The sequence below is a fragment of the Python bivittatus genome, unplaced genomic scaffold, assembly GCF_059951505.1.
Source record: "Python bivittatus isolate LINGU-HERP-01145 unplaced genomic scaffold, Pbiv_v1 ctg000570_np1212, whole genome shotgun sequence".
Taxonomy (NCBI): domain Eukaryota; kingdom Metazoa; phylum Chordata; class Lepidosauria; order Squamata; family Pythonidae; genus Python; species Python bivittatus.
In genome coordinates, this window is record NW_028277097.1 from 7,554,279 (window position 1) to 7,842,636 (window position 288,358).

Here is a 288,358-nt window from a genome sequence, read left to right on the forward strand (position 1 = left end):
AGTCACAAGTTCATGATTCATAAAATTCATGTGTTACTAGATGGCTTTTTACACCCATCCTCTGAGAAATAAAAGAAACGGAACGTAGCTTCACAATGGGCTTGCTTGGATTTCTGTTTGAGCGTGACACAATCATAAACTGTTAAAAATCAAGTACAATTTTAAATGAGAAAGCCATGCCTTGGAGTAATACCTAGCGTTGCAGAATAAAAACTGAGGATAACATGGCGGGGGGGGGGGGGGACATCTCTAGAGATAAAAGGACATAAAATCACAGAGTGAAAAAAAGCTCTTTTATGACCTAGTTGCAGTCCTAGCTGTGTCAATCTAATCAAGACCTTTGTCAGAGATTACAGATTTCTAAAAGTATTAAATCAAAGTGCTGCAAGAGATCTTTGAAACAATGGCTTCGCTACTACTTTTAATTTTCCCTTTCTGGCTTTGTTTTTATTGGATGCTTTTGATCTCTTGGTGCCAACACACACAGACACACACACAGACACACACACACACACATGCAGACCATTCTGTATCTCAACTTGAGCACTTTGAAGGAAAGGGTGGGATATAAAAATAACAAACACAACTTGTTCTTCTGTTCGACCCTGTCCTGCTGGAATGATATCGCACTTCCTTCTCTTCTGTAGAGGCCACACCGATTTTGTCAGGTCACTAAAAAAGTCCAATTCTTTCAGATAAGAGAAGGGCACTGAAAAGCTGTATTTGATCCACTGAAGTTAAGGGTCCGATTCACACATAATGCTAAGCCACAATCGGGTTAGTTCAGTTTTGTTTTACAGTGAGGTTTGGTCCCATCCATTAAGGTTTTTTGCACAGTTGGACCCAATGACACATGTACAGGAAGTATAAAGAAATAGCCTAAATTGTTAAGCTTTGCCCCTTCAGATGACCCAACTGCAATCAATTTAATCTCTTCTAGAGCAGTCAACTCATACCTCTATCTATCTATCTATCTATCTATCTATCTATCTATCTATCTATCTATCTATCTATCTATCAACAAATTTTTAGGCTGCCAAATTCCAGAGTATCTCTGGGCAGCTTCACAATTTTTTTAAAGCAACATTATATTAAAAAAGCAATACTTGTCAGAAGGAAGAGACATAACTTTCTTCCATATTATCCCCAAATTAAAAGGACTCACACAACAACAAAACCCAAGGCCTGGGGGAGAAGGCAAGTTTTTAAGGATTTCATGAAGGCAGACAAGGTGGAGGCTGTGCAAATCTCCTGTGTGTGTGTGTGTGTGTGTGTGTGAATTTATTTATTTTTATTTCATTTTATTCAACTGATATGAGTGCCCACCTTGCATACGTGACTCTGTGTGGGGAACACAATTAAAAATGTCAATACCGTAATACAAAATGGACACGAAAAATGAGAACACACAAGAAGAACATGAAAAAGTGGCAGGTGAGGATAACCATCAACAACAATTAACAATCATCTCCCAGGCTCACCCAACCTCCTGATGGCCATGCCTGGGAGATGACATACCAAAGGGCAGGAGCTATGACAGAGAAGGCCCGCTTCCTGGTTCTTGCTACAGGGCATTGCTTAATTTAAAAGCAAGCTGACTGCTTTGGGATACCCATGATGGACAGACCCTACAGAAGACAAATAGCTCCAACAGCTAGGCCCTATAATCCAATATAAGAAGAAATCAAACCATTGGGCCATTATGTTTTACAAATGTGGATAGAAAAATGCAACCCAGTACTTCTAAAACTACAGAACTCAGTTTGCTTCATTTAACGTATTTATTGCATATATTTGTTGCCCACGTCATACCACCATACCAGAGAAATACCCAGTTTTGCAGCCTAGATGAAAAAGGGCTCTTTTTTTGAGCAGAGAATTGCAGCCTGCCCCTTCCATCCAGCCTGCTCCAAACCGAACTCATGGAGGTGGGAAAAATTAATCATGGAGTTGCATGCACGTCAACATAGTCCTAATGAATGTTCACTTGGGGACAAGCGAGAAGGAAAAGCAATCCTGAGTGAGGCTGGCAAATTGACGGAAAACACTGGAGACAATAAAGGATGAGAACAGATAAAATGCAAAGAACTTTAAAGGTGAAGGTCTGATGATAAGTCATGCAGGGGACTGGAAGGCTGCCTTTTTCTTCAGCTACTTGACCAAAGAAAATGCTACGCCGATTGCAGTGAATGAGCAATACAAGTTCCTTCTGTCCCTGAAATGCAAACTGTAACTGCTTTCTCGCTAGAGCAGGGTTTCTCAGCCTTGGCAATTCAGAGTTGAAGTCCACACATCTTAAAGTTGCCAAAGTTGAGAAACCCTGCACCAGCAGAGGACATATTTTGGTCTGATAGAAAAAAAATCAATGCTTAATATCACATACTAAAAACAAATTATGTATCATGATCGGTACATAGACTCACCTACCTTCCAGGTTTCCAGCTCCTTCTTTAAGTGGCCTTGACCCTGGCAGAAGCTTCTCAGACACTTGACACTGGGTCTAAGAGAAAAACTAGACCGAGCCCCAGTGGTCGTCTTTTTTCTATTAGTAACTTTTTTGGTTGGCTGGATTATCTAATGATGCACTCAAATGTTTGCCTATGTAGGAGAAGATCTACTGCCTTATTTCCAGGATTGTAGCCAAAGTCATTGTGGACTTTGATTTTTATTTATTGGGTTCGTTTTTTAATCATCTTGGGCATCTTCAGAAGGAAAAATAGTGTGATGAACTAAATAAGTAATGCATAAAATAGCAGAACTGAATGAATGAAGGAGTAGAGCTGGATGAAGATCTGAGGTCAAGTCCATGGCCAATCAGGACAAACTTCAGATCCATCCTTACTAGTTAAGAGATAATAAAGGGAGGTGCTAATTCCAGGTAATATCTGAACAAGATCTCTTCCAGACTGAATACAGTACAGCTAAAATAAGGAAAAACTAAAACAGTAACTTCCAGTTTTTTCCTTTATGTGGACCATTGCTCTGTTGTTGATCACTTTTGAGGACCTTGTCAATCCCATAGGCCTAGATCTGGCAATGGCGGTGGTGTAGGGCTCTGTCTGCAGGCTTCATGGCACATTTTATTGGTAACACTGCATGAGATAATCACATCTTATGTTACATTGGTATTCCTACCTGAAATCATGTAGGATTCTGAAAGAGAAAGTTACAATCTTGTAAAAATTGGCGATCTCCCAAGATTGTTGGCCATTAAAAATATATATATATAAATGTTGTTTTGGTGCTCACAGGGATTCCTGGTCTATCCCACAGGTACAAATTACTGAACTAAAACCAGCAATCAGCAACACTCTGTCATATAATTTCGAACTGCTATAGAGTTTACTTCTTGAAGAACCACTGGTTGCTAAATAAAAGGGAGAGAAAGGACAGTGAATGAGAAGAGTAGCAGAATCAGAGATCCATACCATTAGTAGGGATCCCAGGTTCATGTTGTCCAACTTCCATCCCATAAAGGAGATCCAGTAGTAGAGCATCATCCACAGTGCAATAAACAGGAATATGTAGGGCACAATATTTCTTATGGGCAAATATTTGGGAGATTGGAGGGGCAGCCTAGAATGAAATACACTCAAAAAAGATGTAGAGGCAAAACTGGCACAAGAAGCTCTAATTGCTGGAATCCAACTAATTAATCCTTGAAAGTAATTACTACTCTGCCTTCTTCCCCCACTAAGGAACCAATGAACCCCAACTGGCCTTCAGATGGAGCAGGTTAGTAAAGCAGACATTCCCTGCTCCAGTAGAAGTGTTTTCTTTTATGCTAATCCACCCAAGAAAATGGATGGATGGGTGGATGGATGGATAAATCACTGTAAATGGCAGAGGGAATGGCCTTGAAGGATAGGAGGAAGAGTTGCCCAGGCCAAGAAAATAGAACAAGTAAATGTCTCAAACAAGCCCCCCCCCCCCAGTTCACACAAAAATAAAGGGAGGAAGGGGGGAAGTACATTCAGACTTGTAAAATTTATTAATATAGCTTTACAGTAAAAGTAGTCCTGACCTACATGGCATTGGTTTCCTACTCTGGTCTACCTTGAAGGGCTGACAATCAAGAGAAGGTGATCTGTATTTGTCTCTCAGATCTACACTATTTCTCATTCAAGCTCTTTGAATACAGACATCTATTTCCAAAGGAAATGTGTTTATTTACTTAATTATTGCCCAGAGAGGAAATTCTGGGGGTGGAGCAGGGGCTTGAAATACTTTCTTTAAGATCAGGCTGGTGATCCTATCTCTGTCTTTGGCAGCCCACGATGACAGCCGATGAACAAATTGTTCTATGTCTTTTAAAACTGTTCACATTAATGTAGAATTCTCTTGAGTAGTTGCAGTCTCACAGAGGTTCCTTCTGGGCTCAGCACAACAACACTTCTTGTTTCCAATACACTTCTGCACCCCTTGGGCAAAGCTGTTTCCTTGTGAATGAAACACAACATATGCACCATCCAGGATCAGATTTGCTGAAATGTAAGTCTCTTTTCAAATGGTGGTTTAAACAGCAGATTTTTAAAAAGGATGAATAAAAATTAAAGAATTATAAAATTGCCACTACCAGCATAGCTTCAGCTAATACTTTCCTTTTCTAGAGTTAGAAAACTTAGTTGTAAGAATCCAGGTGCCCAGGTTATATTAAATATCTATCTATCTATCTGTGTGTGTGTGTGTGTGTGTGTGTGTGTGTGTATTTCAAAATATGTTTTGCTTGCAGAAAAGTTCTGATGAGAACTGTAATTTTAGCAATATATATTTTATCTTCTTTATCTTATTTTGGATAACCAGGAAGTTTTTACATTTGAGAACAGTTGTTTTCATTTTAAAAAGAAAATGTTAATGAATAGTAAAAAAGGAGGGAGGGAAACTTGGTATCCTCTTCCACTGGAATTATTTTATTTTTTTATTTGTTCCATTTACATTCCACTTTTCCTCCAGAAGCATCCACAGCCATTCTATCATCACAACAATATTACATGGTTAGTCTAAAAGATTGTGAATGGTCCAAAGTTGTCCATGGAGCTTCAGGGCTGGGTAGAGATTCCAACCATGGAAGCCCTTGATTTCCTTGTGCTTGAAGCTAAGCAGGATTAGGCCTGGTTACTACTTGGTTGGGTCACCTCCACAGAATATCAGATAAACCCTTTCCATCCTGGTATGAAAAAAAGCATATGGAATTACCCATGAAGCCACCAAAAGTGGTACTCAGTTTCAACTTTTCTTACCTCCCTTGTCCTCCTTTAACACTCTCATCTCAATCATTTGATTAAAAACAGTTGAGGTAGTGTAGCTCCTCAAATGGCTCAGCTCTAGCATTGGCAAGCTCTGAATGAAAGCATGGATGTTCAGGGGAAATACAGGGTGCACCACAAGTCAGGTCCCATTGGCCAATCACAAAATGTTTTACTAATGTTATTAATTAGTGGTTTTTTTCCCAGAGAAAATGTACTGTGCTTATGAATGTTCGAAGGACATGTAAGGAAGTGCTTAGAAGAAAATGGCAGCCAATTTGAACATTTAATATAATTTATATAATAAATTTTCTATGGGCCTGACTTTTGGTACCCCTGTATATATAGGATTAGACTATTAACTGGTTTTTTTTTCTTATTTTTAGTTTTTAAAAATTGATTTTTTTTATATAAGGGTTTCAGGAACACTCCAGAGCTGAAACTAGGTGGAGAAGCTGGGAAGGGGCTTTCTATAAACTGTATGGTATCTTTGGATCTTCCATTGCAAACTTCTTCTGTGAAAGCCCCATAAGAGCTAGGGTGACCTTCAGACGAGGATTGGGGGCAAATGTCCAGGAGTGCCACTTAGCAGGCTGAGCAGGAGGGTCACCTACATGAATGCAGCAGAACTCTTGTTATGTATTCTGAAGAAAGCAAAGAGTATTCTTTCAAGAGGAAAGGAGGATAAGACTCCTTCTTTAACACCATGGACTCCTGACTCTAAAACTGTCAAATTGCATTCTTCTATACCTATACCAATACCTATACCTATACCTACCTACCTACATATACATATATACATACATATATATATGTGTCTCTGTATAAATATATATATATATATATATATATATATATATATATATATATAAGCTTTATTAAATTTTAAAAAGCAGGAAGATAAAAACTAACACAAACTAATAATCAAGAAACAGAGTAGAAAGGAAAAAAGAAAGCTAGAGATAAAGAAAGAAAACAAAAGTCCTGAAAATAGGAAAGGAGAAGAAGAAAACAGAAATACAAAAAGAATCCCTTCCAACTTCTTATACAGCAGATATAAAACAAAACATAAAATAATCTCTTACTCTAAAAATACATCTTAACGTACATATTTTGCATAGTCTGTTAATTTGACTAATCATCAAATCCATAGATCATCATTTCATTTTTTTCTGTTTCCCGCAAAAAGTCCAAAGGGTCAAATTGCACTCTTGATGACTGTAGAGCAAGGCAGAGTGGTTCTGTAGCTCCGATTCATTTCCACAGAACTTGAGAGCAGAAAGATTTTCGAGAGGTTAAGATCCTTTGTGTCTTTAAAGTGCTTACAGGAAACACAGGAGCAAGGCTAGGACAGGAATTGTTATTGAAGAATAGGTTTCCTATATTATCTCAAGGAAAGCAGGTTTCAAATAAAGACTACGGAAGTGGGGTACAATTATGGACCGGAAAGGTCCCACACCATGAAGGCATCCGCTCCTTCCGTACTGCCTCTCTGACTGTCCATAAATCACCCAGGCTCACTTGCTGTTAAAAGCCAAGACAAAATATCTCCAGGGAATTGCAATGCAAAAGACCCTTTGCTCCTCTCTTTCTTCTGTATAGTTCACTGAGAATTTTCCTCTTGCTTACTACAACAATGTTTTTCCACCTTGGCATCTATAAGAGGTGTGGACTTCGACTCCCAGAATTCTGGGAGTCGAAGTCCACACCTCTTACAGGTGCCAAGGTGGAGAAACACTGTACTACAGCAATAATTCTCCACCTTTTCTAAGCCAGAAGAATTTGCTGTTAGCCACAATCTGGAAAAAGAAATACACTGGGTAGTCTCATTTTTTTATGTGACAACTAACTACATGTCATGAATGGATGACAGGTCTCCTTGCTTAAGGAAGGAGACGGTTTGTCAGTGCTATTCCTGAATAACCAGATGCATATTAATTTGATTTTTAATTTGATGTCACCCAACTCCAACTGACTCTGGGTGGCTCACAAAACAAAGAATATCAAAAAAACAACAAGTAAATATGAATATAATACAAATAATCCAAAAAGAATGAACTACAAAATAGTTACAAGACAGCAAGGCAGACAACAATATCAAGTATCGTAGGTGTAGATTGATTCACTGAGATAGATTGACCCACTGAGTTGGAACTTTATTTAGATTGTAAGCCTCCTAAGGAGATACAAAGTGTGTTTTCATGGGCAGGAGGGGAGACACACAGCCACAATTTACATGTTGGTATGCAAGTCTATCATTGTGGCATTTACACAATGATGTCCCCATGTGAGTGTTGCCACTCTGACATTATCATGGTTTGCTGAATGTCACAGAATATTGTGTTTGCATACAAAAGGTCAAGGTTTAATCCATAGGCAGGACTCTGCACATGTGAACTTGATGTAAGTCAGCTTTATGAGTTTCTAACCTACAGACTAAGGGCCCATGAGCATCTGCAGTGGAGGGAGTGATATCACATCCATCACGATGCATCTTGCAATAATATGAATTATACAAGTTGTGTTATTTGCACATGGTGTGACACACGTGATGTCATTGTGGCTTTTACTGGACACTTATGTATGGGCCAACATGCTTCAGAATCTGATTGGGCTCCCCTTCTGCATTGCGGTTTACTGAATATGCCAGTTCAGCTGAATTCCCACAAGAGGCTAAGCCAATAAGAAGCAACATATTACGGCTGATCGTTCATTCCGATCAGCCCTAACCCCACCTATATCTGATGGCTAAAACTTCAAACAGCAAACAAATATCCTTAAAAATTACATAAAATAGTATGTAATTTGCTCATCATCTTCAGAGTAAACAAGAAATGTATAAAAAAGGTATATTCCTTTTTTTTTTTTTTTCCTTTTTAGACCAGCATGGCTGCCTTTTCTTTTGGACAAGGTTCATACAACATACTAAGTCACAACCTCTCTTTCAGCTTACATTCCAACCAGATGAGGTTCAGTTTGGGCAAGTGTTAGAACCTGGTTTTGAGTAGAAAAATCAAAGACATGGATACAAGATTGGGAAGACCTAGGTTGGCAGCAATACATGTGAGGAGGACACAGGAGTATGAATAGACCATCATCTGAATATGAATAAATAATGATATGTCTTGGTCTGCCTTAACAAAAGTATTGTTGCCCACATCACAGGAGATGATTGTCCTATTGTACTTTGCACTTACCAGACTGCCTTTGGAATAGTGTGTCTAGCACTGTATGACAAAAAGGAGGTAGAGAAGCTGGAGATGGTACTAAAAGATCTGGAAACTGAGCCATATTAGGAATGGTTAGCGGAGTTGTGCATGGTTAGCTTGCAGAAGGGAAGACTGACTAGGGGATATGAAAATGCTCAGCAACTTTCTAAAAATCTGTCATGTGTAAGAGGGGGAAGATCTGTTTTCTATTGAAACTGAGAGCAGGAAAAAGACCCAAAGGTTTAAATTAAAAGAAAAGAGATTCAGGCTGAATATTTGCAGGAATTTCCTGTTAAGGAGTAGTATAGCTTGTCCAGGACAACAGTGAATGCCCTCCACCCACCCCTTGTTGGGCGTTTTCAAACAGTGGCTCAGTAGCCACTATTGGGGTTCCCTTAGCAGATTTCTGTACACAGAGGGTTGGATCGGATGGCCAGTAAATTCCCTATGAGTCTATGGTTTGTTTAAACATGGTTTATTAAAAAATACAATTGGTTGGCTTCATATAATGCACTAAACCCAAATCTGCGGCTTACAAACCACAATGGTTGTATTCCCAAAGAAGCAGACCATATCATGGCTTTGCATGGTAGTTGAATGTTTCAAGAATAGAGAGTATATGTAGCTCAAGGTTGAATTATTGGGTTCCTGATGCTCTCTGAGCTTAGGTCATCGTTCCTCAACCTTGGCAACTTGAAGATGTGCAGACTTCAACTACCAGGATTCCCCAGCCAGCATACTGGAAATTCTGGGAGTTGAAGTTCACCTTTCTTCAAGTTGCCAAGGCTGAGAAACACTGGCTGAAATGTTTTCCTCCAGGTCTGCTATAATAGCTTCTGGAAGACAAGGTGGATCAATATTGTGCTAAACAAAGAAGGTAGTCTAATGTTCTGAATTTCCTTTTCATGGCCTTTCACATCTGATCATTTTCCTCTTTTTTATTGTTTTCTTTTAATGTAAATTAAAGGAATTTACATTTAATGTAAATTAAAGGAGTGTGTTCCATATAGCACTGTGCACATTATTTAGCAATACTCATACCTGTTGAGTATTGATTGATTGCAAATGTTGAGATAATTATTTCTGGATATCCAACAAGTTTCAAATAACTGCCATCTATTTTTGTGTTTGTTCCTGAGTTTCAGGCTGTCAAAACTTTTGATTATCTGAAACTCTTCGTAGGGCAGGGTTCCTCAAGGTGGACTTCAACTCCCAGAATTCCCTAGCCAGAGTTGAAGTCCACCCGTCTTAAAGTTGCCAAGGTTGAGGAACCTTGGAGTAGGGGATTCTGGGGACTGCTAAAAAAAAATGGCCTGAGGTGCCTGGGGCTCACAGAGCTGCAAACTGCCAGTCCAGCCTTATGTACAAACAGTATTATTTTTTTCTTAAAACATATTATTTTAATGAACAAATTTTATAATTAAATATTTGTATTAATTATATTAATTAATATTTATATTAAAATATTAAATGCACATGCATTGGATGGAAATGAATATGGTCCACAAAAGCTGAGGCTACAGTAAAACTGCTATAAGTGAAGCACAACTTTGTGGTTCAGATGTGTTGAGTTCCTCACCTGTTCCAGTTGCTGGAAGATGAACTTCAACAGGGCAGAAATGAATTTGCACTTTGCGGCAGGCCCGGTCTGCTAGGATGATAGAAATGGGATCAGGACGGAATGCAAAGGGGAAAATACATATTTTACTTTTATATCAAAAGAAGCAATAAACTGAATTCCTTTGAGTTGGCTGCTTTGGTGCAAATGAAGCCCTTTGTACTATTTATTACAGTCATATGAGTTACTGAAATAGATATTTGCCTTTACAATGTAGGGTTCCCTTCTTGCGAGTGATGTATTAAAAGTTTAATAAACCATCAGCCTGCTCCCCCAACGTAATACGTCACATCAAGGTACCATCTTTACAATCAGTTTCCCATTAGCAAACACAATGTATTCAAATATTGCACTAAGCCATAGCTTGCTTTAATCATGATTAAGATGATGTCCCCACTCACACTGTGAAATGTATGAAATGCTGAATGGATAAATGTGTTCTGCTAACATGGAGAAACTTTCCTAAACTTATTTCACTGTGAGATTAAAAGTTATCCTTCCTGTCTCGACTGTGAGTGCTCCTCTGTAATTGAGACTCCAAGAAGTGCAAAGGGGTCCTCGTATTCATTCTTTTGGCAGTCACCGTTTCAAACTTTGGCAGAAGCTCAGCCAAGATCTTCCAAGAAGAAGTTTCTGCAGGTTTTAATCATGAATAAAATTGCAAAAATTAAGGGCATCAGTCATGTCTTGTAATAACAGAGAACACAAGAGTAGAGTAAGATAGGGAGGCGATTCTGTTTATGCTTCCTTATCTGAGAGCAGCCTACTGAACATTTAATAGGTCTGTGTTCTAAATTAAATATCAGAATTTGATTTAGATAAATAATTTAATATTTATTTAAATTAAATTTAAATTCTCAAATGAGTATTTAAATGAATACTTATTAAGTATGTATCTAGGACTGTGAACTTAAAAGAAAATGAAAGTTCCGCATGTGTCAAGGTGTTTGTCGACATTCTTCTTCCTCCTTATTTTAGGTTATAAACACCCTGTCTGGTAATCTGTCCATGTTGCGTATATACAGTAGATTGTAGTCTGGTTCAGTGAACACCCAGCCATAATGTGATCTGCTTGGTTTGGGGAAGGAAGGTTATATGAATCTAGCCAATTGTCAACCAGGAGTGAGCCCAGCCAATCATGGTTTATTCAGTAAATCAGTGTTAATTAAACGATCACTTAGCATGTTGCATGAACGTTATTATGTACTGACGGCCCTGTACAAATAGAATTCAGCTGTAGAGAAATGCTTTGTATGTTTAGTGTGCATCTTAGTACAATTTGCTCAAAACCAACCCCCGCTAAATTGAAATTGTGGGAGATTACTCCAGGTAACTGTGAACAGATTTGAAACTTGAACTTCAGGTCTTGTTTAGACTTGACGCCTAAACTAGTGAGCCCTATAGCCAGCCTTGAAACACATGAGAGATCCTGTACTACCTTGATTTTTCCCTCATCATTCTTTCATTTAAAGTGATGAAAGAGAATTTGCATTTGTGATTTCGTTCAGTGGACAAAGGATCTTTGCTGAAATTCTCGTGGTGCTCTTGCTTTACTGCACGGGGCTGGGGGCCAAGGAATAGGGCTCTCCTGTTTTAGGTCCTACTGCCTCTCTCTGGAACTTCTGCAGCCACCAGCTTGCCTTCCAAAGCTGTAATTACATCTCCGAGAAGACATCGTTCATGAGGCAACTCCTGGGCTTTTTTTTTTCAGATTGGAAAGCATAAGCAGCCAGGGAGATTTCAGAATGGAGATGTTGCGGGAAGGTCCGCGGGGGCGGTGGGGGAGGGGGGTTGTCAAAAAAGTCAGGACAGTGCAATCAGAGCCCTCCCTCTTTTTTAATGTGTGCCCATGTGCAATACACCTCACAACATCACAAAGGGGCAGGGCTGTCATTGTAGCCCCCCCCCCAACCTTTTTGACTTTTTGGATTTCCCCTCCCTGCAGGTACCCCTGGAGATATGCAGCAGAACCCCGACAGTAGCCTCCCCTCCCCCCAAACTCTAAAAGTAATCCGAACCAAATTCTCAAGCCCCCCCTCCCCCCCCCCGAGAGGAGGCAAGAGAAGCCTCCTTTCCAGAGGATGAAAGCGCTTGGGGGATCGCGCAGGGCCAAGGGAGGAGAAGAGCCTTCGGCATCACGCTGGATCTAGGTGGAGCCTCCCCAGTTGGAAATCTTGACAGGTCCTGCCCGCCGCGCTTTCAGCCTCCACCAGACCGGGGTCAGCAAAGGGAGGAGGCTGCAGCCGATGCCCCAGGAGCGCAGGCGGGGGATGAGGCCGCCTCGGGAGGCCACCGCGGCGCTGGTGGGCGCTCCCGCGGGGTGAAACGGCTTGGCAGCCCCGGGTCGGAACCCAGCAGGCCGACAGGGGCCGGGCAGCTGCGTCCGGCCGCCCCCAGCCTTCCACCGAGCCGCGTTTCTCGCCCGTCGGCTCCCAGCTCCTCCTCCCGAAGCCGTAGTCAGAAGTCAGTCGCTCTTCATAGGCTGCCGCCGCTGCTCTCTCAACTGCGCCTTTCGTCGCCCGCTGGCAGGCAGGCCTCTCGGAGCCTCTCGCTGGGAGCCGACCCAGCAGCCGGTCGCCCTCGCGATCGCCAAGCCGCTCTCTCCGAGCCCCCCCGACCCCCGGGCACGGACGAGTCCCGGGCTCGCGGGCTTGCAGGGGCGCTGCACCCCCCCCCCGCCCCGGGCTTCCTGTTGGGGCTACGTAATCCCGCCACCCGCAACAGAGCGGAGGCCCGGCCCGCCTGGCACCGCGCGTTATGGACAAGCACGGCGGTCGGATGAAGGAGAAGCGGCGTTATAAGGTGAGGGGTCTGCGTCTGGGGAAGAGGGGCCGCGAGCGTTTAAAGGGGGCCGAGATCGGGGCGGAAAAGCAGGGGTCGCCCGGCGGTCTGTTCTCCCTGCGCGTGGGGCAGCTCGCTGCTAGGCAATAGATTCCGCCGCTTCTGCCCGGACTGAATCCCTAAATTAGACTCGGACCTGATGGAGGGGCGTTTCGCTCTAAAGCCACCCTGCTCGAGGCATTCCTTCGATTTGGGCGCCGCTTCCCAGGAAAACTTGGTGGGTTCCACTGATTCGGATCCCATGTCCAGAGAACGCTTGGAAGGAGGAAGGGGGTAATCCGGATTACCCCCCTCCTTCGTTGACGCATCGGGACCCCCGAGGTCAAAGCTCTTCTTCGTTCCCAGGGAGCTTTGTCTCGGCACCCCGGACTTCATCGCGCCCTCCTCCTCCTCCTCCTCCTCCTCCATCCTGCCTGCCGTCTTAGAAGAGAAAGTAATTCCTCCGCGCCCCCAAATATTGGCCGCGGTGCCCTGCGGAAGGCAGCCCCCGCCAGCTCACGCGCGGCCCCCTCTCGCCCTAAACGCCCCACTCTCTGGGACACCTCCAGTCTCGGGAGGGGTCGGCGCAGCCCCCTCCCGATTCCTCTTTATTGCCGCTGATTTTTAGTCTGTGGTGGATTCCCTAAACCCGCTCGGTCCCACCGGGGCTCGAGATCCGAGCGTGAAAGAGAGCGAGGAAGAAGGGAGCGATTGTTGAAAATGAAATCGGGTGGTTTCGCTACTGATTTGCGGCTCTCGGGGTCACCGTGGCGCTGAATGCGGAGAGGGATTGTTTCTTTCTAGGCTGTTGATGGAGGCTGCATTTTTTATGGTCTCGAGCATATGGGAGCCCTGACTCTTTTCACGGGTGGCGGGGCGAGCAGGGGACTGCGCGTGGACTGTGTGACACTGGAGAAAGTGGGAGGGTGAGAAGAGTGACTCAGATGATTCGTTTGTCCTTTCACTCGGGCTCCCCGTCCCCCCCCCCAACTTTGAGGACTGACGTGATATTGGCAGGACTTCCAGTGAAAGTTCTTGTCTGTGTTCACCGACTGTGACACACATAGCTGAGGCAGTGAATTCCGACATAGTTTGAAAGGTTATAGCTCTCTCGAAGAAACCTCTCTTTAATTATTTTTAAACGTGAGAACTGGTTGGGGGGGGGGGGAATTCTGGCAGCCCTAGATTGCAGCATCAGAGCAAACCCTTACTTTGAAATATGCTTGTCTGTGCAGATATAAATATAGATAGATAGAAGGCTGTAATAACCAGAAAGACTAGATTCATACTTTGAGCTAAGCCTTTACCCATGGTTTGTTGAGTAAATTGCAACTGGCTAAGTTCCCAAAACATTCTGAATTGTAAATGATGACCTATGGAAACAGCTGGGTTCATACAACAGGCTAAGCCCAAAGCATAATAAGTTAGAATGGGGTGGAGGGCAGAAATTAAATTGAATCCACTCACAGTATCTTCTGTGCACCTGCATTTAAAAATGGCTGAATGAAAATAGCCTCTGTTTGAAAATGGCTTCAAGATAAACTAACAGTTAACTTTAAAATGGGCCTCCGATCAATCATTCATTAAGCTGCAATAAGTGTAGAAGGCTTTCTTTGACCTACCTAAACAAGCCTTTCTGTGGCTCCTGTCTCATTTTCCTAATTTGCCATGTAATTTGGATGAACAAATACAAATAACCTGACTTTAGACTGCAAAGGAAACCTAGTATGGCTTCTGCCAATTCACACATCGAAGTAGCCAAGCAATGAAAGTAACGCTGAAGAATGATAATTAGCCCAATGTGAAGCAGCTGGCCGGGATTCTTAAAAGCATGCACTGAAGCTGCACCACTCTATGTCTGCTTGGAAGCAGGTAAAGAAGGAGCTGGTTGCAACTGCCCAAAGAAAGAAGCTGTTTCAAAGTCTCCCTTGTTCCTCAAGACCTAGACTGGAAGGACTTCAAAAGCTGAACAAGATTTCCAGGCAAGTTTATATAGAAAAGGTAATTCCTGTGAAAACCTGACTCCAGACTTCCTAGAACAGGAGCAGTCAGTGCTCTGCTCTGTCGAGATGTTCCTTGGTATTTGCTAGGTGGTTTGCTCTGCTTGACTCCTAGGGTGTGTTAAAGTTTTTTTTTAACATTTAACAAATGGAGAACTGGGGGATTCAAGCCCTTTTATCCCCAGTAATGCCCCGGGCCCTGTTGGGAGGCTTAGAATATAAATAGGATTGGTTGGGAAAAGAAATACTGTAATAAGGCTGGGCAGAGATCCAGATTTGGAGGGTGAGTGTGATTCAGGGATGTGTGAATGCTTGTGTAGCCCTTGTGGGAAACCCCCTAAAGCAACTGCATCTTTTGGGGGCTGTGTGTGGCTCTATTGCACAATCCTGGGGAAACATGGATTAAGGGGAAGGTATTTCTGACCCGTGTATGCCCACGTGCATTCTAAAATGCACTTTTACTTTGAATCTGTCTCTTTGCTCAATCCTAATAGACCAGTGTTTCCCTGTGCTGGCTGGGGAATTCTTGGAGTTGAAGTCCATATATCTTAAAGTTGCTAAGGTTGAGAAACACTGTAATAGACCATTGTAACTAGGGTACTAAGGAACATCCTAGAAGGGTGGAGGTGGGATATTTTGTGGCTGGCCACACTTAGCCAACCATTTTGTGAGAATGCCTGCAACATTTGGAGGTTATTGTGGGTTGAATGTTGGCTTTGCATTAGAAAGTTGTGGGTTGGGGCCACTGGGGGAGATGGGCAGCATACAAATTTAATTAATAAATAGTGCATGGTGCCTGAAACAAGACTTTGAATATGTTTTCCTAAGTTATCAAAGAAAAACATTTCCTGGTTTAAAAAAAAAAAAATCTGAAACTTTGTCCTCAGAATATAGCAGCTGTCCTGCTCTTACAAATTAATGTTTGAAATGAAACGCCTCTTACCACCATGCTGGAGAGGTAGAAATGGTCCATTCCTATATATGTAGTCATGTGAAGGCATACTTTTATTAAAATGTTGAGGATTTTATATGACTTGTGTGCTAGAGAGATGCAGGGTTCTGATTTTCTAACATGCTTAAGTCAGATCTCCATATGCAGAGCAATGAATTATGTCCATCACTTTTATCTGAATCTTAGTATGATTCTTTTCAATATATTGGAATATATTAAGACAATAACAGTTCTTTTTCTTTTTCCTTTTTATGAAACAATAGTAGGCAAACCAAAAATGTGGCATATTGGGAATATATTTTTCTAAAACATTATTGTTTTTTTCTCCTTTTTTCTTGTGGATGCTGCCATCTATAATTTCATCTGCGCTGATATACTTTTAGCTCTCTAACCACCTTCTCACTTCTAATTGTCTCTGAATACAAGACTGAAAATGTGGAAATCTTCAAACACCATTATAATTCTCAGCAAAGACTAATGCAGTAGAGATGTTAATAGAATTTGTAGAATATATCATCTTAAATGCAAGTCTTCTTAAACTCAAACTTGACTCTTGATAATTTCATGGGATGTCCATATAATTTTCTTGACAGCAGTATATAGAAATGGTTTACACGGTCCTCTTTTTAGGAGATTTGTACATGTCTTCTAACAATTGTGAAATATAGTAGAACAAATGGAAGGCAAAATGGTTCAGTTCTAAAACGTTATGAGGTGTTGGTGAGGGAGGGACAAAGCAAAGAATTGATGGACAGCTTGAAAGTGAAAATCAGAGTTGGAAAAATCTATCCTACATTTGATGGTTATTATATGGTTTTCCTTGTCATGCCCTCCTGCACCTTTCCCATTAATTATGTCTAGTGTCCTCATCACCCTAAAGTTCCAATAATATTGGCTGATGTTCCTTGTTGGTTGATAACAAGAGGAAAATCTCTGTATTGTCGAAGGCTTTCACGGCCGGAATACGATGGCTGGTGTGGGTCTTCCGGGCTGTGTGGCCGTGTTCTGGAAGTTTTGTTTCCTAACGTTTCGCCAGCATCTGTGACCGGCATCTTCAGAGGGCAGGAGCACAGACAGGAGCAGTTCTCTCTGTGCCCAGGAGAACTGCTCCTGTCTGTGCTCCTGCCCTCTGAAGATGTCGGTCACAGATGCTGGCAAAATGTTAGGAAACAAAACTTCCAGAACACGGCCACACAGCCCGGAAGACGCACACCAGCCATAGAAAAATCTGTTTGCGATTTTCCTTTAAGCATTCTGTAACTTCTAAATGTATCTTCAGCTTTGTTTTGATGTTAATTCTGCAGGGAGTTCTGTGCGCTTTCATGCTTAATGGCTGCTTGCAGACTTGCTAAGATACCCATATGTTCCTTAGCAGTTCCACCCTATATAGGAAAATATTTTGGGCCCAGCCAGTCATCCATTTAGTTCCGTACTCTACACATTCACTGGTAGAGACCTGAGAGCTTTGGCAAAGCATATACTGCTGCTTAGTCATTCTCTGGTTTGAACCTTAAGAACACTGATTGTGTGAATTACACGGCATCGATCATAGTACACTACTCTTTATGTGCCTGGTAATTTATAGATGTATATAAGACCAAAATGCCAATTGTTTTAAAGAATTGGTCTTGGGTTTTTTAAAATCATTTTCCCATTTAGTCTATCGATTTCCATAATGTATATAATGCTGGCATTTTTAATATTCTCTTGCACTCTGTAGAGTTGGAATGTACTTGAAGGTTACTAAATCCTGCAGCTTCTACTCATTGCTTCCAATGACCTCTACACTCCTATTATTTTTTAAAAAAACATTGTTAGGCTGCTTCTGCTTTCATTTTGTACCAAACTACTTTGTGTCCTTTTTGCAGAGAAATATACAGTAAAATAATGTTTATGAATTTCATGTTCTCTCTCTTCCCATAACCTTTCCATGAACCTTTCATCTATCTAATTTCTACAGTGCAAATAATACTTCTAGTGCAAAGGAGATAAAATGTATTCAAGTTACAATTTGTACTGACTCTAGAAAGGTGAGGGGGGGGGGTCATTTGTTTCTCACTCTAAACCTAACCCTAGTGCAGTGTTTCTCAACTTTGGCAAAGTTAAGATGGGTGGACTTCAACTCCCAGAAGTCCCCAGCCAGCTGGGGACTTCTGGGAGTTGAAGTCCACCCATCTTAACTTTGCCAAGGTTGAAAAACACTGCCCTAGTGATTTATTCCAACTGGATTTTAAATAGCAGGTTTCCTATTGCCTCCATCCTGGTGTTCTTTGGATGTGCTGGAGGATAAATGGCCAACAGATCTGAAGCGTACTAGTTTGGGGAATGCTGAATTTGATTCTCTGCCTGATGAAACTCAGTCCACAGTTAAATGGGTTGTCTTGACAGTCTTGTTATTCAGAAACTGTTTTCAGTTAATATTAACATTTGTTCCTGCAGTAGAGAATAGTGATAAAACATAATTTAAAGACAAACTCACAATGGCTTGGTCAAACCAATTCAGGAATGGGCAACTAAGGCCATATGCTGCGTTGGCCCTAATTTGGAAACCCTTTTGAAAGAGATCAGTTCAGAAGTTCTGTAAGAGTTTGGAGGTGGGAAAGAATTGGAGGTAAGGAAGAAGGGGTTAAAATGTGAAAAAGGAGATAAGTGCCCCACCCATTTTAGAACTGGACATACTCTCTTCTTGCTTCAGTCGTGCCTACCATCCTATAATGGGATGTGGGAATGACCTTGAGAGACAGGAAGAAGAGCCACAGATTGGACAACTGGCATGTAAAAGATATTTCGATCCACAGAAGGGGGGGCATGGGAAGCATTTCAGAAGGGATCCTTGTTTTCTGGAGAGTAAAAGGAGAAGAGGGGAGAAATACTTTCAGTCTTGCAAGATTCTGTTAATGTAACCTTATAATAAAGATAGAGCTAGAATTCATGTTGTGCTTCTTGTCTGGACTACCCTGAAGCACTGAGACATCACTTGTAAGATGGTCCTCAACAATGGTCACAAAATAATAGCCCATGCTCATTTTATGCAGAGTCCAACCATTGCAAAAAGCTATAAATAGGTTTCTAGCCTAGCGCCTTAACTACTACTACAAACTGGTTTTCAAAGGTGAAATATTTATTAAATTTGTGTCCCCCCCAATCTCACCCAATGGGTGACTCTGTCTAAAGCAGGGTTCCTCAACTTCAGCAACTTTAAGATGGGTGGACTTCAACGCCCAGAATTCCCCAGCCAGCCATGTCCACCCATCTTAAAGTTGCTGAAGTTGAGGAACTCTGGTCTAAAGTACCTGTCTGAAAAAAGAAAGGCCTTCACTCTGTACCTAAACTAGCAGATCACCTGATTTTTGTAGTAGCCTAATGTGATTACTCCTGATGTTTCCATCTGTATGATTTTAATGTAATAACCATACATGTAAAAACCAGTTGTTCTTGAAGTATAAATTAAATTACAGTTGCTAGACAGACCAGCATGACTGCCTCTGTACCAGACATGGAAAGAGGTGGGTTAAGAAGCACTGACTAAGGCAACCTAGGGTGTTTACTGTGCCTGTGGTTGCATTATACCCTTAGCCATGGTTAACTAAACCATAATGTACTGAACACAATTTATTAGGTTTACACTGGCCGTAAATTAGCCACATGGGTTTAGGTTACACAGGGTGCCAGCATAACTCTGAATGGCTATTGTTTTGGTTCAGAGTCCTGTGTGAACCCACCCAGTGGGAGAGAGTTATGAGTTGATGTGTTAGCTATCCATATTTTGGTTCTTGAGATAGCCTGATGATCGTGGTGAATGTCCTTCCCTTAGTGCTGGAGATAGTGAAAAAGTTAGTTTAGTTTAAGCAACATGCTAATCTTAGCCATCATTTTAGAATAAACCACAAGTGGCTGGGCTAAATTAGTTTAAACAAACCATAGGATAGTGTCATGTGGGAGCCAAACCATTGGGGTTAGAAAACCATGGTATTGAGTGAACCAAGCCAGTTGAGACTTACTCAGGAAACCATAGTTAAGTGCAGTGAGGATCCAATTGAATCTAGTCATAAAGACTGGGTGATACTGTACAGATTGACTCAAAGATACCAATCTTCAAAGAAATGGCCTGAATGTCTCCCATTCTGTTACCTCCTCTCGTCATGGAACTATAATTTTACTTCTCCATAGGAGGATGCTTGAAGACAAGTCTAACGTTAAGACTGATTATCTGCTGAAAAATTACTCATTTTTATTTAATTAATGGTAAAGAATGTAGTTTTTTTTCAGTTTTCTTAAAAAAGAAATTTGGTGAAATTCTTAAGAGTGTGATGCAGAATTATTGTCAGGCCGAGCCCAAGGAACTCCAAGAGACAATGCAAATTCAGTCCAGTTATGTTTATTAGCTGCAACCTCTAGCAAGAATCTTCCCAGGCTGAAACCCCAGCTCCCAAAGTCAGCCAGCCACGACAGTGTACATTCCTCAGGGAGGTGCCAGTCTCATCCTCTTGTTCCTCCCACGCTCTTCTGGGGAGCTAAGAAAATGTTTATCTCCCTGAGCCTGGCCTTCATAATTCCATTCCATCACAATTATCAAACTTACCTTAGCACAAAGATGTATAAAAGGGTCTGCCTTTTATTCTACAATAATTTCTCTTGGGATCTGCAGCTGCCCTGACCATCCATATGTCAAATTCTATCAGACAATTTCGCCCCAAGATCCAGAAGAGGTGGCAAGTGGAGAGGGAGAACACTCCCCCAAACCTCAACATCCTCCACTGCTTCACAACAATAAGGAACAAGAAAATCAGAAGTCTCCTTTGCAGAGGAGGAAAACTTTCAGGAAACTGGAATGGACAATTTTGGCACAGAGTTAATTAAAGAAACTTTCAGTGAAGATGATCAGATCTGGGATACAAAAATGTGAGCAACCACAAGATGAGTGTTTTGTACCTCTCTTTGCTACCATCTAGTGGTTCTCTGGTTTTTTTTCAAACCCGATCTGGTAGCTTTACTTCTAGTACAATCACATCCTACAAATTGCAGCATAAAAGGACATGCAGGGGAAATATTTTCCAAAGTAACTTTAGAATTGTGCCTGTTCAGAAGAAGTCAGCTATTTAATTCTCTGCAGCACAAAGTTTGCCTGCTGTTGGGGTTACTATTATTGGAAAGGGCAATTTATTTTACTAAAATCACTCTGGTAGTTTTCCTTAACGCGGAGCTGCAGCCTCATTGAATAACAGATGATATTTTTTTTTTCCCCTCTGGCAGGCAGAAAGTTGGATGCTGTTCATGGCTGGATTATAAATAACTTTGTGGGGAGGAGAAAACAGTGACATCCAAATTAAGAGACAGTAGCCTGATTTAAGAAAAAGAAAGCATTGACCGCTATGTTCTTACCCTAAGTGATTTATTTTAAATATTTTACTATAAAAGCCCGATGTATCTCACCTATCTTTTTGTCTGTGTGAATAACTGTAACAAAAGTTATCGGATTGCCGATAACTTTAGTTGTAGGAGAAGAGGAACATGATAATGAGTACTTCTGTGTTGAGAAGCCTGGGAATCTTTTCTTTCAAAGCCAGCGCTGCGGTATTTTCTTTCAAAGCCAGTGTATTTTGTAGAGGAGTTGGTAATACTGGGGCAGTGTGAATACTGAATGCAGGCTTTTCCCCGGAAGGGTGCTTTATCTTCCTCTGTTGCGAAGCTTGCAGCAATGACAAAACTCAAGGGGAAGCAGCAAGTAAGTGATTATTCATCTCATTTAAAAATGTAACTGAAGTTGTGAAAAGGGCCTCTGTTTTAATAGAAGTTGTATTTCAGTATTAATGAATTCCTTCTACTCCCTCCTTGTTAAACACTGAATAATCGGGATGGTATGCATGTTATTGCCCAGTAATGTACTGAATTTATATGAAATGAAGATGACTTTGGAGTCCTTTCATATGTTTATTTGGAAGTAAGTTATTCTGAGTCGAATGGTGCTTATACCTAGGTAAGGATCCTGGCACGTTTAATTTCCAGAAAAGAATACAGTATCTCTCAGCCACAGATTTCAATGGGGTGGAAGTAGAGCTCTCTTGGCCCCAAGATGATGATGATGATTCAGATGAGGCCACCCATTCCAACGTTAGTTATCATTGAAAGAGCTAGTGGCTAGGTGTGAGTGAACATGCCTGTTCTGGTGTCTGGAGCTTGGACACATGTGTTGTTCTCAGGGATGAATGGCACCTGCAGGAGGACTTAATGTTCTTTTTGGGGGGGGGGGCCTAGAAGCCGTGCTGGCAGGGTGCAGCACTACTAAAGCTACCAGATCTTGGCTGCAGGAATCTGAACCACCATTAGATGTAGCAGAGTTAGAAATGTTTGTATGTTTTGGTTGCCACCAGAATGCACTGCTGATTAGAAAGTGTAGACCAGTGTTGTCCAAACTTGGCCGCTTTAAGATGAGTGGACTTCAACTCCCAGAATTCCCCAGCCAGCATGGCTGGCTGGGGAATTCTGGGAGTTGAAGTCCACATCTTAAAGCGGCCAAGTTTGGACAACACTGGTGTAGACTATGGAAAGAAGGAAAGTACATTGGAACTTAGGAAGAGAGGGTAAAATATAAAATGTACTTGTAACTGCTGTTAAGAAGATCGGAAGCTGCTGCTTTATATCCTTTCCTTTATTTCTTTCTTTGTGCTTTTTCTTTACGTACTTACCATTTTACTTTCCTTTTTATTTTAAAATAGGTACTGTGTTTTATTCTTTTAAAAACTGCTTTAATACCATCCCTTGACTGTGTTTCTATCACTGGATTTGGAATATACACATAAACCGTTTTCTCTTTTTCATGTTCATGTTGAGTTTATGTTATGGTCCTTTGGCCACTCATCATTTACAGGATAAGAGTAAATCTTAGAAATTCTGAACTCGTCTCGTTCCTATCCCCAAAAGAAAAAGGGTGTATATTCATTTCCTATAAAAGTTTACATTAGGTAATTGAGTTTGAAGAGTTGTTCGCTTGCACCATCAAAAGTGGCAACTTACACTTATTGTTGGGCTTACACAGTATCTCCTTTTTTACTCAGTTTTTTTTTTTTAAATAACTCTGAACTTGTTTGTAAATGGAAGATTGGGCTGTGAACAACTCTACCTTATAAAAGATATATAGAAGTAGAGGGATGCAGAATTAAGGAAGTATCACTAAAGAAGTATTATTACTTTGCATTTCCAAAGCTACTTAACTTTCTGCATTTCTGTTATCATAAGAGTTAGTAGATCTGTTTAAAACACAATGTGATGGAATGGTTACAACACCTCTTCTGAAAAAGCTTGGCCTATTTACAGAATAGCTAAATACAGAGCATTTGGATCCTGGGAAGGATGCGAAACAGGAAGGAATCTATAGCAATTGTGTATAACATCAAACAATGATGTGGGGATATAGCTGTTAACTCACCTTAAGAGGAGGCAAGATTGGAACTAGACTAACAATGGAGAAAAAGATCTCTTTAAAGAACAATTCATTTGGCTATAGTAATTCATTTGGCTGAAGCAGAATGAGCCATATCTTATTACTTCCACAGTTATGAGTTGTGGATCTGCTGGGTACAGAATGCCTGTCCTGAAATTCTGGGAGTTGAATTTGCACATACAGCCTTCCCAATGTGGTGTCCTCCAGATGGTTTGGGCTGCCTCTTCTGTTATCTCCAATCAATAATCTCAGGGATCACACTGGTTGTTCTTGTCCAGCACATCTGAAAGGGGAATGTGGATGTGAAGAATCCAGTCTTAATAGAAATGTCGGAATAAAAAATGATTCAAATAATGGAATGTACTGGAATTGTCAATGTTTCCATAGTGGAACAATTATTGGGAAACATCAAATGATTGCAGGCATTCCAGTTAAAATGGCAATCCAATAGAAGAGAATATCTGTAGCTCAGGGTTGAACTGTGGAGTCCTTGGTGCTCTCAGAGCTTGGTTGTTTGCTTGCAGACGTTTTATTACCCGGCTAGGTAACATCAGTGCTAGTGAGTGTGGGGTTTGTTCCCTGTTTTTTGTTTTAATACAGTGGCTTGCCCTGCCATTGTTGGTGAGGTTGTGGTTTTCTCCTTGGTAGTTTTTTAATTAGAGTATTGTTTTCTGCTTGATTGTTTGTCTGGTGTTAATCCATGCTTATCTGGGTGTTGGTTGCTGGAGAGGATGTGCTCTGGTCTTTTTGCTTCCTTCTTAGCTTTTTTTACTGTCTCTTGAATGGTGCGTAAATGTGGTTTATCTCTGTCTCTTGATGGCTGATTTGTCTGAAATGCCAAGCTTTTTTTCTTCTTCTTGGGCTGCTGGGTCTTTTGGTTTACTTAAGGTGTTTTGGAGGGCTTTAGTTGGTGTGTGCTATGGTGATGCTGTGTGGTTGTAATAGTCTCTTGGTTGTTTCTGAGATGTTTTTGATGTATGGTAGTGTTACCCTTTTCATAGCTTGTGTTATTCATGTTGCAGTGGGTTGAGTGGTCAGATAATTTTTGATAAGGTTGCATAGGTATCCATTTTGTTGGAAGAAGTTGTATATGTGATCCTTTTTCTGGTGTTCTGGGTTGCTGCAATGTGTTTGTACTTATCTGAATAATGTTCTTACACAGCTCCTTTTGTTGGAGGTTGAGCAAGCTTCCCCACCAACATTGGCAGGGCAAGCTACTGTATTAAAAAAAAAAAAAAAAAAAAAACAGGGAGCAAACCCCACACTCAGTAGCACTGATGATGTAACCTAGTTGGGTAATGAAACTCTGCAACTGTCAGGTTCAGCCCAGAGAACTCCACGAGACAATACAAATACAGTTCTGTTGCATTTATTAGTTCCACCTCTAGACAGAATCTCACCAGACTGAACCCAAGTTCCCAAGCCAGCCAGCCACAGCACCGTGAATTCCTTAGGGAGGTGCCAGCTCCTGTTCCTTCTTGAACTTCCCATGCTCCTGTTGGGGGCTAAGAACACACTTATCTCCCTGAGCCTGGCCTTCATAAGTCCATTCCATCACAGCAACCAAGCTCAGCACCAAGGACTAAAATGACAATGTTTCTTTTGCTACAGCAATGTTATTTCTTATCATGGATTTAGCTGTATATTTATTCTCTTTTTCTAGTTGTCCTGAGATTCATTTGTGGACATCTGTTTAGAACTAAATGGGCACTGCTGGTCTTTAAAGTGTCTCCACTTTATTATATTATGTGTGAACTGTAGGCAAAAAATGAGCTTCTTTCCATTTCAATTTTATTGCAGTCTTTCATGAATTTCATTTCAAATACTATTACGGTTACCCTTGTTTTTATTATAAGTGAACAAAGATAGAAAGTTTATAAATATGTTTTATGAATATTGTTTACCACATTGTTTAAGGAGTTGGTTAGTGTTGGGCAGCATCAAAATCAAATAATTTATAAGCAGTATTAACTGCCACATTTTTTCAATGGCAGTTAATGTTGCTAGCAGAATAAAATTAGTAACATTGGGTTTTCTTAGAGATATAAAGATATACAGTAAGCCTTTCAAGGTTCATGCTCCTGTTTTCATATTTTCTCTATGGTAAATGTTTAAGTTCAAGTCAACTTATACAGGTAGTCCTTGGGTTACGATGGCAATTGGGATTGAATTTCCATTGCCAAGTGACAGTCATAAAGCATGATGTCACGTGACCACATCACTGAGCAATGGCAATCCCGGCAGTTCCTGTTGCTCTCGTTAAGCGAGGACCTCACATGACAGTGACTTGCAAATTTCTGCCTGCTTCCGACAAGCAAAGTCAATAGGGAAGCCAGCAGGAAGTCACAAGTCCCAGTCACAACAAGCCTTTCCTTATGTGGCTCACAAGCAGCCCAGCGGGTGCGTGAGTGCTGTGGAGTACAGACGAGCATGTGGGTGGATGCTAGGGCATGAATGCTATGGCCCAGCGTAAGTGTGGCTGTCTGGAGGCTCCTCGGGAGAAAAAGCGGTGGAAGCAACTTACTGAGGAATTTGTGACCTCCTGGTGGCTTCATTGACTTTGCTTGTGGGAAGCTGGCAGGGAAGATGGCAGATGGCAATCACATGACCACAGGATAAGTGTGAGCCGGTTGCCAAATGCCTGAACTGTGATCATGTGACCACGGGGACAATGTGATGGCTGCAAATTTGAAGACTGGTTGTAAGTCCAATTTTCAGCACCACTGTGACTTTGAACAGTGATCCTTGAGATATGACCATTTGTTCAGCACCACTGTAACTTTGAACAGTCGCTGAACAAGTGGTCATAACTCAAGGATCAACTGTAGAAGGGAATTAAGCTTTCAGTCTATGAAAATAATGATTTGGTATAATTAGATTTGGTATAATTAGATTTGGTGTGGTTTACAGTGGTATTCAACCCATCTCAACTCGTCAATACAGAAATAATTGCCAGTAAACTTGAATAATTACAATTTTGAGAATCTGTTTAGTTAATTGCGGACCTGAGATGTTAAATATTGCCACCTAGTGCTTCAGTGAAGAAGCTTGGGAAATAAGGTTCTTAAAGGGCAATGAAACATGAAACAAAACAGTCTACTGTGTGAATGTCAAATTTATGGATGTATTTATTTGAGATATGCTCTAGCAAGTCCTCAAGGCAGCTAACAGAAGTTTAAATGAAAACAACATGTAGGAAGTTAAAAATATAGATGAAAGCTGGAATGAGTGGTGTAAGGAGTAGGACTAGGACCAGATTTTATTCAGCTCTCAGCCATAAAAGACTCCTAGGATGATTTTGACCAATCGCTCTCTCTTGGCCCAGCTAACTTCATAGGGTTGTTGTGAGGATAAAATGATCTCATATAAATTATTTCAAGCTTTTAAAGAAAAAAAAGGATATTAATCTACTACTGCTACTACCAATATATGAAAATAAGATATAATGAAAAGCCTGGCAATAAAACAAGCCTTTATGGATTTTCTAAATGCTAAGAAAGTAGGGCCAAATGCAGCTACTGAGGGAGCGTGTTCCATAGTCTGGGAGCAAAGGCTTGTGGGTCTGAAAGGACAGTGTCTGACCGTAGGGACGCTTCCAAAGGGGCTTGTCCAACAGATCTTAATAACTAGATAGGTTCATGATGTGAGTTGTGATTCTTACATAACCCCTGGTTAGGGCTTTAAAAGACCTTAAATTGTGCTTGGTTAGCAACTGACCGCCGGTGCAGATATTCCAGTGCAAACAGCATGTTACCTGTACCTTTCCTCAGCAGCCTAGGGGATGCATTTTGTACTACCTGCAAATTCTAGACCCTTTTCAATGTGAGCCCCACATTAAAAATCTGGGAATAATCAAGATGCAGTGCAACGAAAATAACTCTTATCAAATCTAATCTGATCCACTCAGAGTGATGCAGTTGATGCACTAGACTTAAATGTACAAGGATATTGTGCCCTACCACTGTCACCTGTAATGCAGGAACAGCTGAAGATCAAGGAGCACTCCCATCTTGTGAACCTGCTCTTTCAGAGCAATGCAGTGCAATTGTTCAAATCAAGCTGTGTCTACGCGGTCAAGACAGACAAAGCATTCCAGAATGTTGTACAGTATTTGGATGAAAACAAATTCCTATTGCAGATCTTTGGGTTAATTTGGGAATGCCCTCCACAGATTTGTTGGAGAAGTACTATACTATCTCTTACATAAGTGGGAGAGGGGAAGAACATCTAAGGACAATGCTATCAGGCTTGTACTCATGATACTGTTCTGAATGGAACTCTCCTGAATGGATTGATAAGTTGTTTGTGAATAAGGTGAAGGTCGACTATGGCTGATAGTGATATGAAGTGTATGTCTAGAACTTATCTCCTCTTTCAAGAAGATAGATCATTTATCCCAGCTGAAGTATGAGTAGTGGAGAAGACTGTTGTCGGACTGATTGTTTGACTTACTGAATTGCAGGGATGACTTCTCTTTGGCATCTCCTGCCAGCACATCCTAAGCATGCTTTTCCAAACTTCTATTGACTTCTTTACCTAAAATTACATTCCTCATCCTTGTGTCCTCTGGATTTGTTGATTGTCCCATGCTGGCTGAAGATGATAGCAACTTCAGTTCAATACCTTTAGAGGACATTGGGATGGGGAACTGTTGAGACATGTTTGAAAATATTTTTTATGTGATATTTCTGATTAAAGCAAAGGGGAGAAAGGCACTTGTTGATTGTAATTGTTAGGGTAGTTCTGAGCTTTTTCCTTAGTATATTTCTAATTTTTAAGAAAGTGTGGTTTCTTCAAAGTGTGTATGCATTATGTAGCTGGGTCATAGAAAGAAACAAATAGCTGAACTGATCAGAAATTTGGCAGTCTTCCACCAGCTTCTCTCAAACTGGAATTGTTTGCATAGTTCACTTGCTGAATAAAATTATGCCAGATCCTCTCCCCCCCCAAATTTCATAGCTTCTTTAAGCATTTTATTCAACAATTTATTTGAGTCACCACTAAGGCCGACCTATTTCCAGCATATATATTTTGTAGCATCTCCCTAGAGAATCTTGCTTTTAGGTGTACCTAAAATCTTGCTTTTAGGTGTACCTGTAGATTATACCATGATAGTATGACAAAATCCTTAAAAACAACAGGATTTCTGAATGTTAGAAGATCAGCACATTAAGGGGAAGCTGATGACAGCTGGTTTGAAATGTTGGACTGCTCTTTGCAGTGTTCCTGATATGTGGGCTGCAAGCAAACATTTGATGTTTTACAGAGCATGTGATTTGGCCCTTACAACTATACTCCTGGAATAAGATAAACATGGGTCTTCCTACCAGCTTTTAAACATATCCTCTGACCACAGAGACGAATATCTTTTTCTCCAGCCTCCAAAGTTTCTGATTATTGCTAAAATCATTGGAATAGGATCCTTCTATTAGCAGACAAAGAACACATGAGAATTACAATGTAAGCTCCAAAATAGGATTATCATGGGGCAGAGGCATGGGGGAATAAAGTCCAAGCCATGCTGGTGCATGAGATACAGCTTTATCCAGTTTACCTTGATACCTTCAGCTGCTCTAAGATTGACTACTCCTGTCTTAACCCAGGTCTGAGTATGATTTGTGATAAGCTGATAGCATAAAACTACAAGCCAAAATTTGGTATTGATATATTTTAAGGGATTTCTTTTTTTGCTGTTAAGTGATTCCAGCGATTCTATTTTTTTTAGCTGTCTAGAGCAACTTGGGAGCAAGCTATATATAAATAAAATTAAAACTGAAATACGGCTGATTCTTGTTCAATAACCATGGGCACCTCACTCCCAAAGTGGGGTAAGCTACACATCCCTGAGTTGTGATACCTCCCCGTTTCTCTTCCTATTCCAGCAGTAATTGGTGATTGCTTGGTGTGACAGACAGCATCGCCCCTATCACAGCTGTTCATTTTTTGATGCCTTCTGATGTCATCCTACATAGAAATTCTGCGAGTTGAAATCTAAAACATCTAGATAAATAATACTCTCTGTACTTAGTTCCAGTAGGTTCTAGGAAGGTAGATAGAAGATGGCTAGTAAAAGGAGAAAGAGAAGCAAGAGGGGCCAGGATTGTCATCTTTCTGCACAGGTCACGGCAAGCCCCATTTTTGAGGATTACTGATTTACAACAAAGAATAATCGTTTACTTCTGCGTTAAGCTGGTAAGCCAGTTATTCATCCTATTATTTCAGTGGATTCTTCATTTACTTCTATGGATCCAGGTAGCAAAAATCTAAAAGATAACTCGATGCAGCAAAGAGACAGACAGCTCTTACTCTGTGCTGCCCTCTAGCGTTCTTTTGGATTTTTGTGGCCCAGATATAGCAGCCATCATGGTTCAAAAATTGTGCTAAGATGTGGCTTGTTTAAATTATAGTTTGAAATACAGTATGATTCTTTATGTTCTTCTTGTTTTTAAAGCTGTAAGCCACCCAGAGTCTTGTGGAGTCAGATGGCCTCTAAATTATTAAATTAAATCAAATCAAATCAAGTTAAATTAAACCTGAGTAGCTTGATGTACCTATAAAGTAAAAACAACCCCCCAAATCCTGCATTATGGATTAACGTAAAATGTGAATGAATATAGTCCCTTTCTCATTTCTCCAGATTTTTTCCCTCATTATTCCAGTAGTAACATAATGCCATATTATCTATGGTCAGCTACTATATTGCGTGGGTAAGATCATTAGTGGTAATAATCCCCAAAACAGTGCAGAATATAAGATCCATGGTTTAAAATACAACACTTTCTTGCTCCGGCTGTGAATCAGAATGCTACTGATATTCCAGATTTTTAAAGATTTTTTTTAACATAGCATATAGATACAATAATGTCTTGTGAATGGGAGGCGACCATCATCAGTTAGCTGAAAGCGGCTTTAATGTTTAAAGCATGAGAGTCATTTAAACTAAATTGATTTCCTAGTCTTTTACGGATTCCTGAAAGCACAGATCTATACTTTCTCCTTAAATTACGCTTGGCATAATATCGTCATCTTCTAAACTTTGAAAGCAATGTTTACTGGGTCTTGTCTTTGAAGGCCTGGGGCTTAAAACTTGGATCAATTGCCCTAAACAATCATTTTCTTATAACTTGATTGAGTATGTCAGTAATGCAGGGGTTTCAAAACATGGAGTGTTCCCTTTCCAGGAATGGCAGATAATTTACAGAACAGGAGGGGAAGAAGAAATAAAATTCCAGGAAGTAAGACTTGCTTTTGACTCAACAGGGAAATGATATAGCATTAACTTAATTGCTTGGCTATCCATTGGCCTGTAGAAAGGCAGAGAATGTTCTTGGACTTCTGACCACAGTATCTCTTTATTCTCCATTTACTCACTGGATTCAGAATACTGGTTATGATACTGCACTCTAATCCAAGTGCTGCAACTGAGTTCAAGCCAACTTCATCTGCACCTCCAGATAGATAGATAGATAGATAGATTCCCCCATAAACCCTTGATATTTGTCTCACATTCCTTCCCCCTTTTGCCCTGTCATTTCTCTGCGAATCAGCTTTACACAGGCTAAAACACAACGCCGTTTGTTGGGATTTGCTTTAGCATGCTGTGATTGTTATACATTTATTGATTTAGAGAACACATATAAAGTGAGCAGGTGTGAATTATGGACGGTTCTGCACAAGTACGGAGTTGAAGGTTGGTTGCTGATGAGAAAAGTGATATATGATGGAGGTAAAGCATTGTGAGAATAATTGAATGGCTAGTGAATGGTTCAATACTGAACAGGGAGCAAGGCAAGGATATGTGATGTTCTCCTGGGATTAACGTACTTCTGGATAAATGCATCAGGAATACTAGGATGACATTGAAGGTGTACTGGTTGAACACATGTATGTGTGTTTTGTATGCAGACAGTGTTATGTTGTTGTCTGAGAATCCGAATGATTTGCAACGAATCTTAGATAAACTCTGGGAGGAGCCTGTATCTAAACATTTATCAAAACCCAAGGTAGTTGTGTTTGGCAGGCAAAATGGAGTGAACAATGTCATGTAATACAGAGTCATTGAGAGTCGGGTGGGATATAAGTTTAATACATTATTTTTGTTGGTCACACAGTCAGCCAGAAGTTTAGACTGGATTTGGCATTTTTATCTACCTATCAAGTCCTTCCCAAGGACCTGGGATAGTCAGATGTTGTTTGATGACGTTAAAGGTATTGTCACAGGATATAAAATGTTCCAAGTAAAGCTGCCGTCTGCAATTGAATGATGGTGATTTTGTCAATGCCGATGGTCTTCAAGTGGTGCTCCAGATGTTACCTAATGTTAGATAGTACCTAAGGCACCTATAACTATTGGTACTATCTTTGCTTTCTTTTGCCATAGTTGTTCTACTTCTATTTGCAGGTCTTCCTATTTTGTGATTTTTTTCCAATTCTTTCCCTTCTGTTCTGCAGTCTCCAGGTATTGCAGTGTCCACTATCCAGACTTATTCGTCTGTCTTATCAACAGTTGTTAAGTCTGGGATGTTGCATGGCAGGTGCTTGTCTGTTTGAATTCTAAAGTTCCAGAGCACTTCAGCTTATTCATTTTCTATTCCTTTGTCTGTTTTGTGGTCCCACCAGATCTTGCTTGCAGGCAACTGGTATTTCTTGCAGATATTCCAATGCACCACTGTTGCTACTTTGTCATGCCGTTGTTTGTAGTCAGTCTGTGCGATTTTCTTGCAGCAGCTGACTAGGTGGTCCACTGTTTCTTCAGTTTCTTTGCAGAGGCGGCATTTGCTGTCTATTGCGGTCTTCTCAGTTCTGGCTTTATATGCATTTGTTCTTAAGGCTTGGTCTTGTGCAGCCAGAATTAGCCCCTCTGTCTCTTTCTTCAACTTTTCTGCTCTTAGCCATTGCCAGGTCTTGTTGTTATCTGCTTTGCCTGCTGATCTGTGTGTATGTGTGTGTGTGTACTGGCTGTGTAATACTTTGCCTTGTCATGTCTCTTTTCTATTCTTCATTTGGTCTTTCTTATAGGCCAGTTTGGTCTCTCTGGTATTCAGCAAACCTTCATGGTGTACTAGTTTGAAGGCATCTTCACTGTCCTTCAGATATTCTTCCAATGCCCTTTTTTCTTCAACTGTCTGGTGTACTTGTAACATTCCACATTAATAGAGGGATTTGTTTACCTTGCTAGGAGGTTTCCTAAAGATGGGGAAATGTTGGAGAAATTTTAAGAGATGTAAATGCTGGTAAAAAGATAGTGAGTAGCAATGTTTAACAAAAGAAGAAAAATATCTCTATATAAGAATTTAATTCTGCCCATTTTGCTATATGGCCAGATATATCAGGAGGAATGTCAAGCTGAACGCGGTGGGAATGAAGTACTTAAGAAAAGTGTGGTCATGGGCTTCCGCTGGGAAGCTAATGACACATTTGATGATATAGTCATGCAAATGCCACAACTTATATATTTGCATCAGATCTGGGATATGAGTACATAATGACAAAAATTGCTTGATAAGGTCGTTTGGCATGGTTGTGGTTTGCTGTATGTGTTTTGTCAATACCAGTGGTCTTCAAGTGGTGCTCCAGTGGTCCTCCCAGAGTTTATCTAATATATCTTTTGGCATGGTTGTGGTTTGCTGTACACGTTGCTGCATATGGCAAGCTGAGGAGACGTGTTCAAGAATAAATGGGAGCTGAATAAGTATAGGCTGAACGCAAAGTGGCCAGTTAAGAAAGAATTATGTTGGGTAGTTTGGTCATATAGAGAGAGTGACTGAGGATCAAACTGTAATACAAATATATGAAGGAGGAGTAAATAGATCATGAGGAAGGGCAAGACTGAGAAAGTTGTGATTGGATGGAATTGGTCAGATTCCCAAAGAAGAGAGAAGTCAGGAGTTGAAAGAACAAACACACGAAGTGGTGGTTGGACATTGTGAAAGCAAGGATGGTTCACAAATATAGAAAGATATGAAGAGGTATAATGAAAGTTGCTGGTGTAAACTAGTGTTATCTGTGATTCTTTTTTTTTTTAATCTCATGCCCTTAATTATTCTGGCTAATTATTTCTTATCCCCTTTCTGCGTTTTGCATAACTGCTTACACTAAATGGGAAGAGTATGATGGGTATATAATACACGTATGCTAATCCACCCAGAGGAAAACATGTTCTTTGGGTGGATTAGAGGCTAAGCATACATGTGTATTCAACTGACTTTCAGTTGATTGATTTGCAGTTGTATGGTAATGTTCTTCAGTAGAGAATAGGAAATATTGGGTATATTTGATATAGGAATAGGGAACTGCTTGGGTTCAGTGTATGCTGTTCAAGGTTGCAGATGGTTTGCAGTAGAAATGACTTTTGGATTCCTGTGCTCATATTTTAGCCGAGGTCCATGCAATTCAAGGAGACCCACTTTTAGCAAGTGCACGGACACAATTGCGCTCTAAATAATACGCTTGGCAAATGGATAATTTGCCAGAGTATTCAACGCACTCCACATATGCTAAGTTGCTTGCAAATGATGCTTCAGTCTAATGCCTTTTCTGGTGGTAAATGCATTTCGGAAGTGTGCGTCTGCCTTGGCCTTTGAGATATAATAGCGTTTATTCTTCTACTCAGTGCCATTATAACAGATGCATTTATTATTCAGGAGTCAGGACAGAAAAAAATGTTGACTGTTGAATGCTGCTCAGGGTAATATTCACAACAGAAAACGTGCCCTAAGAATCCACATGAGCCACTAAGAACACACCATTGTCATCTTTTGCCATTTTAATCAGAATTTGGGGGGGCTTGACTTAAATGCCAACTGTGAATCTCTTTTTAAAATAGTGAATCTTTAGAAACTTCATTTTAGAGCTATGGCATGCAATTCTAGCCATATTTCCTTGGAAGTAAACCTGAGTTTGTTAGGAATCTATGAATAGCTTTCATTTGTTGCTGCACCTAGGTATAGATAAACTATACATAAGAAGGTATTAGATTTGCCACTATTGCCATTCTGCACAAAACTGTAAACTTCCTTGTTCGGGGCAAAATGCCATTCTTTTTGCTGATGTCATATCTGGTTCCTGCCTCTTAATTTTGTATTTTTAAAAGACTTTTGTTTTCTTCTGAGCTACCTTGCATTGTCTGCATATGAAGGGTGGACAGTGGATTAAAAAATATGTCCATAAAGAAACAACTAGGACCACCTCAACTTAGAGTGGGATGGGGGAACAGGCAAAAGCAGATGAGAATTGTTAGAAAGCTGATATCCAGGTATTTTCTGACACGCTCTTGAAGAGTCTTCACCTCTTTGTAATTGGTGGTGATTGGAATTGTAGTGTAGTACACATCTGAAGAGAGTTATGTCAGAGAAGGTTACTTTTGAAATGATCTACAAATGATTCTTGTTCAGTTCATAGTCATTACTTAATATGGTGACTCCAAAAGAAGCGCAATGAGCTTCACAGATTGCCAAGAGGAATATAAAAAGGTCAAGTCTATAAACCAGAAATTTGTACTGATTCCTTTGAACATTAACCATGTTAACTGTGGTTTAGAATGACATAACATGAATCAAGCAATCACAAAAATGTTATCAGATTAAATATGAATTTCCTCTAAGTTCTTGTGGCAAGATAGGGGAGTTTTATGAAATGCAGAACTTTGTTCAAGTTTTCAATTTGCATTTTACATTTTTGGTGAGGATGAGGCCAAATTAGAGATGCAATGTTAGAAATGTTGTATTTTTTTTTTTAAGGATCTCCACTACATATTTTAAGTCTTTCCCATTTTTAAATAACAAGAAATCACCCACCACATTTCAGTAGAGATAACTCTGAAGACTGTAACAGCCTGTGCAAAGTGCAAACTGCCAGTTATGATTTATTCCAGAAGCCATACTTAGGTTTTGTATATGATGATTTTCATAGGGATGAATGAAAGATCTCTTATCCTAATCCTTTAAAGTAGAGAGGGTTTTTATTGCAATCTTGACAAAACCACAACCATCTCAGTCTTCTTGATTGTGAGGTTTCCTTTCCCTGCTGCAAAATTTCACAAAAGAACATTTTTCTTTTAGCTGAATGTTATTTTTTCTTTAATTAGAAATGACTATTTTTCTGTGAAACCGGTATGCATATCCAAGTCTGCATTTAAAAGTTGAACTTAAATACGTATTCTTCGATCTTTGTTTTGATGAGCCTGTGACTGTGTAAGAAGCTGAGTCCAGCAAACCACAGTTTATCCTGAGAAAGGAACCTGGTCGCAAAGTATGGTGACATGTTCATAATTAAATAATTACCTCCTGCTGTTGCTCTCAAGTTACTTTGGCTTTTGATATGGAAATCCCACCTCTTTCCACTCCCCAGCAGTAACAATGCAGTGCACTTATATATCCTTAAAGCAGTGTTTCTCAACTCAGCAACTTTAAGATGTGTGGACTTCAACTCCCAGAATTCCCCAGCCAGCCAGAATTCCACACATCTTAAAGTTGCTGAATTGAGAAACACTGCCCTAAAGAAACAGCTAGGAGCACCCCAATGTAGCATAGGATGGGGAAAACAGGCAAAAACAGATGAGAATTGTTAACAAGCTGATTCCCAGGTTTTGCAATGCCATGCAATGAAAAGGAATGGTTTTTCTGTGGCAGAACCATTTATGACAAATAGCTTGATTTGGAAAAACAAACAAAAAAGTAGTGTACAATAATGGTTAAAGTTTTCGAATAGGGTTGTAGTAACTGGTTCATATCCACTCAGAGGATACTTGGCCAGAGTTCCTCTTTGTCAGCTCAACGAGAGAGAGCCCCAGGGAAGACTTCTTTAGCTCCTGGAAGAAAGATGGGATATAAATCAAATAAATAGAGCTAATTTTTCTAAAGTCTCCCTTCATATAATATTTAAAGTTTCTTTATGTATCTTAACCATACTTAACTCTTAAACATTTGCTAAATTTGTAACTATTTTTTTTTCTTGTGGAGCAAAAAGTCAGGCCTACATGTTGACCTCCATTGCCGGCGCCATTTTGTCCTTGCAGTGAGCCTATGAAGTGGTCAAAACTGAGAGTGCGAATTCTACCCCTATTGTATATTTTTTAATCTCACTGCAGGAGGTGAACCATGGGGTCTCAGGGTGGTTTGCAATACTGGAAATATATTGTTTGAAGTGGTTTGCAATACTGGAATTTCCAACGAAAAAGAAAATATCAGAACGATTAAAAAATGGGAAATGCTAATATGACACTGAATAATGTCATCTTGAACATAAATTCTAATGGTGTTGTCACTGTATGTGCTTGTAACTGTTGCAACAAAAGGACCTTTGCCACCTTTCTCTGTACAGCATTATGGCAATAAATCCCTCCCATGCCTTGCATTTTTAAGGCATAAAATTTTCCTTACTCACATTTCCCTGTTATTCATTACCCACTCTGCTGCTTTCAGATTCATTATTGCAAATCAGTATGTAATGTGTTCCAATGAAATCTAAGCTAGATTTTATCCTAAGCTAGTCAAGAATGTAAAATTTGGATTTTCTGGATGCAGAATTGTTCTTCCTTTTTTTTAAAAAAAAATAAAATAAAATATATATTTTATATAAGCTGTAGAATGATCTGTATATCTTATATGCCGTTAAACTGTATTGGGATTCTATCTCCCAGGTAATGTCATGTGGAGAATGTTAAGTAAATAGAAGTAAATTAATTATAATTGTATTCCATCCCTTGGGGGTTTGCAATCAGTAATATCTAAGATTGTTACAGTATGAATAAACTAATTAGAATTTAGGTAATTTAAGCCATGATTTTGTGGAGCTTATTCTTCAAAGTGGGCCACAATTCTAATTTTTGGGCTCTCTTGTTTTTGTTGCTGTTTCGTTTCATATTCCAAAATTGAATATACAGGAAATCAGCTTTCACTCTTACTAATTGCTTGGCTTCTGTGCTGCAGCTGAAAACTTATTTCTGGGCAGTAGAAATTGCAAACACTGGAAGTATCCAATCTTGCAGAATTTATAGAGCTGGACCCAAATGGCTTTCCAAAGTTCTCTTCTTTGAAATATTTCTAAAGCAAAGTCTTATTTATCAGATTGGTAGGATTTTTTTATAGTTCTGATTTGTTGCTGTTCCTATAGGAAAGCATTTGTGGCAGAAAATAATAATAATAATAATAATAATAATAATAATAATTATTATTATTTGGTGTGCCTTCAACTCAGCGTTGACTCCTGGCGACTGCCTAGACAAGTCCCTGCAGTTTTCTTGGAAATGTTTTCAGAAGTGGCTTGCCATTGCCTCCTTCCTAGGGCTCAGAGAGAATGACTGGTCCAAAGTCACCCAATTGGCTTCATGCCTAAGGCAGGACTAGAACTCAGTCTCCTGTTTCTAGCTTGGTACCTTAACCACTACACTAAACTGACTCTCAGAAAATGATTACTAGAGCTAATACTTCAAACAGCTGATGGAGTATCTCTGGACTTTTCTCAAGCAGGACTAAATCAGCTCCAGAAGCAGGGGACACTTGTTTGCCTGGAATATGGTAGTCTTGAAAATGGGAATGCCTCAATTAACAATCTTGGAACTCATCTTGAAACTCATCTACTGTGCTAGGAAGATTCAGAAAGTTTGGAAGAAAAGAGAAATGATCCTCAAAAGGAACTCTGTGTTTAAATGCAGTGATTTAGAACGGTCTTATCCTTAACTCTTCTGCCCACCAGGGGTGTTGGGACCAGAAGTCTCCAAATAACTGCCAGTCAAGTTCTAGTGCATCTGGAAGTCATAAGATAAGGGAAAGTTTTAACATACTGCTTTCTGGTATATATGATGCTCCTTGTACAGTATAGCAGCTAGAGAACACCACCCTGGGGAAAGTGGAGAAGTTCAATTATTGGATCAAAATAAAAATAATAATAATAGTGAAGTTAATTAAGTATCAGCCCATTCAGAAAGGCTCACCGATGTTTCCAAGCAGGCTATAAGTATTTTTTTGGGGGGGGGGAATCTTTCCTTGGCAGTGATATAGGGAGTGTTTTGTCCCCAAGTTGGGGTTCAAGAAAAGATCTTCAGCTGTTAGGAGTTGTGATGGGAATGTGGTGCCGGGCAACAGAAGTGTTTCAAGCTATTGACAAAGGGCCTTCCTTGCGTGCTTTGTCCTATTGCCAAATCCTTCAGTTTCTTTCATCTCTGTGACCCACTTGGTTTATTAGATAGAAAAACAGAGCCTAGAATTGCTCCTTGATCTTATCAAAATAAGCCAAGTGCAAGGACTGTGGATCATCTGCTATCTTCTGTCTCTTCCCTAGTCTTAGTAGTTGTTGTTTGCATGTCATTGCCCCAGGGATTGTAGACTGATTTCCTATTTCCTATTATTGTAATTAGTTCTTATCAGTTCTTTGTCAGATACAAATCTTGTGACGGATTAGTTATCGCAGCATGTAGGAAGCTAGATGGTAGATAAAGGAGATATTGGTCAAACAAGAAATTACTGAGTAAAATATTAAATCTGGCTTATCTTTAAAATTAAAAGGTCAAACTATTACTATTATTTTGTTTTAGGGCAAATTTTGTTTGTTCAACTTCTAAGTAACCAGTTTAGCTGAGTTTATTTCTTGTAACTTTAAATTTATCAACCGGGTGAATTCTCATTTATTTAAAAACAACAATCATAGAATGTATGGTCTGGAAGAGATTTTGTAGATCTACTAGTCCAGTGTTTCCCAACCTTGACAACTTTAAGATGGGTGGACTTCAACTTCCAGAATTCCCCAGCCAATGGTGGCTGGGGAATTCTGGAAGTTGAAGTCTACCCATCTTAAAATTGTCAAGGTTGGGAAACACTGCCTTAGTCCAACCCCTTGCTTATCGCAGAAATCCATTAAATCATCCTCAAATAGTGGGTATCCTGCCCATTAAAAACCTCCAAAGAGGGGAAATGGATTCTTTAATGTCCCACTTTGTGGCAAATTTATGCATTGGCAGAGAAGTATTCTACGTGTTAGCTTTTATATTTGACTTGCAACATGGCAACTAGCAAGTCAATTTTGCTCAACAGCTGATTTTGCTCATTGCATTAAGGCATTGTGATACAGTTTGTGTTTTGCTTTAACACAATGTAGAAAGCAAGCCAATTTGGTTTGTAAGTTGTGATTTATGGTTGGCATCAATGTGTGAAACCAAGTTTCTATTCTTAGTGGCCTAAGCTTAAGAATTTTTAAGACTGATTAACAGAAATGTTGTAATGTGTGATTGTTTTAGTGTTTGCTTTTGGTTTTGTTGTTTCCTATTCCATTGTTAATTGGAATTTCATTATATGTTTGTTCTGTTAAGAGTTTGATAATCCGGGTTGAAAGGGTTCTCAACCTAAAAATAGCCTATAAGTATTTTAAAATAAATACATCAATTGGAGGGTGGAAAAATTGGAGGGTTTTTTTGTAGTCCGGACGTGGCAGTCCTAGGTTGGACACTCAACAATAAATGTCACATCTGGACTCCAAAAAAACCAGATGACATGAAATGGCAACAAGTGTTAGAGTAGTCTGTATCTCTTTCCTACCATCTAGTGCTCATCCAGATATTTGTGGCCAGATGTAGCAGCACTAATTAAGACTTTTCACTCCTCTCTTTGCCGAAGATATAATTAAGTCAAGAGATTTTAACCCGTACAGTCTTGTCCAAACTGAGACACTGAGGTTAAGAGATTAAGAATGATTAAAAGCAGTTTGAAGTTCAGATGAAATGGGAAGCTGTGTTTAATTAGGGACTGTTTGCACTGTAAATGGAAGAGTAAAGGTTTCATATTTAGGGAATCTTTGATGGTGACTGTTGTTAATATCTGAGATGGCACCACAGAAGAAAGCTGGCAAAAAAACCTAGCTCCTTTGTCCTGCACTATGGTTGTATGCATGCAGGTAGGGGAATATGGCCCCAGCCTGCCATTGCCTATTTCTAAAGGAGTTTAGGGCATTGCTGGCCTAAAACACTGTTTCTCAACCTTGGCAACTTTAAGATGTGTGGACTTCAACTTCCAGAATCCCCCAGCAGCAGAATTCTAGAAGTTGCAATCCACCCATCTTAAAGTTGCCAACGTTGAGAAACACACTGGCCTAAAGTGAACTCCATTTGAAATCAATTCTCCCAAGTGTAAACTTAGACATTGCAATGATGTTTTTCACCTTACATTTTTTTTTCAAAATATAGGCTTAAATTGGTCAAATGCATAAAGGGCAAGAGTACAGATTAAGCTTGTTGTAGTAAAGAATGGAAGCTGAAGGCTCTAAACTGGGGGTCAGTTGGGTTTGTGCATAAGAAAACAAGTCCATTTTCTATTTATGTACATTTAGCGTTACTGTCAGCCAAATTGGTAATTCGTTTTGCTTTCCCAGAAATATGCAGTACTTCTGGCATGGGCTTGTAATTAAGGGGAAAATTTGGAAGCTTTTTATGTTGGCAATAGCAACAGGATGTGTAATATGAGACACAAATATCTCCAGCGCTGCTTTTCTTTTGCTGCTGAAATAATGTACCGTTTCTGTATATAATTTATACTGTATAAGGATGATCACTGTCCCAATAAATCCTTCAGGAGATTGTTTAGCTAGTATTGATGTTCCGAACATAGATATGAAGTACTAAATTTCTCTTTCCTTAATAGGAAGTTAGGGCAAATCCTAACAGGGCTGTGAGAAATCATGATCTTTGTGAACTTCAGGATCACACCTTCTGTTTTTAATTCCAAAATAAAATAAAATTGGCTTACTGTCTTAGGTTTTTCTTGTCCCATACAAGTAGCTAACATTTGTAAACCCATATCGTATGAAGGAAACTAACTGCCAAGTTAAAAATCTGTTTTTGATTCTGATTCAATTTCCATTTTACTGTTGACATGTAATTGTCGTAACCCTTTTTTAAAATTCACCTAATGCTTTCTAGTAAGATAGAGAAGGTGTCAACTAATCTTCAAGATGCCAAGGTTGAGAAACACTGCTCTAATTAATATAAATTAAATAAATAAATAAATAAACCATTAAGTGTTTGTCAGGGCCAGTTCCATTTTGGTGCCCTAGGCCAGTGTAGTCCAAACTTGGCCACTTTAAGATGAGTGGATTTCAACTCCCAGAATTCCCCAGCCAGAATTCTGGGAGTTGAAGTCCACTCATCTTAAAGTGGCCAAGTTTGGACAACACTGCCCTAGGCAAAAGTCATATGTTGCTACCCCCTATGGTTTGGCTCCTCTTCTGATTTGATTCCCATCTTGTTTCTTTGAGTTTTTGAGCTTTAGGATTTTCAGCCCTGGACAATTTTTTTCTTGGACATTTTCACCGTATTAAAATGCCAAATAAGTATGTATTTATTTATTTATGGCTTATAGTTGACAGTTGCTGGTTTTTTTTGTTCTTACTACAATTTTTCTAGCACATGTAATAATTCAGTACATATTGAAAATAATATCCAAGAGCTGACTCTGTGAATCTCTGCCTCCAAGCCTTTGAGTTCAAGGAACAGTGTGGGTGACTCTTGACATGCCAAAAACAGATGGTACTATTGGTAGTTAATGGTGCTCCAGGACAAAAAATCTTTGTCATACTATATTGGTTCCATTTTTAGCAATCAAATCTTTATGGGCCCTACCACTTTCATAGGGTAGTTATCAGTGCAAACACCTCTGTTTGGCCCAGGTACATGGAAGACAGACGCCCACCACATTTTTAACCATCGGCCAAGTTATCTTGAACTGCTAGAATTGGGAATTTGGCAACATTTAGAGAACCATGAATTCCCGATCCATAGTCTAGCTCAAGTTCCTACCAGTTTCACCAGGAATGACTTGAACTTTAGAGGGACCAATTTAGCACAAGCTGTTTTCTAGACCTGCCCACTTTAATTGAACTAGCTAGAGATGGAAAATACTGTTTCTTGGTATTCACAGATGAGGTGCTTCAAAAATTTTCTTCTGATATTTGTTTCATGTGGAAGCTGTCATTTGTAAAAGTAACAGTTGATGATACTCTTTGATTATGGTAACTTTGTCAGACAACAAACATTCTTCAGCTAAACACGGAGGCAGATCTGTTTATGTAGAGCTGGCTTTGAGTCTTGTAAGTTCATCCCATGTATTCTTTTAAACTTGCAGCCCAACGTGGTCTTATATAAATGTGATTATGTACAACCCCCTAATTATCTGCCTGGGGAATGCACTGTGTTTATAATCTGAGAGAGATAGCAAGGATACTTTTAAAAAGTGTAATTTTTTTCTAATTTGGCATCATTTACCCTTGGTAAACCAAAACAAAACCAAAAAAAAAACCCCAAAAAACCCTGCCTTTTTGAGCACAAAACAGGCTGGAGAAAGTTTACAGATCTGGAAACCTGCATTGTTTCCCTTCAACAACACAAGTAACCTTTGGAACATCCAAAACAGTGTTTCTCAACCTCAGCAACTTTAAGAGGTGTGGACTTCAACTCCCAGAATTCCCCCAGCTAGCATGGCTGGCTGGGGGAATTCTGGGAGTTGAAGTCCACACCTCTTAAAGTTGCTGAGGTTGAGAAACACTGATCCAAAATGTTCAGCTCAGATTGAGAAATAGACAAGCATTCTTCTTTCATCCCAACCACATTCTCATCCCCAGCCCTGGGGAGTCTGTGGCTCTCCTGATGCTGATAAACTACAACTCAGTTTCTCCAGCCTGCATAGCTTACGGCAAGGGATGGCTGGATTTGGAGTTCAGTGATAGGTTTTTCTGTCCTACCGCTCTACTAACTGGCCAGGCCAGTTAAAAGGCCAGGAGCAGATATAGAGAGCAAGAGCTAGGTGGTGGGAAGAGCATTTTAAGTTTCAGAGTAGAAGGATGAATGTTATTTTCACTCAGAAAATAAACCAAGCTACTTTCTGGTCTTGGAGGAAGTGACTCGGCAGTAAATTTATTTGGCGGATTTCTGAGCCAAAGCTAATATGAGCCATGGGAACAGATTGTCTACATCTTATGAAACACAACATCAGTCCCTTTCTTTGTATCCTGTAGAACATTGGCTGTTACTGCTTAGCCATCCTTCCCCCCTTGCCACCCTCACATATGAATTTCCTTGTTAACATTTGGGATGGAAAGGGAAATTGCTATGAATTTCCACCCAATATCTTGCCGTCATGACCGAGTCAGTCAGGGCTGGGTTGAGATGTGGTAGCGCTGCTATACGCTCAAAATAAATGTTGTGTAATTCATCATCTTAGCGGTTTTTCCTCTCCAGTTCCAAACTCTCATTAAAGGCTGTTGGCTGTGATCACAGTCTTGCCATATACAAGTAACAGCACAGATTATGTTCAGACAAAATCGGGAAGGGAAGGGGGATCTTTCAGCCTTTTCCCCTGGACATTTGGATGACATTGAAAAACACTAGAAAGCATTAACTCCCCCCGATGAAATATTTACTCTAACAATGATAAATGTAAGATTTCCAATAATTTGTAGTAGGAAGAACAGTAGCGTTCCTGTATGCTGAGGATTAACATGGGAAAGTTAAGAGAAGCTTGTCTCTGAGCAAGCTGTTAGTTTTCAGAACTAAAAATCTATTAAGAGGATAAAAATGAAGTCTCAACCCTGTAAGAAGTAGAAAAGTCTGATAGTCTGATTGCTCAGAAATTAAGACTGAATAGGCAATGTCAAAAGGGAAAATTTTTATGCAATGAATCCTCTTGTTATTTCCTGTTTTCCTTGGCTCTTTTTCTAAAAATGTGAACAGATGGAGGAGTCTGAAACCAGAAGACCGCTCTGTTTTATGATCACATTGGTGGTTTCTTCCATCTGTGACTTTTTGCCCTGCAATCTTTTTAACCTGAAAATATGGAGAATCTAGGTTTCTAAAAGCTTTGCAATCTACAATTCTGTTTGTAACCAACATTTAAAATAACATTAGGTAATTATAACTAAAACTAAACCAAACTAAAACTAAATTAAAGTTTTACATTTAATAAATATACCGACATGATGATTTTATGAGCAAATCGGGATATACGTAATGCATGTTATGTTCTTGAAATAGCAAAGTAAACATAGGAAACAGAAGAGTGATATAAAATGAATGTTCCATCTTTTGGGATGAGGGCTATATTTGCTTTTCCAAGAACTCCAAAGTACATTTGGGGACTGACTCCTGAGTATTTTACTGCCTTACTATTCAGCACTAGGAACATACAAATATGGATAAATACTTAGATCCTGCTGCTGACATTTAGCACCCTCCCATTGCTCTGCAGTCTGGTGAAGAACACGTACTGATCCACTAACCTCCAGGTGGAAAGTCAATGACAGGAGCAAATAACTGACTTGTCCCTTCTCTTGTGAATATAAATGTTAGTTCTTTCAGGAGGAGGAGGAGGAAATGCATTCTCATCCTTTCCTTTGAGTGTTTTATTGTATAGCTTGGGCAGGAATTGTAAATATCTAATGTATACAAGTCTTCCTGTTACATAGGTTTTAAAAATAGTAACGTTACCTATTCTTTAGATAAGTGTTTCTCAACCTTGGCAACTTTAAGATGACTGGACTTCAACTCCCAGAATTCCCCAGCCAGCCGTGCTGGCTGGGGAATTCTGGGAGTTGAAGTCCAGTCATCTTAAAGTTGCCAAGGTTGAGAAACATTGCTTTATATAATGGAAAAATAATTATTTGGAGGGGGGGGCATATTTTCCCCAATTTTCCCAGGACCTTCAAATTACTAGTCACATTTCTAAATTTCATTGGGGATGAAACAGTTGCCACCTGTTTGGGCCCACTGTGCCCCGTACCTGAGTGTGTACATCTGGCTAGCGCTGCTTGCTCTGTTTAAAATGAATTCCATATTTGCAGTGTAACTGATCTGTGGCCAAAAGTGGATTTAATGAAGTCATAGTGAACCAGAACTTGGCTTGTGTAAATATTGAGCATTATAAATACTCCTTTTAAAAAAAAAAGAGTCACCCAGAATCTAATTTGAGCAACTTGTTCCTAACTGAGCCGAGAGCTTGTTCCAACATGCTACGCTGAGATCAAACCTAAATATTAGAAGTTTCCCCGGCCTCATTTCTCTTTCTGCTTTTCAGCAAGTCATAAAATACGTGGCTTGAAAGATCATGTATTGTAGCTCGATGGTGTTAGTCATGGAGAAGTGAGATAAAGGACTTGAACTGTACTTTTTTTTTTTTCCTCCAGGAGCTAAAGACATGACATAACTTACAAAACACCCACACGACTCATGTTGCCTCTTTGCCTTCTGATGAAAAGTATACATTTCAACCTTAAAAAGCCGAGCCTGCAGCCAAAAGCCTAGTCTGTAAAGAATGCTGGAAAAACCCATGCCTAAAAAAAAAAATAGGTGCCGTCTTTTAAAAACTTTGACTAACCTTTAATGTTTCGTGATGCTCAGGGGTGTCCACAGGGGGCAGGGCAGGTCAAAGAAAGTCAAAATGTACCTTGTCCATGGATATCAGGGAGGGAGTCAAAAAAGTCAAGATGGCAGCCACAACTATGTGATTGGAGCCCTGCTCCTTTTTTTACACGCATCACGTACTGCCATTCCTAAGTGTCTGAGAAAAGTATTTCTTGTTGAGCTTGAGAAACTTGTTGAATTTAAAGCTACTACCGAAAGGCCTTACTGTACTATCTTTTCCCCCCGCACAAGGCCCTCTTGCCTGTTTTGCATCGCCTCCCTCCCCTGTAACTCATACTTTGCTAAAATTTGTCCTCCAAATTTCCTACAGCATTTTTTCCAAAGGAAAAGAGATCTGTTTTTTCTATTCATGCTCAAATTGCTTTAGAATCCCCCCCGCTATTTTGACCTTACCTGTTCTTTGTGATTTCAATACTGCTGCTGTAATTAACTTGCCTATTTCTGCATCACTCTTCAGCCTTCCTGGCTTTTTATTTATTTATCATATTTATATAGCCACCCATCTCACATAAAAGTGACTCTGGGTGGCGTACAACAATGAAAAAGAATAAATACATAAAAATATAAGTAAAAATAACTGTAAGAGCACACAGAACAGGAGGAGATAATGTTAATAAGGGAGCCATTGCAAAATCTCACCGGTCCCCTGGGAGCCCCAGGCCTGATCCCATAGCCAGGTCTTGAGGGACTTGCAGAACGTTGAGAGGGACGGAGCTAACCTCACTTCCCGGGGGAGAAGATCCCACAAGCAGGTGCCATGGCAGAGAAAAAGCCCCAGGAACAGAAGATGATTGGGATTTCATTAATTAATTTTTATTTATTTATATTTCAAATTTAGACACTGCCCATCTCACGAGGAAGTGACTTTGGGTGGTTTACAATAAAAATTTAGGCTTGAGAAGTCAGGGAATATGTAGAGCAGTGGAAAGACGGGTATTTGCCCATACGTCTTGGCTAGCTAAGTGCCAGAATGTTGCATCCCAACGATGAACACAATTTTTCTTTTTAAATAGACATTTTCCCTGTTAATTGAAAGCAGTCCCTTTTGATATAAGGCAGAAGCATCTAATTTATTTTGGGTCAGAGCCACAGTCTAGCTTTCCAATCTGCCAGTGATATCATCTGGCCTATTTTTTGCTTGTTTTTTGAGGGTTAAGGTGGTTAAGGGGAGGGATGGCAACATTTTGCTTTGTAATAGCCTTCTGTTTCCATTCCATCCTTAACAATTCTCAAACCCTCAAATTGAGCAAAATTTGCCCCTGTAAAAGTTGGTTAGTTTGCTGCCAGGTTTTTGTGATGCTATCTTGCCATACTTTGGGTGTGGTAGAGAAGATGCTGCAGGGACTTCAAGGCCACTGATGTATGTCAGGATTAAGGGGAGACTAAAATGTGGTTCAGTTTTACACACAAAGTTGTGGGTTTGATGCCATTGAAATGGTAGCCCAGTTTTCCAGTAACATACAGCAGTTGCAGTTAGAATTCTGCTGATATCCAGCATTTATCCTGCTCAGCTTCTATAGTAAAAGCAATGGAACTATTAATTCCAAGTGAACATCAATTTCTTATAAGTGATATAGGCCAAATATAGGAAAGGGTGAAATCTTTAAATTTGACAGAAGTCGCTTGCAATACAGTTAGATAAATAAATCCTTGCATCCTGTATGTCTGTTCTGCAGTCCTCTGGGGTGTGTGTGTGTGTGTGCATGTATGTATGATGCATTTGGTTTACAAGAAGATGGTTCACAGCACTTCAGTGAAAAAAAAATTGCATTATGTATTATGAAAAAGGAAGAAGGGCAGCAGAGAACATTCAGTCAAAACAGGAGTCCCCAACTCTTCAGCTCATTGACCCCTTCATGAAGCTTCAAGATCGTTCATCAACCCCCAAACATTTATTATATGAAAATAATACTACTTTAACTAATAGTACTACAAATAATATCAACCCCTTGACCCCTCGACTATGGGGGTCAATGTTGACCACTTTGGGGAACCCTGAGTTAAAAGAACTCAGTCAAATGGGATGTGTTGCACATAATGCAATCTTACAAAACTATGGCTGCTAAACATAGTGTGTTTTTCTCTGCTCCTCTGTTTTTCAAAAGCCAAAGACTGACTTGAGGCTACAAAGAAACGTTGATGGCCAAAAGAGCTTGCTATAGTGCACTTGTTTTGGTGTTAGTAGCCTTGAAGATACCAGTGGCATTCAAAATGTCTTGGGTGGGATATCCTTAATTCAGTCTCCTGGAAGAATTAAAGATAAATAGTTACTACTGAGAACACAGGAGGGAATTTCGACTGATTCAGTAATTCTGGACTGGGGGAAGGACCAGGGTACCTTTCCTCCAGCAATGTTCCTGGTCCAAATCTCTCCCAGTGCTCTATAAAGTTAGTCCTCACTTATAGATGGTAGTTGGGACTAGGAGCTCCATTGCTAAGTGACATGGTTCTAAGGCGTGACATCACGTGACTGCTCCAACTTACAATGGTAGTTCTGGCAGTCTCAGTTGCTGCTGTTAGGTGAGTCCCGCAGGGTTGCAGTGTCCCACAGTCACATGATCACCATTTTCAACCTCCTGCCATCTTCCCCATTGACTTTGCTTGTCGGAAGCCGGCAGTGAAGGTCACAAATGGCAATCACGTGACCACGGGATGCTGTGACTTTGTAATTGCGAGCCCATTGCTAAGTGTCCAAATCGCAATCGTGACCGTGGGGACAGTGTGACAGTTGCAACTGCGAGGACCCATTGTAAGTACCCCTTGTTCAGCACCGTTGTAATGTTCAACAGTCGCTGAACAAATGGGCATTAAATGAGGACTATCTGTAACACATTCCTCTATCCTTCCCTCCCTTCCACTTTACAAAGTTATTAGCTATTGGTATTTTTCAGGTGAATTAGGTACATCATCACCCTGTATCATTTTAATACTAATTTTCTGTGCATCTGCTATATAAACACATATTTGAAGGGATACATTTCTTCTGGGGTGACAGTAAGGAGCAGACTTTACCAAAGTTGCTTCGGTTTACAACTAAGGTTAATGAAATTGAGCAGTGCAATATATCATGTCTGACACTTTCCACTCTCTGTAAATGCCCAGGTATTCCAGTATTGTATCTTACTGAGAAGATAAACCAATAATGTTATTTAAATGTTTCTTTTTACTATTAGAACTTGCCTGCGTGAAGGACGATGACCGCTTGAAGTGACCTGTTTTCCATGGTGAATTGCAAAAGAATGTGGATTAACCTAATTCCGTGCTGCCTGTTGATGGTAGCACATTTATGTATTCTGAACCAGTTTGTCTACAGCCAAGAAAAAGGTTGGTGTGATTTGATACCTCTTTGCTATCTGCCTGCTGTCTGTGGTGACTTCCCAGCAAATTCTCTCTCTCAAGTGGGGAATGTGTGGCCTACAAATCTCAGTATCTTTTATCAATGACTGAAGATGCTGGTAATTGTAATCCAGCAACATCTGGAGAACCATAAATTTTCCACTCTTGTATTGCAGCACATTGCTTAATGCATATATTAGGCATTAAATATTTACCTGAAGAAATATGATTTTGTGCTATAAACTATTTTGAACCATATAGAAATGGAACATATTATCCATCTGATTGTGATGTTGAGGGGGCTGGCTGTATTCTGCAGTTACCCTGCAGGAGTTCTTAAAAAGTATTTGAAATTTCGAGGGAATTCCAGCAGTGGTCTTTTGGTATACTTTTACTATTATGAATTTGAAAGAGGCTGGGCAGCACAGCCCTTATGATTGTTAAAAAAAAAAACCCATCCCTACCCCCCACATGTGTTTCTGTGAACATAAAACAGCCTTCCTTGCCCTGGATTCCTTCCAGATGTGTAGACTTCAACTCCCAGAATTCCCAGCAGTGGCCTTATTGGCTGATGAATTCCAAGAACTTAAGAGGACATACCTGGATGGCATCTAAGTTGTGGAAAACTGATGTGGAACGTGTTATTTTGCCCATTTATTTGAAAATGCAGATTTTCAAGCCTGATTACTTTTTCATATGGGTTCCTTTGGATAGTTCTTTCAGGACATATTTTCCCATATCACATGCAGCATAATATTATACTGTCTATGGCAGGGTTCCTCAACTTTGGCAACTTTAAGACGGGTGGACTTCAACTCCCAGAATTCCCCAGCCAGCCTGGGGGGCGGGGGATATGACTGTTGGCATGTGATTTGAGCATTTAATGTTCTTGTTCTTAAAAAATGCTATGCTATGCTGCAACATCTGGTCTACCTCTCAAACTGATGGAAATTGCACATTCTTGTGAAGCAAAAAGACTACATGGCAACTACTGTACTGTAAATTTTTCATTTGCTTTATTTTGATAGCTAGGAGATGCGTTTGGCCTACTTTAATCATGGTCTATTTAAATTTTCTTTGCAAACTCTCTTGCGTGTCCTTAACATGTGGAAAAGCAGAGATGTAACATAAGGCACGCAGAGGTTGGCAAGTTCCAAAACCAGAAAATTATACAAATATTTTTGAAGTAAACTAGAAAAGGAATTATGGCAGGTATTCGCACATCACATTAAGTGTTGGGTTTTTTTAATTCATGATTTCTTGTATAGGCCATAGCTGCTGGTTTCAGTGTTATACTCATCACAGCCAACAAAATTCCACTATATTCCTTTTTTTAGAGTACCATACCTTCAATCTGCTTCCTGAAGCAGTTTGATGTGACTTAACGCATGCGTGCATCTGTTTATGCAAAGATATGTTTTATGAGGATGTTCTGAACACATGTTTACAGCTGTGCGCTGTCAGCATATCTGGTCCTTTCTGCACAAGGAACATCTGAATTCCAGGAGCAGATGCAGATCAGCCTGGCACATCATGAATCCATCAGGTCTCTCTGCTGAAAGTTCAACCAGGATGTGTTGTCTGTATCAAAGTCATTGTGCGGAAGCTACATACTATAATTGCCAGTGACTCATTGTGGTGCCCCATATTATTTTAAAGATCTAGTGATGCGGTCAGGCATAAATTAGAGAAAACACTTTAATAGCTTCCTTTTGAACTCAGAAGAATCTCTTGACAACTGAGATAAAACCCACAATTTGGGGGAAGTCTGTTTCCAGTTCATAATAGGGAACATTTGGCTAAAAACAGCAACTCCTTGTACAGACTCTCTTTTGAGAAGTTTGGGCCATGATCATTTTAGTCAATGAATACAATTTCCTGTTTTACCTAGGTTGAGTTCACGTACAATACTAACCATGTTTTACTGTGGCCTTCCTAGCACCTTCTAGAAATTGGAGCTTAACTCCCAGAATCCCTAGATATTGGCCATACCGTTTACGCATTCTGAGACTCAAAGTCCAACATACCTGAATTGGGGAGGTCCAGTTCACTGTTAAGAGAATTACTCTATATGAGCCTTTGACTTGCAAACTAATCTTCCCCTCCTTTCCCACAGTCACAGTGAGGTATTTCAAAGCTTTTCCTTCTGTTTTGTTTATAGCACTTCTTGTTGCATTTAGCCAAATCTTGTATAAGCTGTGGCCTTGTCTACAGCTGCTGCAGGAATAAACAGCCTTTGGGGGATTTTAAACACACTTGAGAATTAGAGAGCATATTGTGGGCACTCTTACCATGGTGTTATAGCCACAATAATCATAGTTCAGCACAAGGCAAATTGCTGAAGTCAGAATGGAATCATTCTCTGTCTCATTGGATCAAACAAGTAGATACCCAGAGTAAGTGGTGATATTTGCTTCACTTCTTTGCTCTTAAATCTAAAATTCAGATATTCTGCATCAGGAATGTGATAATGATTGAGTTTACAGAGTGTGCTAAGTCAGAGTTGGCTGAAACAAAGTTAAGAGAATACTTGAGAAGAAGTCATAACTGAATTCTTGTCCTGAACTTTGCTTTTAGTACTGATTGTTTATCACTGTAATAAATTAGGAGTGGGATTGGCTGTTTTCTTGGAGAGAAACATTCTTTTTTTCTTTTCTCTAAAAAAACAAATGTAATAGCTTTTCTGGCTCTCTCTGCTTTGTTTGACATTTGCATGTTCCTCTACATTCCAGAGGGCAATGCTTACCTACAGAATGAAATACTTTGTGTTGGCTATAGCCCTCAGGCAATAACGTTAGGAAGCTCCCTTCATCCATGCTTTGCATGCTAACATATAGCCCAGAACCTGATTAGTGGATGCTGAGATACAAAAGGTGGTCTTTTGGTGCCTTGTGACCTCCTTTAGAACAGGGGTAGGGAAACACCTCTGGCTGCTAAGCATTCTTGACTTATGTCCACATTTGCTGGGGCTTGTGGGTCTTGGAACCTAACTGCATCTGGATGAAAGGCCAAGTTTTAACTCAGCAGCTAGCAAGCCAGTTTTACTGTACCTTGAGATACACAAAACATGTATGTTTTTGCAATATTCTTCCAACCTTCATATGTAATTTTCATGGGAGAAGAGGTCTGAAATGGCTAATGACCTGTTGGTACATTAAAATCAAGACTCTTGTTTGATTTAAAAGCAAACTTTACTCAGTGAAATGCCAAATTGTGGACAGTTGATCAATTACATTGATTTTTGCTCAGGCTTAACTCTAAGAATTGTGAAGGAAAAATATTATTTTTGGCTCATTCCTGGAACTGGAAGAGAAGTCCACACCCCTCTCCCAAGTGAATTTCCTGCCTCAATAGCTTGAATACATCTTTTCTTAGCCTAGTTGTTTTGTACTAGTTTCCAATTTGGGGTTTTCTTTCCCCAAGTTTTTAAAAATAGTTAGAGGGGGGAGGGAGCACAGTGATTTCCAAAGAAATCATCAGCTGTCACACAGGGGCCCATGCATACCACATTATCTCCTCCTATTCTAGATTTTAAAAGGAAAGTCTCCTTTGAGTTGAGCTTGAGTTCCAGTTATTTTGTGGAATATCTATGTAGCTTTCTTGGCACCAATATGGAAGTGGTTTGCTATTGCCTGTTACTACTAACTGGGTACTCTGTGCTTTGGTTTTCTTACATGTTTGTTGAACTTCCAACTGTAACCTGAGTTACAAGCTGTGGAACCGTGGCATATTATCTCCTGTAAACTCAACCATCATGGCACTGCTCTAACTTGCTAACCTTACAGGAACCTTCAGTGATTGATATCAGAAACAAGTACCAATTTTAGTGGCTGAAAAGTGCATGGACACAATGAAAACCTCAACTACCACTTACCAGAGACCCATAATTTTTTAAAAGCAGCCTTCCATGCTAGCTTGGAATTATGAGAAATTAAGTTCACCAACTAGACAGTACCTAGATTGGAGAGTACAGATTTAAAACTGATTTGGAACACTGAGGTCTTCCATGTATCATTTGGTTTCCTGCTGAGTGGACCCAGGTGAAGAATTTCCAGATGAATCACAGACCTATTTTCCAACCAACACACCTTCTCAGTGGAGCTCTTTGAAGGCTGGAAGTAGGGAACTGTCTAGTTCTAGCAAGGGACTACCTTTGTAAAGATGCAGAAATGTTTAACTATTTAATAGATTTGTAAGATTTATATGGCCACCCAACTCAACAAATTGACTCGGCGGCATACAAAAGTCAACTACAAATACAAATCTTCCCTCCCCCAAATGAAAAGAAACACAATGCTTTAAAAATCAGCTAAAACCATAACATGGTACTGGATGAAAATGTATTGCAACTAATAATTGAGACTCCACTCATCTAGAGCCAAAGGCAGGTCTTAACTGCCTTTCTACTTGTCTTTATTAAAATGAAATGTGCTGGACTTTCTGACCATCAGAGAATTCACATACAGTTGATTATAAAATACCTCCTGTTTTTTAAAATTTTTGTGTGAGTTTTTGTGGTTTATGGTTTGGTGGTTTGTGGCTTTTGCTACAGCAAGATGATTTTTTTATCGTCTACCAGAGTGTCCTTCAGGCTCATATACCACATATATTCTTTGCTACCTTTTGAATGTTCATAGTTTTTGGAGCACAGATTTATGAAGTGTATGCTCATTAACATTTTTATTGTGGTTCTAGATTCTTCATACTCAGCTAAGAACTTGACATGTATAACACACAATCTTGATAAAGTTGATTGCACTTGGACTACGGCTGCTGGAGATGATTCTGAACTTATTTATCAATTCTGTTACAATGCCAGGTAACAATACTGACAGCTTTTACAAAGTGTTTCCCGGGAATTTACACTGTGATGTACTACGTTTGTATCTGGAGTTGGTTTAAAAGAGTGGCTTTAGAGGCAGAGCACCAATGGAGTCTATAGGACTAGAAGCTTACCTTGTCATAAAACTACTAAATAAACTCAACTCATTCATGTTTGGCCTCTGCCGACAGTCACTGCCAGTGTGTCCCAGGTGTGATGGTGAAATGGAGAGGACAACATCCTTCACACAGTATCACCACTGGTATTTTCATTCGCAACAATACTGGCACGTTGTCTTCACTCTGTCGTGTTACCCACTTCCTATTACTTTCCCTAACTTTCCCAGCTCTTCCTGTCTTTAGCTCCTTTCCTCTCACAGTGTGGGAGAATAATACTGTGGGCCAACATCATGGGTTTATTGTTAATCTTACAACTGCAAAGCACTTGGTGCATTTGAATGCAAAGTATGAAGGAAGTATTATTCCTACTGCCCCATGTCTGTCATGGTTTGTTTTGCATCAGGCCTATTTGATCCAAACCATCAATGTGTTTCTGTTTGGCTTTCATTCATTTAAACTTAAAATCTAGAATTAATCAGTCCATTGATTAATTTATTAATTTGTATGCTTTTCCTTGCAGAACAGGGCTGGGACCACACTGGCTTATTTTCAGTCGCTGAGAGCTCCTGGGGTTAAGTGTGGTGGTGATACTGTGCTGGCATTAGAATAGACAGGACCAACATTGCTTTCCTATTTAAATGAAATGTATAAAATTACCCAATCTGATAGATAGATAGATAGATAGATAGATAGATAGATAGATAGATAGATAGATAGATAGATAGATGAGTGAGCATTACATTCAGACAGTGGCATCTGCAAGTGAGGAAATCTTTTTAGGCAAGGGGTTCAAGGGAACTGCTACCACCTCTGAGAAATCTTTAGAATTATGCAGCCATCTTTTTTACATGCATTGGCAGAAACTTTTGCAAGACCTCCTCTTCAGAGAACCTTATTATATAAGCAGTGTTATACAAATGGAGAAGTTCTTTACATTTCTGAGCCACAGCTCCAGGTTGTATGGGTCTTTAAAGTTGGAAGCAGTGTTTTGAACTGAGTCAGAAAACAAACAAGGGATTCTTGCAATTTTGTTTTAGTTAAATTTTAGTTGCTTCATTTCAGAACTGAACTATCTTCAAGGACAATTCTGCAGTATAGTTCTAATACATTTAGCTAATCCAGAAGTTACTAACTCATGGTTTATTGAAGGAAGTGTTCAGGAATCAAGGAGAAGATTTAACTAAGCTTCCCACACTCTGGTGTGCTCCAGATATGTTGGACTTCAGATACTGTCATTCTGAAAGATGAGATTGGTCCAACACAACTGGACAGCTTCAATTTTTGGGAAGATGGTATAGAAAATACATTAGATAAAGCTGGAAATAGTGTCATTTGGAAATTTGTGTTATCATGGCCACTAAATAGGATATAAAACCAAGGCTAGCCTGTTTGTCAAACTTTGCCCAAACTTTTTTTTCCTGCCAATTTCCCAAATACTTGATTGTCTATTACTTGGCATTAAACCACTGCTAGTCTTTTGGTGCTGTAGCCAAGCAGTTGTCAGCAGTGGGAAAACTTGCTTCTAATGTGGCAGATTAGAGGTAAGATGACATGTTATCTTTCACAAATGGCATGAATCATAAGTCACTTTGTCTGCTTTTGTTTCGATTGTGGGTTTTTTCTTATGCAAATTATTAGAATTTTAATCAAGATTGGGTGTGTCCCATTTTCTTCTAAGTAGGAGGAAAAAATGAAGTAAGATGGGGTAGAAAATATACTAGATAAAGCTGGAAATAGTGTCATCTGGAAATTTAGAACAAATGCTAACTTGCTGAGGCCCTTAAAGAGATGGTTCTACAGCAAAAGGAGTACAATTTGGTACATTGCTTGCTCGCCATTTTAAGAATAAATCAGTTTCATATTTGTCTTTTTTTTAACTTTATTGTACCAGCCTTCACTCAGGCACAAACAACTCACAGTTCAGGATTTCTGTGTTTTTAAATAAGGATTTTGAGGGGAAAAACAGGAATGATATGGAGGGATGAATGGGAAGAATAGTATGCTAGAAATTAGACAGCAAATCCTTGGGAGTTTCATGAAACTATTAAAAAGCATAAGGAATTGGCTTACCATCTTATCTATTGTCTCTTGTCAAGAAATACAAAGGAGATCATAATATAATAATATTGATAATAATTTTTGGGATCTAAAGAAACCATCATTTTAAAAAAAAAATGTCCATACCAGGACTTCTTTAAAAAGATAACAAGATCTTTGTGTCAACCACAAAGAATGAGGATTCAAAAGTAAATGGTGTTCTGATTTTTCCAAGAACCGCATGATACATATTGTCAGGCTAAAGCATTTGAGAGTGTTCCAAAAGACAGCACTAAGTCTGAATATTTCTGTCACAGGGCATTTGAAATAATATGTAAAACATTTTGTTCTGTGAAAGATTCCTTAAGTAACAGGAAGTTGCCACGCAATTAGCATTGTTATATTTTTTTAATTACGGGATTTGGTACCTGGAAAGTTTGATTATAAATCTCTGGTCAGATGAAGTGGTGACGAAGTGTTATCGTGGCCACTAAATAGTATATAAAACCAAGGCTAGCCTATGTTTGTCAAACTTTGCCCAAACGTTTTTTTCCTGCCAATTTCCCAAATACTTGATTGTCTGTTACTTGACATTAAACCACTGCTAGTCCTTTGGTGCTGTAGCCAAGCAGTTGTCAGTGGTGGGAAAACTTGCTTCTAATGTGGCAGATTAGGGGTAAGATGACATGTTATCTTTCACAAATAGCGTGAATCATAAGTCACTTTGTCTGCCTTTGTTTCGATTGTGGGTTTTTTCTTATGCAAATTATTAGAATTTTAATCAAGATTGGGTGTGTCCCATTTTCTTCTAAGTAGGAGGAAAAAATGAAGTAACTCATTCACGCTGTTTTTTTTATTAATGATATTTTTGTCCAGAATTCCAATTGCTGTTTTCCATTACTTTGCTTCAGCAGGCAAAAGCAGATTTAGAAAAAGAAATGTTGTATGAAATACCTTTATACTTCAGAGACCATATTTCTTCTATTTTTGGTACCATACTTAATGGTGGTACAGTTTTATTTTGAGAGTTATATCATAAACCACCTTGATAGGAATGGCGGGGGGAAATCTTATTGGGTTCTTGTTTTTGAAGTAAGTTCCTTCAGTTTGTACTTTCTCAATCTGTACATGGGCTGATATATAAATGCTAACATTTCTAGAATTTAGGATACAAAGGTGCTCAAGAAAATATACATAAGGTGAAAATGCATCAGAAATATGGATCTTCAGGAAAATATGTATAAAATATGTATTTTTGAAAAATATACCCAGAAAGAAATAGACTTTTTAACTCAACTTTTTTAAAAAATTGCAGAGTATCATAGAAATGGATCCAGATATTTATGTTTAGGGATGAAGTTGTAGTTTTGCTCAGTTTTTCATTTTTTCCACCCATTTCAGTCCATTTCTACTCCACGTTGTTATTACTTTGTTAAATACACCTTGCAAATACTTGATGCATTTAATAACCAGTGAGTCTGTTGCATGTATAAAATATATGTTTTGTAACTTTGGCCTTCTTGTCATACATGCATATGAGGAGCACCAAAACAAAAAAATAAAATGCCCTGTGTTCTCTGGAGAGCCTTTTCAGTGCTTTTTAGCCCATGGTTTTAGAATATACTGCTAAATTAAATTATTTAGTTAATTTGACCTGACATGGAAATTTCAATATACAATACCAAGATATTGTGAACTCCTCTGTCCTTTGGGATTGCCGTTCTCTCATAATTTAAAATGATTTGCTTTCAGTCAATCTCCAATGGCTAAGCTGAATTATCTTTTTCTGCAGTTTCCCCAATCCAGGATGTTCATTTACTAAGGAAAAACAGGCAACATTTGCATTAATTGTATTTGACTATATGCGGATTGAGATAATCACCTTAAATTCATCTGCAGAAGTGGAGAAAACCCTAGCTAGAAAAACATTTCTGCTGTCTGAGAAAGATGTTTGTAAGTATACCTTTTCTTTATTCAAGGCTAGATTGTTTGGAATTCAGCGGCTGTATTTGGAGTGATGATAAGAATCAGTCCAGGTGAGCTTCAGGCTTAACATGTTTTCCCTTAAAAATTTTATGCTCTTATTTTAATGCAGTCTGAAATAAAGCACCACACAGAATTCTCCATGTACTTCCTTTTCTAGATCAAAGTATGTTTTATATAACCCGTAAGGTGCAGTTTGTCCTGAAGGTTCTAATAAATACAGAGAAATTGTACTAGTTCAATTTGGGATGATTGGGTTTAGACTGGGAACTCATCAGCCTCTATTGCACCAATTCAGCTCATTTTTCCTCTCCCTTTTCTCCTGATGCACATTAATAAAAGAAAAATATTTCCAGTGAAGTTAGTCACTTTTTAAAACTTTGGTTTAGAGTAATCTGGAGATAAATGGTTGGAAAGAGAGGTTAAGGCCCTTCTAATCCATGGGTCCAGATCTTGCTTGAAATCTCACATGCTTTCTCCGCTGCCTCATCAGGGCAGCTGTATGCTAGGTGTTACGTGTTTTGACTCCTGGCATAAAGCCTTCTCCAGAGGTTCAGGACACTAGGTGAGACTTCTTTTGTCCAATAACAACCTCTACCAGAAATATATTCCTGGTCATCTGGTTCTTTCTGTATGTTATACAGACAGGACAACTAAGGTGATGCATAAACGAAATTATTTATTATAATTTCTACATTGTACGTTGTATGATTTCTATGGGGACATGTGTACTGACATCTCTCAGAACACACATACTCTACTTTCAAGCTTTGGAAGCTTTGGTTTTCGGTATAAATTCCTCTTGTCATTCTTGTTTAGAAATGGAAAGGGAGTTTTCTCCATTTTAAGAATACAGTGGTAGATGATAGATTAGAGATGATGTTTTATTTTGGAATTCAGCCAGACAGTAATTTCCCACAATATTTCATAATAACCTGGTCACTGTTTATGCCTTTGGAAACCATCCAATTTTGTGAGAATATGAAACTCTCCTGCAGTTTAAAACAGTAAGATTCAATGTACATTTTTTTTCAGGAGAGCATAACTCTTGAATTCAAGTGTCCACTGTGAAGCCCTGACTAGAGTTATGATCTTTGAGTGCAGTCTAACCAAAGCTAAAAGTCATTTGTGAATCCCATGAATTATTTTAAAACATACATTTAACTCTTTCTTCTGTTGAAACCTATGACATTTAATAAGGTTTAATTTCACCCTGTTCATCCTAGTAAAAAAAAAAAAAAAAAAGGCCTTCTCCAATTATTTATTTATTAAATTTATACCTGCCCATCTCCCCCTAATGGGGGACTCTGGGCAGCTCACAAATCATTAAAACAATAAATAAATATACAATTCCATAAAACCTAAAACCTGTACAAAAGAATTACTAGAAAAGAAAGAGTCCAAGAGACCAATGGTTCAGAGCAGCAGACGCCAGGCCTCTAAGGAGCTAGCCAACCCCACACTTGATGTCTTCCCTCCCCACCCCAGGCCAGATGGCAGAGCCAGGTCTTCAAATGCCTCTGGAAGGCCAGGAGTGAGGGGGGCAATCTCACCTCCAGGGGCAAGATATTCCAAAGGGCGGAGGCTACAGCATTATAATCTCATAAGAACCAGAGGGAGCTGCCTTGTAGATAATTTGTTCACCCCCATTCTGCCTTCAACCTCTGGAGCCTTCCTGACATTTTGCAACCATGACTACCAGAGCTACTAGAGAGCATTGCTACACCGTTTCTGGAGGGCAACAGATTGGGGAAGGGTCATCTAACCAATACTCTGACTCCATTGGCTCTCCAGAATCTTGGATTCTTTCTTAGTCAAGCTATCAGAAACCAAACTTGGTCTGTTGATACAGCAGCATGGAGTGTTAGAGCATGTGGTGTGGTTATTTGTCTAGAATTGCTTGGCTCCTCGGCTGCTGTTTATGTTTTATATTATGTTGCATTGTTTTTAAATGTTGTCACTATTGTGAGATGGGTGGCTATATAAATTGAATAAATAAATCTATCGGTTCAAACTGGGTTCCTTCTCTCTTAAGAAGGTGGAATATTAATGCATCAATAATATTGCAGGCAGTCTTTTCTCAGTATACGTAGCTATATTTTCTCTCTGTAAAAATAGATTGCCTTTTAGACTCATACATGATTGCTGCTCATGTACTACTTATTATGAGTAGTGAGCTTATTCTGCTTATGGAAATTCATATAAGATTCTGGCAAGATAATATTTTGTTTTGAGTCCTTTACACTCATCAATGACAATGTTGTCAGTTACTTGTCATGCTTTTCATGTTACAAATTCACCTTTGATGAAATCAGTATTGAATCAATATATGTAAAGAACTGGGTGCATTCAGGAGAAACTAAAAGAAACAGTTTGGTGGAATAGTTATTTTCACTAGATTTTGAGAAACTCCCTGCAGTAGGAGAAAAGCAGATGAGTGACTGCATCACTAGGAAAGAGAGCATCTCTTTAGAGCACCTATTGACATTCAGTAGTTCTGATTCTGGTTACCTTTTTCTCTTCCACCCAGCCCTTGTTCCTCAGATGCCTCATATTCATAGACTGACTCCAGATTTTTTAGCTGACAGAGTGATTCTGGAATGGTATGATGGTGGATCAGTCCTTCCATACGAAATTGATTCTACTTGGCAAATCCAGATTCTACGTAAAGATCCTATGGAGGAAGTAGCACTAGTAAGTTGTCTCTCTTTACATCTCTCTATTTCTAGGTATGTGTGTAACCTGATGTTCTTTAGTGATAGAGAATGATCAATCCCATTCCCAGCTGACAGTTGTAATCAAAGACACTGAAGGGCAGCGTCTTGAGCTAGACAATCAGATTACGCTTCTGAAAAGCAATGGTAGCTATGTTGACCATGAGAGAGAGAAAAAATCCATAGAGATAATATCCCAATGAGATCAACCAGGATTATTTAATAGTTGAAAATACTGGAGTTCCTTAGAACTTTTCATCACAGTGCTATTCTGCCTGATTAAATGTTTTAAAAATCTCAGAAGTTTGCAACTATTATCTAACTTTGACCAAATACAGACTACAACTAAATAAAGTTGGAATCAAACCTGACATAGCTCGAGTAATGACAATCTCTCTTGGGCCAATCTACCTTACAAGGTGGCTGTTAGGGTAAACTGAGAGAGGTGAGCCATTGAAGAATGAGAAGATCAGTTTAATTTCTACTCTTTGTTTGGTATGTCCTGATTTATAAGATTTGTATCACAATCTTTGGAGAAGTGCAAAGCATGAAAGATAACTCTGTTCTGATCCAAAGTATAGAACAGGTTGGTTTGCTTAAAAGCACTGATCTAACATGATCCATGAACATTCTCCCCCCAGAGGTGTGGCAGGCCCCTTCCCTACCGGACTTCTGGAAAGAATTGAAGACCTGGCTCTGCCAGCTTACTTGGGGGGATAACAACTTCACCCAATCCTGGGGGTGGCTAGCGCCTCAATGATGTTCCCTGAGTGATTGCCAATTATTTTGGGTCTTTTTATTTTCTATTTGTTGTTGTAATTTTGTAATTTTAATTGATTTTAATTGTTTTGTAAACCTCCCAGAGTCGTTCAAATCTCAGAAATTATTCAGTATAATTTGCTAACAGAAAGATGTGACTGCCTTAGTTGTAATGATGATAATATATTCAGTGCCACTGTTGTAGTCCTACTTAGTTGCAAGGCCTGCTTGTTTTTGCACTGTGCTGTCTTTAATTCACATCATGAAGCTATACATGCATGATGCAATGAGGGCTTTTTTTCCCCAGCTGGCTTGTCAGAGAGCCTAAGGCTGAGAGCGAGTGACTGGCCCATGTCACCCAACTGGCTTCTGTGCCTATAAGTAGTCTAGAACCTGGGTCTTCTGCTCCCCACTCCCCAGCACCTTAATCCCTACAGCACACTGGTTCTCATAACAAATACAATGCCACTAACTAGAGATTTATGAATTATGGGCCATTGAGAAGCTATTCCATTGGATATTTTCCCTTGAAAGTTCCACTATTATTACTGATTTGTATTAATTTTTTGCTGTTCTCTCTCATGAGCTCATGACAACATGTCTTGTTCTTCTCCACCAAACAGTATCCTTACACAATCACTAAAATAGCTTAGGCTAAGAATTATAAACCAAAGATCACTTATTTATGTACCTGTTTATTTGTAGAATTTATATCCTCTTTTTATTTGAGGAACACAAGGTGGCTTACATGAAGGTCTCCCTTATTTTATCCTCACAACAATAATCCTGCAAAGTAGGCTAGGTGAAAGAGAGAGAGCGCCCAAAGTCATCCAATGAGTTTCCATGGCTAAGACTGGATTTGAACCTGGTCTCCCCAATCCAGGTCCACCACCTTAACTGATTTAGTTAAATTTGAATCCCCAATTTGTAGTTCAGTATTTTATCCTCTGTACCATATTGGCAGCCCATCAGAAGTTGGATATTGAACGTGCTTGATATCTACTCAAGAGATACTAGAATGGAGCCTAGGGAACTGAATAGTATTTAGTGTTTGACGCATTTCATAATAAAACAACCTGTGACTAAAGATGAGTCATTTAGTTCATCAATAAAAGCAAGCTTAATCATTAGAGAAGCTGATGATAAAAAGGCAAGAGGTTAACAAGGGAATTACAAGACAGATATTGTGATCCGGTATAAGCCTGCAAGCCAGTGAAATGGAAAGTGAGCAGCTTTGGAATATTGGAAAATTATAGGGAGACCCATGGTACAGTGATTGCACCAGCCTTCCACAGCCCTGTGCCCTTCAGATGTCATGATGATAACTCCTGACATTGTCATCAAGCAGAACCTTTCATTGTGGTGCCTGGGGATATGAAAATTATAATCCAGCACATTTGCATGTCGTCAGGTTGGGCTAAAGTGCTGGAATAGGGGATCCTGTTTAACTCTGCAGTTCACTGCCTGAGTTCACATATAATAGTAAGACATAACTGGTTTTAGATTTAAAACAATGTATGAAACCGCCATTATTTATTAACCAAGATTTGTTGTATAACATGCGTGAACCATGTCATTCTGGATTTGTCACACAACCCACAGTAAAACAAGCCATGGCTTAGCATGATGGGTCACGGAGTAAAGAACCTCTTTAAAGTCTCCATATCTCTTAGCTTAACCTATATCACAGAAACCTGCAAGAATAAAAGGGATGGAGGGAATGTTTGGTATTTGGTAGCCATCTTAAAATGACATTCAGTGGTGAGGGGTGGGGAATTTTTAAAAATGATTTAATACATTTTATTTACAAATTACAAGAAAAAAATTCACAAAAAACTTAAGTACACTAACCCCCCCCCACATAATTAACAACAACAAAACTTAAAAAAAAAAAAAAAAAGAACACACATACACACACCCCAAAAAAGAAGAAAAGGATTAGGGAAAAAATCTCAAACTAAGACAGAGAAAAGGGAAGAAAATATCTTATGTATTATACTTATCAGTAGTTACTGGTTTACTGATACCTTCCATATACTACTATAATATGATCAATACAAAATATTATTGTAAAATATCACAATCTCTGCCATAGTAATACATATTGCTTCACCCTTTGATTAGCAGAAAATACTACCTTTTCCAAAACAGATAGATCACACATTTCCGAAAACTGTTCCTTAGCATCTGGAATAATATCACTTTTCCAATGCAATATGATTCTTTTAGCCACCCCCCATGCTCAGTAAGGGGTGAGAAAGGATGGGGAAATCTGCATGAATACAATGAGCATTAATAGATTCTTCTTTTTGCCTAAATTCTGGTCTTGTACATTAGCACTGCTGTGATTAGTTACTCTGGTAAATATATTTTTGGAACAAATCTTTTACATTTTTAGGGGACCTATAACACTACATCAGTTGCCAGCAATGACACACTCCTTCATTGGGAATGGACATCAGATCTGCCTTTTAATTGCACTACTCACTACATTAGGATCCGCTGTTTCCTTCACGAGAAAGACTTTGCTGGAAGGAAAATGTGGAGTGAATGGAGCCCATTTGCAAATATTTCAGGTAAGATGAGGCAGTTGAGCCCAAATTTTGGAATAAGAAGAGTATTATCAAATGTGCAACATTGATGGTGTATCAAGGTATTAGATGAATAACTAGCTGGCTCATTCTCTTCTCACCCCTGTACCAAGAGTTTTTCTCTGTGTGTTGCTATTTTCTAAATAGGTGAAAGATTGAATTTTAACCATCTTTGATATTGCTATTGCTAGAAATAGGAAAATGTGGGAGAACTATTAAAGTTCTGATTCAAATGTTGTGCCAGAAGTAAAGGTAATTCCAGAATCATTTAGATTCTGATTTACATTCTATTCTAATTTTTACTAGAAGACTCTGACAGCATGCAATATAACTAGGTGTATGTGTTATATGTGTTAGATATATCCTTTTTTTAAAAGATTGGAATAATCCAAATCTAAATCAGAAAAGCCTAATATATGGCTGAAGTGAAACAATGAATAAACTAAACTGGGATACCCAAATTATATTAGGAAGAAGTGATTTCAAATGGCAATACATTTTGCATCAGTAGAATAACCACATTAGTTATATAACAATAGGAGTAGAAGAAAATTAGAAATATTTGTTGTAAGAAGGAACAATAACCCGTAATTCTATAAGGTTTGTTGCTTCATCCATTGCATTGTTGCTATGTCTGAATCATGCCAGAGCTGTTCATTTTTGTTCCTGGTAGTATATACTTTATTTCAAAAGTTGGAAGCATTTTAAATTTATGGAAGGTGCCTTGACCCATTCAGGCAAGAAAAGCAGTACAAACTTAAAAAATAAACATACATGCAAAGCCTTTTTGCAGAATTCCTGTCTGAAAAATGTTCTGCAAAACTGATGAATACAGGTAGGTCTTGGTTAGCGTGGTTATTGAATCCCATGAAATGGGCATGTTATTTGGATTTGCACTATTTGAAGTGAAATTTCTATGGAAAATAGGGTAATGGGTTCCAGCTCGATGGAAATAGGCAATGAAACATTTTAAACATAAATTTGTGTGTGTGTGTGTGTGTATACATATACATACATACATACATACATACATACATACATATGAAATGCTACAGTAAAGAATAAAAAGAATCTACTTGTGATTTAAATTAATGGTTAACAAAGTCCCAGAATAGTTATAGAAAGCAAAATAAAAACAAAAAAATTCTACCGTAGATTCAGACATTCCAACCTTGTCCTATTTTAGCATTGCTATGACCACATTCATGTTGTTCAATTACATCAAATGTTTGCTCTAATGTAATAACAAGTCTCTTCTTTTTAAAACTTGCGCTGTTTTCCTCTGACAGAATCTTCCTTTTTTCCATTTTGCACACGAAGATTAGCAGCATCGAAAACCGCAACCACAACAGCACGTGCACTAGCCTCAATTGCACGTGCACTAACCTTGCATTAACTGAATTTTGGGACTCATTAAATGCAACCTGGTATCAATTTACAATCTGCACTAAATCAAATGTTGCATTATTTGAACTCTCACTAATTGCAACCTACCTGTAGTAAAGCTATTTTTATTGATTGTATTAGCTTGACAAGAAGGAGAGTAAGAGGAGAAACTACATCACGCATGGGATGGAAAACAAAGATAGGGAGATGTTTTTCGTCCTTCTCTTACAGTGTAGAAGTTGAAATATTCTGCTAAAACTCAATGGAAGAGATTTGTGTCATTTCCCCACTAATCACTTTGAACATCTTTTAACATCACGCACCCACTGCGGAGTCAACACAAGCCTATCCCCATGACTGCTGTCCAGTAGTTGGATGATTCTGGAAGGTGCTATAAGTCATGGGTGGGGATGGGATACCTCAGGACTGAAAAAAGGAAATGCTTTTTGGCACAACATGTAATTAAACTGTGGAATTCACCGCTAGCAGTCATGGTAATGACAAGTAATTTGGATGTTTGGGAAAAAGAACTCGGGCTGATTTATGGGGTATCAATCAATAGCTACTAATACCAATGGCTGTTTATTACATCCTGAATCATAGACAGCAGGCTATAGATATTGGTTGCAACAGTAGAAGGGGCTCTTGGTTGAAGAACTTCCCAAATGCATCCAGTGTCTATTGTGTACACAGAATGAGGGCCTATATTGGTTAGTTTTCTTCCTAAATGTCCATTTATATGGCACTCAAACAGCAGCAACCCCACAGGCCCCCTAGAAGCACCGTTGCTGAAGTAGAGGATCTGTGGCCCTCAACTTATTGCTAAGCCTTATCTCCCAGTAGCCTGAAGAAGGATGACCAATAGTGAGGCATGCAAAGAATTGAAGTAAACTGGAGGGGCACAAGTTGTCTTCTCTTGCAGTATAGCCATATGCCTATGTGATTCTGTTTGGGTTGAAAGATAAGCACTGTTTTCCTACAGTGCCTGGAGGCTCCTCTGGATGTTCAGAAGTCTCCATGGACCATAGTTTACAAGATGTATTCATAGCAGGTGTTACAATCAGCAGCTGTTTTTGTTGCCTTATTGAATTGCTGAGCCTGGATCCCAGTATGGCATCTGTGGGTTCCCTTGGTGCCTGTCAGCTCCATGCTCCCTCTGATTTTATTTTGGGTTGCTGCTGCTGTTGTTGTTTTAGGTTATTTTAATTTAAAGAGAGAGAGAGAGAGAGATGCTGTAAAGTAACATGCCAGTTTCAAGCATCTTCTCAATTTCCAAGAATACTAATGGACCCCGCACATACCTAGAGACATTCTGAGAACATAAAAATGGTAGTGTTGCAAACCAATGATCTGCTTAGAAATGTGTCCACCTGCCCAGAAACGTTACAACTGTAAGCTGAAGCAGTAGAGGGCATCTTGAGAGGTTAAAGGGAACGATGGGTATAATTTCATCAGTTTACCTTCTGGCATTTTGTGAGAGTGCTCATCACATGTTCTCAAAACAATATGGGTGTCTGTGGGGCAAAAATGTTGGGAATCTCTATAGTAAAACAAATGTTGTGAGTTTAGTTGGTTTCACATCCAGAATCAGTGCCTCTGTTTTTCTAGAGTCTGAGTTTTTTCACAATGAGTCATTTAGTTGTCTGTTAACTGTACCTTCTCAATGGCATCTGTGTTCTGTTGTGCTTCCCATTCATTGTGATGGAGATTGTTTAGTGGCTATAATTCCCCAGGGCAGTGTTCCTCAACCTAGGCAACTCTAAGACATATGGACTTCAACTCCCAGAATGCCCCAGCCAGTTGAAGTCCACATGTCTTACAGTTGCCACGGTTGAGGAACACTACCCCAGAGGTTGAGCCTGTAAATATGTTGTGGTGTGCAGCTGTTCCACTGGGTGATCAAATGTTGCCAATTCCGTCCTTCCTGACTCCTGTCTTTTCTGTTACAGGATATGATACAGGCAACGTCACAAAAATGTACCCATTAGATAAAGTGGTGGCAGCAGGTTCCAATGTGACTTTCTGCTGTATACACAAAGCTGAAGACACTGTTATGGTCTTTGATTATGGTTCATGTGACTTTCTGCAGTGTGAGACTGCCCCTCTCACCAAGTGGAGCAAGTTACTCTTTGTGCAAAATGTTAGTACTGAAGTTAATTCTGGATTTAATGCCTGGTGTATAATGGATAGGCCAGGAACATACCCTCCTCCCTATGCTGGAACAGTTTTATTTGTGGGCTGTAAGTATTCATTTCTTCCTTATATTTTATGGTTTACTTATTCTGTGTGTGTGTGCACATGTGTGTAAATAATTTGGGTGGATTACGAAGATAATGAAAGCTGGTAAAAATAATAAAATGAGAAATGAAATGAAATGAAATAAAATAAAATAAAATACATAAAAGCTGCTTTCTCTGTATAATATATGCCTTACATTTCAAAACGCAACTCCCAAAATCTGAAATAATTGAGAAAAATGAAACTCCTGTTATTGAAAACAGAGCAGTGTAGACCCCAAACATGCTTCTTTTAAAATCATTTCCTTCTTAGTGGACCTCTACAACGGAGAAGACCTTTCTTCATTTAGCAAAGGCGTTGAAGGGGACCAGTGAAGATGACCAAAAGATTGTGGCAGATATAGATCTAGATATAGGAGTAAAAATTCCTTTAGATAGTTTGGCCCTGAACTGCTAAGTATGTAGAATTAAATGAATCAATGGAAACTTGTCTAGCAATGGCCACAATTTCCAGATATGTTTGGCATGCCAGCTTTACCTACTGAAACTCATTCATTCTCCATCCCAATCTGGAAGCCAGTGGCTTTTTTGATTTGAGCTTGATTTTCTTCTGAAAATCTAGGAAAGTGATCATTTTTTTGACACTTCTTGATGCCACTTTGTACTCCCACCCTCCAAGAAAATATATTCTCAAAGATGGCACAGAGGATTCGTCATACTGCTACACATAAATGGAAAGAAATTTTTAAAAACCCAAGCAACCCAGTGACTTGCATACAAATGTACAAAGCAAGGAAGCCACCATTCCCCTTACAAGATTTTCCAGGACAGCTGAAGTTCAGGAGCCAGGAGGAAGAATAGACAAGACTCCACCCCCCAGTGGGGAAAAATGGCCATCCCTGAGTTCTGCAGAACTTCAGTGCTGGAGCTGAAAATTGGCTTTAGAGTGGTTTCTGTTATACTGCACCTGAACTGGAAGTAAATCAGCACTGTTGCCAAAGATAAATGGTGGCCTGGGTTCTTTGGTCTACAGAGGGAAGTGGAAGTGGTGCAAATACGTTGTGTGAAACTGCCACACTTTCTGAGACTTTTTGTTTGTGTGATTATTTGGGCCCTGAATGTCTTTGCATAGAGACACCATGTTATTAGATGCACTTCTTCATCGGCTTTAAAGCCTGAACTTGACCGGCATGTATCTTCTCCCTAACCCTCTATGTTTCTTGAGACTATAGTTCCCAGAATTTCACATTCTTTGCCATGCTGGTTGGTAATTCTGTAAGTTGTAGTCCAAGCACATCTGAAAGGAAGCAGACTGAGTCTCTACTACAACACCACATAATTGGTTCCACTGCAGAACCAATGAGGTTGCGGAGCTGTATAGTTTTGGTGTGGTCAGTTCTATTAATCAGTATTGTAATCATTCATCACACATTTCATGTAAGCTGAATTGTGTGTGGTAACAATAGATCATGGAAGAAGAATCCCTTTTTAATAATTACCTTACTGAGTTATTGCTGAGATGAGACAAGTGTTCAACAAATATGTACATATAGGCAACTGTTCTTCTTTCCTCTTTGTTGTTATAGATCCTCCTGATGTTCCACAAAATTTAAGCTGTGAAACACAAAATTATAAGGAAATAACATGCAGATGGGAGGAGGGAAGGCCCACCTTGTTATATGGCTCAAGACAAACCAGATATACCTTATTTGAACGGTATGTTTTCATGTATTTTTTCAGGCAGGAGTTTCTCTATCTATCTATCTATCTATCTATCTATCTATCTATCTATCTATCTATCTATCTATCTATCGAATGAATGAATGAATGAATGAATGAATGAATGAATGAATGAATGAATGACACAGTTGACAGAAATATTCTGATTATTCAGATAAACTTGCCATTTATTTAATATGAGTGGCTAGATTGTAGGTTAACACAATGGGATAAGTCTACAGAGGGCTACTAATTATAAATAGCCATATATCATCATAGGTCCTCCTTTTGGTTTTCTAGGGCCATCAGAGTAACTACTCTGATGGCCTAATAGGAGTGTGAACCAGTATAGAGTCAAGGAGTTGACCTAGGAGTGAGGGGACCCAGTCTACCCCCAGCCATGGAAACTCACTGAATGTCTTTTGGGCCATTCTCTCTCAGGGCTGATGGTTTTGAGGGAAAATAGGAGGAGGGGATATTATGTAGTAAACATAGGAAACACAGGCTGTAAATCTAATAAATAAATAACCTTTTTCCAAGACCTGATATCCTTTCTACAGTTCTTAGTGGCTCCTTCACACATTCACACAATCTGTTGAGGATAAGATAAATGGTGAGAGAAGTAATTGATGTGGGATAGAGGTGAGATTGTGTAGAGGAAGGAAAAGTAGAGGGAGGGAAAAATCCTTTACCCAGGGGGGTACTTCAGATTCAAAGACTAAAGTTTCCTCCAGCTTTTGAAGATTCTAGCCATCTTATGCAGGCATTTCCCCCTCCTTTTTTTTTTTTTTTTTTGCCTTTGAAGCCTCCATTGCCAGAAAGAAGGGTTATCACAAAGCCAATTTCCTCTCCCTACTTATGGCAGTACTGATGTGGGGTAGGAAAACAGGGCTAACAATATATGGTTTATTTAATGGCATCTGTTCTTTGAGTCAAGTTATTTCCCTGTTGAAATCACCGCATGACCGTGATTTATCTTACCTTTTCTATCAGATGTTGTGTCTGTTTTTGATCATACTTACTGTTTAACTTTTCAGAATCTCTTGGAAAAATATCTCATGTGCAGAAGCAGGTCCTAAATTTTCTCAGTGTGACTTTCTGGTCCTGAAGAATCAAACAGAATACCACTTCACACTACACGCTTCCAATAATCTCGGCCAGTCAGAAGCTTCCCTCTCAATTGATATTAGGCACAGAGGTGAGAGTTTGCTGTTATTTTATTTATTTATTAAAATTCTCCCCGCCCATCTCCCCCCAATGGGGGACTGTGGGCGGTTCACACAAAACATTAAAACCACAAATACATATAAATACATAAAACATAAAAATGTAAAAACATTACTAAAAAAGAGAGAGTCCAAGAAGATGATGAAGGATCTGGGGCTGAAGAGAGCAGGCTCTATGGGGCTAGCCATCCCCACGCTTGAAGTATTCCCTCCCCACCCCAGGCCAAGTGGCAGAACCAGGTCTTCAAAGCCCTCCGGAAGGCCAGGAGTGAGGGGGCCAATCTCACCTCCGGGGGCAGAATATTCCAGAGAATATGCCATGGCGAAGAATTTTTTTTTTTTCAATTTGAAGTTAATACTCATTAATCAAAGTTCTATGTATCTGCTATGGAAAAGATGTATTCCATTGATAGGGCACATCAAATTATTCCTTTCTCTGTGTGTGTGTTTGTGTGTGTGGTTTAAGGGATAAAGTGTTGAATTTAGGAATGGGGAGACCCAGCTGTGGAAGCCCCCTGGGTGACTCTGAGCCATTCATTGTCTCTCACCCCATTTACCTCACAGGGTTGTTGTTGGGAAAAATAGGAGGCAGTACTGTGTATTCTATCTTCAGCTCAGTGTTCTACAGTGTTTTCCTGTATGAAAGGCGGGATAGAAATCTAACAAATTTCTTATTTTCCTGTCACCCGTGGATGGCTCCTGTTTTTCCCACTGCAACAGCCCAGGGCTGTTAGATAGCTTAGGCTGAGACAGGGTGACTGGACCAAGGTCAGCCAGAGGGCTCCATGGGCAAGTGGCCATGCAAACTTGAACAGCATCTTCCCAGTTCAAGTCTTACTTGTTAACCACTATGTTCAGTTGCTGCCATTAGCTCTTAATCATCTTTATCTTTGTCCAAGGGAAGTCAGGCTTTGATGGATTAAAAAAATATGGGGATTTCCCTGTTCCTAGAGTAGTATTTTCAACCTCAGCAACTTTAAGTTGTGTGGACTTGAACTCCCACAATTCCCCAGCCAGCCACTGGCTGAGGAATTCTGGGAGTTGAAGTCCACACCTCTTAAAGTTGCTGAGGTTGAGAAACACTTCTCTAAAGTACCCTGAGAAAGCTGCTTGCAGGAGAAGAAAATTTAAAGGTATCTCTGCTATGTGCCATAGCAGCTGTCAATTTGAAGTGATGCTATAAAGCAGGAATCGGCTGCATGCCCTTGGGCTGTGTGCCTTCACTGACTTTCCTTCTTGCAGTTCTCAAAGTCTTCTTTATGATTGTTTAAAACTGACACAGTAGTTTCTTGCCATTTTGCGCTGGGAAATGGACACAGAAAGTGCAGTTTGTCCTTGAATGGGTATATCATAGACAAAGAAAATTAAGCGCTCTCTGCAAACTCAACTGTATATATGATGTATCTGCATCTGCTTTTTGGTCCTCATCCCCACTACTTCTGGTCTAGATCTTAGCACCAATTGCCCACTTGTCGTAGAAAGCTGAGATTTGGATTTTTAAGTCAATCAGGTGTGCAGTGGGATGAGCTCTGTCCCTTTATGCAGGTGGCAGCAGAAGCAAAAAGGGCTTCTCTTTGCACAGGTGCTCTGAGCTTAAGGCTGGCATGTATCCAGATCTTTATTTCTAAGGCTGGAGTTAGAGGGGTAGGGCAGAGATGTGTGGCATGCCTATGCAGCAGGGAGAACTCTGAGCTGTGGCCACGCGGAGAGGAACAGCAGGTTAATACCACTCTGTGAGCTGGAGGAAAGGCACCTGGGCTTACTCCGTGTCTACTCTGCAAGACCAGAGAAGATACTTGGTGCAAATGAAAAATAAGGAGCTTGTGCCCATACCTGCACATTCAGGGCTGAAGAGGATTGATTGATTGATTGATTATGTGCCATCAAGCCATTTTCAACTCCTAGCAACCCCATAGATTTTCTCCATGACAATTTATCCCTCATATGGTCTTTCAGGTCTTGCTATGATTTACCCATCAGCACTGTAACCTGAGTCCATCCCCCTTGCTGGTGGTTGTCCTAGGGCTGAAGAGAGTGCACAAGGTTTCTCCTCTGTTTTAGAGATTTGGAATGAAGTCAAGGACAATTTAAATATCTGCTTTTGGAGGCAAATTTCTGAACTGAGAAATTTCCATTCCAGCTTTTAATTAAAAATCCAGAACTCATCAACTTGGATCAGGGCATGAACAGGAGTTGCATTCCTCTCTGAAATGATTAAGGTGTGAAGAAAATCCCCAGCATCTTTTTTTAACTTTTGAAATGCCCAGCATACAGCTTTTCAAAGAGTAGAGACACCATCTCTGGTACTTTCTAGACTAACCATATAATTATGCAACCTAGCATAGACATTTGGTCATTGCAAGAACCATTGAGAAATAGTAGATCTGTGAAACAGACTTGCTGGTTGAGGGCATCTTATAAAGTTATAAACGTTATATAACTTTATTTTAGCTAATAAGCGCAATGCCTGTAGGCTGCTACCATAGTGTGTGTGTGTGTGTGTGTGTGTGTGTGTGTATAAAAAGATAAATGCTAGCCAGACTTCATTCTAGGCAGAATTCTGCCATCATGGGTCAGTGAAATATTCAAATTTGTTCCCAGCAAGAATTTTGGTGAAATGTAAAAAAAAAAAAAAAAAAAAAAAACACTTTACTGGTTCTACGCTGATCTCTTAGCTCACCATTCTGTGCCTCACTGGTTTGTCACCTAACAAACACGAATAAGTTTAGGGTTTTTTAATGAAATATGTTTGTTTTTCCTCTACAGTTCACCCACAAACTCCTACAGAATTAACGGTGAGCGGTGGAAGTTCAACCAGCTTCAGACTGTCTTATTATTTGCCTGGCAATTTCAGAGAGACCAAAGTGCAATGCCAGCTTCAAATTTCCTACAGCACTATCCAAGAAGAACGGGTAGGCATCGTTTGGTTCCACTGTATCTCGTGACATTTTTATAATAATATTATTATTCCCATGTCTGTATGGCAAAATTATAACAATCCTTTTGGGGCCCTTCTTAAACATGATGCGGCCCAGTCTTTATACTTGGATTGACCATGTAGTTTTGTTAGTGACACCTTCTCATTTCCTCCTCTTGTAAAGAACCATTATGTATTGTTCATTTGCTTGATTTATATGCCATTTTTCTATCCAAAGAGAATGCATGCCCTGTTCTGCACACAAGCTACTGAAGGCTGGGGCATTTTTAAAAGAACTCCTTTAGATCCCACTGGTTTGTAATGAGCAGGGTCATCCCTCAAAGGCCAGATCCCAACAGCAATTTAACAGCAATGCACACACAGATACACACTGCCCAGCTTCTTTGTTGCAATCACTGGATTCTCCTTTAACCACAGTTGCTGAAAATTGATGGTGAATTTCCCATAATTTTTAGGTGGAAAAACATATGAAAACTGTACTATAAGCCCCATTATGGGCTTAAATGCAGTTTAAAAAGTCAAACACATCAACCACCCCCAAAACAAGAAAAAAACATCACCACCCACTTGGCCTTGCCTCCTGCAACCTTAGGCTTCCCCTGAGATACCATAAGTGTGCCAAACCAAGCCAAGGTGCCCTCTCCATGTTCAGAAGGTAAACATTCCACTACTGTAACCTCTAGTCAGAAAAACGTAATGCAAGCCTTTCAAGGCTGACTTGATGATGCTCTGTGTAGCAGGCTCACTACTGCATTGGCCCTAACATTCTTCCAAATGGTCTTTAAGGGTGAGCCAATGTACAGGTTTCATTTTCTTTTTCCCATTCTGTTAGTTCCCCTTTTATTCACCCTTTACTTTGGTTTACTTCCATCTGCCCGACTGTTCATTGTACAGTCCATATGACTACTGGCTTCCTGGGAATAATGCATCCTTGTAAGCATAGTTGATTGGGTACATCAGTGCTCTGCCTCCTGCCAGGCACTGATTAGGTGGGACCAGCAGGTCACTTTTGCATCATTCATTGGTTACATAGCATTCAACAGAACAGTAGATCTCACTTGCTTTACCATACATGAAAGGGATCCGTGCATTTTTTTTTTAATTCATTTGTTGTGCTCTTACAAAACTGATGTACACAACATTATATAAATATGGATCATCAATGATAATTCTAACCATTAGCTCTTTGGCATAAATATATGTTTCTGTTTTCTTCTTTAAGAATGTGCTGCTGGATGATTTAGGAAGTTCTCGTTACACAGTCTTAGTGGACAAATTGCATCCGTACACAACATACATTTCCCGAGTTAAATGTAGAACTCCAGAGCCTTTCTTTTGGAAATGGAGTGGTTGGAGCAAGGAGAAGTCCTACACAACTCAGCAAGCCCGTAAGTTTACTGAATTTTGGAAGGCTATGAGTAAAAGTTGAAATGAAACATGTGTCCTCCTGATTTCATATGATTGTGAGATTCACCTGAAAACATCAGATACCTAAAAAACAAATTATCCAAATTGATGAAATTATCCAAATTGAAAAAATCCAAAAACAAAAAAACAGAAGCAGAAATAATAGAAAATTTAAAAAGCTGTTCCTTGGTAAGACTTTATCTCACGTTACCTATCTGTGGGTCAAACTTTAAAATATAAATGAAAACATTCAAGCTCACAATTCAAAACTTTACAATTACAGACCATCTCACATATTAATTTGAAAGATAACATTACAACTACTTTGGAATTAACTGAAATATTACAGTATAGTAAGTAACATTTGGTGTACCCAGAGTGTCTTTAGGCTCAGTGGTATGAAGAAAACTGTCTCTAACTATAAATAAAAAGTTCTTCCAAACAATGAAAAAGCTTCACTCTTGCAGGTTGTACAATTCCTAATGAATATAATTTGGACAATACATAAACAAAGTCTAGCATGTTAAAGCAAATGTATGTATTATGTATGCCCATTATTAACAATTAATACCTTCATTAATGTAATTAAACCACTCTTCTCCTAGGTCCAGCAAGAGAGCTTGATATCTGGAGGGAGAAAGATGCTAATGAAGATACAGTCACCATCTTTTGGAAGGTATATATTGAGATGTTTGTTTCTAATTTCCCATTAGTTGTGTTTTGAACATCAGTATTAATTGTCTGGACTGAACTTTCTCTGAGCTTTCACGTGACCTTTTCAAAGGCACATGGGCACCATTGGGAAGATTTCTCCTCTCAGCAGTCTCAGGAGAAATGGTTTTGTAAAAATATCCTCAACAAGGTCAAATGCAACATTGTCAGGAATGTACACGGATGGGAAAATATGGGCTGTGATTTTGGCACGTGTGGAACATTTCTGTCATGCCTCGTGCTCCTTTAGCCATCTTGCGTACCCCATGCCAAGACTCGTTTGACCCATCCCCAAAAGTGTTGTCTTCTGGCCCATTTGTGTGTGGCTTTGTGCAAGAAGGACAGTTGTACAGAAATGGTTTGCCCAGTGCTTTGTCGGTGGAAGGCGATGAGGAATATTTATGACAGACTTTTTTTTTAGGCTCTTGTTTACTCTCTCACTTCCTTCCCCTTTTCCTTGGAATAATTATCTGATGTGTTTACAATATTTGTGTTTCCGGATAGCCACTCCCCATTCTCGAAAGCAATGGATTGATAGAGACTTATGAAGTATATTGGACCCTGCCAGATCAGTCCAAACAGAGGGAATCAGTGCCTGCATCCCGCAACTCCACCAAAATCAAACTGAGGAAAAATGATTACGTATTTACAGTGGTGGCAAGGAATGAAGCAGGTGTTTCTCCTCCTTCTTCAATAAATAGTGCAGATCTTCCAGTGGGTAAGTAAGAGGTGAAACTGAGGTGGTTGAAAAGTTGTGGGAGGAACAAGCAGAGGAGGTACAGGGAGACTTTGTGCTTCGAAACAACCCTCTTACCTTTTGGCATCTTAAAAAAAAAAAAAAACAAGCTCGTAAAAAAAATTGCAGATGGTACGTTGCAGTATTTCAGTTCCCATTAAAAGTCATCTAAACAAGGGAAGATTGGCCCAAATACCAGGTTTTTCTACCCTTTTTCAGAGCGTGGGAAAATGTAGACGATTCTGCATCGCTTTCGTAAGCTGAAATGTGAGCAAGGCTTTTGGCAGCATATGGTTCTCCTCTTCTTGAACGAGTAAACAAGCTAGGAAGTCTTCCGTTAATTACACTTCCATTAGTTTCTAATGACCCAGGACATGACGGGTAACAACTTTCAAACAAGTCAGAATAATGAGCAGTGTCAGTGAATCATGATCCTATTGCCTTGTTGTAATAGGGCTACATCAATGTTTCTCAACTTTGGCAACTTTAAGATGGGTGGACTTCAACTCCCAGAATTCCCCAGCCAGCCTGGCTGGCTGGGGAATTCTGGGAGTTGAAGTCCACCCATCTTAAAGTTGCTAATGTTGAGAAACAGTGGGCTAGATTGGGGCTTGCTTGCCCAAATGTGGAGTTTTTAGTGTCAGCCTTCACCTGAACTTCAGTGTATATCCACCTTTTTTCAAGAAATGGCTGGACAGTGGCTTTCGGGAAGTTGGTTTCTTCCCAATTCTTGACTGTCTTCCTCTGGGTAGTTTGTAGTAAAGCAAGCAGTTTCTGCCCTTTCTTATGAGGCTCCTCACATGAACACTACTTAATAACTAAATTGTTTTTGGAAGAGAGCCGAAACAGTTACGTATTAATAGAGCTGGCCACTGTAGCTTTTGTAACACTATATTATGTTAAAAGTGCACGGCTTAAACAGAAACATGTTCAGGTTTAAAAAAAAAAAGTACAGAGGATATGGGGGAGTATGTACAGGGATAATATTTCTTCACATCTCTTAAGCGTATGTGTTTTCTGTATACAATCAGATTATTGATTTATCCAGTCCAGGATCATATTCTTCCCAGCCATGTTTTCTCCCTTTAATAGAAGGATACTGTAAGCTGTATTTTAAGGCTTCTGCATCTGACATCCACTAACCTGTGGAGGAGTCTTAGTTGATCAGCTTGCTGTAAAGGACCAGTAGGATTTTACACTGCACCACATTGTTGCAGTACTGTGTGTACTGCTGGAATTTTCCATTCTTGGCTTTCTGAATTCTGCTGTTCCATGAAAAATAATCTAAACTTTGAGCTGAGAGCTAAATTCCACTGTCTGTATACATTATATTGTTTTACTTAGTCATGAGGAAGGTCAATAAGCTAAGGACATTTCCATTTCGATGGCTGGTGTGGGTCTTCCGGGCTGTGTGGCCGTGTTCTTGAAGTTTTGTTTCCTAACGTTTCGCCAGCACCTGTGACTGGCATCTTCAGAGGGCAGGAGCACAGACAGGAGCAGTTCTCTCTGTGCCCAGGAGCACAGACAGGAGAGAACTGCTCCTGTCTGTGCTCCTGCCCTCTGAAGATGCCAGTCACAGGTGCTGGCGAAACGTTAGGAAACAAAACTTCCAGAACACGGCCACACAGCCCGGAAGACCCACACCAGCCATCGTATGCCGGCCGTGAAAGCCTTCGACAATACACATTTCCATTTCCTTCACCTCTAGTAATTTTACATGAAGCCACCCACAGCATAGTTTTTAACTTGAACTATGTGGTTTAACTCCTAGAAACCTGCTGTGTTTTTTAAAGTGAAGATCACTGAATCCTGCTTAGGACTGTTCAGCTCCCATATATTCCACAACCATTTTTTTTGCCACCAAAGAAAAAAACCTTCCTTCTGCTCCCAGCTTCTACCCCCCAGCCCTTAATAATAATGTTCTATTTGGTGCCATGCTTAATTTACTCCTGGCCAAAATAATTCTCTCTTTCCCTCTGGGGACTGTATTCAGTTTGATGAGAGAGTATTTACTTTAGTCCTTTAAAGTCAATTTCAGAGTAATTCTCATGGGTCAAGTGTGGTCCTCTTGCCTTGATTCAGTTACAAGGTGGCCAACGTGGGTATGTATGAGAGAATGTCCTTCCTTTTGTTAGATTTATCATCCCCATCCACCAAATTATTTCCTTCACAGAGAAGGGATCACCTGGTGTCCTACTTTCCATTGCTATCCCATTCTTGCTGGGCACATAAAAGGATTAAAGCTGGAATGATCAAAGGCCACTCCCTTTGGGACTATCCATGCTAATTACCCACAGTCATCTTTCCAGAGGCTCTGAGAAGTGTGTTTTTGAGAAAGAGAAAGAGAGTTAACATAGATTCTTGTTATTACTGTATATACTTGCGGATAAGCCCATCTGCTGATAAGTGGAGTCCAACTTTTTAAGTGTATTTTGGAAACTAAAATTGTTGGCTTATCTGCAAGTATATACAGTAAGTCTTCTGCTATTTTATGTCTTGCTAGTCGCTTGTGTCTCTCTCACTCTCTCTGCTTGTAGTTTTTGTCCTAAGTTGCCAATTTCTTGTTTTTGATAGTTGCTAATGTCTAATAATAAATACCATGCTTTTTTGGCTGTTGTTCTTAACTGAATTGAGTGGCCTGTGTGCTTGCTCTGATCTGGATATAGGAATTGATTGGGAATGTGCACAAACTAAATTGGAAATTGTCCACTGCAATTTTCCAACATCTTTCATTGTACAGTCGCCTCTCTGGCTTTTCATATTGCAGTTCAGTGTCAAAGGAAGAAATCTGTGAGAGAAAGCGTCTCATTTGATTTTTGCAGAATGGTGACACTGCCTCCATTAAGAGTGCCCTGCCTAGAAAAATTGTTGGAAGAATTTTTCCTCCCTTTGGAGAAATTTGGAGAAATTGTCCACCTAATTTATTTACCTACAAATTGGGGGTGGGGGCTTCTGATAGGTCATTTGAATAAAGTTCCACCTTGATTACCTTGACAAGCAATTGCTAAATGACTAGACATTTAACATTTCTAGACTAAAATTCTAGAAATTTTACATTTTTAGAGATTTTGATGCTATTGGGGAGGGGGTACTTTTTTTTTAATGGAAGGTAAATGGAAATTTTGGAAGAATGGAAATATATCTATTATTCCACTCATAGTTGTTCAGTCTGGGGCAGTTTATAAGTATTGTCAAATAACCAAATGAACATTAATTTTATATCATCTCTACTGCTCTAAGTTCACATTGCTGTTTTAAAAACATGTGCAAAATGTATAACTTGGTTTACTCAGAGGAGAGACAAGATGGTTTCTGAAGCAGCAGCCTTTTAGCTGTGCTCTGCAGAGCCTTTGTAAATACATTGGTTTTATTTGTTTCTGAACTCTTTGTTTGTTACTGTATAGTTAACTTATACAGTCATGTTTGGTGTATTTATTGAATGTAAAAGTATGATTCAGTCATACAATAATTACTTTGCATAATTGAATTTACTTTAAAGTGTTTTTAATTTTGTCACAGATGTAACAATAAGATGTGGGAGTATAAAAAAAAACTAGGATCCCTTAATTTGTCAGTTTGACAAGTAGGTAAGAACTTAAGTTAAAGAGATTAAAAACATCTACATGATATTAAAACAGGGCCACTGAGGCCAAGTCAAGAACAGATCCACTCACCTTTAGATTAAAAAAAAAAAAATCAAAAGTCTAATCCACAAGCAAATTGGGTAATGAATTTTCTTCCTTCCTTGTGGAAAATGGCTGTGCTGGTTAGGACCAGCCATGGGTCTTGCGGTGACACGGAGCTTCATCTCTCAAAGTTAAGGGATTGTAGTACTCTCAAACTCTTGATAAAATTCTTCCTTACTTTTCCTGAAGCCCATGGTTGAAAGAAAGGGAGAGAGGAGAAGCAATCTCCCTGTGCTATGGTGGTGTGAGCAATGGGTATTTTGAGTTTTTGTTGAAGGTAAAGGCAGCTGTACTAAGGCATGATGTCACATATTCACATATGGGGACTGTAACTTGCTTCTTTCAGAGTTCTTCTTTGTTATCCTTCAATTCTGATTCCTTCAGACCAGTGATTTTCAAATTTGGCAACCTTAAGATGGGTGGACTTCAGCTCCCAGAATTCCCCAGCCAGAGCTGTGGAATCCTTTATTCTGGGAAAACGCAGCTGTGATGGGGCAGCTCTCTGGCCACTCTCAATATAATTTGCAGACCAAATAGATACTGTATGAAAGCCAGGTGTGGACATCAAAACACTGGAAAGTCATTCTTCTCCTGTTAGTCATGATGCAATGGCTTTGCAATAGCAACTTGGGGTAGCTTTCAGCTGGAACTCTTATGCTCTATCTGCAGTGGCTTCCATGATCCAAAGTTTTTGTTTGTTTGCATCCCAGAGGAAGGAAGAAATAAAATATTTCTCTTCCACTCCAGCTGTGTTTTATGTGAAAACTGAATCCTAAAGCACAACTTCCATTTTTGACCGTGGGTCAGTGTTAGATAGTCTCTTTGAGAAACATTTTGTGTGATGTCGCTTATCCCAAAAGCAAAATAGTTTTGTATGTATGTCTTGATAAAGACTTTTCTATATTTCTGTTTCTCATTTTTCTGTATAACTTTTTGAGATTCCAGAGGAATACATCTATTAGTATATTAAAAGCAAAAGCAAAAATACATCTGGCAACTTTAAAGACTACTGTGTATATTATGGCATATGATTTTTCTGGACCAGAGTCCATCTCAACATCAGTGGGCTGATGTAAAACATTCATCTACTTAGCTTTGGCATACTAACACTTGGAATGAGTGAGAAATAATTTTAATCTAGTTTGATTCTATTAAGATGAGTTAATGATGAATCTTGTTCAGGCAGTTCAAAGCTGAATTTCCTTTTGAAAATTTCCTTTCTGGAGAATGTCACAGCAGTTGGCAGTGCTTAGCCAACCTTGATTTACCTTGAAATGGCTAAGCAGGGTCAAACTTGGAAATCCTAAGGTGGTAAGCTAGAGTGAACCTTTTTAAAAATTCTGGAAGAAGGCAGACACTAATAACTTCTGTACTGTTGCCAAGAAAACAACATGAACCTGGCTATGTAGTTATTAGGGAAAATCTTGATGCAAGAATTTCTTTTCTCTTCCTCCTCCTCCTCCTCCTCCTCTTCTTCTATGGCAATTCTCATTATTTAGAGTAGGTGGTTCTCAGATTTTTTTTCCATTCTTTGTTTCATAATTTTGAAGTTTAATGTACAAACCTTTGCAAAATTAAGTGCGGTGATATTTATATAAAGCTTGTAAATCGACCAGCTTCAAACATATATATGCTTATCTTGATACATCATTGTCTCTTCCTTCAACCTAGACTGACTCCTCCCAAATCTATCTGATGTTCTTTTTAGCTGTTTCCTATGGCAGGAGAATAAGTCTCAAAAGAAGAGGGCTTTCTTCAAAACATCTTGGAGCCATGGAAATAACCATGTTTTTCCTAGTTTTTTTTTTTTTTTTTTTTTAGAGAAGTATTGAAACTAAGAATTATACCAGCAGGCATGTAGTCATGATTAATTAAGCCTTCATGGGTCCAGCTTGGCACAAATTATTTATTAAAACTTCAAACTACTATTGCGGATTCACTAAAATGGGAAGGCTGGATAATGATGATAATGATACCCAGATGACTTGTATGCCTGAAATGGCCGTGTGCTGTCAGCACGCCTCTGGGAATGTTTTGCAACTTGCAAACATTTTATGATTAAAACTTATCAGCAGGACTAGTTGATTTATTAGCATTGATTTTTATGTACCTGGCACTTCACAAAGAACCAGTCTGACAAGTCACTCCCTCAATGGATTTACTGTGTAAAACTAAAACAAGAAAGAAACAACCGAGAAAGAGATGATTAGAAGAGTGGTAGATAAGAGGACGAATTTTCTATTATTTCTGGTCTAAGTACTATGGGATCAGGGTAGGTTAGACAGGATGACATATAAGTAAATGTAGGCCGATATCCTTGAAGCAGTTTTTGTACTAAAAAAAAAAAACTCAGGATTTTTCTTTTTCTTAGTGACAAGCTTGACCTGAACAGATTGATGCAGCTTTTCTAGAGTTACGGAATTTCCTTGTAAATTACGTTGAGGCTTTTTTCCTGCTGCTCCAAGCTCTGTAATCTGTTGCTCTGACTGATAGGAACAGCTTACAATTCTTGTACCTCATCTGATGTTCCTTACAAAGGAACTTTTTGGATGACCGAATGTGTCTCTGCATTATCCACAAGGTAACTCAGAGGTGTCCTGAGTCATGGATCACCATCACTGGGGCTGACTCATCTAAAAAGCAGCATGAGGAATAAGCTGGCTGTTGCTTCAGTCTGGACTTCCTGCGCTTTGCAAATATTACAGTTGCTTATGAAAGACAATGCTTTATTTGTGTATGTTTGTATCTGCCTTGCTTGAGTTACGCTTCGGTTTTATGGGGGAATTTAGAAAGGAATGCTGTCAGCACAGTTGGCAGTACAAAGGCTGGAGGAGCTCAGCAATAGTTAAGGACTAAAACATCTCGCTCTGCTACAAAAGTCCAGAATAAGGAAAAGCATAAACTTATGGAAGCCCCATTCGCCTAATAGAATGGGAGAGGTTGGGTCACTGGCTGCCTAGTTTGTCCATTGGCCAAGAGCCCGTCTGTCAAGGTATGAAGATTAGAACAGAAGAGGAGACTTCTGTTATGCTTTGATTCTGATTTGTTTTTAGCAAAGAGGGGGTGAGGATGGTTTTTCGGAGACTGCCTCTGCCATTAGTTATTGGCTTGTCATGATAAGGGATTCTTGTTGACTTGGGGCAGCTGTCAACCAAGGTGATGGCCCAAACCCATTAGGCAGTAAATGTAAAGCGTAAAAGGAAGCAACTCCAATATGCTAGGCCTTTCTGCGGGTTATATAGGGAGACAGTGTGCTCAGGAAAATCCTCAGCACCATCACTGGAGAGTACCAACACAAAATCCAAACTCAAAGCCAAATTAGGTTACCTTGAAGAGATGCCGTGATTCTCTGAAGCAAAATTGGATTTCTTCTGAAATAACTAAAATCAAATCTGGCAATTTCCAGAGAGAGCTTCTTGTGAACATTGCTGATTGTGTTGCTTCCATGGCTCCTGTTTCTCTCTTTCTGCAACGTTGCTGCTGATAGTGAAAACAGACATTTTTGCATTAAACTCCATTGTTCAAGAGTATTCCCTGGTTCTCTCTGTACCATGCCAGTTCAAGTGTACATTTGCTGTCTGATGCTGTTCCAAGCTAAGTAGCGTCTTTCTTAGCAGTCTAGTACAGTGTTCCTCAACCCTGGCAACTTTAAAATGCTGGCTGGGGAATTCTGGGAGTTGAAGTCCATGCATCTTAAAGTTGCCAAGATTGAGAAACACTGGTCTAATATACTCCATTACATAAAGTCAAATGATATGAGGGGAAAAAAAGTATGTTTATAAAGTTAACACTGGTATTCCAATTTTTTTTTACCAGGAATGTCACTGATTTTTATTATAGTAACATCTTGTCTTGCAGCATTTAATGCATTTTCATGGTAAAGATTTATCAGCTGATTCATTTTTCTACTTCAGGTTGTCCTGAGGAGAAAAATTGTACACCACAGCTGGGGTCATAATGATAATGCCTGCATCCACAGCAAACTGTAATGTGACCTAAGCACTTGCATCAGATGTTAAGACAGGAGTATATAATTGTGGCATTTGCATGATGAAATGTGTGTGGTGATGTCATCATCATGCAAATGCCACAATTATATACTCCTGTCTTAGCATCTGATGCAAGCACTTAGGTCACCACATTTGCTCCCTCTGCGGGTGCCCATGAGTAATGGTGTGCATGACTCTTTTAAATCCAACTTTTATTTATTTTATTTTAATTCATTCATTTATTTATACGGCCACCCAACTCACTCACGGTCACTCCAGACAGCGTACAGGAATAAAAACCCCATATACAAAACCCACTAGTTGCCTTCCAGAAGATATGAATTCATGAATCCTCCTGCCAAAGGAACTGAAGATTGTGTGGTCACCTAAAAAGATCTTGTGTTCATTGAGATAAAAATGACATTTGAGAGGTGCGGAAGGGGCAACCTACATGATTTTTTGGTGTTCTCTACATCTGCGTTGTAGTCATCATTTGCACAGGTGGACATTTCTGTGTATAGTTCCAAGGAATGATCTTTGCTTTTACCCTTGTAACAGGTGATGTTCCCACAGAGGAGGGAGTTGGAAAAGGTGATGGTATTTCTCTTGCTTGGCGCCCTGACTCCAATGTGACTTGTGGTTACGTAGTGAGATGGTGTTATGGTCCTGAACCATGTACAGCTGTCCACTGGGAGAAGTTTTCTTCAAATGTGACGAATGCTGTTGCCAAATCAGGTAAGGGCAACACCTCAGCTTTCTTTTTGTAATTAAGACTGTGTGGGCAAAGGAAGGCAGAAACATTTTACAATTGAAGTATTGTAAGAAGCCAGCCAGGCTGGCAACCCACAATGGGATACTCCTTAAGCCTAAGGAGCTACTTAAAGGACCCAGGGCAAGCATAGCTCTTTGTCTCTAGCACATGCTACTTTGGGCCGCTGACTTTCCCAGCCTGCTGATAGGTCACGGTAGCACATGTATTTCCAGCATGCAGGAATTAACTAGAAATGACTCATGTAACCATAATAAATAATAATATAAAGAGGAATGATTCCAAAGAAACTCCTAGATTTATTTCAAGGAAGATCACTATTACAGCTTATTTTTGCTCAACATCTTCCTTGGAAAGATTCCAAATGTTCTGTGAGTGGTAATGTTCTCAATGTCTCTGGTAAGGCGCATGAAAAAAGACATTACTCTGATTCAAAGGATTGCTTTCTATGCTGTTCTGTATGAAAATACACCTTTATTTTAAAGTTATAGCCCAGTAATGAAAATCGTATTTGTGATGTTTCTGTGCTGCAGCTGCCTTCCAGCCTGGAGTTCGATACATGTTTTCTGTCTTTGGCTGCAAAGAAAATGGATATCAGCTACTGGGATATATCAATGGCTATGTACAAGAACTGAGTAAGTGCATGTTATTATTTGTTGTTATAAGATCATTGGAAGAGAAAGTGTTCATTAATGGAACTAGAGATTTTTGAACAAAAGCCAGGATATGAAATAAGAGCCAGATGATATTAGCTTTGCTCTTCTCTTTAAGTATGTTTATGCAGCTGGTTGGCTCAGATCTTTTCTTTTCAAATGATAGGGTGCAATTAGAAGGCTTACAGCTCTCTCTTGAAAATAAAGGGAAAAAAGAAGATTGTGTATAAACAGGATTCAGCCATTTGGGAAAGCCCTGCTGTGATCAAAATGAAATCATTAAATCCAATCCTTAATGTTAAATGAAACTTAAATGTGGATCCGTAGGTGTAGCTTGGGATAAAGACAGCTCCAGAATGGGAAGGTGTCCTAAAACAGAACTCTTGAACGTTTTTTCCCATGCTCATTCCCATGAACATGCTGAAAATGATGCAAAGAACACTTGAGTGAAGAGTTCTAGACTCTCGCTTCTCTTGCAGAACTGAATTCTGCTAAATATAAACCACAGTCCTTCTGTTATGATGGGTGGAGCTCACTAGAATTCAGGAGGTTGACGTAATGAACAATGAAACGCCATTAAGAATTTTATTATTTCTTACTTCGGAAAATGAATATAGCAAAATGGGTGATTTTGTTTCAGGATGTAACCACTTCTGAAAGTTCCTGGCCTTGCATTCAAAAGCTACCTAGAATTGATTCTGTCTTATATTTGCAAAAGTAATGTTATGCAAGAAGTCTTTGACTTATGTCCACAATAGGGACCGGAAAATTCATCATTAAATGGTGCAGTTGTTAAGCAAGGCATCATGTGACAGCACCCGATTTTACAACATTTTTTTGCGGTGGTCGTTAAGGGAATCACCACAGTCATTAAGTAAATCATGCAGTTCCCCATTGATTTTGCTTGTCGGAAGCCAGCTGGGAAGGTCGCAAATGGTGATCATGTGACCCTAGGACACTGCAACAGTTGTAAATACATGCTGGTTGCCAAACACCTGAATTTTGATCACGTGACTGCAGGGATGTTATGATGATAAGTGTGAGGACTGGTCATAAGTCACTTTTTTCAGAGGTGTCATAACTTCAAACGGTCACTAAACATATGGTTGTAAGTCAAGGACTACCTGTACTTCACTGTAGCCGCTTCAGGGATATAGGAGGACATTCTGAGTAGGATGTGATCTTTCCTGTCCAAATTCAACAAGCATTTGCTTGTTTTCTACCCAGGTCCCAAAACTGCACCCACTTTCAGTGTGGAGCATGCCACCTCAGATTCCATCTTAGTAAAATGGAAGAATATATCTGTTGAAGACAGCCAAGGCTTTTTAAGAGGCTATTTGCTTCATTTTGGCAAAGGAGAGAAAGATGGCCCAAAGCCAGAATCTTTTGAACCAGGTAAAGAAATATTTGTTGAATTATTTTCATCTTTTTCCAAGTGTGCCCTTTCATTTTAGGACTACAGCCAACATTACAACTGACCACAGGGATGCTGTTGAAATGGTGAATTGAAGGATATATATAAACACTCCTGCTTCACAGTAATATTTACATGTGACTTACTGTGAGGAGCAGCACAGTAATCTTCATGGCCCTACCAGTTCCCATGCAGAATTTGTTCAGAAATGCTTATTATGATAGTCATACCGATAACAATCTTATTATGACTGTAAATATGAAAGGAAGCGCACATACAAGAATTTGGAGGATGCAAATGGTAGTTATAAACATTTCAAGAAGATGTTTATACACATCACTAGTTAAGAAGCTATTGTGGGTACTATGCCTCTGTCATATTTAAGCTGTGTTAAATCATGGTTTATTCAGCTTAACTGTCATGCATTTGTATGAAAAAACTCTCAAGGTGGTTGGGATAAAACTTTGCACAGCTAAAGAAACCTAACTAGTGTATTTTGAGATGTCTCCTGCCCTCTGCTGTCTGCCTGGGAATTGACAGGCATTACCTGTCTCTTCATACTGCTTGCATAGCTTGGCTACAGGCTGCAAGGAGGAAAAAGATTAAAGGGCCTATAGGATAAAGACTCATCAGTACTTAGCACTTTTGGATTCAAGAATGGCCTTAGAAAGCTATTTCTGTGCAGATAGGTAGACCCCAGACCATTTGCTTAGGACTACTATATGAAACCCCAGCTTTGAAGAATGTAGTCAGTCCAAGACAACAATTATTTAAAGTTGATATATTCATTTGCCTAACTTTGGATCAAACTCAGAACTGCAATACTATAGGAGCTCAACATGTATGAAGAAGTATCTCCAAAGGAATTGTGCATACAAAAGTCTTGCTGCGGTAATCATGTATTGAGTAATTCTAATAAGATGCTTTCCGATTTGAAAGTCCATTATCCCCAGCAGGAATAATTCTGGTTTAAATGGAATCTGTATTTGTAGTATGCTCTGCATCAAAGATTGTATTTGAGTCCAAAATTTCTTTGCAATTTTACATGTCCACCACATATGGTAGAACGACCCTTCTTGTTGGTTACATTTCCAACAAACGTTGGAAATTGTCCCATACATCTTTGATAATCTTTGGGGTGTCATATACCATTGATATGCCATTTTATAAAAGTTTTCTTTCAAATTATAACATAAAGTAAATTTTAATCCTTTAGACCACATATTTTCCCATTGTGTGCTTTTAGAATGTTTGAAGAACCACATAATGGAGATGATTAATTGCTCCTGGATCTGTTATATACTTGAAAGGACTGATTCTTTACATTCCACGGCTCTGTAAACTTTGTAAACCATTTGAAAAAAGCTGTAGACAGGAAGTGACAAAACAGTGGCTTTCTGCCTTTCCTCTGCATGGAAATCCATGCAGAGTTTTCTATTTCTCTTTTTTCTCCCTTACCAAAGAAGATCCTTCTTCATAACACAACCCTGTTTCTTTGCAGAAGAAAGCAAGAAGGACTCCATGTTCTCTACCCAGTGAAGATGATGAGTTGGGGGGAGGCTTTGGGAAAGGGACAGAGTTAATACCCTGACCTTCACAGGGCACATGCTGAGTCTGGTGGATTTTACAGAGCCCAGATGTCTGAAGGACTTATCCCCGAAGTATGCAGTTTTTAATTTTTTAAGGAGTGACCTAGGAAATAAAATAACTCTAGTGAACAAAGAAGTCTTATGTCTTTGAATATTGCCCCAAGTTTATCCTGCAAAGTTTTCCAGATCAAGGTATTTCACTAGTACAGCAACACAATCTCCCTGCAGAAGGCTTGCAGTTCTGACATATTTGTGTCCTGATACTGTTGTTTCCATGAATGGGGAAAACCTGTTACAGGCCTGCAAATGACATTTTATTGCTCTGGGCTGCAGGAGATAGTGTATGAGACTTTTGCCTCATCCTGCCCCTCAGTTCCTGGGTGATTACACAGTTCATTATTCCTTCACTTCCCCAATTCCCCCATTGTGGCAATACACCAGTGTGGTAGGAAAGGTAACCAAATGCAGAATTGCTGCAATGCTGGGATGATTATTTGCAAGGCTTTGGAAGGCCACAAAGGTTGGCTGCCAAGTTTTTAGGGTTTTAATATGCTCTTGTTTAATTGATCCTCCCTTAGACAGATTGCCTTCAAACTGCCTCTGGGCGTTTTCCAAAATAATGGACAAGCGTTCCCATATACATATGCAGGAATATATGGAGCGTAGGAGGTGGTGATTGCTGGCAGTTTATTTTCTTTTCATTTTGTGAAGAAAGATTTTGGTGTAGTCTTGGGCACAGCTTAATCTGACATGGCAGGATGAGCTCTAAATGTTTAAACACAGAGACATAATCACAGCCATAGCTTTGAATTAAGCTCCAACCAGTCAAAACTGCTTAGATCAATTTTAGGTTCGTATCAAGGACAGTCGTAAAAGCTGAGAAAACTGTCCCTTTCTTAGCTCTGCACACAAATACAACATGATTGAGAATACACATGAAATTCTGCATTTAGGAAGCGTGCCCTATATACGTGCAGCAGACCCAAGGTTTAAATTCTTCCCCTTTCCTTTTTGAGTTAACTAACCATTGGCAGCCCTTTTCTTGGCCTTGAAGCTTTCTGCCATCTGTTCTTTGTTTACTAAACTGCTTTCTCTGGTGTGAGAACCTAGGGCAGCTTCAACCCTTGCGATAATTACTTCGTGACTCTTGCTTTTGTCCAGAAAATAGTCTAATTTTTTGAGAGAGTGCAGCTGTGGGCAATCAATCATCGTGCTATCTCCAAAGCAGGAAACAATAGCAGTTTGGTGCCTTATTTCAAATTCAACATCGTTTGCATAAAAAATTCCTATTTAAAAGAAAATAAAGGAAAATGTTACTGTTCACCCATGGTCGCTTTCATCAGTATACCTAAACTGCTAAAAATGGTTATTCTATTGAACATGGAGGCTGGTGGATCAGAATTGCTCTGATACTGTTTCTGCCAATCTCTTTAGTGTCCTCAGGATTATAGGCCTGCACTGTTAAAAACATTAAGACTGTCAGTAAAGTAGGAGTTAATCTAAAGCCCACAATGAATTCGCAAGCAGATGGATTAACCAGTAAGCAGTGTCCACTCATAAAAGTAAACATTGGTGTAAAGATGATGGAAGAAAAATCTGGATTGAGTTTCTTTTGTCCCCCACCAGATTGGGTAGGGCAGCTGTAAGATAGCTTTATAAAAATACATAAAAATCTATTTTAAAAACCAATCCATATTACTAATCTGTTTTTCTTGCACGCACAAACGTTCCTTCTGAAATACCCAAGCTTAAAATGCAAGCAATGAAACTTCATTTCCGTGCACCCAAAAATTTGCAAGATTTAATTGGCATGCTAAGACAATGAGACAAAGGTACGGCGTGCTCAGAAATAATTTTGCAAAATCTACTAAACTTGCTGATACAATGAGACAGCACTATGGTGCACTTCAGTGTGTGTTTCTACATTTATTTAGGCAGACTAGCAGTTAAAACGATGCTTAGAATTAACTGAGGAACATTTTTTCCCAAGATTTACTATGTGAATCTACAAAGTGGGACAAAGTTGTAATGCACCCAGAAATAAATTTTCAGGACTTATTAGGTATGTCTGTTGAATACAATAGCACTTCAGTGTTCTCAGGTGTTATTTTGCAAAATCTGCCAGATGTTTCTTCTGATGAGACAATACTACAGTGCACTCAGATAAGTTTACAAGATATACTAGACGGCTTGTTGGATGAGACTGTTATTATGTTGCACCCAGAGATAATTTTGCAAGATACACTGTATGGGCTTCCTGGATGAGACAACATTACATCCAGAAATAATTCTGCAAGATCTACTGAACATGCTTATTGGAAAAGACACTGCTCCAGTGCACTCAAGGCAGAAACATTTGCAAGATTTACTAGGCACCTGGACTGAATGGAATGCAGATTCCTTCTATTCTTTGCATGCGTTTAATCATGTCTTGTAGAAAGTTGGAAGGAATGAGACAGACTTTCGTGGGTGAAATAACTTGTCAGAAGCAGCATTTATTAAGAGTATAAATAAGAGTTGCTTGGGTTGTGGCAGGATATATATGGAATATAAAAAATTTAATTCTTGGTATTCTATTAAAGTTGATTCGGTATTGCAATTTGACTACCCCTTATTATTTAAAATAAAGATAATTTCCTACTATAATAAGAGTAGGAATTGCTTATTGACTAACACACCTTTGGTGTGAAACATTCCTCTTAAATGTTCATCATCAGAAACATAAGCAATATACTTTCAGCTATAAATATTGATTATTAAAATACCCAAAAGCCCTGTTTTGTATCGTCTTGACCCAATCAATTATCTCTGGCAGATCTTGCAATCAATTCCTATGTTGCAAAGGCAGCTGATCTTAGCTTGCGGATTAAACTTCACAGAATATTAACACATAAAGATCATTTGTCAACATGTATGGGAAGGAAGCAGATTCCAGTCTCTGTCAGGTTCCTTTCTGAGAAGGAAGTTTGGCTTAGATTAATTAGATTGCTCTGCAGACCCCTCTTCTTGGCACAAAATAACCCTTCCCCATAAATCATCTCTCCATTCAAGAGATTGTCCAAGCTCCCAAACAGGTGTTTTAGGAGTTAACAAAAGCATCTTTACATTGTAGCACCCCTTACGTTCTGTATCCCATCTCCCTAAATATCAGAGGCCAGTGCTTTGAAAGTTTTGCTTCACAGGCATCCCAAAGTGGGTGCTAAGCTGGATGCTGTCTTGGATGGGCTACAGTAGTTGAGAGCTTTCTGTAGATGCATGCCTATAAATTGATGGTTCAGTCATTCCATCTGCAGCAATTTCCTGTATATTATGCAACTGGTATGATAATAGCTGTAACTGTATATTTGTTATAGCTATTATCACAACGGGAGACCAATTGCAGTCTGTTCAGCTGAACTCTGAAACAATTGTGGTTATGAAGAAATGGATCTTCCCAATGGATCTTCAGTGAATCTTATTGACGTAGGCTTTTTGACAATGCTGGATGTTCAAGAATAGGATAGCCCACATTTCAGCGTAATAGTCCCCAAGGAGGGCATTTCAGCTCTGGAGGCATTGGCATGGTATCATATGCTATATGATTTCCAGGAAGTTGGATGAGGGAGGAGACTCCTGATTTTTATCCTGGGCTACTTAACCAAAAGGTCAGAGAAGTCTTAAATTCTACAAGCTGTAAAATATTTGTGAAAATGATCTGTATTGTCAACAAGCTGTATTTGAAGGATGTGATCAAAGCTATGGATAAGAAGAAAAGTGGTCCAGGGTTTCCAGGATGTTGTACCAACAGTACAAAGCCATGGAATATTGTGGTCAGCCATTCAATGCTCTATAGTAAGCCAGAGGAAACAAAATAGTTGCTACTGTAGAAGAACCAGACCATCTCTTATGGAACCTTCGGATATCTAAAGTCAAGATGATGAATCCTGTGCATGTTCCTGGATGATGATAAGATCTAGCAGCAAACATTATTGTGATACAGTATTGGCAAGAAAGAAGGGGAATGTTCATCAGGAGAAATGCCCTGGCCTTCTCATTCTGAGTGCTGAGGAGGAGATACTGAGTTAAAAACAGGCAACCTTCATCAAGCTTCAACTGTCAGAAGTGCTAATTTCAGGAAATCATTTCCATGTTGCCCACACTTCCTGTAGCATCTAGACTGCAAGCAGCTAGTCTGAATGTTCAGTTTTATGCATAACTCTGTTAACAGCATAGGCATTCAAGCCTTTGTCAAAACCCCAAAGGTGATATTGTATTTTCTGCATTGACTACTCAATTTCCTTAACCAAGCAACATTTGTATCTTTTTAGTTTGCTGTTTGTTTTTTGATGATCTAAGAAAACATCTGAGAGTACTGGTACATGGAAATTATTTATTGGTGTTTACTTCCATAGCTATTGGATACCGTACAAAAGATGGTGTTTCCAGGATCAAATACATTGAAGGAAAAAGTTGTTTTTACACAGCCTGCAATAAGGAACTTGGAAGTTAATTCATAGGCTAGGAACAAAAATGGGGTGGGAATTATTGGATTTGGTGAGATTTTCCTTGAGCCATTGCTAGAAGATTAATTGAACAAAGGCAAAGTTTCAGAACCTTGAGGTTGTGAGCAAATTTTATGAGAAAGTTGTGGGCTTCAGTTAAGTTTTGGGGTGAGGAATTCTTTTGGCCTGGAATGATTGGGAGGAAAGTTTCAAGAAATGTAATGGTGGCAGTTCCCCAAGGTGAGTTATCTAGGAACGGAGAAAGGATTAGGCTTAGAGATATATGGTTTGAAGAATGCTGTGAATAGCTGTGCTTCTCAAAGGAGAATGTAGAAGGAGCCTCATTTCTTCAGCCAAGCAGAGAACAATTGAATTGGTTGGAAGGTTAAGGCCATACTAATCCTTGGCTATCATAAAAATATTCAGGTAGAGAAAGTACATGTGCTTGAATGGAAGGGAACAAACTAATATTAAGTGAAATTAATGTAATGGCCTAAAACCAAAATGAGGAACTCTTTTATTGTGATCAAAATATTGATGGATCTGTCTGTGGTCTCTAAAGAAAATCTCCCCCCATACTTTAAAAATGGATTCATGTTCTTCCTTCCTGAAATTTATTTCTATTTTATTAGCTTTAGGGTATTCTTCCTAATGCCTGATTGAAAGAGAGCTTTCACTTGCCTTAATAAATGCTGCTTGCCATATAGCAATGGTCAGCTATAACTCTGTGGTAACAGCCAGGTTCTACCTAAGGAATGAAGCTGGCCCGTGGTGCTTTCCTTACAGTTGTAATGTGGGTTGCATTAAGGAAAGTGATGGGTGGATTTTCCTGACTTTGCTTCCCTTACTTTCAAGGGTCACCTGCTGGTGGGAAAAGCAACCACTAATTGGTCTCCTTAACATGTGATGTGGTAGGGTTAGACAAGTATAGGTGGGTACCAGGGACAGGCTTCAGCCACCTTTCAAGTTGCCTGAATGACAGGTCATCAAGGTGAGGGAAGCAGCACTAGATCCATGTTCAGACCTATTGATAGGTCAACAGGTATAGAGGAGAGGTTGTAAGGAGCATTGGGGTGCTGTCATACTTGTAATGCACCCCTTGGTATGGGAACCAGCAACATGCACGTCATTAAATTGATCTTCTGTGCAACATAGGATTAGTGCTTCCTCAAGAGTGCTAGTTCTGTTTTTCAGAAACAGGACCAATGCTCTTTCAGAAGACTTACATTTGTATAAATAAGGAGTCCGACCAATATCTGACAAGTGTTTTAGGAAGTGCTGGCCAGGCATCATAGAATCAGATCCTCTGATTCTAAATACTAAAATGCCTATGGATTGCAGTGCCCCATTACTAGAGATGAGGGGTATGCCTTAAATAGTCCTAAGTAGCCAATTGGAGCTGGATTGCCATGTCAACCACCACATTGTCAATGAAGTAATCTAGGTCATGCCCATTGTGTTTGGGGAAAAGGAGAAATGGTAGTTTAATATTGTAATAGCTTTAAGCTGCCTCAGCTGTGGATTGAAGAAAGGTAATGCCATGATACAGCATTAAAAAAATGATTACTGGGACATGTTCATACCATAGTTAGGAAAACAGGAGGATGACCCCTATGATCTGCACTGTTGATCACACCCCCAATCTGTTGTAATGGCAGGATATTAGGGGTGTAGTTTCCTCCAGATAACACAGTTTCTGCATCCGTCACAACACAATTAAGCACAAAAGTCTATTAGAGAAATCTTCACAAGTTTAATAGTGGTAAAGGGATCTTTCCCCATCCTTTTATTATTTTCTGAATATTTCTGTCCTAAAATTAACCAGGAGAATTTTATGTTCTAATGGTAGGGTTTTGTTTGTTTTTTTATTGTGGACTTGTTGCTGGTGCACATTTGAGTGGAAATATCTTGCTTGTGGGAAACTCCAGTTGGCAGAAGTATTAGAAATTATTATGGTCAAAAATCTTACAGGGCCAGATCTCAAAACAGACTACTGAAAACTGAGTGGTTGTGGAATGCTAACTGATGAGGGAGAAAGGGTTGAAAACCAAGAGTGAAGAATTTGGAATATATGATTGCATATGAGTTTTATTCTGAGACATTACGTTTCACGTCCCTTATTTCTACCAATTCCCAAACTAAATCACATAATTTGCCCAGCTTTAATTTCTTTGCAATTTCTCCCCCCCCCCCCCCGTCATGTTACTAATGTCCACATGGAAAGTTAGATGAGCAAACTTTGATGTGATTATGCATGATTTCTTAAAGATTGTTTTTGTATCGTGTGTGCATAAACTATGCAGAAGCAGCTTGATATACAGTTAAAATGGGGAAGAGAAGATCGCAGAAGGATCAGCTATTCTCTTTTAGTAATCCCAGGATTTCGAAACAAATCTAGATAAAGCTTTCAGTTGTATCTTGAATTTACGTTTTGTGTGACCCATAACTAGGCTCCAATTTTTACTATGTTTTTACATGTATCATTTATTTATTTATTTATAAACATTTTATGGACACCCATCTTGTGAAATGCAAATTTGGGCAGCTCCCAACGTTTTTATAAACCTTATTTCTGTTGTTTCATAACATTTCCTTTCTAATTCTTTCTCTTCTCCCCCTTTTTTCTTGCAACCATGTCACCCAGTAATTAATATCACTGATGTAAGTCAAAATGCATTGACGATAACGGGCCTTCAAGGGAAAACCAGTTACCACCTGACTTTTAGAGCCTATACAGCTGGAGGATATGGACCTCCCAATACCTTGTACGTGATTACAAAGGAAGATGGTAAGTAATAAGACAATTGGACATTTGTTTTGCACTTGGGCATTGTCGTGGGTTGCTAGAACAAATGGGTTAATGGCGTAGTCCCCAGCAAGCATTATGCTGAGTTCCACAATGGCTGTCAAAGGGATTCAGACCATTAACGTTGATCACCTCAGTTACTTATAGCATTTCTTAAAATTCCAGGAATTTTGCAATTTATGACAAAGTTGTTACAACGTTTTTGGTTGTTTTTTGCACCTGGGTTCTGGAGGTCTTCAGATAAGGAGCCATTAACTTCAGTAAGAGGCAGTTCTGCTCTCTTTCCTCTGGAGCTGTGGGTTGGGTGGTTCCTCACTGAGAGGAATACATGCTCTGTTTCCTGGGATTGCGCCTCCTCTCCTCAACAAAAGATAGTCTGGTGCCTTGCCATCTTCAATTGCTTTCTGGCTCTCCTCGGGTGGGTGTAGGGGGTTTGCTATGGACCCGGACAGTGGCCATTTTCTTTTCTACAGTTTTTCTTGCTGTGAAAAAAAGGACAAATGAGGTGGGATGCTGGCTGGCTGCCAGATTTATTGCTGCCAAAGTGGCCACTGGAGGAAGTGCTGACTGACTTATGAAGGGGGAGCTCATGTGGTATAGTGGTTTAGGGGTTGGACTAAGGCTGGGGAGGCCCAGGTTCAAGTCCAACCTCAGCCATGGAAGCTCTCTAGGTCACCTTGGGCTGGTTTTCAGCCCATCTATCTCACAGTGAGAGTTAAATGCAAAACTGTGAGCTCCACAAATAGAGGCAGGATCCAGATCTCCAAATAAAATGGGGAAAAGGCAAAGATAGTAATGAAATGCTGTTCAGCAGTGTGAAAATACCCTGCGGGTCGGTAGGGAAGTGAATTGAAGGAAGACTGCAGGCCCAGTTGAATCCAGAATAGTGAGCGGGTTCGATTTATATGTACTTAAAGTTGGCTATGGAAAGAGATGAGAATTAATGGGTGTTAAACATAAATCCTTACAAATAGGACGCTAAAAGAAGAGAAAGAGATGGCATTGTTCATTGGTCCAGTTCAGTGAGCCCCACTGAGGTCAGAAGGTGAGGTGTGAATTAACAGAAAACTTAAGAATACTCTTTCCAATATAGCTAGAAGGTGTTCAAGCATGAAGCTGCCTTGTATACTTTTAAAATTATATCAGAGCTTTATCAGTAATCTTTTTGCTTAGTGTCTAGGATTCTACCATTTTTATTTTTGGAATACAGTGGAACCTCGGGTTACGAACACTTCTGTTCACGAACTTTTCGGGTGACGACCAGCTCCAGCCGCAAAATTTTGCTTCGGTTCGCGAACTCCGCCTCGGGTTACGAACAGGATACGCGGCCATTTTCCTTCTTGTGACACGGTCCGCGGCCATTTTTCCGCCCCTGACACGTGGTCCACAGCCATCTTTCCGCCCCTGACACGTGGTCCGCGGCCATTTTTCCACCCCTGACACGTGGTCCGCGGCCATTTTTCCGTCCCTGACACGTGGTCCGCGGCCATTTTTCCGTCCCTGACATGTGGTCGTAGGGAGGGGGACTCTCCCTCCAAGCAATAGCCTCCTCCCTGTCCTCCACGCTAGAACAGATTAACGGTAATTACATTGAACCTTATGGGGAAATTTGCTTCAGGTTGCGACCAATTCAGGTCGTGACCAGAGTCACGGAATGAATTAAGTTCGTAAACCGAGGTTCCACTGTATAAGATTTAAATGACAATGTCTCGGTAAGGAAATATTTTCCAGGTGCTTATGATATTCCTGCACATGTTTTGTTGCTGTTGTTGACTTACCTAGGTCGGTAATTTAAATGATAGAACCGTTGTACTTCAGAAATTAGCAAAGAATACCAATAATGGATAGCACAGTTTAGTGCTTTTTCTGTGCACAAACAGCAGGAGGGGAATTTGCCGTTTCCAATCGATTGCTTCCATTTCTGTTAAACTGTTTAAAGCAACATTGGTTATTTCCTGGGAATTTAACTTAATGTTGAAAGACACTCTAGGAAATCTATGCCATAGACTTGAGAGAAGTTATTGACTAACTGAAATATTGCCGTCTTACTGGCTTTTTGCTCTTACTCTTTTCAGCTTTGGGATTGATCATTGCCATAATTATCCCGGTGGCTGTGGTTCTTGTGTTGGCAATAGTAACCAGTATTCTCTGCTACCGGAAGAGGGAATGGTAACTTTGGCATTCAGCCAACTTTATGTTCTTTTTCTGCCAGAAAGAGAAGCAGATATGGGCATATGTTCTATCATGAAGCTATCAGTTGTACCCCAGGGGCAATATAAACCTTATGTTCCATATAGGTGAAGATGTATTGATCAAGCATAGCACTCACCAGGCACGCTCTAAATCTCTTGCACTCCAAGAATTGCACTTCGTTGTGCAAGACTTCAGAAGATGCCCCTGGAATTTGTGTAGCCGCTTTTCTGAGGATGCTGATTGAAGCCAGATCCAGAATGGCCAGTATGGTTCATGCTAAAATAAACCCCTTAGGTATTCCTTTGGGAGGGTAACTACTCCTTAAGCTGATTCAAAGCATCTTGTAATGTTTAAGAACGGGAAGAAAAAGAATCTCTATAAATGCTCATCGCTCAAGACCCATCTTTGGGAACTCCGAGTTCCTCCCAGCCCCACATGATTAACTGAAACACACACACACACACACACACACACACACACAAAGAGTATGATTACAGCAGGAGAAAAGTGAGCTGTGGGAGGGCATTTTTAATGAGTCGTTGATACTGTGAGAAAAAACAGGAAGGGAAAAAATGAGTCTCATTTTGATATTGAGAATACATATTTTAGGAGGGTTTGGTGGCAATTCATAAACTAACATCGTTTCTCTTATCTCAAAAGGATTAAGGAAATCTTCTATCCTGATATTCCAAACCCAGAACACTCAAAAGCTTTGGATTTCGCTAGGGATTCAGAGGTAATCTATTCTATTTTACCATTCAGTAAGCTCATAAAAATGCTGGTTGATGGGGTGAGGGTGGGGGAGGGAAAGGTAGAGAAAATCTCTCACTTTGAGAGTGGAAGGATGTTGTGTTTCTTCACCTGAGATTGAGCATGAATACAAGGACTGAAAAAAGTGGCTTCAGCTCTTGGAGGAATGAGTTGGTGGCAGAACTAACTGAAGGATTTATGGGCATCCATAGGGGGCAAGAAGTAATGATGGCACATGGGCACAAGTGACAGAAATGATGTTGCTTGCATATTTCCATGATGACTTCATGATGTACATCAGTGGTTCTCAACTTCAGCAATTTTAAGATGTGTGGACCAACTCCCAGAATCCCCCAGCAGCTGAAGTTGAAGTCTACACATCTTACAATTGCTGAGGTTGAGAAAAACTGATGTACATCATGTCATTGTGGCTTCTAATAGATAGCTATGGAATGACATTAAATGGAATAAGCTACAAAGGCTTGGTGTAAAATAAATCAGAGGAAACTTGGAGATCTGTAGAACATTTTTTTCACTGCTGGATAAATCTGCTTTAAAAATGTATTTTGATTTATATTTGGTTTATATAGTACCCTATGGTTTATGTAGTACCCTATGTATTTGGGTATGTTCCAGCCCTTCTCCCTGTTCTCCAAAGTTTTTCCTCATTGTTATCCCTATATTCTCTTTTCTTCCACCCACTCCTTTTATTCTTAGATCCACAAAAAGTTTGCACCACAAGCATAAAATATGTATTTTATTAATGCATTGTAGCTTGGCTTCAAGTTAGCATAGTATAGTTTTTAAACTTGGCTTCAAGTTAACGTAGTATAGTTTTCAAAAAAGAGAAAGCCTGTCTCTTTTTTCTGAATATGAAGCTATTTTAAAATTGATCTCTGGATCTTCTTCAAATAATACTTTGAATCTTTAATAAAAGTCATTTTCCCTTTCAGGGTCATTTTAAATTTGAATAGACAATGGCTGTTGTGCTTTATATTCTGTTTTTCTTTGTCCAGAATCAAGTAAGCCCACTTTTGTGCAATGAACAGGAGCACTGGGTTGGTGATGGTTTTAGTTTTAAAAACCTCTATTTAAGTGTTGCTTGTTTCAGCTTACAAAATGCCTAGATGAAGTGCACAAGTTTTATCACCATATATACTCACAGATAAGCCCATCTGTGGATAAGACAACCCTCAGATTTTTAACCAAAATACCATGAAAAATGCACCACTCATGAATAAGCCAACCTTTGACATTTTCATTTTTCCCCCCAATATATTCTGAAGGACTTTATTTGTTTTCATATACAAATAAATATTCTATCAATAAATGTTGTTTTCCAGAACAGTTTCCATTTTAAATTTTCGGCTTATCGGCGGGTATATATGGGTATTTTTAAAATGTATTACCGTATATACTCGCGGATAAGCCCATAGAAAATAACCCAATTTTTGGGGAGTATTGTGAGCCTAACATTCTCAGCTTATCTGCGAGTATATATGGTAAGTACTTTACACTTTTTTGTCACTTAACTTAGATCTTATTTGCAGGGAATGCCCAGGTTTATGAAAATCTGAGCAGCATTCTTGGTTTAGTAGTATGTCATACTGCTTTGGTGTTTATGGTGTAAAGCAGCCTTCAGCCTTTGACCATTACCTGGCTTGGAGGAAAATAAAGTCCCGGGTCTGGTAGTTGATGATGTGGAATTTACAATATTTAGTCAGCATTGTCCAAGACTCTGGAACATTTCTGGAATCTCTTTCCAGCACTGGAAGTTAAAATAAAATATTCATGTAAGAATAAGGAATTAATTTTTTAAAAAAAGAAAGACAAATCAATAAAAAGAAAAGTTATATAAGTTTCCTTCCACTCCAGAATAATGCAGTTTCTTTACATTTTCAAGGGCTGAGTATTCTAAGCTTCTTTTGTTTTCTGATTGTAGGGGAACGCTAATTCTAAAACCTTGGAGATGAACCCATGTACTCCCAACAACATTGAAGTGGTTGAAACACAGTCCCAGGGTGTGAAGATTGAAGACACAGCCATTACATCACCTGTTATGGAAGAGCTTCTTGAAGATAGCTTTGAATCTGAATCAGGGAGCCACATTGTGGTTTCCTATTGTCCACCAATCATTGAGGAAGTCATATCTAATCAACCAGAGGATGAATCTATAGTGTCTTCCCAGGTTGTTTATATTGATGTCCAGTCAATGTATCCAGCTCCAGTTAAACCAAATGAAGAGTTAGAAGCTGACTCTGTGGCTTCAGCAGGCTATAAACCACAAATGCAACTTGCAGTTAATAGTTTAAGAAAGTTGGAGGAAACATCAATGACAGAAGAGGACTCAGACAAGGTTGCAGGCTATAGACCACAAGTGAACACATCCTCCTGGAATAAAGGATGTCCAGATTCTCCAGAATCCATAGAAAATGTCTCATTTGGGAGCCCTTGTTCAATTAATTCTCGGCAGTTTTTGATTCCTCCTAAAGAGGATGATGATTCCCCCAAAGCTATTAACTCAGGATGGTCTTTTGCTAACTTATTTCACACCAAATCAAATGATTAACACTGGGACATGGTTGCCTTGGAAGTGGCTGTTTGCTTGGAACTGGTTGTTAACAGTTTATTATCCCCGAGTGTTTATTATTTCATTTCAGTGAAATTGAAAGTTACAGTGGACACGGCAGTGGTAACTTGTATGACTAGTAGAGATGCTAATTCGCAGCATCTCAGGGAAGGTAGTTCTAAAGCCAAAGAACAGCAACCAGTCTTCAACTACCTTTGAACTGTCTTCCCTTTACCCTGCTGTCAGTAGGGCACAGTGCTCCTTATTTGTAACTATATTTATGGCTTCCTATTCTGAATATGCAAGAGCAAAAAGTTATAAGCAAAATTTATTTCAGCCTCAAAGGGATACATATATGCAGGTGTGTTCAGGATTGGGGCCTTGTTGTCTAATCAAGTATATTTTTTAATTTTTTAGAAAATATTTAGCTCACCCTTTGTTAGAGGATCTTATTGCTAAAAATACGGCAGACGGATGTTACAGGGGCCAAACGCTACAGGACCATACACTGCGAGTCCACAACTAGACACTGAAAGCCCCAGACACCCAAACGTTACAAGATCACAAGCAACACTACAGCATCAAACAGTACAGTCCTGCTGCTGATCTCAAGCTGCTTTGGAGTGCCCTTGTTATTTAAGGCAGTTTACTCCCTTTTGATTCCAGTAGAGCCAACTCAGATCACTTGCCAATCAAAGCTTGCAGTGTTATGTTTATGAGCCTGGATGATAGTTTCTGTACCTGCTGTATGCATGTTTATGCAATAGTTTTGACTCAGGATGCAAAACCAAGTGTAACACTGATTTTAAATCTCAGTCAGGAATAGATAAATGTTGGACTTCTAGCATATTTTTTTTAATAAATTTTATTTTTCCATACTTTTTAAAAAATAAACTACATTGTGTGCTATGTCCTCACCTCAGATCTGGTAGATAGAAACTGCCTTCCTGACATGCCATTTTCCAGCACAGGGTTTTTGTTATTTTGGGGGAGCATTTGGTCCTGGGAGTCTGCATCTGCAGTCTGTGGAATCTGTGGATCTAGATGTCCGACTGAATATTTGGTTTTAGGAATACAGAGAACCACACTGTCCCAGCTATGTCTCTTTCAGAGAGAGCTTGATGAATGAGACTGTGTCACAGAGATGTCCCAAATGCTCCATGCCCAAGCTATTCTAAGTGTGGAACAGCTCATTTTGTAAGATCTGTGTCCCAGCTGAAATGCACGTGTCTTGGATGCACGGAATGAAGCAAAGGTTTTTGTTCTGAGCAAAAACGGGGGGGGGGGGGGGCGGCGGCAGAGGGGAAAAGCCATGACATCAGCAGCTCATGGGAGAAGGAGTAGGAAGATGCTAGGTAAATCAGTGGGATATGCCCACTGGTGGAGCAGTGGCTGAAGGAAGGGAGATGGGGATAGCAAGTCTATGGTATGTGCCATGTTGGGATTTTGGTGGTGGTTTCTGAGTGGTAGGAGGAGAGGAAAGGGAAAGTGCTGGGAAAAGGAGCCATTGAATAAGATATATCATGCCAGAAACTATAGAGAGAACAGAAGGAAGGACATCCATTAGTCTTGCCTTATTTGCCCTGTCCAGATTTTGTCCAGGTTAGTCCATAACCTGGAACATCCAAACATTCCAGGTTTTGACTCTACTGAACTGTGGCTGACCTGAAATGATGTGGCAGAACCTCTGGGAAAGGATGATTGGTTCCAGGTTCAAAGCAAAACATTTTCCCCATTCCATGCACCCTTGAATATGTAGCAACAGTCTTCCAAAGATCATAGTCTGCACAAGTACCATTTGAAATCAACTTTGAACAGCTTCCCTTCATACTCTCTGTGGAAGAAAACCATTTGCTTTGGGGAATGGACAACTATAATATTCAATTGCCTCAGTCTCTGAATTTCCCTGCAAACTTTTACAGGGATAACAAGTAGGGAGCAAATTGTATTCTGGCAATCTGAGATAGAAGTTCTTGACATTCCTCTATAAAATATCACCAAGCAATTTAAAATCAAATCCTTTGGAATACAGGCAGGTGGACTCGTTTCAAAATGAAACTCAGCATTTAGAGCAGTGTTTTTCAACTTTAGCAACTTTAAGATGAATGGACTTCAACTCCCAGAATTCCCCAGCCAGCCATGGGAGTTGAAGTCCACTCATCTTATAGTTACCAAGGTCGAGAAACACTGATTTAGAGTGTATTTCTTGCACATGTAAAACTGCAGTTTCACTCAACTCATTGAACTGGCATTTATACGCATATCTTCTTTGAGGTGCATAACTCTTTTAGCTTTTGTAATTGGCAATTCAACACTTTCTATGGTGCATATATTTCAAAAATCAAGCCAAGAATACTGGTCTGTTTCTTCTCTGAGCTATTGAAATCAATATATTGGAGGATTTCTTGAAAAATATGGAATGGTCCCATTGTTTTTTCCAGGTTATCTTCATTTATCTTAGCTATCTTCAAGTTTACCCTGTTTGGATATTCATTTTGAGATAAATGATTAAAAAGGGATGGAAGTTTGATTTGGTCTTGAGTCTTCAGAAAACAGTCATATTTATAGTGTGCCTTCAGTGTATGGGGCTTTTGTTTAATGTGTTGATTCCCCTACTCAGTTTCCTGTATCATCTAAAAAAAAAAAAAAGTTACTGGTACTTGCTCTCAACTATTACACACCATAAGTTTGTTGTCTCCATTTTCAGGGGTAGCAGCTGAGGTATCTGCATTGATAGTGGCCACCAACATTATTTCTAGTCCAAAGTTGTTTTTGTTGCTTTTGGATTCACACAGTGGCCTTCATTTTATTAAACTACTTTTGCAGTATTCCAGAGTTTTAGAGAAATAGATTTTTTTCATCCAAAGTATCTGATCCTGCTAAGTGTTGCATATTTTCAGTGCAGTTCTGTAGTAAAATGTGTGATGAAATGTAAATATCTGGGCAGTTAGAGATTAATATGTTTATATCTTTAATATAAAGCTGGTGTTTTGGACAGAGAGCATCTCTGTGGGTAATTCCCCCTTATCAAGAGAGTTTGAAATGTGCAAAACTATCTTAAATTTGCAAATACTTTCCTTAAAAATATCTTTCTGCAACCTGGATACCTTCCAGCTCTGTGCATTTCAACTCTCAGAATTCCCTAGGTAGCATGGTGGTGGTTAAGAATTCTGAAAGTTGAAATCCACCAGGTTGGGGAGGGTTGCCCTAAAAATTATAACTCTGTGTGGTAATTAAAGCTTGATATCTTGGAAATGGGGAGAGGGAAAAAGTAAAGGGAACCTCCATTTTTCTGTACCACTCCAGGTTATTTTTAATGATACTGCTTAATTTTGTAAGCATCTGTAGAACTTCAGGTGCCAGGCTGTGCACTACACACAATGCCTTAATTTGCATGTTTTTCCTTTATTATTTAGACATAAACCCAGTTAGTTCTCTTATTTCGGAGGAGTGTGTTGGAAAATCAGAAACAATGTATACAAAGAACACCACTCACATTATACCTCACATAAAGGACATAACTGAAATTCTTACCTTTTCAGAGATATTTTGAGAAGATTATTTCTAAAATTTCAGAGGGAGATATATTTTGACATTCTTTTGGGTAAGTTGGGGATGCTGCTCATTTAGTTCTGGAGGATCTTCCAGCATTGAGCCATGTATTTTATGTGGGTGGGAGGGGGGTTATTTTGCTGTTTTGTTTTCAAAAGAATTTATTTTTTGAAGGGCATAATTACATTTAATTCATTATATCTTTGTTGCTATGTTTTGACTTATGAGGGAAAGGACTGTGAATTTTTAGTTGGATTTCTTTCTCTTTTTAATTTGGAATTGCATTTCAGAACAATTAGGATATACATTTTTAGTAATCCTATGATATACCTCATAAAAGTGCTCTGTCAGAAATAGTAAGCTATGGTAAACTTTGCAAAGGAGCATTTTCTTCTTATTCATGTGAACACAGATTTACTGGGCAGTGTTCTGCTGTTCTATGTTTTGGAGACAGAATAGGCTGGTAGAGTTAGCTTTCAAATAAATATACTGTACATAAAATCATTGGGCTGCCCTTACTACATTAAGAAGCAGGGACTATTACACCAATGTGCATTATATCTTGGATTTCAGTGCCCATTATTATTTTGTAGCATGCACCATCAAAATATTTCAAAGAGGATTTTACTCTGGTGCTTGATGTCAACTTTCAAGGACCCTTCAGTCCATTGCTGGCCCTGGCAGCCAGGAAGATGGGCCAGTAAGATGAAGCACATGGCACAAGCTGTCAGTTTACATGGCAGAATTCTAGGTATTCACTAGCTGGGATGGCACATCTGGGGTAAAAGTTGTCTGCCTTTCTCCAGGATGATTGGCGTAATTTTGGATGACCACCCAAGTGCTAAATTAAGGATGTTGAAGTTGCCATACAGCCATATCCAAACATCCTTACAAGCTGTCTACTCACAGATTTTTCTTGCAAAAGAAAAGAGAAAAACAGAGAAAGAGGCACCTTCTCTCTGGTAGAAAATGGCTTTTTGAAAGTTTTGATCTTTCTCAGAAGTAATCTTTATACAATGTCCATCTCAATAAGGCTTGAGGGATGTCAATGGATATTTTCCTTCAAGCCCCTAATGAACATGGACTCTTGGCCACTCGGGCTGGGCCCATGGATTTCAGTTACGCTATTCACCATGGACTCCCTCTGTTTCTAGGCTCTGTATATGAACTGAAGCTTCAGGTTAACTGGTCCCCAGATTACTGGTGTGTTCAGATGTAGAGAAAGAGAAAGGTTCCCAGAGCACTTACAGCGGCAGGTTTAGAATTATGACATCTCAGTTAAATGATCAGCTGTTGCACTTTCCTGGCAAGGTGCATGTGCAAAGAAGCTTCATGGGATCAATTTGAGTGAACTCTCAGTTCACATGGAGTGATGCTGAAGAGTTCTGTGCTTTGGATAACACTGGGAGCCACTAAAGCTTCTCTTCCAGATCAGGTGGTATGTGTTTGTCAGCAGATCCATCATGGTGGAATGGATTTGTTGGTAGATTGGATGTTTGCAAACCATCACCTTGTACCAGTTTTGGTGTCAGGGTAGTGGATTGTTCATTCAATGGTTGTGTTCAGAGATTTTGTTATTTCTTGCCATTTTTCCATGAGGTCATATGATCTTAATTGAGGACCTTCATTGTGAATGTGAAATCTCCTGCAGCGAGATGAAACAGAGACAGGAAGGACTTGTAGATGGGGAACTGTATTCGGTGAGTGCTGAAATGGAGGTGGGGTGGGGGTGGGGAGGTACTTCAGAAGATAATTGTAGATAAAGAAATAATACCTGTATAATATATAATTGTTTTATAGCTCAGTAAATTCTAAGGGTTTTTATTCAAAATCTTACAGCATATTAAACATATAATACGTAATGAATGTGAAGTTAATCTCAGTGCTTATTGAAATATTAAATAACCATTGTAATATTGAACCAACTGGACAACTCAATGTTGCTTACCTTTTTTAAAAATTTCCCTCAATTTAACTTCATTGTGCTTCCAGTCTCTATAAAATGGGCTACTGATTCTGGCCATCTGATGTCAGACAGCTTAGGTATGGCTTTGTATCTTAAGCAAACCTTAAGTGTATGTAAATTAATCTACTCTTCTTATTCTACTGTATGTATTTAACTGGCAAAACTTCATTTCTGAAAGTTTCTTTTCCATTTCACCCTGTCCACTCACCGTGTAGCCGTTTGTTGCTGTACTAAAAGGCACAATCACTCTGGAGTTTACAAAAACTCCTGTTAAGTCTTTAGTACAAACTTAAACACGTGAGTGTGAGTTGCACCCAACTCTCGACTAAAGCAGTGCATCTTAAAACCAAAGCTCTGTTGGGGTAGATAGGGCTTTCCCATTCCTGTGTTTGCAGTGCTAAACCCCTCTGGGTAGATGTGCGCAACGTATCTATGGACTGAGGCCAGTGTTTTGTAGACATCAATATGAGCAAAACAACAATGTAGCAGATATATGGTTCCTAGTGAAAAGACCCAAGCAGACCCACCAAGTGAGTGATAACTTTGGGGATACACAAGGGGGAAAAGAGGGAATATTACACTATCTAAGTCATGTAGCATTTGGAATGAACATGAAGCTAGTTTGCTACTATATAGCAACACAGTGCTTATCCCTATAATATGCATGTATTAAGAGCATTTGCCAGAATACTGTCATGGAGTTTAATAAATGTATTTTCTTACACACCCTTTAAAAGTGTGGATATACTTTTTTTCTTCTCCATTTGATTTGGTTTTGTTTCTGCCTCTGGAATCTTGCAGTTCACACTGCCTCAATAAAAGCATAACGTGGGATACCAGGCTTGCAGTAACATTATTGTGGCACTAATCCCTTTCTAGTGCTATCCTGTATTTCTGCTCCAAGTAATTGCAAACTAGCTCTACCCCAAACATTCCAGTGATTTCCAAATAGAAGATTCAGTTTTGCTTGCCATGACCATATTATGATCACCATGGGTGATGGCCACCTTGCTTTGGGCAATCTCCAGGAATCTGGCTTCCTGATGTAAGGCATCATCTTACACAAAGCCAGAAGCCACTCTTGCATGGCAAATGAGGTGACCCAAGGTGGCATCTGCTTAACTCTTAGGAGGGGGCTGGGATGTTTTGCTTAAGCCTTCATTAAAGCGAAGGACTCCTGGGATCCAGGACTTCTCTTTAAAGAACACAGATGGGGGAGTGGGAAGCCAGACATGCCAGTGCAATGAAAGGCACAATGTTCACTCATAAGCCTTGGCCATCTCGGGCACAAAATCCCTTATTTCACCTATTTACTTACTTCTCCTTTTTAAATAAACTTCAAAGGCCAAGTCATTTTTTTTAACTGAATGAAAATTGGTGGGAAAAAATGTAGCTTAATTTTTCTGCATGGAACTACTTTCAAGGGAGATGGGTAGGAAGACTACACTTGCTTGCCCAGGCAACCTTTGGAGCTTCATGATCGGTTTTGCATTGGTGGAAATCTGCAGAAGTTCAGAAATTGCATAGCTTCTCTTCTAAAGGCTCACAATTTGGGGGGCTCTTAAAATTGTTATTTGGGATTGTTTGCTTAATTCTAGGTGACCGATGACTTGAACAAAAAGTACATTTAAGAGTTTAAAGTACTTGATGCAGAACACAGAAATAATCTTTAATATGTAATCAATGTACTGAGAGAAGATATATGAAGATTCATGTAGATCCAAATGGTTTTACCACATGCTCTGCCAGTGTTATGCCTGGATATTTAATCAAATATTCAGTCAAAAAAATTCTGGTTTCAGTAGAGAATATCTGTAGCTCAGGGTTGAAGTGTGGAGTTCTTGGTGCTCTCTGAGCTTGGTTGTTTGCAGACATTTCATTACTCAACTAGGTAATATCAGTGCACATCAGAGACCACCAAGAGCTCCACAAAATTTTGGTTTGTTGAGAAGAGGGAATGGTACATCTGAAAATGTATGGGGTAGGCTCTCAGCTTTTTTCTTTTTAAGGAGTAAAAATATTCTGAACACTCCCAACCTTCCTAGAATGACAAGAGGCTGCCTTGCCAAATCATTGTTTCAAGAAAGACTACAAAGGAACAGTAGTGTCTGTGAAGATTCCTACACCCTTGTGCGTGTACAAGGCTTTTTCCATGGAGTGTGCGGTGGGGCGAAGAAGCCAAGAATCACCAATTGCTTGGTATACTTCAAAATATTTTTTTCTTGGGAAAGATGGACCACTGGACCTGTTGATTCTCATGGCTTTTATCTCACTATTGGTCCATAGGAGCAAAAATCCAGTCATAAAATTCTTTACCATTTCTGAGAATCGGGCAAACTTAATCCAAATCAGCTAAGTAGAAACAATGGCAGGATGAGTTCTTTGGTATTTGAAATTTCTTTAGACTACTGAAAACTTCCATCCGTGCTGACACAGCAAGGATTCTTTATAAATTGCAGTGACACAGATCGGTGAATTAAGCATCTGTGCAAAATTGGCGGCAGGGTAAAAAAGCCAGGACATTCAAACTTCTCTCCCCCAGTTAATTTACAAAACTCCAATCATTTAAATAAAAACCAGTAACTAGTGATAGTTTTGGAGGTTATTCAGTCTATCGCACCAAATATTCTATGTATAATTATCTCCCTGCAAGATAGAAGTCATGATCTATGATTGGTTCAATGAACTCATGATTTTCAAGGAGCAAGTTCATTTCCTTAAGGCCAAGGTAACTGAACCGGAGAAACAGGTTAGAAAAGAGGCCCCCAAGGATGAAACAATGCCATCTACTCCAACAGTGATACCTTTGCAGTCAGAGAGGATTAAACCCTCAGGAGGAGGATGTCACTCCAGGTAGCTTTCTCCTGGAAATGCCAGTAGCATGCCAATTAGATAGAACCCAGTATTCTCCATATGTGGATTGAGACAATGGTGCTGGAAGGAGAGGGTTTGGATTTATTAGGTATGAGATTATGTTTTGAACCAGCCAGGTTGGTCTGAGGAAGAACAGGTTCTACTTGAATCAAAATCTGGCAAATGATTGAGTCAAGAAAAAAAGCTCCCAAGGGTAAAGAGATAGGACTCAGAAAATCCACAGAAGAAAGTGTGTACCAGGGCTTCTATGGGAATGCCACGTGCTTTTGAAACAATGACTAAATTGGAATGCTTGATAGATTTGCCCCATATAGTTTCATAAATGGAGCAGACTATATTAATTCATATATTAATATATGTCCATATTAATTTTCCCAAACAAGCTACTACTATAGTCACAGTGTGCCCTCCCAACCCCAACCAAGAAATGAAAGCTGATTTACAAATGGAGAGTTAAATTAGAGAAGCACATGGAAAAAAAATATTCCAATAGGTATGGGCAATTTCAGTCAGCCTCATGGAGAAAATACAGAGTTTAGTTATGGCAACAAGACCAACATTTCTAAATACTCTAAATGATTATACTCCTGGAACAGCTAATCAGAGAGCATTGATTTTGAACTTAATCCTAAATAGTGCCCAGAATCCAATTCAAGATTAAACTGACTGGGAATAATCACAATGCTGCATTTTTCAGCAGAAAACTACCTCCTGCTTTAACTGCTTTCCAGAAGCAGCTGAAAACACAGCTCTTCCAGAAGGTGTTTGGAGCCTGATGCCCTAATTTTGATTTATTTTATGTTTCTAGGTAGATTTAATGGCGGTTGTATTCCTGTAAACTGGTGAGAGTCCAGCAGGACTGTGGTGGGCTATGTTCTCACACATGCATCTAACTGGATACTTCCCCTTTGAAAGTCCAATTTGACTTTTAAAAGAACAAATTTCCAGACAATGAAAAGCTTGATGAAAATACCTTGCCTCTTTAACTTTCTAAATTTTTTTTTTAAGAGTAGCCAAGGGTAACCCAACAGGGATTTTATGCTTAGACTTTTTAAAAGTCCTTTGACAGAGCCCTGAGCAAACATAGGAATAAATAGGTCAGTGTTTCTCAACCTCAGCAACTTTAAGATGTGTGGACTTCAACTCCTAGATTTCCCCAGCACTCAAAATTCCCTGACCCAACTGGCTGAAGAATTCTGGGAGTTGAAGTCCACACATCTTAAAGCTGCTGAGGTTGAGAAACCCTGAAATAGGTGAGGCACATACTGGTAAACCATGCAAAGTTGTGGCCGCCTAGAGATCAGTGCCAGCACAGACGCATTTTAAGTTTTATATAAATGATCTGGAATTAGGACTGAACAGTGAAACACCCATATTTGCTGGTGACACCAAACTCTTCAGAGTGGTAAAAAAGCAAAAAGGGGTGTGTGGAAGACTCCAAAACCATCTCTCCAAACTAGGCGAATGCTCTTCTATGTAAAGCAGCAAAACTGCAGTGATGCATGTTTGCAGTGTGCACACACGCACACAATTCCAGAATTCACTTATAGTAATGGTATGTGGGAATGACCTTGGGAGACGGGGAAGAGCCCCAGCCAGGGGAATGATTGGATAAGAGGCAGCTGAGCCCTCAGGAAGAATGGAAGTGAAACAAACATTTCAGAAGCGATCCTCCCTGGTTTCTTGGACTGTAAAGATGAGAGGGGTTATGCACTTTCAGCCTTGTAAGATTCTGTTAATGTAACCTTACAATAGAGTAGGGCTAGTACTTATAGATGTGCTTCTTGTCTAGACCACCTTGCAAGGCTGACACCTATACATTAATGGGATCTGAGCTGGCAGTAATTTTAAATCTTCTGTATACTATAGACAACCAGATGAAAATGTCAAATGTCAGAATGCAGCTGCTGTAAAGGACAACAAATTCCATGTTTGCAATTGGAAGGAAACTGAAAATAGAATGGGAAAATGATAATACACTTCTACAAATCCATGCTAAGACCATGCTATTGTGTACAGCTCTGGTTGCACCATCTTAAAAAGGACATCATAAAGCTAGAAAATATGCCAAAAAAGGGGAGGAACCAAAATGATTAGGGGAGGGCTGCAGCAGCATCCCATGCAGAAGGTCCAAGTAAGTGGGGCTCTTTAATTGGAAATGAGAAAGGAAAATGTCTTAGAAGTATGTAAAATCATGTGTGGTATAATGTGCAAGGCAATTCTGCCCCCTCCTCCAACACCTACAGAGCGGTTAGAACAAGGTCATCCATGGCAAGTAAAGTGCAGGGAGATTCAGGAGGACCAGCAGTGTGGAATACTTTCACAACACACGTGGTTAAACTCTGGAATTCACTATCAGAACCTTGGTTGTGGCAGCCAACCTAGATGGTTTGAAAAGGAAACTGGACAGGTTCCTAGATGATCAGGCAATCAATGGCTACTAATATTGATGGCTGTTTACTCTCTTGAATTATGCCTGAAATATTGCTGAGAAGAGACAGGATACAGGGGTCTTCTTGTGAGCTTCCCAAATACATCCCATTGACCAATGTGGGAGAAGAAATGGTAGAGCACTTGGCCCTGCAGCTGATCCAGCAGATTTTTTCTGATGTTCTTAAGCTTACAAAGAAAGTGGAGGTAACATCAACAAGTCATAGCAGAACACAGTTTAACATATTTTCAGTACTTTCAAGCCAAGAAAACATCATTAAATGTACATTTCCAGCTCTTTATGTATACCCTAAAATCCTCAAAATAAATTGTAAGACGAGTTACATTTCACACTTTTTCTGAAATTACAGAAAATACAAAGTATCTTTGCTCCCCCACTGTTAACATCCCCCCTCTCATCCCTTTTGGGGAGCAGGTAAAACGTGCCAAATTGTGTCTTACACCTGTTCACAAAATTATCTAGCTGATCGATGCCACAACTGCCGCTATATAAAAATATACAAGTACAAAAGTAGTGCTATAAAATGTGATGGTTGATTTTTCATTGTTTGTACTAAAAAAAAGTATTTTCTTTCAAATAGTAGGACCTGTCCTCTTCAGCAAAGAGTACAATCTGGGAAAAAGTTAATGTGAGTATTTACACTGGAAGGTAAGGGATCACAAAGATAGGTTTCTTTGCAAATGTCATCTCTTGGAATGCTATCAGGAGCATCCACAGGATGTGGTAAAAAAATCTCGAGATGGTGGCTGCAATGGTGCAATTTGAAGCTCTGCTTGTTTTTTATGTGCCTTCAACTGGATCATCACAGCCACCATCTTGATTTTTTTTTTAACCACATTCTGTGGACACCTCTGAATAGCAATGGAATATCCAATCCTTTAGCAACTCATGACATTATGTTCTGTAAACCACCTTTTCTGCTGGCCAGCATGATCCTTTTTGCAGATCATTGTACCATTTTTTGTGGTTAGTAGAACTGCAATATAATGCCCACACAATTAGCTTCTGTGATTCGTTTGATATAGACAGAAACTCAATGTTACCCCATTTGCATTAGTGAGCTTGTCTTGATGTAATATAATCAGATTGCTATGTACTCCCCTGTCCATCTCAAGATCTCTTCTAACATTTCCTGGAATGCTCCAGCTGCTGAATGCATACACACTGGCATTTCATACTTGATGTGCATTTTTAAAAAAAATTAAATTGAAATTCCAAAAATTCTAAACGCAAGTATTCAGTGCTCTTTGGCGAGTCCTCTGATCTAACAGCAGTATTCCTGAATGTAGCTGTTTCTACAAAAACTTGTATGGAAGGAAGACCTCAGCTAAGGCAGATGAATATGTAAGGGAATGATCCTAGAGAAAAATGGATGGCAATTGTTTCCTGCATTTCTGCACTCTCCTCAGAATAAGTGATATCCTATGGAATATTTATTCACTTACTCACTCACTTACTCACAGGTAATTGCCTACATTTGTAGATACATTTTCTTTCTATATGGAAAAAAATAAAAAAACTCCTTAAGCTACCTCCACATGAAGGCTCAGTGCTCTGGAACTAGTCCTGGATCTCTGCACTGGCCTGTGGCTTTAAGAGTGGAGTAGTTTTTGCCCATCTGCTGTTAGCTCTGCTATGGCTTATTTGAAACCAGAACAGTGGAATTATTCCATCTGCAGTTCTGACACTCTGCAGGGCAAGTAACTGGTCTGCTTACTATTGGCTAGAGCTCTTGCCCCATCTCAGTTCCTAGATTCAAAGCAATCATCCCCCTGCAGACCCTCAGCATCCTGTACATTTATAAGATATCTTCCCCTTTGCATCACGTAAGGTTGCAACTGCCAGAGCAACGCGCAACCATGATTTGGGGCCCTCAAGAAGAAATGGCTGTTTACATGCTGATATGCTATTCCCTTTCTCATCACTGCTCAGAGGCTGTTAAATGCAGCACAGGAAAGGTGGCCTGGCAGCCTTGCAACTTGCTCTCTTACCTTTCCATAATTTCTGGCAAATAAAGGCGCATGTATTGAAAATGCAGATGAGAAGGGACAGCCATGCGCTGTATCTGCTTTTGTGTGGCATGTGGGCAAGGAACTAGAAAAGAGTACCAGTTGTTAGAATATTAGATTGCAAGCAGAAAAAAAAAGTTGAATTTAAGGAGGGGAAACAATCTCACGAAGTCCTCCCTCATAAACTCTAAAATCTCAGTGCCAATTCTGGAAATCAGAGGCTGGTTAAATGTCTTCTGAGTGACTCAGAGAATAGAAATGAACAGTAATTTTCTTCTGAAGCCCCAGAGGGCACTCTCTGCCTCAAGATATGATAAAGCAGTGTCATGCTAGGGAAAAGTAGCATTATCTGAAGTCGTCGTCTACTGAAAACTGCCAATGCATATTCATCATGTGTGCACACTGATGCCCAAGTGAGAAACTTGCAAAACTCCTCTACTGGAAAACTGCTCAAGTCACAATCTCTCTAAGTGAATATGCAATTCACTTGTGTTTTTCCCCCACATAAGGCTGCATAGATCCCTGTGATACGTTCTTTCAGACACCCTAGATACCATTTTGAATTTGAATAAGCTTTCAGACTGCCAAAAATCTGCACACCTATTAAAGCAGCATGCCATAAAATCATTGTTTATGCCAGTTCTTCTTATGATGAGAGAGATTAGAGCAAAATGAGGATAATGACATTTCCAGTGAAAAAGGGAGTTAATCTTTGTAATAAAGGCTAGATCAGGTTGAAGCATGACCTGATCCTTAAGGAAAACACCTAACTTGATCTCTGATGAAACAGTGGTTAGTTCTGAAACACATTTGGCCAAAATTAGAGCAATCAAGAAAATTACCTTAGTTATGAGCAATCTTAAATTAGATGTAGCTGAAAGCTCAACAGTCAAACCCATGAATGTAATTTATACTCAATTTAGTTTCTAGATCAGCACTTGCAAACTCCAGGAATGTTAACTGAGGTCAATGGTGTAAAAAAAAAAAAAAGATATTTTTCTTTCCCTTGCAGGACAAAAAACAATGAAAGCAGAAGTCCGGTGGTTAACTGTATTAAAAATGAAACTTTTATCCAAACTTTTGTGGAGGAATTCTGAAGTAAAATGGAGCTCCTCAAAGGAATGTAATTTGCCCCTGTATTTACACATGTAACCTCTGAGGAAGGTTCTTCAGGTTGTACTATAGGAAGGGCGGTTTTGTAGAAGAAAGCAGACTCTTAAAGGACTTTATCTGAACATCCCTATTCTCTTAAGCATAATTATTTCAACTTTCAGTTTGTCTGTTGGAAGATGTTGGGGAGAGGATGGATATTGGGTTCCTGAAAGAGGTTCCTTCTTGGGAGGGCTCTTCTAAAGGGGCAACCTTGCCAAGTCCATGAAATTGGGAAAGCAGCTGTACTTTAACCAGACCCAACTACTCTGCTTACTACTCAGAGAAGATAGGGAAACACTATATGAAGCACCTGCACACCTGCTCAAAACTGATGTGTTTAGAGAAGTGAATGTGGAGGGGCAATAAGGATCAAAGCTTCCCTCAAAAGCCTACAGGAGCAAATATGAAACTTTCAGAGTTTGGGAAAACAGTGTATTTCATATGATTTTGGCTAAGCAAATTGTATCCATTAAAAGGGGGAAGTTGAAAGAGGGAGAGTATAGGTTAATGTCTAAAGGAGGAGGATGAGATCATCTCCATGACTCATGAAGTTACCATAACATGTTGTTTATGTATATCAAAACATCTGACTGGAAGAAACTTATGTTTGCAGAATATGATACTTTCTTCCTCTATAGGGTGTCAAAAAAATCAATATGGCAGCCGTGTGTGATTGAAACCCCACTCTCTTTTAACTCGTGTCACATGTAAAAATGGCAGAGTTTCATTCACACAATCAGCATCTTGATTATTTTTGACCCACCCTCCCCACCTCTGTGGGTGCCTCATCTCCTCTAGCAAGTTGATGTATGAGTGTTCAATTAAAGAGCTAAGGAAAATATCTCAACTTCCTTTAGTGCAGAAAAAAAGAAGCAATTCACAAGTTTAAAATTGTCCCTTCCTGTATCGTATAACTTCATCTAGAAGAAAGAAGAGTCAGTGCATGAGCGAGCAGTAACCCCATATATACAAACCCATGACATGCAAATACCATAGTCCTTCTCTTTCACATGCTATTTTTTGTAGACCTCACGTCTATGGTCTTAGGGCATGCCAAATATTTTGACCTTCAAGCCCTTCAACCACAAAAAGCTGTTTAGAGTTTTCTGAGTCTGAAACAAAACAGAAGTGTTCCCTGGAAATTGCCCAACCGACGGAGAAACTGGACAAGGGGACTTTGATCAGGATGTACAAAATGGTCAACCTTGAAACAGTCTGACCTATTCTAATTATTCTGTTTCAAGGCAGGACTAGTTTTGTTCTGAATGTGAAACACACAGATTTTTCTATTTTTCAAGCAGCTTCAATCTGAGTGTCTTGAGCCCTCTGAAAGGGCTGTTGTTCGAGGCACATGTTTTTTTCAAACTTTCCCCAGCCTAACTAGTACAGCAGCAGCAGAAACCAGTCAGGTCCTGGATGTTATCAATTTAGATGGGATGGAGGGTTGTGGGAATGAGAGTTGAGAGGAAAAAAGCAAAGAGGCACATGGCCAGACAGAGGAAGATTGCCCAGAGCTGTAAGTCTGACAGGTTGCCTGGTACACTACTATGCATTTTTAAAAGAACAGCTATGGAGAACTTAAGAGTTCACGTGGGGGGACAGGTGACGTTGCACATATGATGACCTGTGCTTTATTTTGCAGGCTGATAATGCAACAGGGTGTGTGCATCCACTACTGTGCTTCACACACAAGCTGCTGAGAGTGTGTAAATATAAACAGCGGCTAGTGTAACATTGTTTTAGCTGGTCTGTTAAGCTTTTGCGTGCATGTACCCTCTGTGCATACTCTTCTGTCCTGCTGCTAAATTTAAGAGTGCATTTAAAATTGCAAAGATTCTGTGATGGTTTGGGCTGCTGTATATGTGTGTGTGTGTACTCTGTGAAAGTTCAATCTTTTGTTGTAATGTTAATTTTATTCATGCAAATAGGAAGTTGCAGCAGCCTCCTCATTTGCAAGCAAAACCATTAGCAAAAAGCAACACATTTTCTTTTAGTAGGCCTATAACACGAGTGCCACAGAGGGAGGGAGGGAGGCTAGTCTATGTGTACGATCTTGTTAGACAAGTGGAGTGTCTTTGACTGCAAAAAAAATTGCCAAGGATACAACTTTTCTCCAAAAATAAAACAAACTATTAAGAAAACCTCTTCTGATAACAGATTCTAATCTAAACAAAATTTAATACTTTGTTATTAAAAACCAACTCATCTAAATTTTCTGCAAGTTGTGTGGCAGGTAGCACTCAGCATGGACCAAACCCCATTTTGCATGTGGACCTGGGCTGCATAATAAGGGAAAAAGCAATTTCCCATTGCTCCCCATGGACAATAGAACACACAGCCCCAAAGAACAGGTTTTTCTTTTCATGCATAGTCCTAGTGGTCTTGCTGTCGAACAATCCAGAAACTAGCCATATGCTCTGCTGGTGGAGTTCGCAGCCACCCCGTTAATAAAGGTGACAATTAAGCTGGACCGGTGGTTCTGGCTTTAGCACCACCCTCAAAGTGGGCATATATTTGTGGAGCAGCTTTTTTAGATCATGCTACTCCACAGCTGGGGTTGCTGGTAATATTAACCTTTAATTACCACTGCTCAGCCTCTAATTTGGATGAGCCAGTCCACATGCTATTTCTAAAGAAGAACTGAGGGGCAGGAACAAAAAAAGAGCAGCTATGGAAAACATAAATGGAGACCTTAGAATTTGCTCTGTGATAAAGCACAGTGGATAAGGCAGGAGTTGTTCCCACCCTCAGAAGCCCTGGGTTCCATTAGCAGGGCCCGTAGGGCCTAATAGTGAAAGTGTTGGACGAGGATCATGGAGAAGAGGTTCATGTCCCCCCTCAGCCAGAGACCCACTGGGGACCTGGGCTTCTCGCTCTCTCTAAGCCCATCCTATCTCACGGAGTGGAGAAAAATTGGAGGAAGGAGGCCTCTGTAGTGCTTTCCTGAGCTCCTGAGGAAAGGCAAAATAGAAATCTAATGAATAAACAAAAAAGAGCCAGCTGCTGCACATCCGAGTCATTTCTTAGTCAGGGGGCGAACTGTCCCTTGCAAATGCCATTCACTCACAAACCAGACATGCCTGATAGATAGCTCCGCGAGAGCTGCATGTTTTATGCATGGGGCACGGCAAGAAAAGCCGTACGTAGCAGTGCTGAGATTTGGCTAGATTGTCCTGTAATTAAAGTAGTAATAATTGTGATGCTCCCTATCAAAGCATTCGGGATGACTGAAAGAGCACAACATCCAAAGGAAGAGAGGATGGCAAATGGTCCCTTTTGTTTTGTTTTCACTTCACTTCTGATTCGTTCTTCCAGGTGTTTCTTGGGAGAAGTCCTCACTGCGCAAGATCAGTCATTTTGTTGTTGCTGCTACACAACGGTCTCTCCCGTGTGACGGATTGCTCTCTATTACTTTGTCCCACAAGTGTTAATGTTCTTCCCATCAGCTGCATCTTCAACTAGTGAAATATGAAAATCTGTAGAAAGTGTGAAGTGGGAAATGCAACCTACCAGACCTCTCATGTACTGTCTGTTTGTATGCAGCGCTATTTCTTTCATTCCCCCTGCCAGAGAGAAAAAGGAAGTGAGTGACTTTTATAAAGTTCGGTATGACATTTCCTGGCCTTAAAAACACCCTTCAGAGCGACTCTCAAAGCAGATTCATTAAACTGCAGTAAGTTCCATTTAATACAGTAAGACCAAATGAAACAGAATTTATTATATTACAGAAGCAGTGAGTGCTTTCCAACCTAGATACCCTCCAAATTTGCCCCGCATTCTCCAGGCATTTAAAAGTGAGGGTGGAGAGCAGCGGGAACATGAACTGTCTCTGTCCACCTTTTCCTCCTTTCAATGTCTCCCAGATTGACAGGGAAGGTCTGAAAAAACTAAAGGGGAGATAATAAATCTTTTCCCTAACAGAAGGTAGTCAATATAGGCGTCCTTTGCAGTGAATGTTATGAAAAACAGCACAAAATGTTACAGTGAACATCTTGTCCTTGAGGGTGGGCAGTTGCAAGACAAGTGTTTTCCCTGCATTTTGTTTTATCAGGCATGATTCCAAACACACAGGGGGAAGGAAAAAGGCAATGTGGAAAAAAAACAACTCAGGGTGAAATCCATCGTTATGCGAGCAGATGTCTGTTCATCTTATCTCATCTTCTTCCTAGGGCTGGTAGAGAAGGACTAGCCCAAAGTCACCATTGGTTCTGTGCCTAAGGGAGGACTAGAACTCACTCTTTATTGCAGTGTTTCTCAACCTTGGCCACTTGAAGATGTGTGGACCAACTCCCAGAATTGGGCTGGCTGGGGAATTCTGGGAGTTGAAGCCCACATATCTTCAAGTGGCCAAGGTTGAAAAGCACTGCTCTGTTGGGGTCTATTCCAATGCCTTTAACTACCACACCAAATTGGCTCTCTTTCAGCTCCTACATTTATCCAAATCCTTTTCCAGAGGATCCCTCAATGCTCTAGGGAAAATATGGAAGACATAAAGGGGATTGCTGGGAGGAGTTCATTGGATACCATCCCATATTCACAGCCATACTGAACACTGAATGCAGTTTCCATCCTTGTCTCAATCATCAAGCCAACACAGCGTGGGAACAAACATGAGGGTTACTTGCAGCCATCACACCACTTCTGGACCAATTTTTAGATTTTGTTGTTGTTGTTGTTGTGAGGGTGGGGGTATAAAGAAAAAAATGGGTACCTAGGGCACCCCTGAAAATACTAAAAAAAATCAGGCTGCTTTTTTTGACAACCCCCCCCCCCCTTTAAATGGGGCCAAATTGGCCTTCTACTCTGGTGATATATTACAGGGCACTCATTCTGGTGCTTAAAAAAATACTGTGTTCCTGATGATAAGGAAGTTACATATCCCTGCAGTAAGATAATCCTGTCTTTGCCTTTCAGGGATTTCATTTTCAGGATGGATGTTAAGCCAAGAAGGAGGAGGTTTCAGTCTTCACATAGTACTTTTTCACTATAGCCCAAAGCTCTTTTTTAGTTATCAGTTTTCAGTGAGGGTTAGTCACACATGTATGAATCAACTTCTCCATAATTCTTAAATAAAAATAAAAAAGATAATTTAGTGGGACTTACCAACATATAAATCCCCATTGATGTTCAACTGTCTCATCATTCCTGGTGATTTGCCGGTTCTGGCACCATAATCGTCCACCGTTATCTTCCCAGATTGTCCATCCCTTAAATTGACAAAAATGTATGTGCCCACATTCAAACACTATCATAGTATAACCAATTTAATGTAGATAAGTGGTTGTACATGTTTCAGATACCTCCTGCTGATGTACCAACTGTAGGATGATATCAGGGCTTGAGAAGGAGAAGAGGGACCTTGCATTAAGGGAGAAGGTTGTAGTGCTTACAAAGCGGTACCTATGTTTTTTAAACCAAGTTGCAAAGTGGACCCACATGCTGACAGTCACAAACTGGAGAAATGGGATTCCCAATGTCCTTTGCAAAGATGCTTCATCATGACATAGCATCATAGTGTTTGTATGAAAAATTAAGGTCCCCTTAGAGAGGAAGTCTGAAGACCACCATGTAAAATATTTTGTAAGTATTAAAGCACCATGCCTGAAATACAGCTTGTATTTTTATTTTTTTTAAAATATTGAAAGTGTGTTTATGCATTGATGTTTAACAAAGAACAGAATTATTCAAGGATCAAGGATCACAACTTACCGAACTGCCTTGACTCTATGCCACCTGCCATCATTGAAAGAGCCATTCACTGTTATATAAGCAACGCCACTGCCCAGATTGTAGCTGAAAACAAAGGAAAAAAGTCACCAGATTCTAGAGAACATGCAGTCATGCCTAGGTTCAGCCCCTTTCATTAAACAACTGTCACCGGGCAACATTTGTTTTTCTTTATTCTGTCCTGATAACTGGGACTCTCTAGGCAGATTACAAGGATATTAAAAGCATTAAAAACAGTAAAATTACAACAATTATAAAAATAAAAACCATGAAATAAATGAATAAATAGCAAAGGAAAGAAAAATGACAAAATACGGATTATAACTCCAGGATAGGCATTCTCTTGAGATTAAGGCTGCACTGTTATACGAATCCAATGGCATTTCCTAACACATATGCACAGGATTGTGTAGAAGATGATTGGTAGGAAGAGATCTTGTAGCCTCCTTCCCTCTTACTTAACCGTAGTTCCCCTGGCAGCAATATTAACTTTACAACAGAACTCCCAGCATTTGAAACCAAGATGAAGGAGAGCTCTTAGGAACACAGCATAATACTATGATCCGGCCTTGATTTCCAAATATCTGTTTGATGTAGTTGTGCAGCTGGAGCAAAGGCAGAGGAACCCCCAAAGAGGTTCCTCTTAGATAGGAAACAACATGATTATTTGCAAAATAATAATGTTACTATTACTAATAATAGCTGCCATGGACTATAATTCTCTCTACAATGATTTAGTTGTCATACTAATTTATGATAATGCTTCAGTGCATGACTGAGACATGGAATGAATTAAATAAAATATAAAATTAACCAGGGATATCTCATCTTCATCTACTTCTCCATTAACAAACTTGTATGCTCTGCCCCTTCTTTTTTGTCCTTTCCATACTTTCTGCTATATGAGATTTTCACGAACAGGAAATAATTTTTTATATTTTAGTCTATTACCCAGAACTCTGTATGCATCTATGCACATATTATTTCCCTCCCTAAAGGATTATATTTTCCAGGAAGGGACTGGGAACAGATAACTAGAGCTTCCTCTCTCATCATATTGAGAAATGAGCCACCGTCCCCAAATAGTTTCACTGAATGCTGGATCCTGTCTGATTCTGTGAGACTGACCCTTCTTTAAACAAATAAACACTACAGACATTCAGGAGTCTTGCAATTCATTACAAGAAATGGGCAGCTTAGTTACACAAAAAACATTCATTTCCAACTCAGGAGGCAGGAATTATGTAAATATCACAGCTATACCTGTTCCAAGCTGATGGATAGCTTACCTGAAGACCAAGGAACCATCTTGAAGACCAAGGGAGATGAAGTCACTGTTGGATCGCATTGGGTTGTCACCTCTCCATAACAATAGACCATCCATCAGTGTAGTTTTAAACCTCATAAACACATTTGTTCTTGATCCTGACACTCTGTGTGATGTACAAAATAAGATTTCAGTGATGTGGGGGAAATAACATAACCTTGGTTGCAATAAACCATCACATCCCCCTCCCTACTCTTATAATATAACATCAATTTGATGTTTCTGCTAAAGATCTGGATAAGTTTCTCCCTAAAATGATTTTAGGGAATCGCTAGTTGATCTGAAAAGTGCCAAATAACTTCATTTTTAAAACACACAGCTGGTTTGAGGAAAAGCACTGGGTTTTGTTTATCTTTGTACATATGAGTAAACCCTCTATGATGTGGTTCATATCCATATCAAAAGTAGTTATTTCATAGGCACCATAAGAGCAGATCTGAAGGGCACCAGATTAAAGAAATCTGAGTTAGATTCTGGCCTTTTACTGAAGCTTTCTATGTCTCCCTTTCTACCATATTTTCCTATGTATCAGGGAAATTTAGCACCCTGGTCTTTTACACATCTTGGACTTCAACTCCCACCTGTTCTTGCCAGCGTGGCCTATGGCAGCTGGGTATAAAGTATGCAGAAGGCACTAAATAGCACTATATGAAATCTGTTGGCTGTTTTGAAATACAGTAATATGGATTTTAGTCTACATCTGGGAAGATAGTTCTTAGGCTTTTAATATCTGCCATGTGCCTGCATAAAACCATAACCACTCTCACATCCAAGAGCATTTCTGGGTGACAGAACTACAAGCAAGACTCAGGCTTTGACTGTACGAACTTACCTTTTAAGGATATCTGGACTGTCATATGTAAGGTAGCTGCGACCTATGAACTGTGGAATTTCAATGGCTTCCATCACAGCTAAAATATTAAGGGAAACTTAATATTAAAATTCAGGTTTTATATATTCAAAAGTTTGTATCAACAAACTGAGAAGGAGACACAATAAACACGTATTGTCAGAAGATTACTTAGTCAATAATTTCTGGTTAACTGTGATCCAAAGTTCCAGTCTTCACAGAGGCAAGATAAATCTTATTCCTACAGGTCAAGCCTATTATTACAGGGATCTTATGGTCCTTCTCTCCTTTCAATAACAGTAGATGATGACATATGATTTAGGAAGAACCCATGTTTCTTTGCTCTCCATCACACCATCAGACTGAAAATAAGACATTTTCTCACCTGTGTAAATAAGCACAGAATTGTCTCAATTTTGTCTGAATGGAGGATATAACAGGGAAGGAGAAAGGAGGATCTGCATGTGCTTCAGACCTATCCTTGATGTCACCCCAAATATAACATTATGCTCTGAAGTGGTCTATGGACTACTGTGTGTGTTTTGGACTAAGAAAAGAGGAAGCAAATAGCTCTTGGAGAGAGAAGTAGGAGTAATTTTTGATGCTATGTATGTTGCTCTGGTAATGCCAGATCTTCCCCTCCCCGATTTTATTTTCTTATAAACACATTATTCTATAATGAAAAGTTCTACAGAAAACAATGTATCACCCACTTACAGTGCTCAGTTCTCTAATCTGTCTACTTCAGATGAAGGCCTATGTAGAACTGCTTCATTTCTTCCAGGACAGGGCAAAGCAAAGCCTGTTTTTCCTTCCTCAACCCTCCCCCTCCCCAAATCTGTACATCTCAGTAGCAGAGAGAGCTCCCCCTTGCCCTTCAGATTGAAGCTCTTCAAAAGCCCTTCAAACTTTTCAGCACAGCTGCAGTTTTACCAAGGAGCAACATTTCTTACAGCACTTACTCAAACATTGCATAGAACATTTCAAGATAGCCTCCCTCGAAAAAGATCACATAAAAGAGTAGCTGCTCGGTGTTCAACCAGTCACCCCATCTCCTGGCCCTAAACAGCCAAACCCAAGACTAGTAGCCATGTGACTGGTAACAGCCTCTTCCTCTGAAATGGGATTGATTCTTCTATGGTTTCTTCTGTTGTCTTCCCTCTTCAGGCTATGAGGACTAGCTGTCATTTTAGCAAAATGCTGAGAATGAGTCACAATTTTTTAATCTTTCATTTTCAGCAGGACAGTTATGAAGCCTATACTGGATGTTGCATTGAAGTTGTTGTTCCTCCTCCTCCTCCTCCAAATCCTCCAGATCCTCAAAATTTGCTTGAAAGCTAGTTGTCTTATTTGGCAAACTCCTTTTGCTGTTCCTCAGACTTAAAACTGCCTCCCTCCCAAATGCAGAGCACACAGCAGTGTCTCCTTGGAGCCGGGCAGGCCCCAAAGTCAAACCATATGATTGCAGCAGTCATGTAGTGCAGCTCTCACTGAGCAGAGGAGTTGTATGATTGATTGCATTTCCATAGAAATAGTTACGATATTTACATGCAAGCTATTGGAGCAAATGGTTCTACATTTACTGAAATGGCCAGTCCAGCAAAAGTTGTACCTCATGATATTTGTGATCATGTGGGGGATGGAAAATTGACATTAAACTTTAAAAACATCCTGGATGAAAGCAATGACAAGCCACTTTAGTATTGCTCCCCCAAAACTGCAGGGATATCTCAATAAAATCACCAAGAGTAAAGTTCAACTTCCTGGCATCAGCGGGAATAAAATGGTTAAATGCTTGAAGGTAGGGAATATTACACTGCCTTGGAAGAAGGCTGCTTTAGAAGGCAGCACCAGTCATTACTGGATCATCCCAATCATGTGTAGTTTTCATCTCACTGCCAATTAATACCAAAAACATCTGCCAAGCACATTATCCCCAGCCATGTGCATGACCCATATGAATGCATGCAGCACGAAGACCAACCTTAGGTTTATCGGTTTTGCACAAGACTGCCTGGGTTTTACAAGCAAGGATTGAGAGAATCATCCTTCTTGTATGTAAATGCTACCATAGATTTCAGTCAAATAAATGACCATGATTTGATTGCAAAAGTAATGAAGCTCACTGAAAAAGACTAGCACTGAAAGGACAATGGAGGAAAGAGAAAAGAAACTGGAATGCCTACCAGAAGAGGGAAAGGGAGAGGGAGAGAAATAATAGCAAGGACACAAAGAACAGCCCAGATGATACCATAGTAAATAACAACAATAAATCTTAAATGCATCTCACTCCTTATTTTTCCTAATTGATCCACCAATCTTTATTTCAGGATTGGGGTGGTTGATCCTTAGCTGGCAGAACCAAGCCAGGATGGAAGGCACAGAACAAGAGCAAAAATGAAACAAGCCCTCTCCCCTTTTTAAAACTCACCTGAAAGAGAGGTAAATTTTCTGCTCCGGACCTGGATTTGCTAAACTCTGCTCACTATCAAGATTGATCGAATTAACTCTTTCATATCTGAACCCCTAGGAGCGTTCTCTTCCCTTCTTTACCCCTCAGAATCCGTATGATTCCAAAATTTGGATTCTGAATATTTTGGCAAGGATAAACATAAGATGAAAGTTGGAAGGATCTAAATGAAGCTTGAAAAGTGGAAACTACGTGGCTTCAAACTCTTATTGCAGTCAGTCAAGTTCTCAATGCAAACTTGATTCCATATTTCCATAAGATTCTATACTGTGATACACTTACCACCACTAATAGTTGGCAGACAAGACCGGGGTTTGGCCATTTTATCTTGTGCATTTGGCACTCTCCAAAGATTCTGGACTACAATTGTTCAAACCTTTGAACATACTGACTACAGCAGATGAGGACTTAAGTGCAAAACGTTGGGAGGGCACCAAATGGTATAATCTAGATCTAGTCATTTCCTGTTTTTTTCATTTTTAGTATTTTAAATCAGCTGGGCAAATCAACCTACAAATGGCACGATCTCTCACATTGCTTTATTAAGCCATTTGCCCACATATAGTTATGCTAATATGCAGGACATTTTTACTAGTCACAGATAATAAAACAAATAGCTGGGTGTGATCCAATTACAGGGCATTACACTGTAATCCAGGATATAATTATGAATTATACTATCTACAGATGCTGCAAAAAGCAGTTTGAATCATATGGCAAAGTTTACAAAAGAAGCACACAGACACACAATCATGTACACAATCATAGGCACGCCCAGGGGACAAGGAAGGGTGAGTGATGAAACACGGCTTGTGATGCAAACTTTGCATACTTGTGTACAGTGCCATGACAATACAAAAGATACAAAGTGGCAAAGCGTTGTGACATCACAGTGAACATTTCATCATTTTGGTGTCATCATGGCCAGCAGCAGACATCTATGCACAGTTATTCAACGCATTTCACACAGATGTTACTTACTGTTCAAGCAGTAATTTCCACATTCTTCAGTGGATCAGCATAAAGCAGAAGAACATTCAGATTTTATTTTTCAACAGCAAAAAACCCTTCCACATTCTAATGCAGTTTTATGCATGCAACAGTTAAGCAAGGTTGGCTCACAGATTTACTGACTGGAACATTCCAACCCAGAATTTTGTTAGGAAAAAAAGCAGTCCAGTTCAGGTAAATACGAACCTTCTCCTGAATGTTACTGCAGGTTGTGGCTTTGCACTCATATACAGACATCATCTATAAGAAAGCCAAACCTTTGATTTGATGGCCGCTGTTGCATTGGTATGATCAGGTCTGAACTGTGGCCCTGCATTCCTATAACAGTTGCCATATCAGGAGACCAGCCAAAATCCCTGAATATTCTCTGTCTAAACCAGGCCAACCCTCTCTAGCTGAATAGGACTAACACTTTTCAAAATTATTTGTTGAATTAAAATCTTCAACTCTGATTAATTCATCTTAAATCTGCTTTTGGTTTCACACAGGTAATGGGTGTTGCACTTGCATTAGTCACTCAAAATACATCTGCTGGGGTTTTTTCTCTCCACAAAATAAGGATGGCCGAGCATCCCCTCAGAAGGCAAACTAGTGTGTTGCTTCCTACAACTCCTTCTACCTCTTTGGAATTTCATCCACCAGAATATTTATTCTTTTTTTCCCCCCTGGATTTGTGGACATGCCTCCAAACAGAGCACCATGCTACAACCACCCATTCATTTTATTTATCTATTGATTGATAGGGATGTAGAAATACCTGACTCCCAATGATTCTGGGCCTCTAGAAAAACCTATGGGTCCTATGTAGGCTCAGAGGTATGACTGTACATAAAGATGATCTTGGAGGTTGGGACTCTGCTCTGCGCCTTGCCCCCTTTCCTTTATTTTTTTTAAATTAGAAGTATATTTAAAAAGTAGAGAAACGTTAAAGTTTGAGAAATTGTCAAGCATCTAGAGCATTAACTGCAAGAACATTGGTGCCCATGAACACTTGCTTACCCTTGCATTACAGGAATATGTTTTCTACCTAACATTTCCAGGGACATTTGTCTAGAAATTACACCCCCAGTAGGCATATACTATACAGTTAAGGGCATTCACTCTGACAGTCCCATTCAAAAGTCTGGGACAAGAAAGAGAACAGCCACTTAAAAGTCTTCCGCAGAGATAACAAATATTACAGTATGAAGAAATATACTGCCACCTACTGGAGCATAGTTGCATTGCATTTTAGTTGTTGAAAAATTGAACTGACTCAACAGAGCCTCTGATTTAAAAAGAATCTATCAGCTCCTCCGAGTCCAAAGGGACAGCCCCCTTTTCCCTTTACTTTTGTAAAGAATTCTTTGGTGGTCTCTGAGGTGTGACTAAGAAAGGATTTGTTCTAGCTGTCAAATTACAAGAGACCCAAAGGGTAGTGAAGGATTAGAAGCTGCATTTGCAGCAGAGGCAGTTAACACAAAGGAGGATAAAGTTACAAGGCTATAAATCCCCCTGTTTAAGGGCTTGAGCTGCATCCCACTGAATAAGATAGGATGAAGCGTTTCCCTCCCTTTATTGGCAGCACAGAACTTTTAAATTCTAGCTCAGGAAGTTTCCAAGTATCTTGAACTCTGAAATTCTGAAAAGGTATAATGGTTTAGATACTATAACAATATAACCATGGGAATTTGTAATTAAATAAATCTGGCTTATCTGAAAGTAAAGAAAGATCAGCAGAAGTTAAACAAATAGGGGTTGATATACAGTCAGGTCCAGAAATATTGGGACATCGACACAATTCTAACATCTTTGGCTCTGTACACCACCACAATGGATTTGGAATGAAACAAACACAATGTGCGTTAACTGCAGACTGTCAGCTTTAATTTGAGGGTATGTACATCCAACTCAGGTGAACGGTGTAGGAATTACAACAGTTTGCATATGTGCCTCCCACTTGTTAAGGGACCAAAAGTAATGGGACAGAATAATAATCATACATCAAACTTTCCCTTTTTAATACTTGGTTGCAAATCCATTGCAGTCAATCACAGCCTGAAGTCTGGAACGCATAGACATCACCAGACGCTGGGTTTCATCCCTGGTGATGCTCTGCCAGGCCTCTACTGCAACTGTCTTCAGTTCCTGCTTGTTCTTGGGGCATTTTCCCTTCAGTTTTGTCTTCAGCAAGTGAAATGCATGCTCAATGGGATTCAGGTCAGGTGATTGACTTGGCCATTGCATAACATTCCACTTCTGTCCCTTCAAAAACTCTTTAGTTGCTTTTGCAGTATGCTTTGGGTCATTGTCCATTTGTACTGTGAAGCGCCGTCCAATGAGTTCTGCAGCATTTGGCTGAATGTGAGCAGATAATATTGCCCAAAACACTGCAGAATTCATCCTGCTGCTTTTGTCAGCAGTCACATCATCAATAAATACAAGAGAACCAGTTCCATTGGCAGCCATACATGCCCACGCCATGACACTACCATCACCATACTTCACTGATGAGGTGGTATGCTTAGGATCATGAGCAGTTCCTTTCCTTCTCCATACTCTTCTCTTCCCATCACTCTGGTACAAGTTGATCTTGGTCTCATCTGTCCATAGGATGTTGTTCTAGAACTGTGAAGGCTTTTTTAGATGTCGTTTGGCAAACTCTAATCTGGCCTTCCTGTTTTTGAGGCTCACCAATGGTTTACATCTTGTGGTGAACCCTCTGTATTCACTCTGGTGAAGTCTTCTTTTGATTGTTGACTTTGACACACATATACCTACCTCCTGGAGAGTGTTCTTGATCTGGCCAACTGTTGTGAAGGGTGTTTTCTTCACCAGGGAACAAATTCTTCGGTCATCCACCACAGTTGTTTTCCGTTGTCTCCCAGGTCTTTTGGTGTTGCTGAGCTCACCGGTGCGTTCCTTCTTTTTGAGAATGTTCCAAACAGTTGTTTTGGCCACGCCTAATGTTCTTGCTATCTCTCTGATGGGTTTGTTTTGTTTCTTCAGCCTAATGATGGCTTGCTTCACTGATAGTGACAGCTCTTTGGATCTCATCTTGAGAGTTGACAGCAACAGATTCCAAATGCACATAGCACACTTGAAATGAACTCTGGGCCTTTTATCTGCACATTGTAATTGGGGTATTGAGGGGATATCACACACCTGGCCATGGAACAGCTGAGAAGCCAATTGTCCCATTACTTTTGGTCCCTTAACAAGTGGGAGGTACATATGCAAACTGTTGTAATTCCTACACCGTTCACCTGAGTTGGATGTACATACCCTCAAATTAAAGCTGACAGTCTGCAGTTAATGCACATTGTGTTTGTTTCATTCCAAATCCGTTGTGGTGGTGTATAGAGCCAAAGATGTTAGAATTGTGTCGATGTCCCAATATTTCTGGACCTGACTGTACAACAGTAGTTATGGTGGGTGCAAAATTCGGAAAAGAAACAACATTCTGGGTGGCATTCTAGCCCCGTGATAAATTTGGGGATGCACAATACAAACTCAGCAGCAATAAAAAACAGGGATCTTTTAGATTCTGGATTTGTTTTTGAGAATTGTCAATTGCAATCTCCTGAACAAGCTAACAAATCAAATCTATCTGTGCAAAATCAAGCATAGATAGAAGAAATTACTTGATTACCTTGTTACAGTTCTAACCCATATCTGCCTCTGTTGCTGCAGAAGATGGTGGACCAGGCATTCAGCTTGGTAAAAATCAAAGTAATGAATTCTCATAAGATTTATTTGCAAAGATAAAGTTTCTCAAGGTAACTCTGGTAGATAGTCAGGAACATATTTCCCTTTTCTTAATGCCCAAATGCCATTGGTCAAAAAGGCAATGGATTGCATTGATTTATTAACTTATCTCATGATGCAATAGCTTTAAGAGGAATTAATCTGTGAAACTTACGTCTATCACTAGTTATTAACCCCTTCTATGCCTCTTCTGTGGTTCTTTGTCTTTTGTAACACAAAGCATATGTATATGATTAAACAGCAAAAAAAGAATAGCATGACTGATATTTTATGTAAGATTTTGGAAGTAATGTTATTCTCAGAATGAGTATATATACATGGAATTGCAATGATTACAGCACTATATTACCTTTCTGGCAGTTTTGCCCTTCAAAACCCAAAGGGCAATCACATTCATACCCATCTTTCTTGGGCACGCAGGAACCCCCGTTGTCACAGGGGGCGCTCACACAGGGATGGACCGCATTCCCTAAGTTGATCCCAGCTGTGAAATCCTGCTTCATGTCTATCGTCCGGTCATTCAGAACTATCTTTGTTTAAGAGATAAGAAAGAAGCTTCAAAAGTTTTCTATTTTAAGTTCCTGTTTTATTACTTTATTTATTACTCATTAAGTTAATCTTAAAGAGGCTTTTTTTTTTTTTTTTTTTGGTCAACCAAAACTAGAAGAGGAAAAGAGTATTTGGAGAGGTCAGTCTAACATCTGTTTACTTTCATCAATATGTTGCCTGACAACAGTCTTCCAAAGGATTCCACTGTTTATCCTCAAGGGTTTGGAGACAAGGATGTAACATGGATGAGTTCTTTTGAGCTAAGTAACCAAAAAACCTTACTTAATTCCAATGTTTTAAAAACAAAAACATGGAGTCAGCTTTATATATTTGATCCCTGAGCTGCAGAAGAATTTAAGCAGGTCAGAGGTTTGCAAGAGTTCTTGCAGGCTAAACCGGAGATGTAAAAGAACCTGTGGAAGCTGATTTCAAAACAGAATCTTCCTGACCCAAAATTTATTTAATTCCTCATTTCAAGGGAAGGGTGCATTTAAAAGGGAGTATTGCAGCCGCCTATACAGTTTGCCTCTTCCAGCCTTTATAGTTGGTCAGACTATCATTGTTAAATGAATTGGCCTTTGGTACCCTGAAAGAATGAATTAAGAATCTTCAGGCTGCAATCATATGTTCCTAAAAGGTGTCCCAAAGGCTGCAGGATTGTTTGGCTGTTCCCTCAACCACTAAAGAAGCTTCTATGGTGGTTCTTTTCTGACATCAAGAAGTCATGGACCCTGTCACCCCCAAACTGGTGACTGATCTATGCTAGCCCTGGAGCAGGACCTAATCAATTTCCTCCCTCTAGCTTCAGGACTGTGTAAAAGAAAACCAAATGATTCAGAGGGTTGGGGGAGAGTTAAAAAAAGTAATGCCCCTCCTTCCTCTCTTCTCGGCTGTATGCCTGAGTCAGTAGGCTTTGGATTTATCAGAAGCTCTGGCTGCAGACTGAGCTATAGCAAAAATGAATTAAAAATGGAAGATGCTCAGAGCACGGCCAGACACCTCCTACATTCTTTTCACCCTTAAAATGAGTACATCTTGGGCATGCCGAGTTCTGAATTCCATGCAATTCCATGTAAAAAGTCCATCCAGATTTCTGCTTACTAATTATGAGATCTGGATCTCATAAGAGACCTCTAAAAAGCAATAGAATCTAACAGGCCTGGATCTAATTCTAACCCTAAAATTGTAAATGGCCAAGAGCAAATACATTGTTTTGAAATGCAGGTACCTTCTGAATGCTTCCAGAGAATGGTTTCAGAACACCGGAGTTCTTTTTCACATCATCGTAACTTGGTACTCCACCTATGAAGATCTCAGGATTACATTTAATCTGTGTGAAAGCTCCCTGCCAATAAATAAATAAATGAACAAACGTAAAAATAAATGCAGGAGAAGTAATCCAAGCGGCATTTTATACCTCTAACTATACAGTAGATAGTGGTTGCTTCTAGAATACTGAAGTACTAAAAACACAAAATGAAAATGTGACACTGAAGGCACATGTCTGGCTTTCCCTGACACAAAATAATAAATGTTTACCATGTATGATTGCTCACAAGCATAGAAAGCTGGCTTATCCTACATCAGACTGGTCCATTCAGCTCTATGAGTTCTGTATTCTATATACGAGTACACTTGAACAAAACAACATTGGAGCCCTTTTTTGCACACTAAGCACTCATTTCACTTTTTAACACTCCTGAAACACTCTCCCAAAGCCAGCCTGGGCCCCACCCACTTTTTGAATGTGGCCCTCAACGTGCCATGCAAAGCAAGGTGAAGCCCTCATGGCCACAACGTTGCACATTCCTGGTTTATATTAACTGGCAGGAACCTTCTGTGTACAGAACAGATGATCTCCCACTGGCTGCAATCAGTTTATCTTCCAGGTTTTGGAGAATTGGAATCAAGCTTGCTCCTAGTTTGCTATCAAATTATGGTTTCACCAAACCAAGAAATGATTCATTAAATCATATGCATAAGGGAAGGTGAAGCTAGAGGAACATGTTATGTCATGCAGCAGGATGAAGCGAGCTCATCCAAATGACACCATAAGGGAGGCAGATGAAATCAGAAATGGGGATTTGAATGGTACAACCCACCCTTTTATACTGTCTGTCTCAGTGGATAAGGGAAGAGATATGATGTCCATTTCATACAGCAAAATGTTTGGGGTTGACACCAGAAGTGCTTTGGTAAGGGCTTCATTCTGATTCACCAGACGAGTTCTCAACATCTTTTGGATGCAGATTTTAGTACAAAAAGTCTGAACTGCGGTATGTATGGGCATGTGCTGATTAATACAGATAAAACTGTATCTTGAGTCTTCAACAGAATATGACAAAAAAGTATTTTTTAAAAAAATTAAAAAGTTTTTAAAAAGTTTTTTTTAAAAAAAAATAAGGGGGTTTCTGGGGAAGAAATGGCGGACTGAGGACGGCTCTGTGAAATGAATGAAGAGCTGGTGAGTAGACCAGCTCTTCGATAATTCCTCTCCAGACAAGGAGAGGATTTGAGATCACCCACAAGTGCTCCAGACAGCTACTCCTTGCAAGGAGACTGCAAGACAGTGGTCTCTGGTGGTTTAGAGCTCTGGGACATGAGGGAATAACCACCTTTATTTTTAATTTATTTTTAGTATTTTTATCCCACCTTTATTATTTTTATAAATAACTCAAGGCGGTGACATACCTAATACTCCTTCCTCCTCCTATTTTCCCCACAATAATAACCCTGTGAGGTGAGTTGGGCTGAAAGAGAGTGACTGGCCCAAAGTCACCCAGCCGGCTTTTATGCCTAAGGCGGCACACTAGAACTCACAGTCTCCTGCTTTCTAGCCTGGCGCCTTCACCACTAGACCAAACTGGTTCAAACTGCAGTCGGTGCCTTTGAAAGGATACTAAGTTTGCATACTTCCTTTTCTAATCACTTTTAGAAATTGCTTATTAACTGCTCTTCAGCTATTAGGAACCTTTGGACTGACAAGTTTTACAGCACTGGGTGAGTTTCCTTTCATCCTTAGTGAAAGACGTTTTAACTACAAGTTTAGGAACTTAAAAATTTTGGGGGAGGGGAATAAACAGCAAAAGTGTGATTAAAACTTTGATTTTAGCAAGTTACAAATGGACTAAAAGTCCAGATAAATTTGAAATAAGATTTTGGAATTAATTATAAAAAATCCCTTCTATGGAAAAATGCTTTTGAACTTTTTCAAAAAAATAACTTAAGATTTTAAAAATTGGACACAGGAAGGAACTAAGGATTTCAATTAAAGGAGAAGAACACTTAAACTTGACTTACAATTTACAGAATGAGGCAAAATATTTTAACATTGGATATACTGAAGAATATTTTTGAACAATGGATCCAGAAGTTAATTTTAAAAGTGTCTGCCTCTATAGATAGACTGTCTCTAAAAGATGTTATGGAAGAGGGGCAAATTCAACCTGACAAGATCGAGACTGAATGGGAAGTGGATTTCTGCAAGAATGACATAGAAAAAGATTTTACACTGGACATACAAAAGAAACGGGTTGATATCTTAATAATTAAAAGGGATTTAATTAACAGACAACAAACCAAGAAGTTACCTGGATAATTTTCCTATATTGGATTTCCTATATTGGATTTACAAAAGAGACTTGTTAAAGTTTTGAAGAATTTTGTGAGAAGGAACAAAGAAAAAATGAAAAGGAATCAAGTTCTAGGACATTATTTGAATGGAGTAAAGATTATTAGAAGTAAAAGGAATATAAAGTTGGTTTATTTGATCAAAGTTAAAATAGACATGTTGTTATCCCTGGTAAACCTTAATGGACTTCGCTGGTATCAGGACTGAAACAACAATGCTTTATGGATTTGTTTATAGATAAGAGATGGAATATAGGAAGAAGAGATCATTTGTTATATTTTAAGAGAAGGTGATAAGTTACTAAAATTGTTTATACTTATTGTGATGAAGGTGGGAAGTCACTTCTTTATATATTTCTTTTCTTTGTCTTTACTATATTCTTATTTTTTCTTTCTCTTCTGTTTCTCTTTCTATTTTTCCCTTTTTTTTCTTTTTTGCACTTCCTACTCTTTATTTTATTCTTATATTTTCTCAGTTTGTATTAGTTTTTATTGTTGTAATTATAATCTTTAATAAAATTACTACTAAAATAATTTTAAAGTATTTTTAAAAAGTCACTGGCCCTATTTTGCCACAGCAGAGTATTTCATTAAAAATCTATTGAAGTACTTCTTTTATTTTTGGATACCAAATTAGAAAACATACAGAGCAAACAGTCTAAATCCGAAAAATCCAAACTTCAAAATTAAATAAGTCTCTGTACTTGTGAATATATAAATAAGATCTTTTCTTACCTCCGCCATTCCTTCTACTGGGGTTTGCTGATCAATCTGCAAAATGCCATTTTTTGCTGTGCGTGACACTTTGAGCTCATGCCACTGGTTCAAACTGATGGGGTCTTCACTCCTATTTCAAAGAGAAAATGAAACAATGATGTTTTAAATCCAATGAATGGAATGGTAGTCAAAGTGAAAGATCAATTTTCCAAGACTAATCAGGTAGAAGAAGTTACTTGCATAAGGTGATTCCATATGAGGCCTTTGTATCTCAAGTTCAAGAAAAACAACAATTTAGAAAAGACTGCTGTTGAGAACTTGGAGCACTGTGATCATTAAGAAGGAAAGGATTTCCCCAACCTGGTATCTTTCAGGTCTGTTGGAGTGAATTCCATTGGTCTCCAGCTAGCTTGGCCATAAAGAATGTCAGCTGAAGCATATCTGAAGGATACCAGGTTAGAGAAGCCTAAACAACAATACTGTAATAGTCAGTTTAATTATTTTATGTTTATAAATGTAAAGTCAGTTTATGACTTAAAAGAAGGCATATGCATGCTTTATGCAAAATTCCACAAAGATCGTTCTAGTGTGGCAAAAAGCACAGTATGGCACATCTAGTCAAATGGTGCATAATGCTCTCGCATAAACTTTCCATCATTCTCCTGGTGCTCTCTACATGCATTCTGTCCAAGCCTAATTATTCAGATCAAGAAAAGGCCTTTCTAGAATTCATTCAGAATATACTGCTACCTACACTTCATGAAAGTGATTTTACAAGGACTTGACTAGGTCTCGATCAATGCATTGGAGACCAAAAATATGCATTGCTACACAATGACTTTGTGCCATTTGTCAATTTCATGGTTACGATGCCCACAGTGCCACTATTTGGTGAGGCCAAGGCTTCATATGCAAAGCAAACGAGAGATGTTAATATCTTCATATGCAAAGTAAATGAGAGATGTTAATATTTAAATGGATGTTTTTAATTGTAGAATGGTTTTTAATATTGCTTATTTTATGGTTGGGTTTTTTTTATTGTACGCCCCCCAGTCACATTTTGTGAGATGGGCAGCTATATAAATATGATGAATAAATAAAAATAAATGTTTTGCTTGCAATAAAAAACTGAAATTATGGGTCAACTGTGTGCCAGAATTGGATTAGCTTGGAAGCTCCAACAGTGACAAGCTGAAATTGCTTCATTGTAGGGTACAGCACATGAGCTATTACTTAACCGTCACTGCTTCAGATTAGTTTTAGGATCTGGAGGACCGCTTGTTTTAAAACAGAAATTTCAGATGCTTAGCATGCCAGTATTTTTGCATAGGTTATATAACTATTATGATTAGTTTCTAGCCATGAGTTTTAGAGATCTAAAAGACTCTGCAATTTGTCAATCATTTTAATAATTAAGTAAAATAATTAAGTATATTATTTTAATAAAAGAAGTATAATAAACCAACAATCAATCTCCCAGTGAGCACTCAAAGTTACAGAAGAAATAGGGCAGCTGGACAGCTTGATCTGAATCATGGAATAAACATACACCATGAGGCATGGGAATGAAATTGATTTGTTTCAAATTTTAATATGAAACTGATCAAACCTGCAGTTCCCAAACTACATCAAACATCAAACTACATCAAACAAACTACATCAAACAAGCTACATCAAACAAAATACATCAGAATGCAATTATACATTCATTTTTTTTTCTTTTTTAAATCTTACAGTGCATTTCTCTAATTAAAAATGCATTAAAAATGCAAGGGGAAATTGCAAAGATTACTACTTAGGTTGGAAGAATTAATTACAAAAGATATATATTAGGGGAAAGTGATTGCGAAAAATGCATACATTAAAAAATGCATGCAAAAAAGAAGAGAATAATTTTTTATTTACACAAATGAAGGTTTGCATATGTGGACCCGAGCAACCAAAATGAAATAAACCTGTGCTTGAAAAAAATACTAATTTGATGAAAGTGAACTAAATTTGTCCATCCTTAACTAAATTATGCACCAGCTGAAGACTAAGGCAAAGAAGGTAGAAAGAGTAAAATAGCTCTGCCATGAAGGATCTCTTAAAATAGGTGGATTATGACATATTTTAAATAACTTGTTTTATTTAACTCAGTATCAGTACGTTTTGCACAGGGGGCATTCTCTAAGGATATCCAATCACCACACAATTCTAATTATGAAAAGAGGCCTTGAGAAAGGACTGTTATTCGTAATTGAAGTGTGAGGCATCCCACAGGAGGAATGTGAAAAATATGAAGGTAATCCTTATAAATTGTCACTAATCTGAGAAGAGAAAAACAGCCAATATATAATAGATAGATGTAAATTGAATTCCCACTAGACATGTTAAATTTAGTAAATTTTTATAGAAGAAGCAGAAATGTCATGTCAATTCTAACAATACACAAATTTAAATTTTAAATACCTGTCATGCTTTCCTTTTATCACTGATGAGCTCTTAACATTTCTCCAGGTATAAATACCTCTTTAAAATGCTGGGAAAACAATGTACTAAACAACTTCTTTGCTGCCTCTTTTTTAAATTATCTACTCATGCCTTTTCCCTCATTTGTATAACAATTAGGGTTTAATTACCCTGGATAAATCAATAGATAGTAGGGTAATCATCACATTGGATCAATATGTAATAAAGAAACCAAATGACCCTGACTGTTTAATAAGAAAAAATATGCACATTATATCCTGTTTATAGCACAAGTCCTAATTGCTGGACGCTTTCTGCTTTCATTAATTAGGTTGCCATTCAATGCCATTTTCCTGTGTGTGAACCCTACTGAAATCAGTGTCATTTTTTTCTTTTCTGACTAGCCATGTTTAATTCTATGGGATTAAGTGCCATGTGATAAGCATGTAGTCACAGTGAAGTCCATGGAGGTGTTCTTCCCGCATCCCATTACCTGCAACTGGCTATGATTGAATGGGGCAGCTTAAACCGAGCATAATTGAATGGCTCAGGGCCTGAGTTTCTTTGAGACCACCTGTCCCATATCACTTTTGCCCACTCAGTTTGAGAGCACAGAGCAGTGTTTCTCAACCTTGGCAACTTTAAGACACGTGGAATTCTGGGAGTTGAAGTCCACAAATCTGCTGAGGTTGAGAGAAACACTGGCACAGAGAATGTCAGCTATCAAGAGATGCCCCAAAAGTCAAAGCTAGCTCTCACTTTTCTGGCTTTCCAGAAGCCTGTAAAAACCTGACTGTTTTAGAAGGCCTTGAGACTTGCAGAGCTTCCATTGACACAAATATAATATACTTTTTACCATAATTCTATACTATATTTCTGTTATTGTATGCTACTGTTGTTCGTGCATTGGTTGGGGTTGTTGCTGCAGCACACTGCTTAGAGTAGCCTGACTGAAGAGGTTTATAAATGATAAACAAACACACTTTATTTCCAGATGTTTCAAAAGCAGAGAAAGGAATCTAATCAAAGACTTTTTAAATCACAGAAAATGATTTAGATGGCAGATCACTCCATAGGCCATTAAGGGAGCCACAAAACCCTTTATCACTTATGGAACAAATTATGGAAACCTGAACCATCATACATCAACCTTAATAACATTTGATTTTGGATTACATCAAATTACAAATTGTTCACTTTAATTACATAGTATTTTGGATGCTCCTTATGGGAGAGAATCGGATTAAGGAATACCATGGACAAATATGTTTTTTAAAATTATAATTACCTGATTATAGCAGTTCCTGAACCACAGTCAAATCTGAACTCCACATAGCTGTCCACAATGCAAATGGATAGAAAGTCTTTGCTGTCTGTATCATAACTATACAAGAGGACACCGTTTGCTGCATCTGGATGAAATGTGATCTCAAACTCCATGAAAGAAAGATAGCTCAGTGGTTCTAATGGCCAGGGGGCAACAGCAAAGGATTTCAGTGTCTCATTGAACTGAGGTATGGTGAGGGCGAAAGCTGAAAGACCCAAGCCAAGAAGCACATTAGTCCTCAAAATGGCCACCTATAACTCTGCCATTTCTTTATCTATGGTACAAAATTAACACTTCATTGCAGAAATTAGTGCTAGAAACTACATCATGTAGAATACAGTATGAATGTTTAACAAACACAGGTAGTCCTTGTTTAGTGACTACCTTGTTTAACAACTGCTCACAGTTATGACAGTGATGAAAAAGTAACTTTACAACCAATCCTTGCATTTACAAACTTCACAGGTCTGCAAAGCAAAGGAAAGCTGAAGTAAGATCATAAGCGCAGTTGCGGTTTCACTTGGCAATCCCTTCACTTAATAACTGAGTTGCCGGTCCCAATTGTTGCTAAACAAGGACTACCTGTAGCTTGACCTATTCACAGAAAGCAACTTATCAATTGTCAGGACATGGGCACTTGCAGTAAGGGGAAGTGAAATATTAAGTATGTGCATCAGAGCTTGGGATGTTGATCTGTATCAACAAGATTTCCATTATGGTATCACTGCATTTTGATATAACCTTGGTTTGCTGCAGACATCTATGCCACAGTGGTCAAATATTAAAATATCTGTGGCATTTTAACAGGAAAAATCAGTTGCAGAAATCCATGATCAACTAGTCAAATGTTTCAGAAGATGCTTTTATGGTAAAGGCAGTAAAGATATTCACTGCCTTTACCATATAATACTAGAGATAATGAAGGCAGGGTGCACAGTCGTACTTGGCTTAAACATCTGGTTAAGGGTTCTGAATGAAACAGGACTTTCCTACCTTGTGAGCACTATAATTGATATGGCTCTTGTCAATATCTAACCACAATGGGAAGAACTGGGAGCTAACACAGATGGAATGAAGTTTACATTAATTGAGAATGAACAAAGAAACTACTAGAGTACTTCACACATATTGCTAAACCATGATCTTGGGCTTTCTGACAAATCTGAAATAAATTAGAGCAGAATTTGGCCTTCCATTCTTCCCAACACCCACCTTCTGCTTCTTCAGGGCCAGGAGAAGATTCTGGAAGAAAATAGTTTGACTTTTAAAGAATGTGGGTCTATGATTTAGAACAAATGAAGAACCTAATTTTAAACACACTATTGAACCTGTAATTTGAAGTTGCCTTCTCTAACAACATTTGCTTTAAACCAAGATCTTTGTTTCAAATCACACTGTTCAGACAATGAAAGTGAACACCAACAATTTGTTTCTCCTAGCTATGGAGAAGGAGAGAGAAAAGAGCATGCACAAGCATAATGTTTTGTCTGTTTCATCTAAGTTACCAAACACCACAGTTTAGTCTTACATGAAAATCAGCTTTCTGTCCATATTCTATCAAACTGTCAAGAAAGAAGCAGCTCCAAAAGCAAAAATAATGTTTGGATCATTCTAAATCATTAGCATACTACAAGGATGGTACAATCATCAATCCAAGCTCTAGCTTTGAACCAGTGTCCAATTCAGCAATGTGATATAGTTTGTGGAAGGTACAGGAGCACTCATATGCAACTGATGTTCTACGAGTACAAATTAAAATAGGTGTTTTCCTGAATCAGGTGCCCTGCAGAAACTTTGGAGTACAACTCCCTATTCCTAGCCGACACAGACATCTTCTCACCTTCTTTGCAGTGGCGACCTTTAAATCCAAGTGGGCAAAGGCAGATGTATCGATCTGCTTTGCTTGCCATGCAGGTACCGCCATTAATGCAGGAAGCCTCATCACAAATCCCACTGCTACATTCACCTAAAGCAGGGAAAAAACATAAAGCACTGACTAATTAGATTAGATAGATGCCACTTCCTGTTAGGTAGAGTGCAGCTATAACCACCAGTGTTAGAAAGATTTAAAGAATGCAATGTCCTTATCTTGTTCTCCAAAGAAATCCAGCCAAAAGTTATAAAACATAACTGGTCATTTATTGAGAATATCAAAAACTACATAAAATACAAGTTTCATGCAAAACATAGAAAAAATCACTTCTTTTCATATATGTGGCATCCAAGACTTATCCAATACACAAGTTTAACAAAGTCTCTAGCCAAAACACTCTCAGAGAAGAAGTACACTACTTAGTTATTAGTTACTACTACATAACCTATAAAACTGATTACATGATGGCTAAAATCCTACTAAGCAGTGAGGCATATAATCACCCACAATTTATTGACACTATGCACCTCCCCTTAGGTAATCAGCATACAGACGCCAATAGATGGCAGTAAATAGCAGTATACATGCAAACCAGAAAAATAAATGCAGATGGCATGCCTTTGTAGTCAAAACAATTGTTTGCAGATAAGCGAGTTGCTTTTCTTCCCATGGGAATATCCTAACACTTCCTGGAGTCTACTTCGTGGTTGACTGTATGAACAAGTGTGCTCTATCTCAATAGTTTGATAGAGCTTCTTGCTTTCTATTATAACTTCTTGTTTCCTATACAAACATCAGAGTGGCCATATAAATGTGACATCTTCTGGGTAACATATAAAGCTAAGTAACCAATTAAAAGACTGAATTCCAGGCTACAAGAGGTTTCACAAAATGATAGCAATGAAGCAATAATTGCAACAATTTTCTAGAAGTGACCACTTGCCAGAATTTATCCTCTTCATTAGCTTCTTTCTTGTCTGATGGACAGGCTACTCCAGTCTCCAGATTAAGTGCCATTTTTAAATTTAGCCTCAGTTACCTTGTTTTTTCTGCATTTGACAGAACCTATACTAAGAGGTGTGTTAAGCAGCAGGATCTCAATTTATTAACTACGACATAACTTGTTAAAAATTCTATCTGCATGGCAGATAATCCATACTGACAAACTACAGTATGGCTACCGGTAACTTCTGGATACAATTCAAGGTGCTGTTGTAACCTACAAAGCTCTTCATGAAACAGGGCCAGGACTCTGAATGACCTCCTATCTCCAATTATCTCTGCACACCTCAAAAGATCAGACAGGATTAGCATGGTTTTATTTATTGAACAAATTTACATGGCCTTCCATCTAACTAATAGAACTTTGGGTGGTGAACAAAGATTAAAAAATTAAGACAACTGTCCAAATAAATTAAAAGAAAAACTGAGTCAAGTCCCCTATAAAAATATCCAACATATTGTCCATAACAATGCTCTATTAACATCCTGGCCCCAGTGCCTGGGGCCGGGGGTGGGGGGAGCCAGGTCTTTATCACCTTCCAGAAGGCGAACAGGGTCAAGGCCATCCGTATCTCTAGCATGCATTGTTCTGTAGTGCTGGTGTCATGAGAGAGAAGATAATGCTTCCTAAGACCCATTAGGTGATACTGCTTCACTTAGGGGACCCAAAACATGCCCACTCTGCCAGATCCAGCGGGACAAGCAGAAACCATTGGGGATAGATGGTCCTACAAGTAACAGTCCACCCACCCTGTGGAACAGCATTCCCTGCCCCCACCCCAAGATGGTCCTGACTCTGCTGGCCTTTAGAAAGCCCTGAAGATCTGGCTTTTCCCTCTACCATTGGGCCAGGGTGTTGCATAAGCATCAGTATGTGTTAATCTATGTGAAATATGTTTTGACCCCTACAATATAGGTGCTTGTATGTGTTCCTTTGTGTCATTTTTGTTCTTTTATTATTTCTATTTCTGTGGTTGTTTTCATGCTGGTAGTTCCCCAGAATTGCCGCAAGCAGGCAGCCTTACAAATTGAGTAAATTAACTAAATGCACAGAACATCTACAACCAGCATCATCATTATCTTGCCATCTAATGGGAAAGTGGCTGAGATAACAGCAACTGTCAAGGCTGGCAGATTTGACTCTCTCCCAGATACTTCTGAAGAACATTTAAATGACACCACTTTAGACTTTTAAAGAGTTAGTGTAATACAGGATAATGTGGCTTAATGTATAAACTCAAGAGTCTATGTCTAGCATAGCAACCTAATCTTTTAATATACTTGGAGGAAGAAGTCTGAGTCCACGAAATGGGTTGTAGAAAAAATTCACACAGGCATTTCATGTCCAGTTTACATCCTCTACATCCATTGCCAATAAACTGGACTATTAGATTTCCAGGGCCCTGCAAAACATTCAGCAGGACATTCCTTTGGAAGGCCTATGGATCTGCTTAGAAGAGCGTCCTGGACTCTTCTGTGCGTGCACACATGGACACTTCACTGTGCAGTTCCCTGCTGAAGTGTTGGTGTAAGTACATGCACAGTCAACTGGGATCAGCTGCATGTTTTAGAAGCTACTTTAATGCACTGTTTCACTCACATTAACAGGCTTTCCAAAGCATCTCTTTGGAATGTGTTGCATTTAATACATTGATCTCACAATTATGAGAGACAATTTGGTGTAGTGGTTAAGACACCAGGCTAGAAACTAGCTGACTGAGTTCTAGTCCCACCTTAGGCACAAAGCCAGCTGTGTGACCTTGGGCCAGTCACTCTCTCTTGGCCCTAGGAAGAAGGCAATGGCAAACCACTTCCAAAAACGTTACCAAGAAAACTGCAGGGACTAGTCCAGGCAGTTGCCAGGAGTCAATATAGAAGTCAAGAAGACATATACACAATCACAGTACAATTAGTTTATCATATGGGCATTGCAGAATACATTACTTTTTCCTTAACCAGATTTAGCATAGCAAATGACGGAGTAAAATTAGTATTTATCCCTAATACCTGGTTGTGGTGGATTGCAGTAGAGAGCAAGGTTCTCAGGAAAGAGGGAGCGCGTTCCAGGAAGGGCAGAGAGACAGTCTGGAGCAGGCGTGTGGGAAAGTGTAAGAGGTTTAGCATAGCCACTCCCTAGAATCTCCCAGGGTATATCCACTATTTGCAGTAGTACAGATTTAGTCTGGCAAGATTCTGTGTATTTGGTGTGAGCAATTAAAGGACTGAATTTGGATGAACTGTTTCCTTGTTGTTCTTGGATTGGGCCTGACAGTAGTTTTCTAAATGTGTGCCCCCAACAAAGTGATGTACCCAAATAACCAGCAGCAGTATCTTTCCCGTCTATTCCTAAACAATGTTTGATAACTATTTTTAATGAAATAAAAGCCGTCAAGGGGTTGAATCATAGATTTCCCAGGTTATTCATAGTCCCTCCAAAGGCCTATGAATTTGTTCTTTTGAAATATTTGTATAAACTGATCTGCTTCCTGAAACAATAAATAGATCAGAAATTTTATGATGTAGGTATTGGCTCAGAAATCACATAGCAAAAAGTGTATGAAATATATACACATGTAGAACTCTTTAATAGTCCCTCCTCTAAAATATGCATTTTCTGCACATTTTAAATTTTAAAAAAGCCCACAATTTAATGAAGAATTGGGACAGAACAGGTTGATAAATGAGCACAGGCAGAACTAGCATGAATCCGAACCATATTGATCACAGTAATTTATTTTTGCCAATCACTGTGAAATTCTCTCTCCACTGAAATGGGCTGGACCTCGCCCTTGATGGCCAATTTCAAGAGAAGCCTATAAAGCTATTCTGAGGTGCAATCATCTCTTTAATCTTAGCATTTTATTTCTACGATGGATGTTGGAGAACTTTAATGTATGCTTCTTTATTATCCTTGTTTTATTATTTTACCTGATGTCATTAATTTTCAATGATTAAGTTTATTGTTGTATGCTAAACCATCAAGGTTGGTGTGCCAGGAACATGAGAATATGTTTGTTAATCAATCAATCAATCAATCAATCAATCAAAACCCTGACAACAGATTACCTCCTTTGTGATGAGAAGAGAGGAGGACTACTTTCCTACCATGGCATCTAGACAAACTGGGACTCCATTTTTCTGATTACCTTAGGAATTGCCTGTGCCCACACTTAACAGCAATAATCAAGTTCATGCTCTCCCACATGTGATTTCCAAATCAGACCTAAACCTAAATTTGGGTTGAATTTCTTGGAGGAGCAATTGTCTAGCAAAGACACACACACACACACAAAGGAATTCGATACAGGTACTTAATTAACTCAGTTAATTATGGCAACTGGAACCAGCAACTCCATCACTAGGCAACATGGTCATAAAGTGCGATGTCACATGACTGTGCCGACTAATGACACCAGTTCCGGCAATTCCAGTTGCCATCATTAGGCGAATCCCACATGGTCACAGCGTCCTAATCAATTGCCATTTGCCACCTCCTATCAGCTTCCCCATGTACTTTGCTTGTTGGAAGCCAGCAGTGAAGGTCACAAATGGCGATTTTGTGATTATGGGATGCTGTGACTGTTGTAATTACAAGCCAGTTGCCAAGCACCCAAATCATGATCACATGATTGTGGGGACACTGCAACAGCCATAACTACAAGGAATGGTCATAAGTCCCCTCATTCAGTGCTGTCATAACTTTGATTGCTGAATGAGTGGTCGCTGAACGAGGACTACATGTAATACTGGATTTCAATTTGTCACCCCGGGAATTCCTAGTAACTTTAAATCTAATCAGTGACAGAATTCACTGATTCTTTCTTAGATGGCAGGGTTAGCATTTCATCAATAGCTTTTATCAAGACACAGAGCAGAATTTGGAACTATTTTCCTCCTAAGAGTTGAGAAGGATAGTCTTAGCAATGTTGTCTTCAAATGGTTCCAAAAGGAATGGGTGGAAAATACTGGATGGCACTCTTGCACTGATGACCCATAAGGTCCCCAGGTAGGAAATAATTTAAAATATTTTTTCTACTTAGTGCCCCTCATCAGTGGTCTTTGCCAGAAACCCAACTGTTCAGAATGCAAATATGAGTGCTATATACATTTGCTAGCTATTGAATATTCAATAAGCACACTGCACAAGCCACAATATTTGTACAGTTCACAATATCTACCAGTTAACAATAAAATGCATGTGAAGCTCTTATGTTCTGTGAAGGATAATATGCTCCCCTCTTTCACATCATTACAAACAGAAGACATACAGACAGTGTATACGGAGATGATTCCTCCAGATTTGATTTCATGAACTCCACCCAAAATGTGTACTCTCTTGAACCATGCCCTGACCCCAGAACCCTCTAAGATCTAAAATGATTTGTAGGTTATGAGAAAATAGTGACACAACACACACCCCATATCTAGAGAGGGGATACCTTAAAACAGTAGATATCAGTGGAGATGGTTTAGTGGTCAAGTACATCAAATGAAACTTTTTTTTAAAAAAAAGTGCAAATAGCTAAGATAAGGGACAAAAATGGACATGTATGAAATAGGACAGGAAAAAAACCCGACAGACAGATGGGACGAAAAATGAAAATACAACTACCTAGCCCTGAACCCAAATGAGAAAATCAAACAAAGGATTCATCAGAAACCAGGGGAATTCCCTATGCGTAGCCTATAATTCACAGATTCAACAGAAAACAGCAGGTATTCCAGGTACAGTGGAACAACTCAGTCTAACATCCCCATCAGATGCCTCCTATACAATCCTATGCATGCTTATTTAGAATAAGTCCAAGTAAATTCAGTATGGCTTACTCCAGATAAATCTGTACAGTATAGCATTGCAGACAAAATATCTAGACTTTTCCACTAGTGAAATCCAAGTCACCATATCACGAAAGACTGATGAGCCAACTTGATATAAATGCCATAAGCAACAAATCTTATAAAGTGAAATACTGCCTTGATAATACGTTGAAAAGGAAACATCAAGGGGACTGAATGGAATTCTCAAGCTTCAGAAATAAAAGCCCGTTCATCCAATCAAAGGCATTCTGAGTTGGATGCTATCGACCGATCAGTTCTCTTCTCATCTGTTCATTCAATCAGCATTATCATTCTCATCTTCAGAATGGGACAACATAAAGCACAGGTTGCACAATGACACTCTACGTACAAGGACAGCTGGAAAAAACATTGAACTAAAAAACTGTTTGAATTTGAAAAATACCCTACACAGTCCTAAATATTTCCTATGAAGTGGGAAGTAGTTTCAGATCTGGGAGGAAAAAACAGAACCACAGTTTTGAAAATGTAGGTCTCCCAATTTTTGGTTTGCCGTTCTTAATCTGGTTATAGTTTGATACTTAGCATTCAACCCAACATCACAAATTGCCCCAAACAAACAAACATACCCTTTCTCTTTTAAATGTTATATTTTAAATGAAGGTACTACTATGATTTTAATATGGTGTGTTTTGATAAGCTGTGAGGTAAAGATAGGCAGTACAGGACAGGACAGATCAGAAAGAAAATTCTCTAAGTTTCAAGCCGTGTATATATTTCGTAGCTTCTCACTCTATCGTGAAATTGCACGCTGGACTTCTCCAAGGTCTTATTTTCTTCAGTGTCTGCTTTCTAGGCCATTTTATTAGCTTTTTAAATATCCCACAGATACCTGGTATTTCTAGCCAAGGGAGAGTTCAACAACTCCTAATATGGCCGATCACAGTCACTGCCCTCTTTTGATACATGTTATGAAAAGAACAAAAAGATGATCTCTTATCTGAGTAACACTAGACCTGAAAACAGACTTTGTATCTACTTTTATCACTGGCATACCAGAGTCACTTGGACAATCCTTTAGATCAGTGTTTCTCAACCTTGGCAACTTTAAGATGTGTGGACTTCAACTCCCAGAATTCCCCAGCCAGCATAGCTGGCTGGGGAATTCTGGGAGTTGAAGTCCACACATCTTAAAGTTGTCAAGGTTGAGAAATACTATTTAAGATTGTTTCTGTGATGTGAAGCTTTTATTCATTTATATTTTCTAACCTAATTCAAGGTTCAGATAGATTTGTGAATAACTGGACCAGTGGTCATTTATTTTTATTTTATTTATTTATTATTAGATTTATATGCTGCCCATCTCTCCCAGAGGGTGACTGGTCATGCTGTAGTAATTCAGGATTAGAGTCTCTGTCCTTTTCTAGACTAAAGCCTGTGAATACAACTGATGAAATTTAGGATACCACATGAATTCTTAGGAGAGCAGGACCCCATTAATTCACTGCGGGGCAGGTTACATGTTCTGCTGGATACTAGGACCTGAAGACTAGTATGCTTACAATGCAGCTCCAACATCTAGGTTTTACGTTACATTTATTAGCAACAGGACAGATGCAAACATGAAACATTCTCAAAGCTTTAGGAATAAAAACCCGTTCATCCAATCAAAGACATTCTGAGACATATGCCATTGACTGATCATGCCTTTTTCCCTCATCTGTTCAATTAGCATTTCCAATTACAGTATTGTTGTTGCTGCTTCCTATTACAATTTTCCATTCCAGGTGTCCAATGGATTCAGTGGGTTTTCAGAGAACACCTGGGGAGTTCCCTGAGAATCTGGTGGGCAGTTTGGTTGAGACCTTGGTCACCCACTGGAATAAGGTGGAGACTAGGGGATTTGACCAAATTGGAACGGCTCTCTAATAGATCAGTTGCAGCTCCTTAGTTTACTGAGAAGCTCAGAGAGATGAAGCTGCAGAGGAGATGCTTGGTGTGTCACTGGAGGAAGATTCATCTCAGATTTGACTGGATGCTAATAAGATGTTTGAGCCTACCCAGTGGCATTTTGAGCAACAAAAAGGAAATATTTTGCTACTCTTATTCCACCTGCTGAATTCCATCCAGAGGCCCTTTTTAAGGTGGCTCATTTTCTTTTTTACTGAAAGATAATCATCAAGAAACATCTGAAGGACTGTTGTGAAGAATTCTTACACCATTTGGCAGATAAAACCACTCAAATTCACATTGAGTTGGTGCTGATGGACATGATTGAGGCTTCATTTTGTGAAGTGACCTGAATCAATTTGTGTCTGTGAATCCTGAAGAAGTGGATAGGGCTCTTTGTAGTGTCAGCTATGTTGAAGTGATCGGATTCAAACAGCAATCAACATTTATTTGAGTGAAGACTATTCCCATTATGTAGAGAGTAAGGAAGGTGACCTTGATGGAGATGTGCAAGTTCCACTGCCAAGGCAATGAGGGGTAAAACATTGTCTAAGTCTAGAACATCCAGATAATGTTAAAAAATGGCTTAGACAGACACCACCCTAATTCACTGAACTATAAGGAGGAGGAAGTACAATATAATCAGAATAGCAAGATTCTGCTATTATAGGGTTAGCTTTTCTGAGGGTTGATTTCTTGGTCTGGCTTACGTAGTGGGGCTGACATATAACATCTGAAATCTGTGCCTCTTGTTTAAGAAGACTTTGCTTGATCCAACTATTTTGGATAGTTTTATACCAGGCTTCAACTTTCCCTTTTTAGGGAAGGTTGTGGAGAAAGCAGTGGCACTGTAATTCCAGAGGACCCTAGAAGAAACAAATTATTTGGACTCTTGGCAGACGGATGTCAGGGTATAGTGGGGAAACTGCACTGGTCACACTTGTGGACAACCTCCTGGTCCTCTTTGATCGTTCAGTGGCTTTTAGCATCTGAACCACCTCTGTGGATTGGAGTGAGGAACCCTGTTTGCAGTGGTTCTCCTCCTTCCTGAGGGGGCCGTTCCAGTGAGTAATGGTGGGGAAGGAGTGCCTCAGGACCCTCAGAGGAGGTGGTTCACAATCAATCAGTAGGTGGGAGCTGTGGCCAGGAGGGCTTTTGTAGAGTAACATCTTGTGTGCTAACTGCAGTCATTCCTGGATCAGGAGACCCTGCTCAGTCATTTATTACTTAGTTACTTAGTTACTTGGATTACTTGACTGAGCTTTACATGGGGCTGCCTTTGGAAAGCAATTGGAAGCTCCAGCTGGTACAGCATGCTGCAGCCCAGGTGGCAATGAGTGTATCTCAATATACTGTGGGAGCTGAATGGGTTGCCAGTTGGCTTCTGAGTGTGATTCAAGGTGTTGGTTGTTAACTGTAAGGTGTTACATAGTTCTGGACCAGGTTTTCTGAGGGACCAGCTTCTCCCATATTCATCTGCCTGTCCGATCAGACTGAATTAACTCCCTCCAGATCCCATATATAAGGCATTGTCATCTGACAGGATCTCACAATTTTTTAACTCCCTCCCCATGGAGTTCTGTTAGCTCCTTTCCTACTCAATTTCAAGAGAGCAGTTAAGACCTGGTTGTTCCATCTAGCACAGGAAGAGGTCATAATGTGAGTGAAGGATGGAACCTGGCAGGCATGTGACTTTATACAGTAGTCCTATGATAACTGGGACCAGGAACTCCTGATAAGCAACGCGGTCATAAGGCGCAATGTCACATGACTGCTCTGACTTATGATGGCAGTTCCGACAGTCCCAGTTGCCGTCATTAGGCGAATCCGAGCTGTCACAGCATTGTGCAATCATGTGATCACCATTTGTGACCTCCTGCCATCTTCCCCATTGACTTTGCTTGTTGGAAGCCAGCAGTGAAGGTCGCAAATGGTAATCATGTGACTGCAAGATGCTGTGATGTTATAATTGAGAGCTGGTTACCAAGTGCCCAAATCACTATCGCATGATCGTGGGGACGCTGTGATGGCCACAACTATGAGGACCTGTCATAAGTCTCCCTTGTTCAGTGCCATCGTAATTTCAAATGGTCGCTAAATGAGTGAACATTAAGTGAGGACTACCTATATATTCTCTGTTTAATTTTTGATGTTGTTAATTTTGCTTATATTCAATCAATTTATTTATTGTTTTGACCATCAGTCATAACAAATAAGATAAAACCTGCACAAAGGTGGCCAAACATTAATAAAATACATTAAAATGTACAAAAATCAGTAAAAACATTAAAACAGTGTTACTGCAACAGGTAAAATATCAGAAAACATTAGGAACTTTTGATAAATTTTTGATATATTAAGGATGGATTTATTATTTTTGAGGGATTGCTTATTTTATAGTAATCTTGATTGTTAGTTGCCCAGAGCCTTCAGGAATGGGCAGCACATACATACAGGTAGTCCTCGCTTAACGACCCTAATTGGGACCAGAATTTCTATTGTTAAATGATCTGGTCGTTAGGTGAAACATCATGTGACCACAACACTACTGACAGCAGTTTCAGTAGTCCTAGTTGTAGTCATTAGGCCAGGACTGCAGTATCATTAGGCCAGGACTTCACGCTTCTCCTGCCCTGCCATGCTGACCTCCACTTCAACTCCCCCCACCTGCCTATCCCCCCCATCTCTGCCCTTTTGGCCACCCTGCCCTCCACCACCCCTGCCTCCCTGCACTCCGCCCTGCACCCTCACTACCCTGCACTCTGCCGCCCCTGCTGCCCCCAACTGACCTTCACCATCTTCTTCTTCCCACTGCTGATAAGATGCATCCAGCCTAGGAAGGTTCAGGAAGGTAGGGGCGGCAGGGGCGGCGAAGACCAGGGTGGCGAAGGCCAGGGTGGCAGGGGCAGTGGAGTGCAGGGAGGCCAAAAGGGCAGAGATGGGAGGATAGGCAGGATAGCTGAAGACCCTGAAGTCTTAAATATGGGCGGGCTACCAAGTGCCCGAATTTTGATCACATGACTGCAGGGGTGCTGCAATGGCTATAACTTCGAGGATTGTAACTACCATTCGTTCAGTGTCATCGTAACTTCGAACAGTTGCTAAACAAATGGTTGTTAAGCAAGCACAACTTGTACACAAACAAACAAACAAAACAACTTTATTTCTAAGAAAACTCACTACTGAAAGATTGTTATCCTGGGCTGGATCCAGATTCAGTCATTCAGTTAACTTGTCCTATTAAACTACTCTAAATGTTATTATGCTGGGATCCAACTTAAGAAAGCCATAGCATAGTAGTTAAAGTGTTGAACAAGTACTGCGAGATCTAGATTAGTCCATGTACAACTACAGAAGCTCAGTGTGTGATACTGAGTGACTGACTGATATATTTATTCATTCTACTTTTATACTACTGAATCAATACAGACTTATGGTAGATTACAAAACAATCAACAAAAGTATCTATGGTGAATATAAACAAATTAAATTAAAACAACCAGTAACCAATCAATGTTACTAAAAATGTGATAAATTATAATAACAGACGTAATGAAAAAACATAAAACAAATCATTAAAAGTTCAAGTAAAATAATATTAACAATTAAATAAATCTAAGTATTTCAAAGTGAAATAAAGACAACAATAAATTCTTTCCACAACTCTCTGTGGAAAACTCGTGTCTTCAGTGGAAAGAAGAGAGCAAGTCTTAGTTCTCTGGGGAGTCTATTTCACAAGGCTAGAACTGCAACTGAGAAACAGTACCTCCTGGTTTCCACTCCTTTTGGGCCAGTCTACCTCACAGGATTGTTGTGGAAAAACTACAGGAAGAAATGCCATGTACACTACTTATTGCTCCTGGAGGAAAGGTGGGACATAAACCTAACAAATAAATTAATTAAAATATGTCTGTAACACAGATCAAGGTCAATGCCATACCATTATTAGACAGAATAGGCTGGATTTTATATATGAGAGAAATGAGTTAAGGACAACTACATGGAACTTACCAACATCTGCCCCACTAAGGCTTTTTCCCAGAGGCCAAGGCCGCATGTCAATGGTCTTTCCGTTAATAATGAGTGACTGAACACACCCTTGAAAGCCATGATTGATTCCTGCAGACCTCACAAGCCAATAGGCAGTGGGAGCACCACCAAGATAGAAGGGAGTCCGAAAAGTAATTTTGCTATATTGACCCTAGAAGCAGAAGGTAGACAGAGAGGGAACAATGATGAGAGATTAGGCTAACAGTAGATAAAGAAGCCACTTTAATTATCACATCTCTGTCTTGCTTTTCCTCCATAGATTTTAGTGGGGCACATAGTGTTCCTCGTCAGTTCCTCATTGAGCAATTTAGTTTTAGCCAAGAGTGGGTTTCACTCTTGGGCAACACCACAACTAGTAAATGTACTATTCTATGATAAAATACTTCTGAAATAAGTCTTATTCCAGCCCCAGGAATCCAAGATTCTTCTTCAGTTGATGTGGAGGTTGAGTCATGGCAACTGGACTCCTTTTCTTTTGGTTAGATACGTTTTGCTGCTTGTCCAAGCAGCTTCTTCAGTCTAGAAGGTTGGTTGGGGGGACCCCACAAATGTTTTCCAGGGTGGCTGCGTTTCTCACTAACATGATGGGCTTGTTGAAGGGACAATGGGAGATGTGATTAGTAGAGTCTTTGGGAAGTGGATGTCTTGCTCCTAATCCCTCACTCATCCCCAAATGGGTCCTTAAGTGCTGCCTCCCTGGTGAACTTGTGGTTTTAATCTTCCCGGGGACTGATGAAAAAGCAGCATGAAAAATGAGAGACAAGTTGTGTCTGAGGCCTCCACCTCTATTGAGGGAAGGATTTTCCACTTTGGCATAAATGGATTCCTTCACTCCTCTCTCAAACCACCTATCTTCTCTGTCCAAAACATGAACATTATGGTCCTCAAATGAGTGTCCTTTTTCTTTTAGATGAAGGTAAACTGCTGGTTCTGGTGGAAAAACTGTTCAGTTTGCACAAATGCATAGTTTTGTGCAGAACTCCTCCTTTGACCAGTAATAGAATATTCTCCAATTATTGTTCTAAAAGAGGCAAAAGAAGGACAACAGAAGTTCTAGAAGCACATCAGTGGCATCAGTGGTGGGTCAGGGGAGATTTCAGATTTGCTGGCAGAAACACTCCTGAAATGAGGAAATAACTACAGTAGCTTTAGAACCAGCAGAAATTAGGAGGGGAATTCATTTCCTCCATTTCTATAGGGTTTTGCAAGTATTTTGATTAGCTCCTTCTGTCCGAAGAAGCTGCATTCTCTAGATTCTACAGTCTATCTTCTTCCAGGAAAGGCAATGCAAAAGACCTTTTATCTCTGATTCAATTATGGTTTTAGCTGTGCTTTCTCTGTATAGGATGGCTTATATAGCCGTTTAAGATACCACGTCCCTTCACTATTCACTTCCTTGGTTGCAATACGACGTTCTTTAGATATGTTAATACACCAAAAGAAAAACTGATGTGTTCTGATATAGAGACACTCTATCTAATTTTATTTTGTACTTCCATCATCATCTTTAATCTCCTAGATGTAAGATCACAAATGGCTATGTCAGGCCTCTGGATGGTTGGCTGATTAAAGACTGGAAGCTGGCACTGCTATAAGGTTTTCCCTTGCACTACTCCTTAACAGGATGGGAAGCAGCAGTTATTGATTCTGAGATATTTTAAGACGGATTTTATTCCCAAGTGGTAAAGGTAAAGCAAAAGTAATTGTCTAATGAGTTTTTGCCTAGTGACATCTGGAAAACTAAGGAAAGGAGAGGGACAGAGACTCTGCAAATGATTCTAGGAATAGTATAGGCCGGTGACAGTTTAAATGAAGTTCTCGTTCCCAAAAGGTACAGTTGGCCTTCTGAGAAAACAGGGCACATCCAGATAGATGGTTTAACACTAACTCCAGTCCGTGAATATAGCATAAATTTGCTCTGCCTACATAGCAGGTGTCTATTTTGCCTTGAACATGAGACCAGCAAGTGTAACTGTCCTAAGAGTTTATGGCAGGGCAAATGAAGCCATAAAAACTGCTGGATTTCCTAGCCACTGTGAAAAACACCTGTCAATTTCCACCTTAACATTGGCTGGCACTGGAGGGGAGATGTGAGTTCTAGCAGATAGCTAGAGTATCAGGTTTATCTATCTGTCAGAAGCTTTACAGTTTGCTTCAGAGAGATCTTCTTATTGCTAAACGGAACAGGAGACCAAGACACGCATAAATGGTAGACTAGGCTTTCACTATGCAGTAGATCAGGATCTCTCTAAATATTTATTTGATTTCTATAGCCACCCATTTCAACTTGTGACTCTGGGCGGCATACAATCATAAAAATACACAACAATTAAAACAAGACAAATAAATATATATGGCCACCAAATAAAACTATTGCCATAGATGTTAATATAGCTGAGAAATGGGGCCCTTAACGCACTCAGTGCTCCAGGAACATAACCAGGTCTTCATGGCCTTACAAAAGGCCAACAGGATTGGGGTCATCCTAATCTCTGAAGGGAGAATGTTCCAGAGGGACACTGAAATCCTGGTCCAGGTGCTCCAGAAATTGAAGTGCCAATACCCTTAGAGAAAGCGCTGAAAGAAGTCTTCCTCTATGGCTTTTTCTAGGGATACTGGCACTGAAGTTCTTCTCCTTGTGTTATGTCAGTCCAACACTAGCACAAATCAATGGATATGGAAGGAAGTCAGCAGCAAATGGAGAGGAAGGGTGTGTCTACATCAGCCAACAGAAGCTGGGCAGATGCCAATCCCTGTTGTGTCATCCAGCGCAGTCATTGCTGAAGCACAACACATTGTGCAGAAGTATTAGGAGAAGATGGAAAACACCATTTCTACATTACATCCAAGATAGCCAACATTAGCCAGCCTTGGAGGAGAGAAAGGTTGTGACATGCAGATATGTCCTTAAAGAATGGTTAAAGCATCTTCAACCTGAAGTTAAGGAAATGTGTAATGTGTTCAGTAGTTGACAGCCCGATTCTGAGGATTCTGGCTTTCTACTGTAGAACAAACTATATTATTGCCTTTAATCAACAGTAACTCACCTGAGATTTACCAGAAACTGGAGGACTGTTATCCAAACTAAGCCATCCATCCACTCCATCTCTAAATACAGTCACGCTGTGCCAACTGCCCAGTTTAATTTTGTCCTTGCTTGTAATTGTTGCAATTCCAGTTCCACAGTTGAACCTGAGACCAACATAGGATAATGTGGCAATCTCTCCTGAGATGATCAAACCTACTTCCCTGTGAGCCTCAGTTTCCGTTTTTTTTATTTGCAGACTAGCACAATGGCTCTCTCTATGATCAAAGACTACACAATCATCTGACAAATATTTATATTTCTCTATTTAAAAGGATATTTTTAAAAATATGATTTGAAGGAATCAGCAACTCTGCACCTACCATATCCTTAAAGGGAAACATGGAGCTACCTTTATTTAAAAAAAAAAAAAAAGATTGCCAAATCTTGAGATTTGATGACCTTATACCCAAAACTCACACAAGAACTCTGAAACCCTTTGGCAGACTTTGAGCATTTTTAATTTTTAAAAAAATAAATACTTTGCGGGACCTATGGCATTGTACATTGGCGCCAAACTCTGTACTATATTAACAAAATATTAACTAGTCTTACCTCTTAAGTATTAACAATTCCATACTTGCGTAGCCTTAGTACTGCTACAGAATCTGGCACTTCAAAAATGTTCTAGCTATCCTTATTTCAATCTGAAAATTCTTTCTTAATTCTTTCCTTTGACAAAAAGACTTCAAGAGTTTTGCATCTTCTAATTATAGACATGAAAAAGAGACTGTCAAGTATATAAATAAGAAACTACCAACTTCCTAAAATGATCTGAAGATTCACAGAGCCTGACTTGCTGATGGCACTGTGCAGCAGGGGAATACTCCCAGCTCCCTGATAAGAAGTAGTGCTATATTAATAATTCCATTTTTTAAATATATGAAATACAAGCTGCCAGTGAGTTGACTGACAAGGAAGAAGAGTGTAAGTTATGGACTCCTGATCCTCTGTCCTTGACAGGTCACATTATTATAACCATCTGCTATTATTTTTTAAGTGAACAAGCTGGGAAGGATAAAAGGATCCTGCAGCTTTTTTTTTTTTTTTTTAGTGCTTACCTGAACTGAATGGTTTGCCTGATGATTGCCAGTGACATGAAATCCCCACGCCCATGCTCGTTCTCTCCACAATACAGAAGCAAACCATCCTCTGCTTCTGCCTAGGAATGCAAAAGCAAGGAAAATCTTAGAGCTATTTTCTCTCCAGAAGCATACTGGGAAGCTGGAAAAGGTGTAGAAAGAGGCGTCTGGAAAAGGGGACAGTTCTGCACCATTGGGGGAGGGAGGACTAGCTCTGAGCGAGTGGAACAATATGACACAGGTAACTAAAGTCATGCATGAGGTGAAGAATGTAGACAAAGGAATGCTCTTCGCCCTCCATCATTAGTTTAGAACTGAAGTTCACAGAGTCAAAATAAATGCAGTGTTTTATAACCCATAATAGGAAGTGGGGGTTTTTTCCCTGCACAAAAAACAGAATTAGCTGTTATCAGAAGAGGTGATGGTCACCAATATAGATTGTTTTAAAAAGAGAACCAGACACATTCATGGAAGATCAGACTATTAATGAATGTCAGTCTTGATTGCCGTATACACCCAAGGATCAAAGGTGGCACCTTTTGTGTGTGTGTGTGCGTGCGCACCTTTGAGTCAGTTTTTGACTCCTGGCAGTTGCCTGGACTAGTCTCTGCCATTTCCTGCTTCCTAGGGCTGAGAGAGAGGGACTGGCCCAAAGTCACCCAGCTGGCTTCATGCCTAAGGTGAGACTAGAACTCACAGGCTCCTGCTTTCTAGCCTGGTGCCTTAATGACTACACCAAACTGGCTCTCCAGCATTTGTTAAATTGTTATTAGAAAGCAACAGCGGAAATGGCTATCACCCTCATGTCCTGCTTATGAGTTTCTAGAGCACATCTAGTTAGCCACTATGCCACAAAGATTGCTAGACTAAATGGACTTTCCGGCCTGAATACTTATTTTCTTGGACTCTGAATGCCAAACATATTTACAAGGAACTGGCATGAGAACGGTGTTGCCTCCAAGTATCATCTCTGATACTGAAAATGATCCTTTTCAGTTTGGTGAAGGGGGAGAATTGGTGTAGTGAGTAAGGTGCTCCCTTACTCCTCCCTTGGGCATGGAAACCAGTTACTCTCTCTCAGCCCAAACCACCTTGCAGATTGTTGTGAAGAAAACAGGAGGAGGGAGCATTATGTATGCCACCTTGGGTTGTACAAAATAAAGGCAGGACATAAATCTGATAAATCAATCAATCAACCCTGGGCCATAGCTCTCAAACAGCACAATACTTCATTGGTGTCTATTTAAGTGGGGGGAACCTCCACACAGCTACTTGGACTGCATGGGGATTCAGATGACTCTGGAATCCTAAATGCCTTTTTTTCAATGGAATGAAATTATGCATAAAGGAAAATCAGAATCGCCCTTCTGTCTGCTGAATGTTCCATCATTAGGTTTTAAAAGTGTTTTAGCAGCTGCTTAAAAGCCTTTATCTATTTAGCTGACATGGATAAAATCAACATGAAAACAGAAGAGATATTGGTTTGGAAAAAATCATTTTAGCAAGTGCGTCATTTCCTGTGCCTTTCTGGGTTAATCAAAGTCAAATTCCAGATCCAGGTCTCACAGACAATGAACTGATTATGGGCTGATTAGTCGTATGACTTCTCAGAACACTTTCCAAAGTTGTATGTAGTTTGCCTTCTTGATCATGCTTCCAAGCCTGAAGCTCTGTGCAAGAGATGTACAAGGGAAGGAGAGTCACTGCAAATCTGGCTTGGTTTGATTACCAATCATTTATTTGGAATATATCATGATGTAAGTAAGATTGCATTTGTTTCTGTTCTGTTCATGTTAAGGGTTAATGATTCTCAATAGTGATTTCAGCCAGGTCTAGCAACAAATGCCATCCAATTAACGTATTTGCAGGACCAAATGAGTGGAACTTTCTTCCATGTAGATCCTCATTAGCATGATGCATTCATCTGGAAAAACTGTATGGGATTTTGCCCATAAATCCAGGGGTGTTCATAGGATACGGTCAAAAAAATGAATAGGGAGGCCACATTAGTGCAATTGAAGCTCCATCCATTTTTAATGTGTGACGCAAAAAGCAGGTGGAGCTTCAATCATACCATTTTGGTTGCCATCTTGACTCTTTTCTTTACCACAGTATACCTAATGTTTCTGACCAATTTCCATTTTGGTGGTAAAAGGGCCAGTCATACACAAAGACAAATGGGAAACTCAAATGAGCTTTTCAAAACCAAATTCTATCTGATTTTGTATTATGTATTTTCTCTGTAAAAGCATACTCTGATTTAACTCACTATTGTTGATTCTGCTAAAATTTTGGCACATCTATATATCAAATGCACTATTTTAAGTTGCTCTCATGCAAAATGGCACAGGGGCATTCTACAAAATGCTCAAGTTTTCTTTTGGTTTAAACATATTGACAGAATTTCTCTGACTCATGTATCTGTTAGTTAAAATGTTGCATAGGTTTTACAAAGCCTTTTTTAGTTCAAGACTGCATACACTTACCATAAATTCAACCGTAATTTGGAATGTCTGATAGGAATTCTTAAGAGGTTCAAAGGAGATATAGGAATACCCAAAGAACTGAGGATACTGAATATTAACATCTGAAAGTCAATAACAAAAAACTATTGCTTAGTAGTTAAGCATCAAATAAAGTAAATAATTTTTTAAACATTAGATCACAATATAATCTCTATATATTTAGCACTAGATTTTAACAGTCACTGCCAACTTCTTACATTTTCCCAACTGGTTCTTTCATTCCAAAAGTTTGAAGAATCCACGTCAACTTTTCCCCATTTTTCTGCTCTAAGCATTGTCTTAAGGACAACTGTTTCAGTCTGTTCCACATCCAAATGATGAAGCTTCAATGTGATGTTTCGCTTCAAGAAAAGAAGTGTGTGGCTAAATTATAAGGTTTATCATAATGTATGGAAAGGTACCGGCAAAAGCTGTGGGAATCCGGAACCAAAGCCAAGTCTGGGGCACCCCACAATTGTGAAGCTGACTTTTGAACATTCAGAAAATAGAGGCCCTTAGGAAACTCACAACCAAGACACAATTAAAATAAGCCATTTCTTGTTATTTGACCTAAGCAGCTGGTCATTAAAGTTATATTGCCTCTCAAAAGGTATGCTGTTTACTCAACCTAGATAGTAGATATGAATTAAGTTCCCTCTAGATTTTTGTGAAACTCACCATCTGCCCAAAAGCCAGCTGTGTCTTTTCCAGTTATGGTTCTTCTATGCCTGTTAATGCACTAAAGTGTCAAATCAAATATATGAAATGCTGCTCTGCAAATCTGTCCTAAGTAAAGAAATCTTCAGAATGTACAGAGTTACCAAAGCTTTCCAAGTAAACCAACCTTCTGAACAACTCTCCCCTCCTTTGCCAAGGTTGCAATGGCAACGAGAGCCACTTCGCTCATAATCATTGATGCAAAAGCTGTTGGTAGAGCAGATGGTTTCATCACAGGACTGATCAGACTGTCGTACAACTGAAGTCCCGCTGTTCCTCCTGATGGCCTTAGCAGTAATGCTGGAAGTAACAGTAGTGCGTGGCAGGAGGGTAGTTGTTGCAATAGAACTGATAGGATATGTAGTTGGTGAAAGCAGCTTAGAAAGGAGTTCTGCATTAGACCCTTGTATTATCTTGGTTTCAACCGAAAACTTTGTATTGCCTCCTTTGATAGCAGGAAGTGGTTTGAGCTGATGAAAGATTGATAGAAAAATGTGTTTAGCAAGGCCAAAGCTTAATCCTGCAGATCTTACTGCTAAATATTAACTATGTAGGTTAGGGTAACAATATTCAATAACTGTTCAGTCTGATATGATACCAGTAGGATGATCTGCTGTCAGACTTTTAGGATAGGAGCTTGCTCTGTCATCTCTTAAGGAGAAGAAAGCTTGTCTTAGTTTGAGCCAGAATACTGACCAAGTGTTCATCCTCACATCCTCCTAACTGTAACTGAAATATGTCCTGGTAACTATTTTTATATGATATGGCTCATGCCTTTGCCTCATCTCTACTGCATAGCTTAAACCCGCTCTCCTCCAGTCACTGGGGCGCTGGCTTCCATTGCTCTCTTGACTGGGACTGCAGAAGAGAGCAAACAGTTGGTTTTCATAGACATGCAGTACCTGGCCATGTAGCACCTGACCAGTTTTTCTGAAAAGCTTACAAAGACACTCCTCATATACACAGGTTTGACACTCTTTTGAAAGAACATTTTAGTGTTTTTTGTTTTTTTTTAAATACAGGGCTCTTGAGAGAGCACTAGACCGGTGTTAAACATAAAGTCAATTTAAACTGGGAAAGAGATACGGTTCTACCAACTATGCATCACTGGTTTTGTCACTAATGAGTGCATTTTCCATTACTTCTCCAACAAGGAGTTTCATGTGGCTATGTTTTTTACTTTTTTTTTTTTTTTTTTAACTTTTTATTATTTCTGGAGGGTGCTATTTTGCTTATTCCATGGGCTACTTCCAGTTGCTGCTGGTCACAAGGAGAGAATTGAATTCACTACCAGCACAACCATCCTCATCTGCTGTCCATTCTTTCCCACTTCACCATGCCTATGAGTTGAGCTATTTTGGAGGTATGTGTTTAGTGCTCTTTTAAAGGAGCATTAAATCCATGTTCAGAAATACCCTAAACAGGTATAAGGCTTCGATCAGGCAACTTGGCAGGTACCTAAACATGTCATTCCTAGCACATACCCACATTTGTCCAACCCCTCCTTACATGTTAGGAAAAATCACTGATGGTTTTTATCCCACTACCCAGATATGCTTGTTGGGAAGGAAAACAAAGCTGTGAGGTCTGCCCACTGCTTTCCTTGACTTGTTCTGCATTAAAATTTAAGGACAGCATCATTCACCAGCCTCATTACTGCAACAGAACAGGGCTCAGCAAGCAGGGCTGCACATTTTTCTGCCAGTTAAAGGGCTGATGTATAACACTTTGATGCAGCCCACTGGCTGTGACTTAAGAGGCTAAAATTATTGCAGTTTTTCTTCTCTTATGCTCTCTTGGAACATAAGTAATAGCAATAGGGAAAAGAATATCTTTTCTTATAATGCACAATAATTTTGAATCAGCTATTGATCTGACTGAAGAAACACAGCTCAGGAGAACACGTGCCTGTAGAAAGTTGTATAGTCCAGCCATAACATCTCTATTCAAAGCATCTCATATAGCAATTATAGGAAATATTTTTGTCCAAAATCTTGAAATGACAGTGCCAACAAGATACTGGATAACAGAACAGTTCTTTCACTCAGTATAAAGCAGCTTCTCACATCTCCTTTATCTTATCACGAATCATCTCCCATGGCTATGAAGTTTGGCCTGTCCTTCAGGATTATTAAGATAAGATAACAGCCTATTCATGATTTCTCTGAATGAATAGGGAGAGTGTAAATCAGGATTTTGTCTGCAATCTCTAGTCTTAACTTTGGAGTGCAAATGTTTTGGAATGCAAAGCTAACCTGAAATTTCTCAAAATAATTTTTTTTTGCTGAGAGCTTTCTTTCTCTCACAAACTCTATCCCCACAAAAGAAAGCCACTTTGTACATTTTTCTTCATATACTTTCCATTATATTTAAATGGTAGCCACTATCCTTCCATCCACGATTTCCCAGAAAGAGGGTCCTTGATGCAAAGAACAAAATCCCTTGATGCAAAGGATCAAATCCAAACATTTCTACCTACAGAACCCAACTAGATTAGCAACTGAGCTGACTATTCAGTACAGTAGTGCCAATGGAAGAGTGCCCTCTACTACACTTGAGGGTAACACACTAGCTTAAGGGGTCACAAATCAGGCTGTGAATTAACAGTTCTTGCCTCCAGTATCTTGCTATTGCTTCTGCCCCACAGCATCCACCACCTAAGTCTACTGCCTCATTATGTCTAATGACAGAGTTGGCCTGTGTAGGTGACACATGCAGCACTACAGCAATTAAAAAAAATATGAAAAAGAATGCTGTATTTCTTCCTCTACTAATGGTGAGTTTCTTCAGCTATTAGAAGTGGGAGGAGAATTCTGAGATAACTTTTGAATGAAATAAAGTCAGTGTAAACTAAACAGAAGTTGTCTCGGTTCTGTCTCTCAACTGGGAACTCTGCCAAAGGCAGACTTCAGTTGCATAAAGGAAGACTCTGCTCAGCTTCACTTTGAAGCAACTAGGCTCTTCCCCACACATTAAGTGAAAACAAATATATCTGGAAAAAAATCAAAGGCTTCAGAGGATCAGAGAAGGAAGAAAATGTTCAGACTGAGTCAAATGCAAATGAATACTTAATATACCATCAGAGTGTACATTTGTTGATTGACTTGCACTTGATCTCTGTTCAGGCCTTCTTGTTTAAATACTGCACTACAAATGTTAAGCAACCAAAATGCCAGAGTGAGGCATATGGATGTACCTCATCAATATAAATGTCATAGTCTGAATCATCAACGTCAATTCCATCATCATCACCATTTCCAGACTCAGTGATGTATCGATGTCCATAGCTTCCACTCCCTAACTCTTCTGGGTCTGGGAAGATAAAACTGGCATAGTCACAAATGTATGTTTTTGATACAGCATCATTTTCATATAAGATAAATGCAATAAAATTGGCAATTTTTTGAGAAATAGCTTTGGGAAATAATGCATAATTCTCCTTCATAATGTCAAACATTGGGAAGAAGTTTTACCGTGATTTAGTTGTGGGAAAAAAAGAGAAGTTCTAGACATGATTCCAGAAAACAATAATTATTCTAGTGTATAATAAATAAGAGATTTACACAGCGGAAATGAAACCCAGTTCAAGATACCCCTTAGGACACTGAAAGCAGTTGTACATTAGAACTGATGATTTTTTTCTGAATGAGAAAACATCATCATTTCATAAATCTCTTCATTTCTTCATTTCACAATAGCTAAGGATTTTTGTAGTGATTATTTGTAGATATTTGATACTTTGCCCTTATCCAGGATTGTGTTAATTTTGTGATTTTGTGCTTTTATTGAAATGTGAGTTTTGACCTGTTTTGCCTCCTTTGTATTATTATTACTTTTTTAAAATTGCTTTTTGAATTTTCTTCTCCTTTTTTGGTTCTGTTGTTTTGTGGGTTTTTTTAAAGTTAATCATTTTAAAAGATATGGATATTGTGTTCCCAACATTAGAAATACTTTATGAGACTAATAGTGCAATCTTAGGGAAGTAAATTTCATTCCTGAATTATCAAATGTTTAAAAAATGCCATGAAGGGCATCTCATAGCTCATTAGAACTTACTTTTGTACAGATCTTCAGTGTGCAATGAACAGTTGCATATTTAAGACATACCCCCATCTGTATAATCCTGTAGCCATAGTTAAGTGAGGGAGGGGAACTATAGAGGAGATAGTTAGAAAAGACATCCACTCTAACAACTGTTATGGATTATGTTACAGCAAATCAATCCAATTCTAATAAGTAACAACCTGGTCAAGCCTTTTGCTGTTGCTAATTTAGGTGGCGACTGAGTATTAATCAAGAACTTCTGAAGCCATTTTATTAAAGAGTTAATTTCAGAAATTGTCACATTTGGAAAATAGTTGAATTCTTAGTCTACAGAAGGAAACTTTGTCTAATGGCTATATCTAAATGAGAAGAACTGTCTCAGCACCCAGTGGCTAACATGTTGGCCTTGGGAATGGGAACATTAGTTTTACTAATTAGTTTTACTAATCCACTGGATATGGATTAGTTCTACTAATCTACTGGATATGTGTAGCAGCCCTACTATACTCATGTAGTCACCAAATAAAGCTTATCCCATAGACGTATTTATTAATCTAGAATTTCAAAGTGTGCTCACCAAAGTATTTTATTTTTATTACTATTATTATTTGCAAAATGCCATTTGTCATGATGAGGATGATACAGAGAAGCCAAATGTTCATATTGTAAATATCTCAGGCATTTTTAGTGAACATAAGATATCTTTAAGTTCCCTCTGTTTCAACTGAGCAAAACAGAATAGCTGCTGAATGGCAGTTTTTTCCTTCTTTGTTAGCCAAGTTCCCAAAGGTGATTGTTACTATTCTCCATAGGAACAAATGGGAACTAATAATCTCTTTAAGAAGGATTGCATTAGAGATATCACTGGGGCAATGGTTAAACTTGTTAGTTGCCCATCTAGGTAATCCCAGCCACTGAGAATGAAATCTCCTTCTATTGATCCCTCAAGTGGATTGGTTCAGGGAAAGGGGGACGAAGGTTACATTGGATTTTACAGTAACACACAAATATTGTAGTTACCATAAACCATTATTTCTGTGCTTTAGAAAATAGCCAATCCTACTCAATTCTAGTACACCAAACGTCTCATCTTTGGTTGTGAAAGTTCTGAAAATATTTTCATCTACAGATAAACAGGATGTCAGAAAAATGTGTGTCCAGTAACAAGGATTTATGACCTTCTGGGTGAAACTATAAATGACTATAATATCTTCAGGAGGTTTCCATAAACATTCTCTTTGGAAGTTAAATTTAAACACAAGAAACCTAAATAATCAAAACAATTAAAAATATTCTGAGACCTACTCTAATGATACCAGAATAAAGACCAATGGAAATAAAAAGGAAAAGATAATAAATGTAATGAAAAGAAGGTTTGGATTAAAAACTAGTATAGATGACAAGATACAAAAACAGAAGATTCTTAATACTACACCTCTAATTGTTTGGGATCTTGCTTTTATTTTACCTTTTATTTTCAAAGAATTGTTATTCTGATGGAACCTATGCAACATTTAATCTGTTCCAGAAAACTGCTATATATGTTCCCCACATATGCCATGCTTAAGTATGAAATATAGTTAAGTAGTGAATAGAGGAAACTTTTTTGGGTGGGGGGCTTGGGTTTTCTTGAACTGTACCTATGTTTGGCTTTGCCAGAGCTCAGATACTGAGGCAATGAGAAGAGCAGAAAAAGTTGCTTTTTTAAATAGAGTTGGTGGCCAAAGAAAGTTCTTTACCAGCCGCAACATTTTCAGTGCTAAGCAATAAAAGAAAGGTTGTCTACTCACGGAACATTCTGATTATATCACTGGGAATGCTTGGCAGGCTGGATCCAAATGAATTTGTAGCTCGGATGGCAAACTGATACTTGTTGTTTGGAGTTAGCCCCTTCAGAACCATAGAGTCCATCTGGATCTGCTCTCTAATTGCTGTCCAATTGGTATCAAAATCGGGTCTGAGTGGGATGAACAAAGAGCCCAAAATATAATTAAAGTTAGCTTAGTCAATTAGCAAGACCCAAACATTTGCCAAAATCCAACATTTGCTAAATTTGTCATTCTAATATGAATAGTGAATGTGAAATGTAATTACATGATTTGAGTGCTTTACCCTTGTTGGTGTCTCTTGATTGTTTTGATCTGATTTTGGTAAGCATCAAAAATTAAACCTCAGATCACATTCCCACTTCATGCAAAACAACAACATCAGAAGAGTTATTTATTTAAAACATTGATAACCCATTCTCCATCTGAAAAGGCTCTCAGAGCAATTTACATGTGATCAATAGAATGCAGCAGTTCCTGCCCACAGATTTATAACTTAAATGACCCAACAGAAAAAAAAAAAAGGAACAGGAAGGAGAAAATAGGCAACCCTGGGTATCAGTGCTTAAAACAGTTGTGATAATACAGACATCAGCCCCAAGTTTTTTTATGCAATTCCAAAACCCTTCCATCACAAAGTACCATTTTTATGTAACAGAAGAGGAAAATTAAATGTATGGGGAAAAATCACTTTTGAATTAATTTGATTTAAATTAAATTGCATTTGACGGTTATTGGAATTAAATGAGTTTTGTTTTTGTTATGCCACCAGCCACTTACTTCTTTATGCTAGTCCCACCTACCTTTTGAAGCAACGTGCCACTCAAAGGCCAAGTCAACACTCCTGTTATATTGGTCAGCTGGAATGGAAACATATCAAAAAGAAGAGGGGCTCTGCCATTCTCCAGCATTCTGAGGGAATGGCCTTGCTTCTCAACTTCTTCTGCTGCAACTTAACAGAATGATTGTTGGCTAATGAGAGAAAAGCCCAATGAGCTACCAAATATGACCGCTACCATAGACCAGTATATGCCAACAATGTCAAATACTGACATCAATATTCTCTGGAATGCTTGAGATCAAAGCAAGTCAATCCAACTTGAGACCCAGCAAGCTGATCACATATCATATACTGTAAACTAGATGATTGACAAGATCTGGGTAGGAAGCTTAAACATGTTTATATGGCCGCTCAGGAGAAGATTTTGTTTATTTAAGTTACAGCTATTCTTTTTAAACTAAGCTATTGAAACATTCTTAAATAGCTCTGCTTCTGTGCAGGCAACAATGTAATTAAAACATTATGGAAGAGAACAAAACCCTAAAGCTGCATTATCACGGTCATTTGCATATGAGGTTTTTTTTTTTTTTTAGTGAAATATTTCTGTCCTCTAGTGATGGATAAGTGGCCATGTTATCTCCAGTCACCTCTATGTCAGGACACTTCTCTCTCTTTAGTTCTCTGGCTATACTGTCACTCCAACAAGAGGTTCTGCTGCAGCTTTTTTTGGCTTCTTCAGCTGTATATTTTAAATCCCTGGTGTCCAGCATACAGGCTAAATCAAAAGCAGGCCCAAAGGATACAGAAGTCAAACTTGCTGGATGCTTGCAGAGGAAAAGCAAAAGCATTGACATGGGAACATCCTTGCAGCACTGAGCACTCAGTACTTCAGGGATAAATAGGAGGAAGAGGTTACCCTTTTTCCTGTGGGGCCATTGCCTACGCTGTTCAATATAAATGAAGAAACTGTAATTTTTACCCCCATGAACTTGCTAAAGTCATTCCTACGGAAGTGGCTGAACATAACAGGGACTGAAAAACTTTGACAGATAAGACTAAACTGCGATCCCATTTTCTCTGGCATCCTTGAAATATTTACTGCAGGAAATAACATTCAAGTTTTAGATGTACCATTATTTATATAAGAAACCAGCTGCAAACATTTCTGGCAGTATTCTAATAAAAACTGTAGCACAAGAGCGATATTTTGTGCAGTTTTCTGTTTGTTTTATTTGCAGCCCAGAGATGCTGTCAAAATAGACTCATGTGGCTTTTTTTTTATCAGTCAATATAAGAATGATTTAATCATCTGAAGGTCATTTTTATTGAGCAAGAAGGGCGTACTCTTAAACCAAAAAGAGAGCAATTTGGAACTGTTTGTTTCAGCTTCGTCCAGCTCTGTGAACTTGAGAAACCAATTTCTCCAGTCACAGGAGACAACAAAAAGTTTTTTTTTTAAACAAATCCTAAACCTCTGTAAAACAGACCAAGAAAGAGTGACTCAACTGTAAAATATTGTCTTCATTCTTTTTCTTAAGAAAGAAATTTCTCCTAAAACATTCCCTTGATCCACTAAGAGCCACTTAATTATTTGGCTATTCAGCTTTTAATGTTGATCCAGACCAAGGGGCTCCACTTTTTCTCTTAATTAAGAATGTCTGTCCCCTTTCTTTAAACTCTTTTAATAGCTCTCTTCATTTGATAGATTATTGTGACTTATTTCCCCTCATTACTGAAAATTTCTACTTTTTAAAATGATACTGAGCATATGAAGAAATCCTGCCAAATGCTTCCAATTCTGAATCCGTGTTTGATTCCTAAGGAACCAGCAATCCTAGAGGATACCAGTTTGGACATGTCACCAAACAAGCTACAGAAATTCCCTACTGTCAGGAGAAACCTACAGCAGGTAATTGCGCAATATTGTTCCGTTACAATACTTCATCATTCATTTGAACTGTCCTGCTACACAAATCATGAAAAGGGAAAGGATAACATGTGCAAGAATTCTGATACAGGCTTCTGTATTCTCCCGCCTCATACTTGATCATCGTAGAGATATAAGGAAGACCTCACTTGGATACCCTGGAAGTTCCAGTATGCTCTTGAGCAGAAATGCACAATTTTCTCCAGGCCAAGGGCCACACTTGGCCTTGGAATGATACCCCAAGGGACATGAATAGAGTTATTTACCTTTAAATTCAAATTAGTTTTCTTTTCAATTAAAAAGGAGTTTAAATTACTGTTAAATTTCAATTTGATTATATAGTCATTAAATTTATTAAATGATTGGGCAGTAGTTGTTTCCTTGTCACATTTAAATTATAACTGGTAACAATTTTGGGAGACCTCTGGGTTGTATTCAAGATTTCTATGAGGCCATATGCAGTTCTGGGTCTTCAGAAGGTACAACTCTGCCATTATAGTTTTAAATTAATCCATCTGAAAACCTCCAGAGAAGAATTCATAAAAATCTTCTCTCATCTCATCCTTTTACATGCATGTATGCAGCACATTCAGTATTTGCCCATTTGTACAAGAAAGAGCCAGTTTGCTGTAGTGGTTAAGGCACCAGGCTAGAAACCAGGAGACTGCGAGTTCTAGTCCCACCTTAGGCACAAAGCCAGCTGGGTGACCTTGGGCCAGCCCCTCTCTCTCAGTCCTAGAAAGCAAGCAATGGCAAGCCACTTCCAAAAAAATGCTGCCAAGAAAACTGCAGGGACTAGTTCAGGTAGTCACCAGGAGTCAATATTGACTTGAGGGGGGGGGGGGAGGAGGAGGAGGAGGGTGGTTATCATTAAAAAAAAACAACTGTGCAGTGATCCAGATTTCAGGTAATTCAGTGTGTGTGTGAACACCTCCTGCTGGCACCTCCATAAACTAAACCTATCTGCATAAAAAATCATAATCTGCATAAAAAAAAGTGAGTGCTTTGGCACACGCCAAATCACCTTCTCCCCTTCAAATCCAGATCACTGCACAGCACTGATATTATTAAAGTTGAAAGTCTGTAATATAACATCTTCAGATGCTCCAACGAACAGAGCATTCAAAAGGCTTAGCTGATCATTCGTGCCCTGAAATGGCTTTGACAGAAATTTGGTAACAGTGCTAACAAATATCAGGCTGAAATATATGAACTACTACATATCAACATCTGGAAGAAAAATTTATGATGGAGCTTCAACTTTTACAATTCCTCTTGACTGAATTCCAAAGGGATTGGAAAATGTTTATCTTCATTTGCATTTTCTTTAATTTACTTAAAAGGAAGCTAGCATTGTACTCTCTTGCTTTTTATTTATCTATTGCTTTCACAAAGGTGTACAATGTTAACATTTTAAAAATTAATTCTTAAAAACATACAAATGAAGACAAATAATTTTCTGTGTACCTGAGTCGGGTAGGTGGGAGGCAATGGTTCTTGTTCCACCTCCGGAAAATTTTAGATCCAGTCCTATTACAGAAACTGGGAAAATCCAGACTTCAAAAGGACTGTTCAATAGTTTTCATCCACCTGAAAGTAAACATGGTTCAATCCCAGGCTATATGCAAATGCTGCACATTAAGAATTGTCTGAGCTCACATGTAAAAGTACCAGGAAGTTATCAGTGGATTTTCCCCTCTTGTTATGATTAGGGAAATAAGAGTATCATTTTATAGGATATGCAATCACACTTAAGGTTTATAAAACATACAGCTTCAAAGCATGCTCTTTTGACAGATATTTCCACTAGAAACCAGGTGAGAAAGATAAGGATGTCTCAGGCCTTAAACCAATTCTTCTCTCTAGCTTGTTTATTTTAGAATACTTGGGGATTCCCCCATGACGATATCCCAGAGCCTTAATAACTTGCACAAACTATTACATGCCCAAGTTGTATTTAAATTTAAGTCATTCTGCTGATGGCTATTTTTCCACCACAGAATGGATTTGGGATTGAGGCAGGAGTCCAGTTACAGAAGTCCATTCACCAATACTGGCTGTAGCCTCCATCCATGGAAAGTTAGTAAATCAGGAAAAAGAATTCAAGCTGCAGAGATTGTTAAAAGATAGAAGGATATTGTATAATAAAATCTACACGTGAATGTGTAAATGGTACAGTCCTAGGACAGGAATATAAGCAATTAAAATAAGTTTTGCAATGGATCTGCCTGTATCCACTCAGCATATTTACTGGCTCTCCAAAGGAGATTAATTGCATTCGACTATCTCAGAAATCCAACATGAACAAATCAGCTATTACAGTATCATCTAAATTCCTTTATTATGAAAGTGACTAGGGATAAGTGGTTCAATGAAGACTCAGAAGCGCCTCACCTACAACTCTTTTTCTTGTAGACTCTTCCATGTACACTATTGTGTATACTACCCTCACACAGTAATACTATATTAATTTTAGTAAGAAAACTTTGTGTAGACTTCCTTTTGTATATTTTGTCTTCATCAAGAGAAATGATATACAGTGGGGCAAAAAAGTATTTAGTCAGCCACCAATTGTGCAAGTTCTCCCACTTAAAAAGAAGAGATAGGCCTGTAATTTTCATCATAGGTATACCTCAATTATGAGAGACAAAATGGGGGGAAAAATCCAGAAAATCACATTGTATGATTTTTAAAGAATTTATTTGCAAATCATGGTGGAAAATAAGTATTTGGTCAATATCAAAAGTTCATCTCAATACTTTGTTATATATCCTTTGTTGGCAATGACAGAGGTCAAACGTTTTCTGTAAGTCTTCACAAGGTTTTCACACACTGTTGCTGGTATTTTGGCCCATTCCTCCATGCAGATCTCCTCTAGAGCAGTGATGTTTTGGGGCTGTCGCTGGGCAACACGGACTTTCAACTCCCTCCAAAGGTTTTCCATGGGGTTGAGATCTGGAGACTGGCTAGGCCACTCCAGGACCTCGAAATGCTTCTTACGAAGCCACTCCTTCGTTGCCCGGGCGGTGTGTTTGGGATCATTGTCATGCTGAAAGACCCAGCCACGTTTCATCTTCAATGCCCTTGCTGATGGAAGGAGGTGTTCACTCAAAATCTCACGATACATGGCCCCATTCATTCTTTCCTTTACACGGATCAGTCATCCTGGTCCCTTTGCAGAAAAACAACCCCAAAGCATGATGTTTCCACCCCCATGCTTCACAGTAGGTATGGTGTTCTTTGGATGCAACTCAGCATTCTCTCTCCTCCAAACACAACGAATTGAGTTTAGACCAAAACGTTCTACTTTGGTTTCATCTGACCATATGACATTCTCCCAATCCTCTTCTGGATCATCCAAATGCTCTCTAGCAAACTTCAGACGGGCCCAGACATGTACTGGCTTAAGCAGGGGGACATGTCTGGCACTGCAGGATTTGAGTCCCTGGCGGCGTAGTGTGTTACTGATGGTAGCCTTTGTTACTTTGGTCCCAGCTCTCTGCAGGTCATTCACTAGGTCCCCCGTGTGGTTCTAGGATTTTTGCTCACCATTCTTGTGATCATTTTGACCCCACGGGGTGAGATCTTGCATGGAGCCCCAGATCGAGGGAGATTATCAGTGGTCTTATATGTCTTCCACTTTCTAATTATTGCTCCCACCGTTGATTTCTTCACACCAAGCTGCTTGCCTATTGCAGATTCAGTCTTCCCAGCCTGGTGCAGGTCTACAATTTTGTTTCTGGTGTCCTTCAACAGCTCTTTGGTCTTGGCCATAGTGGAGTTTGGAGTGTGATTGTTTGAGGTTGTGGACAGGTGTCTTTTATACTGATAACAAGGTCAAACAGGTGCCATTACTACAGGTAACGAGTGGAGGACAGAGGAGCCTCTTAAAGAAGTAGTTACAGGTCTGTGAGAGCCAGACATCTTGCTTGTTTGTAGGTGACCAAATACTTATTTTCCACCATGATTTGCAAATAAATTCTTTAAAAATCAGACAATGTGATTTTCTGGATTTTCCCCCCCATTTTGTCTCTCATAGTTGAGGTATACCTATGATGAAAATTACAGGCCTCTCTCATCTTTTTAAGTGGGAGAACTTGCACAATTGGTGGCTGACTAAATACTTTTTTGCCCCACTGTAGTTCACAAGCTGTCAAGCTTCATATGTGCATCAGAAATCAACTGATTGATGCAAATATTTCCACCTTCTATAGCCAAAGGTAACATTTTTAGAACCACCTTTCTATCTCACAGGTTGCTTTAAGGCCACCTAATTGGATAAATCTATCTTTGGTTCAGACACTGTGTATTTGTTTCTCAAATAGAGGATTTGTGATATCTAATTTTATCGTAAGACATACAATAATATTTTGGATTACAGGGTGAGATTTAACAGTTAAAGACACAAGGTCTACATATACCCAAAACAATTCCTTCATACCACAAAAACCCATGAGCCTAGAATGTTGTCCATGCATGAAATATATGTGTTTTTTTAAAAAAGCAATCTTTTGGCTTCCAAATCATGCTGCTTTCTTGGGTCATGGGAAAAGGCACGTTTCAGAATGAGGTTACACAAACAAAAAAAAGTGAAAACCACTCAGCTAAATTCGACTGCAGAATATACAGCCATCTGAAGAACACAGAACCGATAGCGAAGAAGACCACACCAATTTTCCCCAACAAACAATAGAACAACTTTTGAATTGGATTAGGAATGAGTCACTAAACTTTTTGTTTAATAAGTCTAATAAACACATTTAATTAAAAAAAAACTGATGGAACCCGGCATCCTTAATTAAAATTAAGAAGATCTGCCTCAATTTTATTCCTTTTAAAAATTTAATTGCCAATAAAGAAGGAATGGGACTGGATGACTCATACTGATATTAAAACAGGCATTCCTACAATGGACAGAAAACTGAAATTTGCTCAAGATATCCTAATTATCATGTGGATCTGAACAATGTGTAATTTAACAAAAAAAGGCAAAAGGTCTCATTCACCAGAGAATGTTTCAGAGAACATTCCATCAGCAGAGCAAGCCAATGTAAACATAAAATACTATATGAGTTTACACAGGAGTTTTCCATATACACAACTGATCCATCCTTAGGTGGAGTCCACTGGAGTTGGGCAGCCAATACATTTAAATAAATAAATAAAGTGGAAGAGAAAAAAATCTACAGCAACAGCCAGGAGATGGTTCAGAGTGCAGCTGACAGAGAGGAGATGGCACTGTAGTTTCTACTTAGGCTCAGTTGGGGAACTCAGAAACTAAGCCCAAATCTGCTGCTGCTGCTGTGACTTACACCAAATAAAATAGCTTAAAAAATCTATTTTAAGTACGTATATCCAACAGCTCTTAGCCAAGGAAAATACCTCAGAAGTCTGTTTAGGATTTCAGAGGCCTCCAGAGGTGGGAGCTATGTAGGCAGAGGTACATGTCCATCGTCCATTATAGGAGGCAGGGGGAATGACAAAAGCAGCATCATGCTGTTGAGACTCAAGTTCTGCCCCTTTTGTATACAGGGTGTGACACTGCACACATATGAAAGGGAAGTATTTGCACTATGGCAGTGCAACGCTGCTTTTATCCATTTGATAAATCTGTCAGGTCCTACTGAAGCCTCAGTACATGGGCGTCTGACAGGAAGAAGGGAAAAACACTGATACATCCATGCAAATTAATTCTGTCCCCTTTGTACTTGGGTCAGTACATAAGGAGAGGAGCATGCTTTATGACAACCCAATGGTCATTTCATCATTCTGACAAAACCTCTGGATGAGTCTAATTCATAATTCCCATTCACCAACAAGCAATTGGTAAGAGACATTATAGCCATATGCAGAGATGCTGACAAGGTAAAAGGACCTGGCTTGACCATCATAGGAATGGGTAGCCTTGCTTCAGAGATTGCTGTGGTTTCTGAAGGTTTGGAGATACTGATTATACTTTTGAAACTGATGTCACTTGAACTACGGTAGGATGTGAGAAGAGGGCACAAGGGCTACATTGTTGGAAGCTGAGAGTGGCAATTGTCAGAGTAAATAAGGGTTGATGTAGCAATTGAGATTCTAATACCAAAAACTTACTTTCACAAGAATGTCCTGAAAAGTGGTAACAGTGTGGCACTTGAAGTGAATTAGGATTAAGTAGAAACCAATCTTTCCATATTGTATTTGTTACTGGAAGGGTGGGGCTTTGGAAGATCTCAGGCTTTGGAGATCTCTGCATGAGTTAGTGCACAGGTGCAGAACCTATATATGTGCATCACAGACAAAAAGAAGAAGCAAGACTGACTTGGTCCAAAACCCAAAAGGAATTCTGAAGCTGTGGTGAGTCAAAGCCATTTAAACTAATGAATAAATAAGAACCAGTTTCACTCACATTAATGACATCAGTTTGAAACATTTGTGAACCCGCATATATGGAAAAAGTGCTCACATGCAAATGCCATAGGCAAGATCACCTGAAAAATTCCACTGTGTAGTACTCAATTGGAGAACTTCCTTCACTTGGTCCTGGTTTCCATGACAAAGCAACTTCTGAGTCAGAAACAACGATGACTTGAGGCTGATTAGGTGGATCTGGAGGCATACATTTATCTAAGAAGAAAGGAAGAAATTATATACATCATCAGACCCTTTGGAAAACTCAGAAATGCTTGCAGGAGCAAATCCTCTTGTAAAATTGTAATGATGAAGATAATTGTTTGGGCTTTCTTCTCATCTCTGTTTCAATCTCTGGAGAGTTGCTGCTATTCAATATAGAAAATACCACTATTTTTTCCCCTTCATAGGGGGAAATACTTAAAAGATGAAAGTCTTGTTCTGAATGAATTAATATAGTAATGGCACAGAATTGATACAATTATGGCACATTATTTCCCTGAATGAAATAATACAGTTATGGCACAGAATTAATATAGTTATGGCACAACATATAGTTGTGGCACATCCTAAATTCTAAAATAAAATAATTCTCAAATGCCCTTATAAAGACTTTTGAAAAGAATCACAGTGGCACCAAGAAAGCATGTCGTACTAAGTTGATGAAGATTCTCAGTCATCCAGGTGAAATTATCTGGAGTTCAGACACGTCATACTAAGTTTATTCTTTTGACTCCTTAATAATCCTCATCATTCTTTTCTTCATGCAATTGCAACTACATCCTGTCTCCTGGCCAGAAGCTTCTCTGAAATTCCCCTAACTCTCTCATTCCTATTTTTGCACTGTACTGAACTTTACTTGATGTCCCCATGTACCTTTCTAAACACCCTTACATGCCTACAGTGAAATCTGTCTCAATCAGCACCCTTATTCGAAAGCTATTCAAATAATATTTACCTTGTGATAAAGTTGTTACATTTCTAGGCATGCTGGCTTTGCCTCTTCCTGCCCAGCCATAAGCTCCCACGCTTACACGATGGAGAGTCCCTGGCTTCAAGTCTCCGATAACAACTTCCTGCTTGGAATAAAAAATATGGAAAGAGATGGAGAACTTTTTTTTTAATGGAAAGGTAAAATTAAATTTTAGCCAACCATAATGATTTATAAATATATGTTAGAATACACTAAGATACTCAATATACTAAATTAGATGTTCAAAAGGAATAGAATAAGGAACTGGAGTGTCTACCACACAGCCATCAATGGAACTCCATTTTGGTACCTACAAAATGGTGCAGTACTAGAGTATATCAGGCAATGTCTTTCCATAATCGAATCTTCCTATCTAATCTGGATGTCTAGAAAAGGTCTGTTGAGGGTCCCTCCTCCTCGCAAGGTCTATGGGCCAGGCCACAAGCCTGTTCAGTGATGGCTTATCCTTTGGAACACTCTTCCCTCAAAGGTATAGATGGCCCAATCCTGACTACTCTTTACAAACAAGTTTAATCCATTCAAACATGGCTTCAGCCCTTAATTGCTTTTGGTACCTTCTGGGGTGGTCTAATTCTTATTTAAGATTTTTTTTATATATATATTGTATATCGTGCTTTGTTGCCTACACCCAGAATTAATCAGGATTGGAACAATCTGAATATTAAAATATGATCGTTAATATAAATATTGTTAAATAAATAATTAAGATACATTTCTATAGATCTAAAATTATAATCAGTTTGACCAAACTATTATTGCACATCTGTTGAAATCGCTTTTGAAGAAGAAATTATCAGGTACAAATAATCTGCTGAAGATGAGGTGTCCGAAATGCAATGCTGGTTCATATGATCTAGCTGTAAGCTATAATGGCTCACTTCTGGACAGAAGTTATTTTATATATTAATTTTGTTCTAGAAAGACTCATAGGATTTTGTAGATGATCATATTCTTTTGACTTACATACTGATGATTTGGAAATTAACTGGAGGACAACAGAATGGATTACTGTAATGCATGGTTCATAGACTGATAAAGATCTCAGAGATGGTTTCATAAACAACTACCTGCAAGGTTCTCCATTATCAAAAAAACACACTCTTCACTGGTACATAAGTAATCTATCAGAGACTGAAAAAAATCTCCACCCTAATGTATTGACGGATAAATTGGTTCTAAACTGGAAAAAATTCCATTGCTGAAATTCTTGTAATCCTATACCTTTCTTCTCTATACATCCTGCTAAAAAAGATTCTGAGAATCTTGCTTGGAAGAATTACTTTCAGGTGAATCAGTTGCCAGAAGCCTGACAGATACTGTGCATGACTGCAGACAAATAAGACAAACAAAGCAACTATACAATGGTCTGAAGAACATCATTCTTTCTATATATGAAAAATATTTTATCACTGGATGTCTCAGTTAGAAGATGACTCAGAAGCCTGGGGTGCTTATACTGTACTAGTTTATATTTGATTTCCCATTTCCTCATTATTAAGTATATAAAACTAAATATGAATAATTTATGATATGACATGAATATAAGTCTGAAATTAGTTTTAACTAGCATGAGAGGGATATGTTGTGTGGGTTTATTATTTTTCTCATCTTGCATACTGGAGAAAATAGAGAAGTAGAAACATTGCTTTGGCCCATTAGACATAACTGTTCTATTCCGGATTAGTCAGAATGCATATAAGGTACTGTGTCAAGTTCTTATCTCTCCATTTCAAGAAAGGAATAAACTTTCAGAGAAGGGAAATCAAAAAAACCAAGTCCTATGAGGAACAAATGAAAAAAAGGGGCATGTTTTGGAGAAAAGAAGATATGATTGATATCACGGGCTTTTGTACAAAACATGGAGCAGACAGTTCCACATTCCCCAAAACATTCAAAAATGTAATGTCATTCATTTAAACTTACAGGTAGTCCTTGCTTAACAACCACAATTGGGACTGGCAATTCCATTGCTAAGTGATGCGGTCATTAGGCAAGACATCACATGACTTCAATGGACTTAGGACCTCACTTCTGCCGCAGTCATTCAGTGAATCACCCAGCGAGACACCACGTGATTGCAACTTGTGATTTTACTGCCAGCTTCTCCACTGACTCTGTTTGTCAGAAGCCAACTGTAAAGTCCACAAATGGCAATCACGTGACCGCGGCACACTGCGACGGTCATAAACACCCACCAGTTGCAAAGTGCCCCAATCTCGATCATGTGACTGTGGAGACCCTGCGATGGTCATTAAGTGCAAGGACTGGTCATAAAGTTACTTTTTCAGCACCACTGTAACTTCGAACAGGTGCTAAAGAAGGTAGCCATTAAGCAAGGACTACCTGTAATTAAAATTACATAAAACAATAAATATTCTAAGCACATCCTTTTACCATGTGATGCTAACTCTTCTTATCAAAAGAGTTCTGTGATGCAAGATAGCTGATGCCTTCCTAGTCACTTAGCCTTCTCACCCTAACCCTGTATTTGAGCACAGTGCTGATTAGTCCTCTGTATGGCTAATGGAGAGCACAGTGTTAATACTGCTGGAAGGTAGTGTAGAATTCAAGGATGCTAGTAAATGTATTGCTATCTTGGCATAATGGCTTTTGATTCCATAGCTAATGTTTGTCAACTTTGCTTCTGGAAGTGGCTAAGGAATGGATAGGTGACATGAGGTCCCCAGATTTGTTGACATCTAAGGCTATCAGATGACCAGAGCCAATGGCAAGCCACTGAAGGAGTTCTGCTCCAAAATATTTGGAGAGCACCAGGCCTAGGAAAATTGCAACTGTGTGACAACTGTTAGACACAGCAACATAGCATGGCTTTAGGAAGGCCTCATGGTTTTGCATGATTGATTATGCAACTTTATAGAATCCTAGCATTGGATAGGGCCATTTAGCCAGCAACCCCAACACAGTTTAATCCAGGATTCAAATTAAATAATCCCTGACAGATGACCATCCAGCCTATTCAAGTGACAACCTGTCATTATCATCAGGGTTTTTTTCCTAATTGGAGTATATCTTCCTGTAACTTAAATCTGTGTCTTGCCTTCTGTGATTACAGAAAACAGCCCTTGGCTTTCTTCTGTATGAGACCCCTTCAGGTTATGATAGACCCCCTCAGTTATCTTTTCTCAAGATTAGTTCCATCAATCTCTGCTAATAAGAGTTTCCAATTCTCTAATTATTCTCATTGCCCTTCTTTCCATCTGTTTCACGTTCTCTGAATGCAGAATGCAGCAGAAATATTACTCCCCCTGATTTTGAAGTTATACATCTAGTGGTACAACCCAAAATTGCATTCATCTTTTTAGCAGCCATGTGACTGACTCATCTTTTGGCTTATAAACAACTACCATTCCAAGATTTTTTTTCACAAATACCATGTATTCATTATCTTATATCTAGGCATTAGATTTCTATGTCCTAAGTTCAGAACTTTGCATTTGTCTCTATTCAACTGTGTTCTGATATTTTCAGTCCATTTCTCCCATTCTTCAATATCTTTTTAAATTTTATTTCTGTCTTCTAGGATATTAACTCTACCATCAAATTTTGTGTCTCTGCAAATCTTATAAAGAAAAATAAGCATTCCCTCTACGTCCTCATCCAAGTAATAAATAAAAATATTGAAGAGCGCAGGGTCAAAGACTGAACTTTGTGGCAATCCATTCAATATCTTCCTCTAGTTTAATGAGGATGCATCATTTCATTAATCTATCAAGATTATTTTGAATTTTGTTTCTCTCCTCTAGAGTACTAACTAGCCCATCTTAAAATAATATGTGTGGAAATTTCAGTTATGACAGCTCATTCTAAAACTTTTTGCCCCTTAATCTTCCTCCCCACCCTTCCCATTTACAGATATTTATAATCTTAGTCATAGTACATGGAAAACTGTACAAAGTTTAGAACAACTTGAAATAGAATTTCCAGGTGCAGAAAGCTGGGAAGCTGTCTGCCAAATCTCACTGTGCTGGTGTTGTTTTCCCTCCACTGACTCCCTTGACAAAACCATAAGAATATAGCCCCAGCCACTGCTTTTTTATTTATACTTCCAAGACAATAAATAGGAAAAAATAAAAGACAGTTATTTTTCCTCACTAAGACCACGATTTATACTCTCAAGTTCAAGCTCGTTGCTCCACATGCTACTACTGGAGTACCACTTACTTTAAAATAATTGATCTCTCATGAGGAGAAGAACAAGAAAACAACATTTTCTCCAGCTAGTCATTCACCAGAGGCATAAGTGTTGCACACAGGATTAGAAGGGATGAAGGATCAGGAGAAAGCTGCCATATTCTCACAAACAGCCTCTATTCCCTTATGCATATATCTTTATATGAATTACTGTATACCCTCTCATATTCTAAGGCAATAAGTTAAAATAAAATTGTATTTTTTTTGGCAGTACAATCCCACAAAGACAAAACTGTAAAAAAAACATTTCTTAATGGATTCTGCATGCAAATCTATCTATCTATCTATCTATCTATCTATCTATCTATCTATCTATCTATCTACCTACCTACCTACCTACCTACCTACCAGTGTCACTTTGCCTGTTGGGTCAGAAAACAAAGATCTTTGCAAGATGTTATTGAGTAGCCAATGCAATCTTAATATCTTGGTTAGAGTTCAGATTAGTTTTTCTCAGCAACGGTGCATTTCAGATCAAAGGCTCCTATGACATAAATGGTTTAGGGGAAGTCTAATCATTTCTCTTCACAGGTTCTTTGGTTCAAAAATTAAATGTTTACAAGAAAACCGGGAAAGCTGTGTATGAAAAACACGGCAAACTCCGAAAGTTCAATCACTCATAAAATATACATTTCCTTACTGAACAAAGGATTGCTGATAAGTTTTTTCCCCATGATTTTCCTTATGTATTTTTATTCAGAATGTTCTGAGGTTTTTTTTTTTTTTGCAATGTTTTCCAGGTTGGTCTAAAATGTATTAAAATGCATATATTATTATGATAGGTGGAGACCAATGTGATTAAGCTGCCCAACATGTAGGAAAGCTTAATCTACTTTAGACTGAAACTCCACTTAGATTAATTTGAGAGTAAATCCCACCAAATGCAGCACTGATATGCATAGGACTGTATTGTAAGGGTACCACATACTCCTGAATTATCCCTCAGATTTCCTCAACCTGATGTCCCCTCACACTGGAGCTACAAGTACCAGAAATCCCAGCCATCTTGGTCAGACTGACTAGAATCAACACATTTGATGGATACCAGCTTGGGAAAGGCCACTTTAACTAACATTATGGCCTGAATAAGTCTGAAGTTTGGAGTAGTTTTATTGGTTCTAATGAACATCTTATGGATACTGTTCATAAAAGCCCACTTTCAGATAAAATTTTAAAACAACAACCAAACATTTATATGATGCTTTAGGATAGTCTACTTCAAAAGTAAGCCAGCAGCCATCTCAACATTATTAAAAATTAAAAATTTAATTTACATTTTTAAATTTAAATTTAATTCAATTTAAAAATATTTTAGCACCAGCTGCAGATAGGCAGGTTAAGCCGAGAGGTACTAGTTTTCCTTAACTTATCAAGTCATTCGTAAGTTTTTAAGACCCGGATTTAACATCATTTACCAATAAACTCATAGTCCCTATGATATGAGTATTTCCAGATAAGGCTGGGAACTTTACAGATTTAGAAAGTTTTATCTTCCACTTATAACTTTCCTAATGTCTTTCATCTCTTCTGACCTTTTTTAAACAAAAAACAAAATTTAATTGCAGGGAGGGAGAGCCAGAACAGCTTGAAGGCATTTTTCTGGCAGTAGCATTAGGATCTCTCTACCTGGAATCACTATATACTATACCAGTCATCATCCTGTTCTTAGACAACAACCACGTTCAATTTGACCTTGATTAGGATTGGCAAGCAGAACTCAGACATAGTTCCTTTGCCCAGTCACTACATATACTGTCTACTGTATGTGTGGATGAATTACCTTGCTGCTGTTCGTTTTAGACATTGGAAGAGGAGAGCCATGTTAGTCTATGGGAGTCAAAAATCTGAAGGAGCCTGGTATCACTTTTTCTGACTAACCAATTTTATTAAAAGACCTCAGCTTTTGTAAGCTGCAGCCACTCCGTGCATCTGAGCTGGTGCCTTTTAATAATGTTGTTAGTTGGAAAAAGTGCTACTCCTTCTGATTCTTGCTGTTGCTGTATCTCTAAACAGCTCAAAATGGTTGGTTTTGCTGCTAAATTTTGGCGTCTAATCCTGGGGATACTCCAGAACTGTAAATAATTTCTTCCAACTGACAATTGTCTTCTCAGTTTTTAAGTAAAGGTCTTTCCTAACCTTCATATCACAAGTCCATGAACAAAAAATAGAAAATGTTTAGAGATACCAGATGTTGAATCTGAAGCCTTCAACGCATACATGTACATTTTCCTCCTGATCTGTTAAAAGCTGTACACTGCAATCAGGCACTATATGACTTGATAACTTGTTTTGTACAAATAAAAACTGGGAAGAGTCACAACCCTGTTTAGATGCACTGGACTGTGATTGGTTGGGTCACGAATGAAGCTAAGCACAACAATAAAGAAGGCTGAAAAACTCTGTAATGAACATCAAATTCAGTACAATTTGATCATCAGTTACTAACTATATCACTAATATTTTCCCAATAGATCATCCACGTCTGTACAAATTTCATTCTGGATAAAAATATGGAACATAATATTTAAATTGTGTTTCTCCTCCATCAACATGTGATTATACAATCTCTCAATCAGTATCCCACAGAAACTTTTTTTAAACTTTGCTTGTGATTTTGTCTTGAGTTTGTTACTCTTCAACTCTGCATCATCATCATCATTATTTATTTAGTTTTGCAATTAAAACCAAGCATGAGCATTCCATATAACCCATGCAAAGTTTTGTACCTGGCAACTGAATCCCCACAAAAATGAGTCTGCATGGTTTACATTTAAACACACAAACAAAACACACAACAATGAACTGTAGTACTTACAAAAATTGCTTGCCCATCCATCTGACCCTGGCAGGGAAAAAAAAATAACTTCATAAGAAACAGCATGATTAAAAACGTGCTGATTTAACAATAAAGTATAAGAGCTTCTTTATTCATTTATTCAAAGTATATGCCATCTTAGTGCCAATTGCTCCCTTTATGATGCACTCAAATGAATGAAATCAACATACATTAGGCAGATCACTTAAACCTTCAATAGATTTTACTCTAGGATGTACAGCACTAATTTTCTTTAGAAAGGACATCCATCCATCCTTTCAAAAGAAAACACAGGTGCCCATTTATGCCATTTTAAGCCCCCTATAAAATCCACGCAGAACATATTAGATGAAGATCAAATCGAAGAAAGTCCCACAGCTATGAGACAGCCTAATGATAAGATTCAGACCCTTCGTTTGTCTAATCAGCATAACTGGTTTTATTAACAGGCACATAACAAGACCTTTATGACAAGTTACTAACAGTACTGTATATAAAAGAATAAAGTTTTCTTCAAGTCAAGCTTGACTTCAGGTGACTTCACAAATGCATCCATGTAGTTTTCTTGAGAACAATACAGAAATGGTTTGCCAGGGTGCCTTTTCATGTCCCAGTCTCACCTATAGCTCTGGTGGGTCTCCCATCCAAATATAAGAGGCTTCTTAGATCCACCAAGGTCAACTATAGATGAAGAGCAGTAAAAACTTCATCCCAGTCCCAGTGAGCCTATTAAAAATGAAGTAGCAGCCATCTGGAGTAGATCACTAGGAGCAAAGGGGACAAGGCCTCTATCCCATTTGCATGTCTCTCTCCTGGAGACTACTAGTTTTCTACAGCTAATAGCGTAGAATAATAACCACTGGTGATGTTGCATCCAATACTTTGGAACAGCAACCAAGCTTTGAACAGACTGAGCCATCCCTCTTTAACAGCACCTTGTATCGTAACAAATGTTATATTTAACTCCATCCCATGAAAGTTTCACCTACAGATTTCTACATGGCAAATTTTTTTGATGCACCCACAGGACTGCTCACTAAAAAGGAATCATTAATGTATCATTTTATTACAACCATGCATACTTTGCTCCAAATCCTTCTTCAGAGGTTCTGAAATTACATAAAAGAAACATATAATCTCAAATTATATATAAGATAGAAGATATACCTTATATTTAGGAAAGGTGAATTGTTTTATTCAATAATTTTTTTTGAAGTCATTTGATTCTATTGGTACATGGAGTGCATGCATAGTTTGTTACCGCTTTATGGCACTGCTGAATTTTGCTATTAGTACAGATATTCATTGGATTTTATATTGATTTTTAAAACAGTTCTACAATACATCTTCCAGTTGATCCCATTTCCATGTATGTTCCATTTATGTAACTTTGGAACCACTGAGGAAGGATCTGCATCTGAAATACGTAGCTCTGCAATAATTTTGAATAGCCCCTGGAGGGTTTCACAGTGTATTTGGTATTATTCCATCTTTCTTAATCTTCTCTCTTTTCCTTTTTTTTTTTGGCAAACCTAAATCTGAGCAGGAGGACACAGAGTACGAGACTGAGGCAAATACCTTCTCCTTCTGGCTTGAGGAGAAGAGAACAGAGCACCCAAACAAAACAGAAAAAAAAATAGAGGCCAAAAGAGGAAAACTGAGGATTGTGGTTCATTAGGAAATGAACCTAATGCAAACCTAGCTGCAAATTCACTTGCAGCCTTTTTTGAGATTTAAAAACATATCAACCCAAACTATTCTCTTGCAAGAGGAAAATCAGAGCTTCCTCTTTAGCACACAGAACTGTTCTCTTGTTTAAAAATGGCATAACTGCACTTTAAATAAGATCTTGCACATGGAAGTGCACTGATTGGTTCCACATGTCACAGCTCACTTTGAATGAAAGATGTCGCTGTTAAATGTTTCTCCTCCTGTACCCAGACTTCTCCTTAATTGAAACATCATGCTTAAGACAGGATGAAAACAGGCACATGTGTTTTTAGGCAGACAGCAATATTCCCTGAATTTCCATTTCTCAAACCCAAAATGGAGGAAACACTTTCAGCTGCGATTTCAAAGGCTTGCTGTACCCCCTTTGTTCTGAGAGGTTGGGTTGACTTTAACAGCTGGATGGTACCGAGGAATGCAACAGGTGCAGCTTTTCCTAATATAGAAAGGGAGGTCATGATAGGAAATGTTACACCTGCTGAACTTCTCCCTAGGCAGTAATGCAGGTATACTGCCAGGAGAAAAAAATAGCAAATCCACCTTGCATCTGCTGGTAATGAGATAGGTAAGATTTAATGTGACACACAGATTAAATACACTGTTACATTTGAATCTCCTAAATGATTTAGGCAACATCTCCAGGTTTAATTCAACTCCTGGTAACTTCATGACCGTGCCCTTGTAGCTTTCTTGGTAACAGTAGGGTAGGGCTACCAGATCTGGGCTGCAAAAGCATGAGCAACACTAGATGGCAGCGAGGAATGTCTGAGTCATTCTGTTGTCATCTGGAGTTTGCAATCTAAGTCAGGTAACCCCCACATTTTTTTTTTTTTTTGGTGCCTTTGAGTCAGCACTGACTCTGGCAACTGCCTGGACTAGCCCCTGCAGTTTTCTTGGCAAGATTTTCAGAACTGCTTTGCCTTTGCCTTCTTTCTATAGCTGAGAGAGAGTGGCTGACTCAGGGTCACCCAGCTTTGTGCCTAAGGTGGGACTAGAACTCACAGTCTCTTGGTTTCTAGCCCAGTGCCTTAACCACTATACCAAACTAGTTCTCTCAAGTAGCCATAGCAATACAGAAATAATCTGCAATTGTTTTCTAACCCTGGGATTTCCTTGTGCCCTCCAAGTCGTAATCAGGTCTGCTGACCTTGCTAAACTTTTTGAAATCAACCACCAAGCTGGGTCCTCTAAAAGGTTTAGGACCACGATATATGAAAGGCATTTTCCCCTACATAAGCTTGCCAGGTGTCACTCTATGCCAGGCTTCCTAAACATATGCCTCCAGAATAATAGAACTACAAGTCCCATTATTATCAATGCTGACATGAACTCTGGGAGTTGGCGTCTACATTTGGATGACAGGAATTTGGGAAAGACTGGAATAGGTTCTGGTACAATTTGGATGAAAATCCAATATGCTTCAAGTTGGCTATGTTGACAAAATGCATTGAATCATGCTATTCATTCATTCATTCATTCATTCATTCATTCATTCATTCATTCATTCATTCATCTGCTTTCAATAGTCTAGTGCGGTCTATAAATATAGCCTGTGCAACTGGTATAGAGCCTCAGGCAAAACTATAAAAGACGCTCAGGCGGAACTATAAAAAAGTTTAAACTATTAACTATGGTTAATAATGGGTAAGTATATTGTGCAGTTCCTGGAAGATAGAATCGAAAACCATGTTTGTTTTAGATGAGAAGTCCTTATAAGGATTATGATAGGTCTGGTTGAGCTACCAAATCAGGGCTACAAAAATCCAGTTAATCAACAGATGGAGCAAAGATTTATGAGGTTGTCCTATGATCATATGAATTTTTGCAGCCCTGATCTGATAGCCCTAATATATATGTTGATCCTCATTTTTTTCCTCTGCATATACTGGACCACATCAAATTAGAGTTCATTTGTTGATGACATTGTTTATCAACTTAATTATATACAAGAAGCTTCAACACTTCATATGCATAACTGAGAGCTGAGGGATAAGGGCTTGGAGAATGGCCCTCTCAATAGTAGCCTTCTTATTCTGCCAAAGGTCAGGATGGTCCCCACCTTGTTAATGTTTAGGAAGGCAGTAGAAACAGTGCTTTTCCACAAGGCCTTTGGTGAGGAGAACCACAGTGAGGGGGACAGTGATGGGACAGTACACTAAAATTCTGTGTCTTTTTAATTGATTTATATATATATATTTACATTGTTTAATTGATTTATATATATATATTTACATTGTTATGGTTGGCTGCCTAAAATCCAGAGAATAGACAGTATATGAATGTTTCCATAATAAAAATTAAAAATAAATAATGTCAGGGTGATACTCACCATACTGAGCATATCCAAACTGACAGGCACATCATGAGACTGTTGCCTAATTGGCTTATCAGCCTTGACCTCGGTGTAAAACACCTTGAGCAGATGTTAGATAAAGTAATACAAAGGCAAATATATTAACACAACAAGTGTATAAGCACATTATATTTGTTAATAGTACTAATACCCCACCAAAAAAACCCAGGTCCTGCCATGCTGCCTCATTGTGGCCAGAGGATGTGTTGGGGGTGGGGGTGTATCAACCCCAACTTGATGGCACATAATCAGTTACAAACCAAAATGGTAAATTCTGCAACAAATACATTCAGATTACAATCCTACCCACAAATATTTGAAAGTAATTACTGCTGAACTCAGTGGAGCTTAATTTCAGAATAGGCCTGAATAAGATATAACTGAGGTTTTTTTTTCCAATAGACTGTAAAGCATGGTAACTAATAGCTAATGGTGAAAGCAATTTCAGTAGAAACTGGAATTGTGGATACAGTTAAGCTTTACTGCATAAATACAGTAATTGCCAGGTCAATGGCCACCTACACATTACTGAACTACAACTTCCAGCATCTTTCTTCTTGGCAATGGTCTCTGAAACTGCTGGGAATTATAATTTAGCAATTACTGCAAGGATATTGGTTCCTATTCCTGGATCAAAATAGAGGAAAAAACAAGAAAACTGAAAACCAAACTTCAGATTATTGAACTATTTTCACCAAATCAGTAGGTTTTATAGTTAAAGCCAATATTAAATTTATCACATCACTTAGAATGGCAACCAAAACCTACAGTGATAGTGTGTGTGTTTGACTCCATCAAAATGGCTAGATGATGAAGATATAAAAAGAATAAAAAATAAACAAGATATAACAAGGAAGTTTAGTAATCCTTTATTAGATTATGGATAATTATCCTTCAAAAGCCAAGAACTATGGTAAGTTTGGAATTCTCTGTCCCCAAATAAACAAATAAATAGTTGTTTCTTTCTTTGATATGGACATCAAAGGCTCTACTAACTGTACAGTTAGGTGCTATCAAATCATGTCTGACTCCAGGTAACTGCATGGACAAATAGTCCTCATCCCACCCTGTCTCCAATAATATCCTGTGGTCTTCCAAGGATAACCCTATAACCACTTTGATCCCATTCACCTGCCTTATCACAGTCCTCTCCTCCTCCTACTTCCCTCAAACTTGCCATGCACAGTCAGTTTTAATAGTCCATCATCTGCTCATATCACATCCCCAAAGTATGCAAGTTTCTGTTGGCTGATCTTTGTTCAAGGGAGGAGTCAGTTTTTATTTATTCCATGATCATGGGTCTTTTTTACTTTCTAGTTTTACTTTAATAATTAGCTAAATCTTCTTTACATTTAGCTAATAAAGTGGTATTATCTGCATATCTGAAACGATTAGCATTTCAGCCTCTAAGTCTGAATCCATCTGTCATTTCATGTAACCCTATCATACTTATAATATATTCATTGTATAAATTAAATATATGGGGACAATATGTATCCTTATCTCACTCCCTTTATTCTGAACCACTTCATGTTTCCAAATTCATTTTTTACAGTAGCTCATTGTAAAGTCCCTCTGAAGAATAATCTGATGTTCCTGCATGCCAATTACTCTTAATATATTCCACACTCTGGCATGATCTACAATCAAAGGCCTAGTTGTAGTTAATAAAGAAAAAGGTATATTTCCTTCTTATAGTCTCTTGCTCTCTCCGTTATCCTTTATGTTTCAGGCATCTGATCCTGTGTCCCTCTGCCTTTCTGAAACCTATTAGTTAATTTACCATTTCTTTTTCCATGTATCACTCTTTTTTCTTTGTAACACCTTAAAAATGTTGCTTTCAAGAAGATTTTTTTCACATCTCCCTTCTTTAGTTTCAGATATACACCCCAATCTTCCCAGAACTCTAGACCATACAGTCTTGTTCCATATTTGTTAATTGAGAGCTATTGGCACTTCATCTACAGCTTTAAATAATTCACACCTGATGCTTCTCTATTTATCAACTGGACTATTCCTTTTCATGCCTCATTTTCTAGAGTTCCTGAATATATTTCCTTTTCCCAAATGGTTCTGTCATTCTATAATTTGAATTCTAAAGGGTTTCAGTATAGCCTTTTTAATCTTCTTTTAATCTCATTTTAATCTATTAGATCTCTCCTGTGATTACTACGGAGCATTCCTACCTTAACTGTAACTTTTAATGTGATTTTTTTGATCTTTTAAAAATATATATTTTATTTTATTTTACTTGTTATTTAAATCTATTGTTGACATTCTTGATTAAAATAGCTTCCTTTGTCCTACCTTGCTTCATGCCAGAAGCCTGCATTCAGTTTTAATATATCACTCTTATTGTCCAAGGTTTTCATCCTTCACTTTTCTCTGTTTATGAAAATAGCTTATTCTGGATCTTTTCCTCTTTGAAATTCTGGGAATATTTTTTATACTTTGAGTTTTATAATGTCCCATATATTGTCTCAGAGCTCCTTGGGTTCTCTTTTCATGTAACTTAAGCAACATAGATCTTTTAGGTCCTTCAAGTCAAATTTTGCTGGCACACATAAACTTTTTAATTTTATAATTCTAACTCATACATTTAACACCAATAATTCATGGCCTATACCACAATCTGCAACTGGGTAAGCCCTGGTTAAATGGATTGCACTTCTCCATCTTCTGTTTTCTAGGAGATAGCCAATTTGATTCTGATGTTGTACATCTGGTGCTGTCCATCTGAGCATCTCTTTTTATGATGCTTCAAACAGGTGTGTGCAGCACATTTTCTTCTCAAAACCTCTCTTCTCCATTTCTCCAACTTTTGCATACCAATCATCCATTAGATTTGATTTTATTATTTTATATACAGGACTTATATGGCCACCTATCTCATAAAATGATTCTAGGTGGTTCACAACAATCCATAAAAACATGGCTAAAAACAAAAGTACCCTTCCCTCCAGGCGCCAGACTAAACATCCTCCCAGCTCAACCCCATCCTAGCCCAATGCTTGGGGGAAGAGTCAGGTCTTCACAGCCCTCCAGAAGGCTAAAAGGGTAGGGATCCCTCTGATCTCAGTGGGAGGCTGTTCCAAAGGGCTGGGGTGGCCACTGAGAAAGCACACTTCCGAGGTCTCGTAAGATGGCAACATTTAAGGGAGGGGACCTGGAGCACGCCCACCCAATCTAACCTAGTAGGACGGGAAGATACCCGCAGGGAGAGGTGATCCCACAAGTAACCTGGCCCTGAGCAATTTAGGGTTTTAAAGGTCATAATCAGCAACTTGAATTGCACCCGGAAAGCAATTGGAAGCCAGTGCAGGTCACTCGGCACTGGTGTTACTCGAGTGAACCGTGGAGCACCCAAAACTGGATTCTGAACAGTTGCAGCTTCCAAATGCATATATCCCTTCTTGATATTACATTTAGCACATCTTGCAATTTGCTACAGAACATCTTACTGACTTCCACTGCCGCATCTGTAGTAGTTGCCGCCCTGGACTAACCATTAAGAAAATGAAAAAGTGCTAAGGGCACTAAGGGAAGGGAGCGCTTCCTAAGGGAAGGTACCTTGCTAACTGGTTTCTAAAGCTATACTTTGCTAAGGAGGGAAAGCACTGGTTTCTTTCCCTTATGAGTGAACCAATCAACTCTGTGGACAGGTAGACTAGGAAGCAGAAGTTGGTTTCATAATTTGTCACAAAATCCAGAAGCAAGTATTCACCTTCTTGAGAGCAAAAGAAACACAGCCAGCTTCTCCTTGGAAAGAGGAGAAGCTGATCTCTCCTGACCAAAATTCAGCTTAGAACTTTATATGTCTGATATAAAACAACCTAAGGCATCTACTTTGGCATCTGTCTACCAGGGGTGTCCACAGAGTGGTCAAAAAGATCAAGATAGTGACCACAACCATGGGGACTTCAACTGCATGGTCATAGGTATCATCCTGACTTGTTGACACACTCCCCCTCCCTCCAGCAGGTGCCCTTGACTCTGACCCTCCGATTAAAAGTGTGTTTTAATTACCTATATATTTCTGGTGAAAGAAATCAAAAGATACTTACAGTGTACCCTGTGATGGTATTTGCATGTTGTTGAGGCATCCTCCATTGAATACTAAGTGCTGTGCAGTTCAAAGAATCCAGCGTTATGTCCACAGGAGGCCCCAGCCTATCTGTCTCAAAAAATGACAAAGCATAAGGAGTTGCAAGAAACTAAAACAACCTTAGTAATAGACAAAAAGTGCCTAGAGATGCACACATGCCTTTTCTTTTCTTTTTTCTTTTCCCTATGAATGACTTCAAATGGTCAAGCATTATAGAGTATTAAAACCACAGCACGCTGTTCTATTTTCTTCTTTCTTTTATTTAAAAGTAAAGGCATATCTCACCTGGATTAGGGTTGCAGTGCACAGGGATGGAAGCTTAATTGCTTCTTCCCATGTCCTGCTTACCCAAAGATCACCTAAATGCACCCTATAAAACAGGGAAAAAGATTGTGAGAGCCAGTGAGAAGTGGGGTGGATGGTGGTGGTATACAAATGTGTGTGTTTTAAGTGTCATGGGAAGAAGGCTATGATTTCGAAAAGAATCATGGCCGGGGAGAGAAAGGTTAAACCTGTGTTTTTCATGGATTATTATATTAATCCAATTAGAATTATCTTTCTTTTCTTTAACAAAAAGAAATAAAGAACAGAAATGTACTTTATTTATTATATCACCCAGTTCAGTTGTTCAAATAACCAAAAAACAAAACAAAAACCCACTAGTGATGCAGAATAAAAATTGAGCAACCTGCTAAACTCCAGGTGTCTGTTCAAACAAAACAGTTTTTCACCAGCTTGGAGAAGGCTAAGAGGGAGGGTACCAAGCAACCCTCCAGGGCATGGCATTATAGAGCATGGAGCCACCACCTTTGGGTTCATGTCCCCCTGAATTCTTTAGGGAGAATATCCGCAGTATTCCCTCCATCTCTTTATGAACAGACCAGGAAGCTTCCACCTAGAGAAGAAAATCCCTAAAGTAACCCTGGGACCAAGCTATGTAGGGCTTTAAAGGTCAAACCAGCACTTTGAATTGGGCCAGAAACCTTCTGGCCACAATTGCAGTGATTGGAAAACAGATGTGATTATGTATATAACATACTTACTCGACCCTTAGTTAAAATTCTACTCCCCTTTTTATCTGGAGGAAACCAATGGGGCCCAGTCAAAATGTTCTGCTTTCTCAGAGGCAAACTCTTCAGTTAGGATTCATTCTCAGACTAGTCTTCCCTCTCTATGAGGTACTACAATGTAAAACTACTAAGGCCAAGCTAAGAGCTCAAAACTGCTGTGGGCAATTTGGTTCATTCTGTCAATATGCTCTCTGGGCTGACTTTTAAAGTTCCTCAGTATGTAAATTTCCATTAACTTTGTAAAGAAATGGGAAGTGGCAGATGTGTAAGGAACGAGCAGAACAATGTCTCACCACTTTATCGGTTCATCTGCCTCTCTCTCTATGTGCACAGAACTGAAATGATTTGTTCATCCTTGCCATGCCCCAAAACATCAGTATGATAAGGTCTGTCATGCCATTCCTGTTTAGGCCTTCTCAAGAGGGTTATGAGACAACATAATTGTTCCAGGCCATTTCCCTGAAATGTTATTGATCCCAGAGGGCTTCTAAGAATTTGCAACTAGACAGGTCAGCTTCCCCCATAACTGTCAGTAACTGATTTTTTTAATGCCCCTCAGTGCCTGACTTACTCCATGCAAAAATCAGCAGCACAAATGGCTTTTTAATTCAGAGAAAGAACCTGTCATTTGTGAATACTAACAGAGGTTTTGATTACCATAACTTTCACTAAGACTGCCTGGGTTCATTCAGTGTACAAAGTTATAATGTGGAGTATTTGGTTCTGATTCAACATATTTTGTGAATCTAGCCAACTGTGGTTTATTCAACAGAACATGGATAATGAAGCCCCGGCTTAATATAATGTATGCATTATTATTTAGCCAACCATTGAAAGTTCCTCCCAGATTACAATAGAACATAAAACCACTGTTAAAACCAGAGATATTAAAATCAACATTTAAAAGAACTATTAAAATAATTAACAACAGAAAAAGGCCTGTTTTTAAAAAACGGTGTTTTCGTAGTTAACAAAGAGGTCAGTTCCTCAAATCAGTAGGGAGTACATTCCAGAGACCTGGGCCAGCTATCTAGAGGCTCAGCTATGAGTGACCACAAGATGGGCCTGCAAGAACTGTAGGCAAACTTCTCCTGATGACCTCAATGATGAGGGTAATCATATAGGTAGAAGCATTCTCTCAAAAACCCAGAACATAAACCATATAAGACTTCAAAAATTAATAACCAGTACTTTGCATTTCTCCCAAAATCAATTGGCAGCCAATAAAATGCAGTTAGCTTAATGTGCGTATAATGTGATCTGTATGAGTTTTTCCCAAGCCCAGCTTGTCTGATGTGTTTTGCTTCAACTGAAATTTCTGGACCGTACAGAAAGGAAGTCCCATGCAATAGCCAAGCCTCAAGGTTATAAGCACAGGAACCACTGTTTAAGATCAATGTATTCTCTTCTTGGAAGGGACAAAGTTGGCATATCAACTACAGATAATATGATCCCTCATCCAACCAATTATCAATTGCAGGGAGATATTTCAGAGGAGCCACATTGTTACCAGAAAATACAACAAAAAATAGATTTTGGTGTCAGCAACATACTCCTAGCACTTAGTTCCAAATCTCCTGAGGATCTCCCCAAAATTTCACATAGATGTTGAAATGCATTGGAGACAGGATGGATACATAAAGGATATCATATCACAGCTCCAAAAGACACCATCTGAAATCTATCTGAGATACAGGAAAGGACTACTGCAAAACAATGTCTCTAATTCCCAAATCACTAGTCCTGGAAACTCTCTGAGAGATATAAACAACAAAAATAGAGTTACCAAACAAAGATTGGGAAACTCACACTAAATTTTCATCTTGGATTTTAAACAGTATCTATGCAGTCCTAAGCATGACAACTCACAAAAAAACATCACTGATTTCCGTTATGCTGAGAAACACGTACAGTCAGGTCCAGAAATATTGGGACATCGACACAATTCTAACATCTTTGGCTCTATACACCACCACAATGGATTTGGAATGAAACAAACACAATGTGCGTTAACTGCAGACTGTCAGCTTTAATTTGAGGGTATGTACATCCAACTCAAGTGAACGGTGTAGGAATTACAACAGTGTGCATATGTGCCTCCCACTTGTTAAGGGACCAAAAGTAATGGGACAGAATAATAATCATACATCAAACTTTCCCTTTTTAATACTTGGTTGCAAATCCGTTGCAGTCAATCCCAGCCTGAAGCCTGGAACGCATAGACATCACCAGACGCTGGGTTTCATCCCTGGTGATGCTCTGCCAGGCCTCTACTGCAACTGTCTTCAGTTCCTGCTTGTTCTTGGGGCATTTTCCCTTCAGTTTTGTCTTCAGCAAGTGAAATGCATGCTCAATGGGATTCAGGGAAGGTGATTGACTTGGCCATTGCATAACATTCCACTTCTGTCCCTTCAAACACTCTTTGGTTGCTTTTGCAGTATGCTTTGGGTCATTGTCCATCTGTACTGTGAAGCGCCGTCCAATGAGTTCTGCAGCATTTGGCTGAATGTGAGCAGATATTGCCCGAAACACTGCAGAATTCATCCTGCTGCTTTTGTCAGCAGTCACATCATCAATAAATACAAGGGAACCAGTTCCACTGGCAGCCATACATGCCCACGCCATGACACTACCACCACCATGCTTCACTGATGAGGTGGTATGCTTAGGATCATGAGCAGTTCCTTTCCTTCTCCATACTCTTCTCTTCCCATCACTCTGGTACAAGTTGATCTTGGTCTCATCTGTCCATAGGATGTTGTTCTAGAACTGTGAAGGCTTTTTTAGATGTCGTTTGGCAAACTCTAATCTGGCCTTCCTGTTTTTGAGGCTCACCAATGGTTTACATCTTGTGGTGAACCCTCTGTATTCACTCTGGTGAAGTCTTCTTTTGATTGTTGACTTTGACACACATACACCTACCTCCTGGAGAGTGTTCTTGATCTGGCCAACTGTTGTGAAGGGTGTTTTCTTCACCAGGGAATGAATTCTTCGGTCATCCACCACAGTTGTTTTCCGTTGTCTCCCAGGTCTTTTGGTGTTGCTGAGCTCACCGGTGCGTTCCTTCTTTTTGAGAATGTTCCAAACAGTTGTTTTGGCCACGCCTAATGTTCTTGCTATCTCTCTGATGGGTTTGTTTTGTTTCTTCAGCCTAATGATGGCTTGCTTCACTGATAGTGACAGCTCTTTGGATCTCATCTTGAGAGTTGACAGCAACAGATTCCAAATGCACATAGCACACTTGAAATGAACTCTGGGCCTTTTATCTGCACATTGTAATTGGGGTACTGAGGGGATATCACACACCTGGCCATGGAACAGCTGAGAAGCCAATTGTCCCATTACTTTTGGTCCCTTAACAAGTGGGAGGCACATATGCAAACTGTTGTAATTCCTACACCGTTCACCTGAGTTGGATGTACATACCCTCAAATTAAAGCTGATTAATTTAAAGCAAATTAAAGTCTGCAGTTAACACACATTGTGTTTGTTTCATTCCAAATCCATTGTGGTGGTGTATAGAGCCAAAGATGTTAGAATTGTGTCGATGTCTCAATATTTCTGGACCTGACTGTACATACAGTATTGCAACCTAATACTGAATTACAAATTGCGCTAAACCATCATCTGCTTTAACTGTGATTTTTTGAATAAACAGCAATGGCTGTGATTACACATCACATAAACCATAGGGTTTCAAAACAATGGCTGGATTCATGCAACATACTAAACCAAAACTGAACAAACCATACTGAGGGCTTAGTGTAAAGTGCGAACCCAACTACATGCATTTTCATTTATGGAGATCTAGTACCACACAACAGTCTGTTAGAGACACAAGCCATCCAAAACACACAGCCTCCCCTCCAGGCTCCTCTCACCCACAGTGAACTGAAAGTTGTCTCTCTGACTTTGTCAGCCACTGGAGAACATAAGGGGAATGGGAGGCAGCTGGCAGGAAGCTGTTCCTCCAACTGACAGACAAAGGTCAGAAGTGACACATAAGCAGATGGGAAACACACAGCTTCAAACTGTGAGGTAGAGGGACTGAAGAAAAACTTGACTACAATGCTTCGTGACCTGTGCCACAATTTATCTGATACTCCTGTCAAGGGAGCTACCAATGACAACACAGTGTTTTGACATGTCTAGCAATAAACATTTATCATAAGCATTTCCCAACTGTCAGGGAAACTTGGTTCTTGCCTTCTAAAACCCTGGCCAATGAATGCAGAAGTACTGTACTCAAATAGCTAACACAAAATCCTTATTTTTTTAAAAAAATCTTATCTATCAATCATCATCAACCTGGAGAAAATCTATCTATACAATCACTAAGAACTGACACTGACTTGACACATAATAATAATAACAACAACAATCATTGACCATAAATTTAAAAACCCCAATAAAATAGGCTACTTACTCTTATATATTGATAACTGCAATGATTCCAATTTCCTGAAACCTCCATAACACAATTGTTTTAGCTAAGGTCCTAAGAGCCATTGAGATCAAAGAATATGTAGAGGAGAGCTTATCTGGGTTGCCCAAGACCTCAATGTATTCTTACCCTACATGCTTATTCTCCTGATGGAACCTAAGAATTTGAAAATCTTTTGTACAGCTTTGTTTCAGACCTGTGTTAATCCTTACCACCTCACAGGCATCTTATCAGCCTATTAGTCCTATACATCAATTACACTTACAAGAGTAGCTTATCCAGATAGAGGTTACCCTTCTGTTTGATTCAGTTGCCCAGTGGTGATTATTTAATCATTGCCATGGAAGCTTACCTGTGATGTTATAATATTTCATCTTAGGGCACCTGTGTTGCTGAAGCTAATGTATCTTCTTGGTTAATTGCTAGGTATCCTTGCCAAGATCCTCAAAGAAATAATTAATATGAAAGGGGGAAAAAACTGTGCAGTATCTGAAAGCTTTTTACACGCTCCACTAGCAGAGAATCAATGGAGCTTGTCCTCCATTTTCCGCCTAGGAGGAAGACTAAAGCTGTTCACATCACCTGTTCAAGGGACTGACTGCTCCATCCAGTGTTTTATACCTGAAGCAGCTCACTAACAGTTTTGCTGGTCAACACATGCTTGTTTTTATCAACTGTGGCAAATTCATAGGCAAAAAAGGAAAACAGTTCCTTTTTAAACAATAAATTAAGAAAACATTAAAACCACAAAAAGAACACATTTCCTTTATATAATCTCAGTGAGATGTATTCAGTGACATCTCTCACCAGATCCAGCCAATCCTGTGGAATGAAAGAAATACATGCTTGCTTGCTTTCTGCCATCATCACAGTGAATAGAAGGATACAAACAAACATAAATGTTGCATTTATATTCCACATTTCCTCTAGAAATTAAGATGACATAGTATTTTCCTCAAATTTATCCTTAAAACCCTGTATGGTAGACTGATCAGAGAGACTACAATTGGCTCAGTCACCCAGACAGCTTCGCTTCATATCTAAATCTAATATGCTTACTACAAAATTATATGGTTGATTACCTGGAGAATCAACTACACAGTATTGGCCTACATGGACAGGTATTTGGGTAATCTATTCAAGCACAGACTGTGTGTATGAACTTACTTCCCTCTCCAGATTAAGGGACATACATCTTCCCATCTAACTTAGTGTGTTTTCCAGTATAAAATTAAAGGATCCAGTTCTCTTCTGAATTCAACATAAAGATTTCTCTAGCAAATCTTATTACAAAATTTGACCTTTGGGACCATCTCTAAAACCTTCATTAGATATTCCAGCACATTCTTGTTCCCTGGCATATCCTGGAATTATCAGGGGATAGGCTTGGAGATGATATCTACTAAACCAGTAGATATGCACAGTGGTAAATAACAAGTCAAACACAGCTTATAGTCCAACAGACTTGTATTTACAATGAGCAAATATATACAATATAGGCAATGGTCAGTTAAACAATCCAAGGTCATACACTTACAGTTCAGTCCAATGTAACAGTTCAGCAACAGTATTTCCTCTCCAAACATCCCCCAACAACTTTGCTTGGGAAACAGCCTACTGTTATACTTCTACTATCCAATCACAGCCATCCTTCCTCACCTGAGGTGTTCTATCATAATGATATACTCCTTAAAGGAAACACTCATGGTGAATACCTAACACCCCTCCTTTCCTTTATGGAGGTTAAACACATGTTTTATTTACAATGATATATACATATACACATTTAGATCAGGCTTTTGATATTCAGTCTTGATATGAGATCTTGGTGTTTCTTCACACCTAATGGTTTTGTGAATCCATCAGCTAACATCTCCTTAGATGGACAATACTTGAGCTGGATAAATTCCCTATTGACAGCATCCCTTACGTTTTCGTAACGAATGGCTACATGTTTTGTTCTCGCCTTCATCCGTTCGGAGGTAGCCATTTTGATACATGCTTGACTGTCTTCGTAAACTTTTATAGGGTATTCTGTACTTATTCCTATATCTTTCGATAATTGTTTATACCATACCAGATTTAAAGAATCAAGAGCAGAACTTCCTGTTAAATTGGAAGACTTTCTATCATTTCTTCTTGAACAAAAAAGATCTGTATACTCTCTAAAGGAGCTGAAACCAAAGGCATATGCAATCAGGGTACAACAATGATTTTCCAAGTAAGAAGATTTGTGCATATATTTATGTGCCTACATATGCACATCAACTTTTATTTTGTGCAAGCTAATGATATTGCTGACCTTATCTGTTGTGATGGAAGTGGAAAGCTACAAAAAAGAGGGCTTTTCAGCCAATTCTAACAAAAATGCCAGGTGGAAGGAAGTTATCTTAAAGGTCATTTCAGAAAATGTGAGACAAGCTTCCATCAAGTTTGCTCTTGTCATTTCCACAAACATTTGATCTGCAGCTAAGCACAAAACTTAACAGCATAAAATACTTGCCAGTATTGATCAGCAACAAGATGTTAGGAGGTTAGAAAAAGCAAACAGAGAAATGTCATTCAGGATTTCTAAACAATTCATTTGACTGTTTTCTGCTATGGAAAAATTGGGGGAGAGGTACTAATAGACATGAAAGTGTTATTTGGGAGAAGGACAAAGAAAATGCAATGGCTTGGTAGGATTCAAACTTCACAAAATCTTATGCAAATGATACCAAATTAATTTGCATTGAGAAAAAAGTATCCATTTAAAGCAACGTGGGCAACCCCACAGGCCATAATGGCTTTCTGTACAACCCATTGTGTGAACTTCCACCCAATATGCACCCCTCCCGCCATCTGCCAATCATCTGAATAGCAAACTGCCACAGAGTCTGTGGCACTTTCTTTCTTTTTTTATAATATTTTATTGAGATTTTAAAGATACATATTTAGAAGTTAGAAACGAAAAGGAAAATTTGAAATACAAAATATAAAGAAAAGGAAAAGGAAAAGTGAGGTAAAGCAAAAGAAAAAAAGAGATGAAAAATAGATAACTTCCAATCTATCTCTGGTCTTAGAAATAATAAGGCTATCATAAGTGCTAGTTTTTAATACATTAAATAGGAATAGTTCTTTGTCTAAATATATCCCATTACATTTATAATTGAATCTTCAAATCCCCATGTAAGCTTCACCCCACCTGCATTTTGCAAATAGCCCATCAATGGTTTCCATTCTTTAAGGTAGTAGTTATTTGAGTTTTCTTTTAATAGGCAAGTCAATTTGTCATTTTCTGCCATATCCATCAATTTGAGTCTGTGGCACTTTCATACTGGGGAATGCAGCGCCCTCAGAATCTCTGGGTGGGGAGGGGGCTGATCCTCCCACCCCTCCCAGCAGCCCTCTGAAAAAGCAGTGATTTATAGCAGGATTGCTGGTATGAGAAAATGAGCGTCTCCATGTTCCAACAAGTCTGCACTGAATAAGAACATGAGTGGGTTCATGTGTAATAGGGGTAAGTGTACATGAACACATACACCCCATTGGCGGTCCCAAGCATTGATCTGGCATGACTGAGATGCAGCACTGAAGGCCAAAGCCATCGAGTTGCAGCTCTCTAGAGAAGCCAGAAAAGAAACAGCCTTCACGTAGAAAGATCTACATGCTCCTGGGGCCTGCTAAAGAGGACAGCCGTGCACCCTACTTTCCAGGCAATGGCCTTTTATCCCCTGTTAACCTACCTAACTCTATAGCAGCCTACTTCAGTGAGGGTCCCTCCAGATGTTTTGGATAAGGATAATGGATCATAGAATCAGATAGCTGGAAGGAGGTATTTAGATCTGTTGCTCAGTGTGGGAATCCAAAGCCAAACATCTTAGAAAGATGGCTGTCGAGTTTCTGCTTGAATACTTCCAATATTTATTTATTAGTTAAATGTGTACAGCCACCCAACTCCTTAACAAATTCCGTAAGTTCAACGCCTCTCTGAGTAGCTGGTTTCACTGTTAATATGCTGATACTGTTTAGAATGTTTGTTTTTCAACATTTCCTCAGAATTTCCTGTGATTTAAAACCATTATTCCATACCCCGAGAGAAAACAAGCTTTGACTTTCTTTCAGGGATTTCAGAAGTTAAATCATAACTATCCTCATCCGTTAGTCATAGTCAGTGGTTTCTGAAAGGATTATTTTGGGGAAGGCTAAATCTAGCTATCCTAGGTGTCAAGACTAGCAAGATGATACAAAAAAAATAAATAAATAGGCATTTTATCCAAATTAGGTCCAATATCAGAAACAGATTTTAAAGTAGCAACCATGAAAAATGAGCAGCTTACTTAAAGGACTTTCTCACTGAAGATCTTCTTAGAGCAACCTTGAAAACCTTGATCACTCAATACCTAAAAAGAAGTGTATCAGAACTACTGATGCAACCTCATAACTGTCTAACTGGAAGTTCAAAGGATCTTATTTTCAGAAAGCTATAAAATTGCATTTTTAATTAATAATAAAGTTCCAAATTATGCAATTAAGAAATATGGAAATATGGTTTATTTTTTAAAAATGCCTCATCTTAGATTCTAAAATTCCTGTTTGAAATGCGTTCCTAAAAGTAAAAAAAATGGAGGCATTCGTTCTTAAATCTGGAGAAAAACCTGTGGATTCATGGGAAAGCCTTTGGAAATATAAGAGTGAGAAAGAGAGAGGAAGGAAAGCACGCAGGCAGACTGGTTGGCTGACTCATTTAGTTTCTGCAACACTTTTAGTGTTTTTTTTGTTATACCAAAACTAAATGTTGTTGCCAGTATCCATTGTCATTCACAAACCATGGTTTTTAGTGTGGTGTGTTTTCTGAATATGGCCTACTGTGGTTTATTTAAACCATGATTGGCTAACCACTGATTCTACTAGGCTCTGAAGTGCTTTTCACATTTCTAATCCTAAATGCTCATGGGATATTCTCATAGCGAGCTGGATTAAAGATGCAATCAGATGAGACAAAGATGGCAAGGTGAACAGAGGGGGGAAAAAGGGAAGAGGCCAACGTGGGGGGAAAAAGGTGACACTTTCCTCTCATCTGTGAAGTCTGTACTGTCTCAATCCAGTTGCAATAAGTAAGAGAACCTCCCCCACCCCCAACCAAAGGGTCTCAGAGCCGGCTATTGCAAAGATGATGGCGACCAGACAGGATGAAATTGCTGATTTGAAAAGATGATTGGATAATTTCATTCTGTGTGCAGCTAGAAAATGTGCAACACAAAATAGGCAGCACATGCTTTAACCTTTCATACAACTTTTGGTCCTTTAATTATACTGCTATCGTTGAAAATATTCTATGATGGAAGTCTTCAAATGTCATAAGGCTTGGAGAGAACATTCCAACCCCCATTTTGAATCCAGAAAATATCTCTGTGTCACAACTACAGAGAACTTGAAGAAAAGCAAATCAAACATACAAAACAGAGTATCTTACTCAAATACCTGAATTCTGTGACTTGCCATTGCTGTCTTGGCTGCTGTATTAGCTAAATTCCTAGAGCTTTCACCATCATTCCTCTGTGTTTATATATCCAACAACACTGATGGTAAGTTTTGGGTAAAAGAGATAACTGAAAGCCCACTCTGTTTTGACTATATATCATTGTTGTATCATTTTTTCTTGAATTTGAAAACAAAACACTGAACATTCACTGTGTTTTTATTTTGAGGCAATATATATCATCCATAGAGTTCCTAGTGTTCCTAAAATTTAACAGATAGCTGGAGATTTCTCAAACAGGTGCTAGGTTTTTAAGTTTCAAAAATGTTTTATATTTTAAAAAAAATGATTAGAACTTGAACTTCATTTTACAAACCGTGTTGTCTTCCCATGGTGCATATAGACAGAATTTAGCAAAGGTTAGCTTGTTTCCTTGCTTTTCTTATTTATTATTTAACAATTACTTCAAACATTATGCTACACTATAATGTAGATTGTTTGATTTTGGCTTATGGATAATCTGTCTATTTCAGTTTATTTCTATTTCTGTTTTTTTTTCCCCAAGCATTTTGATTGTGTCAGTACACATGTACTAACTGGAGGAAGAATGACAACAATACACTGGCTTACAAGAAGACTCTAGATAAGAGATCCTAGCTTGCACAGAATAGCATGAACAGCCTGGGAGAAAAAGGCTCTGGGTGAACTTCAAACATGCTGGCCAAACTCTGCCCAAACTGACCAATATAGAGAATGCCGCATAAGGCAAAGGTGCAACTAAAACTAATAACCTTGTCTACTCCTTCCTTATCTTACTAAAAAGCATTGTATCAAACCCTTGATTGACCAAAGCCAAGGTGGACAGGAGAGGTCAATTATTTCAGACCTATCTGGTGACAATCACTGCAATGTTGAAGATGGCAATTTGGAATGCACGAATAGTAAATGGTGAAGAGCATGCATTAACAAATGAAATGAATGAAAGATAAATACATTGTGTGGTTGTAAAACTAAGAAAGGAGAAAGATATAATAGATCGAAATGAATGCAGTCTTAGCTTGTGGAACAGAGCTGAATACATGCATGGGAAGTGAAGGTATAAGAACTGGTATTATTTAGATTGTTGCAGTTGTGTATGAAAGTAGTAATTCAGAGGTTGGTGACCACCACATATTTTCAGTGAATGAAAATAACAGAAGAACCAGGAATGTGTTTTGGAGAAAATTATGCAATGTAATGAATGGGTGGGTGGGAAGGAATGGAGAAAGTACACAAGAGGTGATTGGGGATTTGTAGATCCAAGAATAAATGTGAATGGTTGTTTGTTGAGTATCTGCTTAGAAAAAAAAAATCTGTTTCAAATATGTGGTTTAGGCCTAAATCTGTTTGTAAGTATGCATAACAAAAGAATCAAAATCTAAAACCATGATGAATTTGATGAATTATAAAGACTGAGAAAACTAGTGAAGATACAAGGATGAAGAGAGGTTCTGCATGTGGGATAGACCATTATTTGGTAGCATCAAGAATGGATCTTGGGAAAAAGGGACATGGAAGACAAGAAAAAATAAATAAATAACAAATAAAAGAAATGAGAGTAAGGTAGAATGACTGCACAAAGAGAATGTGCAGGGAATGTGCAGGGAATACAAGGTCCTGTATAAAGTATAAGAAGATAGATTAATAAAATGAATGAAAAGTAGACACAAGGAAAAAGGGGGTGTGAAAGTTGCTTGGAACAGAATGAAAAGGATTTATGTCACAAACACTCATAGGAACCATGAAAATGGAATGATCAGGACGAAGAGAAAAAGATGAGGAAGGAAAGCGTAAAAGAGAATGACTGCTGCAAAAAAGGAAGATAGGAGGAAGACGTATAATATGTTCAGAGAAGAAAAAGGTTGCATCATATGCAGTGAAAGAGATCGAGGAATGAAGAAAATGCAGGGTGATTTTGAATAAAACATGGTTGTGGAAATGGAAAAAAAAGGGATGGGATTTAACAGAATGTAGTATCAAGGAAATGGATAGGAAAATGTAGTCTTAATAAAAAGTATGCCATATATCTAACTAAAGTGTCAGATAATGAATTGGATAAAATTAAGAAACTAAAGATTTGGGACTTCCTTCCTTCCTTCCTTCCTTCCTTCCTTCCTTCCTTCCTTCCTTCCTTCCTTCCTTCCTTCCTTCCTTCCTTCTTCTTTACAGTAGAAATAGTGTAAAGACCAAACCCCAGCTTACAAAGCAATTTTATCTAGCCCCAGCAGCCTGACTAAATTTTAATTAAGTCATCATAAAAGAATGTTGCCCATGGATTTACTGTAGGGAAAAGAAAATTACCTTTTAAACTGTTGAGAAACATAGAGAACCTTGTTGTTGTTCAGTCGTTAAGTCGTGTCCGACTCTTCGTGACCCCATGAACCATATCGCGCCAGGCCTTCCTGTCCTTCACTGCCTCCCTGAGTTTGCTCAGTTTCATGCTCATTGCTTCAGTGATGCTATCTAACCATCTCATCCTACATCACTATAAATGTTACATCTCTCTCCAGATTTTGTATAAAATGCTCCTGCCGTGCTACGGCTCTACCACAATGAAGGCTTCACTGCCAAAGGAGCAGAATTTATTACAAAACCTGACTTTCTGGGAGGGAGTGCAATGGGAAAGTCAAGCACCGTTATGACTTCCACTATGCAATCTGAAACTCAGAACAGCTCCTGATAATTTAGACATTGGCTCTCCTAGTTCAGGAATGAATCCACTGAAATTACCTACTTGTTCAGAGGCCTTTTTGCTTCAGCCTCCTGTAGAGCAGAAATATGCAGCCTTGTACCCTCTAGATCAGTGTTTCTCAACCTTCGTAACTTTAACATATGGACTTCAACTCTGGCTGGGGAATTCTGGGAGTTGAAGTCCGCACATCTTAAACTTGCTGAGGTTGAAAAGCACAGCTCTAGATGTTTTGAACTACAGCCTCCATAAACCTTGACTACTGGTCATGGTTAAGATGCTATAATCTGAAAGATCTGAGAAACCAATAACCTGTAGCACACTGAGACCTGTGACATGCTTTAGTGTAGGTTTTCCATACTAAATTACAGCATAATTACTGTCAGGCCAGGGGTTGATACAGGTTACAGCCTAAAGTTTGATTTTACAGCTGGAAAGGGTAAATAACTGGAACCTAGTGAAATTAAACAGGCAAACAGGGCAAGGGAAAATAAAGATGGGGAAGCTATGGAGTTAGGTAATGCTTGAGCATCTGCAGGTAGAACAAGGAGTACAACAATTGTGCAACTATGTTATTTTGACATAATCATGGTTAGTTGCTGAGTTGGTGGGAGGAACACAACTCGGAACAATAGCACAGTAGAGCCAGGCAAGCCCTTCTTGGTTTCCTGGACCATCTATTCTAATGGTGGGTGCCCCATCCCCCATTCTACAAGTCTTGCAGTTGAACCTCAACATTACCCATCAGGTGGAATCCTCCACTGTACTTTCCTGCATGCAGGCTAGGTCAAGTGGCACCCATGATTTCATCCTCCAAGAAGATATCACAGTAGCTTTTTTTCCTACCTGCTCAATCTCTATAGATGCTGGAATGTAGCACCACTAACACCACCAGTTGCAAAACATGAGCAGAACATACTCTAAGAGCAGTATTCATTAATGTAAATGAATGAATTAAATAATCACTCCAATAATAAATTAAATGCCCCCATGCCAACAAAAATGGAGCCAATAAGGATAGGCTGAAAAATAAGAACCAGGTATCAACATGCCCAAGCTTTGCTAAGGAGCAAAAATTATTCAAAGCATCTATGAGGGGGCATATTAAGGTAAAATCAGGCTAATGCAGTTTCCAAATCAGGTCAACTTTCCAATGTGTAGACTTCAACACCCAGAATTCTCAGCAGTGGCCATACTGGCTGGGGAATTCTAGAGGGTGAAGTCCACAAGAAATTTCCTAGATTGGGAAAAACTGGAATAATGACAGTTTCAGAAACCAGTATGCAAACCTTTGAGTTTCCCAGTAGGATATTTAAATATCCAGAAGATTGGGGGAGGGGGAAGCTACCAGGTTACAGTCCTAGATGCAGTATATGGTAGACTACAGACATCCACATCAATTCCTAGGAGGACAAAAATGGCATTAGATTGGACTGAGGAGTCTCTTGGGACAAAGAAACTCAGGAGTCCTTGGTGCTCTCTGAGCTTGGTTGTTTGCTTGCAGACATTTCATTACCCATCTAGGTAACATCAACAATGCCAGTGAGTGTGGGGATTTCTCCCTATTTATATGCAGTAGCTTGCCCTGCCGGTGTTGGTGGGGGTATGGTTTTCTTCAGGGCAAGCTGCCATATATAATCAGGAAGCAAACCCCACGCTCACTAGCATTGATGACATTACCTAGTCGGGTAATGAAACGTCTGCAAGCAAACAACCAAGCTCAGAGAGCACCAAGGACTCCACAGTTCAACCCTGGAGCTACAGATATTCTCTTCTATTGAAAAGAAACTTAGGAAAGAAAGCCAGAAAAAGAAGAGGTAGAAATTGAGCAACCTCCTTGTGCACCTGACAGCTTCACAGCATTCTTCCTCAACTGGTGCCTTCAACTCCCATAATCCCCAATAATTCCCATTTATCCTAGCTAGCTATAGCTAGCTAGCTATTTATTAAATTTGAACGCTGCCCATCTCCCCCAATAGGTAACTCTGGGCGGCTCACAATTAAAACCAAAGCCCCATGAACAATTAAAAAATACCATATAGATAATTAAAATTAATTAATCCATTAAAAAGACAAACTGTAAAACAAACCCTATATATAAATACTAAAAACATTCAAGATGATGGGGGGGGGCAAAATCAATTACCCCACAAGCCACTTCCACTGATGCTATTGTTAGGAGATACCTTTGGTGCAGTTTCTATTATAATTAGCGGTAGTAATATATCAGCATTATCTAAAGGAACTTTGGAGCAGCCAAATAATACACATATTAAAATAAACTTTCATATTAAAGTAAACCACAGAATAATTAAACTGATTGAGTGGCAACTACCCAGTTAGAAATCTTAATGAAGCAAAGCAATTCAAGGACCAAGAAAATCAGGAGGCATGAACAATACTGGAGAACGTGTATTATTTCACTTTAACTGACTGCCTTATTGGGAAAATGCATGGCAAAAAATCCAAGACTGAGAACAGTCTGATAGAAAGACTCTACCACTTTTGCTGGCTGTTTTGAATGGTCCTACATTTAAAAATAAATAAAGCACCAGTTCAACAAGGAAATCCTTTCTCAATTTTGCAGGTACAATTTGGACCAACCCAAATTGTGAGCCTTTTGAATTTTACAATCCTTACAGTAGCTATTGGAAGGCCCTATTCCAGAGATGTCTGTCCTTTACTTCTGACATACTTTAAGGTAGATTTTATTATTTTTTTCTTATTCTACCCTGATGTGTTTTTCAAAAGACAGTATTTTGCTAGGGAAGAAATGGCAGTGAACTGCAAGGTAAAACTAGCATTCAGGTAAAGTCATCCAAAGGAAACCTTGCTCTCTCGGCTCCCTGCTTGCAATTACAGCGCGATTAAGCCTCATTATTATGATTATTATGATTATTATTGTGCATGGTGAATGCTGTGTCGCTCAGCTATTACAGCATCCAATCCAACCTGGCTTGGAATGAAGCAGTCTAGTACAAAGCTAACATGAAGAAGAAGCATGAATATTAAGCAATGAAGACTCCCAGCAATTACAGAAAGAAATGGCAGAAATAAGATAGAAATAGTCAAGTCTCTGGGGAACTTCGGTCTATTTCATTTATTGATACAGACAGATTCCTGACAGCTACAGTTTAATTCTGCCCTTTTAAAAATTGGGCTTGACTCCCCTTTTTCTCATCCATAATGCATTTCAAAGGCGACTATAAATAAATGTTCCAAATGAGTCCAACGGTCATCAAGAGGTTTCGAATCGGACCCACAAGGGGGTTTGATCATGGTGTTTAATTATAGCCAACCGCATTTGTGGCATTTAGTTTTACTGTTGATCCCACCACCACCCCAGCTTCAGAAATAGATTTCTCTCTCAGTTACATCTTTCATAGGGGATACAAAATTGATTTGTACAGGCTGGGAAGATGCTCAGTGAAAGAGCGGATTTGAGAGAGAGAAAAACAAGGTGAGTTTGACCATCGTTTCATTCCTGACCCCTTCTAGTTCACTTCTCATCGTTGAAAAGGGGCAAGATGGACCACCAGTCTCTCCTGGTGACCTTTTCCAGCTGTGAAGCTTGCATTAAGCCCCCTTTGTTTATTGGTATTAAAGGAGCAGAAGAGGGAGGGAAGAAACCCGGTTTATTGTCTTGCATTCTCCTCGGCCACTCTCTTTTCGATGCCTGAATAAATGATCAAAAGAAAAAGGAGGAGGAGAGGGTGAACAGTCAACAACTTCTGCTCAAAAGTAATATGCAATAGATTTAGGAGGAATGTGAAGTTTTTTTTTAAAAAAAAATCAGTGCTTCATTTTTGCCTCTTTCATACGCAATGTTTATTTTCAGGGCCTCTGAGAAAGTGCCTCTTCACTGGTTTTCAGCTTTCTAGCGCTGCCTCTCCTGTTCTTTTGTCAGAGGAGATCACAGGGGCCTTTCATCTGTAACTGCTCAAGATCTAATGAACAGCAGGACCAAAACAGAGCTAGATGTTACCTAGAACGATGCTTGTTTGCAGCATCTTGAAACAAGGTATTTCACAGTAGGTTTTTCAGCAAAACAGCTTCCCTGTAACACCGCAATTGCACTAGCCTTTGGCACAGGATTCCAGGGGTTGAAATTGCAAATGGCTGCAGACTGACTCTCCCCCCACCAGTTGGCCTTCTCTGAATCTTGCTGCAGTTGGTAGTGTTGCAATACAGGTCTACACAGAAGCTTCTAAATCAGTGTTTCTCAACCTTGGCAATTTTAAGATGTCTGGACTTCAACTCCCAGAATTCCCCAGCCAGCATTGAGAAACATTGTTCTAAATGTTTCCTTCCTACTGGCTGTCTCTTGAAATGGCTTCAACCAAGATATAGCCCAGCTACCAAAGAGCAACCATATCAACTGCTGATGATGGAAAACCCATATGCAGTAAAATTTAGTCAGTACATGGAATGCTTTGAAGTTAAATGCAGAGCATAAAGGAAACTACCTCTGTGAAAAACTTACACGTTCTCCCTTTTGTGAAACTGGGAGGTTGATTCTGCACACTTCAGGACCATCATGGATGTGGGTCCCCAACATCTGAAATGCATCCAGTTGCCTATTTCTGATGTTTCTTGTCAGGAACAGAACTGAGCACAAGCTGTAGATTGTATGTAACAATTGTAACAATTTGGTAAGGAGTTCAACAATATTTCTCTAACCCATAAAATAAGAGGGAAGCCCATCCCAAAAAGTAGTGCAGAATTCTGGTTCTTTTCCCAGCCATAGACTCTACCTATAGAAACTATTCTTCTCTACATATTCAACTCCATTAGAGTTACGCCATGAATACAGAGGTCAGATTACCCCCTGCCTGTTTAAAGAGAAAGGTCTTCCTTATCTCCAGCTTAATTCCTGGCAGGAGTATCTGCAGGGCATGGTCAAAAACGTCCATATGGTGGCTGGGATGGCGTGATCAAAGCTCTACCTATTTTTTTAGGTGAGTCACATACACAATGCATATAAAAACAGACAGAGCTTTGATCACACCATGGTGTCTGCCATCATGACTTTTTTGACCATACCCTGTGGACACCTCTGACCCCATAGACATATCCATGCATTTTTCTTGGCAACAATACAAAAGTGGCTTCTCATTGCTTTCTTCTGGGTTGTGGCTGTTGTTTTTTATTTCTCAGTCTAGCAGATGGGGCTCAACCATCTGAGTACTAATCAGTTTCAATCTTGATGAGCTTTTTTCAAGATCAACCAAAAACTGGCTAGGGTAATCTAAATCCTGATGGATCATAGGAAAAGGAATACCCCAAGACCTTGTGTTCAGAAGCAAGATTATCTCTTCTCTATCCCTCTCACACCGCTTACTTGTATTTTGTGTGTCTGTGTGTTTGGAAGTGTATGTTGGGGGGAGGGGGGGAAATGGTGCAGAACAGCAAATATATAAATAGTCCTTTTGTGGCAATCTTGGAAATGCCATAATAAATCCAGACATGGATTCACACACTGATCTAAAGTTTGGTGGTGGTGGTAATAATAATAATTATTATTATTAAAATTTTTATGCCACCTGACTCTCGGCAACTCTGGGTGGTTTAAAAATTGTTAAACCCATTTAAAAACAAGGAAGCAACAATGAAAACAAAAAATAAAAAAAGAATAAAGATAGCAGAAATGACAAAACTGGATGGGGACAAAGAAAAAGAAGAAAAGGGGGCTTCAATCACCCTCCCCAAAGTCCTGGATGAAGAGCCAGGTCTTCAGGGCCCTTTGAAACACCAGTGGAGGCTGTTCAAATCTCAGGGGGAATCTCATTTCCAAGGGCAGACACTGCTACAGAGAAAGCATGCTTCCGGGGTCCCAGTAGACGTCATTGTTTAATTGAGGGAAGTCAGAGCACACCAACCCTGCCAGATTGGATCAGCCAGGCAGATATTATGGGAGACCAGTGGTCCCTCAAGTAACCAAGCCCTATGCCATGTTTTTGTCTTAGCATAACGTATAAACCCAACCACTAAGGTTTAGTAATTCTATATTGTTTTAACTAGATTAAGGGCAAAAGCTCCATCCATAAAAAATTAGAAAATAATGCTGAAGGAATCATGTACTGTAGATTGGCCCAATGTCTATAAAGGACTTTGAACACCATCTCACCAGAGTTACACAAGTTCAGAATGAGCTGAGATTGGCCAATGATGGTACAAATAGTAGAAAGGACTTTTTCAGATAAGTTCAAAATGAAAGGAAAGAGGACGATCAACAAAGATGGTGTAAGTATGCAAAGTGTCTTTTGCTTCAGTCTTCTCCAACATGAAGTAAATGCTCCACCACGGAATTGTGAACCCTGAGACTGATAGAAACCCAATCAGGGAATGCCTGTTTCTCTGAATGAGTTTAAATCTCTAGCGTCAGAAAAATGACACAGTTCTTAAATCAGGTTACCTCCTTAGTAGATTGTGCAGAACTTTTATGTACTACTTTAAGGAATGGATAAAGTGCCAGAAGACTGGAGGAAAGCATATATTTGAAGCTCCACCTTCAAAGAGTGGGGGAAGGATGATCAAAAGATCTACAGATTCTTCAGCAGAGCAGAAAGAGATTGATCTTGAGCGCCTAGAAAACTGATTGCCAGAAGTTAGCATGGAATTGTAAAAAATAGGTCTTGCCAGAATAATCTCTTAAATCAGGTTACCTCCTTAGTAGATTGTGCAAATGCTGTAGATGTAATATATCTCAATTTCAGCAAAGCATTTGACAAAGTACCCCATCCCATAACATTCTGATTAGCAAGCTAGTTAAGTATGTGCTGGATGGCATGACAATGAAATCAATATACAGCTAACTCAAAAATCATATTTAAAAAGTGATCATCAGTAGTTCCTCATCAGACTGGTATTGAATGGGGTGCCACAAGGTTTAGTCCTGGACCTTGTATTCTTCAACAGTTTTATTAATTACCAGGAGGAGGAGGAGGAGGAGGAGATGAAAGGAATACTTCTCAGTGTTTATCAAATTGACAGAAGACACAATATTGGGCAGAAAAGCTACAACCCTAGAAGATAGAAATAAAATTCAAAATATGAATGATTCAAAGACATAGTCTGAAAATAACAGAAATGAACATTTAATAGAGACAAATGGAAAGTTCTTGACTTGGAAAACAGAAATTAAACCCACAGGTATAGAATGAGGGATATCTAGCTTGGTAATAATACTTGTGAATAGTAGTTGATTGCAAATTGTATATCAACCAGCTTTGCAGTACAGTCACAAAAAAGTAAATGTAATTTTAGGCTACATCAAGAGAAGAGGTAATTTCTAAATCACAGGAAGTAAAGATTTCTCTTTATTCTGCATTAGTCAGAACTCACCTTGGGCTTTGTATCCAATTGTGGGCACCACAATTTTAAAGATTCAGACGAACAGTAACAGGAGTATAAAAGGGCAACAAGGATGATCAGAGGAATAGAAACTAAGTCTATTAAGTTCTAGGGCCCTGTAGTCCCTTCAATTCGAAGGGAAAAAAGGTGCTTTGGAACATCCAGGGACACTCTCATAGTGCCCAGCTAGCAGCAACTCTTTCAAGGAGCTGCAATTTTTTCTCAGGATCACACAGCTGCCCTCTGCAGTTGCATCACAATGCCAGAAAGTAGGTGTTTGTTTTATGAGCTGCCAACACCCACCTGCACTCTGAAGTACCCTTTTCCTTTCACACCCAAAACATTGCACAGCCCATTCATTTTAATGAGTGGCTTACTTAAAGAGCACCTAGGACTCTGAAAAATGTTAGGCTACTCTAATGAATAGCAGATAGGTGCCAAGTTCATGCAAAGTCTTCCTGCCTGCCTGCCTGCCTGCCTGCCTGCCCCCCCCCTTCCTTCCTTCCTTCCTTCCTTCCTTCCTTTTCTTCCTATCAGTTTTGAAGTGTACACAGCCCTACTAAACAGCCCCTTTCAACTCTATGATTCTGCACTATGATTCTGCAGATTCTTCAACTCTATGATTCTGCAGTAAAGCTAAACCTGTGTTTCTCAACCTTGGCAACTTTAAGATGTGTGGACTTCAACTCCCAGAATTCCGCAGCCAGCATGGCTGGCTGGGGAATTCTGGGAGTTGAAGTCCACACATCTTAAAGTTGCCAAGGTTGAGAAACACTGAGCTAAACTGATCTATCTGGCCATTAAAAAAAATGGTTTGACTCTTTTCCCCTAGGAGCCATCAATAAGTTTCTAGTATGCACATTCATTCCCAAACTCTGTATTAGGACACTTTAATGTTCCACATAAAATGTGTATTTTACTCATTTTTAAACGTTGCATGCTATCTTTCAGAGCTGTACAAGATTCTCATGGCAATTTACATATTAATTGCATATTAAACTAATCAAACAGCATATACTGTACGGATAAAAAGCAACACTCCTGTTCACAGCTAGTATTTTTATAATATATTCAGAAAAAAAATGCATCTGAAAGTCTGGGTCCCGTTCCAGTTAATCAGGAAAATAGGTGATAGCATGTAGGTCTGGAGTATCCATTTAAAAATACACAACAAGAAAGCTAGCGCTAAGTAGATTTCCTTCTTTAAAAATATTTTATTAAAGTTTATATATATAAAACTAATGCAAAACTAAAAAACCTACAAAGAAAAAGAAAGGTAAAAGTTGACTTCCTCCTCCCTCCAAACAAGTATATGTATTAACAGTAACTTAACACTTTATTTATTATTACTAAAAAAAAAAAAAACCTCTTTATCCCCTTTCTCATCCCTAAATAATAATCAAATTATAAAAAATATTCAACAATCAATCTAATCAGCAAAAGGATTAAGAGTGCCAGTAATAATAAACTATAAATTTTAAGCTTAAACAAATAGGTCAGTTTTGTATTTTAGCTTCTAAGTTTTTTCTGAGAAGTGAAACCTAAAAGATCCCTCCCCTTAAGCATACAAAAGACCAATAATAATCACATATGTGTTTAAACTAAACCAGATAAATTACTTTTACAGGTATAGATCATCATCTGACAGTCCTGGTCAGAAAGAGAAAATTCAATATTAACAATCCAAGATCAAAACATGGACAATTTAGCCTTGATCTCATAAATCTAAATGCTAAGTAGATTTCCTATGAGATAAAATTTCAGAGAGGGGACACCACTGAGAAGTCCCTGCTTCTTACAATCGCCAGCTTAATAAACCTTACTGATGAGCAGAATCTCAGAGACTTATCTTGAGAACCTGGCAGGAACACAGACATAGATGAATGTAATTAGCCTCAGAAGCCCAAGGCAGCCATTGCAGATGATACAAAATCAGTACTCCATGTTCTCGTTTCTCTGTACATACAAGCAACCGGGCACAGGCATTCTGCCCCAGTGGAAAATTTCAAACCACTTTCAAACTTAACTCCACATAGCATCTTTCGGAGTGATCCAATCTGGATATAACTACTGTAGGTCTACCAGAACCAAGCTGCAAAAATCAGAATGACCACAAGATGGCAGCAGAAAACTCTTAACCTTTTGCTGCCATGTAGTGGTCCTTTAGAAGATGGCCAGTTGTGGTAAGATCTGCCTCTCAAGATAGAAGCATTGCCATGGCTGATAAAAGACCCAGTTTGTCATTTATTCATTTGCTTTCCTGACTAGAAGCAGCTGGTGGTCATTTAATTCAAATACACTTGTCCATCACAATTATCTTAGTATTTATTGGCAGCTACTGAGCTAAACAGGGATCACTGAGATAGATCCTGGAGGTCAGGCCAACAAAATTAGCCATCTGTCCAATAAAAGCTTTAAGCTCAGCCCATTCTTAAGCATTATATTCCCAACTGTGCAGTCTGCAGCGACAGGAAATTATCAAAGATATAATCCAGGTGTTACTCTTAAAACTATATTCTGACCAAATGAAAGAGTCTGACATTTGCAAGTGAATCATGACTATAAGCAGAATTTATTACACTAGGAATAAGTACTGATACACTGGGTCAACTAAATTATGATGAGCTCATTTAATAAACACTTCCAATGAACAGAGCATCTAAACCTATCGCTCTATAAACCTTTTCCTCTGGGATAATTCCACAGCCTTTACTGGAACCACAATTTCCTGAGTTCAAATTTGATGTACAGGTTCACACAACACAGTGGGCTAAACTGTGACTGGGTACTTTGTGGTTCATTGTGTTGTGTGAACCCAGCTAGTGCAATTACTTTATTGTCCAGTATTATGCAAACCTAGGAAATTGGATTTACTCTATAAACCACTGTTCTGTTGACCCTGGGTTTGCATGTTGAGCAGGCACAGCCCACAAGTTAGTTTTCAATCTCTTCTTTAGATGCATAAAAGGCAAGAAGAGAAGAAAGAGTGTGTGAGGCCAACGTTCACCCTGATTCCTTTTCTCAGTAGGAATATCTCAGCTGAGTTCCTAGGAGAAACGTTTGCGACAACAAAACTGAATTGCACCAGTACTGCCTCTCTGCCAACAGAAAATTCCATTTGCAGACATGAATTTTGTTTACATTTATGCATAATGCATAAACTGGGTTTGGGTAATAATTGTGCAACCAGGAGTTGCACATTTTAAAAAGGCACATGTCTGTGTATTACTCTGACATTCCAGCCACCACCCTGTCTACCACCATCCCCTTGTGTAGCCCCAAAGAGGGAACAGTGTGCCCCATATCCAAAAAAGACCATTCACCCAAATTAGATATTGATTCTTTCTTCTTCACTGTCATGACACATTAATGGGGACCATTGGTTGTGTTTGCACAATTATTGGGTTTGCAGATTTAACCATGGCTTGTCAAACAAGCCACAGTAGCCTTGTTCACACCTTATCTTTGCAAACCACAATGGCCAAATGAAATGAATCAGAAACTTTAAATGTACTCTCTGTTGGCAGAAATATTTATGTTTGAGAACAGATGCAAAAAGAGGCTTTGGTGACCTCTCAACTGGAATTTAAATCTAAACTCATAATTAATTTTAAGGAACTCCTTAGGCAACCTCCGTACAGTTAAGGTGAGCTTGCAAAGGTGTCCCAGTAGTTTGTCCTTTGCATTATGACTTAACACAGTGAGTGTTCCCACATGCCATTTTGGACTCTGCATTTTCTTTCTATACAGATTTATTCTGGAAAAGCAGAGGGGGGAGGGGAACTATATGGAATACAAAGATCGTTTTAATCAGTTCCTCAAACATTTCAACATCAAGGCCCCAACATTGCCCTTGATGCTTATGCGAAAACCTCAGTGACGTAAGGAGGACACTGCTTCAGATCAAATATAGCAGAAGACTCTGAGGGGCTTTTATGCACTTTTAAGTGCCCTCTTTCAGAACCCGTCCTCTTCACAAAACCACCATTTCATGAAAGACCCATCATTACTTTTCAATAGAATTGCTGCCTGACTCCTTCTGTCTGCTACCATTCATGAGCATGAAAATCTTCATTGTTTAAAATCCCAGCTGCTCCCAGTCCTGCAGTCATCAAAACATGTGCCACTGGTCACTTAGACCAAAGCGTATGCATGCCTTCCAATCTGAAGGTTCATAATGATCACACTGGCTTCTGTACAAGTGATTGATTATCTGCCATCAAGTTGTTTTTGACTCCTAGCGGCCACATAGATATTCTCCATGTGAAATCTAAAAATCCTAAGAGATGGGAGTCCAGACACTGAATTCCATAGCCGGGGAGAAGAGGCCTCTAACCTCCATGCCAGAAAGATGGGTCTCCTACAGTCTGAAAAAATACTTGTGCTGAACTTTCCTGTGTTCATGTGCTTTAGATTCCATGTTCCTACTGTAATTCTATCTTTGCAGTTTTGGGTTTTCTTCTCCTGTAGGGCAACATCAGCAACTAGACCTCCCGAAGGCCTTAATCTAGCCACGTGATAAATACCATTAGTACTCCAAAAGATCCTCAGCTTTTCCTCGGTAGCATATTGAATGCCATTTGACCTGAGGGAACCATCATCTGGCACTATATTGCCCATCATTTTATATTTTCTATCTATGTGGGTTTCTCAATAAAAATACAGGAATGGTTTACCATTGCCTTTTCCCATGCAGTATGAATTGATGCCTTTGCCATTGTCACTTAACCCATCATCTGCCTCTGGCATCTTCCTATATCGCTACTCCTGCTTGCTTTAGCAGCTGGAATGACCTTCACACCTTGGGTGACTCTGCTGGGAATATATACTCTTGGCATACACTCCCAACGTTCTTCACTCATCCCTCCCAGGAGTACCACCACCACCCTGCCACAATGAGGCAGCATAGCAGGACTTGGGGGGGGGGATATACAAGGGGGGGAATATACTGAGGCTTAAAAGACTGCTTAGGGCCTGCCTATCTAAAGACATCCTCTCTTGTTACAATTGTACAGCTATTAAGATGTACAGGAGAAGCCTTTGAGAAGATACCCTGACTGTAGGAGACCCATCTTTCTGGCATGGAGGTTAAAGGCCTCTTCTCCCCGGCTATGGAATTCAGTGTCTGGACTCCCATCTCTTAGGATTTTTTAAAAAAATTGTAAAGCTGCAGTCCTTTCATTGTGCTTTTAATTGTTAATTTATTTTAATATTAACTTTAGTGTTCATAATTTATGTTGTTAACATTTTATACTGATTTGGATTTTTCAATGTGGAAAGATATCTTGAGTACTAGCTTGGGATACACATCACATTTTAAAAAATTGTTATAAAGTCTTTTCCAATTCAATGCATTGGGATAGCAGCACCCAGGATTCCCATAATCAGTCTTCACATTTCTAAAAGACGATAACAGAATTTAATCTGAGTTCACCATACCTCCGCCCACAGGAAGACTTATGTGAAATAACATGGGAACCTGTGCTTCTGAATAAGCTGAATTCATGCTTGCTTGCTTCCCTAACTGCTAACTATAGCTAGACTCATCCCAGATTAAGGTCCAAGCTTCTAGGTCAAGCCAAAGCAGCAGCCCTTAAAATAAGCAAATAGTAAACACATTAAACCTATGCAAAGGATTACATTCATCAGTCAAAATGGAGCCCCCATCCAGCTATAAGTCTTTATTTATGATTTATTTATTCCTTCAAGTCAGTCTTGATTCTTGGCAACTATACAGACAAGTCTATGCAGTTTTCTTGGCAACATTTTCGAAAGAGGTTTGCCATTATCTTCTTCTAGGGCTGAGAAGTAACAGGCCCAAAGTCACCCAGCTGTTTTTGTGCTTAGGGCAGGACTAGAACTCATAATCTCCTGGGTTCTACTCCCATGTCTTTAACCACTACAGCAAACCCCGCACACATACTGATTTTCCTGTGGGAAACAGGATGCATCAGGGCTCTTGTTGTGATCAGATAATAGAAGTGCTTTATTCTTATATAGCAACATTCCACCCAATTGCTTCCATATAGGGAGAATCCATGCACTGAGTGACCACATGAGGGGAGCTATGAAGCCATATTATCTGTGTGTTTGGTGTGCATTAGGAATGCAAATGACTTTTAAAATAAATTATTTTAGAATGGTTGTGCATAATAGTTGATCATGGAAGGCAGAGAGCTCCTTCTGACACACTCTGAATGTTGTATGTAGTACCAATGCTGGGGGCAACCCTAACCATTGACTGACAGGTGGCCTCCAGCATCCCCCTTATACGTACCTTCTTTCAGCACAAGGTTCAGCTAAAACTCCCTTCTGTTTTCTCAATACGAGCCTAAGCCTGCAGTCCTATTGTAGAGTTCTTAAAGACTTCCTCACTTTGGGGGATTTCAGGAGGTTCTCAATGAATGAATGAATGAATGAATGAATGGAGGGAATCCTCCATCTAACTGCCATCTAACAGCTATACATCCTGATATTCAAAAGCCTCCCTTGCCAGTCACTTGTTTGATAGAAACATAAAGACTCCAGAACTTTATAATAGCAGAGAAAATTGCTCTTCGCCATTTATAGCATGGTCATAACCACACTGAGATCCCATCTCCTCCTCACTCATATCATATGATCCTTCCTTTTAGGAACTACAAAGGAGAATATCATTGTTTGCAATTATTTTAGGAAGACACAGGTATTCTCTTGGGTATCATAAATCATTGCTTCCCCACTTTCCTCTCATACTGATTTCCATGTCAAACAATAAATCCACTTTACTCTCAGAAAAGAAAAAAAAAGAGACAAAGCCTGCCATACTGAACAACATTAGAACACAAAGTCAAGTGTATATTCAGTCATGGAGAACAAACCATCAGTTAGCACCTTCAAGTACTGTCCAAAAGCCTGAATGCCACTGCAGGGTTTAAGCATAAAAGAAAAATATTGGTCAGTAATTTGGTGTTTGCAAACATGACTTAGTTTGCATTCCACTAGGAAATAATATAACTAAATTATGAAAAAAAAAGATGTCGATGATTAGCAGCTTCTAGAAGAGGGTTTCTCAACCTTATCAATTTTAAGATGTATGGACTTCAAGATCCAGAATTCATGGCTGGCTGGGAATTCTGGGAGTTGAAGTCCACACATCGTAAAGTTGCTGAGGTTGAGAAACCCTATTCTAGAAAGTATAACACAATTTCTAGAAGAAGAATCTATAGTGATCTAGGAAATCAGATGATAGTTTAATACCTGTTCTGGGTAAATTGGTGGAAGATATTATTAAAGATTTTTAAAATCTAGAATCTTGAAGGACCAAAGTCACCTAAGAAGGGCCAGCACGGCTCTTGCAAAGATGCATCCAGTCTTACTAGCAGCTTTCTTGAGGGAACAATCTGCTGTCTGGCCTGACAGCCCTGTCCCTTCCTGAGTTTCCTTCCTTCTTTCTTTGGAAAAGTCCTTCATCAGCTTTCACATATCCCTCCCTTAAGAACTGCTTTTAAAGTACTTTTCATATACCAGATTGCCATAAAGAAAAGGAAAAATAGTGAATGAAAAGCAAGAAGCAATTATTCTCACATGATTTTGGGGGGTGGGTGAGGGGGGGTGGGAGTGAGTGCCGTTGAGTCAGTCTTGACTACTGCTGATTGCCTGGACAAGCCCCTGCAGTTTTCTTGGCAAGGTTTTTCTGAAGTGGTTTGCCATTGCCTGCTTCCTAGGGCTGAGAGAAAGGGACTGGCCCAAGGTCACCCAGCTGGCTTCGTGCCTAAGGCGGGACTAGAACTCACAGTCTCCTGGTTTCTAGCCTGGTGCCTTAACCACCACACCAAACTGGTTCACATGATAAGCAAGCACAATTATATATTACAAAGCAGTTCCTAAGTATTAATAAGCTATTGTAGTTAGAAGAACCTGATGCTAGGGGAGTCCACAGAGTATGGTCAAAAAAGTAAAGATGCTCCACCCTGGCAGACACTAATCCCAAAACAGAAATGCAGAACTTGTAGCCTTCCAGATGCTCTTGGATACACCTCCCATCACCCTTGACTGCGGATCATGGTGGCTGATCTGCAATACCTGGTGAATGACCAGTTCCCAACCCCTACCTTGAGGGGAATGAGGGGAAATGCAGATTTGAGGTGGCTTATCTGGTCCTCCAGCATCAACCTGCCTGGCCACCAGTTCAGTGCAGGGGAAATGGGGCTCTGTTTGGGGGCAGTGGAGCAGCACACAAATAGGTCCATTTCTCACACATGCTAGATACACATTGGGGGATGTTGTGCATTTTTTTAAATGTATAAAGGTTGTCTGGAACCACTTCTAGAAGTCCTCCATTAAATTGGGCTGAATGAATAAGGTATATTAGCATAGCTTTCCAAGATTTGGGGAAGGTGTCTTTCCCAGCCTGATCTGAAGATGCTGGTTTCTAAATATAGGCCTTCTGCACACAACATCTTTGGTCTATCATTCAGCTTATATTCTCACCTAAAAAACTGAATTCACTGACCCATAATATCCCTTCCAAATGAGCGGTTCCATATTTCTAACACTCCACAGTACTTTACTTTTATATTTATACTTGCCTTATCATCTCATTTTTTTAAAAAAATTAAAACCTACAGGAAGACACCCACGTTGGCCAATTCCTCTAGCAAAGTCAAGAGGTCTTACCCAAGTACCGTGCTCCCATTTAGTGCAGTAACAGGGTCAAGCCTCTGCATGCAGCCCTGTTGTCCCATGAGCTATCATGTTTGAAGTGGAAGTGAAAGGAAGAGAATATGGGACATCACTTCCAACAGTTTGTTACACTGAGCCCTTGCAGTGTGCAAAGGAATGACAGAAAGAGCTGTGCAATGAACCCAGCTTTAATGAGAAAACAGGAAGAAAAGTTTTTCAACTAGGGTATTAGGAACTAATAGCATATTTAGAAGCTAGAAGATATAATATGCTTCTAAGACTATGTAGCAAGTTATTTACTTCCTCTTAAATTAAAAAAAAAAATCTCTGCATAACTGCTCACATTGCACTTGCTTGAATGCAACGCTCAGCTTCTGTCAAGAAAGTGTTCCACTGGAATTAATGGGGTTACAGAGGTGAATGATTCTGGTCCACTGTTTTAGATTTAAGGCTGTGTCTCTTCCCTGGAAACAATCTTTGTCCGTTCTAGGCTTTTACGAAAGGGTATTCTGCAGTAATTCAAAAAGTTTGACTTTTTTTTCAGCATGAGGATACAGTGATGGGGGAATTAACACTTGTTGAATTTCTGCCTTAAAAGCCCAGAGAGGGAAACACATGTCTTTTAACTTTTTTTTCCCTAAAAAAAGTAAAATGACTTTGGAGGCAGCCTGATTTTTCCCCTTTTCTCTCAAAGAACTGGGGATCGATTTTCCCTAGTGCTTAGATCAATCATAAATGCCATAAAACACATCTGTCCATGGATGCCTTTTGGGTTGTTAAAAAAGCCATTTTAGTTAAAACCATAAATATAGTTTTCAGGCAAATGTCAGAAGCTTCCCTAAAACTCCCCCTCCAAGCAATTTGTCTGGACTCTTTAATTGGCTTTGTACATAATGAACCGTGGCTGGTCTCCACCACAGAGGCGGGGCGGGGAAGGGAGGGGGAGAAAGCAAAACGAGACTCATCGGATTGTTCCTCGCGCAACAGGAAGCTAGGAGCCATTCTGTCAATATGGATTAAATAAATCTTGTTTTTAAAACGCTTCTCCCCTTTTAATCACTCTCTCCCCCCCCCGCTTTTTTTTCCTAGCGCCCAGTAATTGAGATCACATGGAATCAGCCTGAACTCTCCGCAGCTCCAGCGGATTTCAGAAACCGCTGAGGTTTACCTGGCAGGAGCTCTAGCGGAGCCACTGAGCTGGAGGTGAGTCGGTGGGCTGGGAGAACGGACTGAAGAGCGAGCCTCGGCTAAACGCGAGGGCGCCCTTCCGCGTGCCTGTGCGCGCGCGCTGCTCTGAGGGACGCTTTTCTTCCGCCCGTCCTTTTTCCGACCCCTCAAGGCTCCTTTGCCTTTCCGCCGGCCAGCTGCTCGCCGTGCCCCTGCTCTCCCGCCGGGCACTTTTGGGGAGACGACATTGCCGGCTGAGGACACGCAGCCCGGGTGGGTTCGGCCACCCCGTCCTCCGGCTCTTACCTTGTCGCCGCGGGATATTTCTCCGGCTGGCAGTTAGACGTCCGACGCAACACACCAGTACAAGTAGCGCCAGGCAGGGGCGGCTGCGACCACAGCGGTAGTGTAAATCCATTTTCTTCCTTTCTCGGGCTGGGGTCGGATGGCCTCTCAACCCGCCAGATATTATTTTACTCAAAGTTTGGGCAAGTTGACTTGGAGCGTGTTAAAGGTTGGGTTTGCAGTCCGAGGCAATGCCACTAAATTAAAAAAAAAAAAAATGTAGGGATGATGTGGGAGGAGCTTCGTAAGTGGGGAAAGGGAGAGCGAGAGCGAGAAGAGAGCCCGCCGCGCGAGTCCTGAGCCTGCAGAAGCCAGACGGCGCTGAGAGGGGCTGGCGCGGGCTAAGCAGAAGGGCTCTCGCACGCGCAACAGGGCGGAGACCTGCCTCGGGATGCGATTTAGGCGAACCTCCCGTCATGAAGTGGCGCACGGCGATTAGGAGAAAGACGGGCGCGCCTTCGTCTGACCGAGAAGGAAAGACTCGGTAGGACGCCCCGTCTCTCTGCGGTGCGATCGACGGACGCCCCCCTGAGGAGGGCTGGGGCTGCGCGTCGGCGCAAGACGGTGAGGCTCCGCGCGCCGGAGCGCAAAGCCGAGGGCTCAGCGCGCGAGCTCCCAGGTGGACGGCGCTCCCTTTGAGGAACCCGCTCTCTTCTCGCTCGCCGGGCTCGCGGGCTTTTCTGGTCCCTTCGCCCCGCTCTCGGCCGTTCGTCCAGTTTTCCCATAAATCGGGCAGATCGCCCGACTTGGCCGTGCAGTCGCCTCTTTAAAACCCGAGGCGTCCCTCTGGATTTTTCATTTGAAACTTTCTTAGTACCGACTGCAGTTTAAAGATGCCTTCCACGCTCACCTTTTCTAACCCTCTGCCAACTCTTCTTCTAGGGGATCTGGTGAGCTTTACCTTATGACGGAGTAACCCTCTACCTGGAATCAGTGGCAGTTAGATTGATCAGTGCCCTAAACTGATTGTTATCAAATTCTGTCTCATTTTCCCTGGGGAAAGTAGTCATTTTTTTCACATTACACATACTTTCTTTAAAAAAAAAAGAGCCTTCTGCTAATTGTGCGTGAGTGCTTGTATCATTTATATAGAAAGAAGAAAAACACTAGCCCAAATAGGATTTTGCATTCAGAAATTCGAAACACCGATTTTTTTGCTCCTGAGTGAAAAAATAACCCTTAATTCTAGCTCACTGTTTTGTGACCAATGAATCAGACTGCATAATACAGATACTTTATGGAGGAGACCTATTTTCCAATTAAATAGTTTTATTTAAAGTAAGGAGCACGGAACAACCTCGTCTGAAAATAGCTATCATTCTCTGTATGGGAAAAAGTGTAAAATTTCTGCCAAGGATTTCCAAACCCATGAAACAGAACCATTATTAGAAACATGAGTTTCATAATGGACAGAAAACCATTATTAGAAACATGAGTTTGCAACCTAGTCTACATGCATTCATACCTCTACAGAAGATCTGATATAAAATATTTCCAGCAAAAGGCAAAATGCACCATCAGTCTCCCATCTCCCCTGAGCTTCATTTGAGGCCTGGCCTATACAAGCAGCAGAAAGGTCTACAAGGGGAGAGATTTCTGCACGTCCCCCAGATGCAAACACATTTTTGCATGCCCGAAAAGGATCTGCAGGTAGGTACCTGTCATGTCAGAAAGCAAGCAAGACAAAATTCTTTCTCCCTAATAGAAAGGGTTTCTATTGTTCTTCTCCAAGAGAGGATTTTTAAAAGTTGCAGCTCATAAAGTGGCGTGTTCCCATCCCTCGTTTTGTGGAATGTATAGCTGAGGCCTGAGTGTATATCCTAGAATCAGTGTGTTGTTTTCATTCCCAGCCAACCATGGAACATTTACAGCCTGATGCTAAAACGTTCTTACATGAAAACAACTCCTAAGCAGCTAAGCAGGACTTGCATTCTAGTACTGTAAGGAAATATACTTAGGATATTAGTCATGAAATAACAATAAATGAAAAGTGTTGAGTTATCCCAGCCTGTAATATATGTCTCCTTTTATTTATCATTTTTCTTTGCTCCTTCGCATAATGAAACTTCTCACATAAACCTTTATGTTACAAAAGCACCATTCTAGTATTTTTATAGGTTCCAATTTTGGAGTTTTTTAAAGCTGCCTGCCTTATTCACCAGTGAATTCATATACTCTCTTGCTGGCCACTAAATAGCTCTCTATAGTCCTAATATTGGATGGACCATCCTTAGTCCAAGGGGACTGGGCAACCAGATCCGCCTTGGGCTTCATGAACAGACCACAAAAGAAAAACAGATTAAGAAACAAAAACCAGCTGGCAAACAGCAGCCAGCCAGCCACCAGTTTCTCATTCAATGGTATAAAAGAAAATAGGTTTTAGATTTTTTTTCCCCCCCAGAGGAGAATTTCGAAGAAATTCTCACATGCTGGGTTGTGTTCTTACACTAATTTAATTTCAAGGGGTCTGCAAGTATGCGTGCAAATGTCCTGTTTGCCATCATCCAGTTCTCTCACCAGTGGCAGTAGCATCTATGGGGGTTAGGTTCAAATATGGTAGACAGAATGTTGTGATGGAAGCCCCTCCCCTTTGAAATGCAGGTATGATTTCCATGCAGCACAGAGAGGGCAGGGTTTGTGTTATGATACTGTGTCACCATCTTACTGATTGTTACTCCCTGGTCCCCCAAGTGCAACTGTCCAGTGGTCTGTAGCCTCCCTGACTTCTCATGCTTCAATTAAATCTCAAAGGAAAACTTTCCACATAGGACATTCTGCTGGAGGGGCGTTGCTCTTCTCATGTTAATGGTATGTGGGAATGACCTTGGGAGACAGGAGGAAGAGCCACAGACTGGACAACCAGCATGTAAAAGATATCTCAGTCCATGGGGGGGGGGGAGCTGGGTAGCATTTCAGAAGGAACCCTCCCTAGTTTTCCAAAGAGTAAAAGGAAAGGAAGGGGAAAATACTTTCAGTCTGGCAAGATTCTGTTAATGCAACCTTACAATAAAGATAGAGTTAGTGTTCATTGCTGGGCTTGAAGGGCTAACATATCATTGAGGGAAAGCCTACCCTTTCTTTTTTTACTCAAGAAATTTGAAGAAATCATCCAGCTTATTTTTCTGCCCCAATTCTGATGGACGATAGGTAGATAAATAAATTTGCAAGTTTATCTTCTTTTGAAAGGCCATTTCTGCCTAGCTATAAAATAGATTCAAGCAAACCTGAGTACAGCTACATCTGGAATGTAAATACTTCTAACCAATGACCCTGTCATGTTTTTTTTTTCTTTCGATATAAAATCTTTTTATGTCTAAAAGACACAAAGGTAAAAGCATCTGCTTTGCTAATGGGTGACAACCCAGATCGCAGTGTCTTAGGCGTATTTTAAAATAACCTCTTTTTGTGTAGGAGTATTTGTCTTTCCAATTCTTTGTTTTCATTTTGAAATTCTGGCTTTTTGTATATTGGCAAGCATTTTATGATTTTTAAAACAAGAACTGGTATATAAATTAGACGCGCACACACTGTTAAATTACAGACCCATCCACAAAAAAAGAAACCATCTACACATATTGATTTTCCTAAATCAATACTTTTAGGATTGAAGAGAGGGTAAGAAAGCTTCAGATGAATTAATAGATATTCTATCTATAAGATTCTATGATGGGATAGTGTGCTTTTGATTGGGCTGAATGGTCTCTTTTCCCAACCTAGTAAAATATACAAGAGTACTGAACAAAAATAATTGAAGAAGAGAAAAGATATCAATGCTTTTATCCATCTGGATTCATTAGGGGTTAGGAATTCTGGAAACTGATCCAGCAGTCCCTTTCTGAGAAAGATCAAGAGCAGAAGACTAACAGTTGCCATCATGCTCTTGAAAAATAAGTCTTGTTGAAAATGGGTGGGTGTGTGTCTTTATGTCCAAGTAAATATGGTTAGAGAACTGAACACAAGTGTCCTAGGGGATACTGAGTTAAGCAGATAAATACAATTTAATCTTCCCAGATGGTTGACCCTTATAGCAACCTTTCTAAGGATTAGTGATGAAGAGGACAGGATGATCTGGAGAATGGGGGAAGGGAATAACAGTCCATTGAGAAGGAAGAAGAGGGTGCTTCTCTTACAAATAAGTTATAGGCAGTGCCATTGAGGAAGAGGAGGGGAACAACAAAAGTTAATTCATACAGAGCAAAGAGATGAGAAAATCTGTCCATTTCAGGTTCTCATGTTCAATTTCTCAAGCTTGACCTTGATTTTGTAAAGTTTGCATTAAAATTTGTATGGATTTGGATCCACTTCTCAATGTGGTATTTTTGTGATTCTCCCTAGTTTTTGCAAAGTATTTAATCATAAGCAACAAAGGCATAATGATTGTCTACTACCAAATTCCAGATTCCTAGATAATCTAATTAACTTAAGGTATATGCATTTTGCTTCTATATTCCACTGTATTGTTAACCGTTAATACCTTTAAATAAAAGGGGAAAAAAGAATTAAAGAATTTCTCAGAAACAATACATTTTGTACATTTCTACAATTTAAACTGAATTTAAGCGAAAGTAAATACTATTGAATATATTTATGTAAATATTGATGAATTGTAATTTTAGAGAAGTAATTTTGGATGCTAAGTTTCAGCTCATATATTGATTCAAAAATGTAAAATGATTCATCCTTGCATTCAAATTCATATATTTATTGAAATTCCCTGAGAAATCTTAAGTAGTTGATATTATGTTATATTATAGCTTTATAATTATATTATAATGTAATTTTATTTATATTATAAATAAAAATAATAGTTTTTAATGCAAATTAAACTAATTTCTCTGCCATACCTACTGCACCATATACACAGTGTAGTTATCATTTAGATATGAATGTAAAATGAGTCAGATTTAAAAGGACCAGATTTGTAGGTTCCTCCAAAATAGTATCGTGCACAGTGGAGTTGATCCAAATATGATCAAAATGTTTTTAAAAAATTTAAAATCTGATCAAAAATCAAAACAAAATGCCTTTTATGCCTTTGTGAGAGAGGCATTTAAAAAAGGAACATATGTTTCTGGAAAAAATAGTTATATAAAAAAAAATACATCGTAATGGGGAAAACCTATCAGAAGGAGATTTATATAACAAAGAATGATATTAGGCAAATTTTGATATAGAACAAAAGGTTTATCAGAGAATTTACATTAAAACTACATATGATGGCAAAGTTGCATACAAAAGCTTTGTAATAGAAAGTTGCAAAAAAAAATGGGGCTAATGCAGCTAATTTCTTAATAATAGTTTTAAAATGGATCAACTCCTACATACTAGTACAGACATGAAAATAGACTAGATTTATACAGACACTCACATCCATGGGTATAGACCAAAACTTTTTGGGGATGAGAGAAATTAGCACCCCACAAAATTAGCACCCCAAAAAGAACTCTTGTTGACATTTACTTTTCCTCCTGACATTTCATTTTCTACATGCTGTGAGTTTTTTATACAGAGATAATTCAATCAGAAAACTCCCTCCTGCCTCATCTGGAGCAGTCTGCACTTTGAAACAATGAAAAAAAAGGGAGGTGGTCCTTTAACGTGAGAGCAACATTATGACTACCAGACCTCAGCTGAGCCACCACCAGATGTCAGCAAAGACCTAAGTGATACCCGTCACTCTTTGCTGCCACATACTGGTGGCTGGACTTTTCCACCTCTGATATTGTACAGTTTAATCGTTTACTGAAATTAAAATTTAGCCTATAAACCTTTCAATATATCGTACAGGCTGAGAGTGGCAAGGCAAGAAGTAGGTCCCAGGCTAGCACTGACAGTCATGTAAATATATTTCTACCACCCAAGGCCCCCATGCCACCAATCAATTACCTATTAATTCAAGAGAAAGCCCATCGTACCATAAAAAATAGAGATAAGCTTCTGACACCTTTGCACAGCGATGTGCAACCCACTGTTGTGTGTGAGGATGCCTTCACGTCTGCAACAAAGATTCTAATCTAGCTGAGTTGTGTCTGTAAGTCTTCCATCAAGTCAAGATGAGAAGTTGAGCCAAGAATTAAGTTTTTGAAGATTGGTAATTTGCTGCCAAGCCTGGGTGTGAAACCTGACAGATATGGCAGCACGGTAACATCTCCATCCAATACCTTGTGTATTAACATCCCTTTCTTGTGATCCATTATTCAAGACCTACCAAGCTACAGCTGAGTGACAAAGTAAAGAAAATGGAAAAATCTTTGGGGATTGGGATTTGTCAGAGCATTCTCTTATTGAAAAAGATGGCACCACTAATGCTGAATGAAAGAATATTGTTCATTCTAGGTACGTGCAAAATCTGGCAATTCCAGGACATCTCAAACTGATTCTAGGTCAGGGTGCTTTCTAGATGAAACCACTAGACTGCCATGGTCTGGAGGAGGTTCAGCCTGGCCCAGAGGGGGAACAGAGTTATCCAGCATTTTTTAGAATGTTCTTTTCTTTAATCACTGAATTCTGTTTACCCCTGGTCCATTCTTTCCCATGGATTAACAAATCAATGGATTAAAAGGGCAGGACTGGAACCAAAGAAAGAAAGCACAGGAGCTTCTCCCAACAGCAATAAAGTAATATTAAACAACCATTATAACTGGATCTGGATACAGAAACTCTCCATTTTAAGTGGATAAACTAGAGGAACATTTCATTAAACTTTACCTGGAGGGGTTGAAATGCTTAAACAATTTCAGGGTACGCTTGTCTGTGAAAAGAAAATTTTCAGAACATTACTAATATTTGGCCCAAATATGGGTCCTTTTTTTTTTTTTTTGGCCTGAAATCTTTCCTTGAGTGATTAAAGCTACCCGGAAAATGAAGCTCTATATTGTGCAAATAAATGTGCAATTCAACACAGTTTAGGTGTAGGTGTTGAAAGGAATAGGGATAAGTATAGTAAAACAAATTATCATAATTTGAAGAACATCTTTCCTTTTGAGAAGATGGTTTATATATTAACACTCATGGTTGCAGGCCTCTGGAGCAAGGACAGCAGCAGTGGTGGAACTCCAAGTATGACATTATTGTCAGTGAGGGGCAGGAATTCTTATTAGTGCAGCCCCAGCTCTTCCCTTTGATAGTATCCCAAACATCTGATAATCCTTACAAATGGGTGGGCCTGTATTACATGTGTTAACCTTGGCAGTTTTAAAAAAATCAAGATGCAAAAATAGTAAATCTAATAACTTGTGGCTTAATATTAATATCTTCAATATTAAGATTTGTTTTTAAAACTATTTTAATCACATTTATAAGATAAAATTCTAATTTTCTTTCCTCTTAGGTTAATATTCAAAAGATACTGGAGCTACATTGGCTACAACATTATCCATCTTTCCCCAACTTGGTGCCTACAAATATTTGAGGATTATAACCAGAATTTCCTACCATTGGTCATACTTTCTGAGATACTGAAAGTTGTAATCATACATTTAGAAGGTACCAAGTGTGGGAGGTTGCCATAATTTTGAGTCTTTCATAAGTGGACTGGTTGTTATATAGGGTTCACCATTAGATGAATGAATCCTCAAGTAGTAGCTTTTAAATGTAAAGTCTCACAATTCAGTTAGAACATTTGTATCCATTCACATGATCCCAAGAGAATGGCTTGGATGTGCTGTCCTCCAGATGGATCCCATGGTGAAAGTGGGAAAGGCCATTCCCCCCCCCCAAGTCTTCTTCCGTATTGCTTCCTAGGCCAGAGATCCTGTTTGCAACCAGTGAGTAAATCTGAAGCATGGTCAGTCACAACAGTCATTTAACATAAGATAAAGTAGTGAGGATGTTCTCTACCCTTTCATCTCCCTCTCAGGTGTTCTCTGTCATCTGGGATTGCCTTTGCCTTTTTCCTGGAGAAGTAGGGACAGTTTGAAATATACGTATAGGAAGAAACCACCCATCATTTTTATTTTCTGCCTTTAGACCCAAATATACATGTGGCATGTTGCTGTGCAACATTGCATCATTCTGTTTAATTCTGTTTTAATTAAAATTGTTTTTTTTTATATCAGATGGTGCATGAAACCCAATAGGTGTAATCACAGTGGTACCCACAGTTGCCACATATGGACCCTAGTCACAGGTTCTTCTAGCTGGTCCTCTGGATGGGATAATGGCAAGAAAAAATGTATTAAAATTGCCCCTGTTCTGCTGGAGGGAGCATTCTATGAATGGAGCTCTGCAAATAGGTTCTCCAGATCTTTTCAAGTGAAATGTATTATCAAGCTGTAAGCTATAAAGTGTCCAGTCATCACATGATCCGCATGCATGTTGAACCAGCTGTCAGTCTTTAATTAACCCTCTTCTACTTCTATGTGCTACTTCTGTACTTCCAAGCATAAACTGATGGACCAAGCATTCTTTTCAGAAGCAAAATTTGCTTCCCATACATTTTTATTTAACAAGAAGGAACAAAAGGATAGACTAGATTTCTTCTCAGCAGGTATGCTACATGCTGAAAATAACAGCAGTTCTTTTATCCCCCAATGAAATGGCCATTTGGAAACAGCAAAGGAGTACTTCAGCACTGAAGATAACATGGGAATAAATGCCTGGAGTTTGAAAAGCACTGTTTCCTGTGGAGAACTGCAGAGCAACTTCCTAAGGAATCAGTGTACACAGCACTGCTGCAACAGGAGATCCAGCTGGTGGCCAGATGCAAACTTCGTAATAATTATTCTGCACAGAAAGGAGAATGTTGTTCCAATGGAGGCTTCCTCTGCCCTATTTTTTTCCAGTGTGTTCATCTAAAGACTCTTCTTCTCACTTTAGTAAAGACAGATGTAAAACTGTGAATGTGGTGGAGGATATTTTACTATCGTAGAAATGGGTCTCCGTATTCTTGTTCCAGGATGTATCCTTCAAATAGTATCAGTATCTGTAAAGAGGTCTGTTGGCTAGTGCCAACACTTACCTACACCACAGACCCTTGATCTCCAAGCACAGTTTTAAAAATTTTTTAAAGGTCCCCAGTCTTCAGTCCTGCCTATTCTAGAGTGCTTTGGGAGGGCTGAATGCCACATGCATTCCATGCATTGCCAATCCATTACGGTTCATTATCTTTGTACCAGAATTAGATTGTTATATTGGTCATATTGGCTGGAATGCTGGGAGTTTTACACAGCAACATTTGGAAGACCATAAATTTTCCAGGCCTGCATAAATATGCCTTCAAATATGCCCCATTCATGGCTACGTTTACCTGAATTCAGTCATTGTGGCCAACCAATATAGCAGGAGGTACAGACAAGCTCTTAGCTATGTAAGACATAAGGATAGCAGTTTCACCTTCAACATTTATTTCTAAATTCTCAGTGAGATATATAGACAAAGGGTTTGGGTGGATGATTTCATTAGGATCTGAGGGTGACTGGACGTTTGAAAAAAAGAAAATCAAGGGGAAAAATAGCTAGTCCGGGCAAAGAAAAATACTAATTAAATACAAATCCTGCCTGGTTTTGAATCACAGTCTTGTATATGTTAGGCAAAGTTCATAGCCATTATGCTATTTCTGCACCACTGGGAAGAAACAGAGAAACGATTAGAATGCATGTTTGTTTCAAGTATTGACTTAATCAAAGAGGTGTTCCTTCCTCTGCAAAATAGCCAATGAATTGCTATGGTTAGCTTGCAACAAACTGAAGTGTGCTATCTGAAACTGATAGAAGCCCTGAAGTAACATAATCCAAAAAACTAATTTGGAAATAGAGCAGAAAAACACACCCTGAGATCATTTTGATAGTGAGTGCGGGATTAATAGAGAGTGATGGCCATCCATTTTTGCCCTCCAGAAACAGTTGCCTACCTCTTCTGGGGATGGGGTAACTGGGCAGTGCAGATAAGCCATCCTTCGAAAAGCAAAATCTAAAACAAATTCTCTTTCATCAAATCGAATGAGAACTAGTAGGAAAAAATGCAGGAGCATTAAGTATATGTTTGTAGTTTTCTGAGCATTCCTGCTCTAGGTTCAATGTCTTATAGAGGTTCCTCATGCCCTCGGAAGCAAGTCTAATTGCATTAGGAGTACAGTAACTATTGCTCAAGAAAATGTCGCACCATTTGAAAAATTAGTGCAGTGTAGTCTCCATAGTGCCATGGGGGGCGGGGGGGGGGGAGAATAAAAAAATTAACAGAAAAACTTTTAAAGGAATAGGGAAGTTTCCAGAGCTATGCTTTTCAAGGGAAGACAGGAAGTGCCAAGCACCCCCTAACTTCTCCTTCATCTACATAACTATAGTGCCTTCCATAAAGCAAAGGTGATTGAGCTGTAATCTGGATGCAACTTGATTGTTTTATTTAAATTTCTATATACCTGGTCTTATCCTCCATCATTCCAAAGACTGTTTGTTCTGGAAAGGGCTTGCTTTTAATCCCACACAATAGGATATTTAGTTGAAATTTGTCTGATGAAATCAGGAAGTATTTTCCTGTGGGTGGATAAGTAAGCAGCCTGTGGCTTAAAAAGAACAGCAATTGGTCCTATGGGCTTAGCAGAATTTTCCTTCATGAAGGATGGAAAAACAGGCATATCTCTGTCTTGAGGATGAACCTGATGAAAGAAATATCTGAATCAGTGCTGTTAAGATAGGGTCTAATTTATTTTATGCTATTCATAAAACATGGGCAGCAAGGAAACTAGTCCAAGTGATTTTTTTTGTCATAACCAAACTAAGATGCAAAATGAGAAATGGTCTTTAGATGTACTAGGCTCAGGATATTCAGAATGGATCTCTTACATTTTGCAAATGATTGGGGATAATATTGCACAGTAGATGTTCACAAAAAATTAAACAGACCTGCTGGGCTTCCTCATGAGTCTATCATTGGTGGACAACATGTGGGCCACATCCAACCTGTGGGGAGGTCTGGTGCAGCCACTGAAGGCTTTTCCAAAGAACCACATCCTGCCTGTCCCCATCCCATCTTAAAAAATAAGCTGATATATTTTGATCGCCATTCCTCATAATTCCTTCTTTTCTGAAGTACAAAGCTAAGTGCTATATTCTATGTAGCCAAAACTAGAGGGGCCTCCAATTCAGAAATCATTGCCCCAAACAAGACAATGGGTTAATCCAGGCCGCCACAGTAATGTACATTCCTGTCATCCTTGAGTGGACAGAAAAATATGTCAATATAAATCGTGCTGCCCCACCAGCTAAGCTCTACTGTGTCTCAGCAACAAAGCCAGGCAGAGTTGCTCTCTTTCCAGTGTTTAATGCAAAACAGGTTCAGGGCAGCAGCTGGTGAATTCCCTGCCATCCTTTTCCTCCCACACAACACCTCCTACCAGCAGGAAAAATAACCACCAACTGCTCCATGGTGTGGCAGGGTTTGGTGGACTCTGGATGCTCCCTCTCAGAGCGGCTGTTTGTGGGGTTTTTTGACCATTGGTGTTTTTGAGATCAATAGTTGGAGGGGAGCATAAAAAGACAAGTACAACCCAAAGTCCTGGCAGTCAGGAAGAAAAAAGTTTTTTCATAGGACTATCGATCTCCTTTGAGATCAATAGTCCTTTGGGGGCAGGAATTATTTTTGACAGGGAGAAATGGAGATACCATTCCTTTCACAAGCACCCTTTCTCCACCTTCCCTCTATGTCATCCTACTGCAATAGAGAGCAAAGATTTCTGGCTGCAGTTCTTCAGTGAGCAGCAATGTAATACCACTCTCTTCCCACCTGTACAGAGCCACAGAGATGACCTTGGAGTAAATATGCAGAAACAGTTACAAAAACAAACGTGTGCTTCTTGGACCTGGGCCTTGTGATTTAGCTGTATAGGGACTCCTAGCCAAAATGGCAGCATTCATATCTAAGAGAGAAAATACTACAGATACAAAAATAGGCAGAAAATGTAAGGGGAGGAACCCCTAAAACAACTGAATGTGTGAACTCAGTAGCTATGGAATGCTGACCTTAGGGTTGGAAAACTAAGTCAGGTAGGGACATGAGATGGAGTATCCTGGAAAATGGGTATGGCTGACAGAACCAAATCTTTTATCTTTAAAATAAAACTTGACTTATGAAGGTTCAGGATATTTTTTTCTATCAATTCGATTAACATCAGGGGTGCTGCATCACAGGTCACCAAATGTGAGACCCTTTTCATTAAGTTGGGCTCAAGGGATCAGTTGGGATTGTTGCTGTTGGCCCAGCCTCCCTGCTGCATAGCAGTCTCCCTGCCTGAGCTGCTGGACTCCATTTCTCAGCTGGCAGTGGAGTTCCTCAGACATATGGTCTTGGGGGACTTCAATCTGTCTTCTCTAGGAGTGAGGTCTGAGGTGGCTTGGGAGTTCATAGCCACCATGATGGCCATGGGCCTATCCCAGGTCATCCAGAGCTCAACAAAGGACAGTGGTCACACACTGTCAGATCAATGGCTATGCAATCTGAAACTGGGGGAGCTCTTTGTGTCTCCCTTGTCATGGTCAGATCACGCCCCAATTACCATGGGATTCTCTAGCGCCACTATCCACTGCAGAGAGGCTGGACTCATTAGATTGGTCCACCCCCCGTGACTGATGGACTGAGATGGGATTCAGAGGGAGCTGGGGGTCGTTGCTGCATGGTCCATTTGAAGCTTTGGTCACTGCTTGGATTAGGAGGGCGGCAGAGGCCTTGGATCATATCGCGCTTATGTGACCTCTCCCCCATCATGGATCCCATCACTTCCTGTGGTTCATGGAAGAGTTAAGGGGGATGGAATGAGAGAAGAAACATCTACAGCAGGATGAACTCAACCAAACACAGGTTAGAGCTACTATTAAGGCCTACCTTGTGGCGGTAAAGGTGGCAAAGCTTCAGTACTTCTCTACCTTTATTGTGTCCCATAGCCCTGTTTCAGGTGAACCGTGACCTCTTGGGTAGAGGGAGCTCAGAGAACCCTTGCAGGGGTATGCAGAAGAATTTGTTCAGCTTCAGTCAGACTAAGTCACTCAAATTTGCTTGCAGCTGGACACCTGCCTTGTTGCAGGTCCCAGGGAGATGCCTGGGGAGGAGTCTTGCCTGATTACCTGGGAATGGTTTGAACCTGTTGGGCCTGAGGAAGTGGACAGGAACCTTAGGACTATGAGCTCAGCCACCTGCTCTTTGATCCATGCCCCTCCTAGCTTGTTAAAGCGGCCCACGGGGTGTCGTGTGAGTAGGTTCTAGTGATGGTGAATTCTTTGTATGAGGGGGTTGTTCCTTTACCTCTTAAGGAGGGCTTGGTTCGCCTGCTCCTCAAGAAGCCATTGCTGGACTCCATTATAGTGGACAATTTCCTCCAGTATCTAAGTTCCCCTTTTTAAGGAAGGTGGTTGAGACGGTGGTTGCGCAATAGCTTCAGAGGACCTTGGATGAAGCAGATTGTCTGGATCCCTTTCAGTCAGGATTCAGACCTGGGTATGGGACGGAAACATATTGGTTGCACTTTTGGATGATCTCTGGCAAGGGCAGGATGGGGATTGTGCATCCATCCTTGCCTTACTTGACCTCTCTGTGGCTTTCAGTACCATCAACTATGGTATCCTTCTGGATCGGGGGTGGGTGGCACTGTGTTGTGCTGGTTTTCCTCCTTTCTCCAGTGGTGATTGGGGGACAGAGATCCCACCCTCAACCCCTACTGTGTGGGGTGCTGCAGGGTTTGGTGCTCTCTCTTCTCCTATTCAACATCTGCATGAGGCTGCTGGGTGAGCTCATCCATCACCATGGGATGAGGTATTATTAATAAGTTGATGATACCCAATTATACATCTCTGCCCCTAGCGAATTAAATGATGCCATGGACGCCTTATCCCAGTGCCTGGAGGCTGTGAGAATCTGGATGGGGAACAACAGGCTTCAACTGAACTCTGGCAAGACTGAGTGGCTTTGGGTTTCGGGACCTACCAGTTCTAGGACTATGCCACTTTTGGTGCTAGATGGGGTAGCACTGCCCCAGACAGACCTGGTGCGCAATCTGGGAGTCTTCCTGGATTCATGACTCCTGCTCAAAGAGCAGGTGGCAGTCATGGCTAGGAGGACCTTATGTAACTTTGTATTGTGTACTAGTTGTGCTCATTCCTAGATTGGGGGGCTCTGCTCACGGTCACTCATGCCCTAGTCACCTCATGATTGGGCTATTGTAATGTGCTCTACATGAGGCTGCCCTTGAAGAATATCCAGAAACTTCAGCTGGTGCAAAATGCAGTGGTGCGGGCAGTTACGTGCCTTTCTAGAACAACATACATTACACCTCTGCTTCACAAGCTGCATTGGTTATCAGTCTGTTTCCAGGTCCAGTTCAAGGTGCTGTTTTTGACCTTTAAAGCCCTACATGGCATGGGGCTAGGTAACTTGAGGGAACACCTCTCCCTGATTATATCTGTGCATCCCATCAGATCTGGCAGAAGAGGCACACTCCAGGTCCTATTGACTAGGGAGCTACATTTGGCTGGTCCCAGGAAGTAGGCCTTCTCTGCTGTGGTACCTGCCTTATGGAACACCCTCCTCCCAAAGTGAGGCTGGCTCCATCCCTACTGATTTTCCAGAAGTCCCTCAAAACCTGGTTATGCCATTAGGCCTGGCAGCCCCAGGGGACTGGTGAGATAATGAGGTGTCTCCATTGTTATTAACATCTGCTGTTCTCTCTTAATCTTGGGTTTTAAATTTTTTTTAATACTAATTGTTTTTATATGTTAACTCTTCTATATTTTTGTTGTACGCCATCCAGAGTCACTTTTCATGAGATGGGTGGGCATATAATTTTTACAAACAAACAAATAAATAAAATAGACCTGGAGTTTAAAGTAACCTGGAACACTGTTGCAAAAAAACATGTAAAATAAAAGATTCCTATAGAATCTTTGAATTCAGATAAAGTCTATATTGATGCCAACAGCAGTTAAAATGATCTCCCTGCCACCAAATCTATTCTCCTGCAAATCATTTGTTTTGATTTTGTTTGCTTAAAAGTCAACTCCCACAGAGCATGAAAACAACATTAAAATAACAGCAGACCAGAGAATTCTACAAATTTAAGATAATGTTAATATGCACATTCATGCTGGGCAGAAGTATTCTGCTAATGTATTTTTCCTAGCAGTTGTCATTCCCTCTGATGAGAAAGAATTGGCTTTAGAAAGGGCTTTGAAGGACAAGATAATTTTGAAGAAATTTTCAGGGGTAGAATATGATGTTCTTGCACTTACTTAATTACAAGCTGGCCGAAGGGTGTTTGTGAATCTCCTATCTTAAACTCCACTTGCCTGCACCCTCCCTGGTTTCTCATGCATCAATTAAATCTCAAGAGACAATATCCGGAGGATATTATTCCTATGGATCTTTTCAGGAAGGGAGGTAAGGGCTGCCCGGAGGTTGCAGTATGACAGAGATATGCATAACCAAATGCAACAACACCAGAAACATACCCTGTGCCACCTGAAAAAATAAAATCAGCTCAATGATACCACCAAAATTAATTAGAAATAAATTGTCAAGCATATTGAGAAGAAAGAAGAGCAAAATTTCTCTCTCAAGGAAAGAAAAGATCTGAGAAACTGCAAGACAGATCCCAGCACAAAATTCATCTAATTGCAGTTATCAAAATGAGTTTATTTATTTATTATTCAAATTCATATAGCTGCCCATCTCATATATATGACTCTGGGCAGCTTACAAACAATTCCTGGTTCATCTCCAGAATTAGTATATTCAATATTAGCATATTAAATGCACCATCATTTAATTGAGTAAAGTACTCTCTAGGAGACAAATGCTTGCTCAGATGTTGGCTATGAACAGCATTTCCCCCATTCCCAGATGCAAAAACTTGATTTTTGGGCTCATCTCATGCGTTCTTGGCTCCCTCCCATTATCCAAGTGACAGAGGAAAAATCAGTGTTGTGGAAATTCCCGAATCACCCGCTTAACGTGAGAAGTGGGACTGAGAATAAAAAATGCAGTTGAAACCCCTAATCTTAGCAGACGTCTTCAGATGCTGTAAAGTTCTACTGTCATTTGTAACAAAAGTACAAAACTGGTTGGATTAAAAAGAAAAAGAAAAGGAAAAAGAAGCTGTCAGTACTTTGGGGACTGCATGAGGAGAAATAACAACAAAGAATGACGATTCCTTGGAAGATATAGAATATTGAGTCTATAGGACCTGGGCTTAGATGTGCCAACAGCAATGAAAATAAAAGGTTCAATAAGTTTCAAATTAGTTTCATCCAAAGCACAGCATGATATCTAAGCGATGTGAGACTCAAAAAAGCTTCTCTGTTATTTCTTTTCAAGATGGATTTGAAAACTTCTAAAGATCTTGTTTTCTGTTGGTGCTGTTGTCTATTGTTGGTGCTGTTATTTTAGATACTGTCTTTATTTTTTTCTTCCTTACATCTATATAATGTTCTGGTGTTGTACAAGACATTCCTTGGAAGACAATCAATACACTTTCTTGAATGTATGATGATTATGAGGATAATTAGCATTCAGGAGACCCTGCCCATTTTCAGACTGTCCCTCATCAGACTGAATGTAATAAGCTAGCAAAAATTTAGCTTCTCATGTTCCTTCCTTACTTGGGTGGCTGAAGCAAAATCTGATGAGAGAAACTCAAGATTTTCTCATGAACAATAACAGGTTCATGGTGGCCATTTCATCCTCTCCTTCCCTATTTTCTTAAGACAATGGCAGTTTAGGCACATCCATTTTACCTCTACTTTCCAGGCTTGCACTTGGAGTAGAAGTCGAAAGTTTATTTCTAGCATTTGAAGATTAGCTGGGTCTCCTCTGGTTTTTCTGTTGAATAAAGTCAGTGAAGAGACGTATTTATTTGTTTGTTTACTAAATTTATATGTTGCCATCTCCCCCAGAGGGCAACTCTGGGTGGCTTAAAAAAAAAGGAACACCCCCCCCAGTAAAAAACAGACTTAATAGTATTTTGTAATTTTTGCATCTATTTACAAATAGGTCACATGCTTAACATCCCAAAGTCCACTGTTTCCCATCAGCTTTCTACAGGGCCTTCCCTAAATCTTTGAAGCTGCAAACCAACAAACCAGCTATGATTAGTGTCCCACTTTACAGAAAGCAGACAAGGGAAACCCTAGTTACATATGGACCATGTACTATGACTTGATGGAGGATAATTCTGTATTTAGAGAATGGTTCTTTCCAAACTGCTTGGGCCATTACCCAGAAACAGACTGTAATAACTTGTTTTTATATCAAGAGTCACCATATTGGAAGAGGCCTGAGATCATCCATCTCAAGCTATCTTACCATAACCTTATCTGTTAAAGCTTCTGAATTCATCTAAGTTGATTCAAGGAGGATAAGCTGAAACAAGTCTGCTTGCTGGTAGCTTTTATTTATTTAATTTCTAGTCTGCCCAACTCCAAACAACTTTGGGTGGCTTCACCCAATTTAAAAAAAAAACAGCAAATCCATTAAAAAAACATAACAGCCAACTGAAGAGTACAACACATATTTTATTTTTTCTAAACATCAAAAGCCAATACCTCTTTATATGACTCTGTGATAAGCCAAGTCATTTTGCAAAATTGGGATGGACAGATTTCAGGCAGGCGCTTTTAAGAGCAAAGAACTTAGAATAGTTTGAGTGGTAGATATGAAGTTGAAAAACAAATGCAATCAAAACTTTCCAGAATTCTTTTTTTTTTTTCTGAAAACAGGAAAAGTAAGAGGTTTCATAATTTCTTCACTATGTAATCTTATCTCAACAATCTGTCAGTAACTTAATGGTGTATTGATTAGATCTTGCAACCAACTATTTCTTTCTAAAAAGGCATTATTACTCTTTCCAGGCAAACATGAAAAACTACTTTTTTCCTAAAGTCACTTTGTTGGTCTTATGGTATTTCAAAAACCTCTTGGAGGCTTTATTGAATTCCAGAGATGTTCAAAATTAACTCTACTGTATTCATTTTGTATTTTGGAAAAGGAAAACTAATCTTGCATGGGAAGAGCTCTCAGCATTTGGCAAGAAAAGATAATGGGATGTGGGTATTGCAGGTGTATTATTCCCAATGGTTACTTCAAGACAACTATAATTAAACATAAAAAAATGGTGACATGAACCAGTGTCTTTATTTAGTCCATTGTGGAGAGGATACAGTAGAGTGTACTGTCTCTTGGAGTGGTTTTGAAACTAACTGTTAATTTTCATTGGGAAGAACAGAAACTTGCACTCTGTTTTCTTTTTGAAGATACATGGCTTCACTTGTAGCATTTTGCACTGACAAATGCTTCAGCATTTCCAACCATCAGGAACTCAGAGCAAGGCAATAGATGCTATCAGTAGATGCTATTGAGATGTAAGAACTGTGGCTGAGGCAATGAAACTGCATTTGCTGCTGCAGCAATTTGACTTTCAAAGAATACGGGCAGAGTCCTGTGACTCATTATGCAGGAGGAAATACTGCCTCTGCATAATAACAATATATAGGCAAATGGTATTAAATTATCCTATATATGTCCATCTAATTTTCTCACTTCTGATAAGCAATGATCTCCAAAGTTTGAGGAAGATGCCTTTCTGTGACAGAGTGAGCTGCCATGCTTGAGAACAAGGTTCTTCTTTGAAACATTGTGCATGGGGTAAAGGATAAAATTTATTCCATACTTCATTAGCATGACATAAAAGTTGATTACCCCCCACTTTGAGGGCAAGAAAGCATTTTTGCTCCACTACAGTCAGCAAAAAAGCTTCTATGGTACATATAGAGTGGAGAACTGAGCCTCAGTTTGGATGCTACCCCTCACACCCACAGCAGGAGGGTGCTTTAGGCCAAGAAGGCCCATTCCCTGTTCCTCCTCAACAGTCTTTCCTCCACACCAATGGAAGAATCACTCCTTGTCACACCAGTGGAAGAAAGTCTTCTTCTGGGGCAGAATAAAGAAGGGGAATGATTACTCCTGGTTTCCTTCTGCACACAAAAGAAGGGAAAGTGGGAAAGGACAGTGAGGGTCTGAGGGGCTAGGATTTGGGAATTCAGTTCAGATCCCATGGGCAAGATGCTACGGCTTGATTATTAATTTATTGTTTATTTATTAATCCAATTTATATGGCCATCCACCTAACCAGTGAAACTCTGGGCGGCAAACAGAGTAACAGCTAACAATCCATTAAAACCAAAAAGGCCCCTCTGAAAATCTGAATTCCCACTTATCACATATACAGTACCCACACCAGAGCTTCAGTAACTAACATCCTGACCCCAATGACTGGGGGAAGAGTCAAGTCTTCCCAGCCTTCCAAAAAGCTAATCAAGTCAGGGGGATCTGTACCTCTGGAGAAGGCTGTTCCATAGGCCAGGCACCATGACAGATAGGATGCAGACCAGCAAAACTTTACACAAGGTTTGTTAATGCAGTAGGTTCTTCATTCCTATCTTCCTGCTTGGTAATGAACATTTATAAAATCACAAATGTGATGGATATGGTAGCCTATGTGGATTGTAGAATTAGTATACAGTATGTACACATTCAGCATACCCAGGCACATTCAGATCAGGCAACAAAGAGACTTTTTCTGGATGGATTCACATTATACTTTTTAATCAGGCAGATCAGTTAAAGAAGTGGAGGCTTGGAAAAGTGACCAGTGTTCAAGAAAAAGAAAGGAAGTGGGTTAGAGTTGGAGGCGGCCACAACAGAAAGAGAAAGAAGGAGAAAGAAGAGGAGGATGAAGAGGTTTTGGATGAATCTGTCAAATAAGAGATCTGGATGGTGTTGGACTTAGCAACCGGTGGAAAGAAGACTATTACTTTGTGGGGCTGCAGAGAAAATTATGAGAGCAACAGTTTGTCCCTTTGTTATTGCCATTGTGGTTGCAGGAAGTGATACAGGTGAAGAAAGAGGAGGAGAGGGTCAGGCAATCATTACAGAACACTGAGAAACGAAACAGATTGGATTGTGGGGCATTGATGGAGTCTGGAAGGAAGAAGAACAGAATAGTTTTGGTGTCAGAGTGTGTGATGTGGACTGCAATGGCTTCCAGGAATTGCAGAGCACTGGAATATCTTCAAAAGGGTAGCCATTTCCAATGGACTGTCAGCTCTAGGGGATTACAGTCATAGTCCAAAGTTGTGACTGAGATATAGTCTGGTATTAGGTCAGCATCCACCCTTGGGATAAAGCAAAATGGGAATGGGAAAGTAAAACCCTGGGATGAGAGTGCAGGGAGTAGATGCTCAGAACCTAAGCAGAAGATAGGATTCCCATCTCCCAAGAGTGAGAGTTTGCAGAGGGTGGGGGGCAAGGTAGGTTGGTGGGATCTGGTGAGAGGAGACCCTGGGACAGGAAGCTGGAGGCAAGGCTTAGAAAGGTGGAAGGAGGAATGCTAGATGATTATACTCTGGGAAGTTGAATACAGGGAAGAGCCTGTACCATTGGGGGTTTAGATAGTGAATGGAGGATAGAGGTGGTGACAGGCACAAGAAGTGGCAAACAGGGGTTTGTTACAGGGAACAGGGGTTAGAAATTTGGTGCCAATCCTCTGTTTCAGCTCATCTGTCTCAACTCAGAGTCCTCATTGACTGATTGATTGATTGATTGACTGATTGATTACATGCCATCAAGTCAGTGTCAACCCTTCGTGATCAATGTATTGTCGAAGGCTTTTACCGCCGGAATACAATGGCTGGTGTGGGTCTTCCAGGCTGTGCGGCCGTGTTCTGGAAGTTTTGTTTCCTAATGTTTTGCCAGCATCTGTGATCGGCATCTTCAGAGGGCAGGAGCACAGACAGGAGCAGATCTCTCTGTGCCCAGCTGGCCTCTGCCCATGCTGGTCACAGATGCTGGCAAAACGTTAGGAAACAAAACTTCCAGAACACGGCCACACAGCCCGGAAGACCCACACCAGTCTTTGTGATCACATAAATTTTTTTCCATGATGATCTGTCACTAATCTGGCCCTTAAGCTTTTCCCATCACCATTATAACAGTCTGTCCACCTTACTGCTGGTCGTCCTCTTCCTTTCCTACCTTCCATCTTTCCCAGCATTAGAGCCTTCTCCAGAGAGCTCGGTGTTTGCATAATGTCTCCAAAGTTGGATAATTTCAGCCTCATCATTTATGTCTCTAGTGAGAACTCTGAGTTGATTTGTTTGATGATCCATTGCTTTGTTTCCTTGGCTGTCCACAGTATTCTCAGGAGTCTTCTCCAACACCAAAGTTCAAAAGCATCAATACTCTTCCTAATTTGCTTCTTGAAAGTCCAACTTTCGCTTCAATAGAGTGTCACAGGGAGGGCGGAGCTGGCGTTGCGGCGTTACGGCGGGCGATCCTGGGCTCCCAGGATTGCAGCCGATATCTCCCCACCCCGGATGGTCCCGATGGACCTAAGCCGTCCCGTAGAGATGGCGATCGTAAAGGGCACGTCCTGTGGATCTCAGGGACACCGCAAGTCCCAGATTGATCCCAGGAGAAGCTCTTGAAGCCAGCGGAGGAGAGGCAGCCATTTAATGACTGCGAAAGCCGGGACAGCTCCAAAGGAAGAAGAAAGAGAGGGGTGTCAACCGGGTGAGATGGACCTTTACTATTCAACTATTCTTAGAGAATACCTTAAGGAACTTAAAGAGATTTTTAAAAGTGAAGAAAAGTGGATTAAGCGGCGAGATTGAGCCTTATAAAAAAAAGGGGGGAAAAATCTTTTCTTTTTAATTTTCCCTTTCTAGTGGAATTGGCAAGATGTTTTTCTTTTAAAAAAATATATTTTTAACTGGACTGGCTTTTTCTTTTCAATACTCAATAATCTTTTATCTCAAGCTTCTTTTTTGATTAAGATTTTTCTATTGTTATAAGAAACTTATATTTTTTGATTTGGAAATGGGGAAAGTGGAGTTAAGAGAAAGTAAATGAAAGAAAGTTGCACTGCCATCTAGAGGCTCGATATAGTGTCTTTTTTCTCATTGTGACATATGCTCAAGGACCCTGGGCTTTCTAAAAAGATAGTGGGATGTGCATGTTTATACAGGTGCCATCCGAATAAGTATAAACAAGAAAACGGAGTTGAAAGCGACTTTGAAAATATTCAAGATGGAAAGTTTGAGTTAGTCACAAGAGCCTTGATTAGTGGCAGTAGCTCTTCTTTCTGCTAGAAGCTCTGCTTTGTTCTCTATTCCCCCCCCCCAGTTGGATTTTTAAAGAGACCTAGCCTTTCCCCTCCTCTTCTTTTTTTTTTCTTTTTCTTTTTCTTTTTTCTCTTTCTCCTGGCAAGAACAAAGATAAAGAATCCTTTGACTTAATGAAGGTTTATACAAGATAATAGACTATACGAGAAACACAATGCAGAAAAAGATTTTTAAACTATCGAGGATGACTATAAAAAACTGGAAGAAGAGCTGCAGAAATTCCCGCCAAAAAAAAAAAAGATATTAAAGCTAAAATGGATTTAATTAAACATAAAACGGGATCAATGGAAAAGGAAGAAATAGCACAAGAAATCAGAAACATTAAACAGAATTATTTTGAGGCTTATAAACTGAGAATCAAAAGGGTTAATCAACTGATAAATGAAGAGGGACAGACTTGTTCTTGGTACTGAGGGTGAGAAAAAGATTATACAAGATTATAATGGAAAATCGTACTAAGAGAATGCATAAAAAGAAGAAGTAAAACAATATTGAAAGAAACTACTCCAGATGCCTAAAGAAAAAACGAGGGGAATACAACAATGATGGAACTGACAGAAGCTTCAAAAAGCAGAATGCTTGAAAGGACATTTATTATTGCTTTCTCTTATCCAATAATATAGAAAAAGGAATAAACAGCCAGATATTTTGGGATATTGAATGAAAAGGGTGAACTTAAAACTATGCAAGCGTTTGAATAAGGTATAAAACTGAGATATATAGTAAAGAATTGTATTTGATTGTAAATGTTTTAAGAGATTAGACTAAAATTCATACATGGTTGGATATAGTAACATATAGATTTTAAACTAGAGATATTTTTGTTGAAACATGTAGTGAAGAATTAAGTATGTTTTGATAGTGGTTAGAACTGTAACTTTTAAGAATTGGAAGAATGAAACAGTACCTATGCAGGAGGAAGTTATTGAAAATTATGGAATGTGCAGAGATGAGTTAAATTGATATTTGAAATTAGAGTAAGAAGATAAGCAATTTTATATGACACGGGATTTGTTTTATTAATGATTGGATGAGAAAATATAGTAATGTAATGGATTAGGAAATTTTATAATAGAAATTTGATATTAATCATTATATATATACACATATAATCGATGGATAAAAATTACTAATTTTTATTAGTATTACTAATCCTATTGAAAGCTAAAATTTCTTGTAATAAATGATTCTATAGATTAGCTATGAATGATTAATAATTGATAATTGATAAGTATACAAGTATATTTTGAATAGATGATATGAGAATTTAAGATTATGAAAGGGGCACCAACGAGTTGGTAACTGGTTGACACACGGTATAAAATGGAAGATTTTTTTTTTATGCCTTTGTATGTTTTTGTTTGTTTATGTATGTTTTGTGTTTGTTGTAAAGAATAAAAAATTTTATTAAAAAAAAAGAGTGTCACAGGGAATAGCATGGCTGGCACAATTCTGATCTTTGATGTATCTTTGTATAGATACATCACAGCTTTGGAATATATTTTCCAAGGCCTTCATGGCTACTTTACCAAATGCTAGTCTGTGACATATTTAAGTCCTGGGCTTCAGATTATTGGGAATTTTTACTTTAAGCTGTCACTGCTTAATATCAGATCCTCTGGTAAGAAGAACATGCTTCTCCACAAATTAACTATGGAGAAGAGGGATAAGAGTTAGGGTCCTGATATCAGACACATGTATGTAAGTCACATGGTTTGCACCAGAAGTCCTGATTAATGCTTTGTCATTTCCCCTCCCTCCCCCAATGAATTTGAGACCTATGACTTGTTTGCAAAACATTTTGAAGACAAAATCACACTTGCTTGGAGTTGGATGCTGCATGGGTAGAATCAGATGAGATGATAGGGTTTTGCCTTGCAAGGAGTTCTACAATTAGTTTGAACTTGTGAGGTAAGGTGCACCACCTGCGTGCCTATCCTGGCTTGGCTTCCTCCAAGCTGCTAGTGAGGGATGAGGAACTGAGTTCAGGGGGTCATCTATGCCTTTTTGAGAGAGGGGCTGGAGGGGGTGGTGCCATCATCCTTGAAAGAGATGACGGTGTACTCCTTCAGCTATTGACCAGTCTCCAATCTTTTCTTTTTAGGAAAGGTTGTTAAGAAGTTGTGGGGTGGCAGTTACCAAGATCCTTGGATAAAGCAGATTATCTGGACCACTTCAAGCATGGGCCTGGGATAAAAACCACATTAAACACTTAGTGGGACTGATTGAAATCCCCTTGTCCTGCTTTATTTCTTGATGGTATATAATACCATTGACCATAGTTTCCCTTTGAACTGCCTGTGAGGGTTGGGAGAACTGTGTAATAACCTTCCTGTGTGAATAGTTCCATGTGGTGTGGGTAGGGGAGGAATGGTCAAGTCTTTGGGCACTTCAGTGTGGGATGCCTCAAAATTTGACTCTCTCATCGATTTTGTTTAACATGTATGTGAAGCCACTGGGAAAGGTCATCCTTTGGTTCAGAGTGAGGCCTCATCAACACCCTGATGATACCCAGTTTTATATCTTTACCCTGAGATATGCAGGAGTCTTGGTCCAGTCCATGGAGGCTGGCGGGGGGCAGGGGGGGCTGGATGGGACAGAACAGGCTTAGGATGAATCCCAGCAATCAAAAAAATATGTAATGGAATGTATCTATGAGGAGGACAGTGATGTGGGAGATCAAGGCTATCGGGAAGGATGGGGTGCATTCCAGGAGAGAGGAGGAGGCAAGATGCAGCTGAGTCCGCAGGGGGAACATGGGAAGCAAAAGAAGTTCAGGATAGCCACTCCCTAGAATATCACAAGGTATATCCACTAGTTGCTTTGGTATAGATTTAGTATGGCAAGATTCTGTCTATAAGGTATAAGCTAATAAAGGAACTGGACTGGACTGGACTGGACTGTTTCATTGTTCTTCTTGGGCTGGGCCTGACAAATATGACCTTTGAAACCACACAAAAACCACACAATCATAAAAACATGACCTTTTGAAACCACACAAAAACCTGACTGATATCACTTGATAGCTAGCAGCTGCCCCCTAATATTGTGGTCTTCCAGATGTGAAGTTCTCCTCTCAAAAACTCTACAGAAAAGCATAATTTTTACTTCTTTCCTAAATGCTAATAGAGTATGGCCTAGCCTGTCTTGGGGAGGTGGGAGGATAAAATGTTCCTAAGTGAGAGGGCTACAACTGAGAAGGCTGTCTTCCAGGTCCTCATCCCCCTAATCTCCTGAGAGAACCCATAGCACTCCCTCTCATCTAGTACATATTAGGTGGGCAGATTCTATGTGGAATAGCTGGTCCTATAAAATAATGAGGACTTTATAAAAAACTTTATAGTCGATAACAAGAACTTTGAATTGAGCCCAGAAACTACATCACCCTACAAGAGTTAGAAGCAATGGAGAAGGTTGAGCAAATGCATTCAACTCTACTCCCATTCATGCACTACTAATGAGGGGCAGGAGAAAATTAAAATGCCCAAATAGGGTTAGTAATAGTAATAAAAGTTATTTCACCAACTACTCTATATCATATGCAAAATAAAACACAGTAGTAAAATGAAATTGTTCTTCAATACAATAACATAGCAACTAGCCTAGTTCCCTAAGCTGAAATCTAATTGGTGCAATAAACTCAGCTAGATACCATATCATACATACGCTAGTAAAAACCAACAACTAACATAATATACGCAACCAATTTCAAACATTTCCAATCTCCACTAGCTTCCATAAAATAGTAAAATACAATTTAATGATATAACACCCCCCCGGACAGTGACAGTCATTTCATGAGAGTAGAGCTTTAAGTAACCTACTTTTCTCTCCATTTTAAAATGTATTAATTGAAGCTTTGATTGAAAAATTAAAGGCAGTTGATTGTACAGAATCAGAACCAGATGCATAACATACCCAATATGAGATGCCACTGTCCTAGTGAATGGAGCTAACAGTAGCCCCTGGCTTACAGACCTGGTTATTCTCCCAGGTACATGCAATGGTAACAATCTCCCTCATAACTTTTGATGATTACCAAGACCCATCCATTTAGTTCTATTTCTCTAATATGGAAATGATTTGCCATTGCCTTCTTTCAAGAAATTCCTTCCAGTTTCCCAGTCAACAGCCTTGGGGATCATGGTTGTCTCCCATCCCAGGACTCAACAGGTCTGGTCCTGCTTAACTTTTCAGGATCAGTGAAGATTGGCTAGGTGCTGCCATCTACTGTTACAAAGCAAAATCACCTTTGAATCTTCAATTCCTGGTGAATTTAAGGACAAAGGGACACCCATGTGTTTGGCAAAAATGGAAATTGTTTATCATGGCCTTCTTCTGAGTTGTTCTTCAACTTTTCAGTCTAGGCTACAGCCTTGGGATTTCCTAGAAAGCAAAGTATGAAGATACCCACAGTGCAAGATGGGATTATAAAAGGGATGGAGCTTGCAGAGATGGCAAAGCTGACCAGTTTGGTCAGGGAAAAACCAATAAAGATCTTGAAAGATTGGAAACCTTATATGGACTTTGTGTTGAAAGAAGAAAAGACAGAATTAATGATTTATGGATTTGGGGACTAAAAAGGTTTAAAGGGAAAGGGAAGAGAATTACAGAGTAAGGGCGGGGGGGGGGGAAAGACAGGGGAAAGAGTAAGATGGCAACTACAGGTAGTCCATTAATGACAGCAACTGGAATTTCCATCACTAAGTGACACGGTAGTAAAGTGCAATGTCACGTGACTGTGCCGCTTAGCAACAGCAGTTCCGGCACTTCCAATTGCCATTGTTAAGCAAATTCTGCACCATCGTTAAGTGCAATGTTATGTGGTCACCATGTGTGACCTTCTGCTGGCTTCCCCATTGACTTTGCTTGTTGGAATCTGACAGTGAAGGTTGCAAATGGCGATCCCATAACTGTGGGGATGCTGCGACGGCTGGAACTCTGAGGACCAGATATAAGTATCACTCATTCAGTGCCATCATAACTTTGAACAGTCACTGAATGAGTGGTTGTTAGGCAAAGACCACCTATACTCAATAGAAATAAGGGTGGAAGTCATAATATTTTCTTTCTTTCTTTTTTGTTTTTGTTTTCTTTTCTTTCTCTTCTTTCTCTTTAATTTTTTTATACTTTTATTGTATTTAAAAATTCTAATTAAAAAAAAAGAAAGAGAAGCAAAGCATGAAGGTGTCCAGGAATACTTGTAGAAAAAGCCCTGTTTGCTCTGTTTGGTAATAAAAGGAGGACATTTAAAAAAAAAAAAAAAAAGCAAGTCCAGTCTTCTAAGTGCCAGTAACCCCAGTAACACAAACATTTTAGAATTTGATTTCTCTTTCCTGTTCCCAGAACAATAAAACATGAATGAATGCACATATTGCAAAAGTCCCTTGTGCTTACACTGCATGCTGCAAATGTCCCTCAGGAATACAAGGGACAGATTTGCAGGCTATGTTCCAGACTGGGCCATAAGTATTATTGTCATATAAAGCACAGAAACCTCTACTCAATTTGTTTTATTGCATTTGGTTGGTTTATCGGCTAATAGCAATAATTTATTTATTATTTATGGATTTATATGCTGTCTTTTGAAAGTGAAGTTTTCCCATTTTAGGACTTGAAAATATAGAGATGAGAGCAACAGGAAATAATAACCAATAAAGCATTGTTGCTAGCTTTAAACTGTGATTAAACTTGAAAATGAAAATATCTACCAAGAACAAGCTATAGGTAACTGGGGTCATATGGGCAGGAGTGAAATCAGCTAAATCAGGAACAAGGATCAGTGTACAGGGAGAGATTTCACAAGTTGGGATGTTCCCCCCATTCAGAGCTGATATATGGCAATACGCAAAGCCATGCTAGAGGTACACAGCCTACAACCCCAATAACTTATTCAATCCCAGGAACCTTCAGTGTAGTCCCCAAGGCCTTCCAAACATGGTTACAAAATTGCCATTTTTAATGTGACAGAAGATCATATTAAATAATACTTATTATATTAAATTGTAATTCAATGAAAGTTTTGTCCTGGCCTACCTAATACTATTTGGAGTATGGCTCCCTGTATAACATTCAAATGCTAAGTATGGCTCTCAGGCTAGAAGAATTCCTCCCCCCGCAACTAAATCATTACTTTTTTTAAAAAAGTCCTGGTTTGTTAAATGATTGATAAACCACCATGGTTTAACCATAAACCATTTACAAACCACCATGGCTATGGTCCTACAAAACACTAAGCCCAAACCAACAAAACACAACCAGTTGTAGACCAATGTGTGAATGCAGCCAGCTGGTCAACTGTGAGCCTAAAGGCGGTGCTTGTGAGTCCTATGCTGGTAAGAATTCTGATACTAACTAGTGATAAGCATTTGAAACTGAGTCTAATAATGGTAGCATATCTTAAATAGCTGTTGGCCATGAAAAGTCTGCCTAGCTTTGCTTTAGATGTTTTGTAAACCAGCCATAGAATAATCCAAGAGAGAACCTACACAGTTCATTTTGAACCGGGGAGTGTTATGCTCCGATAAAAAGTACTAGATCACATAACTGGAAGCAAAACTATCCCACTTAATTGTAGGATGAATGAGATTATTCAGGAAATGGGAATCAGTAGTAGTGTACAAAGAATTTTTAGGACCACATTGAAGGGCAACCCACAAATTATCATACTATGGCAAAATAACCCACACACCTCTCTATATTCCCTTCAACTTTTAAAGTCTAGACCAGGGTTTCTCAACCATGGCCACTTTAAAATGCATGGACTTCAGCTCCCAGAATTCCCCAGCCACCATATGCTTTTTGCATTCCCAGTTATTCTTTTAGTAGAAGAGAAAGTGAAATGACTTCTAGGCACAGCCAGAAGTAACAGAACCATGAAAATTATCTACAGAGGAAATGTTCATCTGTGCACTACTTAGGCTGCACGATAAAAACAGGAAGAAAGAGGAGCATATAATGGTTTTTCTCATTTAAGCATCTTTTTATCTGGCAATCCAGAAGTGTCCTCAGGGACGGGGTCAAAAAAATCAAGATGGCCACAACCATGTAGTCAAAGCCCTGTGGTGGCCATCTTACAGTCTTCACCAGTGTTCTCTACATCATCTGGTATATACCTCAGCAATCATTAGCCCTTGAAGATCTCTCCTTATGAACAAAATGCTGAGTGGCTTATTCATTGTCCTAGGTTAGAGCTCCTGCTGTTCCTTCTCTTAGTCCAACTTATGATGGCAAAAGTATATCGGTTCAAGCTAGAAATGGATAAAAGGGAATCATTCTTCTAACTATGTGCCTCAGGTGAATAGACTGGAAAATGTATTTTTGAGCAGAAGGATCAGGAGTTGTATATTTTTGCCTTAAAGTAACATGCTTAGCCCTCTTATCAATCCTTTGTTTAACTCATCTAATTCGAATTAGATTTACATTTAAATAAAATCTACTTCAGTTTCGGCCTCAATTTCTTCTTAGTTCTGTCCCATCTCACTTTTTGGCATGTGGCCCTCTCATCCTCCAGATATTAACACTTCTGTTTTAGGACTAAGTTGTGGAAATCAACCTGAGAAGATATTTTAGCTGACAAGACAGGCTGGCTGATTCTCCTGGTGTCACCAGTATGCTACTCAGACTTTCACTGGAACTGGCTAGACCACCTTTTTCCAACTTGTTGCTTTCTAGATGCACTGGACTAATACTCTCGGTCAGTGGCAAGGGAAATCCAGCAATACCAGCTGGGCAAGGCTGTGATAGCCCATGTCCTGTCCTTATAGTTTTCAACAGCACTTATATCACACAACACAGATAAAGTATACATTGCTGCTATACTATTGTGCATTTAATCCACTAATCATATTGCCTGAGTCAGCTCTCCTAGCAACTATACATATATATACTAGCCACATCACTCCTGGTTGCCTGGCAACTCTTAACACCCTCCTCCAGATCCTGGCCAAAGTAAATTACTGGGCATGGGAGTCTGCAAGGAGAGGTAAGTGACATGATTATGTACAGTAATTGGTGTCAAGTGACTCACACCAATTACATAATTTGAATTATTTGCACAATGAAGTCATGATGTGAATGGCATAATCATGGCTTCTACCAGATGCCACTGTTATTGGGAAACAGAAGAAAATGTCCTCCTATCCGTGTCATAGTAAGGGCAGATCTTCCCTCTGTAACTTGTTCCTGAAGTTCACCTGAAGTCAATATTGTCTATTGAGTTAGCCAACAGCTGTCCAAGCTAACATTCTTTTTCCTCTTACTGTATGAACTTCTTCTGGATTTGTACCCCATCCCAACAGTATCTTTAAAGGAACAACCTCTATCTTCCTGAATAGGACCTGACTGAGATAACTAATCATATTTCAATGGTAAGAATGGTTGGAATTCTTCAACTAACTACAAAGTAGCTAGATTTACAAATCATGCCAAACTTGGTTTGTTTTAGTCATAGCACATTAACTGACCTAACAGCTTGGCTCCCACATAATGCTAAACCTTAAGCCATAATCTACAAACCACAATTGCATGATACACCCAACATCCTAAGTCAAAAACAAACAAGCCACATTTTGGCTGAGCATCAGGTATATACCCAGTCCCTTACTTTACAGGTTATTGTGAGGATAAAATGGGATTTTTCAAGAAAGTGCTGATGGAGAAGGAAGCAGGGATAACAGCTGGCAAATCTTGCACTGCTGTATGGATTATATTCTCTGATTGTATATTTTATCTGTAGCAGATGAAAATAACTATGAAACTAGATATATGGTGGACAGGCCTGGAGAAAGCTCTCCCCAGTTTTTAAAGTTTAAGGATTCGGGTAGCAGGTGTTCATCTTGGTCTGCTTGCTACATTGCACAATGACATTTTATGTAACTTATTTTTAAGAATACATTTCTTGAACCTTGTACAAAATACGTTTTTGCACCCTGTTCCTCCTTTAATAATGTCTTGTTCATTGCAGAAGTTCCATAGCCTGTTCTCCTCCTCCATTTCTACCTATAGTTGGTAAAATACATAGAACAATAGTATTAATATCTCAGTACAGTCCCAGATTTGTGCACTACGTGTCTATAAACTTGGTATGAGAGGAGGCATTGTTTGACAAAAGCTTCTTTGGATAATTTAATGCATAGATTGATTGATGTAATCTGGGGCTGCCCAAGGCACCATCACTGTTTATAATGTCTAATATAATTGGATAAGAATCCACATTTGTTAAGCTAAATTCACTACACAGTAAGTTAACGAGCAATAAGAGTATTAACAAAGAAAATGGGATTTAATATTCAAGTGATGGTGAATCTAGTAAAACTGCTCCTTGTACTGAAAAGAGGGAATGTGTTTGTGTACATCACAACCTTCACAACCAGCCTCACTCAGAATGATTTGCAAATCCAAACAAAATTTATTTTTTTAAAAGAAAAAAAAAAAGGAAATGGTAAAAACAGAAAAATGGCTAACATAAATCATAAAATGACCATAAAAAGGAGACAGTTTCTTTTAAAATATATATTACCTATGAAGAGAATGCCATTAGAAAAGAGGAAATATATAGACTCATTGGTATATAGACATAAGGAGAGGGGTGCCAGCTTGGCCTGCCAGGGTAGGAAATCCCAAAGTTTAGACACAGTGACTGAGAAGACCATTTCTCTTGTTTCAGCCACATCAGTTTCTGCCACTGCTGAGCTACAGAGAAGGCTGGCCATCTTTTCATCACTTTGATATCTGGCCCGTCCGCATGTTGCTGTCTGCGGCCTTCGTCAGGAAGACTCAAACCTGAGGCAGCTCTTACTTCTGTGTTCAGGTGATGTTCCACCAGCTGAAAGCATGGCTGAATCCTACAAGTTATAAATGGTTTTCACCCCCTGTGGTAAATGGGATGCTTGAAATGTTTGACACCTTACGCAGAGAGATTAAGACAACAGACTAGGATGCTGTACTTATGGATGAAATGGCAGATACAGCAGCATGATGGAATGGGTTTTATTTTCCTTTCACACTGCCTTAGATATCTTTCCCACGTATACAAATCTTAGGACGTGTCTGTTTAGAATTTTTGTCAATGAAACTTTAGCCCCTCAGCAGAATCTTGCTATTTTAAAATACGTCCTGTGGTGTTTTAACCTTTTTCTCAGCAGGTGCTATGGCCAGTGCTGTGAGGAAACATCTAATGTCCCTGGGCAGCTGAGTGAATTTCAGGCTGTTGTGAAGGAAGAGGAGCTGCAAGCACTATACTGTATGCTGACTAGATATCACAGGTTGTGGACCTAGCGGCACTAGATGTATTAGGAAACAATCGCATGTCTGGCATTTTTCTGTGAAATCACTGACCTTATCACCCGTTGTCAGAACTTCACCAAAACATCTTGCCTAATTAAAAGATTTTCAGCAAGGATAGGAAAATAAATCTGAGAGCCTTTTACTCCACCAGGTGGATTATCTGGCTCTTCGACATAGACACATGCAAGAGAGATTGTTCTCAGTGTCGTAACCAACATAGTCATCCAGAGAGCAATAACTTGACAAAATATATTCAGTATGATTGAGACACTTTATGTTTAATTTGGATGCTGATTCCCTCAACTCACCAAACATCACTAAACATGTTTGAAACTCCATTTCTATTGTTTTGTATTTTCACAAAATACATATATGAAGGTTATTTGGAAGGTATTATTTGACTGCAACCTGTACCACCTCCACTGAGCAATTTCCACTCAAGACTGAAAATGCAAGAAACTGATATGTGTGTGTGGGGGGGTGGTGGTGGTGGTGGTGGAATACCTACACATATAACAGGGGGATCTATTATCTTCCTAGTTTGGTTTAATACCTCTACGTCTGTTAATATGGTTTTGAGATGGCATAACGATGTGAATGTGATTCTGAATTATATACCAAAAACTATATGAAAAACTGGGGATTTATCAGGCATGGGGTGTAGCAAAAAAGATTATTCTTTTATGATGGAAACAGTGCCACTCCAGATTTACAGTCTTGGAGGGTAACGTGTGTTCACTCTCTGCTTATGAATTGTCTATTGACTTAACAGAAAAATGACTTAGTATTATTTTGTGTAGTCAAGGTTTAATGCTGCATTTAAAAACAGGCTGTTTTCTGTATATATTTTAATGTTTTTGTTCTTTTTCCCCTCTAGTTTCCCTTTTTAATTGGTACTTTTGTTCTTTATTTCTGAATATTAAAGGGCATACATACAAAGTATATCCAAACACCCAAGTAGAACCAAGTGACTCTTCATGTAGGAGTGTGAGAGCTCCCAGGATATATAGTCAATATGGTCTTTGAGCAAGTTGAGTTAGTAATACAGTACAGCAGTGTTTTTCAACCTTATCAACTTTAAGATGTGTGGACTTCAACTCCTAGAATTCCTCAGCCAGCATGCTGGCTGAGGAATTCTGGGAGTTAAAGTCCATAGATCTTGAAGTTGCTGAGGTTGAGAAACACTGCAGCAGAGGAATATGTAGTTCCAGTAGAAGAGAATATATGTAGCTCAAGGTTGAACTATGGAGTCCTTGGTGGTCTCTGAGCTTGGTTGTTTGCTTGCAGATGTTTCATTACCCAACTAGGTAACATGCAAGCAAACAACCAAGCTCAGAGACCACCAAGGACTCCACAGGAATGTGTAGGTCCAGCATTTTGAAGGACACCAGCTTGGGGCCGCAGTAGGAAAATATCAGAAAAAGAAGAAAAACGATGGTTGTATTAATTATGGAGTAATGTGTTCAGCAGAGTGAAATCTCATTAGTGCCCCCAAAATTAATAGCTTTCTAGTTCCACCTGCTCAAATGTTCAGCTTCATCTATAACCCTCACTTAAAAGATGATACTGTTAGTCAATTATGTTTCATCCAGGTGAAATTCAAGTGAAAGCCCCATGAGCTACTGTCTAAAGAATATATTGCTTAGATCATAGAATCACATGGAGAGCTTGGTTTTTTAATTTGGTTTTAAATATGTATATGAAAGAAATTATAGCATATAAGCATTAAACTGCCTTACAGAAGAGTAAAATCCCAACAGTCTAAGAATTTTGACAGTTTCTTTCTTTGATCAACCAGCTTTTTGTCTCAACAACATCTCTTACATTCAAATTGCCCTATCACTGTTTGAAATGTAATTGGTTATCCTCTCAAAGTATCTTCCCATCCCTACCTCACCTACCATGATACTTACTCTGACTAGTAATGGTCATCTGAACCTGAGGTTAATGGTGGCAGTAGATCTTACATAGTAAAGCACTGTTATTCTGTTCCCTGAATGACCTTGTCACAGAGAAAGAGCACCTATAACTATTAAACCATGTTTGCATACAGAAATGAAGTCTTAAATGAAAGACTTAATGAAAAGTCTTAAGAATATTTCATTAGAAGTTATTATGAACTGTAAAGCAAGTCACTTCGGATTTATAGTCCACAGAAATGGACAGAATGCATTTGATCACAGGTGGGGAGGAAAAAATATACAGGTAATCCCCAGGCTAAGAATGCCTGGGTTACAGACAACCCCTAGTTAAGAATGGAGCCTATTGGAGTTAAATACACAACAATTTGAGTTAAATACACAATGGTTTGAGTTCATTACACAAGACTACTTATACAGTATTATACAATACTGTTCCAGCTTATACAGTATACAAATTTAACTTAAGGACAGACCTTGGGAATGGAACTCATTCTTAAACTGGAGACTACCTGTAGAGGAAATTCTTGCAACTGTACATGTAGGATTATATGTGTACACAAGTGCATAAGCCAATGTAGGATGATCTGGTAGTGAAGTCAAACTATGGAAAATAAGTTTGTTTGGGTTTTTTTGTTTGTTTGGTCTAGTGCAGTGATGGCGAAACTTTTGGACTTGACATGTCAAAAATTTGGAGAATACCTAACTTGACTCTGCTAGCAAGTCTCTCTCACACACACACTGAACAAAAGAGAAACAATTCTTTACATATTCATTTATTTTAAAAAAGTACAATCCAATCATGTGTGGTGCTATGTATTATATAAAGAAACATCAAATTATTACAAAAATGAAATATCAGTAAAACCTCAGGGTTTTAACTCAAACAGGGAGAATAGTTGTGGTTGGATATTGGTGAATGCTGGTGTGTCACCCAAAACGTCATGGCATGTCATCTTTGACATGCATGTCATAGGTTCACCATCACTGGTCTAGAAGTGAAGGCACCAGGCTAGAAAGCAGGAGACTGTGAGTTCTAGTCCTGCCTCAGGCATGAAAGCCGGTTGAGTGACTTTGGGCCAGTCCCTCTCTCTCAGCCCAACTCACCTCACAGGGTTGTTGTTGGGGGAAAATAGGAGGACGGAGTATTGGACATGTTCGCCCCCTTGAGTTATTTATAAATTTCTAAATCATACCTGATTAGCCGCTAGTGTTCAAATCCAGCAAGACACTTCTTAAATATTTTTACACTTTCTCTTTTGAATACAAACAAACTATTTTAGATTCAGTCAATAATCCTCACCCCTGTTTGCAGAAGGCTCTCCCACATTTATAAATAATCTTTCAGTGGTTAACTGACAATACTACGGTGCTGAATTTATAATAAGGGAGTGGTTTGTTATACTAAGCTTGGCACCTATGAAACTGATTGAATGGTACAGCAGGAAAAATCTATGTTCAGTACAAAAATCTTATTTAGTGTGGGAGGTTATGGATATATAACTGCTAGCAACACACGGTACAGCAAAAATGAACTCAGTGCCTATTGGGCTCAGACTGAACTTGTGGAAAGCAGCATAAATACAATATATTATTCATTCCTTTCTTGTTTACTTGGTGTTAAGGATATCAGAATTTGCTATAAAAGTGGCTTGTGAGTTTAGATAGCAATAAAAATCAAATCAGGAGACAATATGACTAACATTTAGAAACAGCACTTTTCTTATAGCATTTCTCACATGAACTGAATCTCAGTGATCATTGCATAATGCACATAGAGGCATACAGTGCCAAAAATTTAAGTACTGATAAATAAAGGGAAAGAGAAATTAAAGAAAAAAAGCACAGGGCAAACAGCAAAACTACTGGCTAGCATCTCTGTATTAAATTGTTGTATCAAAATTGATTTGATTATAGGTTGGCAGAGTCCTCCAGCAATTGATATCAGAACATATATTAAAAATTTCACATCTTCTTTTAATAATTCCCCTGCTACGGGCTGTATGTATGTATGGCTGTGAGAGCTGGACCATAAAGAAGGCGGAGCGCCGAAGAATTGATGCCTTTGAACTGTGGTGCTGGAGAAGACTCTTGAGAGTCCCCTGGACTGCTAGGAGGTCAAACCAGTCAATCTTAAAGGAAATCAACCCTGATTGCTCATTGGAAGGATCGATAATGAAGCTCAAGCTCAGATACTTTGGTCACCTAATGCGAAGAGAGGACTCTTTGGAAAAGGCCCTGATGCTGGGAAAGATTGAAGGCAAAAGGAGAAGAGGACGGCAGAGGATGAGATGGTTAGATAGCATCACTGAAGCAATGAGCATGAAACTGAGCAAACTCAGGGAGGCAGTGAAGGATGGGAAAGCCTGGCGCAATATGGTTCATGGGGTCACGAAGAGTCGGACACAACTTAACGACTAAACAACAACGGGCTCCCTGTTTTTGTATAAATAACATTTTTATATATAATTCTTTTGTATGATTTTTTTCCAACGTGTTTCCAATTGTTCAGGAACTGCCAGTCCCTAGATAGGGTACAAACATATTAAACCCAGCAGCATAACAAAAATAATAACTAACAATAGTAACTGTTGTAATTAGCATTCAGTAAATCAAGTCACAATAAAACTATCAGCAGAAATAACATTCATTTACTTTAAAGCGGTTTTCTAAAATAAAAGGTCCTTGCTTGGCGCTGAAAAGACTAATTAAATATCCATTCATTTCACGCTGGTAATTTTTGTAGAATCCAAGGTAGCTGTATGTCCCCTTTCATCCACACCATTTTGCTGCTTCTGAAGAATGCCGAAACAGTACATCTTGCATCTTTGCAGGGAAGATCTCACAGGGAACTCATGGTCATAAGTAGGATCTGTAACAAAACATTTCAGATCATCCACCATTTTAGCAGAAGCACTTGGTGTCAGGGCTCCAGCTAACCAAACAACGTTGACTTCTTCTGCGGTTCCATTATTTAATGTGGCTCAGGGGCACCTGTAAAAAAAGAAGTGGGACTTCAGTCATGCAGCAGCCACCATCTTGACATTTTTTGACATCCACCCCAGACGACGTTCACAGCTAAATGTTCACAGGAGAAGGTGGGTTCCCCGCTTCATCTTCTTTGGTTTTACACTGTATTTCCCCAATGAGCATAACACTGCATGTTCAACAAAACTGGGCTTTGGAGGGTGTGTCTGCATGCCACTTAGGCTGCTGAATACATTTTGATTTTGTTTCTGCAGGCTTCAAGGTTTCTACCATTATGCTGATACCCTTTTGTTTCTCAGGAGCCCTTCACTAGTGGCATGCAGCATCCTAAATCAGTGTTTCTCAGGCTTCGTAGCTTGAAGATATGTGGACTTCAACTCCCAGAATTCCCCAGCCAGCCATGCTGGCTGGGGAATTCTGAGAGTTGAAGTCTGCACATCTTCACATTGCCAAGTTGAGAAACACTGACCTAAATTGTTCATAAGTCCTCCCCCTTATGAAGAAAAGCCCATGCCTGCTCCAGCTGTTCGTATCTACAGCCCAAATCTCCCAGTGCTCTACAGCACTGAAACAAGGTGATTTTCCCCCCCTTCTGCATACCTCAGCATCATGAGGAATGCACTAGCCACCCACACATGTGCTCCAGACAGCTGTTTTGCAGCTTGATTTTCCTCTCTTCAACACCCATTGACTGTAAAATGCATGTACACGTTGGAAGATTCCAGAGAGAGGCAGATGTATGGTATTTGTAGAATATGTTTATAATGCTGCTCCACCGAATGATCATTCAAATTGCTCGGGCAAGGTGTGTTGCCTCCTGCTAATGTATTAAAATAAAGGCCGTTCCAACTGTGAACTGCAGGCTAATGATGGGGTTTCAATTGTTCATTCAAACAGGCTGAGTTTCCAAGTACATGATGATTAAGCCTCTTAATTTCTTTGATACTTCAGGTTAGTAATGAAATGAGTGGTTTTTAATGAGCAGGTAAAGTTACGTATCTGCAGCTAAGGAAATCAGGGTGGCTCATGAACCACAGAACATCAGATTAGCCACACAAGGATAGCAATAATCCATTTGTATCAATAAGGCAAAAGAAGGAAGCCATGCAAGAGATGAACTTACTGATGGTGACTTTTATGCATATATTTCTCAGTGCATGGTAGAGGTGGCTTGTGAATGGCCATCTGAACCCAACACTCACATATTTATTGCCATTCCAAGAACTGAGGGCAAATGTAGCCTCTCATTCATCTTGCAGCACAAATCACATACAGAACTCTCCAAAAGACTATGGCATAAGAGAACAGCTAGACTTGCTGACACGTTGACCATAGTACAAAATCAGAAGGCTTTAAATAAATAAATAAATAAATAAATAAATAAATAAATAAATAAATAAATAAATAAATCTGGGCAAAGGCAAACTTAACTGTCAAAGGGGGCAAGTTGTGACAGAGTTGAGAGGCACCCAAGTTCCCAGAACAATTCCTATTCAGCTATTTTCTAAAGATCATAAAGACAGCATTAGAAGAAAGATACCAGAATCTAGAATCCTTTTTGCCATGTAGAATCTAAACTTTTTTTTACAGCCAACCTAAACAAAAATTTCAAAATGATGTTTCCCAATGGATTTAAAATGAGAAACAAATAATCATCATCACTTTGCTTGTTTGATCAAGAAATAAAATATTTATGAACTATTTATTCTTCAAAGCTTGCCATGCCTATCAAGTATGGTTTTCTCAATTTTCTCCAAAGCAATCAATTTGATCATAGATCTTATGGTATTTGAGATCTCCTCCTAAGCCGTTGATATTCTGGATTCCTTTTGTCCTGAAATGCCATGTTGCTGAGATCCATTAACATTAAAAAATTTCAGTCCTAACAGAGATACTAATGTTGCTTTATTTATATAATGATAGCTAATAACAATTTCCTGACCAAATGGGCAAAGGGGAAACTTGTGGGGGGGTTTCACTATGTTTGATTTTTTTTCATCGAGAATTGTTGGAAATTTCTATTTTGCCATTGTGCCTTAGTAGACCAAGACTTCGGGCATCTTAGTAAGTAATAAAAGAGTTGCTCCATAGGGAACTCACAAATAGGAAGTATCAGGAATAGCTTGTTCTTCTCCTTGTTTCTCTGGTGTCACACACAGCTGGTAGCCTCCTCTATAAGGAATATCTATCTTCCAGTTAGTAGCTGATGACTGAACAGTAGTCTGGCAACATCACAGATGAAGTAATGCTATATAATGCATCCACACAAAATAATTTCAGATAAAATACACAAATATGCATGTTATTATATTTCTGATTGTAGCAGCTGCTAGACTGGGATGCTGTCTCATTTTCTCGCTTCAGTGTTGGCAATTTCCATTAGAAATTATTTGACATCCACCCATTGCACAAGCAGCTATTACAGAAAAGGACTGTTAGTGCCAAACAAGACCTAATTCTTGGCCTTGGACCTTATTTTGATGAGCTGGGGAAAAATGTGTTGAAGACCAATTTCACTGCTGTCTAACAAATGATCTAAGGGAGCCAAGTGACTGGGCAATCTGACCATGACTGGCAAGCACAGTGAATGTATTGCATGCCCAAGTACCAATCTCTGATCATGCTCGTTCACTCCAGTATGTCAGTGCATGTTCAGCACATCCTAAAAACAACCCAACTAGTTTCTCTTTAAGGGAAAAGATCTTTACTGGAAGTACTCAACAGTAGATACCGAAAAGCTAATGCCATTGCTCTGATTCATGAATGCTGTTCCTGGTCTATCCTCAGGTAATATTAGTAGTAATAATAACAACAACAATAATAACGTAGGACAGGAGAGCACTATGTGAGATTCCAGTTGTACCTGAGAGTTTAGAACGTTAGATCTCAGTAAGTACTGGTTAAAGTACTGTATGAGAGTGGCGCCAGGGAGATCCAGATTCTAGTCTCCTCTTAGCTGTGAATGGTTACTGAGTGTAGAGAGGCACAGAAATGACCTTGGGGATGCTAGGCAGAGGGTTACAGAAACAAAAGCATATTTTAAGCCCAGGCAACAGAAAAGCATGAAAAAGACATTCAGATTGACTCCTCCCTCATTCACTGTGGTATAAGATGGAGGGAGAGAGAATTCAGTCAGACTTTCAAGATTCTGTTACTATAGCCCAATGTTTCTCAACCTGGGCAACTTTAAGATGTGTGGACTTCAACTCCCACGCTGGCTGGGGAGTTCTGGGAGTTGAAGTCCACACATCTTAAAATTGTCCAGGTTGAGAAACACTGGGCTATATCAATAAAGCAATGTTGCCCAACCTCAGCAACTTCATCCTCTAGAATTCGTAGCCATGGTCATGGCTGGCTGGGAAATTCTGGGAGTTGAAGTCCACACATCTTAAAGTTGCTGAAGTTAGAAAACAGTGCAGTAAAGTATAGTTCTAGTCAGATTTCTGTTTCCTCACCTGGCCTGCCTCAAAGAGCTGACACTGAGTGACTTTAAGCCAGTGGTGGTTGTTGTGGGGAAAAATAGGAGAAAGGAGTGCTATGCATGTCCCTTTAAGCTCCTAAAGGAAAGATTGGATATAAACGTAACAAAGAAGTAAGTTCTGCTTCTTCTGAAACTTCTCCTATTCAAATAGATCCTTTAAGCTTTTCAAGGGGTTAATTAACTAGCTCTACTCATTTTACTAAGATGGAAAATTGTACGACTATAGTTTAGAGATTTACTGTGGAATTTAGGTGACTTCAGAAGCATGACTTCAGAAACTTACACCGAACCTGAACACTGAAGAAAGTCAGCTAGAAACCAGTAAGACATTTGCTGTCTTTGCTTGCCATCTAGTGGACAACATCCCAAATGATCCACTTCAGGATAAAAAGGATTAAAATGTTCTTTTAAAAATAGAGATACCTTAAGATCAGATCCATCCTACAACTTCATCATCTCATGTTACTTTAATGGCTATGTATTTTCTAAGAGCCAAGTAAGGATATTGGGAGTGTTCTGTTGTAAATCACCAGACTTTCTGCAGACCCATAAAGTTTTTCTTTTTTCTTTCCAGCCTTAGGAAAAAGCTGTTCTTTAATAGCTGAAATGTTTGACAAGTAGGTGGCCTTTGGCTTGGTGTATCACAACTTTTGAACATATAGATCTAAGCAAACTTTGGGTTATTGACATCAGGCACTCAATTCATCCATACTGAAGGGACTATAAAACTTCGCCTTGAAGGATTGTATAAATAGACAATATTCTGTGGAAGTAAGAGAAATAGACCCTGGGGTCTTCCCTCCAGGAAGTAAAATAACAATATGCCAACAGTTCCTCAAACTGCCAAGTCCTCTTTTTATGCCATTAGTATGTGCAAATTAGTGGTATAAAACACTGACATAATACATAATTGTTCCTTCCTTTGGACTTAGTGATTTTTGTACGACAGTTCAGTGATCTGGGACACAAGGAAGGAATCAGTGTATTAAAACCAGATGTCAATCAAACAAAACTTTATTTACTTATTTATTCAATTTATATAGCTGCCCATCTTGCCAAGGCGACTCTGGGTGATGAACATGGTTAACACATCAGTGTAACAATAAAAAATAGAAATACAAACATAACATAATAGAAAAGCAAAACAAGAGTGGCAACTGAGGAAAACCCCATCCATAATAAATTAATAATACTTTACAAGATTGATTAACCTCCTGATTCCCATCCCTGGGAGAACAGCCAAGACTTGAGGGCCTTCTGAAAGACCAGTAGGAGTAAGGCCAGTCTAATCTGAGGTGGGATGGTGTTCCAAAGAGCAGGAAAGCCAGGCTTCCTGCTTCCTACTAGTAGGTACTAGATGGTATCTCTATTTTTAAAAGAACATTTTAATCCTTTTTATCCTGAAGTGGATAATAGATGGGATCCTCTGCTGGACCTGATGGGGCAGGTAGACACAATCGGGCAGAGGCAGTCCCTCAGATATCCCAGCCACAGGCCCTGAAGGGCTGTATGGGTAACAATCAGCACCTTGAATTGCACTCAGAAGCCTGTTGAGAACCAGTGTAGCTCATGAAGCCAAAATGTAACATGGGTGTACTACGGCATGCTCATAATTGCTCATGCTGCCACATTCTGGACCAGCTGCAGCTTCTGAACATTCTCCAGTGACAACCCCATACAGAGCCCGTTGCAGTAATCCAATCATTGCCCAGAAATCAAGCCCTGTTGAAAGCTAGTAATAATCAGCACAACAAGATTTAGAAACCAGGATGGGAAAACCTGGATCTATTTTAGTGGTGTTGCTTATTTGTTTCAGTAGAAACTGAGTAACTTTGAATCAGACTATATTTGGCTTTTTATTTTTCCCCTGTTGATTGATAAGTAGCCATTGTAGATCACTAGGGTTCAGTCAAATGTTCTCCGGCAATCACCTTTTCAAGAAAAAGGAAATAAAATATTATTTTGGCAAACAAGCACTTTTCTGAAGATGCCAAAAATCTTCTAGAGATGTCTACATAATCTGAATATGTAAATTTTAACAACATGATCTTATATCATTTAGGAATGTAGAAGAATTTTACAACAGGTCTTGCTGAGAGCAGATTTACATTTTTGCTCCCAACAGATCTGTGAAAGGAGGAATGCTAAGAAGAATAAAGTCTGGCTAGCATTAACTCACCATTACTACTGAGGAAGAGCTGAGGATTTTTCAGAGTACTAATGGTGTTTATGACGTAGCTAAATTAAAGCTTTCAAGATGTCTAATTGCTGATGTTGCCATACAGGAAAAGAAAATCCAAAGTTGCAAAGACAGAATTATAGTAGGGACATGGAATGTAAGAAGCATGAACACAGGAAATCTCAACACAATGAAACAACCAAAACAATGCCTCTCTACATGGACATCACCAGGTGGCATATAAAGAAACCAAACTGACTATATTATTGCTGAAAGGAGGTGGAGGAGCCCAGTTATAGTATTAAAGACATAGCCAGATGCTGACTGTAGAACAGATCATGAACTGTTCATGTGCAAGTTCCAAGTTAAGCTAAAGCAGAAGAATGCCAGTCAGTTTCCACAATATGATTTTTAATATATGCCCACCATTTTCAAGGAAAACATCAAGACTTGCTTTAAAGTCCTGAACCTCTGATAGAGATCCAGAGGAATTATGGAATGAACTTAAAGAGGTTGTTAAGGATGAATGTGAAAAGAGACTGCCAGAAATGAGGGAAAAGAAGAAAGCAAACTGGATGTCAGAACAACCATAGAAATTGCCAAGAAGAGAAGAAAAGCCAAAGCAAAGAAAGACAGAAATCTCAGAAAGAAACTTAACAAAGTTTCAGACAGCTGTCAGAAGAGACAAGAAGCAGTATGTATAATAAATATCTGTAAAGACATGGAAGATGGAAACAGATGTAGAAAGACAAGGGAAGTCTTTCAAAAGATTTCTGAACTCAGAAAGAGATTCCAACCTCAAATTGGTATGCTAAAGGACACCAGTCCTTTAGTAACTGATTCAAAGGAGATCAAAGGAAGATGGAAGGAGTATACTGAAACACTGTACAGTAGAGATGTCAACATCCAAGATACTTCAGAAGATATTCCCTACTTACAAGAACCTCTAGTACTAGAAGATGAAGTTAGATCAAAACTCTGGTCATTACCAAATCAGAAGGCTACAGGAACTGATGCAATACTTACTAAATATTAAGTATTCTACTAAAGAAGAAGAATCAGTAAAGGTTCTAACCAACTTACGCCAGCAAATCTGGAGAATTACACAGTAGCCAACTGATTGGAAGCAATCAATCTAAATTCCAATACCAATAGAATGTGCAAACTACCATACAACATCCTTAATTTTACATGCTAGCAAAATAATGCTTAGGATCATCCAACACAGATTAGAGCCCTGCATGGAAAAAGAGATGCCAGATGTTTCAGTTGGCTTTAGAAAAGGGGGAGGAATACAAGACATTATTGCTGATGTACACTGGATAATTGAGAAAACCAAAGAATACCAAAAAGAAGTTACTATGTGCTTCATCAATTATAGAAAGGCCTTTGTGTCAACCAAGTCAATCTGTGGAATGTGCTCAGAAAAATGTGAATCCAGAACATCTCACTGTCCTTATGAGAAACATATATAGGTCAGGAAGCCACAGTATGGACAGAACATGGTGAAACAGACTGGCTCCAGGTTGACAAAGAAGTGCGACAAGGCTGTATACTCTCTCCTTATTTATTCAACCTATATGCTGAATATTTATTAAGGGAAGCTGGATTGGAAGAAGATGAACGTGGTTTTAAAATTGGAGGAAAAGAACATCAATAATCTGCACTATGCTAATGACACTACCCTGATAGCTGAAAGTGCAAAGGATCTGCAAGCTCTAGCACTAAAAGCCAAACAGCACAGTGGAGAAATGGGGCTAAAGTTAAATATAAAGAAGACCAAACTAATGACAACGGGCAGAACAACCAGCCTTAGAACTGACAGTGAGATATCAAAATGGTGGATGGCTTCTGCCTTCTAGGGATCAACCATCAACAGTAAAGGAACAAGCAGTCAAGAAATACACAACAGACTGGTACTTGGTAGAGCAGCCATGAAGGTCGTGGAAAAGTTATTCAAATGCTGTGATATGTCTAAACCTACAAAGATCAGAATTGTGCAAACCATGGTATTCTCTGTGACACTGTATGGAAATGAAAGTTGGACTTTAAAGAAGCAGGATAGGAGGACTATTGATGCCTTCGTACTTTGGTGTTGGAGAACTCCTGAGAATACCATGGACAGCCAAGGAAACAAACAGATGGATCATCAAACAAATCAACCCAGAGTTCTCACTCAAGGCACAAATGGCGAGGTTCAAATTATCCTACTTTATGTGAAGATCCAGCTCCCTAGAACAGGCTCTAATGCTGGGGAAAGTGGAAGGAAAAAGAAGAAGAGGATGGATAGACTCAGTTACAATAGCGATGAGTGCACCATTGGAAGAGCTGAAGGACTAGGTTAGGGATAGATCATCATGGAGAACATCTATCTAGGTGGTCACCAGCAGTCTAAAATGACTTGACACATAATCAATTAATCAATCATGATCATAAAAACTTAGTGAAGTAAGTCTTGATGGTAGTTATGCTGGGTTTGGTTGTGTAGTAAAGAGATAACAAAGGCATTTCACTGTGAAACTCAAACATTCTGCATCTTTCTCCAGTAAATGCAGGCAACTCATTACAAAGCCTGTTCAGAATCATTTATTCCTAGTGTACAGTATGTCTGTGTGTGTGTGCCTTCAAGTCAGTTTTGGCTCCTGGCGACTGCCTGGACAAGTCCAAGCAATTTTCCTGGCAACAATTTCAGAAGTGGTTTGCCCTCACCTCCTTCCTAGGGCTGAGAGAGAATAACTAGCCCAAAGTCACCCAGCTGGCTTCATGTCTAAGGCAGGACTAGAACTTACGGTGTCCTGGTTTCTAATCTAGGCACTACACCAAACTGTCTGTCTGACTTTTGGTAGAGTTTGTAAAATCACAAGGCATCTTCGAATGAAATTGCATATTTCTGCAAATTTTTTCTCAATGAAAATAGCACAAGACTTACAGTGCATAACATTGTTCTTGCTGAAGAAACCACTGAAGTTGAGGTGGCCGGTGCATGCAGTTGTACTGTATGTATTTACTTCAGCATATTTCTCAATCTCTGCCTTCCTTCCGCCTGTAAATTGGCATGAACTATCCTCTCATTATAATGTGCCCAACGCCCCCCTCCCCTTCACCTTCCCTTCCAATCTCCAACATTCTTGGAATCTTTTCAAAAATTATCTCAGCGAAATCCTAACTTCTCTCTCAGCTCAGCTGTAATCCAACATGTTAAATGTGACTGAAACATTTGGGGGGCCTGCAACAACGCATTAAAATAATTCAAAGACTTGGCCCAAAAGATAAACCCTGTGCCATGCGCTGAGGGATAAAAATCTCCCTTTGATCTCCTGCCAGAGGAAGTGAGCTCCGCAGTGTAAGGTCCTTAGATGAGGATGTCCTGCTTGCACAGTTGTCCAGTGTCCTCACCTCCAAACTGACAGCTAAGCACATGACAGCAGTCTTCTTCCCACCCAGGAACTAATGGCCTGGTTGAGTGATTTGTCCAGGCACTTAAATCAGCCCCAGGTAGGATGCACAGAGAAAAGGAAAAAAATTGTACCCTGATAAGGTAGTCTTTCTAGCAAAGCAGCATACAGAACATGCCACTAGATCTCAGCCTGCCTTCTCCTCCTCCTCCCAGCCATCCATGTTATTTAAGGGGCGCAATTTGAGACCAGAACAATGTGCAGTGTGTACAGCTTGTAGAAATGACAACCAAGACAGAATCTGACAAGCTCCAGCAAGACTGGCTGATCCTTACACATGCGTTATTGTTTGCAGACTGGACACCCACCAGGTACAGTTAAATCCTAGACTGGACTTTCATTCTACACTCCATGCAAGGAAGGATGAATCCGATCCTATAAAGTTATGAGGGCCAGCTGCTGGGACTATCTCATATATGCAGCAACTGGAATCAGGAATGCCTGCCTGGGGTTCCTGAAATGCCAGGGGAGCATAATCCTGAACTTCCTGAGTTACAGCAATGCCATTGTCATTCATTCTCATGCATATTATCATTGGCCTTGCAATATAGGTTGTTCATGGTTTGTAATGTATTAGTGCTTGTTCCCCTTCCCCCTGGCTTCCCAAAAAGCCATAACAACTAGACAGTGTGTCTTGATTTGAATTTGCATTCCCATTAATAACATTCTGGGAATCTTTTTCTTCTTCTTCAATTCTCTGCTTCCCCCCTCCCAGTTCATGTTCTGATGTATTGCCATATGTAGCATTGGGCATGAATCTTTGACTAGGTCAAACTGGCTAACGTCTGAGAATTATTGAATAATTGATGTTTGCCTTCTGCTATACACTGAAAGTTGTTTCAGTTATTCAAAGGATCGAGAGCAGCCTGTCTTTCCAGCCTGTTACTGAAATGCCTTTGATTTTTCATGGTCTCTGTCTGCGTTCTAGATCATGGTCTTTACCAAAGGGCCCCATCTTGTAGCAGGGGAGAGGGATAGTCTGGGGAAAATTTTCCTCCCTTTCTCCTCTCTGAATGTTGGTTTTTTTGTGCATGACCATAACGTTCCTGTTATTGTATTATTTTAGGGCAACACACAATTTTATGTTGTCATTTAATTCTGATCTTGTGGAGAGTCATTTCAAGTTACAGATCATGTCCTTTAGGATTGCTTATTCGTGTGTTTCTTTAATGAGACTCTAGCCTGCTTTTCAGAATAATAATTATATTATTACAACCCAGTGTAGAATATACAGCAAATATAGAGTCACGTTCTGGGAGATGGGCGGCCATATAAATATGATTTATAGATAAATAAGGACTGCTCATTGGAAGGATTGATATTGAAACTCAAGCTCAGATACTTTGGCCACCTAATGCGAAGAGAGGACTCTTTGGAAAAAACCCTGATGCTGGGAAAGACTGAAGGCACAAGGAGAAGAGGACGGCAGAGGATGAGATGGTTAGATAGCATCACTGAAGCAATGAACATGAAACTGAGCAAACTCAGGGAGGCAGTGAAGGACAGGAAGGCCTGGCGCGATATGGTTCATGGGGTCACGAAGAGTCGGACATGACTTAAAGACTGAACAAGAAGAAGAAGAAGAAAGGAAGATCTAATATATATCTGTTAGCAGGATTTATGCAAAACAGAATGGAGTGCAGGCACTTTTTTGGAGGGTGGAGACCAAAGAAAGGATCTAATCAATGCATTTGAAGGCGGGAGAGATCTTCGGGTACAGATCACTCCTTGCAATTAATCCACAGAACACAAAGAAATGGCACTTTCATCAGTACTGAACATAAAACCTAGGTTCCGGTTAATAAATGTATGGTTCTTAGAAATGTTTCATGGATTAAATGCTGGATAGGCTTTCCTTTACAAAGCTTTTAGGCCAGTGCCAAATTTCAGTATCATCCATAGCATCTGTTCATTTTCATTATTATTTGAGCCATCCGCGTGTTTTACAATGTCTATTTTAAGTTTTGTTTCATATAATCTAAAATTACAGTTCTTTTATATCTATATAGATATTCCATCAGTTTAGAATTCATTAATACTGTGAGCTATAACTGCTGCATAATTCTTATCTGTTGCTTTGATCATATAGAAGTTAATATTATTACAGGTCATGGACCTTTAGTTTAAAAGCTACTTATTTTATATTATGGTATAACTCATTGTATTGTATTATTGAATCAATCATTATTTTATCCTATGGCTCTACTGCACTTAGATAGAAGAGCATAATAAATGAAAATTCTTCAATTGCATTACTATAGCTACTTCCTTCATATCTATTCCAAGTAGCTGACAATCTAAAACATCCTCTCCTACAATAAGAGGCCATAGGAAGACGTTGAATGTTTTCTAGAGATGTTGGGGGAAAACAATGGTAAGATCTGTCTATTATATATACCTGGTCAGAACTCCACTGAAGATGCTGCTCACACATCCAAGATTAAGAATCACACCTTCTGTCTTTGATATGGCTCCCTGAAGTCAGAAAGCTTGAAAGTCCTGGGGTAGGACGCTGAATACATCAAGTACAATGATTCAAACAGGGACCAGCAGAGGAAAGCAACAAAGAAACTTAATGATAGGCTAAATCGGGCTGATTAATTTTGCCATCCATCGTCATCCTGCGGAAGCACATATACATGTGCCAGGGGCTCACAGGGACATAAGTGGAATACCTGGACCAGGAGCCAGAAATGAAAGTTTGGACCGGATGAGGATCAAGAACATGCAGAATAGATGGACAGAAAGGAGTCACACCAAGAAGACTGGAAGGGTTCAGGGCAGATGGAAGATTAGGAAGGGGTCAAACTGATGGCGTAGGAAAAGGCAAAAGAAAAGGCATTCTAGACAATGATAGAATATTAACTAAGGATTGACAACCAGTTTGACCAAAACCTTTGCTCTGTTTTCTTTACAGTGGTTTGCCAGAAGGCAATAACTAAAGAAAGACTTTTGAGACCCCAAAAAATTATTTCCAAGTGAGCTTAACTGGAAACCAGAAGAATAAGAATGAAGGGCAATTCTTGCTAGCCTCACATACACCCACATACTCCAGTAATGTTTCCAGACGCATTCACCAATGGCCTTAAGAATAAAAGGGTGAACGTCTGTCAACCCTTCCAGTTAGTAACGTTAATTATGGGATTTCACAATGTCATAAACACAAGCTCATTTTAACTGAAACAACTCTTTTAATACCTAGCCTGCTTGTAGCCCTGTTCTGTTTATGGATGGCTATAAAACAGAAGTGTGAACACTAGGAAGACCTGCCATTAAACTTTACATCTTTGCCAGTGTGAACGTTGAGAACACGATGCAGAGACATCACCAAGGCAAAAGCGAAAGGCCAATCCAGATGGGAAAATGGATCTGAAGCAGCAATAAACCTGAATTGCATTCCTTTGGAGGACTTTTGAACATTTTTTCCCTCCTTCAGAAAGATAACTTTAGAAATACAGTCAGGAAATGTAAAAGAGCTAATGGGATTGGAGTAGGGGAAGCTAGTGGAGATAACAGAGAAGGGCAAAAGAAACATACATGCCATCAAGACACAATCAACAACCTAGGCAGAGACAAAACAGTGTGAAGACAATCCACATGTGCAAAAAAAGAGAGTTGCCATTTAAAGTAATGCTGCTCTTCTATTGAAGCACACTAAAGGGCGCTAGTTATCCACAATATATTTGAGCTATGCCTAGGTAAGACGCCTTTTCAGCTCTTCATATCACTTCATAATAGGGTTCATATGGAATAGATCTGCGGATCCAACACACAATAAATTCAGTACCTGCCATATAAAAAGCCAGTGTGTCCCCCAAATTGTGATGGCAAGAGTCTCGGGGATTCATGCTTGTTAACGTAGAAGGAGTTCCATCGTGGAGTCCCTGGAGTTCTCTGAGCTTGGTTGTTTTCTTGCAAATGTTTCGTTAACCGGCTAGGTAACATTTTCAGTGCACTGAAGATGTTACCTAGCCGGGGAATGAAATGTTTGCAAGACAACAGCCAAGCTCAGAGAACTCCAGGGTCTCCACAGTTCAACCGTGAGCTACACATATTCTCCTCTAGAGTTCCATCGATTTGTGTGTTAGGTTATCCTGCTTTGCGTGTATAGACCGCAAGGAAGAAGAGCCTCATGGAGGTTTCCTATATAATTATCAACCATCTTCCTAGAAAAATGAAATATATTAGTATCATGAGAGGTTTGGGCCTTTTTTTTCTAATCTCCTCTTGGACCATGGCTTCTTTCACCCACTGCATTGCACACACTTTATAGGTTTTCAGCATTGGCTACACCCTCAAAATTTGCTCTAGAGATTAAGACTTCGATTTGGGGAATAAGCATGGAGGCAGAAGGGCAAGAGGAGAGGGAGAATAAGGTCAATTGCATAAATAGATTACTTCTGTGCCATTGGATTCTACCCTAAGGCTGGTTTCACATGCAGGGTTGATCGAAGGCTTGTTGAATAAACCACAATGCCTGCATTCACACAGAATGCAGTGTTGTGAACCATTATTTACAATACACAACTAACTGTAAGAGGAAGTTCCTAGATTTGTTGCAGCCATGCACAGCTCTAGGCTGCAAAGGGGATAGGAGACAGATAGGCTGCTCTTTTCCTTTTAATGCAGTGCTCAGGGGCACCTCTGTAATTTATACATGTGACTTGTTCACAAGCACAACTTTGGGGGAGTGGTGTTAATAGAATTATTTTACATCCTTTACCTCAAAAGCAGCTTAAAACCAACTGTACCTCTGCAATTAAGGCTGGAAATTCAAATTCTATGCAAGATACAAAACTCATCCTCCTCCTTTCAAACCAGAATAGGTAGTTTAATGCCTTAGACCCACATACAAGCTCTGCAAATTATTTTTTGCACCCCTAGAGTCCTGCCATCAAAATTTGGTAGCAAATAATTGAATATTGGCTTGATATTTTTCTGCTGTTTTCCGGTAGAGAAAAAATAACATGGATTGTGTATTAAGCCTTTGTATCAGTTTAGCATGCCTAAAAAAACAAAGAACCCCCCCACCCACCAAAAAAATTCTTTCAAATGAAGAGGAAGAAAAATGAAGAAAGTTCAACACCACTCACATGATGTGATAATCTACCCCTATGGATCCACAAAAACAATATTAAAGGTATCTTGCCCATTCTTGAAAAATTTAGTTGTCATTCTTGAGCAGATCCTCTGAAATCAATCTTGGATCCTCTGAAATTAATAAGGGACCAACTACTGAAAAATAAACATGAGGGATCCAAGTTAGGATTATGATCCCTGTTTTGGTAATTTTAATCTTAAGTAATTACTCATCAAAATGAAAGGGTCATTGCTGGAAACAATGGTAGGTACAGGATTACAGTACAGATTGGGGTCGAACCATTAAAACCATCTACCCTCAACCCAATGACTCTACTAAGGTTCTTTTCATTTTTAACACATCATGTGTTCTTTGGAAATGTAGTTAATAAAGAAACAGTTCACGGTCCCCAAATCAATAAGTATAGTTGGTGCATATGGATTAGAAATGGTACTACAGGAGGAGTCCAGAGTTGGAGAGCCGCTCATTGAGTGAGATGGATGGTGACTAAATTTGAAATATAAGTAAATAAATAAAATGTCCCAATCAGTAGTACATGGACTCCTAAATCATTCTGCCCAGACTCCTAAAGCAGAAGGAGTCCTGGCAGAACGAAAGCCACAGCTACAGTGGCAATGCTGCAGTGGGCAGGAGGAATGGGGCCAGCACTTTCTCACTACACCAGCTGGGAAAGTCTCCCTCACCTTTGCTGCCTCCTTCTGGGTGTATTTAGGGCTACAATATCTGGGTTGCAAAAATCTGGACGACTGCTTGATGCAAATACAGAACACTCCAGCTCTTTGCTGCCATCTAGTGGTGTACGGTTTTGCAGCCCAGCTATTTTAGCTCTAGCATACTGGAAAGCAGTGAGTATTAGAAGAGAGAGGAGAATGTGAGAGTATCTGACAAGCAAATGTGGCATTGGGCACAAGCCAGAATCCAGGTTTGGATGGTTGTTAGGTTAGGCCATATAGAGATTTGGGGTGGGGTGGGGTGCTGATTCAAACAAACACTTCACTGTATTATATTTTTCCACAGTGCAGAAATGTGTTATTTGCTTTTGACGGAGACAATTTTTACTGTGTTGTATTGCATCAGCATAAGGAGGGTTTGGAGTTTCTTTGGACTGAGAGATCTTCCTCATGGCTTAGTTAACCCACTAATCCGTCATAGAATTTGCTGCCCCCACTGCTGATCCATATCCTGCTACAGGAAGGATGTTCTTACTGTGTGCAGATCAAGTGAAAAAAGAAAGGTTTATGGATTTCTCTGACTTTGTTTCTCTCCTATCTTATCAAATACCACCAGCTGGCAGGAAAAGAGCCAACAGTCCTAACCAAGGTGGAGATGGGGATGGGATTGGGGAAGAGGCAGGTTTTGACACATGGTTAGACCAAAATCTGCTGCTGACGGCTGATTGCCAGGTCTGGAAAGGAAGGCAGGAGAATGAGGAGCAAATTGTTTTCCAGCCAAGTCTCTAACCCCATAGATCCCATCCGAGCCAGCATTGTCCACTTCATCTGCCTCTTCTCCCAACCTGGTGATTACTACACAGCCCCTCCCACCACAACCCATGTCAGCTGTTTTTCAGGACCTTTTTAAATACAGGTTTAATATACTTTCCTAAGATTATTGTATTTCAGTCTGGGTAGGATCTGATTTTTGATAAAGTAATTAATATGACTTAAGAAACATAAAGTTGGAAATCTCTCCCATAATCTATGATGAATGATTTTACCCTTTTCTTTTTCTTTTTCTTCTTCTTTTTCTTTTTTTCTTCTTTTAGTTTAAAACCAGGTATCGCGACTATCTTTGGTCAAGAACAATGTTTTCATAAGCAAAGCAAATAAAGTCAAAATATTGATGAAGCATCTCGATATTGGTGAGCAGACACGATAAGACAATCATACAGGTTACCTTTAAGAAATAGCACTTTCTCTATTCAACGGTTTCCTGTCCTCAGTGAAAGGAATAAAATAACAAGAAATAAAGCAAAATAAAATAAAAATGGAATATGATAGTTGCATTTCAGGAGTCTCATGGATTTCCACATAGCTGTTTTTCAGTGATCAAAGTTACAAGATGGTTTTCATAGTAAGAGATAGCTTAAATGCATTTTTTAGATTAGATAACCGAGAAGGTGGATTCATGCCCAACTATACTTAGTCCTGGCATCTTGTGTCACTTGAACAGATTTTTCAAGAGTGCAACGCAACTAACACTCAAAAGCAAGGTGAAGTGAAATAACCCTGCCACTTTGCTTCATTTTGGAGCAGTGGTGGTGTCACTTTGCTTCAGCAGAACAATTCAGTTGAACACCATCAAATCAAGTCATTCCACTGAAGCTTTCATGGCTCTAAACGCAACAGCAAGAACACTCTAGAGTTAATCTCAGCATTTGATGACTGGCTACCCAGGCACATCCATGTACATTTTTAGGCAACAATATGGAAATGGTTTGCCATTTCTTTTCTTCTGGGATCTGCCCCCTTCCCTCCCTGCCCCAGATTTTTTTTGGAGGGGGGACTTCAGTACTTTGCTATCCAAGTCCTGTCCTGTCCAAATATGACCTTTTTTTAAAAGAAAAACCTTTTGAGTAACAAGACTATTTGAGCCAATGGGAAGCCAATGCAATAATGTTTTCCAAAGTCTGCACACGGCTGGATGGAAAATCCCTAGTAAAGGGAGAATTGCACTCAGGATTTCCATAATTCATTCTTATACACTAATTAATTTGTCAAGTTGACTGTTTTGCCATTTGGAGATTAATTTCATTTGTTGCACATGTTCAAAGTCGGGCATTTCCAGCCCAGATGTTGTTTTTGCTTGCTTTCTAATCCATATTTTCTCCTTCATAGTATCTTTATTTCCCTCTTCAGTCAAGTCTAATTTTAAAGAGTCAGTGCAAAGCAAACTTTATAACCTGGCTGCCCCATTCAGTAGATGGCATGATGCCCACTCTTGCTGCTAGTGGAATTTCACAAGACTTTAACAAGGAGCCAGAGCAAAATGGCAAAACACATGTTTTGCATGCTGAAGTTTCAATTCCCAGCATTTCTGGATCTGGATAAAAGGATCTCAAATAGCAATGCTGAGGTGGGAAAGATCCTACGTGCTCTCCTTGTTGCTTTCCTGATGAGTTTTACTATAACTCCCATAACCCTTGAGCATCATTATCCCTTGGGTACATCAGGTTGGAGAAGACTGGACTAGACAATAATAAGAACATGACAACAGAGACGTTCTGTTGGATCAGTCAAAGTCCTATCTATAGTCTAGCATTCTGGACCATCAAGATGTCCCAATAAAAAAGAGATTTATTTTTGTATAAAGCTGCTCAGTCTGTTTAGTCCCATCTAATCAGAAGAGGCTTATTACCTTTGGAGTTTCTGTGGACAGCAGCCCAAAAGAGCTGTGCAAGATGATGGTCATAAACTAGAGTTGGAATGGGATGGTACATGTGATAGATGTCCTATATTAAAATGCTGGTCCAGGACATGTTTCTATTCATGGGAAAGCGCAAATGTTATTGTTTCTGCTGGCCACTGCAGTCCTTAAATGGTTGTATAGAAGACAGAATCCTGTCAGGTTTTGCTTAGAGGACATAGCATCTTCTCAACAGTTACCAAACATGTACATTAAACGTTTTCTTTTTTGCATCTGTCCATTCAGAACTGGCCCTGGATAGTTCAAATTTCAGTGTAAAAAAACTTCCAAGACTAACAGTACAATCTTTCTTCAGCCCTGAAATAGGACAAAGTCACCAGTATAGTTTAAGGAGCAGATCAATATAGCAGGTCACAGAGCAAACCTTGAGTCATCCAAATTTTTTCTCTAGCATTTTGTATCCTGAATTTGCTACCTGAGACAACTGCCTTGCTTGCCGCATCCTAAAACTGATCCTATGATCTCCCTAGATCGGAAGCAAGTTGGTTCTGTTTATTGCATGGCCAGCCTTGACGTCTTAGCTCCCTCAGTTTGGAAGTCATGTTATGTTTACATCTGGGGAAGTTCCATTTACCTAGAAGATTGCAATTGTGTTCTGCTCTTTTCAGAGGAGTGACTTGGCTCGGCTTTTCCTAATTACTGCCCATTCAAACCTTCTGGAAGACAAGTATTCTCCATATCATCATATCAAAAAATCATTTTCAGCCACCTTTTCTTAGTAGTTGGAAAGGAATTTGGAAGTCATTTGCCTGACTCTGCTCAGTGCAGGATACATGCAAAAGGGAGCTGAAAATCTATATTTATAAATCTTCTGTTAAAAAATATTTTTTGTGTGTAATTTTTGTCCAGAGAATGAGACACACCAGCTGGTTCCATTCACTGCTGCCCTCCATGCTGTTGCAAAATTCATTCTGATGGAGCATGTCAATTTACTCCTATTGAAATAAAGGGCAGATTTCTTTTATATTTTTGATGAATAGAAAAAGCCACTGACTATGTAAGAGGAATATAATATTCTTGGCACCTCCATGCAAAGTGTCCTGTGCTAGCCTTCTAGGCTAATATTATCAATCCATGGTTTTAGACAGAGATCTTTCCTATTTTCCCATCACCTGCTACCTGATTCTCTTTCTGAAGATGTCAGAAACTGGACTTGAGGCATTTTGCACCCAAAACAGCTGTGTCGGCAACTAAGTCATGACCCTTCAATATGCTGGTGGCATTTTTAAGATATAAATGGCAGCTGGCTTATTGGATGTTTGAATCACTGTGGTCCATTAACAGGAAACTGGGAGACCATGACTTCTAGCCCTCCCTTAGACAGAGAAGTTGGCTAGGCGGCTTTAGATAGGTTACTATGTCTCAGCTGAACCCCTCTCACAGGGTTGTGGAGGGAAAATAAGAGGGAGCATTATGTACACCACCTGGAGTTGTACAAAATAAAAGTGGGATATAAATGTAATAACATTACATAAAACGTAACATAGAACATAACTAAAAGGTAACATCTCTGCCAAAGAGCAAGAGAGTTCTACTGAAGAATACTGTTTTTAGTCTGTTTTTTTAGGGTTCTAAAAAAGCCTAAGGTTCTACTTCTCAGGCTTTTAAGCCTAAGACTAGGTTTCTTCTTCTATTGAGCCTAAGGTTATCCATAAACATGTTGGTTTCTCTCAGTGACAATGCCAACTGGAAGAGCCAGTTACAAACCACATTTCGAAGAATTAATTGTAAACTTAACTCAGCGGTGGACTAATTCCACTCTGGCCACATGAAGGAAAAATGGATTCATTCACAGGATGCTCATAAAAACAAAGACTGAAAAACAAAACACCCCACCCTTTAATAAGCATTAATGGAAGTATTTTTATGCCCTTTATTGATGAACACTTAGAAAATAAATTTGTCGCCTCAGTCCTACAGAGCCTGAACACAAGTAAGTCCAATTCTTATTTGGTGTGACTGAATATATTTTATCCCTCTGGGGAAAAAAGAAGTTGGGAATTCTGCTTTGTTGTCTCTGTCCAATCTTGTAATCATGTGAAAAGTTTAAACTTATTTTACTGTGGTTTGAATAGAGGGAGAACAAACAGCCTCATGTTTTGTCCCCCTTGTTGACTTCTGAAATGCTTTTATACTTTTAAATGCCAATTAACAGGTGACAGAAATGCTGGTCCTTACGAGGAGACCTATGTCTGCATAACAGCCAAGCATTTGGATGATCCCAACCCCCCAGCATAAATATCATGGCGTTTGAGCCCCCCGGGACCTGTGGAGTTTACAAGTATGCTGTCAAGATCCTCTCTGTTGAGAGAGCCCTTGAAGTACTGCCAGAACGCGAGGGGATTCCGGCACTTTTATATGCTCACAAACACCAGCCTTGGCTCCAGAAGCCAACTCTCTCTGCCCTCCGAATGTGGGTGTGAATCTCAAACATTGAGCTGACATTCCAGGGTGGAATGCAAGAGCGCATGCCTGCCCAGTGAGGCCAAAACAGCAGGTGACGCTGGCCCAGACTGGTGAGAGGAGAAAAGTAGCTTGCTGGCTTCTTGTTACATGTCCTCAGAATTTTACAGGATGGAATTAGGGACAGAGGAATAGATATAAAATGAGGTTACAAAATCCGGATGTCCAGATCAAATTGAGATGGGTGTAAGGGATAGGGTGATAGGCCTGGGCCACGATAACATAGCTCTCAGCGGCGGGACCATATCCCCTTGCATCTGACTTTAGATTATCCCAGGATGAATCGCATTGCAGGACAGGCATCCAAAACATGTCTCTCTAGAGATGGGGGAGAGAAAGGGGGGAGAGAAGAGGCCAGTGTGTCAGAATGGTGAGAAGAGGGCAAATGGGTCCATGCAGCGGAATTTCAAAGTGGATGAGCACAGCAATTCTATACGAAACAACAAAGAAACCCTACCTAACCTTGAAGACACCCTTCTAGCCTAGCTTCCTTTTTCTAGTCTTAAAAGATAAAATCTTCATCTAGTCAGGATGGACTCCTGGCGACTTTGTGGACGTGTGCTTGTACTTTTCTTGGAAGTGGATTGCCACTGCCATCTTCTGGAATGTCTTATTGACTTCCCAATCTAGCCCTCAGCCTTGGGATTTCTGGGCCAACTGCCTTCCAGGTACTAAGTCTAACCCTATTTAGTTTTGTGGAATCAGCCAAGGTCATATCAGTTTGGAGATGTAAGCAATTTTTAAAGATATTGTAAGCCTACTGGGGACTTAAGAAAGTATACTTTGATTTCCTGCTGATAAAATCAGTGGGAAATTGTGCTACTGTTATTTGGTGGCTTGCCAATTTCAATGGTAAGATCTTGGAAAGCTGTAGAAGAGAGCCTGAGGCTACCCAACTCACAATTATAGGATTGCAACTTTATTAGTTAATCCCATTTCCTTATGCCGTTTTTCCCTTATAGACTCCTTTCTGCGGCTGTATGGAGCATATATAGACAACAAGTCTCCCATGAAGCTGAGCCTAGAGACCTACTAGGTATTGTAGGATGTCTAGAAAAGGAGAATAAGATTACTGCACCTTTCATGGTTATGCAGAAGAGAGAATTTCAGCAGGTACAGCTTGCATAACTGAGCATAACAAGGCCAAGATAAATCTGCCTTCTAGAAGCTGGGATCCTCTAAGTATGCTGAGATTGCAGCTTCCTGCATGGAAATCATGCTTCCAACACATCTGAAGGGTGCCACATTGAGGAAGGCTGAATGAGGTGGACAAAATGATCTCATTTAACATGAGGCTGCATCCTGCATCACCACCTGTACTTTGACCACAAGGTATTCCTAACTGAATGTTAGGAAATGCAGCACCTTCTCAGCCCCCAAGTAGGGTACCTTGAGGAAGAACTTGATGACAGATATGTACAAAACTATGTACACAAATACATACGTATATGCTCACACAGACAGTGTGGAAATATCCTTATTTACCAATCTAATATGATGAGGTCAGATGAAGCCTGCTTTGAACCCATTATTTTTTAATTAAGCAAGGATTGCTAAACGTCAGTGGTCTTTCTTGAGCACAAAACACTTCCTTAGTTTCTTGACCACACTTGAATTGGCTTTGGATACTTCTTTTTCCAAAAAAACAGCATGTCGTTGCTAGTTTAGTGCCTTCAATGTCCACAGCATTTTATGAAATAATGAAACTAAATGCAAAATCTATTGGGAAGGACTATAATTCAATTGTGGAACACTGAAAAGGTCTTCAGTGGAAGCATTTCTGCAACAAAAGCCTACAGATTTGTTGCCAGTTATATCTGAAAATGATAGACTGCAACAGCCTTTCCCAATCTGATGTTTTGTTTGGAGATTACAGAAATTGACGTCCAACACATCTGGAGGGTACTAGGTTGGGTGGGAGAAGATTGGGCTAGATCAGTGTTTCTCAACCTTGGCAACTTTAAGATGTGTGGACTTCAACTCCCAGAATGGCTGGCTGGGGAATTCTGGGAGTTGAAGTCCACACATCTTAAAGTTGCCAAGGTTGAGAAACACTGGGATAGATTAAGGAATGGGCTGTCCAATACCACTGTACTATATTATATATCTCCAAAAATGTGTTGCTGGTTGGTTATATTATGTGGACAATGCATATACACAGTACAATACATATATATTTTACATATACATACAATGATTTGAATATACATTAGGAAAACAGCATATTTATTGTGGACACATTACCCAAATATGCAAGACAGGCCTTTAGGCAGGAAGAACAGGCATAGTAGGAACAGATTTTACACAATCTGGATAAAAACAGAAATATGGCAGGGTAGGGAGATTACATTGTCATTTCTTCTCATTGCTTCCTGTAAACGTTGGTCTTTGCAACAGAGATGGACAGTGAACAACATAAAATGAGGCTACTAGATCCAACCATTGGCCTGTCTAATTCAGCACCAGATTCCCACAAGGTGGTTTTGGGAAGTCCATAAGCAGGCAATCTTTTTTTCCCACTCTATTCCTGCCTTAGATACTAACACCACATACCATAAGCAGTGGCATTTATTGTGCCCATATACTGTCTCCTTTCACACCATGACAAAGACAACAGTTCTGGTTTTTGTTATCTGTCTCTTTTCCAGGGTCACAGTGCCAGCTGCTTCTTCTTACTCCAATGATTTTACCCGTGCTTAAGCCACATTCAACATCATACATGTTATTAAACCTCCACAACCTTCCATGGCTTTGTGAACCTTCAGCATTCACCACTGACAGCATGACATCAAAGCCCTTTGATCTTACTCTGACCACAGAGAACAGCTTTCCAGAATCTCTATAACATCATCTAGCTTCCAGGAAATTTTCATCTTCTGAAATTGAGGCAAACTGGGTTCAACCAAAAAAAATAGTAAGAACAAAAAAGATAGTAAGTTCTTTTGGTGTATTGTAGACCATAAATTGGCACTGGTATTTATGAATAACATTTTACAAAAGAGGAAATGGCAGTCCATCCTCTAATGCTGTTTGTTTGTTCATACAGGTTCCTGGCTTCTGTGCTGCTGTTGCATGTTGAACGTTTGCTTACATCTGAATCTCTACACTGGATGGTTTACTCACACTTGACTCTCTGCCCTACACTAAAATCCTGCACTAGACATCTATCTTCACTGTCACGTGTCTAGATTTGCTAGCAGTAGGCTATCAATTGCACTCACAAAGCACCCTTAGCTTGATCACTGAATTTAACCACTTCTGTGTTTACATGATACACCAAGCCATAAATAAAATGAACAGGCTGAATCCACACAATACACAAAATAGTTAATCAAAGTTAAAAGTAACCAAGCTTAGTATGTTGTCTGCTGGCATCCACCTCATTTTTATCTGACCTGGTTAGTATGTTTTGAATGAAGACAGCCAATGTGCCGTATCAGTCATGTATAGCCTCAGAACTCCTTGCTCATAATTAAGATCTGCTCCCAATAACTGAGTTGTTTTGCTTCTTGGGATCACAACTTCTGGGAAGCTTTCCAGAGTCATGGTCATGAGTCATGTAGTGAGGGCTCAGAGATGGATCATGGAAACTATTATCTTTTCCCCTTTCTTCCTTTTTTAATCATCTTCCTTCCTACAAATCAGAAGGAATCTGGTAACATCTTTTCAGACTAACACATTTTTTAAAAGGCATGAATTTTCATGGTATACCTATACTTTCTAATAAAATATGTTAGTTTGAAAAGGTGCTGTTAGATTCCTTCTGATTTCCTGCTACCTTAGACAAACATGTATTTATTTATTTATTATTAAATTTGCATGGTGCCCATCTCCCCCCAACGGGTGACTCTGGGCGGCTCCCAGTTAAAATCAAAAACCCCATCAACAATTAAAAATGCCCCATAAATAATTAAAATAAATTAATCCATTAAAAATCAAGTATAAAAAGCATGGCTCTTTTCCCATAATGTCTTCTTTCCTACAGCACTACTACGGCTTGTCTGGAGGCCAAGTCCAGTGAATTGTAGTTCACAACAAGGTTGAGCAACAACACTAACATTTTCATGATGTTATACATCACATATGATATGATACCACACCAACGTTATGTTTGTGGAAAGAACAATCATTTTTGACAACCTGTCTCTCAGTGCTCAACAGCAAAGAGCATTTGTTTCTGACCTTGAAAGATAATCTACCTTATAATTGAATTTCTTCCATAATTGAATCAGAAGCTGTCAATCCATTCCCAGAAATGCTTGTCATTCGCTTATGAAAAATGAATTAAAGTGTTTCGGGGTATGGAAATTCTTTGTCTCCTTACAGATGCTCCAGTCATCAGCACATGAGTCTGCCTGCAAGAACGTGGGCTGGCATCTACAGAGGAATGCACAGAAATGCAGAAGCTTTAATCCCCTCCCCTTCAGGGAGCATGCGTCACTCCAAATGACTCTTCTTCAAAGAGGCTCAGCAAACCTATTCACCAGTGAGTAGTAAGAACTTAGTTAACTTCTTTCATGAGTTTAGCAGCTGAGTGTTGCATTTTCTCTGGATGCCACATAATTGCCCAGGCAAATTCAGAACTCGTTCAGCACTGTGTTTTACCCTGGAATGAACCTGTATGCAAAACAACAAAGAGGCAGGAAGAGTCTTACATGCAGATAATGGACCAGTGCTAAAATGGGGTGTGGAACTGCTACTGCCATTATCTCACTTGGCTGTAAATTCGATACTATGCAATATAAATATAGATTTTGCTTGTAGGAAAGCACTGAGATGATGTTCCTCTAGGTATTTTAGAGAGAGAGGTGTTGAGTTCATGGTGCATTTGTGGGCAACTTCCATGCTCAAATGAATGAAGGCAGCTTTGTGTCCTTTTCATCCCCTTACCATTCACTTCCTTCTAAGGCCCTTGGAAATGCACCTGCTAACATCTCCTGAGGTCTTCTTTGTGAAGTGTAATAATATCTTTTGACCCCAGTTTTGGCATGTACCAAAGTATATTAGTTAGACCAGGATTCCTCAACCTTGGTGACTTGAAGATGTATGGACTTCAACTCCCAGAACGGCTGGCTGGGGAATTCTGGGAGTTGAAGTCCACACACCTTCAAGTCACCAAGGTTGAGGAATCCTGAGCTAGACATTCAGTTAGAATCACATGGAGAGGAATAGAAAGTCAATTTTAGAGGAGAAATGAATACCTTACAAATATATCTACATGGGCATGTGTGTGAATATGCTCAGCATTCCAGCAATTGTCAAATGTTTTCTTAATATTCCAAAAGTTTTCTGTTTGATTTCAGTATTTAATTGTTTTAGATGTGCAACGACATTTAGTATCCAACAGAATTTACTAGTAATGTTAGATTAAATATAATGTAGTTACTAATCAATAATTGTATTTGTAACTATCTGACAGTTATTTTACAGTTCAGTGACTAACTTGCAAATCATAGAGGGACTGGTGCACACAATGCTCACATATGTCCAGATGTCCACTGTACTTACAAGTATGTGCAGGGCTCTGCAGAATTTATTATAAATGTTTCAAAATTTTTAAATGAAGGAAATCTCATGGTATTTCCAAACCTTGTGAGATGTTGACCATCTTGTACAAGAATGCACAAGAATTCTGAAATCTTATGTCGCAAAGAGGTACTTAAAATCTTGTGAAGTTTTAATAGTCCTATGGGAGATCATGGAAGGGCAGAAATTTTATTTATTTATTAAAATGTATATGGCGCCCATCTCACTGTGATGATTCTGGCAGTTAACAATGATTAAAATCCAACATAATTAGCACCACAGCAATAAGTATCTAATTGGCTTTATCCAAGATAAAACCATAAATAGCTGCCAAGATAACCATCTCATGGGCTCGACCACATGTTCTGAACCCCATGCCTGTTGACATAGCCACCTCTTCAAGGCCTTACAAAAGGCCAGCAGAGTTCAGGCTAATCTAATCTCCAGAGGAATCATGTTTCACAGAGCAGGTGCCATGACTGAAACATCTCTCTTCCTGAGTCCCACCACATGGCACTCTTTAACAGACAGAACCCATAGCATGCCTCTCCTGCCAGAACTGATGGGATGGACAGAGACAATCAGGGAGAAACAGCCCCTCAAATAACCCAGCCCCGTGCCATGGAGGACTTTATAGGAAACTATCAGCACTCTGAATTGACCTGGAAGCATACTGTCAACCAAAACAGCTCATAGAGCAAAGGTGTAATATGTGCAGATTGAGTAGCATTCATAACTGCCTGTGCTGCTGTGTTTTGAACCAGCTGCAGCTTCCAGATGCTCTTCAAGGGCAGCCTCATGTAAAGCTCATTGCAGTGGTTCATTCTGGAGGTAACTAAGGCATGAATGACTGTGAGCAGAGCCTCTCAGTCCAATTTCTAAAAGGTGATCAGATTTAAAGATCTCAAAAGATTTTGCAGAAGTTTCCGGGGGGAAGGGGAGAGGTACCACTATGTAAAATCACACAAAGATGCCATTATCACAAGAGATTCCCCTCTCAGTGCAAAATATTTCAAACACAGGTGTTCAGAACATTAAGTACAGGTAGTCCTTGGGTTCAGAACACCCAGTTTAAAGACGACCCATAGTTAAGAACAGAGCCTGTTGCAGCAAAATTCGAGTTAAATACGCAATGATTTGAGTTCATTACACAATACTACTTATATAGTATTATACAATGATACTGTTCCGGCTTACATACCAATTCGACTTAAGGACAGACCTTGGGAATGGAACTTGTTCTTAAACTGGGGACTACCTGTACTAAAGTATGTTATGTGTCAAATTAAACTAAGAATACTGTAGATCAAAGCAATCAAATGTTTTAAATGAGAACTATCTCCCAGAATTGACACTGCAAGCATATCTCTCAAGCCAAATTTTTTAATGTTAAGAAAAGAAGGGACCTCTCAACCATCTCATAACATTTCTAACATATCAATCCCACCCTTACCGTGATGGATTTTTTTAAAGAGCAAAGATGGACATTAGCTGGAATCCATTCTGTCTAGCATCTGTCCTGTCCAGAATCCTGTCACAGCAAAATGTTGTGAGAATCCACTAGCATTCCAGAACTTTTACTCCTGAATTGTGTGTTCTTTCACATACTTGGGTCATCATCCAGAAAGAGCTTCAGTAAGAACCCTGTCTTATGACTTTACCCTATCACTTGGTGCTGAAAGGTGTACTATGTAGAAGATCTTTCCATATCAATTATGTTTAAGAAGAATGCCTTCAATATAATATGAACCTGAAATCCTTAATTCTGCCCCCACTTTTCTGTTTGAAGCTGTCACTTTCTGCTCCAATTAGATTTTCAGGCTTGCAGTATAATGGGACCCATTGTTCCTTCAAAGCAAACTCACAGGCTAGTTCAGTGAACACTAGAGAGAAAGAGGAAGCTGAATAAGAGTGGAGGCAAAAACCTTTTCCACAGAGAAGCCCTTACAGAACTGAAATGACTGAGTCACTAGCTTGATGAACTCAATATCTATTTCTTTGCTTGGCCTCCCAAGATCCCTTCAGCTGCAACCCACTAATAGTTTGATATGAAAAACTCCCATTGATGCCATGGGACTATTCTATGGCACCTAAGTTTGGAGAGTAGAAGCTTTGTTGAGTCAGGAAGTAAACAGAGAGCACTTGTCTCATCAAGGGTAAGCTATCTATATTTATACTTGGTCTTGTGACTCACAAGACTTTATGTTATTAGGACTGCCCACCCTTTTGCACCATGGTAAAAACAAGAGAATAAGACTCTTGACATGGCTATTGTATACAAAGCCTATTTTTAACATCCTGAGCACTGGACCAGTGAGGAAGAATAGAAGAGCGCATTAGTCAGCTACAGACGCTGCCACAGACATGCAAATTCTGCTGATGTTTGCCCTAGAATTTAATATTTCAGCAGCAATGAAGGAGGGCATAAGGAAAACTAAACAGTTCTGGAATGAATGGCCATGTTCTCTGGGTGTTCAGAAGGTCATTGATACAGAGATAACCTTTTAAAAAATATCACAAAGATATTGTTGTGAAACAGTGAGTTCAGCTCTCTCTTTAAGGCACTCTTAAAGTTTACAGGGTGGTTAGAGAGTGCACAGTTTTGCTCAAAACTTAGCCCTCATGAGTTTTAAGCATAATAATGTGTGCTTTTCACATCAGTGCCTGGCAGTTTCCAAATGATCTGTTGCTGGGGTCCCGTCTTCACCTGTTGTAGATGGATTTTTACTCTTTACCTTCTTTTTTTTAATCTTAAAATATCCTTTAATTAAATGTTGAATTTGAGAATTATTC

At 39.4% G+C, this 288,358-nt stretch overlaps 2 protein-coding genes across 8 annotated transcripts; one reads left to right on the top strand and one right to left on the bottom strand.

The window, feature by feature from the left end:
* Nucleotides 1-12,272: 12,272 nt before the first annotated feature.
* On the top strand, nucleotides 12,273-101,873 carry LIFR (LIF receptor subunit alpha). 4 transcript variants are annotated; one of them, XM_025167755.2, is made up of 21 exons: nucleotides 12,273-12,875; nucleotides 14,766-14,894; nucleotides 48,856-49,006; nucleotides 53,714-53,837; nucleotides 57,789-57,949; nucleotides 60,510-60,673; nucleotides 63,851-64,028; nucleotides 67,379-67,669; nucleotides 69,253-69,382; nucleotides 70,423-70,583; nucleotides 73,378-73,523; nucleotides 74,772-74,937; nucleotides 75,562-75,632; nucleotides 76,172-76,385; nucleotides 84,637-84,813; nucleotides 85,381-85,482; nucleotides 86,728-86,895; nucleotides 95,629-95,772; nucleotides 97,866-97,959; nucleotides 98,644-98,719; nucleotides 100,676-101,873. In XM_025167755.2, exons 3-21 carry the CDS (start codon nucleotides 48,904-48,906, stop codon nucleotides 101,300-101,302), a joined length of 3,297 nt encoding a protein of 1,098 aa, XP_025023523.2. In that variant the 5' UTR covers nucleotides 12,273-12,875; nucleotides 14,766-14,894; nucleotides 48,856-48,903; the 3' UTR covers nucleotides 101,303-101,873. The 4 variants fall into 4 exon arrangements, with proteins under 4 accessions (XP_025023523.2, XP_025023522.2, XP_007429971.2 ...); XM_025167754.2 differs by having other exon boundaries at nucleotides 14,766-14,875; XM_007429909.3 differs by lacking the exon at nucleotides 14,766-14,894.
* Nucleotides 101,874-107,535: 5,662 nt separating this feature from the next.
* EGFLAM (EGF like, fibronectin type III and laminin G domains) lies at nucleotides 107,536-222,963 on the bottom strand. 4 transcript variants are annotated; one of them, XM_088152844.1, is made up of 24 exons: nucleotides 222,545-222,963; nucleotides 191,311-191,420; nucleotides 187,223-187,306; nucleotides 183,166-183,192; nucleotides 176,103-176,223; nucleotides 175,225-175,360; nucleotides 166,008-166,174; nucleotides 163,370-163,485; nucleotides 160,301-160,643; nucleotides 159,439-159,539; nucleotides 156,932-157,032; nucleotides 155,833-155,977; nucleotides 152,747-152,936; nucleotides 140,954-141,079; nucleotides 140,326-140,355; nucleotides 139,075-139,318; nucleotides 135,354-135,465; nucleotides 132,217-132,333; nucleotides 130,789-130,969; nucleotides 123,194-123,272; nucleotides 122,324-122,467; nucleotides 121,017-121,100; nucleotides 120,411-120,514; nucleotides 107,536-118,870 (listed from the first exon to the last, which is right to left on the bottom strand). In XM_088152844.1, the coding sequence occupies exons 1-24, from the start codon at nucleotides 222,654-222,656 to the stop codon at nucleotides 118,716-118,718; spliced, it is 3,129 nt and encodes a 1,042-aa protein (XP_088008970.1). In that variant the 5' UTR covers nucleotides 222,657-222,963; the 3' UTR covers nucleotides 107,536-118,715. The 4 variants fall into 4 exon arrangements, with proteins under 4 accessions (XP_088008970.1, XP_025023525.1, XP_088008971.1 ...); XM_025167757.2 differs by having other exon boundaries at nucleotides 176,103-176,220; nucleotides 222,545-222,962; XM_088152845.1 differs by lacking the exon at nucleotides 140,326-140,355 and having other exon boundaries at nucleotides 222,545-222,962.
* Nucleotides 222,964-288,358: the final 65,395 nt, after the last annotated feature.

Excerpts from the sequence above, each read along its gene's own strand:
- LIFR (XM_025167755.2), top strand. The coding sequence starts at position 48,904 with ATGGTGAATTGCAAAAGAATGTGGATTAACCTAATTCCGTGCTGCCTG. Across the intron at positions 53,838-57,788 it reads CAATTCTGTTACAATGCCAG|TTTCCCCAATCCAGGATGTT; the intron begins GTAACAATACTG and ends CTTTTTCTGCAG. Across the intron at positions 84,814-85,380 it reads GAATGCTGTTGCCAAATCAG|CTGCCTTCCAGCCTGGAGTT; the intron begins GTAAGGGCAACA and ends TCTGTGCTGCAG.
- EGFLAM (XM_088152844.1), bottom strand. The coding sequence starts at position 222,656 with ATGGATTTACACTACCGCTGTGGTCGCAGCCGCCCCTGCCTGGCGCTA. Across the intron at positions 155,978-156,931 it reads AGGCAAACCATTCAGTTCAG|GTTCAACTGTGGAACTGGAA; the intron begins GTAAGCACTAAA and ends TGTTGGTCTCAG. Across the intron at positions 152,937-155,832 it reads CAGTTTCTGGTAAATCTCAG|GGTCAATATAGCAAAATTAC; the intron begins GTGAGTTACTGT and ends TTCTGCTTCTAG.